Consider the following 257,725-nt stretch of genomic DNA (forward strand, 5'->3'; position numbering starts at 1 on the left):
GCTGGACTGTACAAAAAAAAAAAAAAGTGGTCCTGCTCTGGCAGGGCTGGGACTGGGTGATCTTTTGATGTGCCTTTCAGCCCCTAACATTCTGTGATAACACGAATATTAGTAACACCTTAAAAAAACCTTCTGAGATGTCATGAAAATGTATGAGTATCAGTTATTAAAGTAAGATATTTATGTCATTAAAATCTTGGAATAAAAAAGCAAGGAAAGAAAACTATGCTGTGAGCACCAGAAGCAGCTGTGTTATTTCAGAGCAGGGGGGAAATGTCTGCACCTCTGCCATTGTCTCTCTTATCCCACCTCAAGGAACTGAGGTGCTGCCAGCAACTAGAAGTATGAAGGGCATATCAGGGTTATCTCAATAAGATAGCTGCAGGGCAAAGGGTGTTAGGTTTGTAAAAAGTTCAATGAATGCCAGTTCAGACCAGCAAACTCATTTGGATATGTACTTAGATGTAGCTTTGGATGTATCAGTGATATGCTTTGTCACCACAGGCAACAAAGAGAAGCTGGCAAAGGAGGTAGGTCTTGTGTTTTCTTAGCTGCCTTCCTTGCTGATCTCCTTCTGGATTATTATTAGATTTACTTAGGAAAGTCCATTTCAGGTGTGGGCTGCCTAAATAGTCTAATCTGCCCTTGAGTTGCTCTGGTAGTGATGTAAGTTCACTGGCTGCCAGTAAAGTGGACACTTTATGGCAAGACTTTTCTGATGTTGTTTTCCAGTATCTCTTCCAGAAGATATTGATTCCACAATGGTACCTGAAATTGCAATGTGGGTCTGACTGGTCAGGTGGTGGTAATGACATGTCCTGATTTGCTGATGATGTCAAGGGATGATTACAGCTCTCAGCCTTCCACTTGCCCACAGAGCATGATGGCTTAAAGCCAAGCTGTTTCTTTCCTAGAATAAAATGAAACATTTTTATTGCTCTGGTAACCTTAAAAAAAGAGACCTAAACAGAAAGGAAACTTGCTGGTTTTAAAGTAGCTAAACTACGTCAGCAAGTCCTTCAGAGCAACATTTCAAAGTGACAGCAGTCTGTAAGGACTGGGATATTTTTCTTCCACACCATCCTTAATCAAGGTCAAGTCTTTACATCTGTTTTTTTTCTTGTTTGGGTTTTTTTTTCTTCTTTTCCTTAAAGACAATCTATACCAGGAGCTCACTTCCCTCTCTTTTGAGCAATGTTGCAGAGCAGGATGTAGTATGGTGCAGCTTTGTAGGGCAGCAGTTTTAGTGAGGAGTTTTACAACAGATGGAAAATATGAATTCTTTCCCCTTTCCATTTCCTTATTTGGAGAGTCAGGAGTCTTGCTGTACAGTACAAAGAAAACAAGAATCTGTTAGGATTTAGCTTTGTGCCGTCATGGTGTCTGGGAAAAGGAAAAGCTAGCAGAAGTCACCAGTGTGGAAAAGTAGACAGTGTTTTTACAGAACAGGCCAAAAAACCCTCACTCTGGATAGTTCCAAAGGGATAACATCCTTCTGAACAGTTCTAAAGGAATTACATCTTCAGATGTTGGTGGGGCAAAGAAAAAAACCCTCAAATATACATACATAGACACATGCCAGTCCCTTTGTTTCTGTAAAAACACAGAAATCCATGGGTAAATCCTGTGGCACATTCCTGCTGCACACTGTTTTGGCCACACGTGGCCTTTTGTGCATCAAGAAAAGCCTGGATGAGGCATTTAGTGCCATGGTCTGGATGACTGGCTAGGGCTGGGTGCTAGGTTGGACTGGATGATCTCGGAGTTCTCTTCCAACCTGCTTGATTCTATGATTCTGCACATAAAGCAATGACTTTCTGTGAGCAATTCCCTTTGACAACTAGCAGCAGGGTTTCTTTCCCATTGGTCCTTCTCCTAGTTTGAAGGAAAAGTTAGGGGCTGAAAGTGAACAGACTGTAAGACTGAAGAGAAGTCTTGGAGCTAAGCTTTATTGTCTTGGTTCACAGCATCCAGCATTTTCAACAGCCAGCTTCCTCTTTCTGTAGCCACCTGCCTCACGCTCCCCCATACCTGATATGTTTTATCTCAGGAAAGCTTACAATGGAAATTTGTGTTACTTAAAGACTAGAAATCACTCATCAAAAACCACTTCAGAGAATTAAGAATGGTTTGAATAGAGGAGTATAAAAAAGAGCCTGGAAGGCTGACCTTGAGGATCAGATATAAAGTAAGAAAGAATGCAGCTGCAAAAAAATACATTGAGGTCCTGGAGCAGGTCCAGAGAAGGGCAAAAAAGCTGGTGAAGGGGTCTGAAGAATAGATCTTGTGAGGAGCAACTGAGGGAGCTGGATTTCATTAACTTGGAGTAAAGGAGACTGAGGGAAGACTGGGGAGGTGGTGGAGACGCCATCCCTGGAAGTGTTCAACAAAAGACTGTATGAGGCACTTAGTGCTATGGTCTAGTTGGTTGGTTAGAGTTGGGTGCTAGGTTGGACTGGATAAGTTTGGAGGTCTCTTCCAACCTGGTTGATTCTATGATTCTTGCTCTCTACAGCTACCGAAAGGAGGTTAGACCCACATGGGGGTTGATTTCTTCTCTCTAGTAACAAGTGATAGGATGAGAGAAAACGGCTTCAAGTTGCACCAGGGGATGTTTAGTTGGGATTTCACAAGAAAATTCTTCACTGAAACGGTTCTCAAACACTGGAATAGGCTCCCCAGGGAGATGGTTGAATTCCTGTAGGTGTTTAAATGAGGTGCATCAGACTTGGAAGAGTTAGATAATGATTGGACTTCATAATCCTGAAGGTCTTTTCCAACTGAAATGACTCTATGAGCCTATGAAATAAACTTGGAAACTGTTTTCAGGGCACGCTTCATTTCCTCAAGCACCCATTGCTGCCCTGAGCAGGGAAAAAGCAGCAGTGTTCTGGGGAAATTGTGCAGCAAAGGCAGCCCTGTGCAGGCTGCATTTTACACCTGCTGTTTACCTGTGTTGTGCTAGTGTTTAATCACAAAATGGCTTTTTGCCTTGGGGCACTCACCTTACTCGCTGCACATCCAGAGTGGAGTTCAGCTAATGAACAGCAAGACAAAGTGTCCTTTTCCTATTGCCCAGAGTTCAACCCTTGAGGCTTAGAGAGGTATTTAAACCCTGTTCTGATCAGTCAGATTTTTGTATGGACCATCATAATCATGTCAATTTCTTCACATGAAGCCCCTTTGTGTCAAAGGAGTATTTTAACATTTCAGAAGTGGGAGGAGAAGTGACAAGACACTGAGTGAAATTTTGCTAATTCTGAGTCTTTAGGTTGGGAAACCCAAACCCAGAGTCAGGTATTGGAGTCATTGACTTTGAATAGTACTTTAGATGCAGAGTCTGGAAAAAAAAAATCTCCACATGTCCAGAGCTTCAGCTCGTAGCATGCAGGGTCTGAGCCACAATTCAGCTATCCAGAAAACACGAAATATGTGAGCAGAGAAATGCTTGGCTGAAACACAACATCCATGTGTTGCAGCTATGAGAGAGTCAAGGTCAGCACTCAGCTCTCCAAGGAATCACTGGGGTTGCTGCTGTGTGCTCCCTGCTTTGCCTGTTGCACAACAGCCAACATGCCCTGTCTTTATGGTCTTCTCAGAAAGCACTGCAGAGAATTCATCTGCAAGGTTTGAGCTGTGAAATCCTTGGAAGTATGTAGAAACCATTCCTAGCTGGCTTTCAATAAATTAGTATGTAGAGTTCTCTGGTAAAATGAACATTCAATGCAAAGGTAATACAAAAATGGTGAAACATTTATTCTAATATTTGGGAAACATGGGAATAATTCCAAATAATTCTACCTAGATTCCTCTTACAGTGTTATCCACAAACACTGTTACGCCAACAGGTGGTTTGGTCTAACACATGCATTTCTTTTCTTTGGCAGACAAATATAAGCATCCTCTGTCCTTAAGTGGTGACTGCTCAGCGCATAGAGTGAGACCATGTACCCTGGACTGTGTCAACAGATAAAAAAGGAACTTAATGTCCATCCTGAGGACACTTCAAAGGCACACAGCTATTTGGCACCTCCTGGAGAGGCCTGGAACACAAACCCTACAAGGAGAGGCTGAGCGAGCTGGGGTAGTTTAGTCTGGAGAAGAGGAGACTCAGGGAGGACCTCATTGCTGTCTACAACTACCTCAAGGGAGGTTGTAGCCAGGTGGGGTTGGTCCTAACGAGACTTTCCTTCTGCCTCCTTTTTAAATAATGTTATGTTTGTGCCATGGTTTCAGTTTTCATTAATTCCTTTCCTTTCTCCAAGGGAAGTTACATTCCCACTGTCTCTTTCCAAAGCATGCATTGGGTTGTTGTGCCCATCGCTTCGTTCTGCACTGGTTCTTTCAGACCATAATGCACATTACCCTTGGAATGGGAGAGCTACAGCTCTTCGAACCACATTATTCACCCATTGCTTGGCTGCACTTAAAGAAACAAATCAATGTGAAGGAGCACAGAGGCTCACAGTCCTACCCTCATGCTGTGCACAATTCCACTGTGTTATTCATTGATGGCAATCTCCTGCAGTGTGGTCAGGAGCAGAGCTGTGCAGATGACACCGTGGTGTGCCACAATGGTGCAACAAGACTTCGGCACCAAGGCTCTCAGAAAAGCCTTTCTAGAGTGAACTGGCAATTTGTCAATGGACAAAAGTGGAGCTGGGGAGAATAGTAGGAGTTTTAGGAAATGACATAAGAAGAAAGGTGATTCATTAGCATTAATTCATTTAACTACACAGGAATTTCATTCCCCACATTTGACTTGTTTTTCTTTCCCAGACACTAGAGATTTCTCATTTCATTTATTAATTTGGGTCTTTTGCCACTGAAGGGGGCTGCCCAGGGAGGTGGTGGAGTCACCATCCCTGGAAGTGTTCAAGAAAAGACTGGATGAGGCACTTAGTGCCATGGTCTAGTTGAGTGGCTAGGGCTGGGGGATAGGTTGGACAGGATGATCTTGGAGGTCTCTTCCAACTTAGTTGATTCTATGATTCTACGTGAAAATTACACTGACTTTATTTACAGGGCTCCAGAAATCTTGAGTGCCACGAAACTCACAAAGCAGGGTAGAAATCCTCCAGTAACACTGGCACATTAAAAATGGAGTTTAGTTGAATAAAACATGAAAATGAATAATGTAGTCTGCACAGTATTCTTTGTGTTATTAATTTTGTGGTAAGTTTAATTAACTTAATGCTGCCCTAAATTTTCATTTTCTTTCTACTGTAGAACCAGAACGAGAGGACACAGCCTCAAGCTACGCCAGGGGAAATTTAGGCTTGAGGTAAGGAGAAAGTTCTTCACTGGGAGAGTCATTGGCTACTGGAATGGGCTGCCCAGGGAGGTGGTGGAGTCGCCATCCCTGGGGCTGTTCAAGGCAGGATTGGACGTGGCACTTGGTGCCATGGTCTGGCCTTGAGCTCTGTGGTAAAGGGTTGGACTTGATGATCTGTGAGGTCTCTTTCAACCTTGGTGATACTGTGAACCTCAGGCTAGATGTGCCAAAGAGCACGGCAGGGTTTTAGACAGCTCACCATGTGTTGATGTGGGTGAGGAGGAGATGGCTAGAGTTGTTGAGGGTGTAAGGTTTGGGGAACTGTGCAGGGGAATGGAGCACAAACTTTGGTAGCTGTGGCTTCCAAATCACCAGTAATTAAACAACAGACAAGATTAACCCTGGAAGAGTGGAAAAGACTCACAGAATTTATTTCTTCTGTGAGCTGGGGAAAGGTGAGGTAGATTGGGAGGATATGGTGTATCCCAAGAGGCTATGTTTAACAAGGGTTGCTGACTGAGACATACCTCATTGAAGCCACTTAATGCTTACCATTCTAGCGACTATTCACATCTCCCAGTTCAGTCTGGTGGTTGACTCTTCAGAGTCCACGAAGCTGACAGGAAGTATTTCTGATGAGGAGGAACTCCAAAAGAAAGCATGGTCTAGCAGCAAGGACCGTCATTAATGAAATGGTCCCTTCCTGGTTACTTGAATATGTGTCCTGTTCATGTGGCCTCTGAACTTGCAGCAGTGCTGTGGTCTGATAGATTTTATCTCCCAGAGGATTCATCTACAGGGCTGCTATTGTCCACCTTGCAGCTGGCACTGGTGGCTTTATGCACTTACTTCCAGTCACTGAGGATCTGCTCGCAGGTACAGGCAGCTACATACACTACAGTACGGTGCAAAAAGCCCTCACGTATTGACAGCAGACTTGCAAATCCAAAAGCTGGTTTATTTTAACTTGAAAACGTTTATTCTTAACTCCAGCATAAGCAAGAGAAGATCTATCCACAAGGCAGCTTGGCTTTACGTGTTTCTGACAATTCTCTTTGCAGCGTTACAACAGCCACGGTTTTCCTTAAAACAAGTCGTTTTCACTCCTGCCAAAACCTATTCTTTTCGTTTGGCTCTTTTCTCCGGAGCAGGGCTCCTCACACAGCTCCAGCAGGGGCCGCTCGCTGTCCCTCAGGCACTGTTTGGCTCTTTTCTCTGGAGCAGGGCTCCTCTCAAGCAGGGGCCGCTCGCTGTCCCTCAGGCACCGTTCGGTTCCTTTCTCTGGAGCAGGGCTCCTCTCACAGCTCAAGCAGGGGCCGCTCGCTGTCCCTCAGGCACCGTTCGGTTCCTGTCTCTGGAGCAGGGCTCCTCTCACAGCTCAAGCAGGGGCCGCTCGCTGTCCCTCAGGCACCGTTCGGTTCTTTTCTCTGGAGCAGGGCTCCTCTCACAGCTCAAGCAGGGGCCGCTCGCTGTCCCTCAGGCACCGTTCGGTTCCTTTCTCTGGAGCAGGGCTCCTCTCAAGCAGGGGCCGCTCGCTGTCCCTCAGGCACCGTTCGGTTCCTGTCTCTGGAGCAGGGCTCCTCTCACAGCTCCAGCAGGGGCCGCTCGCTGTCCCTCAGGCACCGTTCGGTTCCTGTCTCTGGAGCAGGGCTCCTCTCACAGCTCCAGCAGGGGCCGCTCGCTGTCCCTCAGGCACCGTTCGGTTCCTGTCTCTGGAGCAGGGCTCCTCTCACAGCTCAAGCAGGGGCCGCTCGCTGTCCCTCAGGCACTGTTTGGCTCTTTTCTCTGGAGCAGGGCTCCTCTCAAGCAGGGGCCGCTCGCTGTCCCTCAGGCACCGTTTGGCTCTTTTCTCTGGAGCAGGGCTCCTCTCACAGCTCCAGCAGGGGCCGCTCGCTGTCCCTCAGGCACCGTTCGGTTCCTGTCTCTGGAGCAGGGCTCCTCTCACAGCTCAAGCAGGGGCCGCTCGCTGTCCCTCAGGCACGGTCGGGGCCGGGCTGCAGCCGGCCCGGGCGCGGCGGGTGCGCGGGCGGGCGGGGGGCGCGCGGCGGAGGTGGCGGGGAGCGGCTGCTTGGCCTCCCCCACAGCCCCGGCGCAGGGGGTCCGTAAGTGCCGGCGGGACGGACTGAGCACCCTGGGGGCCGCAGTTTGAGGACCCCTGTTCTAGAGGCTCAGGGATGCTATTCCTCGTCCCCGCTTCCATGGGAAGGTGAATAGCTCCCCCAAGCGCCCCGTTCAGCCTCCTATCTCGGAGAGAACAGCGCAGCTGGCCCTCTCTTGGGAATCCCTCTCTCTGTTCTGCGACTCAAACTGCTCCTTACCGTCCAGCAGCTGGAAGATGAATAAAACTCATACTCCAGGAGAGCAATTACCATGCAAGTTGCAGCTTTCCCCTCCCCCCTAAGTGAAAATAAACCGGAGAACATGTTCATCTGAGGACATGTAGCAGCTGGAAGAAGCAAAAGTGGCTTTCCCAGCAGGAAACCCCTCCAAAAGGAAAACAAAGTAAAATTGCTCTTTCATTACAAGTACATTTTCTATGTCTTATTTTGAAGCTTTCATTCCCTGAAATGTAATGTTCCAGACATTAGTGGACTGAGAATCTCACATTTCAAGCTAACTTTTCTTGGTCCAGTAGGAGACACAGGTAAAATCATAGCATCGACCAGGTTGGAGGAGACCTCCAAGCTCATCCAGTCCCACCTAGCACCCAGCCCTAGCCAATCAACCAGACCATGGCACCAAGTGCTTCATCCAGGCTTTGCTTCAACACCTTCAGGGCCAGCGACTCCACCACCTCCCTGGGCAGCCCATTCCAATTACTCTTTCTGTGATGAACTTCTTCCTAAAATCCACCCTAAAGCTTTTGATGCAGCCCAAGATGCAATTTGCCTTCTGGGCTGCAAGCATATGTTGTCTGCTCACATCCAGCTTCTCATTCACCAGCACCCCCAAACCCTTTACTGCAGATCTTCTTTCTATCACCTCATCCCCCAGCCTGTACTGACAGCGATGATTGTTTCAACCCAGCTGCAGGACCCTGGACTTGCTCTTGTTGAACCTCAGGAAACTGACCTAGGGCCACCTCTCCAGCTTGTCCAGATCCCTCTGGATGACATCCCATTTCTCTGATGTAACAACAGCACCACTCAGCTTGGTGTCATCTGCAAGCATGCTGATGGTGCACTCCATCCCACTGTCTATATCATTGATAACAACATTAAACAACACAGGTACCAGTACAGACCCCTGAGGGACATCACTTGTCACTGCTCTCCGTCTGGACCTTGAGCCCTCAAACACTACCCTCTGCATGTGGCCATCCAGCCAATTCCTTAGAGGTGTGTATTGCCAGTGGCTGTAAATGCAAGGGGAGAAAACCCAACACATAAACCAAGCAGTAGAACACCTGCCTGTCTGGGCACTTCGTTAAGTTTCTTGCACTTTAACACACACTTGAACAAAATCTTCTATTACATTTTAAGAACATACCATCTTACAACAGTACTTGTTTCAACTGACTCACCAACAAAACACTCAGTTTAGATTACAGGGTGCTTCAGCTATCCACTTCAAATGGAAAGAAATGTGTCTGATGTGCTAAAGCTCATCTGCAGAAAACAAATCCAAGTCATAGCCAATGACAGCTTAGAACGTGTCTGCCCCTGACTAGTAATGTTCCAAAGCCTGGATCACTGCTGACTAGGGGAGTGTATTTTTGAGGCATCATTATTGCTTATTTAGAGCTAATACCTTGCCCAGGCATCCCCCACAAGGTGCACATTTTACCTTGCTCATACTGTCAGTCCTTGACTGCAGTAGCTGAAGTTCAGTGGTACTTGCAGTTCACAATGAAAGTTTTGCAGCAGGTACACGCCAAGGCTGCCTCTGCTGTCTATCCAGACTGGCTTCAAATTACATCTAGAAGTGAACTCTCTTCCTCTTTCTTCCTCAGGAGCTTGGTACTACAAATGCCTGCCAGGTAATTCACTGAGAACAGTGAGATGGCTCCTACATCACTTTTGGGCATTTATATTGCCAACTACACAGCAATGTGTTCACATCCCTCGGCTGCAACATGATTTAGGTGAACAAGTCTCAACTTTTACAATTTACACATAATTAAAATGTCAAATAGCACTCTAGCATCTTGTTAATTACAGCAATCTCCATATGCCTTAGGTTCAAGATATTCAAGACAAATGTGTCAGTCAATAACTGTTTCTTCATCAAGTGAAATGACAAGAAATTACATTTTCAAACACCTGTCTTAGAAAGGGTCATGCCTGTCACCTATATCTACGTATGTCACCCTGGCCACGGTCCTTCACATGACTGTGCACACTCCTACCTCTCACCTATCTTTGGCATTCTGTCCAAGCCCTTACAAACTGCTTTTTCTAAAAGGAAATTCATTTTTCTTCCAGTCAGGACATGGCTTTGGATTACAAAGCCATAAGCATTGCTAAAGTAATTGAAAGTAACTACCTTCCATTATGCAGCTTGCTATCCTTGTGTTAAGAGTGCTTTAGGGTACATTCTGAATAGTCTCTTCAGGAAACTGTAAGCAGTCATCTTCGTATCTCACACCTATTCTTCATCCTCTCTTAATGGGCTCTAGAATCATACTAATGGTAAACTAAATGGTTTTCTGGCAAGTCTATTACTTGTGAATACATTACTGAGAAAGTCAGTATTTTATATTCCTCTCAAATATGGAGAAATGGCTTTGTCTTCAGTTCCTCACCACTATGCAACCAGAATTAACAGTTCTAATAGCCTCTGAATGAACAGTGGGATCTAGTTTTGCCTCCTTTATAGTCCAGTAGTTGTTCTAAAAGATAAAGGTCTTGTAATGACAGGACGAGAGGTAATGGGTTTAAACTGGCAGAGGGAAGATCCAAACTAGATGTTAGGAAGTTCTTTACAGTGAGGGTGGTGAGACACTGGAACAGGTTGCCCAGGGAGGTTGTGGATGCTCCTTCCCTGGAGGTGTTCAAGGCCAGGCTGGATGAGGCCTTGAGCTACCTGTTCTAGTGGGAGGTGTCCCTGCCTATGGCAGGGGGTTGGAACTGGATGATCTTTGAGGTCCTGTCCAACCTAAAGCATTCTATCATGCCCACCTGTCATTTTTTGCAACACCAAGTCACTGTCACCCTACCATTTTCCTCCTAATTTAGAAAAACTTAGGCTGGTACATTTAAGTGTCCTGGTTTTGTTGGCTTTTTTTCAAATGGCCTCCTTATGCACCTGGAGCATGACCGTTCCACACTGACTTTTAAAAGAAAAAAACAACATCAGAAGCAAATCTAAACACCAAGAATTAATTATATTCTCTGAATTACTCAATGCTTAAATCTAGTTATCTCTGTAAATCCATTTAAGGCCACTGAATAAAAGCACTTCTAAGCGTAATTGCAAGCCCTATTTAGCATGCTGGACTAACAGCACACAGTAGCCAGTTACAAGACACCAATAAAATCAAGAATAATTCAGCTTAAATTCAAAATGAGTTTATTTTCCAACCATTTTCTTCAGCACTGCCAAACCCATACTGAAATACAGCATGATAGAAGTTTAATTTATCACACCACCTACCTCAAAACTGTCTATGACTAAGGTTTCCTACATTTCCTATAATCCTTTGAAGTCCTTTAGGATTATGTCTTCCCATTTTGTGATCCCACCAAAGACAAGTCCATTATTTGCTGAGAAATCTAAGCTATCACTACCCACAAAAATAGCATTTAAACTAAAAATCCTGCAAAATACATACAAACAAAAAAAGTAGTAGTAATTTAACACTGTTTGAAAATGAAGTGATAAAAAGATCATTATCCAGGCTCTCTGTAATGCCTAAAAAGAAGAGCATTTTAAGGTAACAAAAATTACTGGTTAACATCATATTTGCTACTAGAAGCAGCACTTTCCCCCCCAAAAAACAACATTTACCTGCATATCTGTATGTGCAGAGATTAATTATGGCCACTTCAACAACATGCTATATCTGTCCAAGTTTTTCAACACCAAGTGAGCTCACATGTCTTTAATCATGCAATGCAATTCAAGGAGGAAAAAAAAAAATCAACATATGTGCTATTGAAAATTTACTCCTAAAATGCTTTTAGTTTGCTGTCTTAAATTATGGTTTAAATCCAGAAATACATGAAATTAATTCAAGCAGTGACACATGAACACAGCAGAAGTTTTGGGAGAAGTTTTATTAATGTACAATTTCATTAGCAATGTACAACAGATATTTTAACTCTCTATGTATTTTGTCTCCTTGCATTTTGGTAAATGCTTGTTCATATATATATATATATAAAACTAAATGATGGGAGCTTGTTTGCAAAGTCTGGAAATGGTGAAAATCTAAGTGCTACAGTATACTTTGTAGTGATTAAACACGTTGCCCAGAAGAGTTACCAGCCACTTCAGTCAAGTACTTCTAAAAATGTTTCTGATCCAATTCCAATGTACCTGCTCATAAATAACAATTGGTTTGCTCACATCCATTACACTGCTAAGTACAACTGTCTCCAATATAAAATACCGTTTCAATGCATTTCTCCACGTGGACAACTAGATCATCTAGTTGTGTTGACTCTTCACAAAGGCTAATCCAAATTTACAAGTAAAGTAACTTCAGAATTTATTCAGAACAATTGCTTTTCAACCAGAAGCTTTGCTTTGGACAACGCAGAAGTATATTGCAAGTGACATTCTGCAGAGGAAGCTGGAGGCTTGAGAACAACTAAGAAGGATTAAATATCAGCAATACACGCTTTTACAAGAACTCTGACCATTCTGAATGTTAACATTAAGGAGCAGATACTTCAGTTTGTGCGCCTGTCAAACAATCAAAACCTCCCCACACACACAAAAATATCCCAGATACAGAAGAGACAGTATTTCAGAGAAGGTGGTAGATGCTGGTGTGACACCGCTCAAATTGGCAACTGAAATTTGACATCCACCTGAGCTTGCTTTGCTAAGTTGACTATTTCAGAGAGCTTCACCACCTGAAAAACAGAAAATAAAGACTTAATTGCAAAACAGTCCCAACTTGAGTGAACTGGACCAATAGTTTTAAACAAAGTAAAGCCAGAAAATCATCGATGAGATCTAAAGGGGGAGGGGATTATTGCTTCTTAATCACTTCTAAATGAAAGATCATTCAAGACTTTTCTATTGGAAAACATCTCACACAGCTATGCAATGCCTGGTTCTTATTTACAGCCAAATATCTTGATACAATGCTATAGGTTTTAAAGTTTTTGTTACCATGTGCTCACTCACAAGGCATTCTCTTTATCAGGAAAATATTTATCCTCCAAGTTTTTCCTCACAAGCATTTCTAGATCTTCTTTTGACACCTGACAAAGCCCCAACTTGTCTTGCATTAATAACTCAATTCACAGCGGTTTTATTTCCTGCTTAAAATCAAATACAAAGTTGTTCTTTAGGATGAAAGATTCATAACTAAATTTCCCCACACTGCAAAATCCACCAGATGCCCTCATCATCTTTTACAGATCAAACATTTTCCATTGCTACATCTTTTCAGCATATTTTTCTTCTTTGTATTGCCTAACTTTAAAAGCAATTAATATATTAGCTAGAAAAATATTCAACAGATGATTGTAAATTAAAGCAAAAAAACCTCCAAACCCTCAACAAGCAAACAAAAACTCCAACCAAACTTTTAACATCACTGGTTGTAATCACTGCTTCAAATTCTCTTTTTTTTTTGCTCTAATCTGTCCTCATCCATTTGTTTATTCCACTCTAGGCATCATCTTGCATAAGCCTGTTTAAAGAATTACCTCTTGGCAACATAAAGAAAAAAGCCCACAAAATCTGTAGCCCTTTCAAAAGATGCTTCTATAGTAGAGCTAATTTAAGGTTACAAAACTAATTCTAACTGCATTTCCATGGCTCTGCAATTCAGCAAACTTAATGCATCTTCTCAAGCTGCTACTGAAGCTAAAGTGGATGCAACATGGCTTAACACTGCATGATGCTCCCTTATGTGCCACTAGGGAAGACTTACACTGACCTAGCCAAAGCTTGATCAGCCCAGTAGGCCTTAATACTAAACCAGAGGGCTATACTGTCCATCAAAGCAAGTGCTTCCTCCAAGCAAATCACTGCCTCAACCTCAGGAAACAAAGCAGAACAAAAAAACACATATACATATTATAAGCAAGCTGTATGAATTTCTGAATATCTAATTACCTTACAAGGCAACAGAATGATCAGCTGCATTTGGTTTTCAGCATGCACACTGAAATACAGTGGTTTATCAAACACCACTCTCCAACTACCAAGGAGAGTGACTGATCTGGTGACTTCCTTGTGCCCTTTTTGCCCTTTTTTTTTTTTAAACCTAATTTTCAACCTGCTTTTCAGAGTTAAAAATAGAAGTCTAAGCCACAGACATTTCTAGGGTATAACAGCTTCTGATTGCTTTGCTTCCCTCCTGACAGATTGGTTAGGGCTGGGTGATAGGTTGGACTGGATGATCTTGGAGGTCTCTTCCAACCTGGTTGATTCTATGATTCTATGTACTCACTAAATTGTAAAACATTTTTACTTCAGACCCTGACAATTACTGGCACTGATTTAACCTAAGCTACCTTTAGCTGACTGAATAGAGCTTTTACTTTCCAATATTCTGCAATAGATGCCATGCTCTGAAAAGAATATTCATAAGCAGTTGTCTTACCATTTTTGCAGCTTCATCCAAGTCATCACAGGCAAGAATTTTGAGGCCACTGGCCGTTATTAAAGCTTTAGCATCATCAACTCGTGTACCTTAAGAAACAGACAGAATGCCACTCTTATTTAACAGGATACTACTACCACCAGAGTATTCTCATATTGTCTAGGAAGTCTGTTCCAAAAGTAACTTAGTGAATAAATCTCAAACACAACAACTTTGGTAGTCAATAAATAACATTTCCTGCTGTAATAACTTGCTAATCCTCACCAGCAAAACTCAAGTTTTGCTTTATTTTTCTGTAGTCTTCAACTTACAGGCTTTGCAATATATAAGCTCAAGAATATTTGTCAGTATGGAGGGAAATATCTTTAACATGCATTGAAACACACTCACCTTGCAACCGTACCACAATAGGTATTTTTAGGTCCAAATCCTTTACTGCCATAACAATGCCTTGTGCTATCACATCGCATCGCATAATGCCACCAAAAATATTTACCAGAATAGCCAGCACCTACAGAGTCAATGACAGTGTGCACATTAAAAATGGCCAGAGGCACACCTGATAAAAGCACCACTCAGCCTTGCAGCCTGAGGAAAATTCACATTCCAGAAGTGTAGCACAAGACTGAGAAAGACAGGGAACTTTTCCATTCCAGAGAACACCATCAACAAAAGCACAGCTCTGCAAAGTCACACACAGCTAAGAGTCACTTCAGGAAAACCCTGCTGCAAAAATGCTCATCCCAGGGAACTTCCCATTGTCCTACTATCCAGCATGAGTTGCAGGCACTAGCTCTCTCACTCAATGTGTATTCTGTCTAGCTACTTGAGAGGACATTGTAAGAGGAAAGAGTTGGTATCCGTTTGATCAGAAGTTACAACAGGCCGATAATCACTAGGTTACTAGAGGTAAGATCCGGGGGAAGCACGACTTACAAGCATGCGTATGAGCGGTAGGGAAAGATGGTATGTAACAGATTCCAAAATAAAGGAAGAGCTCCATTCTCCTTCCTTTAGCCTTTTGGGATGTCCTGGCCATACATCACAGAATTCTGAAGCCCTATCAAGAGCCTAGGTAGCCAGGTTGGAGCAGCACCAGTCTTACCACCATGATGGTGCGGTTCCCGGTGGGGATGCCTATCTTAGGAAGATAAGTGCCTGCCAGCCCTGCGATCTACACATCTCAGGAGTTTTGCTGGTCAGCTGGCTAGGGCCAGTACCACCAATCAACAGGCTTCCAGGTCTTCTTTCATCTTGCATCAAGATTATGTTAGTATCTCCATTTTCTTCCCTTTTTAACTCTGTGCTTATAAAAACATGTTTTCTGGAGAACATGCACTAAAGCATCGTCTTTTAATTCACAGCCTGCTTTACCCCTGTGTATGACTTTGATATGTCAACTCTTCCCTCACCTTTTTATCAGAGGTAATAAGCTTAAAGGCTTCTGTCACTTGCTGCACTGTAGCACCACCACCAACATCAAGGAAGTTCGCTGGAGTTCCGCCGTGAAGCTTGATTATATCCATTGTGGCCATAGCTAAACCGGCACCATTGACTATATGAGAATAGAGATAACATTTAGGCATTCAGTTGAGAAATCCATTAGGTCATGTAAAATTCATTACATAGAACATACCTAAGCAACCTATGTTTCCATCCAATCCTATATAGTTGAGATCTGATTTTGCAGCATCCCTATCTCTTTCATCTTCCTGTGTCCAATCCTGCATATCAAAAATCTTCTTCTGACGATAGGCTGAATTACTGTCAAAGTTTATCTTTGCATCCATACACATCACTGAAAGAAAACAAAATCAAACCATCGTTTAACACTGGAACAAAAGCTGGAGAGTTTCTCCAGTTTACACACACAATTGAGTCCCTTTAACTCCACAAAGAGGAAGATAAAAGTACTTCCTTGGACACCAGCTTCCAAGAGTTTGATAAACCTGGGCAAATTATGATGCTGTAATAAGCATAAAATTAAGCCCTACAGAAGCTCTGTTTTGTTAGTTTGGAGCTTATTAACCTTTGTTTTCTGCTTTTAGCTGCTTGTGCATGCCAGTAAGCACAGAGAAACAATAAAAAAGACCCAAAGAAACATGAGCTGGAAGGAAATATGTCAGAATACACAAAAAGTTTCACCTAGATATAGCAGGCGACACAGAAACACCTAGAGTGTTGTTCACATCAGAACTAAGCTCGTGTCATTGCAAATGTTTGACTTATTTCTACCCCTGACTACAGCTGATATAAAAGTTTCACAGCACAAGAAACAGATGGGAAACTGTTAATTTAAGTATTTAAAAAAGAAAAAAATGCAAACCAGTAACAACAGAGTAACTATGACTCAAGTACAGATATTCTCCTCATTTCTTTTTCATGAGAGGATTTGCTATGATTATTAACCAACTGTTCTTCAACTGGATATGCTAAAAACATGATAAACATCAAGATACCACTTCAACATCTACAGTACTTCAGTACATCACACTCAATGCTGATGCCATAGTAAAGGCAGGCTATTTCTAGAAGATGCCACTATTCTTATGACCTTTACAACAAGAACTTTGAATACCCCAGATGGCTCGTGTTTTAATTAGTGAATTTTGAAAAGACCCCATTTCCAGGAATGCCTTATGCTGAGTAGCCAAAAACTCTAGAGTAGATAATGTGTTCTCTTTTGTTTGTTACGTTGTTTTGGTTATTTGTTTGGGTTTATTTTTTACATTACTTAAGGAAGCTTAAGATCCTACTTAGCATTAGGAGCACATATCTACTATGCTTAGATTCTCAAATGTATAAGCTTTATGAAATGTGTGTTTCACTACCATGTTAATGCTAAATCATCTTGCTGCGTACAGCTGAAGTTTTAACAGTGCAAAGCAACAAACTTAAGATCTCCAAAACTGTCAAGCTGCTACATAAGAATACAAAGAAGAAACGTTACCAACTCCTGATGCATCTTCCACCATAGGATTTATTTCTATCATGGTAGCATCATATTTCATAAAGAGGTTATATAATTTGATCATATTTTCAGCTGCTTCATCCACCAGATTAGGAGGAAACCCCATTTTTTGGGCAAGCTGAAAGTAAAAGATTGGTTATCAATTAACTGATGTTAGGGGTTTGATCTAGTTACCAATGGTGACTGTCCTAGTTTAGTCATTATTTCAAGTGTCAATTGAATCCACAGAGAGAGAGAACTTCTCCTTTTTTGCCAAAAAACACTCATTCTTGGGTTCAGAAAGATTATTTTACTACAAAACACTGCACTTATCCTAAAATGAACAAAAAGTCATTATCATACACCTTTATTAAGCTAAAGGACAGATGAAGCACTTCCATGCAGAGTTGGATTTACACTATCACCTGAAAAGACCTGAATGCGTGGTTCAAACATGCTTCACAACATCAAAAGGGTTTAAGACAACTCAGCAGGTGAACACATACACACTCCACAAAATTGAGAAGCAACCCTCCCATCCCCACTAATGTGTGCTTTTTCACATTAACAATTACCCTAACAGCTTGCTCCTTTTTTATGCCTTCTACTATGTCAATGGGTTCCTTAATTATCGCATCAGGATTCTCTGCAGCAACATCTTCAATATTAACACCACCCTGAGAACTGCCAATCAACACAGGACCCTGGAACAAAGAGGGGGAAAAAAGGCATAAGTTATTTTGTATCACACAGCTGAAACTTGTTAGCTGGAAATTTTTCACTTGGGCATTTTTGCTGTATGCTCCGAGGAGAATCGTTACTATCTATTCAGTACACCTATATACAATCTTTCAATGGCACTTTCCACATTTTACAAGTATAGAGCATCCAGTTCTTTTAACAAGGAACTTTCTATTGTATAGATATACTGTAGCAACAGAGCAATTAACACAGACATACAGACTTGCAATGTTGAAAGAAACTAAGTAATCCCATACATTTTATCCTTAGGAAAAAACCAGCCTTCTCATCTCCCTCTTCTCCACTCACCCCTACACAAAAGCACATCAAGTGCCAGGCACTCACATATTCCAACTTCAAGGACAAACCTACCTCTGTAGAATCTAGTGGCAAATTATTGCAAACTATTTCTGTTCAGCAAGATCACAAAGCTAAACACCTACAGCCTCCACTGAAAGCATGTCACAGAGTTCTGACAAAACAGTGCTCAATTACTCAATAGTAAAACATTAAGAAACCAGAATTGGTAACAGATTGTGGCAGAGGGTTTCTTAAAAATGCTATCTAAATCTGAACAAAAGCATCAAGGACTCTCTACCACAGAATCAAAAAACCTCCCCCAAGGGAACAGTCCTCCAGATACATTCGCTTGTATCATCTCAACCTACCTTGCCTTGGATTGGCAGTTGGTGTATTAAGGCAGCATTTCCTACCAGTGCAGGTTTCAAACACTAAACAGCCTTAAGAACTGTTGACAGTTAACTACAGGACTGTGACTCTGGTTCAGAGAACATACTCAATCATAGAATCAACCAGGTTGGAAGAGACCTCCAAGATCATCCAGGCCAACCTAGCACCCAGCCCTAGCCACTCAACCAGACCATGGCACTAAGTGCCTCAGCCAGGCTTTTCTTGAACACCTCCAGGGACGGTGCCTCCACCACCTCCCTGGGCAGCCCCATCACCCCCCTTCCAAACAGAAGCACAAATGGTGAATTATCCTACATCTAACAGCAAGATTCAACACCATGAACACTTCTGGATATTCAAATCCTGAAGAGGCAGGAAGACATTAGCATGTTATGAAAATAATTCAGAATTTCACAAAATTGACTACAGTGAACAGGTTTGCTTCAAACTTAAGTAGTCCTGACCCTCGTGGCAAATAACACCCTAGACATCAGGGTCAATTTTCACCTACAGACTTTTCCCCTCCTCTAAAGGAAGAGATCTTCAACAACATCAGAAAGGCACACTGCGTGCTATTCAACCTTCACACTTTGTTCTTTTGAAAGGCATTTCCTCATTCATAAGAATCCTAGACAAGCTATGGAGATTAGGACTGACTTATAAAGTCAGTAATAAAAACGACGGCAAATCAAAAGGCAACAATTAACACAGTTTTGCTCAATATACACTAATGAGACCTGCTTTTTAAAAGGAGAGCAAGTGAGGGAAATGTTTCTCTTTATTTAATTTGTTTAAATCAATTACAGTAAATTGTATTACTGTAAGGATGCTTGCTCATTGCACGGACAATTTCAAGACGCTAAAAGCCAGCCATCTGCAGTGTTTTAATGCCACCTCGTGGCAAATCTAGGATGCTGCAACATCTGAATCTTCCCTGCTCTGTCATAGAGTACAACAGACACTAAGTGTCCAACTCACATAATTCACCAAGACTCAACATAACTGGTATCACAGAACTTAAGAGTTTAGAAGGGATCTCCAGAGATCAAGCCTAACCTCCCTGTCAAGGCAGGATCCCCTAGGGTAGTTCACACAGGAATGCATCCAAGCAGGTTTTGAAAGTCTTCAGAGGAGACTCCACAACCTCTTTGGGCAGCCTGTGCCAGAGCTCTGTCACCCTCACTGTAAAGAAGTTTCTCCTCATACTGAGGTGAAACCTTCTATGTTCCAATTTGCAGCCATTGCTCCTTGTCTTATTGCTGCTGACCAACAAAAAGAGATTGCCTCCACCTCCTTAACACCCACCCCTCAGATATTTATAGACATTGATAAGACCTCCTCTCTGTCTTCTCTTCTCTAGACTAACCAGCCCCAGGTTTCTCAGTCTCTCAGTACTTACTCTCCTACTAGAAAGAACACTACAGGAGACAAATAAATATTGAACTCCTAGCTGTGCAACAAAAAAATAACAGAGTTAAGACTAGTTTCTTCATTTCTCCACAGAAAATTATTTCATACTCATGCCAAAGGTACTCCTTTAACTACCAAGAGCAGCATCTCTGCAAATCTCAAAGCACCTGAATAGGCCAAACTCTGGTTTTGACTAGCTTCAAAAAAATGCAGTTGCAAGTTACCTTGACTTTGTTAAAGCTACTTGGCAATTGAGCAATGTAGGCTCCACAATGGAACACTGACACAAAATACACCAACTTGTTTTGGTAACTGTGTTTGAATTGTAGCCTAAAAAAAATCCATACCCACACATGCAGAGTATATAAACAAGAGAGACTGTGGCTTTCATCTTATGGAACACTACAAAGACTGGTAGGCCTAAATTTTCTTACTAGTTCCTAAAGCATGTTGGCAGAAGCAAGCTGCCAGCACACTCAGAACTGAGTGGCACACCTGTGCACCTCTATGAACCTCTACACATTGGAATAAAATGATGTTTGATTTATCTAGAACCATTGTCTCTGCTAGGGCTGGGTGCTAGGTTGGACTGGATGATCTTGGAGGTCTCTTCCAACCTGGTTGATTCTATGATTCTTATCTTGTTCCTGACACTCTTAAATATTGTGTACATTTACATGCAGACACAAAGATGTATTTTTAAACTAAACTCTAGTATAAATAACACTAGATAAGTACAAAATAAAACCAAAAAGTAAAATGATGCCTTCATTCCACCCATTTTCCCCTCAGCCAAATGACTTTGAATATCAGTTGAGGCTCCCAATACTCATTTATTATTCCTTAGATTGATATTGCAGCATTAAGTTTTTAAAGCATTTAAACACACTAAGTCAATCATATTGCAAGAGATACTGGGATACAAAATTCATCTTACACATATTTTTGATTTTGAGAACAGTCAACAGTTGTGTCTTGGGGCTTTTTTAACTAAAAAAAAACCCAAACATCTATAACAAGTTACTTAGTTCTATTTGTAATAGTACTCACTTGAAAAGTCCTTTCCATTGTTATTGCAAAATAGTATTCTCTCCTGGGGTATCTGCGCTCACAGATAAACACCTGATTGCATATCCTGCCCTTTTCTCCGGTCTGCTTGGTAAACAGCTTCTTTCCAATCATTTTGGAGGAGATATCTTTTGCCTCTTCTGGACTAGAATAAAAGAAGCTCAGAATGTGACAAAGAATCTGCTGGAGTAACATTGAAAAAAACTCTTATCTGTTTTTTGTCATTTAAAGGTTAATTATTAAAACACTGACTTTAAGTAACAGGTTCCATTCATAATGTGAAACTTTGAAGTTTTTTCCACTTGCTTGGATAATTCAGAAACAACTTACGAAAAAACTATTTTCACTCCTCCTTTGAGGCCACCTTCAAATGTTCCTTTTCCTCTACCACCAGCTAAAACCTGTGCTTTTACCACAAGATCCTTTGAACCTAGAATGAAGAAAAAAAACACACACCAAAATTTGTCATTTGTGACCATTAAACCCAATGGTCCCAGGTAGAACAACAAAGGCTGTTTTCACTTTATCCCTTCTCCACCCCCATCCTGATTCAAAACAAATACATGAATCAAGGACTGCACTGTACCTCTCTCAGGTTATTCCAAAAGTCTCAAACCATCCACAAACCGCAGCTTTAGGCTGTTCTGTCAACAAATCTTGGTGAGTTAGTATCCAAAATTGTTGATACTTTAAGTGCTCTTTACACACCTGAACCACAAATGATTATAAAACCAGTAAGAAATGGTATCTCACAGGCTTTTAACAAGATGAAACTGTGTATCTGATGCCATATCCCAAGAGTCTCCTCAATCAAGTACAAATACCTTATAGCTGCAAACACTTTTCTCAGCAATGATATGGAACTATGACACTTACCCTAATCAACTTGCAGGTCCAGCAGAGCACTAATACATAAGCTTGAGAGCTTTGCAGAAGTCAGAGGTCTAAGCAAATTCACTATTTTTCACAGAGCTGGCAGAGTAAGCCCTTCAAATTGGCTCCACCCATCCAAAAATCCTTTACAAAAATGTTATTTTAAGTAGTGCAGACTGCATTTGGGTTTAAAATGTAAAGCATGAGAACATACTCAAAATCAACTGAATACACTGCAGACAGCAGCTAGACTGTAAGATATCAAGAGATGCCCAAATCACATATGCATGGCACTTTCCATCTTTTCTCATGCCACCTTTAGCTGAGCCACTCTGGTCAGCAGTTTATTCCAGTCAACGCTACACCACAGCAGCAGCCCTATCCAGCTTCTCATCCTCAGCTGTTCACTATCACCTCCTTTCTTGCGCTAGTATAAACACTTAGGCAGTCATGCTTTGAAACAGGTCAGAAGGGCTTCACTGAAAGCAAAAGTTAATCCAGCAGACGCTACTTTTGCAAGTCTGTGTGCTGCATGACAAGCACATGCACAGGGGCACTGGAGTGAGCAGGACAGAAAGCAGTTCTACTTTCAGCAGCAGTTATAAACCTTGAAGCTTTAAAACAGGTCAGTAGAACAAAATAAACCATTCGTTCAGCTAACAGGTCTGGCAAGCAAGCTACAGGCCAAAGCACAGAACAAGCATTTGTCAAGGGCTGCATTTCCATATTAATGGTGGTTATCACTAAAAGCATATATAAACACCCTGAAAAGAATCAGGAAACGTTTAGGAAATCAGAAGTAGATACCAATGAGCACAGCACTAACAGGCTTCAGCTTCTACAATGGTTTATTAACTAGAGAGTGCAAAACTAATACAGCCAGGAAACATCTTGATCTTCATTTCTAGAAATACTGACATGTATTAGAAGGAGTAATTTCTGATTCCATAACCTAGGCTTTCAAACTGGAAGAAAGGTCTCTATCTCCTTGCATGCATACATTGGTCTATGTAAAATGCAATCTTATGGTAAGCTTAAGAGATAAGAAGATTTATTGTTCTATTTCATCTCTGAAGTTTTCTGAGCAAGATTGGAGCAGAGAAGCTTTATTAACATGTTCTGCTTTACAAGTTTCCATTCTGACTTGTATCATATTGCTTCTAATTGCTTTTGTCAAACTGCCACTTCTCTATCAAATATTGACTGTAGCAGCAGTACTCTTTTCCACATATCACAGAATAACAGAGAACATCCAGTTGGAAGAGACCTCAAAGACCAACCAGGCCAACCTTTGACCTGGTTTAGGGTCAATCCTAAACCATGTCCCTAAGCACCAGCTCCACAGGCTGCTTAAACATCTCCAGGGATGACAACTTCACCATTGCCCTGGGCAGACCATTCCAACGCTTGATAACCCTCTCTGAAGAAGTATTTCTTAGCATCCATCCTGAACCTCACCTGGCACAGCTTGAAACCATTTCCTCTAGTCCTGTAGTTGTAGAGAATGATTAGCTCTCCCCTCAGCCCTATTAAACACCCTCCTGCTAACTACGCAAGCCTAATGCATTCTGACAAAACAGGCAACATTAAGAGCCATAACAGATTAAGAACAAAAGTGCCAATCAAGTCCACAACTATCACTCAACTGCAAATTTACCCTGAAAATGAGACTTTTGCCTCAGTTACTCTTTTTAGTTCCAGGAAGAATTTCTCTCCATTTATAAGGCAAACCAATTTTCATCTTGCTGCACATATATATCAACTCTAAATAATACAGGTGTATTTACTTGAAGTAGGGAAGGAAAAGATAGGCTTGTAACTAACAACATATTGTCTACAGAAGTTCCAATGCAGAGTATGCTAACCCTAACTCTGCCAACACGGGCAGAGAATCTCTGCATACAGAATATATTGTCTGTGCTTTGTTAGTAAGTAGAGAGTTTAACTTCAAAGTTACCTTTTTTTCAGCATCTGAAACTTTTGAGTGTTAGAAGAATCACTGCATGCAAATCACAATTACGACTACTGAAATAATTATGTGCCAAGAATCCTCATACTGTCACTAAAAGGATCACACCATCCCAAAAAGCTAACAAAATGTTTCACTATACACCATTTTCTACACAAATACTTCCTGACATTGAAAAACTTGATGCAGTCAACAACTCACAAGACAGGTCTGGTTTTGGCAATAGCTTAGGGTAAGCATTTAAAATTAAGTGGTCAATATTTGAACCTGCTGGCTATAACAGCTATCTGAACTAGTGAACTATCAACAACATGCTTTGATATTAGGACTGTTACAGAAGAAAAGCAAACAATGATGCAAAATGAAGCTTCAGGTTCCAAAGAAGTAGTGTTTTCCAGAATTCAAGTAAATGTTTGGTTCCTAGACTAGCACCATTGGTGATCTAGATATTGAATAGGTAAATGGGAACATAATTGGGAAAAAATACTTAATATCGAGCACTACAGCAGCAATTTCTAACATCTGAGAGATTTCTGCACAGGTTTGTCACCTTGCTGCTGCCCTGCAACATCCGAATATGAGCAGGCAAGGTGCACTGGAAGCCAATCTTATCCAGGGCTGCATCAAAAGACGCGTGGCCAGCAGGCTAAAGGAGGTGATTCTGCCCCTCTGCTCTGCTCTAGTGAGACCCCACCTACAGTCCTGTCTCCAGGTCAGATACATATAAATATACAGATTTGCTGTCTTTCAGACATTTCAGTCCTTAGCAGAAAAATTTATTTAGTACAAGGAAGACAAGGTATGGGTAAGGAAGCAACCTTTCTGGCTTCTGGACTATTTCATCTAACTTCATGACTCAAGATAAGCATCACTTCAAATTAAACCCCACTAAATGTCATCATTTATGTTCTTTAGAGAATATTTATTGTGTTCTTCTGACTTGGCTCTAGGATAAACTGCAACATTCATAGACTTCAGTTTGAGTCTACCACACAGTAGGTGCCTTGCAGGGATAACGCTCCTGGGTATAATCAAGCTTTGGCTTTGCTCATGCAACAGAGTTACACTTGTTTAGCTACAGACACAGCTAAATTATGATGAACTCTGTTAATAAGAAGGTTGTATTTATTACACACTGGGATAAAAAGTCACCCGCTTCTAACTGAAGTGAGGTATTTGCCAAAGGAAAGAAATCGAATGCCAAACTCAAGTGTACAGAGGGCAGGTTTCTGACTAAAGGTTATCAGGAGCGTGTGGATCAGCACTATGGAGACAGAGCAAGCAGTATGTCTGAATTAGCTTAGACAAACCTTTGGAAAACCAGTTTAACACATAGAAAGAAGCAAAAGATAACCTCCTATCTACGAGCAACAGCTCTTACACAACAATAACAAACAACGAGCAGGTGGTCCAGAAAAAGTGATTTTTTTTTTCCCATTTTACTAGAGATTTAGTTTGTTTGGTTTGGGTTTTCCCAAGTACATAAAAAATGAAAACTTGCTACAATAACACAGAAATCCTAAATACTAGAGCAAAGGATAATCTGTCACCATTTGGAATGAGTTCTGGAAAACATTTGAGTTTTTGAGGCACTGCTAAGATTCTTTAGCGTGTTCACCTTCAGGGAAGTTTTCCCTTCCTCCTCTTAAGTAGCACAGAAAGCTGTAGCATCAAATGCTCACTAATTTAAACAAAGTACAAGGCTGACAACTAGAAGACCTGAATTACTTTATTCTAGCTTACTACAGGATGCTAACTCATTCACTTCAGAATTTCATTTCCATGACCCCAAGAAATTGCACATGGTCACATAATCCAAATAAAAGGCATACATATGATGTTACACGGATGAGACAGAGCTATAAACCAGCAGTCAGATCTAACTGCTTTGTTATTGGACTCCTCTCTGAACAAGGAATGAAACAAAGGAATCCTGACTTGTGAGTTTCCTTGCTACCTATTAATAAGCCATAGCAAAGGTTATCTCATTTGCTACCAGCAGCTCAGCAGATACTTACGTAACCAAAGGTGTTTGTCCCATTTGTGAAGTTTAAATTGTGCTACAAGCATACCCCTAACAGTAGGTGAGAGTCTGAGTTTTAAACCATTCTAAGAAGTATTTTAACATCTTTCTTTCATAGTAATGAAGTTAAAATTTTGCATCATGTCATCTCTAATGAGAACAAGATAAAGGCAGGTAGACTACACCTGAATTTCTAGTACTTCAGATCTGAAAGTAAAGCAGCTTTTCAACTTCTTTCATTAGAAAGCAGCATAACTTGCTCTAGAAAAAAAAAAAAAGCATCTTCTTTTTCATTGCATTAAACTCAAAATGAAATTGAAATTAATTTAACAAAATCTATAACCCCAAGAATCACCATTTGCAGGTGAAAAAAAAGATTTAAGCACTTGCATATGAGAGTGGAATATGACAAGCAATCAACACTGTGTGATAAGACTATTACCTTTCTTCCAGAGGATGAAAAAAAAATTCATGCCTCAAACAGTAGAAGTTCACTTCCATATTAAATCCAAATTAAACCAAAACTTTTTACTATGACACACAGAACTCATGGCAGGCAAAACAGGAAATTAATAGCAGTGTCAAGTCCAAAACTAAAGCTCAGTCAGGCTTCTTCAGCCACAAGCCAGGAATTTAGTGTCTAGCTATAAGCCACCAAATTCAGTTGCATTCTGCCAGAACAACATGTTCACAAAAGAAATACAATTTTACTCTTTTTCTGCACCCTAAGGATAAGTATTCCCTGCATCTTCTGTTCTATATGACATCTTGGACTTCAGAGTCTCACCTACAAGCACTGAAGATCTTAGTAACATTTCCTCCAACCTTGCTTGAAAGCAAAAAGAAATCCAAGTCTTGCAAAGTAAAGTCTATTATTCAACCCAAAGAAATTTAGGCAGTTGTATTAGTCTAGGCTGACGTAACTTTTACTGGTCCTATGCCTCCTAACAGGAAAGTATCTGCAGCATTTGGGATATGGGAATCATGGTGCTTGAAACATATGTTCAGCAACTTTAATCAAAGTAGGAACAAGTCCTTCCCCACTGGAATTTCAGGGACACAGATTAGCTTCATAAACAAGTCCCAATACACAACCAAAAGCATCTTTAAAACTAAGATAAACAAACTGATTTCACTCTATGCTTGTGCACTGAGCAATCTTAAGCATTAGGAAACTCCAGATGAAGAAAATGTCAGCTCCAAAGTAAAATACTCCAATCTGAAAGAAAGATGCTTCTCAGGAAAGGCTCTCTCAAATAGAAGGTATATTCAGAACTCCAAGAAATGTCTAACCAGGAAAGACAGAAAAAGTAACTGCACCTTGTATCATATCTATACTGTATATGCTCTTTTTAATGTTATACCTATTTGTTTTGCTATTTGGTAAGCTTCATCTGGTGTCTTGGCAACTAGCCCATGTGGAACAGAAATGCCAGCCTCCTTCAACAGTCCCATGCTCAAGTACTCATGTAGAGACAGCCTCCTCTGTTGTTGTTGTTGCACTTGGAATCCATGATTACTGAGTATTCCTGGGCTTCCACCAAACACCTGAAGGAAAAGAAAATGAAAAGAATATAGAACATGACTGTGTTGTGAAAAATTGCTTCCCCTTCTTTTATGTCAGAAAAGTCTTTGTATTTATGTACCAATGCAAACACCAGAACACTTAATCCAGCACTTACTATACATTACCCTTGTGTATCAGTGATTTATGTTAGGTCTGCAATTGAGTTTTGTGAGGTTTTACTGGAGTAGCAGGAAAGAGCTGATGAAGCTATGAGTACTGATGAGGCCTGGCAGGATTAAAACACTTGAGTACCTAGTTAGTCTATATTTGTAGGGAAAAGAATCTTGAGGAATTTTGGAAGCATAAGGGAGCAGAGAGAAGCACACAGGGTAAGATGCTTCAAAAGTTTTGATAAATTGCCTGTCTGACCAACTAAGAACCAAGCCCTGAGAAGCAGGGGCAGCAGAAACTAAGCTAAAACACTTACGGTGGCTGTAGATGGTGAATTCAGTGTGCTTCAGAACACACTACTCAGACTTCACATGACCATTGTGAAACATAAAAAAGCTATGACCCATTTCAAACATCTACACTGAATCAGAAGGGTTGCCAAAAGTGCAAAATAACTTGCAACACTTCCAATGTCAAGCAAAACATAACATGTTTAATATTCAACCCAGGAAGTTCCTGTGTGGAAGAGGGTCTCAATTGCATCTGTAACTGTGATGTTCAGAACTCCAAGAATTTCTGATATGTATATTTTGTATAAAGCAATTCAGGAAGAAACTGATCTTGATTATAAAATAACCGAAAGTGGTACTACACTAGCAATGCCTCTTGGAAAAAGAGCAACTAACTACTTGTGGACTTGAAGACAAGACAGGTTTCATAATGAGAAAATTGTCAACAACAACAACAACAACAGTAAAAAATGTTTGCTGCCTCTTTCATATTTCACCATATGGGAACAAGACCTTAAATTTATACACACACAAAACTGCAAACCTACTGAATTCAGCTAGCCCACAAACACAGATTATTCACTGCAAGATTCACAGAGTCATAGAATCAACCAGGTTGGAAGAGACCTCCAAGCTCATCCAGTCCAACCTAGCACCCAGCCCTAGCCACTCAACCAGACCATGGCACTGAGTGCCTCATCCAGGCTTTGCTTGAACACCTCCAGGGATGGTGACTCCACCACCTCCCTGGGCAGCCCATTCCAATGCCAATCACTCTCTCTGACAACAACTTCCTCCTAACATCCAGCCTAGACTTCTCCCGGCACAACTTGAGACTGTGTCCCCTTGGTCTGCTCCTGGTTGCCTGGGAGAAGAGGCCAACCCCAAGCTGGCTACAACCTCCCTTCAGGTAGTAAGGTAAAAAGGATGCAAAACAAATTTAGAGACACGCAAAATGTTGCATTTATCTTTTCAGTAGGCATCACGGGCACAAAGGCCACGAAAATCGGTCTGCATTAAGAAGTTTGTAAGGGACTGGATTTGTAAGGGTTTGTTTCATTCCAAACGAAGTAGGCACGCAGGTAACACAAGAGCTGCGCTGTGGCATTTGCAGCTAGTAAATCAACAAGGCCTGTTTAAGCTCCAAAGGGTTCCCCCTGCAAGCAGGGCGCCCTTTCCTTGGCACGAAAGTGAAGTTGAGAGCTGCTGAAGGCTGTAGCTGCCGTTCCTGGCACTGACCGACCCGGGGAGGACTGTCGGTAACACGAGAGGGGAACTCCAGGCGACCTTCCTCCGTACGTGGAAGGAGAAGAAAGTCGCACAGAGAGCGACACACTCCAGACTTCCTAGCGCTTGCCAGGGGTTCTGCGCCCGAAAACAAGTCCACACCCCTTCAAAGCGTTGGCGAGAAACACCACCAGAGAGCGGGGAGATGTGAGCCGGGAAGAGCTCGCTGCCACAGCCCGATCCCCCGTACGGGCAAAGGGACGGCAGAGAGGCACACGCCGGGGTTCCCAAGCGAATCAGGGGAGAGGGGTTTGGAAAGGAAGGCAAAGGGCAGTGGCCTGGGAAGAGCTGCCACAAGCGACACCACCACCTGTGGGTGCTCAGTACGCCAAAGGTGAGCCAGGACTACCGGCCCCACCGCCGCAACCGGGCAGGACGGCGCTGGGAGCGGGACCAGGGCTCCTCCCGTTCCCGCTTCGCACGGAGAGACCGCGACCCAAGCCGACCCCGTCCGGCCCACCCGCCCCTGCACCCGGCGGCCGCTACCTTTGGCGTGGCGGTGCCCAGCGCGGCGCGGAGCCCGCTGCCCCTCAGGCCGGCCGACACCCGGCGGCAGATCATGGAGGCGGCCATGGCCGAGCCGCTCGCCCTCGGCTGGCTCCGGCACTGCGCGTGCGCCACCGCGGGCGGGGCGGGGCGGGAAGGGCTCGCGCGGCGCGGGGGGGGGCTCCGTGGGCTCCCGGGGCGCCTTTGCCGTGCTGCCCCCTGCCGGGCGGCACTGACCGCGCACAGGCAGCCCTGCCAACCGCCGCTGGGTCACCGCCTGGCTTTTAACAGAGGCTGTCTGCCGACAGGCATCCTGAAAAGGGCTGTGAGCCACCCACAGCCCTCCGACCCCACGTCGGCCTCGGCTGACACCGTATGTCTCAGGCTAAACGATCCTGATGTATATTCAACCCCATGCTGCTGTCAGGCAAGCTTCACAATTCAAGTGTTGGCTGGAACAAAGTATCATGGGGCTTGAAGTTCAGAGGCTTCCTCTTCTGGTTGCTGCTTCCCATTTCCAATTTTAGGGTGTTGGGTCTTTTCCACTAGCCTGGCTGCTGCATGCTTGAGTGAGAGCAGTGTTTTACTGCTGGCTTCTGCTGCTGCTTCTGCTAAGCTAACGGTACAGCATCATCATCTCGTTAAACTCCTTATCTCAACACAGGTTTTTGTGTTACTTTCCCTGTCTGTATGGGGGAAGGGGGGTTGTGAGAGTGGACTGTGCTAACCCTGGACAGTAAGTTTGTAAGCATGATCTTACTGCCAAGAATGACACTGAACAGTCTAGGTTAGAGTGGGTCCCTGAAAGCCATCTGTTCCAAACCTTTCTCTTCCTCTCACACTCCTCCTTGCTCAAAGCAGGGCCAGGTCCCAGAAATACACTCTGGGTTGTGCCCAGTCAGGCTTTTAGTTGGAGGATGGAGGGTCCACAGCCTCTCCAAACAGTCACCTCTAGTGCTCTGCCATTCTCACCTTAACTGCTCTAGCGTGAGTCTCACCAGACTTGCTTTCTCTCTCGAATCACAGGTCTGACACTGCTTTTTCAGGTGTGGCTCAGCTCTCAGCACAGTAATGTCCAACGGTAGAAATTAATTTCTCACCTAAGATTACAGCAGAGTATTAAAAACAAACAAAAAAAGTATTCTAGGATTTTATTATGTACATGTGATCAATTTATTTACATTTCAACACATCATAATTTGCCTAATTTCTGGTATGAATGTCTGCCAAGTGATTAACTTTACAGCAAGGGATGATTAATGTGAAGAAAATTGGGTGATTTAGTGGAAGCATGAGGTGTCACTGGAGCATTCCTACAAAAATACAAATGAGGAAAGTTAACAATGTTAAACTCTTCTCCCTTGTACCAAGCGATAGGACTAGAGAAAACAGACACAAATTACACCAGGAGAGATTTAGATGGGATTAGGAAAAAAAATCTTCACTGAAAAGGTTATCTAAGACTGGAACAGGTTCACCAGGGAAATGGCTGAATCCCTCTCCCTGGAGGTGTTTAAAAGATGTGCAGATGCAGTACTAAGGGATATGGTTTAGCACAGGCCTTGGTAGCTAGATAATGGTTAGACTTGATGACTGTAAAGGTCTTTTCCAACTGAAACAATTCTACAACTCAAGGTTTTAAATTTTGAGCGTTAGGGTTCAGGATAACAACCAGCTGCTTGAATGAGAGCCAGGGAAAATCTGTTTATCTTCCAGGCTCACGTTTCAGTCAGTCTGCAGGCAGGACTTTGATGCATTGTGCTGCTGCCACATTCCACCCAGCTTTGCAATGTGAGATAAACATAATCCTGACATCTTTGAGCTCATACCTCTGCCAAGTGAATGTGAATATGTAGTGAATTCCACTGCCAGAAGAACCACATGCATGAGATTCTTGGAAAGACAGATGTATTCTGGCGGTGTAGCTGCTTTTCAAGCAGCTTTTCTAACACTGTGTGCTTTTCTGACCTCCTTTCTCCATTTGTGTTCTTAAGGAACTATTGCAGTCATTTTAATCTGAAAAAAATCTGGCCTGCCACTCACATCGTTAGTTTTTGTTTCCAACTGCTCATACTCAGTGCCTCCCTCATGCCAACACAATCACTCCCTGAGGAAAAGGACCTGGGGGTCTGGGTTGCTGAAAAGCTCAACAGGAGCCAGCAGTGTGCATGTGCAGCCCACACAGCAACCGTGTGCGGGGCTGCATCAAGAGAAGCGTGGCCAGCGGGGCAAGGGAAGGGAGCAGAGGCGAGCCGCGGAGCGCCAGCTGCCCCCGGCGGCACGGCCGGGCAGAGCCCGAGTCCCCGCCCCGAATGACGCCACCGCCACCCGCGGCGCACCGCAGCATCCTGAGCACTCTCAGCACCAGCTCCCCTCCACGCCCCGGTCAAAGGCCTCCCAAACACCAGGCAGCGGCCTGACTGGAGGAGCCGCCCCCGCCCGCTGCCGTGCTCTAGGCCTGACCCCTGAGGAGCGTTCTCCGAGATCATAACGAGCGCCATGGGCGAGCCGGCGCAGCTCCCGCGGCCCGGGGTCGGCGTAGGAGTGGTGGTCACCAGCTCCACACACCCCAACTGCGTCCTTCTGGGCAAGAGGAAGGGCCCAGTGGGGGGCGGCACCTACCAACTCCCCGGAGGCCACCTGGAGTTCGGGTAGGCGCCCTGAGCCCTCTCCCCTTGGCGACCCCTCCGCTTCCCTGCTGCCCCGCTGACGCGCCCGTACTTTCCCCCGTGCGCAGGGAGAGCCTGGCGGAGTGCGCGGAGCGGGAGACGCTGGAGGAGGCGGCGCTGCGCCTGCACAACGTCCGCTTCGCCTCCCTCGTCAACGCCGCCTGCGCCGCCAAGCGCTACCACTACGTCACCGTCCTCATGCGGGGCGAGGCCGAGCCGGGGGCGGAGCCGCGCAACCGCGAGCCGGGCAAGAACGAGGGTGAGGGCCGCGGGGCGGCGCCAGGGCGGGGCCGGCGCTTCTCCGGCGCGGTGCGGGCGGGGCGGGGAGGTAGTGCGTGTAGCGTAACCGCGTACGCGGCTTGGCTTTGCGCGGGTGAAGGCACCGCAGCCCAGCCACCCCTGCAGATACGGAACTGCTTTGTGACTGAGTTCAGACTTCTTTTCCCTTCTCCTTCTCTGTGCCTGCAGGTTGGGAGTGGGTGAAATGGGATGAGTTTCCTCCAGCAGATCAACTGTTCTGGCCCTTGCGCTGTCTGAGAGAGCAAGGTTACAACCCCTTTACAGAAGAGCTCCATCACCTAAAAGGGTACACAGGAAGCCACCAACTAGGGTAAAAACCCAATCATGTGTTACACAGCAAAGGACAAACCTGGCTCTTGGTTTCGAAAAGAGAAGACTACACTGTGCTCCTTCTGCCAGTGTGTAAATGTTACCCCTTACAAAACCAAGAAGGCGACAAAGGTTTCAGTGCTTCTGCCAAGCCTTTAAGCCTGCGGGCAGCTGTCTTGCATTGCAGAACTATTTCCAGCTCAGGCAGTTAAGAGCTGATGCTTTATTTTATAGAAAACCCTTAAGTGTGTTATCTGTATGTAGGTGAGCAGACCTTTCAAAGCCAGAACTAGTATGAGAGGAGAGGCTTACTCACTTGTGTATCATCCTGCTTTCCTGTAATTAAAAATCTTGGACCAATTTGTAAACTTAGCCTCATAGCCTCAGTTAAGATACTGTCATGAACAAAAAAAATCACATTTTACAGATGATGCCTTGTTCCCTTGCAGAGTCATACATCTATGACTAGCATTAAAGAGTGGCTTGTTGTAGGGAATTAAAATTACCAACTTCTGTTTGCAGCCTCAAGGAGATTAAAATTTATCTGGAGAAGCATTTCAGATCTCTGCAGATAATGTGATAAATCCTGATCATTTTACTAAAGCCACAGTAATCTAATGGAGAGGTGTCTACAGTGTTCTACTAGGCTAACACAAATAACATTGTACAACCTAACCTCCTTTATAGGTGTAGCTCTGTGGCAGTGTCACATTTTTTGACCACGGAGGGTTGTCAGTATTAAACAGCACAGATGTGTGTAATTGTGTGGCTAATGGGGTTTGACAGAATTGTTCCATTTTCATTCTGATGTAACTATATATCAGAGATGGTCCTGAAAGAAATCACAATACACAAACACAAAACCAACGAGTCTGCGCTTTTCATTGCTTCTCAAACCTGTACCAAACTGATTCCTTTTCAGCTGGAGCCATTAAGACATCAGCAGTAAATTTTAGGATGTAACTTTTGAAGTTACTGACTGGCTCTTTTTCTCTTCAGAGTTCTTTTAAAACAGTTGCCTGTCTTCTTCAAGTATTGTACAGATTACTCTGCAATTTGTTTTGGATAAAAAATAAGCACAATATTGAATTAATTGACTTGTCAGTTCTTAAAAACTATGAGCTTGAAGGACTTAAAGCTTTTCCTTGCTTTGCACATACGTTTTCTTAAATGGATGGGGCTGTTCTTGCAAGCAGATGGAAAGATAAAAGGTGATACAATGATGCTACTGACGATCACAAGCCTCCTGCTTAGAATTTGAAGCATTAACCACACACAAGTTTCTCTTACAACAGGTATTCTTTCTCTGAAGTGAATAAAGAAGATAATGCTATAAACCATTTGGAATGGGAAATATCACTGGAAATTCCTTTACTACTGTATCTTTGTAGAAAGCTTTTTTCTGTTGCAAAAAAAATGAGGCTTTTTTGCTGAAAGCAACCTTATGTACACTGCAAATTATTCCATTTAGCTGTTGACAAAGAGGCTGTAAGAAGAGTTGACAGATGTCCTGCCCATCTGTCCCAAAGAATAATGAGAGGAGGGGAAAAAAAAATATCACTGACATGATTTAGTGCAATTTTAAATTTTAAATCTGGCTCTTGATGAGAAAAATGAGGTCACAGTAAAATGGTTTGTCGTGCAATAGATATTTTGTTACCATTAATGGTTATATTTGGTTTATCTGTTGTAAATATACGAGTAGTTACTGAAATGAGGACACAAACAGTGCTTCCATATGCCAGGGTTTCTCTATCTTTCCTTAGCAATCTGATTAAACAACTACAGCACATTACTATCACCAGTTGTCAGCAATCCCTAAGGGAAATAACTTGGTTTGTACATAACATACATGTATATTTCCCTCTTCCCCCCCAAAAATCTGTTTCTCTGTAGTTTTCAGCTGTTAAATCTCAGTCTTTCCACCTAAATGCTATGTTTACTTTGGTTTTTGGTGCTTCTGCTAAGTAAGACATTTTCTTATGTTCACATCTAAACCACTGAATAACAGAGCACAGTTAAAACATTGTAGTTTATTAAACTGCTTGTAGTAAATTCACCTAAAATGGTATTATCCAATGGCATTTGGAGCACCAATGTAAAAAGTCTGGTTAACAACCCTCTTAGACCCAGAGTTTGATTTTATGCTAAGTGAATAGCGTGCAGTGCTGTCTTCTTTCTTCTTAGGTGTTACACATAGGTCTCATAGCAAGCAATGCAAAACCAAGAGTGGTCACTGCTTCCCTTTGCTGTTATTTATGGCTAGAAACAATCACCCACCAGGACAGCATTTCAATGAGGGAATCAGGTGGTATAACCATGTAGGAATTTGGGGCAGACTGTGTATTACACTTTCCATGAGTATTAATTACCTCTACTTGTATCTGATTCCAAGAAAAGAATGCCCTTGTAAATGAGAAGTCAAAAGAGACCAGCAAGCTGTGGCTCTGTCATAAAATGTGTTAAGGGAGGAGCATTTAAGTTAAAAACACCCATCCCGTAGCACAAAGTATTAAGAAATTGCATTTTGCAGTATTGTGTATGATCATGGTTGTACATGTTCAAGAAAAGGCAACCTGAACTAGAACAGCTGTAGGCAAGGTTAGCTAGGGTGATTCTTAGATGTATTGGTATTAACATAGATTAAAAGAGGAAATACAGTTCCCTGTATAAAGACATGAGGGGTAAACACCAAGCAGAAAAAGTTGATACTGAGTAAAGATTAAAATGTATATGTATATTAATAACTTTTGACTGCAAAATAGAGTTGAAATATTAGTAACTCTGAAAATAGTTCCAAAAGGAACAGCTGAGACAAAACCAAATTCTCAATTTCTCATTGAAAAAAATCCAACTGCCCTGTATTAGGAGTCCTCATCTTCTTATGGGACTTGTACATATGGTGCTCATATATAGCAGTGTTTCTGAGAGCAGTAGTTGCAAGATAGTCTGAGTAAATAAGGAAGGACTGATTTATCACATACTTCTTTCAAGGCATCTGCAAAACAGAAAACCAGAGAGAATTGTCATCCCTGCCTCTTTGCAGGGCAGAAACCTGTAACTGCCATGAGTAACAGGTCACATAAGTCACCCTCTGATCAGATCAGAAAATGAAAGAAAAAAGTAGTTGTCATGAAATGACTCCTCAGGCAAAACAGAGCAAGGGAAGGAAAGCGTCTTTGGGAAGATGAAAGTACACTGTAGCCAATGCAAAAAATACAACTACTGAAGTAAGCAAATTAGGAGGTTCAAAGAACTGAAAAAATTATAGGTGACATGAATAAGGACTCTGTGAGCACTGTGAGCTGAAGACAGCTGGACCTGCAGTGTGCCCCAAAGCATTTTATCTCCAGGGTCCCAGGTAAAGTTGCAAATGGGCACTTTACATCACTGCCTCAAGCTGTGCTGAGTACCTAGTAAAGGTGCTATGCTGAAAAGATCACTTTCAGTTCCTGGCTTCTCAGCTGCTTCTACTACTGACTTGGCATTTTGTAAAGGGGAAAATGGAGTATGAACTTCTGAAACTTAACCAGAATTCAACCACATACTGGGATAAAACATGCTGAGTATTGAAATCATTCAATAACTCCTCTAGGATTTAAGATTGCAAAATGAAGCTTAAAGTTACATCAAAGCTGAGTTTATTTATGACAAATCATTCATTATATATTACAACCATTACAAACGTTTTTTCCTACATGTTATTGCCATATTCTTGTTCTCAGCACACACAAGATGATCAAGAACATGGATTTAGGCAGTAACAAAAGAAATACTAGAATTACAAATTCTATGTCTCATTTCTGTGCCATAGAAAAGGCCATCATCAAAAGAGTAAAGTTACTAGCAAACATACAAGGGGATTCCCCTTACACCTTTTTTCCCAGGAGCTTTCAGCATCTACTGTATAGTAAAATACACACACCCCACCCTCTTGCAAACATACACATTCAGGTATTTACAGAGTCACTGGAAATTCAACATCTGTCCTCCAGTTGAAAGCTCCCAGTCATGTCATTTCACTTGAACATCCTAGTGGAAAAATAAGAAGTAGTAATTCTGAAGTCCATTCTTTTGAAGGTCACACTATTTTTGAGCCAGCTGTAATCTTACTACACAGGGCTGCCAGCACAACAAAAGGGCCTTGCAGTTTGTGATGAACAGCATCCAACCTACCTTCACCACAGGAAAGGTCTGCTATGGATACTGCCCCTCTTGTACCTAATCTGAGTCACTGCTGCTGCTTGAGGAGTCTGTTGACATAACTTCTACATCATCCTCGTTCTCTTTATTGTGTCCTGGAGGCTCCAACATGAAGTCATTGCTGTGATTGGGAGGTAGCATGTTCATTGACATATCACTTGACTGCCAAGGATACTGAGGAGCAAGCACATCTGGAAGAAAAGGGGCATAATCAGCGATCACCTTCGTGCATCAACCGATTCAGGAAGAGAGCTCAACAAGAACTTCATGCTCCTATGGCTGTCTCAGCCCTCCTCCACTTACTGCCAAGCACTGTAGCTAAGTCTATCCCACAGGCAAAAAAACAGTTACCTCCTGCTTATAGCAAGAATTAAAAACATTTAGGCAGAGTCAGAAGTGAACTAAAGCCCACCCACATGTGATGAAGTGTAGAATGAGAGGGCACTGTCTAAGCAAGGGGTCACATTATGGTGCACTTGCTCAGGTGGTGCCTAACTCAGAAACACAACAGTCAACACGAAGAGCAGGTTCTGATCTTTAAGCCTGCAGACACCGAGTATGAACTAGCCAGTGAGAGTCCCCCAGTACCAGATACATCACCTAGCTTACAAATCCAACCCACCAGCAGATGCAAAGACCTAAATGCAGTTTTTGAGTTTTGGATGTCCCTTTCAAACCAAATCAAACCATTCCATGATTCTGTGCCAGACCTATGGCCACTTGGGAAGACTAACAATAGTACCAGGTGGTCTCATCCCTAGACTGAAGTCAGCCAACCCTGCAGTGAAGTTAACCAACTTTATTTGAACCAGCTGAGTATGTAAGCCAGTGGTTTATATCCTGTGGACATGCTTCAATCCTTCAGTCCACCAGGCTGAAGGTGCATGCTAAGCAGCCTCAGAATTTTGAGGATACCAAGCAGCCCAGTGGCTGGCTTGCAGTCTCAGTAAGGGATCAGTAACTGGACATCTCTCTGCACAAGTCTCTAAAAGGACTAGATCCTACAATAAGCATCCTCAGGACATGTTGCCACGGACTAGATCCTACAATAAGCATCCTCAGGACATGTTGCCACACACCGACAGATCCACGACCCCCACACAAAATGTTGAAGCAGCCTTTAATTTCTTTCACACCAAGTTTTGATGTTTCCCTTTTACCTGACAGTCTAGTAACAACACAGAAGTACCAGATAGAATTAACTTTTCCTGAGGGGGTTAAAAGTCACACCTTCCAGCTTCTCAAGGAGAAGTCCCAAAGACTATGCTTTCAGTTTTTATAGAAACAGAACTCTAAAGGAGCAAGCTTGCACCCCCTGCAGCAAAGAAAGCAGTCAGATGCACTCTGCCCAGACTTAAGCAAATGAATTCCTAAACTCCACGAGGAAGACACACCCTTAACATCTTCTCTGACCACACTTTTTTCCCAAAACAACAGAAAAGATACATGGGCCCTTCCTCATTCCCCTAGTGGGCTGCTACGGACAGATGTCAGAATTCCACTTCTATTAAGCTCACTGACTTGCTATATCCAAGGCCAGAAGGTCCAGAGTGAGATAATGCAGAACGCAGGACAGATGATCTTCAGCACAAAATCCAAGTTTTCTTTCTCCAGTGAAAGAGGGGAGGGGTCTCATAGAGCCCACAAGTTTTGAAAACCATTTTTCATACCACTTTCAAACAGCTTAACAAACAGGTAACAACTGCTAGAGTTCTCCAGCTCAAAGTAAAACTTTGTGCATAATTTAGACTAACCACAGTAGATTCATGTTGCACAGGTACAGAACCACTGAATTCTCGATTCAGTTGCCATAATTTACAGCTAAATTCTACTTCAGCATGAACAAATTAATCCCTCTGAAGTCAATGAAGTGCCCATTTCACTACGCAATTAAGGGATGAAAGCTCAATTCCTACACTCAAGGTACTACCTCAACAGCTGTCCTTTACAGTGTCTTTCCAATCAATTGCTAAGGAAATAGTCTTATTACCTACAGTGTAGACTTCAAGAAAGGGAAAGAATGATAACAAACCTCTCTTTTTTCAACTACAGCTTTCACAATTCCATACTTTGTCATTGCTGCTAAGAAAAAATTGCTTTGAAAATGCTTTCTTCACATAAGACTTGGTATCAATTCACTGAAGGCTTTTGGTTATACTGACTTAGTTGTAGTGTGTGATACAATTTAAATGAAACAAAATGATGTTATTGCTAATTGTTAACTTTATTTACTAGAGCTTCACTGCTAAGGAACAACGTTGGTCACAACTGACATTATTTTAATGCTTGGTTTGCCTTTGCTAAGGGAAATGTATAATTGCTATGACTATTCAAGGAGTAAAGAAAGGCAAACCACAACTGTTTCTCTTACCTGGCAGTCTGCCTGCTGCAAGTGCATCCCCTGGTAAATGTCCATTAACTCCATTGGTGGATGGGTTATTCATCTGACCCAAGAGACCACTCCTCATTTCCAGATCTGTAGGGTATGGCCTACGTGGGTCCCCTTTGAGAAAAAAAAGTAACATTTCAAATCTGGGTTTGAATTTTTTTAACAAATGATTTGCAGATACTAGCTGCTTTTTCAATATCTACTTTCCTGACCAAAACAACTCACACTTTGCCTGGATCAGTAATGAGCATCACACCTGTTCTGTTTTAACTCAAGTCTAGCTGCTTTTTCAGTATCTACTTTCCTGACCAAAAAACCTCACACTCTGCTTGGATCAGTAATGAGCATCACACCTGTTCTGTTTAAACTCAAGTCTGTGTCTTTCACTTAGCTTGGCACAAAAAGCACAGGAAAAGCTTCTTTACTTTGAGGGTGAGATTGGAACAGACTGCACAAAAAGGTGGCCAAGTTCCCTTCTCTGGAGATACTCCAAATCTTTCTTTACAAAGTTGTGTGCAGTCTTCTGCAGGACCTGCTCCAGCAGAGGGGAGGAACCAGATAATCCCCAGAGGTCCATTCTAAAGGCTACGAATCCATGATTCTGTTAGACCAGGGATTGACCAAAAAAAGAATAAACAACACCTTATTGTCACAAACATGATTGTTACCTGGTACCCAGGTCAGAGGTGCGCAGACAGCATTGCTAGCACTGATCCTGTGGGCATACTTAATTATTTCTTCAGAGGAAATGGCACCTGCAAGAATGGAAGAAAAGTTACCACGTTCTCAAGAATCATAGACTGGTCTAGGCTGAGATCACACCATTCAATTATGTCAGAGCACTGGACACTAACATCTTAATCACTGGGCACGTCATTCTATCAAAGAGCACGCTTCAAACTGAATGGCTGCTTAGAGGATTCTTGGGCTATGCAGGGATCAGTTTCACAGCAAACTGATTTTACAGTCACCTTCAGCATCAACAGTTCTTCAACCTCATCAAAGCCACAAACCTACCTGTTAAGCAGCATCCTTGACAGGCATAACTTGTAAGAAAACTTCAGAACCTGCTCTATTATCTACTTTTTTGTATGTGTTTATAGGAGCCTCATTCCTTGCTTTTTATAGATGAAGGAGGTGTAACAAAATTAGAAAAGATACTGCCAAAAATCCCCCACATCACCAAGAAAATGCCTCCCAGAAAAAAAAGTCACTTTAGTTTGGTAAAAGGCACAGAGTGACAGGAATTGCTACAGACCAGCATCACCAGATGGTGATCACCATCTGCAATGGCAGAATATACTACCTAGAAAGCAGCTGAAATTTGCAATGGCAGGATAGATTACCTAGAAAGCAGCTGAAATTTGCAATGGCAGGATAGATTACCTAGAAAGCAGCTGAAATTTGCAATGGCAGGATAGATTACCTAGAAAGCAGCTGAAATTTGCAATGGCAGGATAGATTACCTAGAAAGCAGGTGAAATTTGCAATGGCAGAATAGATTACCTAGAAAGCAGCTGAAATTTGCAATGGCAGAATTTCTGCAATAGCAGAAAAAGGACCTCAGCTTGAACTCACCAGCAACACTCTTTACAAGTGAACTGACAGAGTATATACAATTGTGGATACTCACCTTTTCTTGCCTTTTCAATTGATTTCAGCTTTTCTTTTGCTTGATAAACAGCTGTTGCCTAGTTGTGGAAAAAAAAACAACAAAAACCTCAAACACCATTAAACTAAACTAAACCTTCAAGGCATCTTTTCTTTGTAAACTCCTACATAAAGTCATCTCCATTTAAAGTCATCTGCATTTAACTGCATTTTAAGCAAGAACCTATTTGGTGAACATTTTCAGAATGCATAGAAACAAGGTAGGTTTGAAGAAAATTAGCATTATGAACCAAAACTGACTACTGAAAAACAATCACACAAACAAACCAAGCACTAAGCTCTGGTCAAGTTTTAAATATTGAAATCTTCTCAAACCAACACAATCTTCTTCAGAATCACCTCTTTCAGAGCTAGATGCTCAAAGGCATAGAACTTACCAGTATGTGCTCTGCTTCTTTGAGCTGTTTCTGCAGCTGCTGAATATCATTATCTCTCTTTTCTACCACCTTTTCTAAAAGCTGCATTTCATGATGTATTTTGCCCTGATCAACTGCCAGCTTCATTAGCTCTTGAAACTCTCCATCTCTCTGAATCAGCAGTTCCAGGATCTACAGGACAAGAACGTTGCAGAACTTTTCATTTAGCTAGCATAACCACACACTCTCCATCGTGCTGCAAAGAAAAGCAATTGACATCCACAGGGTATTTCTGTTTGGATATAAAAATCAAACAGAATTTCCTCCTCTGTTTGCAGGCACAGCCTATGAAGCACAAAACAAAAACCGACATGTGGATACCTCTGCAGTGGGGCCATGCAAGGGAGAGAAAAAGAAGGGAAAAAATAAGTAGAAGCACTGTGCATACTCAAAGAAACACGACTTAGAAAATGAGCTCACCTGGCTCTCCTCTCCTGGTTGTGGAATCTTCTGGTTTCTTGAAATTGCCAAAATTTCAATCAGTTCCCTGAAAGGAAAAGTCTGTGTTTGCACAGTTTCATAGAATCATGATGTCAGGGGCTGGAAGGAACCTCAAAAGATCATCTGGTCCAGCTCCCCTGCCAGAACAGGAACACCTAGATCAGATCACACTGGAACGCATCCAGATGGTTATTGACTACCTCCAGAAACTACCTGGAACCTCCTATGCCTCCACTTCCAGCCTTTTGGGCCAGGACAATGGATGGAGGTCTAGGCACAGGAGGCTCCACGTGAACCTTAGGAAGAACGTTTCCACTGTCAGGGTGACACAGCACTGGAACCAGCTGCCCAGGGAGGCTGTGGAGATATTCACGTTTTCTAGAGCATTATTTGCAAATCACATTGAGTCATCCCAAAACTGTCAGAAAACTGGTACCATTACACAGCTGCTCACAGGCTTGGGTACTTTATCGTTTCACAGTACACTGCTGGCAGAGATTTCTCAACTAGGTAATTCTGTGAATGGTTTCAGGTCTGCAGCACATTGTCTTCTATCTGAGCTCCTGAAGTGCTCACAGGTGCTTGTATTGATGAAATGTGCTAAGTTTCTGCTGAACCACCAAAGACATAATCAGAAGCAGGAAGGAGAAACAGCACAATTCAATACATTCATACCCTACTTCTATTGCCTTTGTTGCAAGGTGGCATTAAAGTTCTCTTTGTTTTGCTTCTCTAATTTTTCTCCATTCTTTCCCAACAGAGGAGGTTTCACAGTTGGGTTTTGAGCAGCTAAATCTATGCTTTCAAACACCTGAAGAGTTTGCTGTGAAACTACTTTTACAACAAGATGTATTTCCACAATGGTGCATCAGCTGCATACCAAACACACACAAATGCCAGAAAACTAACAATATCTGGTACTAGGTTAGACAAGCTTCTCAAACCAACCCCTTGATCATGCTTACAGGTACCCATTTACTTTAGCACCATTCTGAAAAGCCATCAGGAACCTCACCTTGCTAAACTGCAAGACTGTGAGGCAAAAAGCCACTTTCTGCAAATTCAGCAAATTTACTTGACTTTTAAGGCAATGAGTGGCAGTTCAATGTTATGCATGAACAACTGTCTATCTGAAGACACTGCCCTTGGAACAGCACAGCTTGGTCCAGTGGATGCACAACCAACACAACAGTGGCACTAAAAACTTAAATAAGTACTTTATAGAACATCTGGGAAAGCCCCTCACTGGTAAAGCCCTAAATAACATCTTGGTCTATGCCTCTTAGCCACTCCTGAACACTAAAATGGTGTAAAACAACTAAAGAACACAGAAATGTGTCATTACCACTAAACCTTTATTCTACCTGTCCAGCACTGAGCAGGTAAGTGTGTTTTAAGCAGTTCAGCTACCACCATCGAGGCTGATGTCACAGAGGGCTGTCATTCTGTCCTGTGTTAGCTGGGTAGCACACATGGTGCAGACTCAAAAGGCTACAGAGAAGATGTATTGCTTCATTTGTGCCCCTACCACCAAATCAGCATCCTGGCTGTGAAAGGCTTACTTCCACAGCACTGCCATACTCAGCTGATCGAGGGGAAGAGTCACTAAATACTGCTGGGAGCTGCTCTGGGTTCAACACGGCACAATATCACTTCAAATACCTACTTGTTCCTTTCTTTAAAAGGATGTTTAGATACAGCATGGGTCTCTAGCTTTCAAAACCACATGTTCTCCACTGAGCCACACGATGAAATCTAACCCTGAAAACAAAACCTAGCCACAAACAGCAAAAGCAGCTGACCAAGGCAAATCTCCTTTGTCCTACCGGCAGTTAGCATGTAGTGAAGGCAGCTACATACTATGGGTTATCCTCTCTGAAAAAGCTTTCCTAAGCTCCTGCTGCCCTGGAGAGAGGGAAACTAACTAGGGCCCACTTTAACTGCAGTGTCGGCTGTGCCTCCACAACACGGGGCACACTTTGGCTGGGGCCATCTAGCCCGGGCTCAAGCAAGACTACCTGAGCAGTTTTATCACTCCAGAGACGAGCTCTGCTGCCTACTGGCGTGAGTTTAACACTAACACAGGTAACGACCAGAGCGGCTTACGCCACGCAACACCATTACAACTTTGTGACTTAAGCACCGTTTTTAGTGACTAATAAGCAGCCTAAAATCGGGGTGTGGAGTGCATGCGGGTGCATTTCATAGGCAATGTGGGTGCCAACCAAGAAAGGCAAACGGAAGAATAAGGAAGCTCTCCTTCTGCTCTGAGAACAGCAAACAAGGTGGCGGCTGCTCCCCTAAGCGGGTCTCCCGCGGCAGCTGGCCTGGGGAGAGCAGCAGGGCAGGGAGACGCATGCACCCGGGCCGGGCCCTTCCACCGCCTCGCTGCCGGTCGGGCCGGGCCGTTCCCCTCGCAGCTCGACACCAGAGGCACCCGCTACCGGCGCCACCCCCGTCAGCGGCTGCCTGCACCTGAAGCGCCGAGCACCCTCATCCCCGCCCCGGCGCCCCGCCGCCGGCGCCTGCGGCCCTCCCATCCGGGCCCTGGGCGTGGGGGGTCAGAGCGCGGTACCTGGCCAAGAGCTCAAGATCCTCCAGCGCCGCCAGGAGCCGGTCCCGAGTGCTGCTCCGCTCTCCCCCGCCTCCGGCCGCTGCCGCCGCCGCCATCACGATCCCGGCGCGGCCCCCAGCGAGCACCGCCCTCCGGCGGCGGCAGCGCCCCCAGCGGCGGAGGGGCCAGCGGCGGCAGCGCCCCCAGCGGCGGAGGGGCCAGCGGCGGGCGCGCAGCTGCGGCGGGCGCATGCGCAGGCGGCCGGGAACCGCGGGAGTTCCGCCCCCCCCCGCGGCAGTGCTGTCCCTCCCCGCGGGAGGCGGTGCGGCGCCGAGCAGCGCGGTGAGCCCGGGGCGCAGCCGCTGGGCTGTCGAGGCTGGGGTGGTGCTCGCTGGGGAGCTGTGGGGGTGAGGAGCAGGAGGTCTCATCTGCCTCCATGGGCCTAGATGTGCGTTCGTACAGGCCCTCTGGCGGAGCTGGGCCTCGGCAGAAGGGTTCCGCTTGTTGCTTCCTCCCTCCGCCGGCTTTGAGGAGAGGGCTCAAATGAGGTTAAAATGTGCGCTTAAAAGACCCAGGAAACAACCTGCTTGGAAAAGGCCTGTGGCTGAATTACATCTCAGCACAGCTGTCGGCAGTCATGTCCCAACGCCCGTTTTGTGCACTGTGTCTGATACAAGATGAAGTAGTGTCCCACCAGTGGGTGAGAGGTGGTGAAGTGTCCGATGCAGAGGGTGTAAAAGCTGAGCCGAAGTCAGGCAGAGCCCAGAGCTGATCCTGCCTGGGCAGTCTGTCACCTCAGCGACAGGAGCTGTCAGCGACCTGCCTGACCTGTTGGTGCTGCCTCTGCAGACCCCACGGAGGTTAAAGGCAGCTCTGTGCATGGTGATGAGGGCAGGTACCAGGCAAATCCTGCCCCTGAGACTGCCAGCAGCCCATTGATTAATAACCAGAACAAGGAAGAAGTGTGGTGGGGGTTTTGAGTGGTGCTGTACAGGGGCTGGTGCTGTAAGCAGGCCTCTAGCCCTGGGTGGGGTCACAGTGAAGCCGGTGGAATTTTTTTGTAGCCATGAAACTTTCGTTAGTGTGAATAGGTTGGGAAGGAAGCTGGGGGGGAGGGCAAAGGAGGGAGCACAGAGTGAAAGCTCATCAGGGGCCAGGGCGAGCACAGAAGAGCAGGGAGTTATCAGACCCTGTGATCCTCTGCTGTCAACAGTCAGCCACAAACCCTGCCAGCAAACAGAGATTCTCTGCTCTCCCAGCTGGAGAAAGCACTAGATGAGTGATAACACACTAGGGGATTGAGGCCAGCATCAGGGGATTGAGGCCAGCATCAGTAAGTTTGCAGATGTCACCAAGCTAGGAGCAGGAGTTGATCTGTTGGAAGGTAGCAGAGCCCTGCAGAGGGACCTGGCCAGGCTGGATGGGTGGGCAGAGGCCAATGGGATGAGATGGAACAAGGCCAAGTGCAGGGTTCTGCACGTTGGCCACAACCCCAAGCAGCACTACAGGCTGGGGACAGAGTGGCTGAGAGCAGCCAGGAGGAGAGGGACCTGGGGGTACTGATAGAGAGCAGGCTGAAGATGAGCCAGCAGTGTGCCCAGGTGGCCAAGAGAGCCAATGGCACCCTGGCCTGCATCAGGAGCAGTGTGGCCAGCAGGACAAGGGAGGTTATTCTGCCCCTGTGCTCAGCACTGGTCAGGCCACACCTTGAGTGCTGTGTCCAGTTCTGGGCCCCTCAATTCTAGAGAGATGTTGAGGTGCTGGAAGGTGTCCAGAGAAGGGCAGCAAGGCTGGGGAGGGGCCTGGAACACAAACCCTATGAGGAGAGGCTGAGGGAGCTGGGGGTGTGCAGCCTGCAGAAGAGGAGGCTCAGGGCAGAGCTCATTGCTGTCTACAACTACCTGAAGGGAGGTTGTAGCCAGGTGGGGTTGGTCTCTTCTGCCAGGCAACCAGCAATAGAACAAGGGGACACAGTCTCAAGTTGTGCCAGGGGAGATCTAGGCTGGATGTTAGGAGGAAGTTGTTGGCAGAGAGAGTGATTGGCATTGGAATGGGCTGCCCAGGGAGGTGGTGGAGTCACCGTCCCTGGAAGTGTTCAAGAAAAGCCTGGCTGAGGCACTTAGTGCCATGGTCTAGTTGATTGGATAGGGCTGGGTGCTAGGCTGGACTGGATGATCTTGGAGGTCTCTTCCAACCTGGTTGAGTCTATGATTCTGTGAACATCCCTGACTCTTCTGGTATTTCCTCTGGTTATGTTTTTACCTGCTGCAATAAGTATGTCCCTGAGAAATTTACACTTATTAAAAAAAACAACAATGAAAAAGGGAAAAAAACCCACAAATCATTAGTCAGTGATTCCTTGAACTGTGGTTTAAATAAGACATTCAGCATTATGAGATCAGTGGTAAAGCAATGTGATTTGTCAGTCCTGAGAAGATAACTCTGCCAACAGAAGTTGTTTAGGAGTTGTTTGCTATATGCAACTACCCTCTACACTCTGATTGCAGATAGTTGTGGGATTCTCTTTAAATTACATAGCAGATAACATCTCATCAAATACTTCTGCTCCAGAAATAAATTTTGCTTGCTTCCCTTCCCCTCTATATTTCCCTGATTTTGTTCGAGGAAAAGATGCAATCAGTGATGCTGTCTGGTTGTGCATCCAGTTCACTGAGTTGTTAGTGTCTGTATGGGTGCATAAACAGAAAGGAATAGTAACTTTGAAAACAAAGCAGTTCTTCTGCTAAATCATTTTCTTCCTTGTGTTCTTTTTGACATCTGAGTTACTGAGACCTGAAATACTCCTGCACATTTCAGGGCCGTAATAATAGTTTCACTAGAGCTAAAAGGTTGTGGCATTAAGAGGACACCCAAACTGGCAGGCTGAGGCATGAGGATGGGTTGGTTATAGGCTGATCTTTCCCTCTCCTTGTATCCAGGAACCTGTTCCCTCTCTCCTTTTGACAACAGTATTTCTCCCACCCAACCAGGCCAAACCCATCAGTCTTTCACTGGTGCAGCTGCTCTTTCTCTCCACGCTTCTCAAACTGTTATCCTTCTTCCAGGTAAGTCTGTCTGCTTTCTGCTGCACAGTACTTCCCTTCTTTTTGCCCCTGAGGAAGCAGCAGTGGCTGGGAAATGCAGGTCCATAGGCAGATAATTAGTTTGTGCTCCTGCCTCTACATGGGTGGACAGAATGAGACCCGAGGCCTAAGGGAATGCCTGCCTGTGCCAAGACACAGAAGGTAATTCAGACTATGTCAGAGGGATCATGTCCTGCAGGACAAAGGGAAAGGCTGGATGAAATAGGCTTGTGCCTCAAACCTTCCCCATGGGCCCACTGCTTTAAGATTGAGTGGCTAATTTGCTGAATACACTTCTGAAACACTTGCCTATAGAAAACAACAGAGCTTCTGTTTCCCCAGCTTTCATTCTCTGTTTCTTTCAGATATTCTCTACTTTTGGCCTTCTTTCCCCTGAGTAAACTTTCTTCATAGTTGTGCTGGTTTTGAGCCAGATCTGCTTCTTGAAAGCTCATGACCCTCCTGAATAACTAAGCACTGTTGCTGAGTTTTTTCAGTAGTCTGAGAACGTTTTAGGCTGTGTAGCCACGAATGTATCTTTCCCTCCACAGTGAGACTATTAGACATTTCAGAGCTCTTTCATTTCATATTGTCTTTTCAGTGGCATACTGAATATATGATTAAAAAGCTGTTAGCACAAGCAAAAATAGCTTGTTTTGTTCTGTTCAACTGAATCATCTCTTCCAGAATGGGCTGTTAGGTATTCCTGCAGACAGGTCCATGAGCAGTTAAGCTGATCTAATATTCACCAGCACCATGAAGTAGAGATGTTGCTGACTCTTCATCTCCTATCTACAGATTTTCACTCTCCCTTAGCTCCTCCTTGGTGTTTGCCGTAGGCTTTCATGATCCACTTCAACTCAGTAATAAGACCAAGGAATATTTAATTTGAGGGTGTATGTGTTGTTCATTTCCCTCTGGGTTTGTGAGTGAAGCCTAACCTCATCAAATGCAACCATGTATGGTTCATAAAACCAGACTTAAAACTAATTTAGCATGATCATGAGCTAATGCAGTCTTCTCCATCTCTCTCCAGACATGTATTCCATCTAGCTACCGTTTGTGTGAGGTGGAGAGTCAGTGAGATTGCAGAATGAATCTGGGAGCAAATCAGTGCAATGGAAAATCATCATTTTTCTGGTGGATTTGTCTTCTGTCAGATGAGCTTCTTGGAGTAGTTGACTTCCAGGCTAGCCATTGTTAAGCCAGTAGACAGAACATGGTAGACACAATGTGGTCAGGGGAGGGAATGTTCTGTGCCACACCTTGAGTCCTGTGTCCAGTTCTGGGCTCCTCAATTCAAGAGAGATGTTGAGATAGTGGAACATGTCCAGAGAAGGGGCAGCAAAGCCTGGAACACAGCCCTGTGAGGAGAGGCTGAGGGAGCTGGGGGTGTGCAGCCTGGAGAAGAGGAGGCTCAGGGCAGAGCTCATTGCTGTCTACAACTACCTGAAGGGAGGCTGTAGCCAGGTGGGGTTGGCCTCTTCTCCCAGGCAACCAGCAACAGAACAAGGGGACACAGTCTTAAGTTGTGCCAGGGCAGGTCTAGGCTGGATGTTAGGAGGAAGTTGTTGCCAGAGAGAGTGATTGGCATTGGAATGGGCTGCCCAGGGAGGTGGTGGAGTCACCATCCCTGGAGGTGTTCAAGCAAAGCCTGGCTGAGGCACTTAGTGCCATGGTCTAGTTGAGTGGCTAGGGCTGGGTGCTAGGTTGGACTGGATGATCTTGGAGGTCTCTTCCAGCCTGGTTGATTCTGTGATTCTGTGATTCATTCTACTTAAATGAAATGCAGGCCTAGGATCTGTCTGGTGCAAAGTCTTTTCTTCAAACATACTCTTGTGAGTTCCTAACTCCTGGTATTCCTACCCTACTTTTCACAAACTAGAGAATCACCTTGGAACGTGGAAGCTGAGCTGTAGAGAGCTTCTTGTAAGAAAGCCAAGGTGGATATGTTTCAATTTCACTCTACATCATTTCCAGGCCACAGTGCTCTTCATCTGTCTTCTTATTTATACATTCCAGAAACTAAACATCAAATGTTCAGTTTGTCAGTGTTTGTTATACCACACCTTAAAATAATAATGGAGAATATGGACTAGAGAAGATAGGTAACTCCTGAAGGCTCTCAGGTGTCTGACCCTGTGCTAATATAATGTTGCAACCAGTATTAATAAAAAGGCAGGAGAATAAGCAAGGAGAACAAGTAGGAAAAAGGACAGAGCTCATTTCCATGTCCCCTAGATAATGTAAAAGTAAAACTGTTTCTGTCATAACACAGATAAAATAGAAATCAATCATTTGAGCATTGCTTGGAAGGATGCCACAGCTGTACTTTGGCCTGTGGAGATGAGAATAATCATCCCTTATTTGTCAAGCTGTCTTTACACCATTAATATTTTTAATGCCCCTGATAAATCATCCATTTCTTATTGCTATTTAAAAAGGAATCTTTATTTCCCTGCTAGCTTACATTGGGTAGTGATTTTAGATGGATGAGATGAGAAAGAAAACAAAAAGTTGTCATTCTAAAACAGGTTAAAGATGAGGTAAAAATAGATAACAATATGAAGCAAAGCTGTTTCTTTCACTAGTGCATATGGCCAAACCCAAAGTTTTGTACACCATTCTGGATCTTTCTAGCACAAAATTAGCTCTCTTTTGAGCTATATTAAACCTGAGTTACACTGATTTCTGCTGGTGCAAATTTGGGCACAGAGCCCTCAAGACAGGAAGCCACCCAGGCAGAAAGCAGTTGTGGCTTTCAGTCTGCTGGAGGGCTTGTTGGGACCTGTGCTGCCTATGAAGTAGGAGATGTTGAGTGGGAAACAGAATCAAAAGTGGCCCTGGATAGTGAGGAAGGAAAAAAAAATGAGTAATGTCCTTTGAAAATGGAAAGCTTGTTTGACAGCTTGGCCACTAGAGATGTTCACAGCCCTGCCAAGTGCTCCCAGGGATAAAGGAAAATTTTGGGGCAATTAAATATGGTATCTTTCCCCTCACCCAGCTAAAAATTAATGCTGACTACTTCATTAAATAAAACATCCAATTAGGGATAATGAGACTCCTGAGGTAACCCCCTGACACATATTAATTTGGAGTCTTCATTTAGTTATACTTGTTTATTTGGGAAAAAAAAATACTTTCCTTGTGGCTCCTGCTGTAAACCTGTTTACCAAACACTACTGGGACACCCACACAGGCTGCTGCAGAAGCCGAGCTGAAATTGAGAGTTGTTTACTTGCCCTTACAAAAAAGCCCAAGAGCAGCAATGACAGCAGCAGTCCCTGCTCACCCACGTGCCGAGTTCCGGCAAGGCCGATGGAGTCGAATCTCTTCCCACCCTTGCGTTATGCCCCATCGCCTGGTGAAGATGACACTGGCATCTCCTCACATTTAGACTAGGTTGCCTCTCTTTTAGCTGGGTGAGTTCATCTTCTGATCCCCAAGATGCTGCTCAGTTTTTCACTGGCTTCACAGTAATCCATTGCCAGACAGGTTCTCAGCTATCTGCAACTGACATCAACTTCTGCCCATGAGATTCAGAAAGAGCAGAACGCCAGCCAGAAATAGAGGTGGCTGTCTTAAATTAGCTGTGGAGACAGAGTTCTAGGGTAGAGATAAAAAAGGAACATTTGTTTAGAAACCTCTAAGAGCAAAAACTGGAAAAAAAAAATTTCTCTGCTATCAGTAGGAGATTGGTAGAGGTAAAATTCCTTGTGAAAGATCAATCTTGAGGGAAGTGAGGCAAGCTGAGAAAACAGTGTGATAGACTATTCCAAAAGCAATCACAGATTGACTTGTACTCAGCAACCAAGCAGGATCCCATGGGAGATTCTGAAATCTAACAAGCTACTAACAATGCTGGTTCCATGTGAAATGAGGGGAGAGTTCATAGCTATTAAGCTTGGGAACAACTATTCCAGTCAAGTAGGAGTGTGTCCCATGTGAAGCAGGCTGCACAATTAGATGCATGGACCTCTGCTTTAGGACTGTGCCATTTATGTGGACATTGACATACTGCATAGAAAGAAATGGCACTGGCAGATTTACTTTGTCTGCCTGTAGATGAGTTTGTTCAGGGGTTAGTGTGGTAGAGCCATACTATTTTCTTCCACACTTCTGACCACCCACAGAAAGCAGCTGAACAGTCATTCTTCATCAGTGACCTAGATGGATGCTTTCAAGGGACTGAGAGAGGCTTTTAGAGAGTCACCTCTGCTTCCAAAATGCACTAAGCTGCTCTGCAGCATTCTCAATGCAGAACTGGGGAGCACATCTCAAGTTCACACCAAACCTCCCTCCAGCAAACAGATCCTAACTGCAGTTGCCATTTACTTGTGTCACATGTCCTTTTTAGCTTAACCTGTAAGCTGGCACTGAGGTGAGGTCATTAAAAGCCATGCAATCTTATCAGGCTGCATGGTGCTAGATAGGGGCAATCAATGCAAGTAACCTGTCATGAGTTCATGCATGATTCAAATAATGGTATTACTGATATCCAGGGCATTTTTAAATGATCTTGGGTGTTTTGCCTGTTTATGCTTCTTGTGCCAGGAATTGTCTCCTGTGCCTTATATGGACAGAGTCTTGCTCAGGTCTGAGCCACTTGTCAGCATTTCATATGTCATATGACAATGCTAGCATTGGAAGATGCTTCGTTAAGAGCTGCCATGAACTTTGGCCCATAAAGCATTATGCAAAGTGCACCACTGAATGCAGAATATGAAAAGCACACAGCACAACTGTTGTGTTTTTGCAGACTGAAAAGTGTTATGACAGGAGAATCATTTCCATGTTGTTGTTTCTCTGAACTTCATCAGATTCCTTTCGTAATCGCACACCTGCCCTTCCTCCACCCCAGGAAGAGATAGAATGGTTGCAGGAGGAGGGAAGGTGGCCAGGCTGGGATTGCATGTAATTCTTGTCCCCAGGTGCTTCATAAATTGCAGCTGATTATCTGGTAATAAAGTTGGTAATGAAAAGGATGCTATAGCAGTGAGTTATAGGCATTGCAGGTAGTGTGGCAAGGAGTTCACTCCAGGGAACCCTCTTAGTCATCTGCTTCTTTCCCCACAGTATCCCTTGTGCTTCTGCCTCTCCTGTGTCTCAGATTTTGTTCTGCTTACTCAAGAGCCTGAGTCATACACCTTGAAATAACAGACATCTTCATTTGCAAATTCAGGCCTCAAAGACACATGAGCAATTATGATACTTCAAGAAAGTAAGATTCAATTTTGCCAGGGGTTTACTGTGTGAAGTGCTGAGCTGTTTTGCCCTCAGTTCAATAGCCTGCTTCTCCCTGTGTTTAGCTTTAAGCTTTGGACTTGCTGCTTGCAATGAAACACATACTTAAGTGGTTTGGTAGATTGTGGCCTCAATATACAGTACCTGGCATGTTCCAGTCTTGCAGGACAGAGTTCCTGGGGACACATTTGTGCTAGGGCTATACAAGTGCATTTATTCTAGATGTTGATAGTGTTGCCAAGTGTTTCTATGCACTTTGACTTCCAAGCCATGACATTTTGTGCTGTGAAAAACAGTAGAGTTCTGCTGTTCCTGGAGCATTTCCACAAGCATGGAATTGCATCCAGCATGGATGCAGGCAGGATGCTTATAGAATTGTGGGCAGTTGCATGGATTAACTGGGTTGCTTCTGACACGACCACTCAGTCTACTATCACAGGAGAGGATCCTTCCTGACACACCCAACAGCTCCCTACGTGACCAGTATAGGTTAGATGTTAGTGCTGGAGTTGGAACTCTGCTGTACTCTCCCTGCAAGCACTGATTATACCATTCTGTTATGTGTGCCTGAAAACAGAGAAAGAATCTCATGGAGTGTGGCTAACCTCCAGAACACAGAAGTGCCTTCGCAGTAGGCCTAAGTCCAGGCACATATCTCTGGTATGCAAGGGTGAGCCTTGGGTGTACACCAGCCTATCCTTTTGCCTCACCCACTTCTTTGCACCTTCATTTCATGGCAAAACAGGTGCAGGCCAAAGACAACCATGACACATTCTTCGAGATCCCCAAGCAAGGAACATCCTGTTGAGTATTCCAGATCTACGTTCTGCATATAGCCACATGCCCTGGGTTGTTTTAGGGACATGAGGCCCTCTCTTTCCACTAACTCACACCACTTGCCTTGGTAGACACTTTCTAGAAGCATTTTTCATGAAAGACAGGTATCTCATCAACAAGCTAGCTTTTGTCTCTCTTGGAAAGGCAATCCTATTCCTAGGGAACTTTTACTTCTCTCAGGCTATCAGATGCCTTGAAAAAGTGTCCTTTTAGGGACCCACATCAAACTCTTGCCATGTGAATTCACATATGCCTTTGGTTCTGTCACCTTCCTAGACAGGCAGTTGTCTCTCTTTCACCAAAATACACAACCCAGGTACCAAAATGTGGCCTTACAAGAGAGGACCATACTAAGCTCTGCAGAGCTAAAATTCTAAGCTGATACCCCTCCTCCTCAGCCAGCTCCTCTTCCTGGCCTGAACACAAGTGCCAAGAAAACAAGAAGTGCAGAACTGGAAGGAGGGAATGGTGCTTTTGTAAGTAGTAGCCTAATGCTACAGAGTTTTGTAAACAGGAGAGGTCAGTATAGGGGTTTAGGAGTATTTATGCAAGGAAATAATGCAGAAACTCTGTTCCGACACAAGCAGTTAGAAGAACATTTCAGGCTTGGATAAAGTCTGCCCTTAAAAATCTTTAAAGTTTAACACTTTTGCAGAAAGACTTCAGTTTCCTAAGGGTTTGGGTGTTTTTTGGCATGTGGTGGGCCTTTGGGTTTTTGTTTGTTTGGATTTTGTGTGTGGTTTGGTTTTATCGTTGGTTTTTCTTTTTCATTATTTCAGTGTCTTTGTTGCAGTCCTCATACAAGTATTTGCTGCTAATCTCATGTGCCTGGTTACCTCAAGGCTTGTTTTTGTCCAAAGAGAGTGCTGTGGTTTGTCTGTGCTGGGGTTTTCTGTTTGTGTTTGTTGGGTTTGGGTTTTGTAGGTTAGCTGGAGAAGCTGTGCACTGTCCCCAGTTTCAGACTGACCTTTGGCAACTCTGCTTCCTGGTGGAATAACAACATTGAGTGTTCACAGCTACACACCTGACATGCACTAATTCTGCAGTAGTAACAGTATGGAGGAATGGAATCTAACTCTCAGTCAAACCTCACTGCCTCTGTCTTTCAGAGGAATGACAAACTTCCATCAACTGAAAGAGAATTGAAACAAGCCCTTTCCCCTGCAGAGTTTCACACATTTACAGGAATATGCTAAACAAAGGTTGCTGAAAATAAAATGGGAAGTGATGTGGAAGTTCAGGTAACCTCATGTGCTGCATTCAAAGCCAGATTGTGAATGGATTTCTGATAATACTGAATTTTGGCTGTAAAGAAACCTGTCAGAATGCATCACATGAATACAGAACGACATTACAGACTGTGAGATGAAATCTGTGATCAGAAAAACAACCCAACTGGCATGTAGAGGAACACTTGAAGCCTGCTTTGTTATGACTACAGTCAAAATACACATCTATTTTCCTAGAATAACAAAGCCTTCATTCTCCTGCTTGAAGCTGTTGGGCATTTACAGCATGTTATTAGCAACTACACATCTGTCTTGTGTTTTGAAAAATCAAAGGAATTAGTGAGTAAGAAGAATTAATACCTTCCCTATAGCCCTGCCCTTGGATTTGCTTATGTGTTTTGCTTTAAGAACTTAGTCACTGAATAAAAAAATGTAATCTCTGCTGGAATCAAGGACTGGAACCCAAGAACCTCCATCTCGCAGGAGAGCACCCTTATAATTAAGGTGCACGGTTGGGATGCTTATTACTGCTTGTACTTTTCCTGACTTTCTGATTCTTCAGTGGGTTTTTTTTTGCCCAGAGGTCTCTAATGCAGGAGGCAAGGCTTAGACTCATAGCTCTGGCTTAAGGAGCTCTTCTTGGAAAAGAAGTGAGGCTGTAGCCAGGTGGGGTTGGGCTCTTCTCCCAGACAACCAGCAACAGAAAAAGGGGACACAGTCTCAAGTTGTGCCAGGGGAGGTCTAGGCTGGATGTTAGGAGGAAGTTGTTGCCAGAGAGAGTGATTGGCATTGGAATGGGCTGCCCAGGGAAGTGGTGGAGTTGCTGTTCCTGGAGGTGTTGAAGAAAAGCCTGGCTGAGGCACTTAGTGCCATGGTCTGGTTGAGTGGCTAGGGCTGGGTGCTAGGTTGGACTGGATGATCTTGGAGGTCTCTTCCAACCTGGCTGATTCTGTGCTTCTATGAAGGGAGCTGCAGGTTTGCACACAGTCCATCTGAGGAGGACCTAGATAAACCCTGGTATCTTCTTCCCTTGGGTGGATATTCAAACCATTAAGTATTTCTCCCTGCAGGCCATGTTTCATCAAGACACATATTTGTTCCCCAGGACAAGGACTAGTTTCCTAAATCTAGAAGCGAATTGAGGGGGACTCAAAATATCTTCTGATCTCATATATGCAGAAGTCTAAATCTGGGAAGAGGAAGAATCTCAGCTCTCCTCTTTGCCTTGTCATTTCCCACTGGCTGGTTTCAACAGATACTGCTCTCCCTTACTCTGAGGTTTTGTTGCTAGGAAAGGATGCACCACTGCCTAACTCTCTCTCTTCCTGGAATGGGAGAGAGATGCCTAAATCAAGCTCATGAATTACAGTCCTTAAACAACTGCCTAGATATAAAATACTCAGTCTGAGTCTCATGTGAATCTTCCTCTTTTGTTCTTAGCCCCTAAGCAAGAAAACATGCCTAACATGCATATTAAAACACTGAATGTTTGTTAAAAAGGCAGCATATCTTTCTCTCCTTTGTTAATGCCTAAGCTAAATGCTTTGTACCCTTTCCCTTGCCTGAGATGGACTTGATCAGTGGTCTGATTCAGAAAAGAGATTCCTAACAGAACCACTTTGTGACAGGTTAGATTTTAGGCAAATCAGCTCCCTGAGCTCGGTTCATCTTCTGGTCCCACTATGCATGACATGAGGCCAAAACATGCCAGAAAGGAAGAAATGTGTCAGGCAATATTAGCCCAAATTTAGAGCTGCTTATGCTGTGTTGGAATTCTATTCCAAGGTACCATTTGGGCTGCTATCAGCCCAGTGGGTTGCCTTCACCCATAACTCCTGTACCATAAAACTCTTTCAACTGCATACCAAGTCCCAAAATAGATTAGATATCAACCACTGTAAGGTTTCATGGAAAAAAAAATAGAGACTTGTCAATGAGCAGGGCCCAAGGATGGAGTTTCATGTGATGCTGAAAGCTACTGAACAGCTTGCTGCTGCTGAAATAGGACTGCTTCTCTGTTTGTCATCTATGCTTCCTTCCCTGTAGGCACATGCCATTAAGGCATGCCTTGCACCAGTTACAGCAGTCATCTGGCACTTCGTTTCTGAGTGGGTCAGTCTGACTTGTTAATCATGCAAGAAAACAAAGCCCCAAAAAAGTGAGTGGTCTACTGGGCTCAGGAGCCTGAGTCAGTCTTCTTGGTCACCTGGCTTGGTTGAATGAGCACTGCATGTTGTAACTGTAGGAAAGGGACAGGAGGCTCAGCTGGGAGCAGGAGGGTGCTGGGGGAACATGGGGGTAGGATCATAGCCTGTTGGCAACATGAAGCTGCTAGGCTGGCTCAGTTTCCTGCCACATTTTAGCCAAACTCTCCTTGGGCTTTGCTATCTAAAGCACATTATTAAATGCATACAACTCCTGCATCAGAGCCTTGCCAAACTTCTGCTGTGCATCATGGGCCACATGAATTTGCAGACCTTTGTAGATTCAAGAGCCAGCTTTGTTCTCGGCTCTTGCTGGCACCTTGGCCAGGTTGTGGAACAGTGATGCAGTGTGCTTCCCCTTCAGGAAATTCTGCCTGCTAAGGTAATGATCCAGTTATGTGCTTGAAGCTTTTGGAGAGTTTGTATAGCCTGCTCCCTGGAGGGAAGCTGCAGTAACCCAGATGCTAGGCAACAATAGCAGGAAATGCTGTGATGAAGGCTGCATTCAGTAGGGAAGAATGTCTCTTAAATGACAACATACCTGCTTGAGAACTTCCTCTCCTGGAGCAGCAGCCTTGCAGTTCCTTTGCTAAAAAGAGCTGACATTTGTTCACTGTCAGGTCACAGATTTTACAGTCAGCTGTCACAATGGGCCCAGCTTCTAAGAGATACACAGATCTGTTTCATAGGTCACAGCTCTGGCCCTTCCCTGTTCCCTAAACAAACGTGGTTTCAGGTGGCCAACAATCGAGCAGAAAGGAGAGTTTTCATCCCCAAGGAGCAGCACAACACAGCTCGACTGATTACAATCTACAAAGTAATCTACATTCCTCAGGCAGAAAAATAATTGATTCTGTCTCTGAACCCCAGACACCCAAGCAACAGGATCCACTCAGAGCACTTGAGACCCACTGTAATTTGTAGAGGCTGTGGTGAACAGCTTTCTTCCCCTCCCACACACAAGTCACAGGAGGTTTCCAACGTCCTACTGAGGTTGATTTTTCTCAGTGAAATTGCCTCTACATGGTATATACACTGAGTTCTTACCAGAAACATCTGCTGCTGAGCTGGTGTTGATTTAAGGCACCATAGGGACCCTGAACTCCAGATTCTTCCTCATGAAATCATTCCATTCCCATATGGGGCAAGGTCTGCAAAAAGAATGTCTGCACTTTCTAAGAGGATTTGGGAAGGGCACGTGTCTCAGTAATGTGGCCAGTGATGTCTGCAGAGCTTCTGGGCAAGGCTGGAAGAAGCAGGTCCGAATCACCACTGGAGCAGCAGAGCTTCCCTATTTCCATTAGGGGGGGAGCTTGCATTTTCTGCTTTTCCACACTCAGGCCACAGGGTGCGTGGGCTTTGCACCCCATCTCAGGATCCAGTTGTGCAAAGGAAGATGATTTGTTGTGGCTGCATTCAGTTCCAGCGTGCAGGCTGCTTTCTGAGAACATGCTTGCCTTAGGCCTGCAGCATGAGTCTTCAGATATGCTTAGCATTAAAATGTGGTTAACTCAGCTCCAGCTCAGCCGAACTTTTACAATTAAGGCAGGCATTGTGCACTGAGATCAGACAGTTGTGTTTGTTTGCTTGCTTATTTTTAGCTTCTATGGAAATGACAATGATGCAGTCATGCTCTGAGCATATGTGTGCTCTTGTGTGGCTGTCTGCCCTCCCTTTTCAAGTAACTCCTGGCCATTTTCAGCCCAGTTTCATGTAAAGCTACTGGGCCTTTTGTATCTCATACAAGTAGACAGTTAAATACAGCAGAGAGGAAATCTACAGCCTTACATGGAAAAAATACCATCAACCTCTGCCATAGAATCATACAATCAAGCAGGTTGGAAGAGACCTCCAAGATCATCCAGTCCAACCTAGCACCCAGCCCTGTCCAGTCAACTAGACCATGGTAGTAAGTGCCTCATCCAGTCTCTTCTTGAACACCTCCAGGGATGGTGACTCCACCACCTCCCTGGGTAGAAATAAAAGAGTCAGACATAAAAGAGTCTACACAGGAGAGCAGTGTCCCAACCTCATGAAAAGCTTCAGTCAGAGGTGGCACCACCAGAGGATCCTACTATGAGATGAAAATGAGTTGGAAACCAGATTTAATTTGCTGTGTGGTGTATGGAAATAGTTGATTACTCAAGACAGTGAAAAATAAATACTAATTTTGTCTCCTGCTCTCTTCTTTGCTTTCTTTGCTGCAGGCCCATAATGTAGACCCAGATCCTGTGTGACCAGGAGGTAAGGGTTGATAGCTATGTTTTAATTGTAAGAGAATTAAATGTATCTTTTGAATTTGAGTAAGGATCATTTTACTTCCCATAGTCTTGTATGTCTTTTCCTTAACCCCACATTAGTCAGGTCTTAGAAGGTCCATCATGGAAACTATAAAACACACTATGCCAATGGCTGAATGAGGAGAATTTATTGGAGAAAAACACAACAGAACTGTGTTATCTCAAACATTCTGATGGGCTTGGGGGTTTCTAGCTACTTTCAATAACCCACACATCTCCTATCTTGTGGTGAGGGCCTTACCTTCCCAAAATGAAACAATTCATAATGCCAATTTTCTGAGTCAGAACGTAGTGAAGGTACTGAAGTACTGGCAGAAATACAATGTAAATTTCAGTTGCAGAAGAAATAAACAAAATGATTTCATGTGCATTCCTGGTGGCTTTTAATGTCTGTGTCCTAGCTACAGTATGGCAGTCCCTGAAGTGTGAAAGAAACTCAGTGCATAGAAATAGTCACCAGATCCAAAGCATTTGGAGGTCTGTGGCTTCACAGAACAAATAGAAATGAGTATGCAGAGACTGAGACTGATGTTGTAACAATTACTAATGATGATGTAGTTTTTCATATACAGTACAACATTCCATCTCTATACATTCATTATTATAAGTTATACCCTTGACTTCAATACCTTTATTCATGTTAGTAGCCAAGTGCACTGTCCTACCTGTATTGGTGAAGTAAACAGTACATGTCTCCTGGAACTACGATTTGAGCACCTAAATTATTAAACTGGAGAAAGCATCTCTGGCAAGGAATCCTGTCCTTCTGATCTTCTGCTTCTTGACCTGGGGTTCTCAGCCCTTCCCTACGCAGTTCCTAAATGCTGTGTGGTAATCAGTCAGGAGCCAGTCTCAGGAAGCAATTTGGAAGTGATCTTCCTGTTTGGGAGAAGAGGGAGTTTAACAAAATGCATTGTCACAGTGGACCTCACATTTAATTTACTAGCACAGACATAGCCTTAGTGTCTTACAATTGCCAACATGGATACAGCTAATATATCCCCTTTAAAGTCTAATTATTTGCTACTCTTGTTTATCCATTTTGTTCTTTTAAAGATGGCCTTGACACCAATTTCTCCTTCACCTTTGAGGCCCAACTGTTAGCATTTGGGGTTCCACATCTCACCCTTACACTAAGGTAGACTCCTTATGTTCCTCTAAAGTAGCAGTGATGTCAGCAAGTATCACAGCAGCACTGCAGAGCCTGAACCCATCTTTGGCAGATTTAAAAGCCTGTCATCCCTCAATGCAAGAATGAGCCTGGGTAAGAGAGGATTAGCTCAGAATGTATTTTACATTAAAATTCATTGGAGAAAAATGCTTTTCTTCATTTTTTTTTTATAAAGGAAATCATTCCAATGCATATTTTGATCATTGTTTTTTTGTGCTTCTGATAAAAGTCTGTGGAGGAAGACTCACAATAATAAAATACTGTTTAAACAGTGCAAAACTTGAGTAATTGGAAGTTAATATATGTTTTTTATTAGCCATAGATTTATATTACTCAACATATTAAATATGTTAAAACCTGCTCTTTGCTCCTCAGTTGTTTTTCATTCTCTTTCCTTATTGCTGTTTTTTTATGTTGTCACAGCATCTGGAGTCCCAGTCCTGCCTGAGGACTGTGATCCTCAGTCTGCCCACACAAAAACTTACACTTGGTGAGTTTATTTTTCTTTCAAAATGTTTGCTCACCTATGGTTATCACTCAAGTAATGCAATGCTATAAAGACATGGACAGATGGTCCTGAATCAGTTCACTGGATTTTGTTGTTTTAATAAATTACATGATTTAATAAACAGAGGTAATTATTCTCTCTGTGCACTCATCTGATCATGAAAAGAGATGATGTTCTCAGCGTTCCTTGCTTTGCTGTACAGTGTTATTCCTGTGTTACAGAGGAGGGCAGTAAGAAACACAGTTTCATCTCTAGTTTTTGAAAGCCTTTATCAGGCAGTTTGTATCCTCTGGATGTGTCTAAAACTGTGGGTTCAGAGACTTTTCACTTCCTAAAATGTGCCCTGTCCACACTCTAACTGTATATGAGGAACTAAGTAATGATTCTGATGTACCATTTTCTTCCCTCTTCCTGCATCTTAGTGTCCACTGGAAGGAAATTCAGGTGTATGGAAAGAGAAGGATGTGCAGTGTTCTGCAGTTGGTTTCCATCTGGACAGACACAGGATGAAAACAAGTGAAGACAAGGAAGGGGAAGAAGGGGAAGGTCAGAGGAGGGTCAAACCCTGAAAGCCATAGGACCCTACATACTGCCTGTTGCAAACAATGTAGGGTGAAAAACTTCCACTAGTGCTAGGGTCCAGATAAGGCAACTTCCTGGCAAATATGAGACTAAGACACTTTTTTCCCCCTTTTTTTTTTAATTTAGGGCTTTGATCTCATTCAAAGGTCATTCTTTCCCCCACTTCTGTTTGCTGATACACTCTAGATACTGTGGTATTATATATTAATATTATGGCTGCAAAATAATACTCTGTGAAATTTAAATTCTCATCTTTAGGAAGCAACTTGTGATGTGAAATCTGAGAAACCAACACATTTCCTTCCTATCGTCAGTTTGTCTGTAAACCCTCTCCACAGTCAACTATAGATCACAGGGTTGGTTTTGTTGTTGTTGTTTGCATTTCTGTTATTACTCTAAATCTCTGACAAGTGTTTCAGTTTCCCTGCACCGTACTGGCTTTGTTTTCTCCTGGGATGTTTCAAAGGGAGATAATTTACATCAGGAAATCGCCTCAGGGTGATCTGCCTGGGACAGTCAAAAAGTCTGCATGCTCTGCAGAAGGCATGCAATCATAGAATCAACCAGGTTGGAAGAGACCTCCAAGATCATCCAGTCCATCCTAGAACCCAGCCCTAGCCACTCAACCAGACCATGGCACTAAGTGCCTCAGCCAGGCTTTGCTTGAACACCTCCGGGACAGTGACTCCACCACCTCCCTGGGCAGCCCATTCCAATGCCAATCTCTCTGTTGAAGAACTTCCTCCTAACATCCAGCATACTTTATTGTTTCTTATGTGCTTCACACATAAGCTCTCACAAGCATCATGACCAGCCTTTGCCCCTTTCCTAATAAGCAGGCAATAGATGTGTGGCTGCCAATCATGGTATCCTGAGAAAACTGAGAGGGAAGAGCACAGCCAGGTGCAATTGAGTCGGGGGTTAAAAAGAGCTCCCATGGGTCAAGACTGGCTTCCAGCTCTGAGGGAAAGAGTGTTAAGGGACAAAACGGGGTCCTTTCTTTGGCTGGAGACGTTGTGAAAGGACTCTGAGAATGTCTTTGCTTCCTGAACAAGGTTAGATTTTTTTTCCTGAGTAGAAAATCCATTTATTTTCTGCCATGGCCCAAGCTGGAAATATAAAATGCTTCATTTACCACAGAGTCACTCAGCATCCAGTCAATGGGCACCATGCAAGAACTTGAACAGGACTGAATAAAAGCAATTCCAGGGGGAAATTTACTGACACATCTGACTCTGTTGACTGCTTGACAGGAGGGTTGGATTCGATGATCTCCGGAGGTTCCTTCCAACATCTCCTTTCTATGATTCTATGACTGACACTATGCAGATGCAGAGCTACATATGTGCCTCTTCAAAACACAGGCAAAACACTGCATTTCTACCATCTACCTTTCTCCTTCCAGGTTTTATCTCAGCCAGAGAGAAAAAAATGAGACTACTTCAAAGTGGACAGAAGCATGTGCTTGCAGCATGCTGCCACATTTCCAGACAGTCCATGGCATGACACTGCAGATAAAGCTTTTCCTATTTCTCTTTGTTCCCTCTTCTCTCCATCCAACCACTTTTTTGATCAGTTGAACTGATTAGGTCAGCAAAAAGCTAGTTCAGGTGTCCTTCAAACAGGCTACACAGCCATTTCAAACACGTGCATTAAATCTGCTGATGCTGTGGCTTACTTAGCTGGAGACCTCCATGCTTTCTGCCTCCCATGACTTTCTCCTGAGAAGGCTTCCTTCAGAAAGATCAGCAACCTTGTTATCTTATGCTGTCCCTTGAGTATTTCATTACACTTCTCCAAACTACTATCTTTAAGAAAAGCTGATGACAGTACGTAGATGGTCATGCACATCTGTCATGATGCCTGAGTTCTCCGGCCTGGTTTGTCTGTTCTGGTCTGTTCCAGTCTGTTCTCTCCAGTTTTAAGCTTAACTGCTCAGTCCTGGGAAGTAGAGTCCTTCTGTCTTCTGTCTGTACAGCACACAGCACTGTGGTGTCTTGTGTCCATTGTTTCAGGTTTCTGGAAATGCATACAGTCTGATTGAGCCTAATTGCACTTCTCAATGTCTAATATTTAATCATATTTTGGGTAATTCTACACCCCCTACCTAAATGAGTATTACATTAGACTCAGAGCAGTCTGCAGGGATGGGGAACAGTGCTTCATCTTCATATGGAAAGCCTCTGTCTGCAGCACATACAGGTGGTAAAAGTGCCCAGCCAGATTTGCCTTGCATGCATCTCTCCCAGAGCACAAACTAATCATCTCAAGAGGGTACTGGGAGCATAGCACTACTCCTGTGCTGGTGGCAGATGTGAACCTGTTCCTTGAAACACCCATCTCTACTGAAATCCTCATTTGTCCTGCCTCACCCTACAAATCTGTAAGATTTGTTCTTTTTAAAGCCACCTTTCATACTCTACACAAGAAATCTCCATAGGTGACACTTCCCATTTCAGTTTCAAGGTTACCTCAGCCCCATGTTTCATACCTAAGGCATCACCAGGTCGTTAGTTTGCTACCTTGATAGTGGCTCAGTGTCTCTCTTCACCCACTCCCTGCTTAGAAAGTACAATAACCAACTGCATCTCCCATCCAGAGATATGCATACCCAATTTTTCTGCTGAGATCTCAATTCTCTTCCCGTGTCAGAGGCTCTCTGTCCATAACATTTTCTCATGCCATCTACACTCCTACCCACTACAAGGACTCTATCTTCTCTTGGCTCAGTTGACCCTAATTTCCTTACACTAGGGACTTTTTTCTTTCCAATTCAAGCTCCTCCTATGTCCTTCATTCTCTTCCCCCATGTCTGAGTTCATACCCGTTCCCCTACTACTGTTAAGGGTTTTTTTAATGTCTGGGAGTGGAACTATTCAGAGTGTGGGTGTGTCCCAGCTGTATTGAAAGGACAGAGAGGATGGATGGGCACTGTTACCTCGGAAGGTGTTAAGGGAGTTTTGGTTCAATATACACTTAGAAAAGTGCCTGAGAGCCTATTTCTGATACCAGGCTCTTCATGAAGCTATCCTCTATTATTTTCTTCCTTTTTTATTGTTAAATATGTACTAAAATCGAGAGAGTTATGCCCACTCCTGCCAAGAATACTCCCTGAAACTGAAGAAATCAACTGAAAATGTGTTCAGGAGTTCCTGCGTTAAAGACAGAGGTACAGTGAGGCTGAGTGTAGGGCTCAGAAAGTTGGCCCATAAGTAGTACAAAACAGAGAATACAACACAGACCCGAGCAAATACGATCGTGCCATTTATTCAGAGGTGTTTCCACACTGAACAACACATCTTTAGGCCTTCTAAAGCAAAAGGCATAATGAGAAAAGCACAAGCAAAAACACATCTACCCATTTACCAGCTTCTCCTTCATTTGGATCTAAAGCTAGCATGGAACTTGGCCTAATTGTCATGCTCCTAGTCTCATTGAACTGTCTGTTTCTCTTGCATTTTCCCTTTATTTTTGGATCCCTCTGCATTGCTCCTGGTTTGTATTTATTTGCATTTGCTCTTGTTTTTCAAATATGGGACCCGATTCTATTGTCTTTACTCAGGCAGCTCTTTATTGAAAGCAAATGGCAGTCTTACTGGAGAAAAGGCAACAGAAATGATCCATGATGTCTGTATAGGCTCTTGCTTCTGTGGCAAGCTGTGTGCTGGTGTAGTTATTCATGAATATACACAGACCAACCACCTATGCCACATTTCCTGAGCTTTTCTATGATTCTATGACTCCATAATGGAGATTTTAAAAATCAACAAAGTCAACAAAAGCTTTAGGGAAGGAAAAAAACTGAAAAAACAACCAAACAAACCCAACCAAATAAAACCACAAACAACCCACACCTTATTTAATAGAACTTCTGAAAAACTGGGTAAATGAGATATTGCTCCAACCCCATACTGCTGACATTCCACCCACATGCTTGCTTCTAACCCCCAAAACAGCAAGGATGCTATCTGAAAGGTGTGTCCCATCTGAGTGCCTTAGGGGCAGTGGGCTATTTAGCTCTGCTCAGAACGTGCTGTGTGCATGCTCACTCTTACACAAGAGTGGCTGTGAAAACTGCAGGTCCCAAACAGCTAGGAGAGCACAGCCATACATGGCAAACTGAGGGAAAAGGGGTGAAAACAAGAATGTAGAGCAATGGGAAGATGTTTTGGAGTAGTGAGGTGTGCAGTCTATCATTTTAGCTCAGCAGAGCTCTCATCTGTGCACGTTGGTGTAAAGAAGGCTGTATCCTGAGTCCTAGGACCACAGAGGAAGAGTAGTAGTAGTAGGGTCTCACAAGTGTGGGTCAATCCAGCAGACTCAGTGCCTCAAATGTTGCTTCATCTCCTCTTTATAGATACTCTTGGTCTCAAGGGAGAGCAGTGCTATAGCATTAAATGCAAGCATGTGAGATCCTAGTGATTTGCTTAAGAAGTATGAGATAAGGGCAACTTCAGAAGCATTTGCAGACTCAGCTGCCACAGACGTGCCACACAGAACTTTAGCAGTATCATTGGTTTTGATTCATAGGACAATTTCTTCTGTGTGTGGGTGGCCCAGGACCAAAGAAAAGAAAGTTTACATCAGCACTGATCTGTAGGACCTGCCGTGAGATCCAGTGATTAGTATGGACAGGACTATGCACCAGCCAGGAAAGACCTGGAAAGTCAGGTGAGGAAGTTTGCATTTGATGCATCAGAAAAGCAGAGAAAAGGAGACAAAACTCCTGAGGCCTACAAGAAATGAGACTACAACACTCAATACTAGGATATACTGTAATGGAGCAAGCTGAACTAATCTTTAACTTCCCCAAATAAGTGTTTTGGGGTACATGAACCACTTGCACCTAGTAGCTCTGGCAGTCTTTGGTGCTAACTGGCACAGCAAAAGGGCTTAACAAAGCCTAAAAGGTGAAAGATATTTGCAGCATGTATTTAATATATACAAAGGGGGGAAATGGCATTTGTTTGGCCAGTAAGAGGTTAGCAGCTGCTAGGATACTACAGGACAAAGGCTTGCATACATTTTGTATTTCTATGAATGGAAGTAAGAGAAGTACTTAAGAGAGAGTGAGTCTTCAAAGTTATTTTGCAACCTTAGCTTCCCTGATTTTTTTTCTTTCTGTATCTGATTTAGATTATAAAACACCTGGGGCAGCAATAATCTTTGAGTCTTCTTCACTCACAACCAAATCATTGGTGCTTAATGAGAAAATGTTGATAAATTAATATAAAGGTTGCCTTCCTGCAGTCTGCCACTTTAATAGATGGCACCCAGTTGGAACTGAAGGTCTTGTAATGGCAGGTTTAAACTTGAAGAGGGGAGATTTGGACTGGATGTTAGGAAGAAATTCTTTACAGGGAAGGTGGTGAAACACTGGAACAGGTTGCCCAGGGAGGTTGTGGATGTTCCCTCCCTGGAGGTGTTCAAGGCTAAGCTGGATGAGGCCTTGAGCAACCTGTTCTAGTGGGAGGTGTCCCTGCCTATGGCAGGGGGTTGGAACTGGATGATCCTTGAGGTCCCTTCCAACCTAAACCATTCTATGATTCATTCTAAAAACCTGAGCACAGGATCAGAAGAGAAGAACATGAGAGTCCTTCCAGTGCCTTCAAGTGAAAGAAGATCTGGCTCCTGTTGCAAACAATTATTTGAAGTTAAAAGCATATGCCTGGGTAGTGTACACTCAGGTGTGTTTCTGCATATTGCACATGGTAATTTCCCACCAGACAAACTACAGACAGTTAGGCAAGCTCCTGTGTCTTGGTGGACCCTGAGGTTCCATGTGGGTGCAGAAGCTGGCCCATGCAAAACAGCTTGCTGGATTATGGTGTAATTCATTTTTGTGGTGCCATTTATGCATTGTAATGGGCTTTATTCACAGCAGGGATGAGTGAGGTGCTGGAAGGCACAAGCTAAGCTGAGATTGGCTGATCTTATTTTATGTTTTGTTTTAGTGGCTACATGTTAGACAGATTGTGAAAAACATGTTGTTTTTAAGAGGTAGATTACAAGACTGCTCAGAGACTAATAAAAATTGGGGATTCTGCTGTGACACTTGGGTCCCAAAATATGCAAGAACACCAGCAGTCTGCAACTCTAACCATCTGCAAGCTAACAAATGGCAAAGATTTATGTACCATTTGCTTGGCTAACTTCAGCAGGCTCTGGGACATTAAAAAGAATATAGATGCTGATAAACAGAATCATATGCCTTCTGATCTGTTGCCTCTCCTATCCTATCCACCATATTTACAGTAAGAAGTGACATATTTTCCTTTCTGCTTTAGCCATCAGGAATTTTGATTCTTTGTTTTTTTTCTTTGTGAGTTGTTACAGATTTGGAGTTGGTAGCAGATTTAACTCAGGACAAAGTAAAAAGAAAGCGCTGCTGTGGCCACACTCCCCTATCTAACCAAAGCAGCACATCAAGCAATGGCAAAAAAATGCCAAGCCATTCCTTTTGCTGATAAAGTGGCATTCCCAGGACAGGGGTTTGTTACTGGAATTAGACAAGTAAAGCTATTACTCTTACCTGTGTACTAACCTGTCTAAGATTAAGTGTACTCTTAGTACTTGTGGATAAATTCAAGGATTGCACAAAAGGGACAGTCTGACACCAACTTTATTGCAGGCCATTTGAGTAAGAAAATATGGTATGTGAGACTTCCCTCAGGTGCTGAAGGGCCTGTCTGGAGAAATAAGCAGAGATGTGGAAGGCAGAATAGCCATGGTGTGAAAAGCCTTGAAACAGCGTGAGTGGATTTCAACTCCAAGCTAAGAAAGCAAGATGAAGAAATGTCTGTCACAGAAATAACTTTCCCTTATCTCCTTCCTGCCCCCAAAATTGAGAATGATATACACAGAGACAGATATATATATAGCCATAAAACTGGGAGGAGTGGTTGAGGGAAAACTAAGACATACCATACCAAAATGTCACGCAGTAAATGAGAAATGAGAAGAAACAATTAAAAGACACTGTGACACCATATGGAACTTTCCATGTTCAGCTGCATTTTCAAAGCTTTACAAAAGAAACTTTTAAAACAACCACATTCTCCTCACCTCAAAACAGTCTCCTTTGCTGGAAGACAACATTGTTATTTAGAATTTCTGCAATTTTATGTGTTTGAACCCAGAGATTATCTAACACAGGTGCTTTAGAAACTTAGAATCCCGGTGTAAGAGATAGCATGCATTTTGAATTGCAGATGGGCAAGCAGTGGTACAACTTAAGAGGGGCATCAGAAAAAGAAAGCAATTCCCAGCCCTGATGGATGTGATAGCCATTTTCCACTCAGTAACCAAGGAATCAATGAGATGCCCCCTTTTTTTAGTATCAGCTAAAACAACAGAAAACCTCTGCCCAAGGACACAAACACACAGATCTAAACACTGGAGGTCATCTGTGCCTCAGGGGTCCCATGGTCTGATAAACAATGGGGCAGTGGACTGAAGGACATGAAGCCTTGTAGGTAAGAGAGAAGGGAAAGAAATGTGGCAGAGAATGATGAAGTTGTCCAGATATAAACTGTGATCATAGAATCATAGATGCATCTATTTGAGGAATAAAAATGAGGCTGTGGTTTTGAGGGATGTCATGGACTGATTTAACACCTGTGTGTATGCAGAAGTATATATATCTATACCCTTGTATCTCTTCTTCCCCACTTCCATCCTTCCACCCATTCTTGGCCTCACAGCCCCACTCCTTACACTGGGGCTGGTCCTGAACTGACATAAACCCTCAGAACTGACATAACACACCAACCCAGCAGCAGAAGAACCCAGGAAAATTTAGCTATGCACAGGTCACACATGTTCAGGCACTGGGTGGATTGCTGGTGGAAGGAGTGGAGTATGAAGAGTGATATGAGGGGGAAGATGAAGGACAAGAGGAGGAGGAAGATGAGGCAAAAACTCCTTTGGAGGAATGGAGCCATGCGATCGGCTCATCTGCCTGCAAAACCACAGCCTGAAACAAAGCATGCAGAAGCTGAGATGTTCACCTGGTGCTTTATTATAATCTAATAGAAAAGACCCCACATTTCCTAAAGTTTTGCTTGTTGCAAGGTCAGAAGTGATAGCACTGTAAGGGTGCTGCTCTAATCCAGCTGTGGAAAGCCACCATGATTCTGTAAACATGATTTAAGAAGCAGGCAGAGTATATTTGATCTGGAAAGATAAGAGTGTATGCTGCCCCAGGGAAAGAGATAGACTTTGACACAGATAATAAAATGCCATGCCTCAGCCTTTCCTGTCTTTTGCACGCCCATCTTTCTGTGAGAAGTATCTGAATTAAGGAGAACACTAAGGAGAATAATGCAAAGTGAAGCTGAACTGTGGCCTTTGGAGGCTAAATATTGTCCTGAACACAAAAAGAGCTTGCAGATTCCCACTGAAATAATAGCAGAGGTGTCACCTGGTGCTTGTCTCAATCTGAGAATGGGCCAAGAAAGTCTCAAATATAAAAACCAAACAAAAAACAATCCACAGTAGTAGCTTGAGAAACTGTATTTTGGGGTATCTTTATTAAAGCACTTTCTGGTTTTAATGTGGAACACTCAAAATGCTTTTTATGAAAGATCCTACTAAAGAAAAGCCTCCAAGATTATACCAGATACGGTCAGAAAGTGCCTAAAGAAATCTCTGTATTGTCTTCTTTGGCACCCATGACATCTTATCCTTTAGTGGAGTATCTCCAAATGATTCAGTCAACTTTGGCTGAATTTTAAAAGTAAGTAGCCTGAATTTTTCAGATACTTAGGGCACCTTGCAGCCTTGGCTCCAGGCTGTACCATCAGCTGTTTTATTGTGAGATTGCATAAAATTATCCTGATCTGCCTCCTGGATTTTGTATCTTTATCATAAACAAAACAAAAATACTCCCTGCATTATGTGTAGCTCTTTAGATGAAAATACTTTAGGATGATAACATAAGTTAGCTTTTCTGTCAGCCACTTTGGGCCAACAACTTTAAAGGACACAAGATGACCAAGCACATGATGCAAGGACAATTCAGCTGCTGTACCATCTAATGCCTTGGGAGAAGGGCCAGATTTTGGCAAAGTCAGCAGCAGAGCTCCCGCCGAGCTCAAGGACTGCATTTTGCTTGCTCGTATCTCACGATGACCGACAGAAACATGACTCTGCCAAGCTCTTGCCAGGAAATCTGGCCACTCTAGCCAGATGAATCACCAAAATGAAATCCCTCTCAACCTGCAACCATACCCACACTGCGGAGTTTTATGGCAGAGACACCTGAGATAGCTTGTTGGGTTCACTTTTTACACTCAGCACATTGCAAACCAAGTAGGGGAAGGACAAATCTCCACTTTCCCTGGTGCTCCTCGTGTCTTTGCCAGGGTTTTAACACTGGTGGACTTCACTTTCACGCTGTCCATAGCACCTGGGGCATTTTCTTTCCAGCCATAACAGCCATAATTAAAAAACAAAAGGCAGCCTGAGAAATGCAGCCTCTGCCCCGGGTGAACAAGCGAGATCCTATCACCTCTGGCTCCTTGAGGACCGCTGCCACCCAACAGCAGGCACCGCAGCGCGCCGGCGCTGCAGGCCAACACCCAGCCTGAGGCACGGCGCAGGCCGGCCCCGAAGGCCGTGCCGAGAAGCCAGGCCTGGGGCTGAGCGCAGGGGGAGATACCGGCTCCCCGGCGAGGCACTAGGCCGCTGCCGGCGGCGCCGCCCGAAGGCAGCACAATGCAAACGCCGCGGGGCAGGCGGCCCGCAGCCGCCCGGAGGGAAGGTGCTGGGCGGACCGACCCAACTCCACCGCCCTCACAGCAGAGCGCTGGGCTGAGCTGGGCGGGCGGGGGCTGGGCTAGGCCCCGCCACCACCCCCTCCCCTTCTCCCTTCCCTCCCGCTCCGTCAGGCACCGCCTTCTCTCCCCGCCCCGCCGCAGGCCGCCGCCCGCCTCTCCTCTTCCTCGGCTGCCTGGCTAGGGGGCGGGGGGTGTTCATCGCGGTGAGGCGGTGGAAGGGGCGCGACGAGGCAGGAGGTAGTCCTCGGAGCTCTGCCGGTTCAGGCGTCTTCTCGTCCTTCTGCTCTTGCCTGTGGGCGTTGAGGCGCGACCATGGTGAAGGTGTCGTTTAACTCCGCGTTGGCGCAGAAGGAGGCGGCGAAGAAGGAAGAGGAGAACAGCCAGGTGCTGATCCTGCCGCCGGACGCCAAGGTGAGGGCGGCAGGGGACCAAGCCGCTGGGGCGAGCCCGGCTGCACAGCAGCCGCTCCGCTCTGCTCCGCTCCGCTCCGCTCGGCGGCGAGGTGCAGCCGAAGGGAGGGACGGTTTTGTTCTTCGTATGCTCTTCGCCTCCCGGCGATAAACCGCGGGCGGGCCAGCAGGGAAAGCTGCGCAGCGGCTTGCCCCGCCGCCCCTCAGCTCACGCTTCTAAAATGGCTGACAGGAGAAGCAGCTTTAAAGCTCTGCTTCTCTCCACTTTAGAGATTTTTGTGGTGCTTTGGCTTTTGTTATTTCTTTTAGTCCGACAGCGCTTGGACTGCGTCCAACGCGGCTTTTAAGGCTCTTTAGTCTCCTTCGTGGCGTCCCGTCCGGAGCCGCGAGTCGCGGCAAGCCGAGGGGCCGGCCCGGCAAGGGGCTGCGGTCGCCAGCGTGCCGCGGTTAGACGGGGTCGCGGGGACGGGCTGGCGGCACCGAGCACGGCGGCACCGAGCACGGCAGCCCTCTCGGTCCCACAGCCTCTCCCCAGACGGTTGCCTGTGGTGAGGAGGTCGGGAGTCCCTCCGCTGTGTTTGGGTCGGTCGCGGAAGTTAGTTCTGGTGCTGGAGGTTCGGTCGCATCTGGTGTGCACGCCGCGTCGCATCGGGCGGGGAGGTCTGGAGAAGTGCTGGCGAGCGCAAACCTGGAGTGCTTCAGGGCAGGCAGAACTTTGGCCAGGGTACGGTTGGAGGTTCGGCCGGTCTTGCGCCGCAGAGTGTTCGCGGAGCCTGGAGATTGTGTGGTAAAGCGAACTTCGCCTTGAAACTTGGGCTGGTTTAAATCAAGGAACAAAGAGCTGGGCCCCCCCGCCCCAAAACAACACCCAAACTCCAGTCGATGTCGCCTTCCCTTGGCGTCTCCAAACAGCAGCGACGAACAAAACAGCAGCGGACTTTAAAGTTTGCGAAGTGTCCAGAATGTAAAGATTTTTGCTTGCAGTCTCTGTGCTGCTGTAATCAAAACCAGTGTTTAATTGGGAGCGATGCAAGTTGCTCAGAGCTCTTCAGAAGGAGAAGGAAGACCTGAGCAGTGGCCAGCAGCGTATAAAAAGCGTGCCTTGCTGTTTGCATTTCCTTCGCAGGCTTTTGTGCATCAGGCCTCTGAACTGCCAGACTGGATCTGCAAACAGATACTGTTTGTTAATTTGCTAGGTCTTTGTGACGGACTTCTGCCTGGGAAGACAAGTATCTGTTGAACTTTTAGTGTGAATTTCTGCCCTGGTGTAGGTCTTGCTGTGATTTTGATGGGGCCAAGTTCTTAACCTGCAGAATCCGCTGTCGTTTCAAAGCCAAGGGGAAGGCTGCAAGGCGCTTTGTAGTGACATGGTCCTGCTGCAGCAGTTGGTCAAATTTCACCTTTCGTTTGGAGCATACTGCACTTAGAAAGCTCCAGCCGAGGTACGGAGGCCCTTAGAATAGTGTTCCACAGCAGCTGAGAGCGTATCATTGCTCAGATTGCCCGCAATTACGGGAAATCCGTTAGGTGATCTGTGTGCCTAGTTCCTAATGCGGGAGTGCTGCTCTCTAGAAGGTAATAGATTTCCCAAGGCTGACTTGAACTGTGGAGTTCCTTCCTGACCCCAGGTTTGGTGGTCAGTTTGATAGCAAGCATGTAATCAAGACACAAACTGCAGGTCCCAGAAAATGGGGATTTCATATCGCCCTGGAATCCAGATCTCCCCTGGATGATGTTTGCTTCACAGAGCCTACCAATTTAGGCTTGTAGTTCCTACAGCTAAACAAACCAATACATCTGGCAGATTGTACACTGGGGATCAAATCCTCTGCACCCTGTCCAGATTCTGACGAAAGTGTGTTATTTGACCATGATTTCATTAACACAGAACTGTGAATTCTTGCAGCTGAGGATGAGATAATCATAAGGATCTACCCTAACTTTGCCCATGTCTTAGTACTGCTTTTCTCACCTGGAAATAAGACTTGCAGGCATTTATTAACCAGGTCAAAAGGTGATCTCGTTTCACAGCAGTAGCTTCTTACAAGTTCTTGCAGTATCATCAGGGGTTGCTGATGGCTGAACAAGGCTTAAAACAGTGGTAAAATAGCATGCAAGGAGTGGATGCTCTCCAAAAGCAAATGGGCACTCTTCAGGAGCATCAAGCCTTTGACATCCTTCTTGACACGTTTCCATCTTTCTCTGTGGAACTGCAGACCTGTACCTACCAGTGTGCAAACTTCTCTTGAATAAGCTTTCTTTGAGCTTGCATGTGTTTGAGCATAAACAAAGGCAGATCTCAGCACAGTAGTGTCATCTGTAGTCCTAGTAGAAAAGGCTACACAATCCATCCAGCATTATCAGTATGGAAACAAATTATGTCATATCTGTTGAGTTATTTGGATCTTTTAAGTCTGAAGGTTTATTCTCAGATTTCAGACAAAATAAAAGGAACTGAAGGCCATTGTAAAACTTGATTCCTTTGAGATTGGGTGCAAGATACAGTCTTTAAACTTTGCCTTCTCTAATAACTTAAATGCATTAGAAATGAATCTTTTTACCCCCTCTACAATGAACTTCAGCTATCTATTTAGTTCTTTGGAGAGCAGGGGAAAAACAAGACACAACTGACAAATATGTTACACACCCCACTCTGGAAATCACCCAGACTAGACTCAGCCAGCTCTGGAAATTGAAGCTTTATATTTACAGCTTAGCACAATATACAAGCAGATATTTACTATATATATACAGAAGTATACAAGGTAAAAGGTAATACAGAAACACAACAGCCCTCCCAGAAACCTGAGTCCCCAGGAGGGCTCTCAGCTGCCCTTCCACCTTTCTCCCACCCCTCTCCCTTATCCCGATGTTGCCTTATGCCCAAGGAAGACTGAAGGGTTGGCTGGGGGGATTAGGAAGCAGGTGGATTAATCAGACAGATGGCAGGTTAGGTTAGAGAGAGAGAAATGCAGCCCACAGCCCAGACAGAGAGCATCTCTCTTACCTATGTTTGGATTCTTCTCTTACACATCTCAGCAAGCCTATGAGTGAAGTAGACATCACCACTGTTTCCCTTTCACAGCCTGTAATCTAATTCTTCTCACCAAAACACTCTAGCTAGCTTCAAACTAGCAGTTATTCCTATCACTTAATTGCTGGAAAACCCTTAGTTTCAGGTGAGGTTTGAAGCAAATAGGAAAATGTGTATAGAAGAGTGAGTTTTTGTAGACTGCAGAAAGGTCACCTCTCCAAAATGGTGTGTATGGGACGTTTGTCTTTTCCTCTCTGATACCTTTACAGACATTGTTTCTGTAGGATGTTAAACAGATCTGGATCACGAGTGTGAACGTGAGGAATATTACATAACTTTTTATGAAGAAAGCCCTAGGACATCTTCTGGCTTTGAAGTAAATGGAAACACTTAAGAATGGAAGAGGATCAGCAGAGTTGCACATTCAGAATTTTATTATCAAGAACTTCCAAAGGCTTGAGCAAGAAATAATGAAAAAAATACCCAAACAGATACTCTGAAAATAAAAGAAAATAAAGATTTGTGGAATAGGCCTTCTGGATAGTTCTTCGATGGTCTTGTTTTGCTGCTTGTCCCAGCATGGTGTCATGAAGACTACCACTCTGCTATTGAAGGATTACTCTCAAGTGTGTATTTGTCCTGAGGCTTGCTAAAGAGCATTTTCAGCCAAAATATGCTGGTGATAGAAGCACTCTGACCTCAGCAAAATTTTCCCAGTGAACTCTGATGCAGATAGCAATAGGCAGTTGAGGAAGGTGCAAGAAGGGTAGGAGATGTGTCATGGGAACAGCAGCTGAAAGAAAGCTTTTGCAGAAGGCACTGCTCTTATGCATTGCAATATGCTACTTTAAAAGGAGTTTAAAAATGAAGCTTGCTAATCCTGCTTCTGCGTAAATCACCTGTCAGTATTACTGCATGTTGTGAAAGTGGCTCCATACTTACTGCAGGCAGCCACTAAAACTGCTGCTGCTATTGGGCTAATCTTTACATGCCATAATTCTTGGCCCAAATCCAGAATATCCTCAGTAAAGATTCTCAGACCACATTTCCTTTTCTGCTTTGTTCACTGTCCATGCAGTAAGGTATTTTGTGACCCAATTTCCCAACAAGCAAACAATGAATGGTACTCTAACATCTTTTCCTACAATAGATCTGTGGAGAGCCAAAGATAATTCTGAGCATAGTTGAAGTCTTGAGATACTTTGCAGAGTCTGTTCAGTACATTGAGTCTTCCCCATAGCTGTTTGGGCTCTCAGTAACTTCAGGCAATTGCTGCCTTCTGCCAGGTGAGGTAGCAACCTTTTGTGTTTTGTTTTCTTGGGGTGCTTGAGTCAGCACATCTTTAACAGATGCAGCTTTGTAAGTGGATGGTGTCGATGCACACCACTGTTGTTAGAGCTGTCCTTTGGATAGCTGTGTCTGCAGACAGTTCAGTGTGATAGTACAAAGGTGAAGAAAGTAAAAGCAGTAACTTTTTGCATTTTTTTCCTTACTACATTCTGCCTTTTTTTTTTTTAAAGTTAATCTTTTCTAAAGCATACTAAAATAGGCACTTTTAACACAGAGTGAGAAGGTCCATCTGGGAAATACTGTTGAGCAAGTAATGAGTACTATTTTGCATGTAAAAATGCTCTTGGATTTTGTGTTGTGTTACATGTTAGCTTTACAGTTGGCATACTCTGTATGTATGTGTGTAGTTGAGAGTCTAGGGCTGGGTGCTAGGTTGGACTGGATGATCTTGGAGGTCTCTTCCAACCTGGTTGATTCTATGATTCTATATATATATGTGTGTGTATATATATATAAATACTAGATAACATATATGTACTATGTATGTTAGTATACACACTAATGAGTAATTTGCTTATTGTTTTGCTGTAAGGAAAGCAGATTTTCCTACTTTATGGGACATATCTGTAGAGGGTTGTTTTGTTTGTTCTTTCTTGGAGTAGATTCCTTATTCCTTCAATAACCTTCATCCACCAAATTTTCTGTGGGCCTCTCACCAGTGACTTACTGGTGAAAGAGCAGTCTTCATATTTGCTCTGGTTTTGGTGATGCAACTAGGTCATTAAACCAACCAGCTTCTGCTATCTGTCAAATCATTCTGTGATAAGGCATATTTATTTAAAAGAGGACCAGAAGTAAAAAAATTCTAACAAAGTGAATTATCTCTCCCTTAGCCTCCCTAATTTGGCTAATACTTCAGTGAAAAACCACCAAACTTGAGATGAAAACTCTCAGGCACAAAGGATATCCAGGATTCCGCTACCAGTTTGGCTTTATGAGTACCTGCAAGCGTAAATTCAGGGAAATTGAGTTTATGTTAACAAAATTTGTGACAGGTAATTCTCTTGCTCCTTTGAAGTAAGTTTAAGTATTTGGAATTACAAGTTACAAAGTTCAGAAAGTGATCTGGAGGAGGCTGTGTCATCCCTATCCCCCCACCAAGGGAAATGAACCTGTGGGACAGAATTCTATCAGTGGTCCATATCTCACTTTGCTGTTTCTCATCGCTTCCTGACTTGAATAACAAATACAAAGCTTTGGTTGGGACATACAACCATTTCCCAGAAGAATGGTATTTAGTATTTCACACCAGACCTTTGTGATAACTGCTTTGTCAGTTGTTTGTATCATTTACATTTCTGGCTGAGCCAGAGTTGATGCCCATGCATATAATTACAGCTTACATGAATTTGGTGCAGGGATGAGCATTGAGGCAGTACAAATATTTCACTAAATAGTTTGTTTCTTTTGGATTAACAAATTTATACTTGCCTGAGGCCTCTTGTCCTAAATATTTAGTTAGATTTTTTTCTTCATATTATCATGAGGCAAAGTCCATAATTAGATGAAGCTTTAAGTAGTGCAGTATATAGAAGAAATATCCTGTGCTGTAGTGTATTGTTGTACTTAATTCCATAAATACTTTTCCTGTGTTCACTCCTGTGATAGAATAATCTTTTCTTCCTGATAAGCTTCAAGAACTAGTTTGCATATGAACATTTGAAAGTGGTATGAAATTACAACTTAAGTGAAGGTAGTTGGAACCAAAAGTTCTTTTCAGTGGGAAAAGCTAAAGGTTTTTATTTCTGAAGATGTGGATCAAGATGAGGAGTGGAACTTTGCTGTATGAGCAAACATCTGAAGGAAAATGTGCTTGGAATCAACACTGTTTTCAAGGAGACTCCTTCCATTATAATGAATATTTAATCCAAGAGATGCATGTTGATTCCAATAAAAGTTTAATTTCAAGGTATAATGTGTATGTGGGATTTTTTTCCCTGGTATTTCAATGAAGTGTTTACAGTTGCAAATGCAATCCACACAGTTGTGCTTTTACAGACTCTTATAAATAAATCAATTTTCTATGTCATTTGTGTGCAATTTTCATTTTTTTCCCCTTATCAACAAGTTAATATTTTGATGCTAATGGCTATTTGAGAGGGGGCTTATCACAATAGTAATCATAGTTAACTTCTGTCAACTCTTCTGCAGTTGCAATTTTGGAATGCTTGTCAGTGTTTTTCTGTCCAGTAGCCACTAGCTGTGGGCACCAAATAGCTCACATACAAAGAAAATAGTTCTTGTGACCTCAGGAAATAGCTTCAAGAGTAAATACTGCATTTTTAGGGTTTCCTTTGCTTTTTCAATTCTGTGCTTCCAAAAATGTTATGATACATTTCAAACAGAAGAACTGCATCTGAGGTAAGTAATATGTGTGGCATTAGCTAGTGCATTTGTGCATTTATATGTTCTTTTCTTTTTCCCCTCTCCCTTCCCCCCCATCTAAGCTATAATTGACAAAGTTTAGCATTATCTGTTTTTAGTCTCCTGATCCATATAAATAATACAGCATTCATTTTCTTACTATTTATGTGCTGCTTTTTATCCTCAGTGGAAATTACTTTGAGTCTACAGATGAAAAGCAGGCTAATTTATAAAACTTGGGTATCTGTCCTAATTTTACAGATGTGGTAAACCAAAGGAATGAGATAATTAATAAGACTGAACTGTGCAATGAAGTCAGAAATGGTTTTGCAGCAGACATTGCATGGCCTAGGGTTTGGACCACAACAAACAGAGAGAGACTCTAGCTCCATTCTGAGTAATCCATGAAGTAGCTACAAAGTAAAGGTCCTTTTTGCCTTACAAAATTTACCCTGAAAAAGATGGCAAAGTAATGCTTGCCCAGGGGTTAGTGTAGATGTGATGGAAGAAATAAATTGATACTTTGTTTTCCCTTTCCAAATAGTGTCTGTGTACAGCTCCAGTACCCTGGCACTGGTGAGGCCGCATCTCAAATGTTGTGTACAGTTACAAGCCCCTCGTTACAAGAAGGACATTGAGTTGCTGGAGTGTGTCCAGGGAAGGGCAGTGGAACTGGTGAAGGCTCTAGAGAACAAGTCTCATGAGGAGCAGCTGAGAGAGCTAGGATTATTTATTCTGGAGAAGAGGATGCTGTAGGTCCTGTAGAGACCTTCACACAGTATCACAGTATTATCAGGGTTGGAAGAGACCTCACAGATCATCAAGTCCAACCCTTTACCACAGAGCTCAAGGCCAGACCATGGCACCAAGTGCCACGTCCAATCCTGCCTTGAACAGCTCCAGGGACGGCGACTCCACCACCTCCCCGGGCAGCCCATTCCAGTGTCCAATGACTCTCTCAGTGAAGAACTTTCTCCTCACCTCCAGCCTAAATCTCCCCTGGTGCAGCTTGAGGCTGTGTCCTCTTGTTCTGGTGCTGGCCACCTGAGAGAAGAGAGCAACCTCCTCCTGGCCACAACCTCCCCTCAGGTAGTTGTAGACAGCAATAAGGTCTCCCCTGAGCCTCCTCTTCTCCAGGCTAACCAATCCCAGCTCCCTCAGCCCTTCCTCGTAGGGCTGTGCTCAAGGCCTCTCCCCAGCCTCGTTGCCCTTCTCTGGACACGCTCAAGCATCTCAATGTCCCTCCTTGTTGCTCTCTACAGGAGAGAGATTGTAGTTAGGTGGGTGTTGGCCTCTTCTTCCTACTATCAGGTGATAGAAGGAGAGGGAAGGGTCTCAAATTGCCCCAGGAGGGGTTTAAGTTGGATATTTAGAAAAACTTCTTTACTGAAAGAGTGGTCAGGCATTGGAATGGGCTGCCCAGGGAAGTGGTGGAGCCACCGTCCCTGAAGGCGTTTAAATAAACATGTAGACAGGGCACTTCAGGCCATGCTTTAATGATCATGGTGGTGTGAAATCAGTGGCTGGACTTGATGATCTTAGAGGTGTTTTCCAACTGAAACAGTTCTATGATTTTAGAAACCAAACCAACCAAACAAGAAGTACAGACAGAAAAAGGCCCACAAACATTGTAATAGTAGAGCTCCTTGAATGCAAACAATTGGATATTTTGCAGTTGCCTTCATTCTCAGCTTCAGCAAATCCCTGCTTTTGGTTGTGGCTCTCCCCTGTTCTGAAAGTGGAACTAGATGGTGGAGTAACTGTTAGAAGTGTATGCTGAGGAGGTCATACCTGGGTGGGAACACTGATCTTTGAGGTGAATCTTACGTGGCTGCTGAATCACTTCAGTCTAGTCATAAACTTAGTGAACAATGCAGCCTACCTAGAAACCCCTTGTGTTCACATGCTTGGAGCTGCAGTAGCTTTGCGGGGTGAGAGCCTGAACATGGCTTTCTGAGGTCACTGCACAGCATGGTGAGTTGCCTTGCCTCAGGTTTGCAGTTTGGGAAGCTCTCGTGCTGCCTGGTAAGGTGTTCCAACATCGTCCAGCCTCTGCATCTGCAGGGTGTGATGCAGCCAGCTGCTGTGCCTGTGCTCCACTGCAGGCTTTCAGAAATTGCCCACGGAGGTGGTGGGGGCACTGTCCCTGGAGGTGTTCCAGAAATGTGGCCATGGCACTTTGGGACATGGCTTACAGCCTTGGTAGTGTTAGGCTGATGGTTGGACTCGATGACCTTGCAGGTTTTTTCCCCAGCCAAACCAGTTTTGTGATTCCATTGCAGTGGAACCTTTCAGACTGTTAGAGCAGTTTCTTCTAGAAAGGTCATCAAGCCTTTCAAGGTCAGCTCTTCTGTGCTGGCTCTCATGAGTGCTACTAGTTCAATGCTGTTCTGTATTTGCATGTGGAGTGGCTTCCCCTGAGAGCTCTGCTTGCTGTACAAGGACTTCACATCTGAATTCACTAATGCATGTAATACTAAGGAGAGGGGCCCTGTCTCTCTGTAGTCATGGTCTGAACAAAACCTTAGGAGTTCCAGAAATAACATGCAAAAATACCCTTGGAACAGACTCACTTTTCCATAAGGACATGCTGGGGATCACCTGGCTGGGAAGCCAGTCTGCCGAGAAGACCCTGGGGCTCCTGATGGCCAGCCAGCTGGGCATAAGTCACTAGCATCACTGAAGGCCAAGAGCTTTCCAGTCTAAAATAAGGTCAGCAACCTGTGCAGCTCCACCTAGTGCCACCGTGATAGCGGGGGGCAGAACACATGTTCAACAAGGAGTGTCCAGTGGAGGCTGTTTCCACCTGTGGATGTGATGGCTGTGAGGAGATTTCACAGCATCCTCCTGCCACTGGAGAGCTGAGTGAAAATACAGAGGCCATAAATGATAAATGAGAGCTTCTACCTGGGTACAAGCGAAATAATTCTCAGTCTGAGGATAACTGAAAGCTGACTGGGCTACCCAGAGAAGTGCTGAAGTGTCAGTCCTTGAAGGTTTTGAAAACTTGACTGGAAGAGAGTCCTGGGCAACCTGAACAGGCTTCAGAGTCAGCTCTCTTTTCGAGCAAGAGGCTGGACTAGGAGACTTCTGCGAGGTCTCTGTGGTGCTAGGTTCTACTTCTGAAAGCAACTCGGATGCGGCTTTTTTAACTCGCATGAGATGACATACCATCTGTGGCTGGACTGGGAATAGAGTTATTAAATTCTGAGGCTCAGTGGTGCATATGTGCATGCTAATGAGATCTCTTGGGTGAAAGAGCCATCACCGCTTGGGAAAATAGCCTTGAGAGAAATCTAGGTTAGATCCACGCAGCGTTCCGTCCGACTGATGGCTGAGGTTCAGGCAGCCATAGGAAAAAACCAGAGACATTTCACACAGAAGGAATAGGCAGGAACTGGAACAGTCAAGGTCAAAAAGATAATTTAGTATCGATCCATTTTAAGTGGAATGGGAACCTTATAAGTTCCTTTTACAAACATTGATCTAATTCAGGATAAAGTCGAGCGAAATACTGCATTTCAAGGTAGAGATGTAGTGCAGGGTTTTTACAAGTATGGTAAGAGCACAAGTCAGTGTCGAGTCAGAGAGTGCTGTGCAGGTGGGGAGAAGGCTTTATTTTGGCAGTGTGTAAAAATGAAGCCTTTGTCCAAATTGGGGAGGTATAATGAAATGCTGTATTTGACAGGCTGTAATCATGAAGGGTGTAGCAATTTTGTTTTCTGAAAGCAAAGTGTATTCTGGAAAATGTCCCATATAACATCTTAGACTTGGGGTTTCTTGGTTCAAACACAGAAATGTATCCCTCAGGCACCTCCTGCTGGATGTCTGTGCAAGCTTTCATCTCTGTGTTTTGGTCTGTGACTTGCAAACATTTTTCTTAAATTACCTGAGAAAAATAGGTGTGGAGTAATGAAAAAAAAAATCTATCAGTCTAATTTATGACATTAGATATGATTAAGAATTAGAATATGCTCTGTACCTGAAGCTGTAGAGCATTTCTGTGGCTCCTCTTCCCAAGAATGTGGTACACTGATGTGGTGAATGGTTTATCTTGTAGCACCCATGAAGGGAGGAAATGGAAAGAAGTTGTGCCCAGTACTTATTTGCATGTTGTCTGCTATCAGGCAGACCTGGTTGTTGGGATAGGGAAAGATGTAGGGAGCATAGACAAAGAGTGAGAAGGAAGTTATAGGAGGGCTTGAAACTGCTGGGCTTGATGGTGAGAAAAGCACTTTGGGAAATGGACAAAGGAAAGAAGAACAAATTGGGGAACACCATTGGAAGAAAAAAAAGAGTAAAATCTATTGTGTGGTTAATTTTACAGTTGCTGCAGACAGCCTGTGTGAGGATGTAGCCAAAAGATGTAAATGTGAATCACGTGAAGACAGACACTGCCTGGCCTACAAAGACAGAACTTTCAGGTTAATTAAGTTTGGCTGGGGTTTGGTTTCTGAGTTTGTTGGGTTTTGGTTCAGTTTTCCCTCCCCCCAATTTCTAGTCCATATAGGACTAATAATTAACCACCCTTAACAGTGTTGCTCCCAAATTTAATCAAAACAGCAGACTAATTAGTTAGAGGTTTCTTCTTCTTTGCCCATCCTCCATAATTGCTGGATGCTATCAAGTACAGTAATAGTTTATCTCAGAAGTGGCAGTGTTTAGGTAAATCAGGATTACTCATCAGCTAAGAGCTGCAGGATTACTCTTCCAGGACATCTTATTTTATTGTCCTTTTATCATGTAGTTGCAGGTAAACTGCTGATTCACATCCTTTGCATTCACTACAGTTGTAATTTTCCTTGACTTCCTGCAGAGGAATTGAACTCTTCATGTTGCACCATGTTTCTCTCTAGTTTTATTTGCTGCTCCCCTTTTCTTGCCTGTTTTCTGATGTGTTCTTGTTCTCCCTTCACCTTCATCTTTCCCAGTGTATTCAGTTTTCCTTCCTATCTGCCAGCACCAGTTCCCTTTTAAAGATGATCTTACACTGGCTGCTTATATTAATGCTTTTATTCCACGACAATTATGAAGGTTGAACCATGAAATGAATGATTTGACAGACACCTCTTTTTAGTAAACATCATTATTTGATGGAAGGTAGCATTTGACTAATAGAAAAGTGACCTTGTGCTTTGAACTTTGGAGATCTCTTGGAATGTATTTGCTTGTTCCTGCTACATTTCCTGCTGCTGTACAACAGATTTTGTGTTTATGGTATTATATTATAGGACATATGCAGGTACTGGAAATACAGGAGGAGGCTGGCAGTGCCAACTCCCTAATAGCTGATTCTAATCAACCTGTGTGGTTATCCATGCTACGTGACTGCAGCAAGCAGCACCAGAACTAAGGTCTGACTTCTGTGTTGTTCTTTAGGCAGAGAGCCTTTGGCCAGATGGGCAAGTCCCTGTCCATCTTGATGGAAGAGGAACTGGCAGTGCTGCCACAGAAGGGTTGCAGTGTTCAGATATCAACTGTGCATAAACAACCATAGCTTGTTTTCGGGCTTCATCGTCTGAGTAGCAAAACCACGTCATGCCTTGTGATAAGCAAGAGGTCTCTGAGGCATCTATTGTGTGTGGAGTCTGTTTTTCCAAGTAGCAAGTTAAAAGAGCATTGTACTTAAAATTTAAATCTAATTTTATTAGGAAGCATAAAATTGCTGCTTGAGAAGCAGATCGCTGTTGATGGCCTTCCAGATTCACAGCATCTGTCAAGTTCAGAGTCTTGCAAAAGCCTGCCTTAATTTCTCATCTGCAACAAGTAATAAATAGAATCCCAGGCTTAGAGCAGGCTTCAAGCAGGAATACCATGGGAGGAATGCAGAGCTCTTTCTAAATTAAGTTCTCTTTACATCAACTGTCTTTGAGAAGGATTTGCTACAGGTGTCAGAGCAGGCAAGCCTAACCAACAGAACTCAGTGTAGACAGCCATTGGTCAGTATTTTATTTAAAGATTTTTAGCTTCCCTCGTTAAAAAGCACTTTCAGGGAGTCATCAATTTCCATTCTCCCCATTCCACTAATTAAAGCTGCAGTTGGTCAATATTTGCCTTTAGGAAGCTCCGTCTGCCCCACTGTGTTCTGTCCATCCATGTGAGCTGACTGGCACACAAAGGATTTCAGAAGAAAACTGTTTTGAACAGCTTCCAGACAGTTCTACCCACATTAATTGCCAGCTTTTGTGTGTGTGTATGTGTGCATAGATCAGTTGTTACTCTCAGATGCAAACCATGGATGGCCTGTGCAGACGTTTTCAGTAGTAACCGTGGTACTCAGTGGTTCTCTGTATTTGTTCTCTCTCTGGAACAAAGATTCTCTTGGTTCTAAAAGACAGTTCCTCCTCCTAAAATAATTTTTATTGACAGTGCATTTATTTTTAAACTTGGGCCATTTCTCTGGAACACAAACCCTATGAGGAGAGGCTGAGGGAGCTGGGGTTGTTTAGCCTGGAGAAGAGGAGGCTCAGGGCAGAGCTCACTGCTGTCTGCAAGTACCTGAAGGGAGGTTGTAGCCAGGTGGGGTTGGTCTCTTCTGCCAGGCAAGCAGCAACAGAACAAGGGGACACAGTCTCAAGTTGTGCCAGGGGTAGTCTAGGCTGGATGTTAGGAGGAAGTTGTTGTCAGAGAGAGTGATTGGCATTGGAATGGGCTGCCCAGGGAGGTGGTGGAGTCACCGTCCCTGGAGGTGTTCAGGCAAAGCCTGGATGAGGCACTTAGTGCCATGGTCTAGTTGAGTGGCTAGGGCTGGGTGCTAGGTTGGACTGGATGATGTTGGAGGTCTCTTCCAACCTGGTTGATTCTCTGATTCTCTTGCATAGATGCACATCAGTCACACAATATTGTAGACTCCCCAGAACATATCCATTGTGTCTGGTTTAGGTGGATTCTTACCTAATTGATTTATAGGATTTCTTTTTTCCTTGTTAAATCATGTAGTTGACATACTCTTAATTTCTGCAAAGGAACAAGGTCTGTTAGTCTCATCCATTTTAATATGAACTAGACATATGCCTTGTAACTCTTAAGGCTGCTTTACTTTTTATGTTAAAGCATTTATGTGCTACTATGTACTAAAAGCCTCGGGGGGAAAAATCTTAAGTAATTATCAAGTCTAATGATACACATTTGTGGCACAGTACTGGAGCTTCTTAAAAGAATTCTGTCACATTCCCCCAAACATCAATTTGATATTTAGCATTTACTTAGAAGTATCATTAAAACAGAACAGAAAACAGTGAGGGACTGTATGACCAGTAGCTGTCAATAACTAGTAAAGTTTGCAGGTTTAGGGAGTGTGAACTTTTTCTTCTTTAATCCACTCCAGACCAGTTAATGCTGATCATCATAAATATGTTCTTGTGAAGATCTCTCTGTAGTTGAGAAGTGGTTTGGTATGTAGTTTGTGGTCTCATTTGTCAGTCTCCAGAGTGTTTCAGGGTCCCAGTAACAAGGTAGAGGGCAGCTTTACATTGGCTGCTGTGGTCCATTTGTTGATGAAAATGGCAGTCTTCTTACATCTTCTTTGGCAAGATTCAAATCTCTCTTCTCACAATCTCAGATAGAAAACTTAATATTAGTTTTTGTCTCACAGGAAAATTGTTTCTGCAGAGCTTCAGGCTCTTCAGGTTGAGAGGTTCTGGACCATTTAATTTTGACACTGTTGGTGGAGTGTACAAGTGGTAGGAAGATGCTTCTGTTTCATGTCTTGACGATGGGAAATAGGCTTATCAAATGTTTTCCAATTAGAACAAGCAGTTCATCGAGGGAAACAAGCCAGCAGTGGGATTGCATCCAGTTCCTCCTAAGGCATTTGCATCGGAGAAGATGAGTTCTGTTGAGGATTCACCAGGGGGTCAGAAGTACTTGGTGCAGAGATGAAGCAGATAAGAAAGAAAAGGACCACAACAGCAGTGGTTACTGCTCACAGAAGTACAGAGGCATATTTTTAGAGGTCAGGCTTCAAGTACATGATGCTTTCTTTTCTCAGCTACCTCTCTCAGTAGAAAGCTGACCTAGAGAGAAAACAGTGAGCGAGCTGCAATTTCCTGTTGTGTGTCCTGGCTTCAGAAGCCGACTCTGCTGTCTGGAAACAAAAGGCAGTTGAAGCGCCTCTCCCTGCTGCTAATTCAGCACTGTCCTTCTTCGTGGAGATCCACTTTCACTTAATGTTTTTGCTTTCAGAAAATTATCTACTTGGAAGGAAGGTGAACATCCTTCTTTGGCAGTGCAGAGGGTCAGATTTATACAGTCAGGGTCGAATTCTGTTTGGTCAGTTCAGCCCAAACTCAGCTGTCATGGCAACAGCACGAAAGTTTAGCCACCTTAGCCACAGGACAGCTACTAATATGAGTATAGTTTAGTTCGAATAAGTTATTCATAGTAATTTAGTTTAAGATGTCTTAAAACTGCTTGGCACTGTTTCTAGTTTTCAAACTCAAAAGAGGAAATCAATTCTGTGTTCTCCATCAACAGCTTATGGTTTCTCTTTACTGAGATGCAGTACTTTGGTGCACTTTGTTAAGCAGAGGCTAACTCCTGCTCTGTGTTTGGTGTCCTGCTTTCAGCAGGCAGCTGAAAGCATTGCAACAGGCAGCTGCAAATACAAAATAGCTTAATATGCCACCACTAGGGATGCCTTCAGAAATAATGATGAAATATAGCTGCTGTTAGAGGATAAGAGTTGAATTAAACCTCTGCTTTACATCTGTCATGTCACATAGCAAAGCAAAATTATTTAGGGTGGAATACTGATAAGCCTGTCCTCTAGGTTCCTCCTAGCATGGTAAAAGTTATGTTCCCTTTTCTGATGATTTTTGTGGCCTATGCAAAATTAACTTGACATTAATCTCTGTTCCCAGGTAGGTGTTCACACAGGGTATGCTTTCTGCACCATTTCCCAGATGCATCTTTGTTAGTCTTTCTGAACTTAAAAATGGTGTGAAAAAGGAAGAGGCAGTTGTTAATGGATAATTCTGCTTGGAGTGGGAAAATGCAAAGGGAAGGGGAGGATGAAAGAATAAAGATGCTCTTCACTAGGGAATGTTTTGGCATTTCTATCTCAGAGCAAGTTTGCTATCAGTTTTTCTGCCATTAAACAGTTTAAATGACAGCTATTTAAAAAGGTTTCAACTGAGTGTCCTTTATCCTTTGAAACATCCAGGGAAATAGTTACCTAATGATGTGGGGCAACATAAAAATAAAAATCCTTCTTTTACCTGGTTTAGATTTATAATTGAGATGACTTACAGGAGAATCCACAGTGAATCTTAACCTGACCTGAAAGTTAATTAGATTACCATGGGTATTGTGTCCTTTGAAAACAGGCAAGTTAAAAACCACGCAGCTAGTAATCTTGGGTACTTCTTTACACTGGGTTCCTTAAGGAATTAGTAATGTAAAAGCTTTAAAAGGTCTTTTTATTCTGCTTTTTCAGTCCCTGGTAGCTATTTTCTAGCCCCACTCACTTTGCCTACAATGTATACCAGAACTGTTGGTTGGAAGGGGCCTCTGGAAGTCATCTGGTTGAAACTCCCTGTAGAAACAGGATGCTTACCAGGGGAGGTATAGGCTGGATATTAGGAAGAAGTTCTTCACAGAGAGAGTGATTTCCCATTGGAGGTGGTGGAGGCACCGTCCCTGGGGGTCTTCAAGAAAAGACTGGATGAGGCACTTAGTGCCATGGTCTGGTTGATTGGATAGGGCAGGGTGGTAGGTTGGAGTGGATTATCTTGGAGGTCTCTTCCAACCTGCTTGATTCTATGATTCTATGGCTCTGTCTAGTTGAGTCTCAAAACCCCCAAAGGTGGAGATTTCACAATCTGATTTACTGCAATAATTTGCAGGGTAACATCAAATAGAATCAGTGAAGTATCTTCAGTTGGACTCTTAAATGTTTCAGAGTCAGACTTTGGCAGCTGCTGCCTGGCAAAGCAGCTCTGTTGCCGCTGCTGTGTGAAAGATAATTGCAGTGTAACAGAAAGGTGGGTTTCACACAACACAGATAGAATTGTGTGTGAGTTAGCTATGTAGTTCGTTAACCAAGGAATCTCTCTCTGTAATCAGCGAGAAGAAGGATCTCTAAAACACTGCCTCTTGCTCTCAGGGGTGCTTGGGATGAGTCACTGTCAGGAAGTGTGTCTTTCTCCTCACTGTTTGCAGGGAGGGTCCCCTTTTCTGGCATCAGACTTGCTTACATGGCTTGGGCCAGATGAAAGGAATTCCATCTCAACTGGGCCAAGGCATTGAGGGGATTTACACCATCAGCTGTGTTCAGATGGGAAATCATCCTAATCTGCAAATACTGAGAAGACTCCACAAGGCTATTGGTGCCTTCTCAAGTGCCTCCCTCAGGCTTTTGCCCCATTTTCTGGTTTGGTTTGGTTGGCTGTGATGATTTTGCCCTGGTCATCATTCTGCCTTTCTGTGTGTTTCTGTTTACAAAGGGTAATTAATTGCTTTGGATTTAATGTGCATTTGAGTATTTCTTCCCAGGATTGCCATGTCCTGGAAGAGGGTGACTCAAAGATAAAGGGAGATTTGTTTGGTGATTTTCTTTCTTTTTGGTCTTCCTGGATGCGAGTTATGCAAACAGCTGGGGGAGAAAAGAGCATTGTGGTGTCCCTGACGGAGGGAAGAGTTTTGCAAACAGCAGTTATTGCTCAGGATGCCTGTGGGGAATGCATGGTTATGCAAACTAGTGCCCCAAAGGGGAAACATCCTGTAATGCCTTTAGCATAACACCAGCAGTAAAAGAAGCTCCGCTGAAGCTGTCTTAGAGCAGAAAGCTTCTCGAACAACAACTTACAAAGCATCTTTTTTTCATTTCCACTCTTGTTGCTCTGCCAGCAAAGAGGTGGTGGAGTCTCTTTCATCCTGATGAAACACCATAGGAAAGGATATATCTTACTTCTTTGTTACTACCTTTGATCTTTTGTTGGCTCTTCAGGTTCACTTCAATTGCATATACCAAGATAAAAAAAATACCTGACCTTTCTGAATCGGCTTCTGCACTCTGCTGTTGTTGCATGGAGGTTGCCTGAGAACAGGTATTTTTGTCTGCAGTCTGTGAAGTGGCTCACTGCATTTTGTTAGATATCTTGAGAGATTTTGGTACAGTTTTTGTCTTCCTTAAGGCATGAGTGTAGATTTAGTCACCGACAATGGCTTTAAAAGTGACTGTGCTAGTTTTCATGAACCTCAACTTAGGCAGATCTGTTCTAAACTTTACCAAGTAAACTCCAGGCAATTGTGATAAAGTGCTCATAGCCTTTTCTGCTGGGTGCAGCATTTGTGCTTGCTGGGCCTGAGGTATCTGCTTTCATACACATCTTCAGAGCAGAATGTTGAAGGTCTCTCTCTGATGCATTGCAGGATCCTGAGGATGCTGCTGTGCCTGCTGGGCAGAGGAGGGCCTGGTGCTGGTGCATGTGCTTTGGCTTGGCCTTTATGCTGGCTGGTGTGATCCTGGGTGGTGCCTATCTGTACAAATACTTTGCATTTCAGGTAAGTCCAATACATTTTATTACGGGAGGGGTATGTTTTTCTCTGTTAGGCCTTACATTTAGAAGAGAGGAGTGTCAGATTGAACCAAATAGCATTGCTACTCCCATTCTTATCTTTCTGAAAGTTCAGTTTTTCTGAAGGCAAAGTGTATTGCTTCCTCTCAAGATAGCAGAGGAGAGCAGGAACAAAGCTGGGAAATAAAAGGAGCAAGGCTTCTGAAAGCCTTACTTTGCAGAGAAAGGATTTTGTCTAAATAGGACTTCAGTGTAGGAACCCCAGTGGTGTCCCAGATTTTCACCTGTTCTCTCTCCTGTTTCAAAGTGCCAAGTACTTGAGGCAGATTAACCCCTGGAAAGTCTCCTTGTTTGACCCCAGGTTTCCTGGACGCATGGGATACTGCTAATGAACATGAAAGGGATAGCTTATCAAAGCAGTGCAGTGTCTCTCCTTCCTAGCCTCCACCTTCCTAGCCTCCAGAGGGATAAGAAATACAAGCCCTGCAGGGCACTAGGGAGAAACACAGTCAACATGGTCATGCTCTGTCAAGTTGAATCTACACTGACAAGATTAGACCTTCTGACAAAATGTATTTTCAGTCTTGAAGAAATGTGACTGCTGCAAGAGGAGCTGTGTGAAGGCAGGGAAGTGGAGCTTTTAGCTGAAACATGGAAGAGCTGAGCTAAATAGTGTCTTCCTTGGACAAGAGCCCAGTGCATCCAGTTCTACCCAGTGAGAGTTTTCCCCAAGTGCTGTGAGCACACCCTCCCCCCTTCAGAGACTGCTGGGCTTGCAAGGTTCACAGGGTCAGAAAAAGAGAGTATAAGCAAAATGTGCATCCCTCTAGCCCACTGGTTAGTGCAGATAATTACAAGGTAGAAATTCTGTGTTCTTGCTGTCAGGATTTCCTTGCCCCCCACCCTCCTCATTTTAGTGGCTGCTAATGTGGAAGGCATAGTGATTAAAATTAGAAGTTGGAGCTGAAGCTGCAGTTTATAGTCTGTTTGGCCATTACATTAGCCTGATTTACAGGGGAGCAGTAGCGTTGCAAATGATGCTTAAACAGCATAGCATATCTTGGTGGATTAACAAGTTCAAAGCAGCTGAGTGCCTGCTGCATTACTCACATGTTTCATCTGTGCTTAGCACCACGGTGCTCCACCTTCTGAATGCCAGCTAGCTGAAACTGAAAGTGCTGTTTATCAGGTCTGGGTTGAAGGAAACATTCAGGAGTTGAGCTAACATTGCACTGAAGACATGTTTTCAGTGTCAGACTTTAAATGGATGATATATATATGCATAAGTTGTATGCTTCTAGAACTATCTGGCCTACAAATTCCATATATGACTTCTGACTCAGGACTTCATTTAGGTAATCTGCCATGTGTACTGTGACAGATGGACACAAATTGCTTTATTTTTTTTTATTATCTTTTTTTTTCTTTAAAAAAGCTTTAAATAGTTTTGGAAACAGACCTTCAAAACTTCTGAAGCCTTGCAAAACTAAGCAACTCCACAGACTAATGGAGGTTGGATGGAAACTTTTGAAGGGCCAACTGCTACAAGCAGGACTGAATTCAGAGTTAGACTTGGTTTTTAAGGGTGATTTGGATGACCAGTTTCAGTGTTTTAAATTGTAATTATTGACTGCAGCTAGATAATAATTTAATAATAATATCATAGAATCAAGCAGGTTGGAAGAGACCTCCAAGATCACCCAGTCCAACCTAGCACCCAGCCCTATCCAGTCAACCAGACCATGGCACTAAGTGCCTCATCCAGGCTTCGCTTGAACACCTCCAGGGATGGTGACTCCACCACCTCCCTGGGCAAATATATGCATGTGTATAGATGTAAGAACTTCATTGGCTTTCTAAAAATAAGATGGAATGTGCCACTGAAGAAACAAAGCAAGCAAACTGAAGGCTAGATTTTAAGAACTTGCTTTTGGGCTCCTGTTTTCCTTGAATTCAAGGGAATGAAATGCTCTGGGTTTGGTACAATCAGGATTTTATCCAAGGTCCTATTGTAGATAGCAACTGGCTTCTACTTTGGGGTATGACTCAAATTAAAAGGAAGAGATTTCATCTAGTCTGACAAGTTTTTCTTTTCCACAGTGCTTTGAGAATATTGCTTCTAAACTTCCAGCAAGAGTACTGATGTGTTGTTGTTGCTGTTGTTGTGGGTCATTTACTATTTTTAGCAGGGTGGTGTGTATTTCTGTGGAATCAAGTACATTGAAGATGGCTTAAGTTTGCCTGAGCCTGGCTCAGAGGCTCAGAGTGCTCGCTACCACACGATTGAGCAAAACATTCAAATCCTGGAGGAGGAAGATGTTGAGTTTATCAGTGTGCCAGTCCCTGAGTTTGCTGATAGCGATCCTGCTGATATCGTCCATGACTTCCACCGGGTAAGAGAGACTTCTGGGGGATTTGGAAGCATTTAAATCTTTAAGAATGTTCCCACTCAGTCATCCTGATAAATGTGTTCTCTAATTACTGTCATGGGGGAAAGTGGAGGGTGGAGGAGGCAGCAGAAATGTTTTCATCAGCAGCAGGCTGTAAGCAGTTACTAAGCAGGCATACAAAGTCCAGCATTATACAATCATGGTGAGGTAGTTTGTAAAACCACCATTGGCAAACACAGGTCTGTTGTTAGAAAGGGAAAGAAACTTGGAGCTATTTCCTTTTCTTAGTATGAGGAAGTAAAGGGAGTATAGCTCTTGGTGTCCACGGAGTTAGAGTTTGATGAACAGCTGTGGTGCCAAGGGACAGTCAGGAAAAGGGCTGTCTTAGCTCTGACCTCAACATGCAGGAGCTGATGGTACAGAAGCACAGAATCAGTCAGGGATGGAAGGGACCACAAGGATCACCTAGTTTCAACCCCCCTGCTATGGGCAGAGACACATCTTACATCAATTTAAGCATCTCACCCCAAAATTTAGCATCTGACCCCAATTTACATCTTGCCTCCATTTTATATCTTACCCCAAAATTTATCATCCCACTTCAATTTTACATCTTGTCTCCATTTTATATCTTACCCCAATTTAGCATCCCACCCCAAAATTTAGCATCTCACCCTAAAGTTTAGCATCCCACTTCAATTTATATTTTATCTCCATTTTATATCTTACCCCAGAATTTAGCATCCCACCCCAAAATTTAGCATCCCACCCCAAAATTTAGCAGCTTACCCTAAAATTTAGCATCCCACTTCAATTTACATTTTATCTCCATTTTATATCTCACCCCAAAATTTGGCATCTTAGCTCCATTTTATACCTTACCCTAAAATTTAGCATCTTACCCCAAAATTTAGCATCCCACCCCAAAACTTAGCATCCCACTTCAATTACATCTTATCTCCATTTTATATCTCACCCCAAAATTTAGCATCTTAGCTCCATTTTATACCTTACCCTAAAATTTAGCATCTTACCCCAAAATTTAGCATCCCACCCCAAAACTTAGCATCCCACTTCAATTTACATCTTATCTCCATTGTATATCTTACCCCAAAATTTAGCATCTCACATCACAAGATACATTCAAGCATCCCCCAGAGATGCTGTCCTAGCATGGCTCAAAAACCCCGGAGCAGCAGCAGAAATGGAAGGAAGCATGGCAGAGAGCTCACTTTGCAGAGTCTGTAGGAAGCCTATCAGGAGATAGCTCTTCCTTGGGCATCCTGGGCTGCTGTGATCCTTAAAGGCACTGTTGTCCTAGGGTATTAAAGCATTTTCAGCTGTTTCTTCCTTGGGTGTTTTTTTAGGAGCAACTTTGGTTGATAGGAATCACAGTAATAAATTTTGCAAAGGCAGTTGACAGGCCTACAGCTCTTGGTATTAATGGCAGTTGTAAACCAATTAGCAGCCCTTCTTTTCTGTGTCAGCCTGATGGAAGCTGTCTGGTAGCAATGAAATCTTCTACAGCTGGTTTTCAGGAAGCTAAATTTTTGTGCACGTTTGAAGACTTTACGGAACAGCTTTTTTAAGGAAGGCTGAAAAAGAGTAAGGCAACATCCTATTTTTTTATGCAAACTTCAGAGTTTGAAGTTTTGCAGGCAAAGTGAGTGCTATCTATCAAATATTCATAAGCAGATTTGGAGGAAAACATTGCTTGCTTAAGCTGTGTCATTTAAAAGCATTCCTGAATATATTTAGGGAGCTTCTGTTACGAGTTAGAGCAAAGCCTCTAAAGAGGGAAGACCAGAAAGAAAAAAGAAAGGCAAGGAGTATGTAAGAAGTGAATAGGAACAAGATAACATTAGAAATTTAGCTATTGATTGAGTGGGTTAAAGACTTTGCTCTAAAGGTCAGTGCAAAGATCATTTGCATAGGCACAGCACTTAACTCCCATGTCATGAGATTGATTAGTTGCACTGCTGATTGCTGTTCTAGTGCTAGTTTAACTTTTGGGCTCTTGGTACTCAGTATTTTATATGTTTTTGCAGCCCTAGATCTTTGCAGCAGCTTGAGATAATGTCTTCTTTAGCAAGAACAGATGCAGTCAAACACAGCTCACTGCACAGAGCCACAAGATTCATCAGGATAATTCCCTGGGCTTTTATATCTGTTTTTATGAAACTATAGCAAGAATTGGAGTTCAGGTACCACAAAGGCAGTAATTTGGCTATAAATAATCATTAACAGTTCAAGGCAGCAGTATTTTTGAAAGCAAAAGTTGGGGTTTTTTTAGTTGCATTATCACAGAATCATACAATGGCTTAGGCTGGAAGGAGCCTTAGAGATCATCTACTCCAACCTCCCTCCCATGGGCAGGGAAACTCTTCTGTAACAGTATTTTTTTTCCATCTCTGTTTTGTTGCTGCCAGCAGCATTTCCCCTTTACACAAAACAGAGCAAGATTTTTGCCTTCTTGCTTCATGATGCAGGCACTAGGAACAAATGAATACTGTACTTGATTCCCTAACAGGACAGATGCACCTTTGTAATTCCATTATTGAGGTGTGTTTGAACTACTGATTGCCTGCTGCTTTGTGCTAGTCCCAGTCATAGATTTCAACTCTCATCAGGACTGCTTTTTATTTCTGCATTTTCTTAGCCACAAATTGGAGGTTTTTTGGACAGGCTTTATAGTGAACAGAATAATAATTTGAGGGACAGTATGAGGCAATAGCAGCTGAACCAAATCTCTATGTGAATTTATTTCCTCAACAGAGACTCACTGCCTATCTTGACCTCAGCCTGGATAAGTGCTATGTGATTCCTCTGAACACTTCAGTTGTTATGCCACCAAAAAATTTCCTGGAGCTGCTCATCAACATCAAGGTACAGTTAAATCACAAGTAATTTGTTCTTATGACAGGGAAAGGAGAGAGTGTTTTGTTTTGCTGTCCTCAGAACTCTGACAATTCTACAAGGCACATGTTAGAAAGTTAACTGATCATACAGATCTGTGCCAAGAGAAAAAAGGTCTAGAAGCTTCTTAATTGTAATCATGAAGAAATTACTACTGCAGAGGAAGATAAACTTGATTTCATTCTTTGATGCTACAAATCTGATTGCCAAAACTGTGTAAATGTGCTGTACCTAGACTATTTGTGTGGTTTCTAATCTGTAATCCATTGTGACTAAAGTTTCCATAAAGCTTGTATGTGCTGGGCTAAGACTAGTTAGCTGAGAGGATTAAAGTAGATATCCTGGGAAATCCTTTTAACATGGACTTTGTTTAAACAGTAAGCTCCCTGGGGCAGCACCTGCTTTGAACTGATCCTGTGTCTTGAGGATGATGTACCTGAGGTGTGTTGGATCCATTCTGTGTGCTCAGGGAATTACATGGGATGGACTTGCACTGGATGTGAGTTCATGAGGCTTCCAGCATCCTTAAAATGGATCTTCTTGTTCCCAGGGAGCATTAGAATTTGGACTGTGTGGTTAGCAAAGCCCATTTAAAAGCAAGAGGGGTTTTAGTGTAGCCACATTTCTGGTTCTTTAAGCCTCAGTGTCCTTAAAAACAAAGACCCTGGAAAGGACTGAGACACTGCCATCACTGAACAACAAAACCTGAGTTTTCAGTATGATGTTGTGGCAACTCTGAATCCCTTCCCAGCAGGGTTTGATAATTGAACACTGCTGCCTAGCCTGTGGTGCTGATGCTGGCTGGTTTGCTTGTCACTACCACCAGGACATGCTGTTCTGTCAGTAGTAGTAACTGAGTGAAATGTAATGGCCTGTGAAATTGAGGAGGCCAAAACAGATCATCTAATGGGGCCTCTTACTGATTTAATATGAATCATTTTTATCCTTTTAACTCCTAATGTATGTGTGGTTTTAATGCAGAGTTAAGTAGTATTTACCTTGTTTTTCAGCCTTCTGGTGTCTTTGCAGAACAGCAAAACACTCTGGGTGGGGAAGAGAGTTAATAACCTAACTTCTGTATAAGATCTGGGGAGAGCATCTTAAGTTTTATTTAACTGGGTGCTTGCAACTTCAGAATTGTTAACACAATCTTTCAGACAAGGCTTTGGAATTAGGACTCCAGGAACCATTTTAGCCCATTCTGAGTGGCTTGTGTATATAAATAAAACCTATGTGAAAAATGACTTCACAAGTAAGTCCTCTGCTGCTTTTTCTCTGCATATTTTGAGACTCTTTTATCTGCACTTTCATTTCCTGTACCTAAAGATGAGGTGTTAGCTGTAAAACTCAGCAGCCCCTTTTTTTTTTGTCTAGATTTTGTATAGATTGTTTTGTTGCCATCTTTAGTTCACAGAAACTCCACTATTGAAATCTGTTAATTTCCTACTTTGTCATTAGGACTAAATCAGATGTGCTTGGTTTACCAGTAAGAGGATAACCAAGCATCATGCATTCCATTGAGAATCTGTGCAAAAGCAAACTATTTTGATCACTGTCTCCAGCAGTGAGTGTCCTAATTTTATGAGACATCTGTTTAGTTCTTATTGTATTGACAAAAAGCTGTGAGCATTTGAAGTCTCAGGAAATCAGGCTGAATGTTTTGGGAAGCTACTCTGCACCAGCACAAAGTGAGTACCTTTCTGTTCCTTAGCCTGCAGTTGCTCTGGTTGCACGAGGAGAAAACTGTGCAAAATTAAAGTGCTCCTTCAAATGAGCTCTGAATATATTATCAAAATGGAGGTGTTCTGAGCTGTTTTGGTTTTGAAGAAAGGCCTTAATTTTAACCTAAAGAACCACATTTCTGTAGATTGATAGAATTTGCTTAAATATGCAGCCTGTGAGAGGCCTCCTTTCCCTGGGCAGCAAGGCTGAAGCCCAGATGTATTTGTGTAGTCACCTCCTTCCCTTTGTTGGGACAGTTGCCTGATTTTCACTGTGCACAATGCACAGAACATCTCAAAGATAATTGTGGCTGCTGCTGGATCCCAGTGCTAGGTGACTGCTCCTGCAGTAGCTGGGCAGCTGAAATTCCTGCACTGAGTTCCCTCTTTTCCTGTGCCTCTCAAGGAGGGCCAAGAAGGCCAGATTTGGCAGTGGTCTGGCAGGTCATGGGGAGTGTTCTCACAGGCTGCCCCAGGCCAGCAGGGTAGCTCTGCCAGTGCACTGTACTGCTGCTTTGCTCTGGGGCTCCCTTGGGGTTCTCTCCTGAAGTTCAAGAGACCTGGGATTAAGAGACAGTAATTTAAAGAGCTGTAATTGCCAAATAATGAGTGGAATAATTTGGGAGTGTGAAGTCTTTGAAGCTCTTAAAGAAAAAGAAATCTGTTGTTTTCATCATAGTGTGTGCTGAAGAAAGTGTTCATCATTCAAAGGAGTTTAATACAGCCTGTCCTTTCTTTGCTGAAAAGAATAGCATTTCATCAGCTCCTCAAGATGTCATCTGGACTGAAAGGAGAATCTTGTTATGCAGTGGCAATTGCAAGTTGTTTATTGTCAGTAAAAAAAACACAGTGATTTGTTTCTGTAGTAAGTGATCATTCTATGTTTAGAAAGCAAGCAACACCTTCTCTGGTGCCATGAAGAAGAGTCACATTAACAGGATTCCTTAAATGAAATAATGTTTTAGAAAAGCTGCTGGTAATTTACTAGTGGCAAGATGAGGAAATCAGCTGATAGTTGAGTGTGTGCATCTTTAGCTGTGTATGGTGAGGAGTGCACAAAGCCAAAATTGCTCCATCATTTCAGCTGTGCCAGAATAGCACTGAAGGGGCTGAGAAGCCTTTGCATGGCATCATGGCTCTACTCCTTTTCAGTGCACTGCCTTAAAACACCCAATATAGAATCATAGAATCAACCAGGTTGGAAGAGACCTCCAAGATCCTTGCCATATAAAGAGATGTGGGAGTTGCCATAATAATTTATGGGGCTAGATGGTCTCATCTCACATTTGGCTTCAGAGTTGTGACCTAGGCTGTGAATATGCTGAAGACTTCCCAAGCCCTGCAGACTGCAGCTGGCATGCTTCATCAGCAAGAGTACCTTCATGTAGGACATGCTTCTGCCAACTCCTATTTGGAAGTAGTTCCCACTGAAGCCTTTTGGGCTGTTGTTAATTAGGTGAAAACTTTGTACGAGAAGTGCAGGCTTGATCCATGCCAGTGAGTGCTCCTGGAAGGAGACATTTCTTCTGCACTGAAGATTACTGTTACTGTAGTAGGAGGGTGGTGGACATGCACATCAGTGGAAGTTTTGTGCCCTTTTTGAATGTAGTCATCACCTATTTCTGTAGTGCGGTGCAGCCAGGTTTACATGTTGAGGTTAAAATTCTGTCGGCTAGACGTGTTTGAAAGAATTCAGAGACGTGTCACAGCCATTGCAAAGTGTTTATTGTGTACTCGGACCACGAAGAGATGGCTTTTGACAGAGCTGTTACATTTTTGTTCTGCAGGCTGGAACATACTTGCCTCAGTCCTACTTGATTCACGAGCAGATGATTGTCACTGACCGCATTGAGAACGTGGATCAGCTGGGCTTCTTTATTTACCGCCTCTGCCGCGGCAAGGAAACGTACAAGCTGCAGCGCAAAGAGGCCATGAGAGGTAAGTGTTCCTCCAGCAGGGTTTTTTTTTGCACTGGCAGAAAGTTCAGTGCCACTTGAATTCAATAAATAGGCTTGGCCTCATTGGAAGTACTCTTATTAAAGCAAGGGCTGCTTATTGCAGTAACTGGCTCCGTGGGCTTAAGTACATCCGATAGTTTCTGCGTAGGTACAGAAAGAGGTGACTTTATCGTGCACAAGTGCTCAAGGCCCCAGATGAGCTAGGAGTTGCTGAAATGCATGGGTATGCTTCTGGGGTTCAGGCTTTCATTGTGTTTGGTTTTGGCTTTTTAATCTTGTTTCTTGACCTATCCCACCAAAACAACAAAAAATCTTCAATGTATGAGAAGCCATAACCTTGTAGTCCAAGTACAGAGCTGCAGCAAAGCTGGTGAGAGGCCTGGAACACAAACCCTTTGAGGAGAGGCTGAGGGAGCTGGGGGTGTGCAGCCTGCAGAAGAGGAGGCTCAGGGGGGACCTCATTGCTGTCTACAACTACGTGAAGGGAGGCTGTAGCCAGGTGGGAGTTGGTCTCTTCTGCCAGACAACCAGCAACAGAACAAGGGTACACAGTCTCAAGTTGTGGTGGGGGAAGTACAGGCTGGATGTTAGGAGGAAGTTGTTGGCAGAGAGAGTGATTGGCATTGGAATGGGCTGCCCAGGGAGGTGGTGGAGTCACCATCCCTGGAGGTGTTCAAGAAAAGCCTGGATGAGGCACTTGGTGCCATGGTCTGGTTGACTGGCCAGGGACGATCTTGGAGGTCTCTTCCAGCCTGGTTGATTCTGTGCTTAGTTGGGCTCAAATTTGGTTAGATGCTCTTTTCCCAAGTTCTAAGATGTTGTTTAAATGCTACTAGTCCCTTTTTTTTTCCCTATAGTGGTTTGTTTCTTTGCTGTTCCTTTTCTTGTATCCCCACAAGTGTTTTTCTGCATGCACAGAGAGGGAGATCAGGAACCCCTGGGGGGGGTTTTGGCAGGTTGTTTTTAACTAACCCACTACCGCGGTTTGTTCCATCGCACCTTCAGGATTATTCCTTGTGTGTTGATTTTCTGAGCATGAAAGCATGCTTACAGGTGTTTCCTCTGAGGAGGGGATTGAAAAGGGATGGTTCTGATTTCTGGTAGCATCTTACTAAGAGAGATGTAAAACTATCATGTCTCTGATGTACACTTTCCCCTCTTCTGCTTACCCTCCCCTGTTCTTCACTGACACAAACAGGAATTCAGAAGCGTGAAGCCACCAACTGCCGAAAGATTAGGCACTTTGAGAACAGGTTTGCTATGGAAACCCTCATCTGTGAACAGTAATGAGGAACATCACTGTTGCAGGAGACTTAAGAACTACAGTATGACCCCACCCTTTGTATTGTGTGCAGTGATGATTTTTTCAAACCTTCTCTTACGTAAGTAGTGGACAGGGCTTTATTGCTGAACACCTTCCACACTTTCATCTCATGATCCATGTAAAACCAATGCTTTAGTTCTTCTTCCTTATTTTCAGGTGTGGTGTTCTTCTATTTGAATAGCAGTTGTATAAAGACTTAGTTGCTAGTGCATTTCATGTGATGGACAATAGGAAGAGACTTTGGAATATCCACCAGTTTTTAATTAAATGAAATGGAAAAGAGTTAATAATCTACAAATGGACTGCAAGAGCTACTTCTAACTGTACTATTACCTGCTCTATAGTTTGTTACTGCATATAGGCAACCCTGTATTTGACTTTCCTTAACAAAGTGCAATTTGGTTTGTTCTTAAGATAGGGTCCTATTTACCTTTTTAGATTGATTTCTGACTTGATGTTTTCAAATGGCAAGTGTTTGCTGTATCAGTCTTTTAGAAAATTGAGAAGTAACTTATGTTACTAACTTGTATATAATCCTTGTATGTGCAATGGAAAATAAACCTTATAAACCTGTTTGTCTAAAAGTCTTGTTCTCGTCTGCTGACACTGGGCAGGGGTTGTGTGGCTTTTTTTGGCTTGGTTTGGTTTTTTTCTTGTTGTTTTGGGTTTTTTGTTGTAGAGGAGTGGACTAAAGATAAAATTAATGCTCTTTTTTTGCAGTCCTGTTTTTGAGAGTAAGAAGATAGAACTGAGTAAGCCATGGCTGAGAAATGAAATACGGACAGAGAAGTATGCTTTGTGTTCCTTTTTCATTTGGAGGATGTACTGTGCAGTTAGCTGAAATTCTGGGTTGCTATTTCCATGATCAAGAGAATCAGGGTAGAGATCCAAAGCTGACATAATATGTCTGAAACCCCTGTCCTGAGTACAAACACAAATGATGTGGAGCATGCCATGAGTCGAGCTGACCCAGCTGAGAGCCAGAAGTGTTCACTGCATGCAGCCCTTTGCATTTCCCTTTGCTCAGCTCCATGGCATCCTTCTCAGCCTGTGTCACCCATCCAGCTTTTCCAGTTAATCTGGAACTAGCTCCAGTATCACTAATGCTATTCTCTATCATGTAATTTAGACTTAAAACAAGTGCAAAATCATCTCAATTTGTTCAGTATAACTGAGATCTTCATAACAGCAACCTCCATAGGAGAGAGTGCAGGATAAGATACATCATAGTGCCTGTTCTTTTGAAACTGGTTGCAAGAGAAAATACAGGAGAGGAAAAAAAAGGAGTAACACTCAAAATCAAGTCTGAAAAAATCTTCCTCAAACCAACCTCTAAGCTTTCATGGTCCGGGAATTGACTTGTCTTTCTGACCAAATTCTGACTATTGATTTTTTTTTTAAAGGAAAGTAAGAATATTTCATAGAATTTTTGCATGTTTGTTTGAGAAAGTATTGCTTAAACTGATATTTAAATAACATGCACCACAGACGTCCAGATCTTTTGTCTGAGGTTGATTTTTGTCAAGCAGCTTTGGATTAATCTTTTGACCTTTTAAAGGATCTTTTCTTAATATAGTGGGAGGATGCTTTACTGCTTTTGGTGCTATTAAACAATTGTAAACATGCTATCATCCAGCTTCCTGCCATTGTCAATGTTTGGACTCAGATAAAGTAATTTGGTTTAAAGGAAGTTTCTTAAATATACAAGATTTCTTTTTATTTTTTTTCTTCCTCTGTATTTGCCTTTGTTTGCAGTTTAGTCTCAGTGCAGGTGCATTATATATGAAATAAAAGCTGTTCTTTTCTGACAGCTGGGCTTTTTAAATCCATTCTTGCTGGTGCATAGCAGTCGTGAACGTCAAATAAAGCCTCAGGTGGGTAGAGGGTATATGTTCATGTGTGAGCTAGGTTTAGGTAGCTACATGTTGGTAGAGTTGTAAGCAAGTTGGACATGTCCACTGGGAAAACTCTAGCTACAAACATTCAGGATGTTGCAATTGTGTGATTGTAATAAAGGTCAAATGTATGTCAGGACAGGGTGTATGCTTTGGAAGCCTGTGTGAGAAAAGATTCATGCTGAAGTGTTTTTAAGTATATTTCCTACCTTTTCAGGAGTGTGCCATTCCTTGTTTTCTGTAAGTTGACATGAAGCCTACTAGTTTTGAAGTAAACCTGCCATCATCTTTAACTTGCTTTCAAAAGAAAACTCGGCAAGAAACTTTAGGAGGCTGCTGAAAGGGAGGCAAAGGGTAGGAAAAACAGATTTATTCTTACAGACAGGTTTATGTGAGTGTGCTGCATTCTGGAAGAAAGGGACCTGGGGGTACTGGTGGATAGTAGCTGAAAAGGAGCCAGCAGTGTGCCCAGGTAGCCAAGAGAGCCAATGGCATCCTGGCCTGCATCAGGAGCAGTGTGGCCAGTAGGACAAGGGAGGTTATTCTGCCCCTGTACTCAGCACTGCTCAGGCCACACCTTGAGTGCTGTGTCCAGTTCTGGGCTCCTCAATTCAAGAGAGATGTTGAGGTGCTGGAAGGTGTCCAGAGAAGGGCAACAAGGGTGGTGAGGGGCCTGGAACACAAACCCTATGAAGAGAGGCTGAGGGAGCTGGGAGTGTTTAGCCTGGAGAAGAGGAGGCTCAGGGGGGACCTCATTGCTGCCTACAACTACCTGAAGGGAGGTTGTAGCCAGGTGGGGGTTGGTCTCTTCTCCCAGGCAACCAGCAACAGAACAAGGGGACACAGTCTCAAGTTGTGCCGGAGGAAGTCCAGGCTGGATGTTAGGAGGAAGTTGTTGGCAGAGAGAGTGATTGGCATTGGAATGGGCTGCCCAGGGAGGTGGTGGAGGCACCGTGCCTGGAGGTGTTCAGGAAAAGCCTGGATGGGACACTTAGTGCCATGGTCTGGTTGAGTGGCTAGGGCTGGGTGCTAGGTTGGACTGGATGATCTTGGAGGTCTCTTCCAACCTGGTTGATTCTATGATTCTGTGTCCCTAATAACTTTTGATCCTTTGGGATAACAGAAGGAAATTTATTTCTATCAGTAGTGTGAAAATGAGCATGGAGAAAGAGGGAGAAACTTGGGTGCACCGAGGGGAAAGCTCTCATCATGTTTTTGTGTCTCAATAAATTGCCAGGTGGTTTGTAGAAGACCTAAAACACCTTGGGTGCAGAAAAAGCTCCTCTTGGAAATTCTGCCCTCTTAGGCAAAGTCTTCAGATGAAGCACAGATCCTGAGGAAAAACTAGCTCTAGGAGGTAGCTTTTTTTTCCCTTTTTTTTTCTTTCTTAGAAGAGTATAACATGCAAACATAGCTGTGCTGCAGTGAAGAAAACCACTGTTCTAGCCCAATGAATTCCAGAAAATGTATGAAATATGTTAGTATGAAAATTAACTCTTTGGGAAGCTTTGCAAATGTTTGTAAAACTCCTTGTAAGAGTGGAACAGGAATGCCAAGACACACTGAAGTAGCAAAATCAATGTGCTGCTATCCTGTGCCACTGTGTTTACGTGGTGGAGGGGGCTGTGCTGCTCTTTCTTGGGTCCCAAGTAGTTCAGTAGGTCTTTGCATGTCTAAGAGTATTGTCACCAGTTGAAGCATATGATCATGATAAAAGCTCCAGGTCTTCCCTGCTGCTCTAGTGACAAGTCTTGTAGCATTAAGTGAATATCCATGGGGCAAGCTTTGGCATGAGTTAAACACTTCAGGCCTGCAGGATAGAAAACTGCAAGAGTATGGTTATCTGGTACAAGAAGAAGCTGGAGGGCTAGCTGAAGCAACACACAGAGATGTGTTGACTTGTAGAGAAAAAAAGTGGTGGATGGATTCACGTATTTGAAGATTCCTTCCAGCTGAATCAGTACTGTGGAAGCCAACATAGGTTTGTGAAAGCTGCTAACCAAGTGTAGCATTGTCCTGTGGAAAGGTAAGTACATGCTTTTGTTGGTGTGAGTTGAGTAGGAGGATGGAAGCCTGGCATGTCTGTGTTAGCAGAAGCCTATGGTTTACAAGTAGCAGAGCTGTATTCTTGCTGGCATTGTGTGTTCTAGTTGTAGGAGGATGTTTCAGTGCTCTGGGCGCAGCCAGCACAGTTGCATGTTTTCATGGTGTAAGCTTTTCTAGGATGTTACAGACAAATGTTTTCCCTTCAGTAGGGTATTCCCCTGCCATTCCTTGGTAAAGAATTTCATCATCCTGGGCCCACTTACAACAAAAAGCAAACCCCCAGGATCACAGGTAGCTTTAGATCAGCCAGATTGCTGTCTCTTCATTATAGGCTGCAGTTGCTAGTTAGTTGGTTTTCAGGTTGTCAGTTAACATTAATTTTATTCCATAGAACTACTTCTGAGCATGTTCTGAGCATGTTCTGCTTCTTCTGGTCTTAGGAAATGTTGGAAGAAGAGGCATGGGAAACATCCTCACTGGGGAGACAGCCAGCATCAGTACAGGGTGTTGCCCGTGCTGGAACATGCTTTCTCACGCAGGGAGGAAGCAGGACCTGGGACTGAGCAGGATGGGAAGGGAGGGATCATTACAGGGTTGTTAATGTAGCTGTGTAATTGCAAGGGCTTTGTGTTGGTTAGTTGGTTTGTTGAGTTTATTACCAGTTGTCAGTAACCAAAATGAACTGCCATGCAGAGGGTGTGCAGGAGGAAGGGCCAGAATGTGTCCAGGCTTAGAAGTGTTTGTCCTGCTGGGGATACGCAGGATGGTAGGTGAGTGACAGAGCACAGGGTGTGAAACAGCTGTGGATACAAAGGCATGTGTAATGTCCGAGATGCCTTCCAAAGCAAGAACTGCATCACCAATTACTATCTTTTGCTGATGTATTTGCACTTGCACTGAGGCTCTGTTTGATAAATTGCAGCAGTCATGGACTTTAGTTTTAGCAGCTTGGTCCCCAATGCTAGTACAGATCTGGGGTTTTGCAAATTGATGTCATATGGTAAAGACTTTTCTCCATCCAGCTGAATGCCCTTTCAGAAGCAATTTGGCTATTTTATTGGTAGAAATTCCTGCCTAAAACTCATCTCTGCAGTATCTGAGACTCTAGCAGTGCACTACATAATGCTTCCAGAAAAGCAAGTCACAGATGTGTATAAATATGGAGTGAAAACAGTATTTTTACTAGTAGTATGTATATAGAGAGAGGCTTTGAACTGTTAGAAGAGGCAACATCTAACAAATACTCTGTTTTGAGAGTAATGGGTTGAGGTTTGTCGTGGTCCCTATGGATTTTACACAGCTGTAGAAACAATAGCTTTTAGAAATGTTTTTTATGGCTCCTATTTTGAACTCGGCCTTTAGGAAGGGTAGAAGGATATGAAAAGGCCAGGCTTTCCAACAGAGAGTAAAACTAGCCATCTTCATCCTCTCACACCCATCAGCCATATCCATCTTCAAAGACAGAGCTGACCCAGTGCAGCGGCAAGACCGCTTTAGTTAACAGAGGAAGCCAAGCTGGGAAGAGGAAAAGGCCCAATTTAAACCTTGGCCTTAGTGTCTCCGATGCACTCTTAAAGTGGGACCGTTACTTAAGTCCATCTCTTGCTCCAGATGGTGCTCCAGAGTGGTCCTTCTTAAGGCCTGGGGTCTTTAAAGCATCAGCTGAAGTAGGGCTGACCCACAGGGAACTGGGGCAGGGCTGCAACTCCTTGTTCCTGTTAGCACTTGTACCGGGGCTTTGAGATTGACAGCAGGCTCCAGGTGATGCTGGCAGGAGGAGGATGGTGGTTGTTGCACAGTGGCAGGGAAGACTGTGCACAGAAAAAGGCTGGGCAGGAGAAGAGGGTACTACCCTCCCTGGCTAATTCTGCCTGTGACAGGCAGGAAAATGGGGATGGCTCAGGTGGATTTATAAATCTATGGATTTTGCAACCTATGGGCTTTATTCAAGCAAAAATTCTGACAACATTTAGTACTTGCACTTCATTTCCAGAAGCTCCCAATTTAGTAGTTTTAGTGTTATTCCTGTCATGTGTCCAGAAGAACTGATTTTATTCTAACTGGAACTTAAGTGGTAAAGTTCTATGATAATAAAAATCAGCAGCAAGTCTTCCAAGTAAGTAGCCTATGAGGTGCGTTTAAGTTTCTCTATTACAGGTATTGCATTTTTTTTGCAAGCTGAAAAAGCAGCAAGCAGCTATGGTCTCTAAGCAGTAAAAGCCAAGGTAAAAAGGCTTGGGTTCATTTCCAGTGAAAGCATGACTTCTATTCCCAGTGGTAATTGCCATGAAACTATAGCAACAGTTTTTAAGTGAAAAATTAAGATAATAAAATTACATAAGATTGTGTAGCAGCTGGAAACAATGAGCCAGGGCTGCTGCCTGACTGGGCAGCATTTCACAGATTACCATTTTTCTCTGACTTACTCTTCCAAAAATGTTGTAGCAAGATGTTTAGAATAAAGCTATTGTTAGGTCAGATGGGAACTTATCATTAATGCTTTATTTGATCTTATATATATATATGTTTATAATTTTTTTTCATCCCAGTAAGAGCTGGTTTTCTTCTTTCCTTTGTCATTTTATTCCAACAGCTCAAAGGCTCAGTTTAAAAGAAAACATGAAACAGTAAGAGGATTAAATCACTGAAATAAGTATATGTGTAACAAGGTGTGTATGGGGGACATGCAGCAATTCATGTGTACATATACATGTACATATAATTGCTGCATATCTATGTGCCTTTCTTTGTAAGTACATACATACACATTAAGTCTTCTTGCTGCAGTTTAGATGTAGTTGCTACATCTGAGGCTCCAGAATGGAGGATTAAAAGTTACTGCAGCTTGATTCATGTTCTGTCTCTCCTTGAGGCGCTCTGAAATCACATTTTGTTTGCACCTGGTTATGGATGGGAGTCCTTAGTGCCTTGCTTGATGTAAAAGTGCCTAAAATTGGATTTGCAAACAGTTTTCTAAACTCCATATTTACATTGAGTCAGTTCTTTAAGAGGATATAAGCACTAATGCACAAGGGGCATGGAAGCAACACAAATTCTTTGTCTATTATTTGGATGATCTAGGACCTGGCTCTAAAAGCATGTTAAAGAGACTGTGAGGCAAGCTACCCAAGAGGGTGTGTTTCCTTCTTGATGACAGCTGGGAAGACCTCCAATGGCAGCGACCAGCTTTTGCTCCCAGTTTAAATTCTTTTGTGCTCCTACAGCCAGTGGTGTGGAGAGGGCAATGGACTCATCTGTGGCTTAGGGTTTTATTTTCCCAGCTGGTACACGTGCTTAGCTGTCCATGGTAAATGACGTGCAATTCCAGTTTCCAAATCTTCAACATGCAGTTCTAGATCCTGAATCTTCCAAAGCACATAGCTGTCATCTGATTACAAGATGTATTAAAAGGTCCTTTGAAGCAGTGTAGTTAGTGTCAGTTTTACTAGAGTCATAAGGAATGCCTAAATTCCACTACAGTCTACAAGTCTAACATTTCACTTGGTGTATAGAATCATAGAATCAACCAGGTTGGAAGAGACCTCCAAGATCATCCAGTCCAACCTAGCTCCCAGCCCTAGCCACTCAACCAGACCATGGCACTAAGTGCCTCAGCCAGGCTTTGCTTCAACACCTCCAGGGACTGTGCCTCCACCACCTCCCTGGGCAGCCCATTCCACTGCCAATCACTCTCTCTGTGAAGAACTTCATCCTAACATCCAGCCTAGACTTTCCCCTGGCACAACTTGTGTACTTTGACTCAAGTCCCATTTGTTTTGCATTCGCTTTAACTGAAGTCCAATTATGAACCAGGAAAATGGTCTGTCCTCCTTTAAGTAAAATAAGAAAAAGGCTGAACAAATTAATGGTGTGTGGCTCTTAAAAATACTAGTTAATTTTTATTGGATACAGTAGTTGTACTCTTTAATTCAGCTTTGTCAGCTCTCTCACTGGAACTGTTTGCTTTACAGACAAGTGAGAGTTATGCACAGAGTCTTTACTGCTTTTTCTAAGCAGCTGCCAGAAGCATCTGAGAGGTGTAGTGGTTCGCAGCAGTGACCTGCCTTCCACATGCAGATGTGTGGTATTGCAGACAGCAGAGCAGACCTGTGAATGAGGGCATCTTTGGGACTCCAGCGTCATCCACTGAACATCCAAACGATGCCAGTAGCCTGGAGAATGTCTTGCATTAACCCTAATCATCATGCACGGCGTTAAAAGTAATACTTTAAATGATGACTCTGATGGACACCAGAGTGAGAGATAAAGTATTTGCCAGGATTTCTGTCCTGCTCTACCTCTGTAGAGTTACTTTTCTATATAGGTCTATTCTTCTGCCCGCAGCTCGTTGAGTGCCTGAACCATGAGGAAGAGCCAGGCTAGGGGCGGCTGAAGGACCTGGAGACCCTCTAACGCAGGTGCGCCCTTTCCGTGGAAGCGGTGCTGACCTTCCTGCCCCCGCCAGGAGACAGGCGGCTGCCCTCGTTCCTTTGCTTGCTGCGCACTCAGCTCTCACTCCAGCTGTAGTACAGCCCGAGGCTGGAAGGAGAGCGGCCGCGGAGCAGGGCACGGCCGCGCTGTTACCCGCGGGCAGCGGCGCAGCTCCCCCCCCGCCCCCCTGCTCACCCCGGGGCTCAGCCCCGCCCCGCCCGCGAGCCCGGCTCTCGCGCCGGCGGCCGCGCCCCGCTGCAGCTGCGGGACGCGCGGAGCGGCGCCGGCTCCTATTGGCTGTCGCGGAGCAGGACGCGCGTTCATTGGCCGGAGGCTGGCGCGGGCGGCTTTTCCTTCCGGGTTCCCGGGCGCCCCACCCGGCGTGTGTCGGGGCGCGGTGGCCGCTCCGCGCCGGCGGCAGGGCGGGGAGCGCAGCCGGCCCGGAAGTGACGGCAGAGCGGCGGGTGGTGACGCAGTTTTCCCGCGGTTTGGGCAGCGGGGAGGAGAGCGGCACCGGCGGCCCCTCACTGTTGCTGCCCGCGGCGGGCGCCGAACGGCGGTGCCTCTAGGGCCGCCCGTGCGCGGGCTGTTATGCCGCCCAAGGCCCCCCGCAGGACGGGCGCCGCCGCCGCCCGGAGCCAGCGCACTAGCCCTGACAGCGGCTCCGCGCCGCCGCCGCCCGCGGCTACACGGTAAGCGCCGCCCAGGCCGGGATCGTTCTGCGTGAGCGCACCGGGAGCCGTCGCGACAGGGAGGGCTGGTGGAGCGGTCGGGCGGCGGCGCGGCTGGCGGTGGCGTTCCTTGCTGCGCTGCCGTAGCTCTCTGCCGCGAACCTCCGTGTTGTGACTCGTCTCAGGCTCCTCTGCGAGCGGGGCGGTGTCACCCCGCGGCGTCCTCCGGCAGCCGGCGTTCTCCCGTAGCCGTGCTGCGCAGTGTAGCTGGTATGCTGCATGGATACCCCGCTGCTGACGCCTTTGGCTTTCCCTAGGCTCGAAATCGGTGACGCTGACTTCATTGCCCTCTGCGATGCTCTGAAAGCGTCGGATAGTGTGAGAGAGAAAGCGTGGAAGACGTATGAGAGCTTATCGGCTGTGGATGGAGCTCTGGTGAGTACCTGCTGCCTGTAACTCGGACCTCTGTTGAGTGGTGTCTGTCCCCTGCCCTGACTGAAGTATTCAGCGGACCGGAGGCCCAGTGTCTTGCAGCCGAAGCTTGTGCAGTATGACTGTATCTCAGGTGCTGTTAGAATGAAGTTGGATGTTATAGTCAAAGAATTGATTGGAAAAGACCTTTAAGATCATCAGGTTCAACCATTATCTACTCTGCCAAGTCTGGTGCCAAACCACGTCCCTTAGCGCCACATCCCCGCTTCTTTTATTCACGCCTCTGGAAACGGGCATCTGTTTATCTCCTTTTTCTGTTGGTATTTTCCAGACTCAGAAACTATTTGAGGTTGCTAATAAATGGCAGTAGAAACAATGCTATAGGATCAGCTAATTTTTTGAACCCCAAGTTATTGCAAGTGTGCCTGAGTCAGCTTTGTGTGGGTCATCTCGTTACGTGTTTCTGTGCCTTTCTTCCTACTGCATCCTTCTTTGTGAGGCTGCAGAAAGGGTCTGGAGAAGGCTGTTGCAGAGAGAAGGGTGTCTGTATGTTAAACTTTTTTCCTACTGCATGATGTTAAGCTGTATGTGCTTATCATTAGGTATTTCCGTTCAAAGTTAGTCACTGGGCATGTGTAAACAGATTAAAGTATTATGCCCATTCCTGACTTTCTCCCCTCCCTTCTCAGTCTGTTACTGCTGTCCCAACAAACTGGCTCCAAGAACATCTACAGTGGGATTGGATCGTGACCAAAGCTGTGGTATACAGAACAGGATTGCATTTAAAATACCGTGCTGGGGTGTGATTCCTGTCGTGTATGGCTTAGTGTCCATGTATTTGTTGCAACTTAAGCTTATTCTTCTGCAGCTTGAGGTGAGCTGCCATTGCTGGGCTGTCGCTGGTAACACCGTGTGTAGTGTTATGGCTATGGGCACACCAGCTCCTGATGCATTCAGGTTCTGCAGCTCCATACAGTAACAGCATGGAAGTGAGACTGCATAGCTGTTTCAGTAACAGATGCAATTTCTGGCTGTACATGTTCCCAGGGAACCTTGGCTTAAAAACATAATCGAGCTGCTCTGTATGAGCTGAAACAGTGGTGAGTTCTACTGAGTGGGAAAAAAACAAGGCAGGTTTGGGTATCATTCTGCAAAATTTCACTTGCTTATTCTCATTGATCACTGTACAGCAGTGGCCAGGTAAAACACAGAGTATTTGCAACCCCTCTTCTCAGCATCCGAAGACGACTTCCTTTACCTGCTCAGAAGAGAGCAGTGACCAGATCTGTGTAGGACATGTAGCTAACATGAACTGTTTTGCGCAGTTAAATGCAGTTAAGGCCTGTGCCAGGAGCCTTTCAGTGTGTGGGAGGAAGTCTGTGTTAGATCATGATTCACAGCAGTTTTTTCTTCATGCTTCTTAATGTATCAGCAAGGTGTCCAAGTGCAGAAGCTGGCGGGTATGTGCCTCCACAGGGGCCAGGAGGCACTGGAGTGGCTCCTTGTAGCTGACATCATTGCTGGCTTTGTCTAAGTGTGAAGTCAAGCAAACAAGCAGCCTGGTACCTCTCTTTCCAAGTCAAGTTGTCATCATGGGGAGTAGGGCTTTTCAGGGTGGCTCTGGTTCAAGTTGCAGGGACTGAGGAATTCCTGAGTCTTTATTTAAATGTCCATTCCATTCTCTCCTCTGGTAAAGGTAATGTGTTGGAGAGGCTGTCCCAGGGGTTGTCCTGCAAGTGGCAGCTACGTGTGTTTTAACTGACATGCTTCTGTACTGACTTGTTCTGAACTGAAAGAGAAATCTTCTTACGTAGCAGCTTTCTGTTCTCAGGAAAACAGGGATATAGCAGAACACCAGTTGAGACAAATACATACCAGAACACTTCTCTTTAACCCTGTAGTTGGTTTGACTTGAGGCTGAAGTGTTGTGGTAGGCTTATCCATGTCCTGCCTTGCCTAGGCATGTTTTTCTGCTTCACCAGAGAGGCAAGCACTGGAAATGGACACAAAAGGGCCTGGAGCCACTGAGTCTGGCCTGCCCAGGGCCCTATGGAGTAAGGTACACACACTTAGCTTGTGCCTGCCTGGTGCAAGGCCTGTGCTGTTCCCAAATTAGGGAAAAGTGAGCCTGTGGCTTTGCCTCATATGGTGTGGTTTGGCTAACTGCCATCCTGATTGGCATTCTGTGTCCAAAGGGCAATGAATCTCGGCCCACATTGGTAACAGGAGATGTGCAGGTGAACAACCTGCTTTTGCTTCCCTGCTTTTGCTTCCCTGCTCTGTGCCTGCTCTCTGCTGTGCCCAGCCCTGCTGCCATTGCACACTGCCTTATTGCTGCCTGCTAAACTCCACTGCCACCAGTTACCAGGAGCAGAGCCTGGATGCCTGCAGGCGATCAGCCTGTGTGGGCAGCTGACATGGTGCTGAGACTGCACACATCTGCCTCTGCACCTGAAGGTCCTGCCTAGAGTCCCTGGGCACATACACAGATGGTCCAGAAGCAGCCAGGAGACAAGGGCAGAGATTGGCTGCATCCTGTCCCTAGAGGCCGGCAAGGTTCAAGCCTCAATGTCCAACAAGACAGAGTCCCCTGAAGGCATTTGGGCACTGTCTGGACTGTGGCCAGCCCCCACGAGGGTTATAATAACAATCTGTGAGTAAATGCTCAGTGCCTCTTTGTAATTCTCTACTGCCTTCTGCCACAGAGCAGACAGAGCTTGAGCCCAGCTACTGGGCAAGTGGCATATTGACCACGGAACCTTCTCTTCCAGCTCAATTATTACTGTCTTATTACTGTCTACAACTACCTGAAGGGGCATTGTAGCCAGGTGGGGGTTGGCCTCTTCTCCCAGGTAACCAGCAATAAAACAAGGGGACAGTCTCAAGTTGTGCCAGGGTAGGTATAGGCTGGATGTTAGGAAGAAGTTCTTCACAGAGAGAGTGATTTCCCATTGGAATGGGCTGCCCAGGGAGGTGGTGGAGGCACCGTCCCTGGGGGTCTTCAAGAAAAGACTGGATGAGGCACTCGGTGCCATGGTCTAGTTGACTGGATAGGGCTGGGTGATGGGTTGGACTCGATGATCTTGGAGGTCTCTTCCAACCTGGTTGATTCTATGATTCTATGAATTCCTGTTTCTATATTTTGCTGGTTATTCCTAGATCTAGATATTATCCATAGAATGTTTCCATGACTGTGGAAGAACCAAAATATTATTCAAATGAGTGGTAGGGGGTGGCAGAGTTCTGAACAGCAACAGTAATGAACACTATTAATTTTGGAACATAGCATCTCACATCAATTAATTTCCCCTCTGCGACGTTTGGTCATCAGAGCACTGGTGGAAATAGAGGTAGCATCTAATGATCTCACTCTCAAGCCATTTACAGACCTTAAAGACTGGAAATCTTACTCTCCCTGGCACACTGGCCTTGTTCTTTGTGGCTGATCTCAGAATCACACCTGCCAAGCCTCTGAGGCTGTGAATGGACTTATAACACTAGCCAGAAAATGGCATGGCCCAAATGTAAGGCACTGTGATAACTGGTAGAGATTAGTAGTGCAGATGTGGGCTTGGACCTAGTCTAGACACTTGCTGTATCCTTGCTCAGTGACTATTTAGTGACTTAAAGTGGAAATGTCTTAGTACTCTTCTGTTTGGGTCACTTAGGGTGCATGTAATCATATGCAGAGAAGCTGTGCAAGCAAAGTATGTGCAGCTCAAAAGTGCAAAGCAATGATTTTTTTGGCATATGCATACAAAAGATTAATCAGATGTAGTGGCCTGTTGGTCTAAGCCTGCAGTTCAGTGAGACAACCTAGGAGTCTTTACTGTCCAGGCAGACATGAGTCAGGAGGACAAAAGTTGGTATCTGCTTCTCCCTAGAATGAATCCTCTGTGCCAACACTTGCTGAAGCCACTGACACCACCACAAGTGGCTAACTCACTGCTTTTTCTGCTTCAGGTTGTCACACCTTTCCACACTGATATTTTTGATTTTAAATATCTGAGTGCCTGATGATCCTGTTTGTTTCTGAAATGTTACCTTTCTTGCTTGGCATAGCTCTGCACTGTTGCTTTTCTTACAGCACTCAGTGTGCCTTATGTCTGCAGCAATTTGAGCTAATGATGTGCAGCTGCACCCTACCACAGCTGGGACACCAATTGCAAGAGTCACAGAGTCATTATCCTTACAGGATCATTAAGGTTGGGAAGGATCTCTGGGGTTGGTCTCTTCTCCCAGGCAACCAGCAACAGAACAAGGGGACACAGTCTGAAGCTGTGCCAGGGGAAGTCTAGGCTGGATGTTAGGAGGGAGTTGTTGGCAGAGAGAGTGATTGGCATTGGAATGGGCTGCCCAGGGAGGTGGTGGAGTCACCATCCCTGGAGGTGTTCAAGCAAAGCCTGGCTGAGGCACTTAGTGCCATGGTCTGGTTGAGTGGCTAGGGCTGGGTGCTAGGTTGGACTGGATGATCCTGGAGGTCTCTTCCAACCTGGTTAGTTCTATGATTCTATGAATTCTTGAAACAGCTGAACTGCTGTGAGAAGTGCTGGGTCAAGGGTTGGATTTGGATGATCTTTGAGGTCTCTTCCAACCAGATCTATTGGGTGAAGAGAAAGGTGATGGAGAGAGGCGAGTACATGATGTTTCTGGAGAATGAGTCTGTCCTGTAGTTGGAAGAACTAGAGCTGCAGAGAGAGGTTGTTCCAAACACTGTGACTGTCTGTTGAATATGGTGGCAAACCCCCTAACACTCATTCCAGAAGTATAGTGAATCAGTGCAGTTGCTGTATGGTGTGAATGTATCTGATGCATGGCCAGAAAGATGTTTTGGTTTTTAGTATTTTTTTATATCTACTGAGTATAGAAGTTTATTGTAGACAGGAAAGTCTATATATAAAGAAGAGATTTTGTATTCATGTCATGCAAAGACTTTGATTCTTTCTCTAATGTCTCTTGTTTACCAAAGCAAACTACCTATGCAAACAACATTTGATGTAGAGTTTGTAGTTTTTACTGTCTTCACTTCAAAACTTGTACACCCACAGTTACTGGCTTAATAATTGGCTCTGATGCTTGCTTCTCTTACTGTTTTTTTTACTGTCCTGAAATCTATACTACAAATTGATAGTGCCTGTAAACTCTAGATGGAGTGGAATTAGTGCTGTGCTTTGGTGAGCAGCATGGGATTGTTGGTGTAAGAAAGACCAGAAAAATCCAGGAAGCTGCACTAATACTGCTAGGAAAAAAGTTCAGGGTGTTAGATTCTGCTACTGTTTGTTAAGAAGAACAAAATGAGAATCTGAAGTAGAATTTTGGGTCATGTAAGGAGGAAAGAGAAAACAGAGTGTATTGGGAAGAGCCAATGTGAAGAACAGATGATGTGGTGACTAAATTGGAACCAAACTTCAGCATAGAAAATTCAAGTGGTTTGAGAAGTGTATAGAAATTGGAGTCTGCCAAGGACCTCAAGGCATAGGGTTGGATGTGCTTCAACCTCATCATCCCAACTTGCTGTATGTAATATGTGGTGTGTTTCATTTATGGTTTGCTGTTCATAACACTGCTTGGGAAATGTGGCCCACTGCTCCTGCTGCTGCTGCTGAGCTGTTTAGACTCATGAATTCCTCAGTAGTTGCTATCCTGTGTCTAACTCGCTGTTAAACTCTGATGATGGAAGGTTTGCACTCTGCATATCTTGTCCTTCCTAGTCTTAGCTTTCTTTGACCATGCATTTTTCTCCCAAGTATTGCAGTAATCTGTTTCTGCAGGGAACTGCTTGAGGAAAGCAGATTCAACTCAGTGGCATCCCTTCAAAACCCAGGTTTTGAGTATTTGCAGTATGACATCCCACATCCCATTTGTTTCAGATGCCCATCTGTATCCCATCGGATTCAGGTGCCCATCTGTATTTGCATGTTACTCATGTACATTTCTTTTGACATTCTTTTACACATCATTTAGAGTTTCTATTCCTGGATTACTTTTGTAGGCTGTCATCAAAACTGTTGTGAGCGTTGACGGAATAATAAACATCCCTAATTGTTAACTAGGACTGAGAATTTCTGTGATGCTCCTCTCCTTGTGGTTGGTTTATAGCACTGGAGAACCTCTTGAAGAGAATACTCCTCTTAGTGCCTTTAACACCTTCCAGCAACATCTCTAAAGGAGGAGCAAGAGTCTCATTTCACAGTAGCTCAGTTTGAGCATTTTAAGCATATGAGTCCTTCAGATTATGAGTTTGCCTCAATTTAGTGAAAACAATCTGCCAAAGTAGTGGTAGTAATACTGAGTCCAGAATGCAAAAGAAATGTCCTGAAAGAGTTTCAGAGATTTTCCTACCAAAAGCTGCATTTTGGGGGTTGAAGTCCTTGATGAGTTGAAATGAGATTGGTTGAAAGTATTTTATGGAATCTGTGTGATGGTTTGGGTGTTACCTGCCCCCCCCCTCCCCCCATAAGTAAAAAGCATCACCCAGACTAGACTCAGCCTCTGGGAACTGAATGAAGCTTTATACTTACAGCTTAGCACAATATACAGGCAGATATTTACAGTGGATACAGCTATAGACAGAAATAGAGAAGGGAAAAGGTAATACAGAAACACAACAGCCCTCCCAGAAACCTGAGTCCCCAGGAGGGGCTCCCAACTGCCCTTTCACCTTCTTCCCACTCCTCTACCTTACCCCAGGCTTTGCCTTGCGTTCAAGGTGAGTTTGGAGGTTCGGCCAGGGGGGTTAGGAAGCAGAAGGATTAGTCACACAGATGGCAGGTTAGAGAGAGAGAAGTGCAGCCCAGAGACAGAGAGAGGCTCTGTTACCTATATTTGTTTTCTTGTTCTTATACATCTCAGCAAGCCTATGAGAGCAGCAGCCATCACCACTGTTTCCTTTTCACAGCCTGACATCTAGTTCTTCTCACCAAAACATCCCAGCTAGGCTCAAACTAGCACAATTTGACTGACAGCCAAAGACAAACCTTGAGCCATTGTCCTGGCTGTATCAACAAAGATCTTCAGTCAGATACGGTGCTGTATCAACAAAGATCTTGAGTCTGAGTGTGGTCAAAAACCCTCAGATATTAATTTCTGGCTGTGAATTTGTCTCGTGTCCATTCCCATGCCCTCAAGTCCATCTGGGGTGAGTCATGTAGCTTTGGCTGTAAACAAACTGTTAATTCGTGTCATAGGATTGGTTCCCCTGCAGTTATGATACTGGCAAAGCAGTTGAGTGGAGTGATGCTACTGTGTGTGTGTTCTGCAGTCAGCTCTAACTCATTTTGTAGAAGTCAAGTTGAATAATGGCTGCGAACTTTGGGAGGGGAGGAGTGCTTGGGAGTCTGACTTGCCAAGGGGACCTCTCCTTATCTCTTCTTCCCTCTTCTTCCCACATGGTGTTTATATTTTATATATTACAATCACTAAAATCTTCCTGTTTGGGCAGATAGTCTTGTTTTCTGAGGAAGCTGCAGTTTACTTGTGCCTTTGTGTGTTTTAACCAGCAATGCCTGATGGTAGAGCTCTAGTACAGTGTTCTTTCACATTTTCCTCTCCTCTCTCATGCAGCTGGTGTTAAGAGGTGGGCATGGGCGTGTTCAGATGCTGCTTACATTTCCTTAGTTACTATAAAAGACAAAGGAGTTGATTTATCTTTAGTCCCATGTAAATTTTTTTGTTAGGGCAGAAGTCATGCAGCATCTGTCTGGTTGAAAGAAGGTACCCAAAGCATCCTCTAGCAGCAGCAGCAGTGTATGTGGGAATAGTCCTGTTTAATGTTAGAGTTTGACTCACCATAATGGTTTGAATCTAGTGGAATGACAAGCTGCTGTCTAGTCTAATGGTAGAAATAAAGAAGCTACTAACCCAATCGTACTGGCTAAGGAGTTTAAAGATTGTTCTTGCAAAATCAGACCTCACTCCTGCCAAATAAACCATTGCTATAGCTGTCAGGCACTCATCCTCCCAGAGCAGGGCTAAGTTGCCTAGGAGAGCTAGGCTTATCACAGTATCATCAGGGTTGGAAGAGACCTCACAGATCATCAAGTCCAACCCTTTACCACAGAGCTCAAGGCCAGACCATGGCACCAAGTGCCACGTCCAATCCTGCCTTGAACAGCTCCAGGGACGGCGACTCCACCACCTCCCCGGGCAGCCTATTTGGATAGGCATCAAACTAGGAACAACTGCACCACTTCCTAGCACTCAGTCCCATCCTGCAGGGTGTATTTACAGAACAATGTTATGGTCTGAGTTTGCAGGAGCAAAGTGAAGGAGCGAAGAGAACTTCATTGTTTAGCTAGGGCAGCTGATCTCAGCAGCAGTGGTGTCTTCTAGGTGAGTCACCAGCTAGCCTCAGCCTTCAAATGATTTTCACAGTGCACAGAGACATCAATACAGGAAAACAGATCCTCATCCACCAGGACATTGCTCTGTTCCTATGAGCCTGGTAGCTTCTAATACCTCTCAGCAAAGGATTATTGAGAGTGACTGGGAAGGTGGGAGTGCATCTTGTAGCAAAGCCTTTCTTTTGTGCAAAACCCACTTGGAAGTAATTGTTTGGCCATTTCTAACCTAGTTTGAACAAAATAATGCTTTCCATGTATTACCTGTTGTGTTTTTTTTCATAATAACAATAAAAACCATTTTCTTGTTTTTCTAAAAGGCTTACAACAAAAAGAGAAAAGAAACATGGGGAGTCTGCATCTTCATTGCAGCAGTTGATCTAGATGAAATGACATTTACTTTCACAGAGCTTCTGAAAAGTGTAAGCGTAAGGTGAGTGAATTTAAGTGTCTGACTTCAGATTTTAACCATTAACTAGTTTTAATAAAGATACTAAAGCCATTTGCATTTAATAAAGCATTTGGAATCTTTGTGCCTATCAGGCTAGTTGATTTTAATGGGAAGATTTCTTAGGGGAGTTCTGAATATTTTGGTAAACTGAGAGTTGAGGGAGTGGTGACACTTGTTTGACTCGGGTGTAATTGGCATTGCTTGTATCACATAGCTGATTCTTGGTCTTGCTCAACCTAAAGTCTTAATCAGTTCACCTTGATTTTTCCTGTCCTTCCCTGCATCAGGATTTTCTGTGAAAGCTTTTTTTTCAAACTCTAAGTTTAGGCTAAATCAAGAAGAGGGAGAAAAAGGTTACTTTTCAAACAGCTGTCCAGCATGCTGCTCTTTGTCAAATATATTAATGCCAGTCTAGATACTGTATTTCTGTACATGCTTTTTGCTAAGGGATTGGAATGGGCTGCCCAGGGAGGTGGTGGAGGCACCGTCCCTGGGGGTCTTCAAGAAAAGACTGGATGAGGCACTTAGTGCCATGGTCTGGTTGATTGGATAAGGCTGGGTGCTAGGTTGGACTGGATGATCTTGGAGGTCTCTTCCAACCTGGTTGATTCTATGATTCTATGATTGTTGCTGTTACAATGCAGGAATTAAGATAATAGGGAAATCTTAACTTTTAAAGTAATAGCAGCAATAGGTGTACTTTGGCACTGATGTTTTTTTCCCTTGGACAAATCTCTCTGCCTGTTAATTGTCATGTCTTGAAAGCATGTGCTGTAGCGGAGGCTTTCAATGCTCTAGGGCAGGAGGGAGAGGCATAACACTGAGTATGTTGTGGTGGTAGTCCTAGATTTGGGCCAGAATAGCCTTTTCCTGGAGGTAATCTGCTATGAGTGCTTCTCCATGCCTCTTCTACTTGCAGCAGCGTGGCTGACATGTAAGTGTGTTTGTGCAGTGCTGTTTAGCTGTTCCACACGAGTACTGGCCAGCTTGTGCTGGGAGCTGAAAGAGACTTTTTCCTTAGGCTTTCACACAGTAAGCCCTTACTCTGCTGATCTTTGAGTTTAGCGATACCCAATGGCTTGGTAGCCTCAGGCTTTTTGTCAGCTCTAAGGACAGACTGGCAGAGATTTCTGCTAGTCAAACTTTAGAGCCACGCAGGAAGATTTTGTTGTTGCTCTCTCTCTCTGCTCTCTCTCTCTGCTCTCTCTCTCTGCTCTCCTGCAAGACTTGAAATTCATGTAATTTAGTGAATTTCACGGAATGCTAGAGGTTGAAAAGGACCTCCAGAGATGATCACATCCAACCTCCCTGCCCAAGGCAGGATCACCTAGGGTAGTCTGCACAGGAATGCAACCAGGTGGGTTTTGAAAGTCTCCAGAGAAGGGGACTCCACAACTCCCCTGAGGAGCCTGTTCCAGTGCTCTGTCATCCTCTCTGTAAAGAAGTTTCTCCTCATGCTGAGGTGAAACCTTCTGTGTTCATGTTTACAGCCACTGTTCCTTGTCTTATTACCACACACCAGAGAGAAGAGGTTGGCCTCACCCACTCGACACCCACCCCTCAGATCTTTCTAGACATTGATCAGATTCCCTCTCAGTTTTCATCCCTAGGTCTTTGCTTAGCATGGATGGAGCTAAGCTCCATCTTCTTAGCGTACTGAGGACATTTCTACAGTAGAAATTTTAGGTGGAACAGAAGTTGTGATGCCTGGTTTGGGGTATTTGTAGTTTTACTGGCAAACATTGAAGACAGATGTGGGTTTGGTTAGCAAATATCTCCAAGGATAACACCTGTAACAGAGCTCATGTTTTGAGATGTGTCTGCTCCCTGGGTGCACATTACTCCTACATCTGGAAAGTGTAAAGGTGGTGCTTGAGGTAAACAAGTAGTGCTTCCTAGTGCCAAGTCCTCAGTCAGTGCTAGTCAGAGTAAGAATATGCTTGGAGCCCAGTGAAGGCAGGCAGTGGGTTTTGATGGAGTTGGACTATTTCAAGAGCTGTTTCAAAATCCTCATTCTCAGAGTTCTGATAATCTGTGATCCTTTCCCTTTTTTCTTTCAGTGTGTGCACATTTTTTCAGTTTCTGAAAGAGGTGGATGTTAACATGGACACTGTAAGCACTAAAGTTGATAGCACTGTATCAAGACTGAAGAAGAAATATGATGTATTACTTGCACTATACCACAAGTTTGAAAGGTAACATAATGGTTTTCAGTTTGAAAAGAGGAGTTCTTCCTGACTGTCAACATCTGAGTACTTGGGCTTTTTTGAGCTGTGTATTGGAAGAGCTCATTTAAACTCCATGTGCTAATATTGGCAGAGCAGTGAAAATGAGCTGCCTCTTAGGTGTTCCTCAGGAACTGCTACAATGCTTTGTTAAACAGTTGTGTTGTTGCAGTACAAATGATAGCACAGCAAGTTCTTGCTAGTCCCTCTGTTAAGCTTTCTGCAGATCTAGAGAAGATTGCTTTACAACCTAGCACTGTGTCTGGGGTGTTGTTATTGGGTTTATTTAATTTAATGGACTGTTCCTTTTTACCTGCCAGAATCCTGATTTGAAAGACCTTTCTATTTCCTCTCCTGTTCCTGAGTAAACTTGAAATGACATGTGCCTGGAATGATCAGGGAGCACCATTATCCTACAAGACTTGCACTGACTCTGCACAAATAGTGAAGGTGTTAAAATGCCCTTTCACAGAGTGTTCTGTGCAGTCATGGCACATTTAGTTTATTGTACAGGCTACTGAGTTACAGCGTGCATACAAATCTTGCCTTTCTGCAAGGAAACAGTCATAGATTTTATTATACCAAATGAGCATTGTTTTGCTGCTTGAGCCTTGGCATAAGCATGCAAACAGCTGCATTATTTCAGCTCGGGCAGGGCTGCAGTGGGCCTGTTTGTCTGTTCTCTAAGAGCCAACATTTCTTAAAGTAAGTTGTGAACTGGTGTGTTCTTGTGCTACATTGACATCAAAGGTGCTGCATAATTTGCTTTCAGGAAACTGTTTAAAAATAAGCATTCATTTTTATTTTCTAGGACCTGTGGCCTTATTTATCTGGAACAACCTAGTAGTGAGTAAGTCTGACTTCCCAAAATTATGTTGCTTGAGATCATATGTAAGACATACCAGCATATTATCTTTTAACCCACTAAGATTAAACTAAGTCATATATGTCATATGTTTAAGTTGCATTTAGTGGGGACTTTAAATTTCAGTGAGCTGTTGGAAGCTACAGAAGTGATGTATGTTTAATCACTTGGCCATGGAGGATCCCCACGCAATGGTTGGTGCCTTGGCATGGTGGAAACAAATTTGGAGAGTAGAATTCCTAATAACAGCAACAGATGAGTGGATGGAAAGATGCCTTAGCAACTCCCAAATGAGCTTGACTTGATGCTGTGATTGGAGAATAGGACATTAGTCAAAAGCACAAGAGAGAGCAGCTTGTATGACAGTTAAGTGAGCTATCTACCTTCAGTTTCTCCTCCAAGGGTGAAACAGTTACTTCCTGATTCTCAGATGGCTTTGCAGAGACTTAGTTTTCTTGAAATGTGTGTTCATGATGAGATAGAGAATAGAATGAGATGATTAATAACAATTTGGGAAGTGCTGCATGTTGTCTTAAGTTGTTCCATAGATTGAAGCATATTGGAGATGTGTTGTTGGAAAGCTGCAACTTTGAGAGGGACCTGGAGGTACTGTTGGCTGAATGTGAGCCAGCATGGGGCCCAGAAAGCCAATGGCTGGAGTAGAACCTGTGGCAAGCAGGAACAGGGAGGTGGTCGTGCCCCTGCCTCAGCACTGGTGAGGCCACACTGTGAATAGTGTGTTCAGCTTTGGCTCCCTCACTGTCAAAAGGATATTGAGGTGCTGGAGCATGTCTGGAGAAGGGCAGCGAGGCTGTCATCAAACACTGGCATGGGCTGCTCAGGGCAGTGGTGAAGTTGCCATCCCTAGAGGAATTCAAGCAGTGTGTGGACCTGGTGCTTAGGGACATGGCTTAGTGTTGAGTCTTCAGTACTGGGTCAGAGGTTGGACTGGGTGATCTTTGAGGTCTCTTCCAACCAGATATATTCTGTGATTCTATGCTTTCAGAAGCTGTGGTTTCAATTCTTACAGAGCTCTTAATGCAGAGTCTTTATTTTTCTGTCTCTACAGGATTTCTACTGAACTCAGTTCTATATTCCTAAAAAATTGCTGGATTACTTTTTTGCTGGCAAAAGGTGAGTTTTGCTTAAAAGGCAGTTATTTTTAGGTCATGTTGTTGAAATTATGGATTTCTTTTGTGTGTCCAGTCCAAGACTAACATCCTTATTACAAGCATGCAAGGTATAGACCCAGAATGTTTTGATTGTCTGGCTTTTTGTAGCTACTCAGCCACAATTATTTTAATGCAATTTGGTTATTTTATTCCTTGTTACTACATATGTATAGAACCCAGATTTTTATTCATTAGTACAGTCAATACATAATGTATAGAATTCATAGAATCATAGAATCAACCAGGCTGGAAGAGACCTCCAAGATCATCCAGTCCAACCTAGCACCCAGCCCTAGCCACTCAACCAGACCATGGCGCTAAGTGCCATTATCTATATCTAAGCTTTGTAAGGTTTTTTTAACTTTAAAAGTTGGTATTCTATCTATTCTGAGGTGCCTTTGTAGTCTGCCAGCATTTTAGTAATGGATAATTAACCAAAACACTGGCAGGGTTGGGGTTTTTTTAATAGGCCTGTGTATGTAAATAAATAAAATGCATTTAATAAAAGGTAGTATTGTAAAATAGTAAGACCCCAAAATTGACTTTTGAATGCTATGATCCTTCCTTACAAAGGCAGGAGGTCTAGTTAAAGCTGAGTGATGAAGCAGTGGTAGCAGCCCATGCAGTCCTCTCTTGCTGTGCTGCTCCTACAAGAATGGAATGAATAATTGATCATATTTGCTGCTTACTGCAAGTCAGTGTTATCAGCAAAGTATGTACAACTCTGCCACTGAAATCAGGCTGGGCATGGTGGAATGTTTTCACCAGAGTTCTCCTGGCATAATCATAGAGCAAAACTCCTGAAGTTTCTCTAGCCTTCATTTTCACTGAGAGTAAGGGAGGCTAAAGTTTGCCATCCAGCAGCTGAAGAACATGGTCATCCTGCGTGATGCTTTTTGAGTTCCAATTTTAACATTTTATTAAATGAACTTCCAAATCTTAACTTTTTTTTTTTTCAGAACTAGTTCTAAAATTCCATCAAACATCTGACAAAGATTTTTCTTTTCTGCCTTTTTAACCATTTGCAGGTAAAGTGTTGCAAATGGAAGATGACCTGGTGATTTCTTTCCAGTTGTTGCTGTGCGTCTTAGAATATTTTATCAAGCTGTCGCCTCCTGCTATGCTCAAGGAACCATACAGTAAGGTTTTCAGGTTTCTGTTTTAAAAAGTAGACAGTAAATTGGCTAAGCTCCTATTGGAATCTTGCTAACATTAATAATTGACATAAGAAAGCTTCCTGACTTTATTAAAATAGATACTTTGGTGTTTTAGTTCAATTTAGATGTTGGTGAACTTGAGTTACCTGAGTAAGATAGCAGTGTCTCTCTCTTTTTAATTCTCCCACCTCTGCCTGATCTTTATTTGATCTGGTAATTTTTTTGTTTCAGGTGAGAAGAAATAAACTTGCTTTTAGTCTAATGCCAATACAAGTAAAAGGTGGGGAAGGTTGTGCTTGTGACAAGCAGATCCCCGCATCCCTTCTCTAGTATTTTGGGTTTGAATTTGTTATTTGTAGCAGGACAGGCACATAGTACTGATGATTTCAAAAGTTATAAAGCAGATCTTTTTCAAAGGATACTAAATTGAAATTACCTGGGTTTGAACTGTCCCATGCTGATGTATTCTTAGTGAAACTGTGACCTCCTACTAGCTCATTCCTAGAAACATTTTGGGTTTGTGCGTTGTATCGCGAAAAGCAGCACTGCCACATCAGACTGAATTGCAAAGAGGGCTATCACTGTCAAGAGTAAGGCATTAAGGTTTCTAACTTGAAGCTGTGTAGTAAGTGCAGGTACTGTGTAAACTGTCAACCAGAGCTCCATTCTTGTAGCAGATAATGTGAGGTGTTGTCCAGATCCTCGTGACCAAGAGGCTTCACGTAGTACTGAGTGACGTCAGGCTCTGTGATCTGACTCAAGGCAAGGGGGTTAAGATGCAAGCACCCAAGCAGTGGAGTTTGTGGGATCTTCTCAAAACAGTTATCAAACAGAACTGAAGTTACAGAGGAGATCACCATACTCATTAGAGTGTCAGCTTAACAATATCAATGTGTGAGATTAATATAATGCACATATTTCAAGCTGACAGTGTCATCGAATTGTGGATTGGTTTGAGTTGGAAGGGATCTCTAAAGGTCATCTGGTCCAACCTCTCTGCAGTGACCAGGGACATCCTCCACTAGATCTGGTTGCTTAGAGCCTTGTAGAGCCTGACCTGGAATATCTCCAAGGATTGGGCTTCAGCTACTTCCCTGGGCAACATGTTTGAGTGTTCCACCACTTGCATAGTAAAGACATTGTTCCTAACACTTGAACTAAATCTGCTCTTCTCTAGTTGAAAACCATTGCTCCTCTCCTATCACTGCAAGTCTTCAGAAACACTTCTTCCCACCTCCTCTCACTGCAGCCCTTTGTAAACAGTCCCTTTCCAGCCTCCACGTAGGCCCCCTTCAGGTACTGGAAGGTGTTAATCACATCTCCCTGAAGCCTCCTTTAGGCTGAACAACCCCAACTTCCTGAGCCTGCCCTTGTAGGAGAGATGTTCATCTTCCTGACCCTCCTCTGGACCTCCTTCATCAGGTCCATGTCCTGCCTGTAGTGAGGGTTCCAGAGCTGCCTGTGGTAGTCACTAAATTAAGGATTTTTTATACCTTCTTCAAGGTGAACTGGTTGGTTCCTACTTGTTTGCCTGTGGGTGTTTGGAGAAAGGAGGAATTCCCTGTAGAACCATATCCTAGGTTCACTCATCAGTCCTGCATTGACTCTTTTAAGCTCTGGGTGTATCAAGTGAAGTTATTCTTTCAGTTGCTTGGTTTTCACTTAGGTAAAAGTGGAAAAAATAGTTACTCCTCTGTGGAAAGATAAAGCCTTCCTAGCTTTGCAAAAGAGATGCTTGTTCAAAGCTACTTCCAGAAAATGATGTTACATTCTGTGTGTTTCAATAGCAAAATGTCCAAACATTGATGCAGCAGTTTTTAAGTAGTTGGTTTTCTGTAATGATGTGAGTTGTTTGTTTTTTTTCAATCCAGCTGAGCACAACAGAAAGGGAACTATTTAAGAAGAGGACCTGAAATGTAAATTTAGATATCATTAAGTTTAAGAAGTCTTTAACCCTTGGGGTGGTTGTGTCTTTGCAGAGTCTGCTGTGACTGCAGTGGCTGTTAATGGCTCAGCTCGCACTCCAAGAAGAGGTCAGAACAGGAGTACACGTGCTTCAAAGCAAGTTGATACTGATACAAAAGTTATTGAAGTCCTTTGTAAAGAGCATGATTGTAATTTAGATGAGGTAATGCCTGTGTTTGAACATTCCATCGTTTCCCTAGTAGGCAGTTAAAAACAAGCAAACCAAGCAAACCCCCAAAACACAGAAACCCTCCCTCATAGCAGAACCCAAGCCCTTTTATGGTCCAGTGCTCCACCATCCTTATGGTAAAGAACTTGTTCCTAACACCCAGTCTAAATCTGCTCTTCTCAGGCTTGAACCTATCACCTCTCATCCTGTCACTGCAGGCCATTGTAAAGAGCTTCTCTCGATCCTTCCTGTAGGCAGGCCCCCTTCAGGTACTGGAAGGCTGCTATTAGGTCCCCTGAAGCCTCCTCCTCTCCAAACTGAACAGCCCCAGCTCCCCCAGCCTGTGCTCATAGCAGAGGTCCTCCAACCATCTGATCGTTTTCATGGCCCTCCTCTGGACCAGCTCCATCAGGTCCATGACTTTCCTAGGACATAACTGAACTGTGAGGAACTGAGTACAAAGTTATGTGCTGATCACAGCATGTTGCAGATGGACACAAGGCTGTTCTGTTGGGGTTTCACAGCTCCATCCCACAACGAGAAAATGTCCTCAACGAGCACATTGCTTCTGTGTGTAATCTTGGGACCCCATTCCCCTTTTCTTTCACTGATGAGTCTTTGTGGGTAAAAAGGAGTGATTTCCAGTTGGATATCCAAGCAGATGATTGAAGTGGAAATGCAGGAGGGCTGGAAAGGTTGCATTTTTTCCCTCAGTTTAGTGATTTAATGTTCCAGCAGTGGGTTCCATGCTTCTTGCTCACATATTGCTGCATGATACATAGGCAGTTTCATTTTTGCTCTAGTGAAAACAAAACACAGTGCACTAGAGAGATGTGTTGTTTAGATTCTTGTTGAAGCTTGGAAAGCAGTGCATGCCTCTGTACATTGCTGATGCTATTTGTTTCTTTTGTAGGTCAAAAATGTGTATTTCACAAGCTTTATTCCTTTCTTGAATTCCATTGGTGTTGCAGCTTCAAGTGGACTACCAGAGGTAATTTAAGACAATTCAACAACAGTGCTTTATTTCACACAAATCACTTGGGATTTTCTTTAGCACAAGTTCTTCTAAGGTGACCTTGCAAGGTGCATTCTTTTTCTGGAATGTGGCTTAGCAGGCATTCCAGTGTTCCTGAGGCATATTTAGCTTTTACATTTGTGTTTAATAAATTAACTTCCTGAGACTTAACCAGTGCTTTTGCTCAAAGCAAAGTATGGCATATCATAGAATCAACCAGGCTGGAAGAGACCTCCAACCTAGCACCCAGCCCTATCTAATCAACTAGATCATGGCACTAAATGCCCCATCCAGTCTTTTCTTAAGCACCTCCAGGCACGGTGCCTCCACCACCTCCCTGGGTAGCCCATTCCAATGCCAATCACTCTCTCTGCCAACAACTTCCTCCTAGCATTCAGCCTAGACCTCCCCTGGCACAACTTGAGACTGTGTCCCCTTGTTCTGTTGCTGGCTGCCTGGCAGAAGAGACCAACCCCACCTGGCTACAGCCTCTGTTCAGGTAGTTGTAGACACCACTGAGGTCCCTCCTGAGTCTCCTCTTCTGCAGGCTGCACACCCCCAGCTCCCTCAGCCTCTCCTCATAGGGTTGTGTTCCAGGCCCCTCACCAACTTCATCACCCTTCTCTGGACACCTTCCAGCACCTCAACATCTCTCTTGAATTGAGGGGCCCAGAACTGGACACAGCACTCAAGGTGTGGCCTGAGCAGTGCTGAATACAGGGGCAGAATAACCTCCCTCATCCCACTGACCACACTGTTCCTGATCCAGGCCAGGATGCCACTGGCTCTCTTGGCTACCTGTGCACACTGCTGGCTCATCTTCAGCCTACTAACTGTATCCATGATCTTAAGCTATTAAAGTAGAACTATTGCAGTATGAAGTCTGTGGACTCAGTCTATAAATGCACACGGTCTTAAACTGCACGCCTTAATTTCAGTGTAATTGAGACTTGGTGCTGTAGTCATGTTAACAGAGGCAGCAGAAAGAGGAAGCTTTCATAATTTTTAGTCTTTATTCCCGAACAGGAAGAGCTTTTGAGGCTTAATGCTGGTATTTAATTTGTCTTCACTATGTGTTTGATGGTCAGGCTTTATGAAGCAAGGGATAGACTGATTCAGAACACTCTAAGTTGCTGGGTTTTGCACTGAGAATGAAGTTTCTCAGAGTTAATGAAAGCCAAACATTTTATATGAGAAGAACATGTGGAAAATGAAAAGATAAAGAACTTCTGAAATGCAACAAAGTAATAATAGGACTCTAAAGATAATCTTTGACTTAGTAGTTCTAAATATCAAAGTTTTAACCATGAGATTAGTTTGGAGAAAAGTCAAGTAAGTGGTGGTAAAAAGAAGAGGGTGAGGAACAAAACTGTGTAGGAGATATTTGCAGCTTTCTCTTGTGAGTGAGGGGACTAGTTTCAGTTCATGTGTACAGTTTTCTGGGCTTATAGTACAAGTTTGCTAGAGCATAGCATTATTTGCTATGTTTAAAGGCTCAGGAAAAAAAATAGTTGAGGTGCCTGCTTAGTTCTGCAGGAGCACAGCAGCAGCTTTTAAGTTGAGGCTAGCATCTGACCCTGCTAAATTCCAGGTTTCCAGTTGGTAATTAAAAGCAAACCAACCAACAACCAAACAGCCAAAAAGCAGCAACAGAAATGTGTACAAAATGAAGTCATACTGATAGAGGATATAATCAGCTCAGAAACTTTTAGGAATAGTTTCAAAAACGACAGTGTGGGTAAGGAATTGCCATCTATGTTGGTGTAGAAATAGGTATGTCTCTTAAACCATACTGCCACAAATACCAGTATGGAATGAGGGATCTCTTCTTTGACGTAGAACAAGAAGATGCAAGTCTGGGTCTTGCCTTTCATCTCCAAACCAGCAAAGACAGGGATGTAGCCAATTAGCTAAGGATATTTATGCTACATTTCCTGCTCTTAGAGACACTCTTTTTTGCTTCTGGAAGGGGAGCTTTTAAAAGCCTGGAAACATTAGGTTGATTTGCAGGTCTGTGTCTCCTGCTGTAGCTATTTTTAGTGTCAAGACCTACACTTCTTCAGAAAAGTCTCATAATTTGAGATTGTTTTCTGTTCTGAAAGATTACCTTTCTGCCTGGGAATGATCATCTTCCTCTCAGTGTGTTTCATCTGTTTCTCTTAAGAGGTCACTTTCTGAGCTCCAAGGTTATTCTCTTAGCATTTCAGCAGTGTATTTGTGAGGTAGAGCCAGCTTTTATTATTCAGTAAATTGCCAAACTTGTTCCTGTGAAGTAAAGCCTTTTTTCTCCCAATGTTTTTTGAGGTTGAAGTTCTCTCCAAACAGTATGATGAGCTCTATCTCAGCAACAAAGATATAGATGCAAGATTATTTCTGGATAATGATGAAACTCTGCAGCCTGATGTCACAAGGTAGTATTTCCACTTACTGCTTTAATTCTGTAATTGAAAATGTGAACTTGTGTTGATTTCTCTCTTTGCCCCTCTGCTATGTGTTCTAAATGGAGATCTCTGTATCCTGTTGATCTCCTAGGTTTGTGGTTCAGTAAAGAGATTTCTGGCAACCCAGCCTTGCTTTTACCTTATAGCTTAACTAATTAGAAAATACATACCTGTGACTCTGTCTTGAAGGATTTGGAAGCTCTACTCTAATTTGCCCTCTGTAAAGGCCCCTCTCATCTAGGGGAAGCTGAGGAATTGTGAGGAGGCATCCAAGGCCATGTTATGCTATGTTGGCTGCATATGTCTGACATGAGGTTACAGCTCTGGGACTACCTGGCATAGAAGGGCTTGGGTCCTCGCTGTCTAGCTTTTCCTTCTTGGTGACATATGGAAGATGCCAGGCCACTCTGACTCCTGACCTGTACCCACACATTGCTGGGGCAATGGTAGTTTGAATGGGACAGAAACACACTGCAAATGGTTTAGCAGAGTAAACAATTGAGTACCAGTGTCGAGGCACATTCCCTGGTGCTGTAACACTAATACATTTGAACTCCTTTAACCATGCTCTGAGTTCCAGTGGCCCCCAGCAGTTCAACGTTTCCATAACTCACAGTGTAATTCTGTGGCATTATTTATGCTGGGAAAGTACATATGGTTTGAATTTGATTCAAGTGGTGCTAATACATGTAAAATAAGTTGCTATAAATAGAATTCTACTAAAAAGAGGAAGTCAAAAAGGGGACTGTGGAGGTCATTTAGTCCAACATCCTGCTCAGAGTAGGTCTGCTTGGGAATTTAAACTACATCATTCTGACAACTGGAGTTTGGACATCTTGGTAACCTAAAGATCTATGCCACCTTTTTCTGTAGGTTAAGAACATTTTATTTTGAATTACATTGGTACTTCATACGTTTGCTTTCTCTTTCTGTAGCTCACAGTTGAAGACAACACCAGTGAAAAATAATCCAGATGAGGAGTTTAACCCTATGCTTCCACAGACTCCAGTTCGGTATGAGCTTTTCTTTTAAGCTGTGCTCTCTTGGTTTGTATGCTGGCTAGAAGTGTTAGTCTTTAGTTACTTTAACTTTAAAGGAGCTGGGGTTTTTCTAATAAAACGCTGTAGTTCTGGTCACTAATGTGCCATGAACATGTGTTGGAGGGTGCTGTCTGTCCTCAGTTGATGGTGCATTCCTTGGAAAGCAGAGACAAAGCTATTCACTGAATTGGTGTTAAGAAGAGGCACATGTTTGTCAGCTGGGTTACTTTACTTGTTCTGCTTAGAATGCAGCTTTATATTTCCATGGTAGTACTTTTGTCTGCTGTGCTTCCACCTCCATTTTCCATCTTTGCTCTGGCTCTGCATGCTCTGCCTTCCTTTCCTTATAACAACCTGTGTGCACACACAGTTTCCCCCACAATCTTTTCCTTTTTAGTGTTACTTTTTGTGTCTGAGAAGGTTACCATTTCAGAGTACCAACATATTTTGGCCTATAAGGAAAGTGGACAGATCTGGTAGATGTTGAGTTGGGCTCTCTTCTAGGCGGCGGGGGAGAGGGAGAGAAGAGACATGGCCTTACACCAGTATGCTGCATAAAGGTCCATCTGGTTATTGAAGCTAAATGTGATACCTACATAGGGGAGTTTGGTAGAGAGAGGTGTGCACTTTTGATAGGCTTACATAGGCAGAGATGGGCTGTCCACACACACAGAGGCAGACCTGACCAACTATCCCCTTAATCCCCCTTTGCAGCAACTTAGCCACAACATTGCTTGTTCCCAGGGCTGAGCAGCCTGCCTTCCCCATGCAGCTCAGAACTCCCTCAGCTTCTCTGCTAGCCTCCCAAGGCCACCCCTCTGCAGCTGTGCCTCCTTATCAGTTCAGTTACTCAATCCTGCCTACTCTCCTTATTTTCTCAGACTACTCAGTTCTGCCCAACTCTGCTCCATCCTGTTCAAACCCCGGCAGGTACAAATGTGGTATTAGTTGGAGGTTGATCTGCAAATCTGCAAGCTTGAGTTCCATTAACTAAGGAAAAGATTTCCATCTACCATTTTTCTCTTGTGTCACATAGCTTTTTGACAAAATAATTATGGTTTTGCCTAGTCATGCTTCAGAGTTCCTGAACAGTCAAGAGCTAAGGAGCTGTGTCACTGTAATGCCACGTGCTGTATGGACAAAGAGAGACATGTTTGTGCAGGTAGTCATTCTGAATCATAGAATCAACTAGGTTGGAAGAGACCTCCAAGCTCATCCACTCCAACCTAGCACCCAGCCCTAGCCACTCAACTAGACCATGGCACTAAGTGCCTCATCAAGTCTTTTCTTGAACACCTCCAGGGATGGTGACTCCACCACCTCCCTGGGCAGCCCATTCCAATGCCAATCACTCTCTCTGCCAACAACTTCCTCCTAACATCCATCAGGCTTAATAAAGTCACACAGTGATGTTTTTGTCCCATGCTCACTGTATAAATGCCTTTCTCTTTAGCATGCTTTAGAGATGATAGAAGTTAGAATGCTGTGCCCTTAATTACTATTACAGCTTTCTCAAATGAGTGAACCAGTTTTTAGTATGAATGCTTCTGTGGTGTTTATATACTTGCAGAACCATGAGTTAGCCTCTGGGCTTATGCATCCTCTCTAACTACTAAATGGCATCTGCAGAAACCAAATGTTTTCTAGCTAACAGCAGTGAGGTTCTGAAGGGCTTCTTCCTAAGAGCAGTAAAAGGAGACGTACAGCTGAGATAGATACCAACCAATGCATGCAGTGACTTCTAACTGCCTGTGACTGTGAAGGGTTTTATTTGATTGCCTTTGTGGCCCCTTTAGTATTGTACTTTGTATCTAATGGACAGTGATGTTCTTTTAGTCATAATAGCATCCATTTGCCTTTTGGTGTATAGACAATGTGTGGTATCAGGAACTGGACCACCTTTAACATGCTCTGAATTTAACAAGAAGGTCGTTGGCAACAAGTGTTGGGTTTTGACAAGTACAAGAAGCTTCTTGTTGACCGTTCTTGATTATACTAGCATTTAAAAAGGCACTTAGTGCCATGGTCTAGTTGAGTGGCCAGGGCTGGGTGATCTTGGACTGGATGAGCTTGGAGGTCTCTTCCAACCTGGCTCATTCTAGGAAAAAAAAGTCCTGTAACTGCATTACAGTTCTTGACATGCAGGTTTAATTAAGAAAGTCCAGGAGCACCAAGATTTCTACACTGCTGCAGATGTGACTTGTGCTGAACGTGTTGAGAGAATGTCCAGTGAGATGTTAAGGTTCTCTCCATCCATGTTTGAGCTTTTCTCTGATGCCATTTAGGCCAGTTGTAGTGAAGGCTTTACCAGTGGCTTGAGGCATAGTAGCTGCTTTTCGTGAAGCCCCAGAACTGTCACTAGATGGCATTAAGCCTCCGATCACCAGCACCAGGAGTGAGAAGTAGTTCAGTAGCCTTCTCTACATGAAGTAGAGTCTCTTAGAGCATATGTTTAAAGGACCCTACTTAACATGTCGAATCTTCCTGCAATGCCTTCCTTCTGCACCTGGACACTTAGGATCTGCTCTAAAGCACCCTGAAATTGGTGACAATTGAATCATTTGTAGATAAAACAGATGTAAACACTATTTCAGAGTGGAATGAAAACAGATTGGTTATTTCCCCCCCCACCACCACTGTGCTTATGCTTTTCCTCATGACTGGTAGAGTTTTGGTAAAGTATTTTTTTTCCCAAGCACTTCTAAAATGCAGATTAAAGAAAAATGCATCTTTGCACTGCTTCTGTTATAATGAACATACATTTTTAACTTCTCCATTTATTTTCCAAGTGCTGTGAGCTAAATTAAGGTGAAATAGCACAGAAACGTGAAACAAACAAAATAACTGCTGCCAAAAACAGCAGTGAAAAATTCAGAAGGTAACAACAGTGCCAATGGAACAATCAAACTATTTCTGAAATGTTAGGTGAGAGACTAATAAGGTAATTTAAAAAAGAATAGAAACCAAATGCTGTTGCTTAATACACAACTGGAAATATGTTTAAGCCCCCCTAGGCCACATTAGCACTTGTGGGTATATTGGAGACATGATTAGTTATTTTTATCTATGTGCAAATAATGAAGGCAGACCAATACATGATGTCCTCAAAAGGTGGGAACGTGGGCTGCTGAGATGCTAGCTTGTAGCTTTGTGGAATAAACAGCAGGGTTCTGTGTGCTTGTTCTGGGGACATTCTTGATTCTTTAAATAATGACAGGTTTTTTGAGATACTACCATTGGTTCTGTTAGCTGTAGCAGTTTTCTGTGTTAAGATATTGGCTGTGAATCAATGGATCTTTATTGTGTTTTAGCATCTGCTTTTTCTTTAGACCTGTGAAGTAACATAGGATTGTACATGGAGGCATACATATACTTCAGTATATCCAAATCTATAGAGGCAGAGAGTGGTTTTTGTTGAAAGAAACCCTTAAAGATCATATAGTCCAACCTCCTCTGCAGTAAGCAGGAACATCTTTAACTAGGTCAGATTGCCCAGGGCTCCATCCAGCCTCAGCTTAGAATGTTTTCAGGGATGAGACTTCTACCACCTTTCTGGGCAGCCTGTTCCAGTGTTTCACCACCCTCATAATAAAAATGTATTCTTTAGTCTGAATCTATCCCTTTTTAGTTTGAACACATCACCCCTTGTCCTGTCCCAACTGGCTCCCTTTAGGCACTGAAAGGCTGCTGTAAGGTCTCCCTGGAGCCTTTTCTTCTCCAGGCTGAATAACCTGTCTTCCCTCACCCTTTCTTCATGGGATGGGTGCTCTGTCCCTCTGACCATTTTTGTGGCCCTCCTCTGGACTCACTTCAGCAGGTCCATCCATGTCTTTCCTGTGATGAGGACCCTAGAGCTGGATGTAGTGTAGAATCGTAGAATTGTTTTCCAACCAAAAGACCTTTGGGACCAATGAGTCCAAACATCAGCCTAACACTGCAGTGGTCATTAAACTACATCCCAAAGTGCCATGTCCACAAGTTTCTTGAACACCACCAGGGATGGTGACTCCTCCACCTCTCTGGGCCACCCATTCTGATGCCTGACCACTTCTTCTGCAAAGAATTTTTCCTAATAACTCATCTGAACCTCCCTGGCACAATTTCAGGCCATTTCCTCTTGTCCTATCACCTGATACTAGGACAAAGAGGCTGACCCCTACCTCACCACAACCTCCTTTCAGATAGTCATAGAGAGTCTCCCCTGTGTTTCCTCTTCTCCATACTAAACAATCCCAGTTCCCTCAGCTGCTCCAGATGGGACTTGTTCTCTAAACACCTCACCAGTATGTAAGGTGGGGTCTCACCAGAGCAGAGAAGAGAAACAGACTTGCCTCCCTTGGTCTGCTAGCCACCCATCTTTTGGTGCAGCCCAGGATGCACACATTGCTGACCCCCGTCCAAACTTTCGTTCACTAGTACCCCACATTGTTGGACAACTAAGTTAGCTGCAATAATCTCTGTTAACAGTTTGCAAAGTCGCTGGTCTGTTTCTGGAAACTGTCAAACCAACCTTAATGTGTATTGTCTTTTGAATTCTGTTTTTCCAGAGCTGCAATGAATAACATTCAGCAGTTGATGATGATTTTAAACTCAGCAACTGATAAACCTTCGGATACTCTCATCATGTATTTCAATGTAAGTGACTAGAAGGAAGGTTTGTGAAGAGGTCTTCAAATTATCACTCAAAATATACACATAGAGCTCTGACACATGTTTTGGGAACTCCTTTCCTAACAACCATTTTTGAAGTAACATTTTATTTGGGACAGTGCAAATAATAGAATCAACCAGGTTGGAAGAGACCTCCAAGGTGATCCAGTCCAACCTATGTAACTACCAACTAATGTAATTAGTTATTTTAGAAGGCACTTTTGCCTAACTGATGTGTGCTGGAACCTCTAAGTTCTTAAATCTCTTTGTTACAGCACTAAATATTAAGGTTTATTTATATATGTTTCAGATGGAAAAAGAAGGGAATATAGAAAGGGAACAAAGAGAAGGAGGACATACTCATTCTATCTTCTGTATCCACATTGAGCAACTTAAGCATGTTTCTGACTTGAAAGACAGTAACATCAGTACTACTGCTCACATATTAGTTGGTTTCAGCTAAGTTTCTTGTGATATGTGACCTTGTAGTTAGTGGAAATAGTTGAATATATACAATGATATCAAATGATATAATGAGTCTATCTTCTTCTCAATACTCTGGTTTTACTTATGCTGATGATCTGAGGGATGTTACGAAATGAAGGAGGACTAATGTGATTGAATCATGAGAAGGTTTTTGATTTAAAATGCCTTTTCCTCCCCCTGTACCCCTTCCTGTATGTACTAGAATTGCACAGTGAACCCTACAGATAGTATCCTGAAAAGAGTGGAATATTTTGAGCACATCTTCAAAAAGAAATTTGCTGAAGCGGTCGGACCAGGGTGCGCTGAAATTGGTTCACAGGTAACTCGTATTTGTGGTTGGGTATTACACATTTGAACTCTTGTCCTAGCTGATGTGAGGCCTGACTTACTGCCTTCCACTCAGATCAGTGGTAAAAAGTAGCAGCATTATTTTCTACTTGAGAAATGTGCATGCCTTTCTTGTCTCTGAAGTTCTGTAAAGATTAGTCATAGAATATGAGGAGCAAGAGGAGCCAGGTGGAAATAAGCTGAAAATATTTTCATGGCAAATAGGAAACTTCTGGCAAAGGACACGCAGTGAAATGTGTTTTCACTCGTTAACTTAGCCTAAAACGGTGCAAAGTGAATCACTTCCTTAAAATCAGTAGGTCACCTACGCTTCCTACAAAGGTTTTGCCAAAGCCTACCAAATTTTTACTCGCAGTCTGCCAGCACTCTATTTTGTCCTGCTAGCTGTGAGTTGACAAAACCTTGATTAATCAGTATTCATGTGGGAGCAGTGGAAGCAAGCCCTAATTAGCCTTTGACACTTCTCTAGTACTTCATGTAATATTACTGCATTTCTTCTTTGTTAACAGAGGTACAAGCTTGCAGTACGTCTGTATTACAGAGTAATGGAGTCTATACTGAAATCGGTAAGTTCACTACTCGTAGCTTAATACTTGTGTTGCATTTACAAATACTGAGGGCGTTCCTAAGTTTGGTTTGATTTATGTATTGCAGGAGGAAGTGAGGCTCTCTGTGCATAATTTCAGGTATGTGTCCTTAACCTGTTGAAGTCTGTTATTTTGACTTTAGGACAAGTAGTAATAACTTCCTTTTTTCCTTAGCAAACTTCTGAATGATAACATCTTCCACACATCTCTTCTGGCGTGTGCTGTTGAGGTTGTCATGGCTACATATGTCAGTAAGTTGAGTCTAAAGTGCTAAATAGCATTGTTATTTATTGATAATGATTGCTCTTTGTGCTAGTACATAAAATACTGTAAATGGCAAGAATAAAAGGGGACTCAAGGAAACTTGTGAGCTGCCAATCATTTGGCAAATACAAAACAGAGAAGTGCTCTCAATAACTTAGCCTGTCTTTCCTGCAGGAAATGCTTCACAAAGTGATACTACCAGTGCTGAAACACACTTGTCTTTCCCATGGATTCTCAATGTGTTTGATTTAAAAGCTTTTGACTTCTACAAAGTGGTTGAAAGCTTTATTAGAGCAGAGCCAAGCCTAACAAAAGAAATGATGAAACATCTAGAACGCTGCGAACATCAAATCATGGAGTCTCTTGCCTGGCAGTCTGTAAGTAATGCTCTACAATTGTATTTGTCCTCGTATAAATTCCATGCCTAGAGAAAAGGAAATCACACCCAACTCTGTAAAGTAAATTTTGGTCTTGCTGAGAGTGATTTCTAGCAGAATAAATGCTAAGAGCAAAACAAGATTAGTTTTGGCATGTCTTCAGGTTTTGGGGAAAAAAAGTGAAGTGGTGCATCAGAAGTTGGCAGCTCTGCTGATTTATCTGATTGTAAGCCAAAATTATCTTATGAGTGTGGTATGAGCTGAAAGGGTAATACCCTGAAATGGTATTTTGAAGGCAAAGAACAGGCAATAAATTCTCTGTTTGTATGGGTAAGTTAATCTTCATCCGGTTGCTCTTCCCACTTGGCAATGGGGTCTTAGTTCTGTACACCTCAAACACTTGTTAACAGTTCTTAAAGTACAGATTTGTGTTGTCCTTTGCACTTCTGTTGCTTTGGTATTTTGGATGCCATAAAAATGAGATGCCAGGAGGTTGAGTTGGTGGTTCTTTTTATTAGGCTGGATCTCAGTGAATCAAACATTGTTTCTTTATTGTGTGTGTTACTTGTCAACCAAAATATGCTATTAATGCAACAAACCAAGACACTATAAAGACTGGTAATTCTGCCCAGAGGGACATTTATCAACCACTAAAGAACCCATCCCATATCCTGTATCCCTGGGAAGTTTTAAAAGCAGCCATACTTAATGAGATACTCTAATCATGAAGTAAGTTTTTTTTGTTTCCTTGTTGTTGTGGTGCTTGGTTTTTTTTCTTTCTATCTCTCCAGAGTAATCTGCATTTGGATTGTGTGTGAATTCAGAGTGACATGTTAGCTGTTTTCTAGTACAGGTGGTACTTCACCAGGCTGTGGAGTTATGCTCCTGTATTCAAGGAATGTTGCTGTTGCCCGAGCAGAGAGTCCTCTCTATGCACAGGCTTTTAACTCAGTTGTATAAAAGCAGCTCTGTTATTTCAAACTGAATCTTGTACCAGCCCACCCTTGCCACTTGGTTTTCCTTGCTGGCAGTCAGTCTGCACAAGTGGCTTTCTGGATATGCTGCTGTGATGGTGATCATTTCATGGGGAAGCTAAGACTTGTGTGTCCAGCTCCACACTCACCACCGTGACACTGTGTGCTCCAGGATTTCTGGTGCAGTGCTCCAACTGTTGTACTGGAGTGTAAATTCTTCCTCTAATGCTTTTGCATGTTAATTTGGTGGTTTAGGAAATGTACATATCCTCTCCTTTGCTGTTTGAATCTTTTCATGGTTTTTCCAGGCTTTGAATAAGAATGCCTAAAAGCACTTGAGGCTGTGAGAGCCTTATATCAGAGTCCACAGGAGCAGGGAAAATATGTCAGTATTTAAAGAGGCAGTCAGTACTTCCAAGAAGTTTGCAGGCATAAAAAAACCTGCTTGATTGAGAATTGTAGCATTCAGAGGGCAAATACCATACAGATAATTAGGTTTGGCTGTCTGCATTCAGAAAGTAGCTCCTGCTACCTTCTGCAAACTAGCTTGGAGTCATCTTATTGCTGAGGAAGAAAACACATCTGCCAGTTTCTGCTTAGATGCGTGCAGGTGTTCTGGTTTGGACTGAGGCTTTCAGACCAGAAGATCCAAAGCACTGTGTTTCCTGAACCTGCGGGGGTAGCTGCAGACTTCTGTGGAACAAATCGCAGCTTCAGCAACAAGCACAGCATTAGTTCGGGTTTTCAGAGTGCTCTGTCTGAGTGTATTTTAACACATTGAATCTATCTTCCTGAGTTCTCAGAGGTGTGTCGTTGTCGTTGTTTTGAGCTCACTTACAAAGTGCATTTGTATGTTAATTGGATAAAGCAGTTCCGTTGGAAGGGAGCTGCAGCTGAAGGTGTGTGGAGCGGAGCGCAGCGGAGGGGATAAAGAGAAGCGTGCAGCACACACCTGGAGGGACCCTTCCCTGCTTCGCTGGCTGTGCCGTGCCTCACCTGCGTCTCCGCGGGCGCAGGGCAGTGTCGCGGTTGCTGTTGCGGGAGGCTGTCACTAGGGGGCAGAGCAGGTTCCCGCAAGGAGCCGAGGCGAGCTGCGGCCGACAGCTGTGGCGGCCGGAGCCTTGTGCGCTGCGCTTGTGTCGGCCTCTGGCGACAAGCCCCGCTGCCCGTGAGGCCAGGGCTGCGAGCAGCGAGCCACGGAGGGGCGGCTCAGGACACAAGAAGCAGCGAAACGCTGATTCTGCTGGAATGTCCTGCGGAACGCCTGGGTGAGTGCGGTGGAGGCGCTGCGGCCTGCACCTGGAGCCGTGAGGCGGCGAGTGCGGCGGTGCAGGGCCCGCACCTGCGGCTCGCAGGTGGCGGGGAGCGGTTAGCCGCCGGAGAGAGGCGTTCGTGGCTCACCTGCGAGGCTGCTCAGCCCTGCTGGCCCAGGAGGGTGCAGCCAGTGAGTTCAGGAGCTGTTTGCCGTAATCTGCAGTTCATTACCTGGATGTTGTCTCCACATAACGGTGTGGAAGGGTTCAGAGTGCCTGCTGTGCTAACTCCCTCAAGAAAGGGTAGGCACTTAGAGAAGGAGAGCTCAGAGTCTAGCTTGGTAAGTAAGAAAAGATGCACTTGTAAAATGCTTACTTAAAAATATTTGCGTGACGAAACTGCTTCCCCTAATGATTTGCCCTGCATTTTTGTTCAGTTCTTACCTTCCCCCGCAGCCAGGTACCTTTCATTACGAGGCTTGTCTTTTCATTAAAAAGTCAGGTCTGTATCTGTCCTTTTCCTGACTGCTTTGGGAAGGAGGACTTCAGTACGAGATTTGAAGGGACTGAGCAGTTGAGCACAGACTGGCTTGAATTCGTTGCTTTTACTTGTCACAAAGCGTTTGTGGTTAAAAGCTCCTTGCATGATTTCTGTGAAGCAGACCATCTCAGATACAGCTGACCTTCATCTGACTTTTGGAACCTGTGCTGAATGCTTGTGAAGGATTCTGTTTCTTACTGGTATCTGAAAGTAATTTATCACTCCTTTGCTAGTCATTATGAATAAGTTTATTGCTTTTGCGTAGCTGACTGAATTAGTCATTTGTACTTTGGGAAGGAGATTAAACTTTTTTCCAGGTCATCCTTTCTTTTAACAACAACAACAACAACACAACCGACCCAAAACCAACCCAAAAAAACATAAGCATGTTCTTCTCAATGCTTAATTTGAAAAGGGGAAGGTACCCACACTGCCTGGGTCATGTGGGAAGTACTTCTTAAATCTTTCCTGAACTCCAAAGGGAGAAGACTCATTTATTGATTGAAATACTACTTATCACTGAGGTTATGAGCACTAGCAGTCCAAGGTGTATTCCTGCTAGAACTGCAGTTTGAAAAGGTTATGTGGTAGCTCCTACTGTTAATAGTAATCAGAGGCAGGTTCATTGCCTTTTGGTGCTGCACAGGTGAACTGTGGCAGGCTAATGGGAGCTCACTCGCAGTCTGATTTAGTCTGCTAGCTTTAACTTGGTTTTGGTGGGTTTGTTTAATGGGCCAAACAAATGTTGAACCAAAGCAGTGCATTGTGCTACAGCTGTTGACACTAGCCTTCTTTGGCTGTCTCACTCTTCCACACTTTGCTATTCTGGATGGTATTTGTATTTTTTTAAGAAGGAAGGAAAACCAGCATTGGTATGTGTGGTGATTTAGAGTGGTAATATGATCTGAAGTTTTAAGATCTGATGCGAAGTAAAGATGCTCCTACAGAGTTACTTCTCTTAATGGTTAAAATAGTATCATAAGTAGACAACCCTGCTTTGCTTTATTTATAACTTCCTCCATTGCTCTATAGTGCAGTTCTCCTTTATCAGCTCCTCTGTTGGTTCTATCATCAATTAAACAGGTGCTATGAAATCTGCAGTACTCTTTATTTCACATATCATTGATTAAACATAACTCAGTGCTTGCAGTATTTGTCCTCTAACTGTGTAGCTAACACCTTGTCCCATACCAAAGCCTTCTCTGCTGGTTTTAAATTGTACATCTCATTGTGGCAAAAAAAAATGCCTTCCTGAGGAAACCAGGTGTTCCCAAAGTGGGTAAAGCATTTTGTGCTGTCCTGCATGACATCCTGGTGAGCAAATTAGAATGGTGTGAGCTTGGAGTGGACCACTTGCTGGATAAGAAACTGGCTATGTGGCTGCACTCAGAGCTGCAGTCAGTGGCTCAGTATCCAAAAGGAGACCAGTGACAAGTGGTGTCCTCCGGGGGTCAGTGCAGGGACCAGTGTTGTTTAACATCTTTGTCGACAATATGAGCAGTGGAATTGAGTGCACTCCAACAAGTCTGCAGATGGCTTCAAGCTCTGTGGTCCCGTTGACATGCTGGAGAGACTTGATCAGCCTTGAGAAGTGTGCCCGAGACCAGCTCATGAAGTTTAACAAGGCCAAGTACAAGGTTCTACACCTGAGTCAAGGCAATCCCAAACACAAATATAGGCTGGACAAGGAGTGGCTTGAGGCCAGTTTCAAGGATAAGAGCTTGGAGTGTCAGTTGATGGGAAAAACTCAGTGTGAGCTGGCAATGCGAGCTTGAACCCCAGACGGCAAACCGCGTCCCAGGCTGCGCCAAAGGAAGTGTGGCCAGCAGGGTGAGGGAGCTGACTCCTCCTGGAGTCCTGTGGCCAGCTCTAGTGCCCCACCTAAGGAGGACATCAGGCTGGAGAGCAGGTCCACAGAAGGGCCACAAAGGTGATCAGATCAGAGGGCTGAAGCACATACTCTGTGGGGACAGGCTAGGAGAGTTGGGGCTGTTCAGCCTGGAGAAAAGAAGGCTCTGGAGGGACCTTCTAGAGGCCTTCCCGTACCCGAAGGGGGCCTGCAAGAAAGGCGGGAAGGGAGTTTTCACAAGGGCTTGTTGTGACAGCTGGAGAGGGAATGGGCTGAAGCCTGAGGGTGCTAGATTTGGACTAGATACTAAAAAAAATAATCTTTCCAGTGAGGGTGGTGAGACACTGGCACAGGTTGCCCAGGAAGGCTGTGGTTGCTCCCTCCCTGGAGGTGTTCAAGGCCAGGCTGGATGAGGCCTTGAGCAACCTGCTCTAGTGGAAGATATCCCTGCCCATGACAGGGCAGCTTCAGTCAGATGATCTTTAAGGTCCCTTCCAACTCAAACCCTTCTATGTTGTTTTGCATATGACAAACTCACTGAGCTGCAATAACAGCAGACCTACTTCATGCTTTAAGGAGGAAAATATTAAACAGCTATTTTTGGCTTAAAAAGTGTTAGATAAATCCAGATCTTGGTGAAGCTGTAAGAAGCTACAGGTAAGCAAGTAAACTTTATGCTTTGGTGTATAGTATGCAGCCTTGTGGACTTGGATTGTACAAGGACACGGTTATTGTGGAGCTCACTCTACTGGAGTGCTTAGTGCCCTTTCCCTTGGATGCAGTGTACCATTTCAAATCAGGTTTTTGTGTTCCTTGTAAGGAGGGATTGAACTTCTGGACGTGAGAGTGCATCTTCTTGTATGTGCCCTTCTCAGTAGTTTTTTGTTGTGTGTGAAGTCCTACAGCTGCTTTGGAGGTATGTGTCTCTATGCAGCTTCAAGTGCTCTTTCTGAGGTTGTAAGTCATTTTAAAACTGGAAGCAGCAGAAATGGTCATACCATCATCATTTTACACGACAGAGTATTGGATAAGTCATTCACTGTTATGGCAGAAGAATGGCTATCAGACCTTGTTGACAGGCAGCCAAGTGAGGCCAGGTGGCAAGGACTGGGTATTGGGGTTATGTCTCTATTACTGGCCTCAAAAGGGAAATAGTTTGAGCTTGAGTATTGTGCCACAGTCATTGGTGGTGTTTCATGGGTAACATGTTCCCTGGCACGTTGTGGCATTTGCCAGCACTCCTCTGGAAAATACCTGGGCAAGATTTGGGTCATAATGCAGCTCAGGGACTATTTTCAGCTGCTGGTATGGATGAGACATGGAGAAAGTTGAGCTGTGTGGGAGCAAGCTGTGCTTTGCCACCTGCCCTCAAGGCCGTAAGACAGGCCTTGGCTCGTCGTGTTGCCAGCTACAGACGTAGTTGTTGGCTCAACCACGAGTGACTTCAGTGCTGGCGAATGAGTCACACACTTACTGTCTGTCTTCTAGGCTCTAGGAGTAGTTCTTTCAGAAAAGATAGCTTATGCCAAACACACTCCTTCCAGGACTGCTAAATTTTGCCTTTCCCTAGATACAGGAACATGTAATTTGTGAACAAGGGACAGCCTTAGGCAAAAACAAATGTTCAGCTTATCCAGAATGACAACATCTGCAAGCATGCTCACTGGGAGGATGTGAGCCACCTAGGGAACTTCACTGGTGTATAGACAGGCACCTTAAGAACTGCAGGCATTGGATTACTCTTGCAGACACTGACCATCTCCTGTGATCATCTGGGTTTTAGGCACCCAGTATCCTGTTTTAACATGCAAGTTGCTACGGACAATGATTTTTAATGTGGAATTTTCCAGGGCTTTTCCTTATGGGGGAGAAAGTATGCTAAGGGTCATCAAACTGTTCCATTTCATGCACTTGCCATGGTCCTCCCCAGAAAGTTACTTTTGGGGGGTGCAGCTTTATCCTTAAAGGAGGAACTGAGAATTGATTTGAGGTTTTCTGTCTGCACACACTAAATGTATTTCTGCTTGCATCGCGAGCGTGTTCCAGAAGTGCGTGATGAGGGAGCACTGCTGCTTGGCGTGACAGTGCTAAAGGATCATACCAGTTCTGCTGTCTGTGGTGGGAGCCTTTTTGTGTTTTGGTGGGTGGTTGGTTTTGTTGTTTTTTTTTAATAAGGTCATGAATTATCTCTGACACTCAGTTGTAACAGCTGTGGCCAGAAAGCCTATAATTTTGCCTTTATCATACAAGGTACCTTATTAGAGGTCTGTAAGATGGTTGCTTTTGGAGTATTTGCCAATATACCATATAGTATCATAATTTTTTTATATGAGTTTTAAAAGTTTGTCCACTTACTTCTAAATAACTGCATAAGTAAAATATGTAAGAGTGTTTTTTCCCATGCATTTCTAGTACTCCTGGAAAGTTTCCTTTCGTAGAAATTGTGCTCTGCTTTTTTGGGCTTGAAACTTTTACCTGCCTTAGCTGCTGAGGGCAAATTGAAAAACCAGGAAGAACAGCAAATGATAGTCTTCACTTTGAAAAATCTTCCCTGCCACTCCTATTTATCGTGAGGATGACTCAAGCTGTTAATCATGCTTGGGTGTTGCCATCCAAGCATATCCTCTAGGCTACTGGAAGAGAAACCAGAACGCTTAAAGTCGAGGTCCTTTGTTTCCTGCTCTTGTCTGTCGGCAGTCTGTTCCCTTCTTGGGTAGGCACTTGTTAAATGTATAAAACACTCACTAGGGTTGTAAGATACTGGTTATGTTAGCACAGTATTAATGGATTTATCTGTTGCAGGTATACCATGTCAGCCCAGCCCTTAAGATGCTATTTTCATTCAAGTACAAACATGACCAAAACGATTACCTAAGACACAGCAACTATGTGGCGTTTTCCTTCTGTAAAATTTGGGTGCTGCTAAGGATTCAAATTTTTCTCTACTTCATCTACTGTTTTAAAGTGTAGGCTTTCTCTTATTAAGGGGTAAATGAGTCCTGTTTGTTAGACTTCTATAGCTTAGGCTCCTTCTATACTTGAGACAGAGCTACCCTTGCAGAAAATAATGAATTCTATTTATCTTAAACAGGTATTTTACAATGGGATTATTCATTTTCTTAAGGTACCTTTTTCCACTTACTGTAGAGACCATCTGTCTTAATGACAAACCTAAACTGGATGTGTAACGTTCATCTGCTAAGGTTAGTGAAAGTGAATCATATGCTTAATATTAGTTTTCATAACTGCATTTCCCCTTTCAGCATTTGGGAGACACTAGGAAGTGGTAGTTTAGTTGTTCCTAGTGTTGCTTTAGGTTACCATACACCTCACCTGTAGTCACTCTTGTGGTTTCTGTTCGTGCAGAGGTCCTGTATTGTTACCAGTGTGGCTACAGAAAGCAAGGATGTGTCAGTGATCTCCCTGGCTGTAGGTTTACAGCTGTAAAAAGGAGCTGAGTTTTTACAGCCTTTACTTGGTGGAATTTGCAGCTCTGCTAGTGCAGTATAAAGGTATCTTACCTGTGCCTACACTATTCCCAAGGACTGTTATCCACAGAAGTATCACTTGGTTAGCCATAATATATTTGGTTTAATACTTTTTTTTCTTCTTGAGGTTGCCTTGATTATTTGTAGCATTTTAACAAAAAAAATAGTTAAATAGTTTGCTGGATATCTTTAATTTTCAAGTTTGTTTTTGCTTGTTTTGTTTTGTTTTTTTAACATTCTCCAGTGTTTTGGTGTTCATACCACAGCTGTAGGACTTTCATTTTAGTCCTGCTCTGTTTCTTGATGGTTTGAACTCTACCTTTTCATGCTGCAGCAAATTCAGCACTGTATACACTTCATAGGAATGTTTAAAGGTTGCCCAGGAGGAAAAAGTGTATTAGAATTTAGAGAGATGGATTAGATATCAGGGAGATAACTGTGTAGAATCTTGCAAACTGGGGCAAGTCTGATGTGACTGTCTCCTTTTGTGGTTTTGAAAGATAGCCAACAGAAATGAAGCTCTCAAATAGAACTGGAGAGAAAACACAGAGTTATATTTGGAGAGAGATACAGAGAAGACATCACAAAGCAATTATCACACAGTATCACAGTATCATCAGGGTTGGAAGAGACCTCACAGATCATCAAGTCCAACCCTTGCTGCATCCCTGGCAAAACCCCTTGAATTTTTCCCCCCAACCCAAAACTAAATCTGTACTCCCCAGTGCTCCAATCTTGCCCCTGCCCCCCAGTGCCTCCACCACCCAAGAGGCCTAAGTGCAAGCCTCTGGAGGCCCCAAACAGGCCTACTGCTTACATGTTTTTTCCCGATAAAGTGGCTCCTGCCAGACACAGGGCAGGAGGAGGAGGAAAGGAGAACGAGATGGCCTCGCTGTGAGTTTATAAAGAGATAGCAGAATTATGGGTTTGAATAACAATCTTCTAGTCCCCAGAGGATTTTTTTAACCCTATAGTTCTCAACCTAGGACACTCCTTAAAAACAGAAGTAAATACTACTTGGGTTAAATTCTGTGGTCTCATCCATCCTGCTTTGCTGGATGTGGCACACTCTCTATCTAGTTTAGTAAACCTATTGGTCTTCTTATCCTTGTGGCTGTGCTATGTGAGCCATTCTGTAGTTAACTTTTCTAGGCAAGGTGGAATAAACAAAGTAGGTGCCAAACAAACATTCTAATGTGAATGTTTTTTTCCCAGCTATATGTTCAGTTTTCAAGCTCATGAGTGGACAACAGTATTTTGTCAAACTCAAACTGTCAAGTTATATATCATTGGACATGTGGAATTTTGCCTCTCTGCTTCCTGTATTTTCTCTGAAGGTGTTATGTGCATAAATGATGGATGGTGGGTTGTGGGGTTTTTTGGTAGGCCAAATAAGTGCTTTTGTGCCTGTCTTTATACTATATACATTTATAGTATATTAGTTGTAGCTTTGTATCACTGAGTCTGTCTTACAGGAGCTTTCCAGTAATAAGAAATCCTTGTCAGGAATGAGGAGCCCTCTGTTTAGAAGTGTTGAGCAGGCATACATTCACTGTCCTTCAGAACAGTAATCTCCCCCCCTATTTTTATGAAGCTGTTCATCTGGGTTGAGTTTGCTTGTCAGCATGGGTTTGCTGCAGGCTGGTAACTACCTATGGTACAGCTGAGTGCTGTCTCACTGACATCTGGACTTGTGTGCGTGGTGTCCTGAACCCCTGAGCAGAGAATTCAGGCTTTCCAGTTAGACTGTATCTAGTCTGAACTCAGCATGGGTTAGTACCTTAATTGTCATCACCCTGTCCTTCCTCTTCAGGAGTTTGCCTAAGACCAGCCCGCGTTTAGCCTACTCTGTCTGTTGCAGTCTTATCTGGACCGAAATAGCTGCTGATGGTTTTTTGTTGTTACCTTTTGTTCTCCCCCACACTTACCCACAGGAGCATGTGAAACAGTGTGAGCATGCAGTATGTATGGTAATGTTTCTTTCACACGTAAGAAGTGTTAAATATCTTTAAACAAGTAGACTAAGAGTTTTCAAATTTGCTTTAGTTAATGAAAGATATTATTGTTAGACTTTAAAAAGCAAATCTTTTGGTACTTGTTTCACCATCTCAAGGTTTGCTTGCCGTATTTTGCTATATGCTTAGCACTTTTCTTCTTCAAGAAATATCTGCAGTGTTGGTGGTCTCTTTTAAAGTATTGAAGTTTCACTATGGACACTTCAGTCAGGTGTAGTTCTTGATGCTGTGATGACTAATTCCTGTAATCCAGTATCACTCCAGAGCGACCAAGGATGTCTTCGGTTTTTATTAACTTAATAGTTGCTTTCAGAAAGTGATTACCAGGACAAACTTCCAAAAATTAGTAATACTGCTGCTGAATAATCTTACAGAAGGGTGAAGACTTGCATCTGCTGTGACTTTCTTTTGTAAAGCAAGAGAGTCAACATGGCCACAGTTGTTTTCATGGGAGGTGTACTTACTTTTATTGCCAAGATAACATCATTCATTTCAGTTGTCTCCAGCTGCTAGCATTATTATTTGAGATTTTTTTTTAAGTCAGTAACTCACTGCTTAAAAAGGTGGAATTGGGGCCAGTTTTACAGCTGTGTGTATGCAAAAGTATTCTTTTATCACTTCATAAAAAGATACAACATTTGTTAGATGAATTTTGTTTGTGATTTGGTTCTTCTGTTTTAACAGTAGAAAATTTACCTCAGTGCAGGACAGCTTTAAGTTTTGCTATGACTAAAGTGTAGGCTGCTTGTTAAAAAGGAGAAATAATTTTAAACCTAAATTCTCATTTCTGGAACTTTTAGTTTCCAAGTAAGTGGTAGGTTTCTATAGCAAGACAGATGATATGTGGCGAGTTCTGTTCGTTTTAATTTTGTGATAAGGTTGGAGTTTTTTATGGGAAGAACTGAATTTGTTTTACAAGGAGCTGTGCAACAGGAACTGCATGGGGAGGAGATGATAAATTTGAAAGGCTTCAGTGTCAGAGCAGAAGTGAAGGGTTAGAACAAACTTCTCCATCCAACTTCTTGCACAGATATTAGACGTTGCAAGGGTGGCTTTCTGAGTTTGTGCTCATCTTAAAGGAGCTCTATTGAGTGTGTTCTGAAAATGTGCTGATTCAGGGATTGGCAGTGGAATTTATATAATTTTTCAGCACTCTGATAACTGGAAAACAAATACAGTCCAGACATTTACAACTTCCAGATTTAGAATCGTTCTGGTTTACGTTTTGCCTTTGCTTTTGAAATGTATCTTCTTCAGTTTTGTCAGCGATGCTCAAATGCCAGTAATTCTGAGGTACAAATGAGAACAGGCTCATCAGTATTTACAAATCTGCCAAGGTGCAGGAACCTCATACAATACATTTACTGCTGGAAAAGTATAAACAAATTGCTCTTAATTAATACAACTCCTAGGAAATACCTTGGAAGAGTAAACATGCTAGAGGACACTGTGCTCAAGTGGGATTTTCAAAATTCTCAGTCTCAAAGTGAACCTTGCTGTGATTTTAACTGGCTTCTTTATGTAATTGTGTAAAACCTCATCACTGGCAGTGGTGCTGGTTGAATTACATATGCAAATCACTTGCTCATTTGCAAGAGGTGACGGAAGACTGTATAATCAGGGGTGTTGTAGAAAGGCTGAATGGTAATACAATGCTTCTTACCCCTTCAAAAAAAAAAGGAGGAGGCAGTAATGAAACTAGTGGATCTGAAACAAAAGGCAATTTACTTAGATTAGTTTTGTTCCACACACACTCACAAAAGACAAAAAATGTTGTGTTGCTGAACACCTAAAAAGATCTGACCTAGAAAGTCCTGAGATACAAGTGATGAAGTGAACCAGCATTTGGACAAGAGAAAGCCTTGTGTAGCTCTCCTGCTGTTATCTTCTTCCCCAGGCATCCAGCCTTGGCCACTGTTGGAGGAAGGATTGTGGACCAGCAGAATGTTTAGGATCTGATCTATTACAGACGTTCATCTCTCCTGCCTGATCCCCCAAACTCTTTTTTTTTTAATCTTTGCATATCTATGGCTGAGGGTATTTTCTTAAGAAAGAAAGGTTTGGAGGTTGGTTTCAATTAAGGATTTCTTGCCTACCTGAACTATCAGGAGGTTTTAAAAACACTTCCATGTGTAAAGTGTGAAGATGTATTTATTTAGCCTGGAGAAGAGGAGGCTCAGGGGTGACCTCATTGCTGTCTACAACTACCTGAAGGGAGGTTGTAGCCAGATGGGGGTTGGTCTCTTCTCCCAAGCATCCAGCAACAGAACAAGGGGACACAGTCTCAAGTTGTGCCAAGGGAGGTCTAGGCTGGATGTTAGGAGGAAGCTCTTGCCAGAGAGAGTGATTTGCTTTGGAAATGGGCTGCCCAGGGAAGTGGTGGAGTTGCCATCCCTGGAGGTGTTCAAAAAATGACTGAGGCACTTGGTGCCATTGTCTGGTTGATTGGACAGGGCTGGTTGATAGGTTGCACTGGATGAGCTTGGAGGTGTTTTCCAACCTGGTTGATTCTGTGACTTGGTATGTTACTTAAATGTCAAAGACACGTATACTGAGCGAAACAAGTTTTGGCTTGCATCCTGTGCCTGGGAAAGCCAGAACTCAGAATCTCCAGATGAATGTGAAAAGTCTAAAATGGGACATCTTCTGTCTTTTAAAGTAATGATATTTTGATAGAAAGTTTCTTTCTTTTTCTGTGTCTCTTGGAGCTTCTGGTTAATTACTTAGCGACTGTTGTTTGCCTACCTTGCTTTAGGACAAAAAAAGAATGCTTGAAACCAACTATATTTTAATTGTATTTTTATGAGGTATGCAGTATCTGCACTCTGATGAAGAAAACCACACTGCAAAGTCAATTGTAAAACTGTCTGCCCTGCCCCAACCGTAGGCATATGAGTAAAAATAATGTACTTTTAGGAAGTACTGAACACAATACTTTCAGATGCTCAGGAGCTCTGAGGATATAAGCATGACTTGGGAACAAAGCTCCCTTTCAGATTAAAATTTTGGCAGAAGTTATTACCAGGGAGACAGAAGAGTTGATATCAAAGGTATGAGTAGGAATGTACCAGTGAAAACATCGCTGCATGCATAGCAGTCCAGGATAATCTTGTTGCAGAACAAGAAGAGGTGGAGAAAAGCTCATCTGTTCCTGAATAGCTGGTAGCTTGGCTTTGTATCAGCTTGTGGTGGGAGGTTCAGGTTCACTCCCTCTCTTTCTGAATCAGTCAGATCAGGAGTTTCTTGATTAGTGGTCAGATTCTCTAAGTGACAGATGTCGTTTTTTTTACTGTATTGTTTTCTGTTGTTAGCCTTGCCTTCCCAACCCCTTGCCTCTCCATCTCGGTGTGAAGTATATTTAATAACAAAAAATAGAAAACTTCCTCAAACAGTTTGGAGATACCAAGCTGTTCACTGCTCAGAGGGCACCTGTGCTCTATTTCACTATGCCATGGCAAAAAGCAGAAGCTACTGTCCTGCAGAGTCGTGCAAGCAGAAAAGACCTCATAAACCAAGGAAATTCTGGTTTGAAGTGGATGTAGTGTGATTTTATCTGCTTGTTCTGCTTTTAAGTTGGTGATTATTTGCCTGCAGTTTCCTAATCTCAGATAGAAAAGCTTCTCCTTACCAGGGTGAGGCTATAGGGTGTCTCTTGCTGTCAGGCAGAGGCGTTGGCGAACAAGTTGTCACTCAAACTGAGTAACAGCTTTGCCAAGGGTAAGGATAGTAGTGGCCTAGAAACATAACCCAACAGTGACATTAAAATCTCTGTAAGTCTTTGGAAGGAATATTAAATGGGCTCTGTGTAAAGGTGGGCATTGAAATATTATTTCTACTCACGCTGGGGCTTTTGAGCATGTTTCTGAAGTCTGTTATGTATCAGAAGAGTTTAGGATTCCCAACTGAAATAACTGCCTGTTCTCACGTTGTATGCAGACTCTCTATCTATGCTATCTTTATAGTTTAAGCTCTTACTATTTTATTTTTCCTTTTGTAAATGGTGTAGAAAAATATTTAAAAATGCTATTAACTTGGATTTCAGTTGGCATAAGTTTCTAACAGTTTGGGTAAGGCAGCTTTCCAGTGGTAGTAGGCAGCGTACACTCCATATGTAACAAACAAACAAAAGCTCCACAGAGGGAAGTAAGTGGAATCAGGTAACATACCACATACAGTTAACACACCATGTACTCTGACAGCTCCATGTGCGTGTTCTCTGGCACGGCACTTCCCTGCACTGCCCCGAGGTAAAAACACCTCAGTGCTCTGTGTGCTCTAACTTCCTGCCCTAAATCTGAAGTGCAAATTCGTTTAAACTCACTTCTTACTCTTAACTCCACTGTCGTTTTGGGGGAGGAAAAACCAGCGCTTACTACTTACTTTTACCTTTAAAAATATTTATTTAATTATACAGTAATGTTAAATTAATTTTGAGGGAAATGTATACAATGCTGTTGTAGCTAGGCAACCATATGTGGCAGGGTGTTTGAAAGCACTTTTATCTACATACTCCTGTTTGTAACAGTAATACACATAGATTTCTCCTTTCACGTGGCTCTGACTTTTCAAACTGTCCTCATGAATTTTCCCACTGTGTAGCCCCAAGTATTTTATTTTTAAAGTTTGCAAGAAAATAGACATTTGAAAATTTAAATGCTCACATTTATAGGACACAAAAGTAGAGAGGAGGCTTCGCTCTGAAAGTTACTGTCTTGTGTTTTTTTTTTTATGGGACACCAAATTGTTTCCTTGAAGAACTATCTGAGTTGATGCACATGCTCATTTCTCATTAGCAAAAGTCATGTTTTTCTAAGAAACTATTACTTTGAGCTTGAATTACCTTATTTGAAGGATGTTCTTTTTTTCTCCGAAGTCATGTTGTGTTGAAGAACATCTCACAAAAGAATTTAATCAAACGGTACTGTACCTAAAGCTCTCACTTCAGTCATCAGAAGTTATTTTGTTTTAATTACAGAGACATATGAGACAGAGGTGAGAAGAAAAACCAGTTTGAGTTGTTTCCAGGTGCCCTAAACTACCAGAAGATTTAATTGCTTTATGGGGGCCAGGCTTGTGGAGAGAGCATATATTTTATCAGATTCACCTGAGAGAAACAAAGTTCTTGTAGCCCGTTGATCAAAGCCTCCTGCAAACATAATGGTCCCTAAGAAGGAAGGTGCACAAAGGAGGAGGGAGGAGGAATAAAGCAGAGAAAAAGTCCAGAGTAGGCACAGTAGCTGAAGTGGTATGATCAGTATGGTGCTCTTTTCCTCAGCTACTGGATCCTGCAGTGTAAACAAGATAGCTTTACCCTCTTCCTCATTTTCCATCTTGGAAACCCAATATAATTAAAAATGAGCAACTGTTTTAACTTTAGAAGCCAAACCCACCTACTTTTGCAAGTGACTCAACAGACAATTGTTGGACTTTGGTTAACCTAATCCAAAACCAAGAGGTCATTTTTAACACACAACCTGTCAGAACAGGTATTTAACACAAATTTTTACCTCAATACTTTTTCTGTGCAGTATTAGGCTTAACACTTTTACACTCTTATCATAAACTTTTATGATGTGAAGGAAGTGTAACATTTACATATCAGAATACATTTCCACAACTTAGAAAATGTGCAGGCTTCAAGTTTGTGTTCAGTCCCAGTAGTCTTTCGATGCAGCTCATATTGTAGAGTCACCATCAAGTATTTTCATTTTTATAGTCTGAAGGCTGTGTTGAAAGAAGCTTTCTGAAACTGGCCTTTCAGAAAATGTGATGTCCCGCGCTCTGGTGGAGCGGTTCTTTTTTATTGAGTTTTGAATTGTATCTGATGTGAAATAATAGACTATGGGGTCAAAGCAGCAATTCGAAACAGCGATGCACAGGGTGATGGGGTACATAGTCCTGACTGCAGTTACCACCGAGCAGTTAATCCAGGTCTGTGTTCTCATCAGGGAGTAAAGTATTAAGGTAATGTTGTAAGGCACAAAGCAGAAGCAGAATATCACCAGATGGACAAAAATCATTTTGAGTACCTTTTTCTTGCTCACTTTATTCCGACTTAACGTAAGCGGTTTATTCAGAGTCCGAAGGACCATGGTGGAGCAGGTCACGTTCAAGATGAGCGGGATGAAAAACCCAACGATTTCAATGAAGATGACAATCCGGGATAGGTAGGTTTTCCACGTGTCCTCTGAGAAGTTTTCAAAACACGTTCTTTGCCCAGTGTTGTTCCGGCGGTTTGTGGACTGGAAGAAGCTGGCTGGTGTGCTGCCTGCCAGCACAGTTACCCACACCGCGGCGCAGACCATCTTTGCCTTCCGTTTAGTTCGCAGCGTCTTGGATCGGAAGGGGTGCACGATTGCTAGAAAGCGATCGACGCTGATGCAAGTCAGGAATAAAATGCTCCCGTACATATTTGTATAGAAGAGGGTGACAGAAATCTTGCAAAGAATGTCTCCAAAGGGCCAGTTTCTGGCTACAAAGTAATAAATCCTGAAGGGTAAGGTAAACACGAAAAGCAGGTCCGATATTGCTAAGTTAAGCATGTAAGTTGTGGTCTCGTTTCTCACTTTTAACGTACAAGTGAAAATGTAGATAGCAACGCAGTTTGCTATGAGGCCGAGAACAAACACCATGCTGAAGATACACCCATATAAAGTGTACTTAAAGGAGTCCTCAGTGGAACAGTTAGAGCTTACCATTATAGTGGTATATTTTAAATTCCCTTGGTTTGGAGATTTCTCTCGGTGTCTTTATTGCAACTCCTTTTAAAGATCGCAGGAGAACTTGCAGACGTGCTAGAACTATGTGCAGCTCTGCAAAGTTCCAGAGAAGCAGCACAAGCCCTGTAGCAGGGAGTACGTCTCCAGCAGTGAGCCCTAGGAGGTCACTCTTCCCTTTCCCGCTGCGATTTGTAATCACATACCCGATCTTCAGAAGTCGAAACTCGTATCATTTGTGGTAGAAGAGATCATCGCAGAGCTTGCTTAGTTCCATTTCCCCCCTCGATTTGTTGAAGCTGTTGTAGACCTTTCTGACTTACTCTTGGCTGTAGATCATGATGGCAAAGTGTGGTCCGTGCAGACTTGCGGGGTCTGCGTGCTTTAGCAGAGGGTTTCCTGGAGGCTGCGGTGCCGGCGCTCGCATGCCTCTCTCAGCCTTCTTTCTGTGAACCGAGCTCGTCCTCTGTGCCGAGCGATCGCTCGCTCACCCCATGGGGCGGAAAGCAGCTGCTTGCGAGGGCAGAAATGGAATTCCAGAGCGTGTTTGTTCCTGCATAGCGTGGCCCTCAGTCCTGCTCCTCCGCTGCCGCTCGACAGCCTGGCTCCTTCTGCAGAGCAGAGCAAAGAGCTGGGGCAATTTGTACCGTGACATCACAGGAAGAAGAGGTCGGGCTCGCCGAAGAATGGTTTCAATTCGGTTTGTTTGTCTTCCCCTAATCTGATAATGCCTCTGCTGGGACTGTTACCTTGCAGGCGTGCAAATGGTCACCAGCGGAGTACTGCAACTGCAGCCTCTTGTTAACTCTTTCAGTGCTTCCTGAAAGGTCCTTCGTGAGAACTGCTGGAATCAGAAAGCTTCGTTGCAAAAGCTTTTTCTTCACTTCTGAGGCTTTTCAGCGTCTGAATAACTCTCACACTTTAACATTTCTGTTTTGGAGATAGTCGTAGTTATGGGACTTTATACTTTGTCTAGGATTGAACTAACTAACATCTTTTTGGCAGATATTTTTGCTAGCAATAACACATGAACCATTTGAAATCAGCTGACTAGTTCTGTCTTGAATTCCTGCAGTAGACCAGAACAAACCTCAGGAAGGAAAAAATAGCATTGATAGGTAATTAAATAATTTCAGCAAATTATTACTGAGTCATAAAGTTTACAGACCTTTGAGTTGCTCTTGGATAATTCCCAAGACTGAGATGAGTTGCAGTGGGAAGAGAAAGTTTTAACTTATTCTGTATCAGAAAGCGTGTCCCATGCTGTATTGCTAGTCAGAAAAATGGCTCTTCTAAAAAAAAAACCAGTTAAAAACACTCCAGTACAGAAACTATTTTCTTCAATATTTAGGTGCATAATTACATATGAAACAATACATAAAGCAAAATGCTGTGCTGTGCAAACTGTGCAGTTGTTTCTGTTAATTTAAAGGGGGAACAGTTATCACACATGCACATACTCCCATTAGTCACAGATTAGTGAGAAGAAAACATGCTGTAACTAATTAAATTGTTAAGTAAAAATTTTTAAATGAGCTCCTAATGCTTTTTGGAGCAGATAGGAAATAAGTCTCAATTTAGGCAGACTCATCTATTTAACAACATCTCAGATAGACTGACTTCCGGCATCAAAACCAGTCTATTCCTAAGTCCTGGAATACCAAATCTCTTCATATCTGGCTGGGTGGCATGGTTCTCCTGAGATAGATTTTAATCAGTTCTTAATCAAGGCTCTGGGCAAAACCTTTATAGTCTGCTGTAAAAGAGAGTACGTAACAACTTCACAAGCTTTTGACATAGTTTGTTAAAGTAAGATTATGTCAGACCAAGTGCAGAAATAATAGAAACGTGCAGAAATGAGTCTTGCTTGTTTTCAGTTCTCTGCGACAAGTTTCTTCTGTAAAATTGGTCTTGATTTTGAGGTGAAATTGAAAGGTTTTACTTCAGTAGGCTCTAAGTGTATGAAACCATTTGGCCTAATTTTGAAATTCATGCATAACCATAGCATGTAGAGCATTCTCTGCTTTTAAGTCAGCAAGAGATGAAAATGTGAGCTTGGCAGAGTCTCTTGCGTGTCCAGCCTAACTTGCACCGTAGCACAAAGTTGCCTTACCTGGCTTGCCACACGTGGTTGCATTTTGTTTCTATTCCCAGCAGCTTTGAGCTGGGAAAGGGAAGCTTTCCTGTAAGAGTCTGTGACTTCTGCAGGCTTTGGGAGCTATGAGCTCAGTTTTCCTGCTCTGTCTTTGTTTGCACAGGAAAACTCTGTGGGGCAGGCTCAGCTGCTGGAATGAACATCCCTGAAGTACAGAAATTCAATGTCGCATGTCAAAACTTCAAGCAGTGTGTAACGTTTAGAGAGAGAAATTAAGGGAAATCCTTAGGTTTCCCTGTTCATCAATACTTGATTCTTCTGTTTGGGTGAGGGTCTGAGTGCACAGAGGCAGGATGGGGATGTCTGACTAGGGGCACTGTCTTTTTCATCACGGTAAATGTATTTCAGAGCAGTCACGAAGGTGCATCCTCAGCCTTCGATCCGTCCATTGGAGCTCTTGCCCTGCTGTAGCCCGTATTGTTGCTGCTCTTACAAATAAGGGCACTGCCAGCCCATTTCAGGGGTTTGAGTATGTGCTTCTCTTGACTTTGGGACTTTCTCTCGTCCCTGCACCTTTTGGTGCAGGATAGTATGTGCACCTTACACTAACCGACAAACTAAGTGGTACTTGGACACTTCCAAAAATAGCACTCAACTGCAGGGTTTCCTCTATCTGCAGAAGAGCATCTGAAATCCCCAGGGCTGAGAGGTTTTTACTTCATGTCATGTTTCAAGGAGCAGGCAGCCTTACAGTAAAACGAGTCAAAGCGTGAATGACAGAGATGAACTGCTTTTTTCAAATCAGATGGGGCTGGTTGTTACCAAGCAAGGGTTTAACTTGTGTGAGCTTCTCCAAGCAGAGCAACCCTTGTTAGTGCACCCTGAGCTGCTGGAGTTGTGAGCAGCCTCTCTTCTGGCCAGACTTCAGCATGAGTGGGGAGAAAGCTTCCTCGTGGACTTCCCTTCCATTGGATCATGTTTCAAGGTGTTGAGCTCAGTGCCATCACAGGAAAAGCCTTCAGTCAGCCCCCTACACTTGTTTTATTTTAAAAACTAAGATTTTGAAAGCTTATTGGCTGCTATGAAGGAAGATCTGATGTGGCAACAACTTTGCTTATGTTTCTTCACCACAGGCAAATTTTCCTTTGGGATGGGGAGTGGTGGTAGGCAGGAGGAAGCAGCTGCAGGGAGGGCTCTCTGTTCTGAAGTGCTTTGGTTTTCAGGTTTTTTTTTTTCCTCCAAAGAAAATGCTACTGCAGGGAGATGCAAATCTAAGTCTGTCTGCCTTTTTGCATCAGAGATGGGAATGAGTTAGGACTTGTCTTTTCTTCTTAGTGCTAGATGAGCAAAGATTGCATTTCCATCAGCAAGCTTCCAGTGGCTCTCAAAGAGATATTGAAGGCAGAGTGAGCGTGGGCTCCTTAAAGCTAAGAGCTGATGAGATGGTTGAAGTGATCTCTCACCTCAGCAGAGAACAGATTTCAGACAGCTACCACTTAACTCTGCTTGTATGAGTTTAGATGCTTGAGTTTAGACGTTTAGTGACACTTTACACTCAAGTGATTTTGGATTTGTTTGGCAAACCTAATCCAGCATTGAACAGGAGGTCAGAAGGAAAATTCCTTATGATTTAGTCTGCTAGTAGAACAGGGCAGTGCCACTAACAGCTAGATGCCATAGAGTTGGATACTTACTCTCATTTAAGACAAGAGGCAGGATCTCTTATTGGTGAAGTTCAGGTCAAGCAGAAGAAATGAAGAATGAAGAAATAAATTAGCAAAATAAGTATTAGAAGATTTTCTAAGGCTTAAGCCTCAACAACTCTGAGGAGTTGGTTTTGGCCAGTGTTAGTTCCTGTGGTCTTGCCCTAATCTTAATAATGTTGCAATAAATTCTTACAGTGCTTGCACACTTGTGTCAGATGCACAAGGTGCTGTATGTAAGCCTCTTATTCCATAGCTAGTGTTAATGCTTTTAGAGGCATGACTGTATCATGGTGCAGGCATTTGTTCTTACTTTGGTTAAGCAGACTTGTGCAGAAGAGCTTGTGCTATCTGTTGCAGTTAAGACAAACCCTGGCAGGACAGTATTTTCTTTGCCATTTGACTGTTTATCCAATTATTGTCATGAAGTTTAGCATTTTTTATCTGTTCAGGGGAGTTCCTCTGTGTATGTACGGGAAGGAATTTATTATGGTTGAGACACAGGACTAGGAGCCAGGAAGTTTGTTTTGGGCTGTGCCACAAATTGTCTGTTCCTATCCTGGCAAAGTTTTCTAGCTTCCCTCCATGTAAGAACAACTTCACTTCCTTACTGGCATATGAGGCTGTCTTGATTGCTAAACACAGTTTGAAGTATTTGGGTGGAAAAAGCTTTATTAACTACAACACTGAGATAATTGGAGTGGCAGTGAATGCAGTAAAAATGTAGCAAGATTGAAATTTTGCATTTTTACATTAGATTCCTGCCAAGCAAAAGATAGAGTACTCAGCTGTTGGAGAAGTAAAGAGGAGGGTCAGTTGAGCTGACACCCAAGACTTCTGCAAGTTAGATTTTGGCCTGTTTCAGAGACTGGTGGACAGAGGCCCTTGGGAGGCAGTCCTGAGGGGCCAAGGCATCCAGGTAGGCTGGATGCTGTTCAAGAAGAAACTCTTAGAGGCACAGGAGCAGGCCATCACCATGTGCCCTTTGCCTGGTAAATCAGTACCTGGGGATACTGATTGACAGCCAGCTGAACATGAGCCAGCAGTGTGCTCAGGTGGCCAAGAAGGACTTGTGTAACCAGCAGGAGCAAGGGAGTGATCATATGCCTGTACTCAGCACTGGTGATGACACATCTCAGGTACTCTGTTCAGTTTTGGGCCCATCAGTACAAGAAGGAGATTGAGTTGTTGGAGTCAGAGGAGGACAGCAAAGCTGGTGAAAGGCCTGGAGAACAAGTTTTACAAGGAGCAGCTGAGGGAAGTGGGATTCTTTAGTCTGGAGGAAGATGAGTGGAGACCTCATTGCTCTCTGCAGCTACCTGAAAGGAGATTGTAGTGAGGTGGAGGTCAGTCTTTTCTCCCTAGTATGAGGTGCTAGGATGAGAGGAACTGGCCTGGAATTCTGCCAGAGATGGTTTAGATTGGATATTTGGAAAAAAATGTTTACAGAAAGAATGGTCATGCACTGAAACAGGTTACCTGGGAAGGTGGAGGAGTTGCTGTCTCTGGAGGTGTTAAAGAAAAGTGCATACGTGGCACTTTGGGATGTGGTCTAATGGCCGTGGTGGGTGTTAGGTTGGTGTTTGGACTCCATTATCTTAGAGGTCTCTTCTGACCAAAGCAGTGTTATAATTCCCTGATTGAAAGGGCAAGAGAAGCTAAAGTATTTGGACTATGACTCTATTAGATTCTCTAAGTTAAAAATAGTTTCTCTGTGTGTAATTGCTTAAAAAGGGAAAAGAAAACTCAGCATGAAACAAGACTTAGTTCCTGTGCATTTTAGATGTTTTTCTTTTCTTCTCCATTTCCTTTATACAAAAAAACCTGCTCCTCTCCTGCTTGCAGAAAGAGGAAACAATTTCTGTCATGCTGTACAGATTCAAGCAACTACAGTCCTGTTTTTCCTCTGCTTCTGGATTCATGGAGAGAAGGGTGTTTTAAACCCAAATATTTGTATAGCAAGCTCTTTTGTTGATGCAGTCTATCTAAATAACTTGAGAACAGCAGATTGCTTTGGTTCTTTGTTCTTAAAATATGTGCAATTAATATGGCAATTGTACTTTCAGAAATGCCACTTCAGTAAGATTCTGTTTCTGAAACACTTAACAGCATTGGTGGCACGTCACTGTGTGAGTAAGCACTTCCTTTGAACCATTTCAATTACTTACATGAAGTCTCTTGCTGTTTCTTATACTGTCACACAATTATAGAATGGCTTAGGTTGGAAGGGACCTTTGAGATCATGTACTTCAATCTCCCTGCCATGCTCAGGGATGCCTCTCCACTGCACCTGTTTGCTTAAGGTCTCATCCAGACAGGCCGTGAACACCCTCAAGGAGGAGCCGTCTAAAACCTCCCCGGGCAACCTATTCCAGTCTTATCACCCTTGTGTTGATTCCTAAGATCCATTCTAAACCTACTCTCCCTCATCTTAAAACCACTCCCCTTTTCCTATTGCTAGACACCTTTATGATAAGTTCCTCTCCAGCCTTCCTGTAGGATCCCTTTGGGTTTTGGAAGGCAGTTGTAAGGTCCCCCCAGAGTTTTCCCTTGGCTGAACAACATCAGTTCCCTCTGCCTGTTCTCATAGCAGAGGTGCTCCAGCCCTTGGATCGTCTGTGTGGCCCTTCTCTGGACTCACCCCAGCAGCTCTGTGCCCTTCATGCAGTGGGAATGGACACAGTATTCAAGGTGAGGTCTCACAAGAGTAAAGGGGAAGAATCACCTCTCCTGACCTGCCACCACACTCTTTTTAATGCAGCCTAGGATATGATCTGCCTTGAGGGCTGCTTGAGTGCACTGCCAGCTCCTGTTGAGCTTCTCATCAATCAACGCTCCCAAGTCTTTATGTACCTTTGTACACCTAGTGTTAGAAGGAGGGACGTGAACTGGAGAGAAACCTACTTAACCCTCCCTGCAACCTCAACTTTAAATTCTTCATTTTCTTCCAGTTATGAACAGTATGCATGTATGTGTGCTAAGATTGCTGATTGAGGTCTCTGACCCTTTATATAGTCCTGCTTCAACGAAGAGTTGCTTTGCACAGAGAACAAAATCACCATTTCCAGTGCATCTCTGGAGTAATTTAATGAGTCCACGTAGCAAGACTGGAAATGCTTTCTTGAAATACAATCAAAAATGGTTGTACCACTGTGTGGTGCAGTGTTAGTCAGAGACCCTGCAGTATGCATTGCACAAGTGTTTGTTAGGGACAGTGACAGGGAGAGTTGGCAGTTTATAATGGCTGTTCAGTTCCACCCTGAAGAGATGTTTGGAGATGTACTTTATAGACCAGTTCAAGAAAACATCCTTACATATGCTGCAGTTTGTTTCTTGGAAAAGAGGCAGCCTGGAGGTGTTCAAGAAAAGACTGGATGAGGCACTTGGTGCCATGGTCTAGTTGACTGGATAGGGCTGGGTGCTAGGTTGGACTGGATGATCCTGGAGGTCTCTTCCAACCTGGTCGATTCTATGATTCTGTGGTTGATTGGAAGTACATCTTGGACATCAGATGATTATGACATTAGTAACTCTGGGTGATCTTACAGTAGGCTAGCAGAAGGTAGACAACACAAAATGTTTCTGAGCTTTATGCTCTGGATTGAGTGTTTTCAAAGGGATGAGATAAAAAACAAAGTAAAGGACCATAAAGGTGAAAAATATGAAAAATGGACATTGATACTGTTCAGAGGGAAGAAAAATTCTAGAAGATTAGTAAAAAGTCTTAGCAGTGGCTAGAAATAGGATGAAAGGGATTTCTGCAATGCCATGTAGGAAGAGATACTTTTAAGTAGAAGAAAATACTGAGCTGTCATTGGCATTTTTTGTTTAAGCTTTAAAAACATATGTGATTATTCAGTCACTCTGCAAACGTGAGTGAAATAATACCTGCATTTGCAATTTCTCTCTATCTTAGATGCAAGAAGTAAGTTAAAAGGCTTTCCCTAGCACTGTAGCAAAGTCTGCCTCTGCTCAAGCTTATACTTTCTAAATTGATGACTTAGAAATGCATGACCAAAAAATTCTTCTTCTAAACACTTTGCAAGTATGAAACGTTGCTGTGTTATTAAATAATAAAGTAAAAATGAGCTATTATGCCAAGCAAGTACTAAGAATGATAGGAAGGAAATGGAAGAAGCTTCCTGAGTTCTTTGCTCTTCCAAACATACAAGATGGAATGGGTCAGGGTCAGAGAAAGACAGTTTTAATTTATTCCAAAGCAATTACTTCTTTTTGTTTGTTTTTTTCTTTTTCAGGTCTTTAGTTTAAGTTTTTGCTCAGCATGTGTTCTTTTGTCAGAGTGAGGCTGGTTCCATGTCAGGATCACTGGTGTTTATCCACGTTGTTTTTCAGGATGTGTTTCACTTTAATGCCAAGTTACTTGCAGCTCTGCAGTCTTGGCTTAAATAGAGGCCTCTGGTTTTGTATGAAAGGATTTTAACTTAACTCTGCTTGTCAGAGGCAGCACGAAGCCCACAGCCACATTTCTTCTTTTATGAAGGATAACATTATGAAGGTATTGAAAGAATTTACCACTGTCATTCAGTAAAATTTGTATGAATTCATATCGTGATTTTTTTTTTTGATCCCTACAGTATTAGTTTGGTTTCCTTCACAAAACTGGAATGTAAGAAGTTAGGGAAAAAAGAAGTTTTGTAAGAGCCGTTCAAGCTGGTAAACTAATCAGCGTAGATAAATACTGACATGAAAATGCTTGCAAGGGTAGAGCTGCTGCCAAAAAGCAGAATTTGGACTTGATTAATGTGAAGAACTGTTGCTTTATAAATGTGTGAGTGAGCATACGATCACTTAAGTGATTATTTAGCATATCATTAGCAGTGGTAAACAGCAATTACAAGTGCTTCAGCTGCCTTGCCCGTCACAACTGCTTTTTCCTTCCAGCCCATATCCTGGAGAAACAAACTCAGTGCTTTATAAATTGGTGAACAAGTTGAGCAGTTAGATTTTCAGCGTGGCAGTCAGCTAATACCTAGAAGATTAGAAAGGAAATGTCAAAGCTTTGGAGGAGGGACAAAGGACATGCTTCTCACATGGTATTTCAGAAAAGTGGGCTGGAATCTTGGAAGGAATGTCACGAGCCTCTCCAGTGCAAAACACGCAGTGTACATCAGAAAAGGAAAAGCCATTTTCCCATCACTTCAGCTTCTGCAGAAGGGTGAATGTTTGTCAAAACAATGTTTTCCACATGTGAACTGTTTTCCCTTGAATTTGTGTTGATACTCTTCCTGGAAGGGGTATGGTGCTTGTCTGGGAGATGTCAGCTTGACCCTTGCAGGAGAAGGCATGCTGGAACCTATGCCGTTTGCTCCGAGCAAGTCCTCTTACCATGAGGAATTTCTCATCCTTCACTGTGAAAGAGGGAGGGATTTCTCATCCTTTACTGTGAAAGAGTGAATCCTCTGAAACAAGGTGTTCAGCTTCAGAGAAAGGCACTACATTGAGAACAGAAGCTTTTCCTCTGCCATTCCCAGTGAGCTGTCCATGCAATAGGGTTTCGCTCCTCCAGGTTCTTCCACTGGTGATGGTAGAGTGCAATCCAAGCAGTGGCGTGCAGCATACACTGCCTTGCAGACTCCTCACTCAAATTTCTGACTTTAGTCAAACTTCCTCAGCTGCTGTTTGTGGTGTTTTAGTGGTTTGGCTATGCAGGTTCTTCATGAAAGTATTGCAAGTCATTAGTTCTAAGTTTCGGTAGTTACCAGTTACGTCAACTTTGACAGGGAGATGGGCAAAGTGGATAAGAGTGATTGTATTGGTATCCAGTATTTAGGAAGGATCACAAAGGTTCTATTTCTGTTTACAGCAGCTACTTTAAGTCTCTCTATTTCTTGAATTCATTTGATTCTGAAGTTATTTTTACAGCTTACATGCAGGTTGTTGCTTGAAGTAATCCTGCTACCCTTCAGGCCTCTGAGCTTCTTCCCTTGTGCCATGTGTATAGATGCACTCAGCTGAATGAGGAGAACTATTTTTTTTTAAACTATTTCTAATACATAATTTCTGCAGTCATAGCTGTGTTAATGCTAAAGCAAGGGATGAAGCAGAAGTTACAGATATTTTAACTTTAACATCATTGCTTTTAAACATATTTAAGCCAGTTTTGAAATTGTGCTGTTAAGTGTTGTGGCAGAATGTTCAAACTGGAGGCTTTCAAAGCTTTATTCTTTTGACTCTCTGCCAGACACTAACTTATTGTTGGCTGTCTAAGGTTTAAAAGCTTTTAAGCTCAAGAGTGAGGTCTGTGCATCTCACAATTCTGTAATTTATTTCTGTGTAAGTGGTCTGAAATTGTGATGTTTATACCAAACCAGATTAATTCTTCCATAAGGAAGGATAAAAATGAGTAGTAATAGAGATATACTGCACATAGTCTTGCTTTCCTATTATGTGAGAAATAATGATGATGAAAGATGACAGCCTTGTAAGGCAAAAATCCAATCCAGATTCTGTTGAAGATTACTTGTTTTCTTTAGAGTGGTGGATACATTGGGCCAACTGTAGTTTGGTTTGGTTTCCATCTGCCTTGTCATGTTGCAATATGAAGGACTTGTGTCAGCTGCTCTGGAGAGTTGGAAAATCACAGGTAAATATGCTCACGGTACCTCATGTCACATACAGTTAAAACAGATGGAGTAGTGTGTCAGGTAGCAAGGAGATAAATGCAGGTTGTTTGAGTTTGTCATTTGTGTGTCTCCTTTCAGAAATGCCTGAATTTGCAGCCTCCTTTTTGCAGTGAAAATAGTTGGTAACACCTGATTTGGTTTTGCTATGGCTTGTTCATTGTTTTTTATGCTTCTGGTCAGGCATTGGAATATCCAGTTGCCCAGGAAGGTGGTGGAGTCACTGAGATGGTTTGGGTGTTCCCTGCCCCCCCCATACTTTGGAAATCACCCAGAACTAGACTCAGCTGGCTCTGGAAATTGAATGAAGCTTATTATTACAGCTTAGCATGATATACAAGCAGATATTTACAGTCTATGCAGTTATATACAGAAGTATACAAGGTAAAAGGTAATACAGAAACACAACTCCCCTCCCAGAAACCTGAGTCCCCAGGAGGGGCTCTCAACCACCTTCACCTTCCCCCTACCCCTCTCAACTTTACCCCAGTGCCAAGGAAGAATGGAGGTTTGGCCAGGGGGTTAGGAAGCAAAGTGGATAAGTTAGAGAAACGGAGGGTGAGGTTAGAAGAGAGATGCAGCTCCAAGCTCACCAGCAGCAGAAGAGGTTATCTATGTTTCTATTTCTTGTTCTTATACATCTCAGCAAGCCCACGAGGGAAGTAGACATCACCACTGTTTTCCCTTCACAGCCTGTAATCTAGTTCCTCTCACCAAAACATTCTAGCTTGCTTCAAACCAGCACAGTCACCATCCCTGGAGGTGATAAAAAGGCCAGGTAGATATGGCACTTAGGGACATGGTTTAGTGGTCATGGTGGTGTTAAGCAAAGGGTTGGACTCAAGTGATCTTAGAAGTCTTTTTCCAACCAACACAATTCTAGGATTCTGTGCTTCAGAATAGCTATAGAAAGTGTGCACTGAATGACAAAGGAGGAACTTATTAGATTCTTAAAACCCAAGCAAACAAACCCCAAACAACCAAAACAAAAGCCAACAAAAATAGGCAACAAAACTCAGACAGACCAAAACAAAACTAAAGCAACAAAATAATAGCAAGCAAACAAAACAAACCAGAGAAGTCTACATAGCAGAACTCCTACTGATTGTTGAGGTGCCTTGAACAATCTTTTTTTAAACAGAAACTTTAAAAGTTTTTGTCTCTTTGATTGTAAGTGAACCTTTGCTTTCTATTCCCCAGGCTTTCTTAAAACCTATTTTCAGTTGCTGGTAGGAAGCAGAACAATGTTATACAGATCTCTGTAACTGGGATTGGAAACCTTTTTTTTAAGCTGTCTGACCATGCTGTGCATCTGCACTGTTTTTCCTGTCAAAAGGCACTTTTAGATGCTTTTGTCACAGTCAAGCTAGCTGTGCTGAAGGCTGTAGGTGTAGCTGGAGTCACTGTGCCTTCAAGAAGCAAGTTTTGCACCACATCTATAACAGTAATTCAAGGATGTTGAGCATCATTATTGCACCACGTGGTGATGGCAGGAAATTATCAAAGCAGAAAGTATGTGAAAGGTAGGTTTACAAGAAATGAGTGTTCTGCAGTTCAGTTCAGGTTTGTTTTTCTAGTGCAAATAATAGGAGAAGCTGTAAAATTCAACAGACTTCAAATTGCATCATTATCTACATAATGTGCAGCCTTTGCACGCTAAAGTTTGAGAGCTAAAGAGAAAGCTTGTAGGGGGGTTTTGGAAGTTGGGCAGTATAAAATTCCTTGGAGAGAAAAGCTGCCAAATCATCCCAACCTTCCTGTGTTTGCTTAACCCACAGAAAGTGAGCAGTACCAGGGCTGACTTGGTTGTGTGCAGCTTCAGTAAACCAGGGAACAAATACTTCAGTCAAATCATGCACAGTGCACAGCGTGAGCAAGCTTTTAAATTAGTTTGATCCCTTTTAAAGCCACTGTTCAGTGAGCTTCTCTTTTGGCAATGTTGAAGCGATACCAAAACTGGGCTGGAGTACTAGCAGAAAGAGTTTGGGATGTTTTTGGTTGGAAAACTTGTTGTCAAAATGTAAGATTCCTGTGGGAACCTTTTAGTGAAATTTCTTCTCCAAAGATCAACTGGATTGAAAACAAAATGAAACTTCTTTAGAAGCTAATTCATGTTTTTCTTAAGGTTCAGGAAGTGAAACTAGAAGCAGAAGACATCAATTTTCTCAAAATAGGATGTGAAACATAATGGTATCATCAGAAATGTTAAAACTTGGCTTTTTATTTCTCTGTGTGTGTTTATCAGCGGTCATGAGTTGCCACAATTAAAATGCAGGCAGCTTGAATAGGAAAGCACTTTGCTGCTGAAGGATTTCACATTCCTCTTGTGGAAACAGATACTTGTAGAGTAATGGCATCAAAGAAAGCACAGGTTTTGATAATTTGGTAGTGTACCTTGTCAGCTAGGTCAGTTTTACTGCTTTGTTGATAAGTGCTCTTCATGTATTGCCTAATGGCACTGATTTATTACTTTAGGGAGAGTCACTTACATACATCTCTTGTACTTGTTGCAGTTTTTAATTATGTGCCCACAGAAATGCAACTGCAAGGTCAAGGACCAAGTGTTACACAGAAGAAGGAGGTAGCAGAGGGTGTGCAAATTTCTTGACCTCTATAACCTCCATTTATGTTGGACTGGATGGTCTTGGAGGTCTCTTCCAACCTGGTTGATTCCGTGAACCACATCTACTCCCTGTTCTCGGGAGCATCTCAGCACCTGTGCTAGTTTGAAGCTAGCTAGAAAGTTTTGGTAAGAAGAACTAGATTACAGCTGCAGTCCCAGCAGGGAGCATGAGACTCCACTGTGAAAATTGGCCATTTATTCATATATCTAATGTCTGTCATCAAGGCAGCAACTACATTGCTGTCTGCCCATAGGCACTTTCTTTAAAGGGCTTTACCTGAAGGGGCCTGTTGCAGCTTCTAGTATGGACATCTGTCTCCTGCAGAATGACCCCAGCTTTTGTTGACTGCTTTAGAGGAAAGTCCTTGGAATTTGTGAGGCATGACTTCTCTACCCTGGTACTGCTACTGAAAGATCATGTCTCATGTCACCCTCTGGTTGCTTGTTCCTGTCTCTTTATTTGACAAGATGCAAACACTTTCATTGCCATAAGATGGCAATGGACAGGGGAGCTGCTCTGACTGTAAAACTGAGGTGTTCTCTGCCAAATGTGTTTTAAATGAAGCAACAAAACCCTTCCAACTACATCAATCCAACAAAAGCAAGCCCTCGGTTCTCCCAGTTCAGATCTCTCTCCACCTCTGCTGACTCAAGTGCAGTTTGGACTGGTGGGGAGGAGGAAGAGAGAGCTGGTGTAGCTAGATGGAGAAGTCTGGGGCTGTGTCTTTTGGCAGACTACTGCCTTGTACTGACTTAGACTTATTTGTATAGTTAAGGCTCTACCATACTGAATATTAACTCCTGAGTTACTCAGTGAGCCTTTCTTTGTAAGAAGTGCTGGGAGTTGTGTCAGTCTTGAGCAGCAAAACTGCCCAGCCACGCAGTGCAAGAGCCTCCTGCAAGCTGCATAGTAGCAGTCTTCCCAGGGTCATCCTGAGTAGCTTGAAAAAAAATAGTTGAATAAAAATGTAGTTCTGCTTGCAGACTTCAAAGCAAGTTTTCAAAAGCCTTGGCAAACAGAGCAGGCCTGATGACCATGGCTCATTTTTTCTTTTTAATATTCAACTGGTGATTAGCTTGCAGAGCTTCAAAGCAGTAACTGTCAGTAGTGTCACTGCTTACAGAGCATTATCATCAATTTGTGTAGTATTTTTGAACCTACCAATAGTGTTAGTCTCACTGTCTTAACACAAAGACCTCAGTCTTTATGGTAAAAATGCAAAAACTGGAGGAAAAAAGAAATAATGGAAGCTGATGGAATCCCTGGGCTGTCTTTACATTTGTTTCACTTTTAAATTTAGCTTGACTTTGCTGCTGCCTGTCTTGCTGTGATACACTTCTTGATGCTTGGGGTTGTGCTGTGATGCACTTCTTGATGTTTTGGGTTGTTTTTTTTTCCATCTGTCCCTACAACTTACCTGAAATTTCTGGAGAAATCTCCTATGTTGTGGCTCTGTCAGAAACATGGTGACCATTTTCAGATGTATCCTTCTCCATTGCTATGAACCATATTTAGATGCTGTCTGGTACCCCCTGTAGTGGGGCAGCCCCGTGAACAGATGCTGAGAGACCCTTTCAAACATAGAGCTGTTCTGGGAGTAGAGGCAAAATGGTGGTATTCATTGCTCTGAAATAATCTCTGAGTTTACAAAGATTGACTGTGTTCCTCCAGAGGATTATGAGAAGGCTACTATTGCAGCACTGCAAAGAGAATGGATTAGCAGCGTTATTCAGAGCAGCACAAGTTTAAGATGGATATCCATGCTGTGCTGACTCAGCTTTCTTTCTTTGACCCATGAGATTTTTAGCTCCTTTTTTAACTAGACCTTCAAATAACTTTTGATAGTGAGGTTGCACATCTCCCACTGGAGATGCTTGATTTCATATTAACATGCCTGTGTGCCACAGCCGTTGTATTTTATATGGAACAGAACAATTAGAGAACTGAACCTGAAAAACTCTTACCAGACTGGAAGCTAGGATACCCACTTCCAGGTCAGCTGCTTGCATGATTTGTGTCAAGGACTTGAAATAATCAGAGTTTTCATTATTTGTACATGTATCAACCAGGATGTGCTTCTCAGTTTCTCCACAGTTTCTGTCTTTGTAAACCTCTTCTGTGAGGAGGAAAACCCCATCAGAACATCACTCTCAAATCATCAGAACGAATTAAGAGTCAGTGTTTCCTTTCTGCTTGCTTTTTTTTCCACCCCCTTGCCCCTGCATACTGCACATTCAGGTAAAAGGATATCCTCAGAAGGCTTGATGACAGTACTACTTGATTTTAAATGCTGGAGGTGGGTGAGGTAGGAATAGCATTGTATGAAACATTTGCTCTAAGAAGCTGTGAGCAGATCTAATAATACTCTGTGCATTCAACTTAACACAGGCTGTTCAGACTGGAGGAAAGCTCGCTCCAGGGGGATCTTAGGTCTTCCAGTACCTGAAGAGGGACTACAAGAAAGCTGGAAAAGGGACTGTTTTCAGGAGCTTGTAGTGAATGGACTGAAGGGAATGGACTGAAGCTTGAGATGGGCAGATTTAGACTAGATACTAGAAAAAAATCATTAATGGTAAGGGTAGTGAGACACTTGAACATGTTGCCCAGGGAGATCATAGGTGCCCCATCTCTGGAGGTGTTCAAGACCAGGGTGAATGAGTCCTTAAGAAACGTTCTGTGATTCTGTGGTCTAGTGGAAGGTGTCCCTGCCTAGGGCAGGGAGGTTGGAACTAGATGATCTTCCAACCCAAACCTCTCTGAATTTATGAATCCTCATAGCCCTTTGCTGTACTCTCTCAGGCAGTTTCCTGTCCTTCTTGAACCAGAGAGCCCAAGTTTAGAAATTAACAGATGCATGTCAAGAAATTAACATTTCTTCATGTTATATATTGTCTTGACTGATCTCTAAAATAAAGACAACCCCCAAACAAACATCCACCTCCCATCCCTTCCAAAATAACCCCAAGGGAGCTTGGCACCAAGACCTACAGATATTTTAGTGATTAAATACTGCATTAGAATTACTTATTCACAGCAAACTGACCTGACAGTCAATACTGGGGATTCATTATGAAGAAAAAATCATACAGAAAACAAAATTTAACTGGTTTTTAGAAATACTGCAAACTGCTGGTTAGCACTGCTGAGAGTGAAGCTGCTCAGAGACTTCACTCTCTGCAGTCAGTGGACTACACCCAAACCCCAGGGTAGCTGTTCTCCACATTAAAGGATGCAGGACCTGGTGTCTAATGTGTTTTTTGTGGAAACCAAAGTCCAGTTAAACATGTTGTTGGGACAGAGCTGTGATGTAAAGATCAGAAAGCTGGGAAGCACCTGTGTGTCCTGCAATTTCACTGTAGCCAAACAAAGATTGGCCAACAAGAAATTCTGCCCTGTTTTGTCCATAAAAGGAGCTTTCAGACTGGGAAAAATCACTCCAGAGGCTTGTGATGCAGGGAAGGTCCTGCAGAGGCTCAGGACAAGTCCCATGGAGTTCAGTGCAGCAGAGATATCGTTGACCCTGGATAGCATAAGAGGAGACTGAGTCAAGTTGCAGTTTTATTCTTCAGTCTGATGCTAGTGGGCATTTGACCCTGAGAAATTTCAGATCTTAATTGCTTTCTCCCTTTTCACACTAATAAAGGGGAGCTTTTCTGGCTATCACAGAGAGGTCTCAAATTAAAGGCAGCATTTCACTTAATTAGTAAAATTTGTTCTGTGTGTCCTAGTAACATTAATCAGTTATTGAGCATTAAAGTAGAACCTGCAAACCTTCTTTAATGTGAAAGGAGTGCATGGGAGGTGACCTCTTGACCTGAAGTGATGCTTAAAAGCTTTAAAAAGCAATGTAACATTTGTAAGAGATAGGATGAATGATGTCACTTTAGAAACAAGTTACTGATAAACATTCCTGTTCGATAAAGCTGGGCCTGGGGGTTAAAGTTCTGTTGTGACTGCTGCTTAAGGGACTGCTAATTGTCTGGTTAATGGTGGTGTATTTTGCTCATTTGAGCGAGGCATAGATGGTTGAATGCCAAATAGCAGGACTGAAACCAAGCAGAGTTTACCCTGATTACCCTGAAAACTCCCTGCAAGCTGCAGATTCAGTTCAAATTCACTAAATGGAAGTATTTTTCACATTTGAACATAAAGAAAGGGGGCAGGGTTGTAGTTAAACCCATCAGCTTTGCTGTGGGCAGATGCAATTGAAAGGTTTCAGTGTTGTTTCTGCATGATGGCATACTTAGCCCTCGGCCGTGTAGCACCTACTTCTCACCTACGTGGCTGTGCACGAGAAAGTTACCAGCAACAGGGGTGGGTGCCTGGTAAGAAGCATACAGGTCTGCTGAAGTCCTCTCGGCTGTAAAGTGGAGATTGTGTTAGATGAAACACCTGTCTTAAGTTTTACTAGGTGTGAAAATTAAGTAAGCTGCTTCCTGCTCATGCAGCTGAAGTGCTGTGGTGGTTTGGGTGTTACCCACCCCCCACAAACTCTGGAAATCACCCAGACTAGACTCAGCTGGCACTGGAAATTGAATGAAGCTTATTAGTTACAGCTTAGCAGGGTATACAAGCAGATATTTACAGTATATACAGTTATAGACAGAAATAGACAAGGGAAAAGGTAATACAGAAACACAGCAGCCCTCCCAGAAACCTGAGTCCCCAGGAGGGGCTCCCAACTGCCCCTTCACCTTCTCCCTACCCCTCTCAACCTTACCCCAGTCCCAAAGAAGAATGGAGGTTTGGTCAGGGGCTTAGGAAGCAAAGTGGACTAGTCAGAGAAATGGAGGGTGAGGTTAGAGAGAGAGAGATGCAGCTGGGAGCTCCCCAGCGGTAGTGTCTTATCTGTGTTTTGATTCTTGTTCTTACAGAACTCAGCAAGCCTATGAGGGAAGCAGACATCACCATTGTTTCCCTTTCACAGCCTGTAGTCTAGTTCTTCTCACCAAAGCATTCTAGCTAGCTTCAAACCAGCACAAGTGCTAACAAAGTTTCTGCAGTCAGGGTGAGAGGGCCATGGTTTGTCCACGAGCATGTGTTGAGTCAGTGCCTAAAGCTTGCATCCCACTGTGGCTGATGCTGGCTGCTCTGCTCTGCTGGGGACCAGCTGGGTGACAACATGCCATTTTTCTTGCCATGTTTTTAATGACAGAGTGTCCATTAATAGCTGTGGGAGCCAACAAAAATATTGGACTTGCTGTATCTTGCTACTTGATCTCTGTAAGTAGATGTCTGTACACAAAACAAATCCTCTTGCTAACTGCAGTTTGTCTACTTGATGGAAAGCAGCAGTACATTTCATGCATTCCTGCAGGGTAATTTCACATGCCAGTCAGCTGATGGGACAAGTTGTTACCAGTCAGTGTGGGACACCTTGTAGTCCCCATTTGCTGCTCTTTCCTGCTTTGTTCCAGATTCATGGCGTTGATACCCTTTTCCTAAAGCTCCTTGTGGTTCTGGGTGTTATTCTGGCTGAAATCTGTTGGTGTTTTTGCTGCTAACTTTCTTCTCGTTTCATGCATCCAACTGTCTTATGTGTAGATCAGTTTTTAGGGCTGGCAAGTAAATCAGGAGTGGAAATGATACGAAAGCAGGCAGGTCCCTTCCATAGGTAGAAAGCTGCTGTCTCCTCACCTTATCTAATGAAGTCATTTGCACTCTGTGTGCTGAAAATTGGAGCAGGGTTGAGAGAGAGCCTGGAACTGTTGGTCTCAAGCATTAACTTCAAAACCAGTAACTTTTGCTTCTGTTTCTTGACTTCTGACTCCCCTTTATCAGGCCATTTTCCTCCTACTGGTGCTTCATTAAAAACAATATGTTCCCAGCTATTAATAGCTAAAATGTGATAGGAACAAAGCAGGATTCACTCACTCTTAGTCGAGGAATCAAGAGGTGCTTCAGCAATGAATTGGTGATTGCTCTGGGAAAGAAATTTGAATTCTTCAGAGTATTGTGAGACACTGATGGGAATGATGTAGAGTGGCCACAGAAGTGGGAAGTGGAGGAGGCCTGGCCTCTGCATTTCCAGCAAGGGCAAGGCTGAAAGAAACAAACCAGAAGTTCGTGCACTCCTAAGTGCAGGCAAAGATCATGCAAACCAGCCTCACAAGCTGAGCTGGTTGGGAAATGATGGAGAAACACCTGCCTGGTTGTGAATACTAACTGATGTTTCTCTCACAGGGACACAACAGCTCCAGTGTTGCCAGAATAACAATTTTAAATCACACAAAAAGTAAATCTTAAGTCACTTGCTGCTCTGAATTTTCAGCTGATGAACTTCTGTTTTGTTTAGAAAACAGGCTAAATGATGGAAGCCTTAATGCTAGTGTTAGTTCTAGTAAAGCTAGTCTAGTTTAATGCTAGTTTTACTAGCTCTAGTCCAGTTTAATGCTGGTTTTAGTTCCAGTAAATGTAGTTGAATTTTACTAGGCCTTTTCCCATTGCCTTAGCCAGGTGATGCACTGCTTTACATGCATGCAGCACTCCTGTTGGAGATTTGTCAGCTGTGCCACCGTGTTTTGATAGTAGTGCTGTGCGTTTTGTAGGCTCAAAGAGAGCTTGGACACCGTGGTGATGTGCAGAGCCTTGAGCTGACTGGTTTTACTGCTGTCTTTTGGGGGATCAGCTGGGGGAAAGCACTGAATGTCTGGTTGTGCCCACTTCATTCCTAGTGTTATGGATGCTGCTTTCCCCTGAGAAAGCAGATATTTGCTGATCAGATGTTCCACTCTTGCTTCTGCAGTTCTCCTGGAAGGCAATGTTGTGCTCAAGCCTCCTGCTTAAAGAAAATAAAAGCCCAGAAGCCAGCAGCCTTGTGTTTTCAAAATCAATTATGAATGCAGTGCCACAATATTTTCCCATGCATTCTTGCTTTCTCAGTGTCATTCCTCTCTGTATATGACAAACAAGCAGCAAAAGCCTGAGATGTTGTTTTCTGCAAGAGCACTGTTTATTACCAGTGTCAGCAGTAGTACTAATGTTGCTTTAGTCAGAACCTTCTCTGTTCCTCCTGCCTCAAGCTTTTGGTAGCTTCAGACTTATTCCAGTTGCTTTGCCTGAAGTACTGATAGTTGACCTAGAATCAAAATGTTTTCTGATGCTAGGCATGAAGTCCTAGACTTAATCTATGGAGAAAGCCTATAACTCTTGCCAGAGGTAGCTCTGCAACACGATACTGCCAAGACTGCAGTAGCTCCCATGCAGTTAGATGAGTTACGACTGTGGATTGCCTATTATCACATGTAAATATTGGGTAGATGACGTAGTAGATACAGACTGATGTTTGGTCCAGCAGGAACATTCGGTCACTGACAAAGGGTTTTTGTTTCAGATTCGGTTTGGTTTGGTTTGTTTTTAATGTGCCCTTTTTGGTGTTTTCTTGTATTGTTTGCTCTTCAGGAGTGACTCTTTCATAGGAAGCAATAAGAGATTGTAGAATACAGCAAAGAAGCTCTGCAATTAGCCTGTATCTAATCAACTGCTAATGAAGCAGAAGAAGCCTCTGGGGTATTGAATAGTTCAAGTTTGTCAGTTAAATAGTTTACTTGTATCTAGCAAAACGTTTACCAGTGTTCTGAAGTATTCCAAAGCATTCATCTTCTGTTTGGGATCATCTTTTGGGAGTTATTTCTAGAGAAGGAGGAATGAAATCCATCAAGTGTGGTTGTCTTTTCCCAGTAAAATGTTGCTGTCATTTTTCTAGGGGTCCCCCCTGTTTGACCTCATCAAGCAGTCAAAAGAACAAGAAGGCCAAACTGATCAGCCTGAGCCCACTTCCACTTTCAATATGCCTTTCCAACATAATCACACTGCAGCAGACCTGTAAGTGACATACATGCTTGACATCCAGTAACATGGGGAGTTAATAGAACCCTTACTATTTGAAATCAACCTGTCTTCTCTTTTCCTGCTTTTTAGGCTTGGTGCTTAGGGTGTGTTGAATTGTTGCTTTTGCTGCTGGTTTATTATTCATGCAAATACAGCTAAATAAAATTTGGACTGTTTTGTACCCAGGTCCTATAAAACTTGTAATTGCAAACTGTTATGTTGTTTGCCTGGGAATAAAAAAGCCACTTCATCAGATATTTAGTCAATGACTTGGATTTTAAATTCCATGTGTAGAAGTAACAGATTGCAGTAGCAATTTCTTCTAATGCTGTAGGAGTGAGGAGTATTACATACATCAAATGGTTTCTTTATCCTGTGATGTTAAGTGCTTAACGTTTGTCGAATCTCCAGCTATCTTTCTCCTGTGAGATCTCCAAAGAAGAAAGCATCTGGACCTTCTCCAAGTGCTACTTCTTCTCCAGATGCTCAGCCAGCTGCAAACTCTCAAACACAGAAACCACAAAAGTCTACCTCCCTCTCTCTGTTCTACAAAAAAGGTTTGTTGCTTCTGTACGTGCCAAAAGGTCAATGTTCTCTCTTGTTATTTATCCTTCTCGGGTTTTGGAGCTCCGCACTTCTTAGAACAGAACCTGAAGCAAACTCTCTGCAGGCCCTCAGCTGTAATGCCAGCTGGTTAACGTGTGCACTCTGCAAGTTCAGGCTGGAAATGTAACTGCTGATCATAAGAGTGGCCATGTGGGCTCAAGTGGGAGGTCCTTTCATCATAGTATGCTTTGGCAGCAGTGACCACAAACTCTGAGGAAGTATAAGAGCCAGGCAAGCATGTATGGTGCTTCCCCTGAATGCTTTCCCAAACTTTGACTTTCTCCAGCTGTGCAGTTTTCCCAAGCCCCTTCCAGTGTGTCCACTTAGTCTCCTCTTGTCCAAGCTAAATAGTCCCAGCTACCTCAGTCTCTCCCTGTATAGCATTGTCCATTCAAAAAGAGTCTGAGGAATCTACTGTATGTTACTGAGGGGAGAGCTCGTTAATGTTTATGAATCTGTAAAGGGTGAGTGCCAGGAGGGTGAAGCCAGGCTCTTCTTGGGGATGCCTGATGGCAGGGCAGGGGACAAGGGGTGGAGGTTCCATGTAAATATGAGGAGGAATTTTTTCACTGCAAGTGTGACAGAATGCTGGAACAGGCTGCCCAGAGGGGTTGTGGAGTCTCCTTCTCTCTGGAGGTATTCAGAACCCACTTAGATGCATTCCTGTGTGATCTGGTATAGGTGATCCACCTGGCAGGGTTGGGGGGTGGAGTAGATGATCTCTTGAGGTCCTTTCCAGCCCCTGACATTCTGTGATATGTGTGCAGCATTATTTAGTGTGGACTTCTGTGTGTCCACTGCCTGTTGTATGGAGAATCTTTGTGATTTAGTGTGAACTTTGCTTCTACTACCTGCATTTGCTGGCTTATGTTTCTTTGTAGTGGGAGATGGTGACTGATCAATTGCCCTGCATCCTTTATCATGTTCCATTTACTGTGTGTGCTGCCATTACTACTAAAATTCCAGTGTATTTTTGTCTCTGTTGTTGAAGTGTATCTGCTGGCATATCTTCGACTACGTACCCTCTTCTCTCGCCTTCTCTCTGAGCATCCTGACCTAGAACCCTTGATCTGGACCTTATTCCAGCACACGTTGCAAAATGAGTATGAACTCATGAGAGACAGGCACTTGGATCAGGTATGTTAACAAAACCAGTTACAGTACACAGTCTTTAGCTGTTAGCAGTTGTAGTCGGAGTCTTTACTCCTCTATTGGTCGCTCAGAGGAGGAATCGATTTAAAGACTATCATCTCAGCTGAGCACTGACAGCCACAGACTGTGGGATCTTCAGATACCCTAACAGTTACTTTAAAAAATAATGAACAGTCACCACATTTTCTCATCATTTGCATTAGAAAATAGTGATTTTTCTGTGGAAGACAGCATCTGTGGCTGATAAATGTTTTGTTACTCAGCCCTAAAACCATAGAATGGGAAGTGAGTTTGAGGAGATAGCCGTAACTGGTTGCTGACCCTATGAAAACAGAGGGAGCAGTAGTTGACTTAGACTCTGGAAATGCTTTTGAAGCTGAGTTGCATTTTAGTTTACAGAGCACAATCAACAACAGAAACTTCATCAATGGATTTCTTAATTTGAAATGAAGAAACTGAATTCATTTCCTGCCTTTCCAGTTACCTTGTCTTGTTTCTTTAATAGATAATGATGTGTTCCATGTATGGGATATGCAAAGTGAAGAATGTAGATCTTAGATTTAAAATAATAGTTTCAGCATACAAGGAGCTCCCCAACACGAACCAGGAGGTATGGAAATGTCTTAATGTTTCTCCTTCTGTAAAAATGTTATAAAGGAATTGTGTCTGTCTAAAACAGAAAGTCCCCAACACCTCATAAGAAGCACAGAATCAGCCAGGTTGGAAGAGATCTCCAAGATCATCCAGTCCAACCTAGCACCCAGCCCTAGCAATGACACTGAGTGCCTCATCCAGGCTTTTCTTGAACACCTCCAGGGATGGTGACTCCACCACCTCCCTGGGCAGCCCATTCCAATGCCAGTCACTCTCTCTGCCAACAACTTCCTCCTGACATCCAGCCTAGACCTCCCCTGGCACAACTTGAGTCTGTGTCCCCTTGTTCTGTTGGTGGTTGCCTGGAAGAAGAGGCCACCGCCTCCTGGCTACAATGTCCCTTCAGGTAGTTGTAGACAGCAATGAGCTCTGCCCTGAGCCTCCTCTTCTGCAGGCTGCACACCCCCAGCTCCCTCAGCCTCTCTTCATAGGGTTTGTGTTCCAGGCCTCTCACCATCTTCATCGCCCTTCTCTGGACACGTTCCAGCACCTCAACATCTCTCTTGAATTGTGGGGCACCTGAACATAAACTAGAAAGCTTCTGGTTGATGGCATCCCCATTTTCTGGGGAGGAAAACTGATTCTGAAACTAATGTCACTTTAAATGTCTCTCACAAAATATTTTGGTAACTCTCCTCAGAAAACAAGCTTCATTCTTCTTTTTTACTTAAAGATACTAAAAAATGGGTGATGCATCTCTTTGGAGGTGTTACAAAAGAGTCAAGATGTGCTGCTAATAGGGTTTGCAGAAGCAACATTTATACAAGTTGTCTAACTTCTCGTGAGCATTAAGGGGAGACAAGCAGATGACTCTCTTTAGAGGTTTTCATAGTAATAGGATCAGATATCAAACAGACCTCTATGCACTAAAGTTGCAGGCATAATTACATGACTGAGAAGATCCTTTCTTTGTAAATGCCCTCCTGTCCTTATTTTTTTGTACAGAGTTGTGATTAAATCAGTAGAAAAAATCAAACAGTTAATTGACCTGTCGGCATCCTTTTGTTAGCAGAATTTCTCACAGTGTGTTTGTGCATCTTAGCTACAGCTTCAGACTTTTGTCTCCCAGCCTAAACAACAGTTTTATCCACAGCAGATCAGTTATGCAGTTGGGTTTTTGTGGTGGTGTTTTTAAGCCTTGCAAGGCAGTGGCAAAGCCTTGGGTTTGTTTTTTGTTGTAGGTGTGAAAGTAAATGGAGCTTAAATCTGGGAAGCAATATGCTTCTGATTAATCACCTTTGCACTGAGGGCTGTGAAGATGCCACTTCTAATGTTCATACATGTTTGGGGAAAAAAAAACACAAGTCCTCACAATTGAGAGCAGTTCTAAATAGTACCTACTATGGCTTCTATACAACGTGTATGATCTTAGCTCTTAATCTCACACAGGTTTTTTAATGTCTTGGTGAGTTTATCAGATGTAAAATTGTCTCATTTTTTTCCTTTGCTACACATGATTTTCTCTCCCTCTGCAGACTTTCAAACGTGTTCTTATCAGGGAGGAACAGTATGACTCCATTATAGTCTTCTACAACTTAGTGTTCATGCAGAAGCTGAAGACCAACATTCTGCAGTATGCCTCCAACAGGGTAAGCCGTTACTGGTGTTCAGCGGTGATTATTTAGTAGGACAGGAATATGCAGACAATAAAACCTTATGCTTGGTTTGTTTTCACAGCCTCCCACTCCATCACCTATCCCACACATGCCTCGCAGCCCCTACCAGTTCTCCAACTCTCCTCGGCGTGTCCCTGCTGGCAATAACATCTACATCTCGCCCTTGAAGAGCCCATACAAGTTCTCCGATGGCTTTCAGTCGCCCACCAAGATGACTCCAAGATCCAGGTGAGTTTTTGAGAAACATTTCCTGGGCTAAATTAAAGGCATCTGGGGGATTCTAGTGGAAGCAAGTTAGAACCCCACACAGTCTGGTTTGTCAATAGTCTGTCATTATTATATCTTTAGAGTCAGTCAGGGTTGGAAGGGACCACAAGGATCAGCCAGTTCCAACCCCCCTGCCATGGGCAGGGACACCCTACCCTGCCTCAAGCTGCCCACAGCTTCATCCAGCCTGGCTTTAAACACCTCCAGCCATGGGGCCTCAACCACCTCCCTGGACAACTGATTCCAGGCTCTCACCACTCTCATGCTGAACAACTTCCTCCTCACCTCCAGCCTGAACCTACCCACCTCCAGCTTTGCTCCATTCCCTCTCGTCCTGTCACTACATGATATCCTAAAAAGTCCCTCCCCAGCTTTTTGTAGGCCCTCTTCAGATACTGGAAGGCCACAATGAGGTCACCTCAGAGCCTCCTGTTCTCCAGCCTGAACAGCCCCAACTCTTTCAGTCTGTCCTCAGAGTAGAGGTGCTCCTGCCCTCTGATCATCCTCAGGTTCTGTTCACTTGCTCCCTGGGACAGAACAAGGAGCAATGTGTGTAAGTTGCAGTACAAGAGGCTCCACCTCAACACAAGAGGAAACTTCTTTACTGCAAGGGTCACAGAGCACTGGAACAGGCTGCCCAGAGAGGCTGTGGAGTCTCCTTCCCTGGAGACTTTCAAGGCCTGTCTGGATGTGTTCCTGTGTGACCTGATCTGGATTGTATGGTCCTGGAAGGGATCATTGTATGATCCCTTCCAACCCCTGACATCCTGTGACCTCTGATTCTTTCAAGTCACAGTGGTGTGTGGTAATGGTTGCTGTGACAGTTCAGTAGAAGCTGGCCTGCCTGAGCATTCTCAACACACTCCAGTGTAGTTTGTACTGCTAATGCAGAGAGAGCGAACAAGAAACTTCATCAGTGTCTTGTGCTGGGCTGTGCAAGTGAATGGATGCTTCAATCATTGCTAGATGCAGCTTAACCACAACCACTTCTCTTCTTCATTTGGCAGATTTTTGGTGTCCATTGGTGAATCATTTGGGGTGAGTTGTAACATTTTTAATGTCCTTCCCTTGAATGCATGTGACTGTCTGAGGAGTGGGGATAGCCTGCTGACGAGCTGCACGAGTGAGTCTCTGCTTTAACATGGTGTTCTATGGAATGTGAAGCACAAAGATCAGTGGGTGTGCTGTTGAGTCCTTTGAAATACCCAGAGTTCACTTCCAAATGTTGTGTTATTTTACTTGTTTTGACAAAAGGTTGAGAGTCTTTAAACTGCAGAGTTTTAGAGCTCTTCAGTTTTAGAGGACGATGGGTGAAGTTTGGGCAGTTTCAGGATTCATTGTTGATTCTTTTCCTATTTTCTTCTCACTTCAGACTTCTGATAAGTTTCAAAAAATAAACCAGATGCTGTGCAACAGTGAGGGCCAGCTGAAACGCAGCGCAGAAGTGACCACTGCTCCTAAGCCACTCAAGAGGCTACGCTTCGATATAGAAGGGCAAGATGAAGCAGATGGGAGGTGAGAGATTGTTCTTGGTGCTTTGGTAACCTGACATCTGTTTATTTGGCTCTCAGGGCCTTCCATCCTAACTTCTTCCTGAAATCTTGTGTTGAGTTCTTGAGTAGATATATTAAACGAGAGATGGTAGCATAATTATTTCCAGTTAGACGCTTTGATGGCAGAGGCAAAGATTATTCCAAGCCTGTGTGTCCAGCATCCCAGCACTGCTACTGAGTGCTAAACCTTGCTGTTGTCTTAACTCACTTTTAGAAGACAAAGCCTGATGTGATGGTTTGGGTGTTCCTGCCCCCCACACTTAAAATCACCCAGACTAGACTTCAGGGGCTGGAAATTAAAGAATGAAGCTTTATACTTAGAGCTTAGCACAATAAACAAGCAGGTATTTACAACATATACAGCTATAGACAAGGTAAAAAGTAATACAGAAACACAACAGCTCTCCCAGAAACCGGAGTCCTCAGGAGGGGCTCCCAACCACCCTTCCACCTTTTTTCCACCCCTTTACCTTATCCCAGACTTTGCCTGGTTCAAGGTGAGTTTGTAGAATCAGCCAGGGAGGCTAGGAAGCAGACAGATTAGACAGACAGCAAGTTAGGGAGAGAAGTGTGTGCAGCCAGAGCCCAAGAGCAATTCTATTATCTGTGTTTGTGTTCTTGTTTTTATGCATCTCAGCAAGCCTGTGAGTGAAGTAAACATCACCACTGTTTCCTTTTCACAGCCTATAATCTAATTCTTCCCACTAAAATATCCCAGCTAGGCTCAAACTAGCACACCTGTTTATTTCAGAGGAATGAGAAATCAAGCAGCTCTTCAGTTTAGTGTGATAGGGAAGAGCTTGCATCTTCGTAAGAGAAGGCAATAGCACTGGAATGAACTAACATTGATGTAAAGTTCGAGTATGAGGATAAAAAGTTACTTGTTTTTAAGACTTCTGCTTAGTCATATGCTTTCTGTTTGCAGCAAACACCTACCCCAGGAGTCCAAGTTCCAACAAAAGCTTGCAGAAATGAGTGAGTATTGTTTTCATGAGCTGCACAGCAGCGAGTGCCTCGGTTAGTAAAGCGGTTTGTACCCACTCACGAAAACATTGCTCAACCCTGATGTCATTTCAGTGACTTGCTCATTTTTCTGTGCTTGCTCTTTTCTTGTGCTTGCTCCATTGAATCTTAAAAATGCAGATCATAATTTGCAAATGCTCAGAATCCCTTTTGAGGAGGTTAAATGGCACAGCAGCATGGAAGATGGTGAATTACATGTGAACAGGAGAAACGAGCACGGTGCATCATTTCTAAATAGGAGAATTGTTGAAATGGAATTAAATGCTTGCCAGGGATTTCCTGCCTGTACCACTGACAGATCCTTAGCTGAGAGCTTGCAGGTAGAAGTCAGGAGTAATTTCTGCAGTGCTTAGTGGACCAGAACATCTTTTTTAGATTATTTCAGTGGAGTAAAGGAAAATTCCATACACAGGAAAATGGTAGGTAGTTTTGTATGTTGCTTTTCTCTCTCTTACACTAAAATACCTGAAGCTTTTTCTTCTACTGTGGAGCAACATTTCTGTTACATTTTGTGGAATCACTTTCTTCCTTCTCAAACAAAACTCAAATCTAGTTCATGAAAAGCAAAACAGCCCCATTCCTACAGCTGAGTTTTATTTTCCACTCCAAAAAGGAGCACACTTGGTCTGCCCAGTCCTTCTAACCCTCCAGTAGAATCTGAACTCTGTCTGAACAGATTTGCCCACGAAGAATTCTTCCCTAGCAAGGGTTTGCTCGTGAAGATAGGTGTGAGCATGTACTTTAGGGCAGGGGAAGTGTTGCTTCACTTACTTGTGGCAGATGTTGAGAAGGGAGGTTGTATTTCATGTCCAGTTGTTTGTGTGCTCATCGGGGAAGAGCATTTCCTGGGTAGGCTGGCTGTGGCAAGCTCTTCCACCCAGAGCGTCTGTCTGGTGATGAGATCGCTGCATGATGCAGTCCATCTGCCCACCATGAGGATGAGAACAGACAGAGAGAGGCTACAGAAGCAATAAGAACTTAAGAGAACAGCTGGAATGTATTTGTTAAGATGTGTGAGATTGAGCAAGACTTGCTGAAGCAACCCAGAATTAGGTGTTTATTTTAGACTGAGGGATTTGGTTCATTCAGAACAGCGGCTTTATGTTCCTTGTGTCATTACAGATCTTTACAATAGTCAGTATTTAATGCCAGTCTTTGTTTTGGTTTGGTTTTCTTTTTGTTCTAGCATCTACTCGAACAAGAATGCAAAAGCAGAAACTGAACGATGGGAATGATACCTCAGCCAGTGAAGAAAAGTGAGACTCAGAATTCTCAGGACCAGGGGCTGCACCGCTGGCCCTTCTAGATTGGTTTTGGTTTGCAGCCTTCATTAACTGAGTTGCTTTTTTTAGTTGCTTTTTTTCCCAAACTCCTAGATGAAAGCATTTGAACTTCTAAAGTTTTTCATGATACTTTGCCTTATGATGTAGCATATATACCATGTAAGCCACTGAATTTAATTTATATATATATTTTTTGGAGGATATTAAAAACAGACTTGGAAGGTGACTTAGTTTCTTATTGCAGCATTACTGATTTAAGCCAATTCAGTCTGTCTACACAGATTGGATTCTTCTGTCTAAAGACAAAATGTGAGCTTAGTGATTTGAAATGCACTAATTTTGTTTCTTAAGATTCCATTTTTAGATTTTTATTGCTTGCAAATGTTGAAAATAAGGGGCCAGATACTGCAAAGATTTAAAGATGAATGCTTTAAATTCCCATCAACTGCACAGCAGTTACAGACCTTGTAGAGCCAGGAGCTTGCCTCAGAAGTGCAACCCGAGTTCCAAGTGAACTCGTTCTGGAGCCATACTACTGAAACCAGTACTTGGTGTTCTGTTTGTTTTCCTGCTCCAGCTCTTGCCCCACTGCCATTTCAGAGGGCAGTTACGCTGTCTATCAGTTTGATTTTCAGGGACTGTGAAGCCCACAGAGATTCCTTCCAGAACTCCACAGAGAAGCTTGGCAGAAGCTGAAGCTTGTTCCCGCAGAGTACTTTGATGTCCACTTTGTTATCTTGGAAAATCTCAATTTTTGGAAAAAAGGACAAAAGAAGCTCAAACTTAAACCCAACCTGGTAGGTAGGAGACACCAACATTCCTTCATTCCTTCAGTTTTTCACCTGACTGCAGTCAAGCCACATAGCTTGAAAACCAGGCAGCAAACCTCTTAGCTACAGCTGAAAACTGAGTAGTGTCTCCAGTTGGATTTCAGGTTAAGAGCAGCCTGTGTCTCAAAGCACAGGGCATCTCACACAGGCCCTACTGCAGCATCTGCACAGGAGCTGAACTCGGTGAGCCCGCCTGGGAAAATCAGTCTGCCTTATGTAACTGAGAAGGCAACTTGGGAGCTGCTGCAACTAGCACAAAACCCCTCAAACAACACAAACCATTTTTGATCTTAGGTAAGTTAACTGATTCAGCTGATGGAACTTGTTCTTGCAATAACAAAGTGTTTGCAAAACAGCCAGTTAGGGGAAAGCACAGGTTTTACTTCCAGTGGGTTAAAATACATATGAAACAAATGAAGACTCACTTTTAAATGACCTCTTTTAATGAGACTTAGCTTTTGCAGATATTTAAAACTGCTGCAGTAGAAAAACATGCTTGTCATTACACAAACTGTTTAAACCCTCATCTTTTACAGCTAGAAATTGTTTACCTGAACCTAGAGTACTTAAAATAGTACATCTTTAAAGATCAGTTCTCTTGGCAAACAGAAGCTAATCCTAGACCTACTAAACTTGTACCAAAAGCATTCTACTGATGAGACAGTAAAGTTGTCAACTAAAATTGAGTTCTCTTTTTAGTCTCAATCTGGCTTCCAGTTTACTCCTGCAAAGCCTACAGGAGTGTTAGGAGTACCTTATGCTCATGATCTCACTTCATACAGTGTTTTGCAGACAGAATGTATGTTAACATTGGGGTGCACTGACCATAAGCTCTGTTACAGCCACCGAAGTTCTTCCATAATCCTTTGGCTAGAGCACGGTGACCTTACAGAGTCCAGCACCAAACCAGATTGATGATTGCTTTACTGTGACAGTGCTTTTGTTTGTTTGTTTGTTCAGACTGAAGGCTTTACATCAAATGTACAATATTTTATACAACTAATCAGTTTCTCTCCTTTCAAGATAAATAAAATAGCTTTAAAAGGAGCTATGGTTGGTAATTCTCTTTTATTAGGTGAGAAGGCAACTTCATGCAGTAATGATGTTCTTTTGTACCATCACCGTGACTCTGCACCTTGCACGAGCAGAAGCTGTTCAGTCTTGGTGCAGAGGTCCAAACAGTTGTACTCTTGGGCTTGTAGTTGCCTTCAGAAGTTTCCATATGACACTCTGGAGATATTCTCACCAGCTCTCTTGTTCCAGGGTCACCAGGGAGGGCCTGGCAGATGCAGGCCCGCATTATGCTCTGGATCACCAATGGCCTTTGAAGAAGTGCTGGAGGCGGTCCTTCAGAGAAGCTGGTGTCCACATTTAGGAGTGTTCCTGTCACTTAAGTACTCTGCTTCTCATAATTGATTCGTTTGGTTTCAGTGCTGTTGAAAGCAGCCCCGTGTAAGCCACCGTGACTTTGTGGGCTGTGTACCTGGCATTACCGGGGTCAGCTTTGCAGGCTCCCTGTCACTGCTTTATTGCAGTCCATAGGTGCCTGTGACTCATGGCTCTGCAGAACTTGATGTGCAATTGAGAGCTTTGGCAGTCGGGACAGTGCTTAGAGCACAAAGGGTACTGTCTGACTTGCCAGTCCCTGACCCCTATAAAATACATTTTCAGTGCCTTACCTTTCAGAGATACAAACCAAGTAAATGTGTATTGAAAACAGTGGCTTTTTACCAGATTTGGACATCTTGCTATGCTTGAGAATAGCTTTCTTAAAGGAGACCTTGTGTTCAGGAGGGCCTGGTATATGGAAATGATTTCAGGAAAAGCAGAACCTTGGGATTCAGAGCAGAAGAGTTAGACAGCAAATGTGATGAGTGGCTTAGGTTCCTAACAGCAAGGATTGTGCTGCTGATCAAACCAGTGCTTTATTCACCCTGGAGAAAATGTGTCTCTGCCTAAGCTGCACAGTGAGGCTGAGCAAGGCCCATTTCTCTCTACTGGTGCTGAGGGGAATTTGAGCTATAGCCTGGCTGTGTAGGCATCTCAAGATGGAGATTTGTTTGCAGTTTTACACCTTAGTCTTTTGTTGCCATTCCCTGTTTCCAAGTGCTGCTTGTTCTTGCGTGTCACAGAACACGTGACCTGCATGCCTGCAGCTAGAGAGGCTGCAGGAAGACACCTGTGCCAAATGTGAAATACCTGGGGGAGATGATGATGACTTGTGAGAGTGGTGTAAAATACAAGGTGACATGTTTGAAAATGTAGTAAGCAAGCTGCTCATAATGGGTGTTTGCTCCAGAAATCATGGTTGGTGTTTTGAGGATGGCATTAATGTCTCTGAAAGGTAGAAATGCACTTAATGCAAATTTGCTCTTTCTTTGCAGCCTTAGTTTTCATTCTGCTTATAAATTCTTTATCTGGTGGTAGTGAATCCCTGAAGACCATTAATAGTCTTTAAAAATAGCCTTCTGAAACATTCTCTGTGGGTTTTTAAGGGTTTTTTTTGCCACAGCTATTACCTACCTAGTGAACTCAGTTTACAAATGTCAGGTTTTGCTCACGGGTACTGAAAAGAAAGGCAAAAACACCATTCACACTCTTTAAATATGATAGCACTTTTATTAATGGTTTGTTTAAACCAGACAAGTTTATAAAGAACCAGGAAATCAAAACATAAAGTTATGTGCAGGCTGTAAACTTTCTGCATCGTTAGGTGGTAGCCAGAGTCCTGTCTCTATGGGGCAATAAAGAAATGCTTTATTGTACTGGGGAAGGCAGTGGAAAGGGTTCAGATGGTGCAAACCCAGCAGGTTTCGGTTACCAGCTCTTGTAACAGAACTGTAGAGGTGAGTCCTTGGTAATAATGCAATTGCAGGGCTTTGCTTCTCTAACTTCAGAGAACTTTCATCTGGCTCTATCCATGTCATTCCTTTTTCTTTCAAATGCCATTTGATTGAGGAAGTTTTCTACCTGGTTTCCCTTTTGCATAGTTCCTCTTTATTTAAAGCCTAGTTACAACTCTGTTGACCTTACTTTCTCTTTTTAACACATCCCTTTTTGTCTGTGGTGTCCTAAGCCAGAACAATTTTTACATACTTAAATACTTTATGGATCTTGCAGGTTAAATAACAACTTACTCTGTTTGCTGCAGACCACCTTGCAATTATAAAATGCATCCCCCATTTCTTCTAAGATGTCCTAGAATTAGATTTCAAGCACATTAATATACAGGCATTTAACCATCTAAGCCAGGAAGGGTTTTTTTTAAATGCTGAGCTTTAAATGCAAAAGAAAGTGCATGCAGTGAAAGTGTTGCAATAAATAAAGGTGTCTCTGGATGTAATGCTGTCACATTCAGGTAGGATGATAGGTATTGCATCAATAAAAGCCAGCACTGGCCCATCAGATCTTTACAATTGCCTCCATTGAGTCCAGGAATACTTTTCCTCAAAATTCCAGGCTGTGTCAGTGACTCTGAGGTTGCAGCTAGGCTTTAATGTGCACTACAGGCTGGACAGTGGGAGCATGGAAGGACTAAACTGAAAAAAGGTAAGGAATACTACTGGTTAGATTAAGCTTCAAATGCCTTGCTAAGGACCATGCTCTTGACTACAGTAGTTGTGTTATGAATCTTGAGCCTACCAGGACATTGGTATCACACTCCAGTACTATCACACCATGGAGAGATTTCTCCAGGGAGAAAGGATCTTCACAGAGCAGAGAATGGGTGAGTTAAAAACAATCAATTCCCTTTTACAGTTTCGGCTTGGTTCTTGTAACTAAAACAGAAAGGTCTGGAGAGTTTTTGTAGCACAGTTCTTGGGAGGGCCAGAGAGAGCAAAAGGCCCTTGTGAGTGACACAGGTGCCCAGCCAGCTCCATTTCCTAGTGTTGTGTGCCAGTACAGTGCCCTGAGTGCGGGCAGCATCTTGTACAAGCTGTTAGCCAGATGCTGGGCTGTGGCACAGCCCTCTCTTTCTGTGTGCTGCTAAGGCTCAGAAACTCTTGCAGGTGAATCTGGCAGTTGTTGAGCCCAGGACTGAAATGGGCAAGCCTTCACTCCAGCCACCTCTGACTTAACCAAAACATGGAGCTCCCAGCCCCAGCTTACATAGCATTGCCTTCTGTCTGTGTTCTGCTGTGATTAGTGCTGGCCTATGTTGTATGAGGTTTGCCCTAGCATGATACTCTGCTACTGTCTGTATTAACCTCCACTCTCTGCCTCAGTCCAGTGGCTTTGAAACACAAACTTAACCAAAGTGATCTCCCCTCCCCAGGAAGTTGTGGTTTTGATGAGACTGCATTATGTGTTGGAAAGTTTTTGACCAGAGCTGTTTGAATACAAAATACTGCCACAACTGCTGAAGTACGGAGTTACACTGATGGAGGAAGGTGGCCTAATTAATCACTGAGAGGGTGGCAGAAGGTGCTTGTTACAGCAGTAGAGGAGCCAATGTATTGCAGATGCCTCAAACGTGTAAGTTTTTAACACAGCATTTCCAAAATAAGGTTCCTCTTACTAAATTCTACTCTCTGCTTGCCTCATCCTTCCGCTCACACCTGCAGGGACTGAGTGAAGAGAGGCACTACCCTCTGCTTCTCTGAGAAAGTGCTGCTCATTCTCCTCCTCCTCAAGGAGCAGGATTGTTTGAGAGCTTATCTTCCCATAGAATAAAATGCAGTTATTTCTACTTTAGAAACGAGGCTGTGATCACTCAAGGGAATCAGCTTTTTAGAAACCACATTGCAGGATAAGAAAAATTCATAAAGATTCTGTGGCAACAGCAAGGATCAGCAGGAAGGTAGGATGCTAATAAAATTAGTGATGCAAGTCTCACCTTCCACCTTCTTGCCTTCTCCATTTGTAAAATCCTGCAAAAGGCACTTAAGGCCACCTCAGCCAGCAGTGTTTTAGAAGAAATCATTTCCTAGGGTTAATTCAGAGTTGCCTGTTAGAAAATCCAAGTAACCACTTCAGGAGCTCAGCTGCTTCTGTAATGGGGCAAGCCTTCTGCTGTGGAACAGCAGGAGAGTTTCTTCTCAACTCACCTTAGTCAGTTAGAAATGAAGGATTATCTCACTGCCGCAGCCATCTGCTACCTTCAGTGGTCGGTGATGGGAGAGGCATGGCCAGAGGGCAACTCCTTTCTCAAACTGCACATGAGGTGAGTGGTACGTCACAACACTGAGCAAAGCAGAACTGAAACAATGTAGTAGGACAAAGTGTCCTTCCTGTCACATGGAAAATAACGTTTCACTCTTAGGGTTTCATTCCAAGACCTATTTTTATCACTTCAAAGCTGTCTTCTTCTCCACTTCTTAAGCAGATTTGTCTGGCACTAGATAGACAGTAAGGCAGGAAAAAAACAACCAGGAACTTCGCTATCTTGAGAGTTTGTTTGGGTTTCTTTTTTCTTAGTAACAAGAAACCAGCTGTTTTTCTGAGTAGCAGAACACAAAGCACAGTAATTCACATCCAGACAAGTGCTGTGAATGCTTCCTGGCCCCTCTGAGTGCCAGGGAATGTTGCTTGGTGTGATGGAAAGCAACTTTTGTTTTTTTCATTCTAGAACACCAGACATTAAGTGCCAGGAATTCAAAACTCTCATATCCAGCTGAAGCTCTTCAGGGCTTACACATTCCCCCTCACACATATCCTCCCCACAATTAGAAAGCCTCTCATCCTAAACAATTTATGACTTCACCTTACACTCAGAAAACTCTGTTAGTATCTTCACCAGCTGATGAGCCAAGTCCAAAGCAGCCCAGCCCAGCATATTAACTTAGTGTGCTGATAAAAGGATACTGACAAAGTTTTGGCAGTGAACAGGTCACTGTCCCACAAACCACAACTGTAGGTTGCTTTAAAAAAAAACCCAACCAACTCACAGGAAACAAAAGCCCAAACCCCTCAAAACAGAGAGGCTCATGGGAGCTTAGCTTGCTTGACTTCAAGTGGGAAAGGATATTTGCTGCACTAGACTTTTGTTGTTACAGTCTGACTGTTGGCAGTGGTCTCCCACCATGCATCCTTCTTGTAGCCATCTTTACAAAACTTACATGTCAGCAAACTTCTTCATGCTTCTAAGCTGATGGACACTGAGTCTTTCTCTCCAAGCCCCTGAACACCACGACCAGAGATGATAAGCTCTCCAAAGAAGGATTTGCAGGAGGGAAGAGGATATGCTCTTCAGTTGGTGGTAGTTAGACCTCAGTTTCGGAATGCTCCCACTCTGCTTGCTTTGCTAATGAAGTTCTTCAGGAGGTCATGGTCCATTTCTGCAAAGCCTTGAGTTTGTGTCACAACAGTTAAATGGTTTATACAAAATCTGAAGCAAAATTCTTCCAAGTCCTAGGAAAAGATTGAGATACTATGTAATATCACTGGCTGAAAGCAAACCTGTTACTTTTCTGTTTCAGATTTGCCATTTAATAGGCAAACAACTTGGTATTCTCTGCTAATTTGCCAATCCCTTTTCTGACCAGTCTGATTAGCCCACAAATGGCAGCATGAAAAGCTATTCAGTAAAGCCCCTTTGTGAAAACAGAAGTAGCCACCTAAAATTACTCTGGAACTCCAACACATTTACTGAGCTAAAGTTACTAGTAAGTGAAACATCAACCTTCCCCGCACAAAACTATTAGAGCTTCACTAACTGCTTGCTTTTCCTCTCTGCCCTGTGAAAAGCAGCAGCTATCCCTGTCTTGCTGAAAATAAAAGCAAAATCTGCTGCAACATTCACTGACAGCTGCTGAACACAAACTGGATGTTAGGATACTTCTGTGGCCAAGACAGGAACTGGGTTCCCCTATCTAGGAATTGTGAATCCTAAACAGCAGAAAATGCTTCTGTCTTGGCCTGGTCTTGCTAGAACAGGATGTTCACACATTCAGCTCAGGACAGGTACAAAACATTAAAAGCCTTAGGACCATTCAAACTCCCCCCAGCAGTGGATTCCATGCACTCGGTCAAGCCCCTCCAGCTGAGTCCTATGCAACAACGTCCTGTTGAAGGAAATGCTTCAGCAGCAAGCAAGGCTGGAGCCAGCAGCAAGACAAGTCTAGACTGGCATCATGATCCAGGATCTATAAACTCTTCAGGGAGTACAGCAAAATGAGGTTTCTTAAATCCATGCCAGTTTTATTCTGTTCTACACAAACACTGCAACCAGGGCTTAATCGAAATCCAACAGTGTAGCTGTGCGTTTCCCTTTGACACCTTTTCGTTAGATGGACTGCTCAAGTCTATTGGCCCTGTCAAGATGTAACCAAAGCTTTAACAGAGGCCAAGCAGCACAAAATAGCCTTTCAAAAGAAACAAGGTAGCAACAATGCACAAATAAATTGCACCTCTCATCAAGAAGTACTGGAAAGGCAAAAAAGAGCAGTTAGAACAGAAGAAGAAATAAAGAAGTAGACAAAGCCAAAAAAAATGTAGCCAAAGACACTGACAGCTTCATTTTCAGCAGCCCTCTGAGATGCTGCTGCCAGAGCCTGTGTGGCTTTGCAGCTAATGTGCAGCTTCTGCACTGAGGAAAAAGACAAGCTGGCTGCTTTTTCTGGTACTGGTCTGTGCCAAGGGCCATACATAGCACAGAACCCTGGCCACTAATTTCACCAAGGACTACTGGCTTTGATTCTGTTAGGTGCAAGGATGATTCAGCTAAGATTTGCTATGGTGTATTAGAAATATGCTTTAGAACACCTGTTAGCAGCAATGCTTTCTGTTTTCTCAGGACAAAACACTTTCAAGCATTTTTAATCCTAACAGATGCATGGCTTCAGCTCATTTGATGTGCTAGCAGCAGATGACACAGCACTATCATCTGTCACTTGCAGTGCTCCTATTTAATGCCAACATTTCAATGAATTAGATCTTTTCTAACTCCCAAAATATGAGGCATCTTCCACAGGCCTCCTTCAGACAGTTTGCTACTGAAGTGCTGACGGTGCACATGGTTCTCAAGCCAACTTTACTCCATTTGTGTATCTTCACTAAGAGAGCCTGGCTTACTTCCTGATTCCTTGCACAGAGATTATGCCATGTCCTTGATAAAGAAGTCTTTGCCGTGCTCCTCTGAAGCAGTCCCACTAGGTCCCTTCCTCAGCTGTGGATGGAGGCAGCAGAGCAACAATGCACTCTTGAGTTTGGCACACCACATGCTGCACCCGGGGCAGGAGAACCAATTCATCAGCTTATGATCCTGTTAAAATGTTATGTCTTGAAAGAATACTACAGAAGAGAAGACTGAATCATAGAAGGAAGAGGTGGATAATACATATTTAGTCATCTAGCCAATCCCTTTTACTATGTTTCAACCCTTATAAACACCAGTACTTTGTCCAGGCTCGTTTTACTACTTCACAACACACCTCAATGTACCTCTAACTACTACTCCACCTGACACAGCTCAAGTGACAGAGGTCAAGTGAAGGTATTTCTGCTTTTAAGGCATTCAAAACTGTTGCAAAGATTGCAAGAGGAGAAACACCAGAGTAAACTTCTAATTAAAACTGCCATTAGCAGAATCAAACCCTTGGGTCCTTGCCTCCTGTCTAGTGTTTTTCTGATCTGCTGCAGCACAGTGAGAGTAGAGTTCTTCTTTGCCTCAGCTCTCCATGCCTCCTGTTACCAATACCTTGGTTCCAGTTGCCTTGTGACAGGCATCTGATAATCTCATTATCTACTAAACGGATCTTATTTCCTCTTTTAATTTACAAAAGTCACTGACTTCCATCTGCCTCTTGGCAACTGCTCTGTAGTTTCAGCCCAGCTACTACACTGCCTCCATACAGCACAGGCTACTGCAGCTTTTTTTACTCAGGAGGAGTGAAACAAAAATCATTTGCTTGCTGTACCAGGAACTGTTTTTTGATCCATCCTACTGCATTTCTAGCCCCTCTTCCTTTTAAAATTGCATCCTACAACTCACAGCCAGGCACAAGCAAAACAACTATTACTTAAACACCCCACATTGTTACCAGTTACATATTTTGCCTCTTCTAACAGGTGATTTTCTGTCTGGTTATACTAATTTTACTCTGGTAAAACAGTCTTGAACAGAAAAATAAAGACTTCTCAGCTAAGATGCTTGGTTATGCCTGTGGCTACTAAGTCTAAAATACACATGCAGACTTCTTGAGTAACAAAATCATTATTTCCATGATAAACCCATTATTTTCACAGTCAGCACAGCACTAATAGAGAAAAAGAAAGCATCTCTGAAAGTACTGCTGACAACAGGCTGAGTGCTGGTGAAACATTCCAGAGCCAAGGGCAGACCAGAGGACAGGCTACGGGGATAGGACTAACAACAGGTAATTTGTTGTGTGTCAGCAAGACTCACTGTGAATAAAATGGCAAGAGTGGGTGTTCTGTATAAGCACAACTGTAAATAGGGGAGGACCTCACAGGTAACTTTTCCCACTGCCTGTAAAAGGTGGTACCAGAATGCCTGTACCAGACAGCAGCAGACAAAATGATCAGGTGGAGAACTCAGGAAGTGAAGAGGCAATGCAAAATCCAAAGGTGTCTCAGGGCAGTGAGACATTTGCATGCTTTGCTGTGCCAGATGACAAGGCAGGAAGCAGATAAGACTCCTGACTCACCGGTGCAAGGCAATGCCAGGAAGAAAACACTAGTAGCCACATTTATTTTATAGCTCACAAAGAGGAAAACAACGTCTGGGAGAAGAGAAAGGGAAATTGCAGTAATCATGTCTCACCAGTTAAATGCAGCTGTGTTTATAGCAAACAGTTCATCTCCCAGAAAACTGTTAGTCTGAGGAGAAGTTCTCCTTACCTGAGCTTCATATTTGACAGCAGCAGAAAGAAGAGCGATGGCATTCTCTTCACAAATGCCTTGTTTGATCGTTTGTTGGCAGAGCTTTTTCAGTCTGTTTTCTCTGTACAGTGTTGCCAAATCGAGCAGGCCTGTGAAAATCCATACAGCTTTAACAACCCTGCTGCAAAATGCAGAGATTTCTTTTCAGATTTATCAATTACTCTATTTTTTTGCAGGCTGAATTAATCAGAGACTTGTTCTGGGTTTTTTCCCCTAGATGATGCATGCATTTTTAAAGGCCCTCAGAACACATATCAAAAAGGGACCTTTTGAGTACTGTGCAAGTGTTGGCTTCTTGTCCACATCTCATTCTAGACATCAATTAGTGACTTGCATCCTCTTACACTCCTGCAAAGAACAGTCCCCTTCTTATTCATAGAATTACAAACATTCAGGTTGGAAGAGACCCTCAGGATCACCAAGTCCAGCCAATAACCCTACTCCATAAGGTTCCCCCCTAAACCATATCCCCAGGCATCAGATCCCAAGGACCTTTAAAACATCCCCGAGGTTGGTGACTCAACCACCTCCCTAGGCAGCCTGTTCCAATGCCTGACCACTCTTGTGTGAAATTTTTTTCCTAACATCTAGTCTAAACTTACCCAGTCACAGCTTGATCAGATGGAAAAGTTTAAAGATGGCTTTGAAAGGTACAGAAGCTCTTAACAAAAGAAACAGTGTATTCTTTTCAAACAGCCTGCACCTTCCTGGCTTGTCCCCACTCAGCCTCCTTGGGCACGCTTCCTGCCACTGCACCCCTTCTTCCTGATACTTGCCAAACTCAAGCTTTCATTGCTAATAAAAACCAACCCCTGTGGTCATTCTTCTGTGAGGAGTCACAAATAGCACTTTTCAGAAGCTGTATCCTAGACACATTTCCACCTGTGGCACATACCTATTGCATCTTCAGGAGGCAGCCTAATGCTGTCTGTGTACAGGTACTCCAGGAAAGCCCGGTAAACAGGGTAAGAAAATGCACTCATTTCTATCACTTCATCGTCACTGTTCAGTATGGAACGAAAATGTTCACACCTGCAAAACATGGACAAAGATTGTGTCTTGTTAAGGAGTTTAGCTTGAGAGAAGAGCTGCAGCAGGAAATCTGTAGTAAATAATAAGCCAGTTAAAGCAGACTAAAGACACAACCCTAAAAAGGTAGCTATATGATTTCTTGGTATAAACACATTCATTTAAGCCTTACAATGCAGAATTTCCCTTCATTTCTGTTGTCAGCATTTTATACCAGGGTCCACTACTTACAATACCTTTACTGTAAGAAGTAGTGTCCATGTCCATGTGTTTTTGATGTCATTTTCTTGAATGTGTTATAATTACCTGGCTCCTGACAGAAAAAGTTTACAATGAAGTTAGCTAATTCTCACAGTCCATTCTTCTTTCTCCTTCATGAGCTTGTGAGGGGGGGAAGTCATTAATAATTTTAGATAACATTTATTCCAGTGCCAGATCCATAAACAATTTAGCACTAGGTTTAATCATTATACTCAAGGACAAAGCTATTTAAAGTGAAGATACTCTCACCCAGATCTTCCATTACCTTTTGCTTAGAAATCTGAACACTTTGGCGATGGTCACGATACAAACCAGGAAAAACCACAGCCTTTGACATCTCTGCAGCTCACAGCTCACTGTAACTTAACACAAAATCACTATGGTTGGAAAACACCTTTAAGATCGTCGAGTCCAACCATTATCTAACTCTACCAAGGCTACTACTACAGCATATCCTTGAACACCATTATCTTGACAGCTTTCAAATCCACCCAGGGATGGAAATTCAACCACTTCCCTGGACAGCCTGTTACAGTCTTTGAGGACCCTTTCAGAACTGAAGTGTTTCCCAATGTCTAACCTAAACCTCCCCTGGCAAAACGAAGAGAAGGTGGTGCACATTGCTCCTTTAAGTAAGGAAGCAAGTAAAAATCAGTTGGTACTCATCGTTCAGTCTCTGAAGTACCTTAGAATCCCTTATCCTGTGGAGTGCCTCTCCCTTTCTCTCTTTCCTCCCCTCACAGCAACAGACAGACCAGACACCAAGTTTTGGCTGGCTACATGCAGAGCAGATGAAGCCCACCCACATACTCACATATATCTGTTTCTGCAGGCAGGATGTTGTTTGGCCAGCCTTTCACTGAGGTGGGCATTGCCCTGCCATTTCACCACCACCACAAGCTAATCACCACCAACAACATGGTTCAACAATAAATGCAGAATGAGAGAGAGGAAAAAAATCTTCCTAAGTAGTAAAGAAATAACTGGATAATAAAAAGGAACTTTTACCAGCACTGCATTCATGACCACGCTCTGGAACAGGCTGAATACTGCAAAATACCTTGTTAAGTACATTATCCTCTGATCCAGCTGCATCTTGAGACTATAAAGCTTAAAGGCAACAGTCATTCTAAAGCTTTGTTTTTCCTCAGTATAGTTTTAATAATGCCAAACGTTTAAATCCATTTTGGACACATTTCCTTCCCAAAATGACATACAATCTGAGAAAAGCAAAGTAGGAGAGAATAAAAACTTATTTCTGAAGTTCTTTTTCCTCATAATCAGATAGAGACCACTTGTGTATCACAAATATATATATATCTGTTGAAGGACACATGGCATTCCAAAGACAGTAGACTACAGGCATGAGTATCATGTACAAGCAATGAAATCAGCAAAGGGATTAAAACAGTAATAAGAGTAATTGTAGTAATAAAAGAGCTGAAAAGATCAAAAGAAAATAAAGCAGACAAGAATTAATAAAGAACTTTAATTCTACAACTTACATGCAACCAACTCATGAGCAGAAGCAGGAAGACAAAGTGGTGATAAGGCAGATGAGATAGCCAAGCATCGTGAGAAGGAAAACACCAAAGAGAAAAGGTAAGGTAATGAAGAGGAGGATGGAGTAGAAGCAGTTAGCAAAATGGACGTAGTGTCTCTAGAAAACCCTACCAGAAACTGCACAGCAATAACAAACTAATCTCTGCATGTTAACAACAATGTGATTGTCTCAAATCTCACTGCAAAGTGGTGTTACCTTGCAAAAGCTGCAAGAACAAGGAGAATCCATCTTAAAATTCAGATTCACTGCTAAGAAGGTTTAAAACAAGCAGGATTAAAAGTGTTATAAAAAGTGGGGGAGGGGGAAGAGATAAGAGTTGCTGAAACAACTGAAGGCAAGGCAGGGAAGAATAACCATGAAATCTTCCAACCATGTCAGTGGAGGAAGCCAAGTATACAGGGGAAGAAATACTGAGAAATACTTCTCAGCTTACCAAGAAGGCAGCAGAAAGAAATGAGCCTTTTTCCTCAGCAGAAAAGGTTAGTAGAAATCAAGGTCAAGGTTGTTTTGGTAGCATGAAGGAGAATATATGTCAGATGGAAGGAGGCTGCTAGTAAGCACTGGGTTTGGTAATTCCAAGCAGCAAGGTAATGAGGAAAAGAGAATGAGTTAAAAAGAAGAACTGAAGAATAGCAGGTGAATGCTACAGCTGAGGGAGAAGGGAGCTGGTAAGTCAGTAATGCTGAGCAATCATTACTCAGCACTCTGGACTGCACTATACAGTGTAGTTCACATTAAACTATACACTTTGTGCCTTACCTGATTTTGAGAAGAACTTTATGAACATGAATGTATTTTCCATCCACTAGAAACTTCAGGTCTGCAGTTTCAGGGTTGTCAAATTCCTTCTTTAGTGACTGGGCTACTGTTAGATGGTCATCAGGCTCTAGAATAAAAACAGAAATTAATAGTAATTATTACAAATCCTTCTCCTAACAATATCCCAAGTGATTAATATCAGCAGTGAACATTCTTAATAAATACATCATCTCTCTCAGGTGAGTTTAAAAGCCCCAGCAGGCTATGTATTAATTATGAACCTCCAGAAAGGCAAATACAAGGAAGCTCTCCTTGGGCCTTACTGATTTCTGACTGCAAACAAATATCCCTATTAAAAAAAAAGTTCCACTCATCTAACTCAGCAATATAAGGCCAGGAAAGAAAAATGGCACTGAAGTGTAATGCTGCATCTGATGGCAAATGCTACCAGTCATTACTGTGTAAATTATTCTAAATGAGTATTAGTTATCATAAGATGTCCAAAAGGTCAAAAAATAACAGAAAAAAACCCCACAGTAAGATTTTCCAAGGCACTCCCATGAGGAGACATTGTCTTGCAGCAGAAATACACCTGTTATAGAGCCAAAAGATTGGTTGCAGTGAAACTGCCCAGTACAGTCTCTCCAAACAGACATACCCATGCTTGTAAGCCTACTCAAAGAGAGTTTTTCCTACATGTATGGCACTAGAAGGTCTCTGTGTCAATGTCTGCATACTCCTGTTAGCCTCACACACGTACACATACCACTGTGCTCATGATGCCTGCATTATAAAGTTATAGGACAGGCTGGGAAGGTCCTCCACAGTCTGCACACAAACTTTAATCTGAACTGTTTCCACATCGCTGTTGTATTTAGTAGTCTCAGACAACTTCCTTCTTTAATACTACTGAGAAATTAAACCCTCCAAATCTTGGTCTTAACCCCGAAAACATTTTGCCTTTTTGCCATAAAAATACCTACTATTGGTGTATATAAATTTTGTGGGCCAGAAATAAACGTTTTGTGAGTCAGTGAGAAGCTGTTCTCTACAGAAAATGAACACAAAGGCTATGAAGTAAACCCACCACACACAGTTTGACACTGTTACACTTTGTTTAGCACAATCATTATTCATTTCATTTAGAGGTTGTCATTTATGTTCGGGTATATGCAATTATGGCAGCGATTAGCAAAGATAAAGTGATTGAGGGTGGGAAGAGAGAAATTCAATGGAATAATAAAGAAGTCCTCCTGAAGTAAGGCTACTGTAAAATATCTGCTTAGTTCTTATTTTGTAGAGTGTTGTTCATTTAGTCAGACCTTTTCTATCCAAATAAATAGTTATTTGAACCACTCATGCAAGGCTTGAGCTCTTCTTCAACATGAACTGGCACTTCAGATGTCCAATACACAATCCCAGATGACGTCTGCAGCCAGAAGAAGTAAACAAGCTATCATGGGGTTCGGCAGTGAAGTTCTTAGAGTGAAAACAGGCACAAAGCTGAGAAACTCCTTAGCAGTCAGTGCAAAGGATTGTAACAGAAATGTTAGGACTGCCACTAATGAGGAATGAATAGGAACGTTTGGGTGTGGAATGCTGGAATACAGCACACAGAGAAGGGCTGTAAGCGTGGCAGATGTCCATGGCTCCTAGTTCAGCAGATATTAAGATCCTAGGACACAGCTGCCTGATGATTCTCGCCACGTGTAGATCAGGAGACAAACAACAGTGAGTCAGTCCTGATGACTTGCCAAGGTGGGGCAGGATGAAGGGACAAGCCACTTTCAGCTCTTACAGCGTGCAAAAAGGCACAGCACACAATCAGACTAGAGTCAAAAAGGGCATATCCAGCAACTTGTCTCATCAGAAGCACAGGTCACAATCTCTTGAGACTTGAGGTGCCTGTGGCCAATTCTGAACATGAGAATTTGACTCTCTTCATTGTTAGCAGTCTACTTTAGGGCATTAAAGAAAGTCATCAAGCCTCTAAATTCAAAATCAGGTTCTCCACCCATGGCCCTTGTACAGTAACTTAAGGATTACACCGAAAAAATCCCTCCCCAAACCCAAGGCATTTCCTCACACATATAAACTACAGAAATAAAACAATCATTCAGCATTTCCATCAGGCCTCAGCAGTTTCTACAATTCCACAGATGCAATATTCTGAGTAGGATTAGACTCCCAGGGTAAGTTTTTGTTCAAGAAACTAAGTTGAGGCTTTGGATACATGCAGCTGGTTTATGCACTAATGATTCTATTTCGAAGATGTCAAATCAAAAAGTATTTAAAGCTCACCTACGGAGAGAAGGCGCCACATAACAGCAGGGGTAGCAAAGCAAGCAAAGACGTCGTCAGTACAGGCAAAGTGAGTGAGGTGGGGCAGGATCACCGACTGCCCACGGCATTGGCCCCACATGTACACCTGGCCACTCTGGGTCTTGGCAGCTGACGTGTGAGCAGAGTGGCAGGCTGCTATCTCTACAACTCTGCATTTACAATCAAAGAAAGAAAACAGTGACTCTGGTAAGAACAAACTGCAGTGAAGAAGCTCACTACCCCTCTCTATTGTAAGCAGGCATGCACTTCCAATTGCAAGAATGAACTAATTAGCAAACCAAAAAGAGCTGTCAATGTTCCTTTGACTAGTGTACACTCAGAAAGTTGCTCAGTGAAGAAGCATCTTGGGAGTGCAGGGACACTGCTGCGCAGAACTGTATGTGCACTGCAGCGCATGCTCTACTGAACCCCTTGGCTCCCTCAAAGCTGTGGTGAGTTCAAGTCTCTGAAAGTCCTTGGTGGTGCTGGGCAGCAAGGTGAGTGGCTGCATTAAGCTCTAGAGAACAGACTCTTGGAGAAGATGAAGGAGCAAATCAGGAGATACTTAGAAAGAATTTGTACTCCAGCTTATAATTGAAAGTTAATGAAAAGCTTTTCCCTGTTAATTAAAATCATGTCAAAGACAGTTATTACTTGCATTTAAAGGACTTTCATTCTGAAAACTGAGAATTAGAGATAAAGAGCAGTAAAAGCTGTTACAAAGTGTATTTTCGCTATGTCAGGCTGTCTCACTATCCTAAAGTTAGGATTTCAACACTCCCACTGTGCACAACATTACACAATCCACTGTTTTGCAGCCTGAGCTATTGCTTGTTTACTCCTTCTCCCAGCTGCCTGGGGAAAATAGCTGGGAAACAACTTGTTCAAAGCTGTATGTACAAACTGCAGGCTTGAGTGAGGTAATACTCTCACTGACACCAGGAAGGCGCATTCTGGCCAACAAAAGGGAAAAATCAGCATACAAGATGAAAACTTGTACTAAAATGTAGCAATATTTTAAGTGCAGCCAGTGTCTGGAAAAGATTAAAAAAAATCAGCTCCATTTAAAGAAAAGCACAAATAAATACAGAGAAAGCAATACCCAAGTTCAAAAAGAAGTCATGTCTCTCCACCACAGAGGAACTGCCTCTTCCTTACAAGAGTGCACAGAAGTGCAAGTTCAAGAAGGACATCTCACTTTTATTATTCTTCACAACGGGAGGCCAAAATCAAGACCTCAGTAGTAAGGAATAGAGTCAAATTTCTGGCAACTTACTTATTTCTGTTGCTAATGTAAAGCAATGTAACTGCCTTATTACCCATCAAGACCTTAAGGGAAAACACTTAACCTGCAAAAATCTAAGCTTAATTTTCAGGCAACAATATGAAGATAGAATATTGGTTCTTCTTCTGTTTCCTTCCTGAAGTCTCCTGAGTTATGACAGATTTAACAGCAGAAATAACACAAACTGCAGATTTCCACTTTTCCCCTTTTCTGTGGGTACTTCTTGTCAGAAGTAGCATATTAAAATATATATTCAGAGACAATAAAGCTTTTAGCATTGACTTCAAACAGTGACACTACACTACTGAAGAAAAACTGCAGTTAAGACCTTTAAAGTACAATGTGAGCTGAAGCAGAAAATAGCACATTCAGGCTCAGAACGTTTAGCTTCTCCTTCACAAGGATGGTTATGGGGAAGATTCAAGAACTTTTAGTGAAGATTCTGTTCATATTTAGCATAAAGAAAAAAATGATAGGCTATTTCTTCCAAATGAGAGATTGAAAATGCCATCACTTGCTGTGGCTTTTCTGAGGGTATGTCAACTAAGGTTTGACTGCACGACCATAAGTATTACCTGTCCTTATCCACAATAACTGTTGTAGGGTAAGACTGGTTACTTTTATTCCCAGTACCTAATTGGCCATATGAATTGGCTCCCCAGGCATAAACCTGGCCTTCATCTGTCAGCACCAGTGTATGTGCATAGCCACAGGCAACCTAGAAAGAATAAAAATACAAAATCTTAGTTTTATGTAAGTTAATATAAATATGTACATGTTACACCAAAAAAAATTAATGTAATTCATCTTGTACCAACATAACAATTAAATAAAATAATCAGAAAACACCACACAAAAAAAAAAACCCAACTGATAAGCTCACTAAAAAGGGAGGCAAAGTAGAGAAGGTGATTTTGAGGGAAAGAAGTGTGTGAGTACCGCAGAGCAGCTGGAAATTGAGAAAGAAGGAAAGCTGTATTTTAATACAAACAGTATTAAAAATGTTTAAAAGGGCAATCCATGTTGCACTGACCTTGTTCTGCAGGCAACTTCTCCAGTGTGAATAGCTTACTGCTGTAAAAACAGAGGAGGTCTCCCTAACTGCTCTTCTCCAGCCTGACTGCTGGCCACACAAAACTGCTCCCTCCCTGTACCAGTTCTAGTGGTCACTGAACCCTTCAATAACTTCACTGGAGGGAATCTCTCTACAGCCAGGCCTGAGGACCACCAATACCCACACAAGGTCAGCAATAGAAGCAGCCAGCCAGGGAAGAGATGAAACTCTTGATGGCAGAACACAACTCTGTCAGCTCATACCACCTTGTAGAAGCTCACTCCGGTCTGCTGAGCTGCTTCCTCAGGTTCCCTACATAAGGTTGACTGAATATCCCCTTTGCATCTATACATGCAGCACATGCTGCACATACAGATACACAGCAGCAAAATTACCAGCTCTGCACAACTTCATGCTATAGATAGATGGCTATCAATAGCCTCAATTTACTTTGTTCAACACTACCTCATGTATGCAAAGCACATACACCATGAGCACATGCAGTCCACTGACATCCAAGAAGCATAAAGTGTGCTTGAAATGAAAGAAATCCTCAAGTTCTTCACCAGTCAGAGGTCTACACTTCGGTATTAAATGATATCAAGCAAATGAAGTGGATGGAAACAGGACCCAAGTACTTACTGGAGCATTCACACTCTAGAACAGGAGAACAAATCCAAAGGAGAAAGGAAGCACCCAGGGAGGACAAAGGAGCTGCTAGACAGTGCTGGAAGTTTTTCAGGAACACTCTCCTATACACACAAAACCAGATCATCCCCTCTAAAGGCAAGGGCAGCAGGCAGAACTAGAGATCCCCTTGACTTAACTCTGAGCTTCTGGGTCTGCTCAGAACCAAAAGAGAAATGCACCAGAGAAGGAAAAGGGGAAGATTACCTATTGAAGATTACAAGGGCATTACCAGGGTATGCAAAGATGCAGTTAGGAAAGTAGAAGCTCAGTTTGAAGTAGAATTGGCCAAAGATGTTAAAAACTTCAAGAAAGGGTTCATCAGATACATTAACAAGTAGAAAGAGAGACTGCAGGCCCACTGTTACACAGAAGAGGTAAACTAGTCACTAGTAACTCTGAAAAAGCAGAGGTCCTCAACACCTTCAATCTGTGTCTTTACCAACACTTTTGGGTCCCATGACATGGGAACAAAAATGCAGACTGATGCAGACTCAAAACTCACCTTCAGTGAAGCAAGAGTTGTGTCAGCTATTACAGGAACTTGATCCATACAGACTGATGGGCCTGGATGCCATCCACCTGAGCATGCTATGAGAGCTGGCTGATGTTGCTGCAAGGCTGCTCTCCATAATCTAAGAGAAGTCATGGAGATCAGGAGACATCCCTGAAGGCTAATGTCACCCCATCTATATTAAGGGTTCCAGGTACACCTATTAGCCTCACTTGAACCCCTGAAAATGTATGGAACAAATCCTCCTGGGGACTTCAACAGGGCAAGTGAAGCACATGAGTGGGAAAAACCAACATCAGAGGCACATCATGCCTGATCACCCTCTGTAACAAAGGAACTTGCTCACTTGATGCAGGGTGAATAGCTGACATTGCCCACGTGAACTTCTCCAAGGCTTCTGAAGCGGTTCCCCACTACCTCCTGCTAGAGAAAGGGACATGTTATGGCCTATATAGTGGGCAATTGGCTGACAGGCTGTACCCAGAGAGTGGTGGCAAATCTTTCTTTCTCAGCCTGGTGGCCAGTCAAAAGTTGGGTCCCTCAGGGATTGATATTAGGCCCAGGGCTGTTTACTACTTCCGTAAGTGCTCTGGATGTTGGGATCAAGAGCACCCTGATGAAGTTTGCAGACAACACCAAAAAGATTGGAGAGGTTAGCACTCCAGAAGGGAGAGCCACCCTCCAGGAAGACCTGGACAGACTGAATGACCTGACTACCAAGAACCTTATGAAGTTCAACAGGGACAAATGCAGGGTCTTGCAACTGGGAATACATAACCCAGGAGTGCAGCCCAGACTGGGATCTCCTTGGCTGGAGAGCAGCCCTTTGGAAAGGGACTAGGTGAAAAACAAGCTCAGGATGAGTGAACAATGTGCTGCAGCAGCAAAGAAAGCCAGCAGAATACTGGGTTGCATCAACAAAGGCATTACCAGAAGAGATAAAGGAGTCATTATCCCACTCTACACAGTGCTTGTCAGACCACAGCTGGAGTACTGCATTTAGCTTTGGTCCCTGATGTACAAAAGAGATGCAGATAGGCTGGGCCATCCAGGGAAGGGCCCTAAGAATGATCAGAGGACTGGAAGACATGCAATATGAGGAAAGACTGAGAGAGCTGGGTTTGATCAGCCTTGAGAAAAGAAGGCTTAGGGGAGACCTTGCTACCAATACAAGGGGTACAAGTTATCCCTGGGGAGATTCCAATTACAATCCAGAAGAAAATTTTTCACCATGAGAAGAGTTAGACATTGGAATAATCTCCCAAGAGAAGCAGTGGACACCTCTATAGGGGTCGGTTTTAAGATTCAGTTTCAGAGAGTGCTGGGCCATCTCATTTCATCTACCCTATCACTTAGGCTGGACTAGAAGATCTTTGGGGGTCCCTCCCAACCTGGCATTCTGACTACTCACTTTATAATTTACTCTCCAACAGCAATTGTTACCAGCAAAGCTACTGTCTGCATCCTAGGAACCAAATGTAAAGCTGTTTAATTAAACGAGCTTCTTTTAAAAGACTTAAAAACCCTGTGACCTCCCAGAGTAAATGTAAGAAATGGTACCCAAAATCCCATTTTTTTCTATGTTACAAAAATAATGTTTTCTGGCAGAATGTGTCATTTTCCTGACAGTACCCTCTGTTTGGGAACAAAACCGAAAAACAATTGAAGACTTTCAGTACCAGTTCTGCAACCATGTTAAATATCAGTCAGAAGAAGTTATCAGCTACACTGATGGCAGCTCAGCTATTTGGTAAAGTGGTTATTTACTTTAGATCAAGACTAATGGCATCATACCAAATGTTGAACAAAAGCAGTTTGAGATCATTTGCTCAGACTCCAAACATCGTTTACTCATTGTGGCTGGACTGCAATTCCAAAAGCAATATTCAGTCTGCCAGAATGACAAAATGCTGAACTGCAGCATTTTACCAAAACAGATGATGAAGGTTAATGAAGAATTGAATAGCCTGTGAAGACTTCCCTATTTGCTAAAATAACAGTGTCCTGTTTTTATTGCATTGCACAGGAAATAAAAGACCAAACATTTCTAATGGTCAAGTCTTCTTCCAGCAAAATCCTGACCCCAGTGAAGCCAGTGGCAGCATTCCCACTGAGCTCCACAGTCACAGCTTCTCGGCTGCCAGGTCCACTTTAAGGTGTGTGTTTTAATTCTGACAAATGGCACTTGGAACAAAGAAACACAGGAATATCTCATTTTCAGCTGTGCACAGAGAGTCTGACACAGAGCACCACACGTACCCGCTGCACGCGAATGCCTTGCAGAGCTGCTATCCGGCAGGGGGTTGGCTGATTGCCGCTGCTGCCCAGTCCAAGCTGGCCATTGCCATTGTAACCCCAGACATAGACCTTCAAAACAGAGGCAGGCATTGTAACTTTTTCCTGCTATCTACTACTTTAGAAAGCAATACAACCACTTCAGAGTTACACTAATAATTTTCTTCAGTATTTCCTGTCCCCACACATTAGCATCTATCCTTTATTTGCATATTCACACAAATGCACACCCCCCCTGTATAGAATCACAGAATCAACCAGGTTGGAAGAAACCTCCAAGATCATCCAGTCCAACCTAGCACCCAGCCCTAGCCAGTCATCTACACCGTGGCACTAAGTGCCTCATCCAGTCTTTTCTTGACCACGTCCAGGGATGGTGACTCCACCACCACCATATAAACATGCATACACACATTACACGTCTTTCTGCACTGCACATTGTGGATGCTGGTTCTGTTTAATACACCAACTGCAAGCTCATCTAAAATTCTCAACCTCCACATTCATATTGCTCTCTAAGAGTGAGATTATGTCAGACAGCAATATTTTTATATAAAGAATAGCAACTAAGTGATTGATAGAGCTGTTTCCCCGCACAGAGCAAATTCAGCACAGATACTTCCCTATATCAAAGAGCTAATTTCTTGTTCAAAAGCCCTCCATTTTTTCAGCAAACAGGCTAAACCATGTATAAACAGGGAGCTATGCACAACAGTTTGAGTAGGCTGTTAACAGCTTTATGCTGAACATAAGAAAGAAAATTAAACTACTGAGCACTGCTAATTTCAGTGGCATATGTTCTACTGCAAACAGTCAACAGCTACTTAGGCTCTAAACTGAAATGCTTAGAGAAAACAGATCAAGACAGGATGCAGGCTGTTCAAAATCTCCAGCTCATAAGCATTAAACCAACAACACTGCAACTTCTTTGTATCTTTGCAATGAGGAGAAGAGGTATGAGAGATTCAAGGGGTAGTGCAGTAAACCAAGTATGAGCAATGTACTTATGTTCTGTTTTCAGATAAATTGTGCATATATGAGAGGTAAAAGTTAAACAGCATTGACTGATTATTCTCACACTCTTTAGATTCCAGTATAGACAACAGTTATTTTTTTCCTACAAAGGCAGTGGGATAATGTATTAAAAAACATTTTCATTTTTTGGGAATACTACTCCAGCTCTAAAAATCAGTAAATCAGTGACACAGACTTGGTTAATTTCACATATGAGAAAATGAAACTAACATGAAGTGCTAAATATACATATATAGCTTTGGTATGATTTAATCTCCAAATTCATTAACATTTCCTGATCTTCACAATGCTATTTTTACTTCTAAACTGTACTTTGAAGTAAATTTGAAACTCAAATTCCTTCAACTTAAAGCCAACTTCAATGGTTGATACAACATAACAGCTGCTAAATCTTAGGACTAATCTAATAAATGAAAAAGCCATTAACTAAGTGTTAGTGAACAATTTTTCCTGTTTCCATCTACCTCCTTTCTCAATAAGCAACTGTAGGATAGGACAAGGTGATTAAGTACATCAAAATGTGTAGGACAATTTAGGAGAAGGGCTTTTATCAGCAATATAACCAGACAGATCTGAGTAAGTCTGGAAAGGTGTACTTCTTTTCTCTGTAGTAGCTCATTACTGACAGTTTGAAATGATCTACATCCCATGGTACTAGATAAAATTCAGTCAGAAAATTCACTTAAAAATTCCTTACCTCTCCATTCTCCACCACAGCCATAGAGCACATCTGTCCACAAGCTATATTAACTACTATTTTATTTTGAAGGCAGCTAGTAACTCTTCGAGGAATTGACTGATTAGCTGTTGAACCAGATCCAACTTGGCCTGAGTTGTTGTAACCCCAGGTGTATACCTATTGTAAGAGAATTGCCATAAAAGAAGGCTATATGACATGCAGTTCAAAGTACATATTCAAGAGAGAAAAAAAAGTTGCATGCACTAAAAATGAAACAACAATCCAGTGACATTTTTATTTCAAGTATTCTTTTAAAAAGACAGGAAAATATATGGCTTGTTTCTATCAGAAATACACCACTGGTAATATTTTATGTATACCACTCTTAAATGTTCCTCTGATCAAAGGTAAGTGGCAACATGGAATCTTCCAGTATTAACACAGCTGTCATCTCTAGCTTCCCAGAACCCAAAGCCAAATAGCTAACTAGACACAAAAAGCACCTCAAAGTAATTGACAAAAACACTTTTTATTCTGGTGGGCCAAACTCATACATGACCATAACTTATATTAATGGCAGCTTTAATGGCACTGAGCATTTCAAGTATAGCATAAGAAAGAACTGGCTGCCCTCTACAAAGAAATTCTAACTTGTTTTTCCAGGCAGCTGTGGCACAAAATCAGTATTCTGCAGGCTCTTCAAAGCAGCTAGACCCTAACAGGCTTTTGATTTTTATCAAACATTCATGTTGCATCAGCACTGTCAAGGCAGCAAGAAGCAAGGTCTAATGATCTAGGTGCAAAATGTTTTCTGTTTCTCACATACGTGAACTTCATGAAGAGACAGCTCTAGTCCAGCTATTCTTACCTCTCCATCAGATGTCAACACCATAGAATGATGGGAGCCACAGGCAACTTCAATGACTTTCTTGTTCACCAAGTTAGTAGAGACTTGACAGGGGACGAAACCATGATTTGTTGTGCCATTGCCCAGCTGACTGTAAGCATTATGACCCCATGTATACACCTCTCCTTCTAGAACAGAAATGGAAGAAGCTAGGTTAACATTTATTTTCCCAATGCATACACAACCTAAAATTACAAACATTTTTTTATCTCAGAAGCATACAGATACATATATAAAAAGCATCCAGAATGGTCTATCTTGGAGTCCTCACAAAATGGTGGAATGTAACTGAATATAAATGACAGTCACACATTTGCAACACAATGCCCTCACCCACTTTAAGCTGTTTAGACTACTCAAAAAGGTCCTTGTTGGCACAAAACCACACAAGAATAATGTAGCTGCTAATTTAGAAAGCAATCAGAAGCTCCAAATTTAACTGCAAAATAAAAGACCAAAACCTTCCAAAAGTAGTAATAAGATCCAAGGCAGAACTTGAACAATTTCTGTAAAGATCTAGCTAAGGACAGAACCAGCTAAGGACAGAACCAGCTAAGGACAGAACCAGCTAAGGACAGAACCAGCTAAGGACAGAACCAGCTAAGGACAGAACCAGCTAAGGACAGAACCAGCTAACACATTGCATTCAACCACAAAAATATGTTGGATTTGACAGCCCAGAATTCTAATGTTAATGGCACAGATCTTTCACAGCTGCTAGACTAGTTAAAGGGGGAGTATCTGCAAGAAAACAGTACTCAGATCATACTTTACCTTCTGTAGCAAGAACAACATGAGGGCCACTTCCATAACTCAGACAAGCTATCTTTTTGCCACACAGAGAGTCTAACCTCCTTGGCTCAATAGTGCTTTGCATGTCACCTGTTCCCAAGCACCCGCTGCAGTTCATGCCAAGCACAAAAACCTGTTATAAAAGAATCACAGAATCATAATTGGAAAGGAGGACATCCTCCAGAGGTCAACTAGTCCAAGCCTCAGCTCAACAAAGTTCTAAATACATCAGCTGACTCAAGGCCATGTCCAGCAAAATCACAGACATCTTTAAGGGAAAAAAGATCTCTCAATCCCTCTGGGATCTAACCACTTCCATGATATTTTTTTTTAATCTTAACAATGAATCAGAATCTTTCATCTTCCAGCTTGCATTCACAGCATCTCATCCTGTCACAATGCACCTTCAAGAAATGTCTGACTCCACCTTCTCTTCATTCTCTGACTGTGGTAGGAAGCCATTAATTCAAAGGAAAAGTGTTTTAGGAGCAAAGTGATCAGACATTTTCACATGCAAGTTTTTCTAGGTATTCTATGACAGGACTGTCTTTCAGAACAGCTCAATACATAGATGACTAAATATGTCTTGTTCATACAAACTCTTGGCTAAGTACCTCATTGTTTTCAGTTGCATACAACACTTCATTACCAGCACTGCCGAATACACATGCTTGACGAATTAACTTCAGCTCTTCTTGGGAACAGAGAGAAAAAATTGGCCATTTTCCAACATCCAGCATCTTCAGGGCTGACAACAGTGATGCCTCCAAGACCTGGTATTATAAAAAATGTTAACAAATACCTAGACAGAAAGAAACGTGTATCTTTGCACAGTAAAAACAACACTTAGACAAACACCACCATGGCCTTTTTCAGCCACAAACCAGTATTTTAATTCTAGAACAATACTGAATGGAAGCCATTAAAATAAATAAATAAAATCTACTGTGATCCAGAAACAAAGGAGCTGTATGCACGGAGAAAAGTACTACCTCAGAGGTCAAATGGTGAGGCTGTAGTTCCACTATATGCATGACTACTACCTTACATTAGAATCTTATGCATTGAATTCTATAAGGTGTAAAGGACACATATGAAACTTGAAAACAATTTTTGTCTTTTCCTCTGGTGCTAATAATTACTGTGAAAAGAAGAAGCTATTAAAAAATCTGCCCAAGAATATACTTAGCTTTTCAAAATATACATATTTGTTTTCATGCACTGAAAATGGCAACTTAGGAAAACTTAAACTCTTTCCTTTCTTATTTCTGAAATACACTTCTGTGCTTCAACATCATTGGAAACGTCCTAAGAATATCTGTATTGCATAGAAGTATCTAATATCAGGATAAAGACAATTTTACATTTCCCAAAGTATCCAAGGACAAATGGCAATCTTAAACTTAAAGGACAATAATAACAGGCATTAAAACTACCCAACCTAATGTCTGAATCTCACACAACATTTTGACTGGTTTAGTAGAGCATAAATTGGACAAAGGTTGCCATATCCAAATTTAATAGCAGATTTTTGCTTGAATGAGGCATCAGACTTCCTTTACTGAAATTAAAATAAGCTCTGAGCATGGAAGAAAAGCAGCATTAGCTTTCCAGATCTGAAGGTAAGTACAAACAGATTTTGCCTATCATAGGCATTATGTAGTTCACCACCTAACAGTGAGGACTGCATCATTAGTTTATTTCCAGCAAGCAGAAGACTTACAAAATGATCTGTTGAAGAGCTTTATCTTTCCAGCATCTGACTGAAACAAAGATGTGAAAAAAAAAAAATCTAGTTTGGAGTGTGCAGCATGTTATATCAAAGGATATTCCTTTATTTTATTGGTATTGGGTACTGCAAAAAAAATGTACACAGAAACACAGATCAAACAGATACAAGCCCTGAAATCATCCTGAATCAAAATATTTAAACATACAGCAGCTAATCACACTTTTCTTTATAATATAGTTCTGAGAAAAGGAAAGGAGGACTGGTCATCTTCACTAAAGAAAAGTTGTGGTTTTGATCACACCTGTTCTTACCCTACCTCCTGATACCATATACTGACAAATATCAGCCAAATTTACAAGTGAAAGGGAAGTAAGATCCTGCTGACACAATCCATTTGGCACCAGGGAGCTGGGCAACCAGACATTTATGTTATTAAATGTCAGCAAGAAAGCATGTCCAAACTAGTCCCAGCAAATGACACATAGCAGGGTCATGAGAGACAAAGGACACGGATCCATATGGAATCAGGCTTCATTCATCTGCTGACTGCAGAACAACCTGGTCTACATCAAAAAGTTAGCATTAATTCAATGGAGGTGCTTTAAAAATGTGATAATAAACACTGAAAGCATCACAGACTACTCTTCCAATTGCACCAACAAAACTGCATCTCGTTTTCACTCAAAACTGATGAATCCTAATGTTCCCAAGGACAGTCAGGTTGTCCCTCCATTGTACATATTTCCTTACTGGAAAAACATACTGGTTTCTTTAAAATGTGGGTTCTAAATTCCAAGCACACATTGGGTCAGACCCATTCATCTTTTTTCCCTATAACCTCCTTCTACAAAATGCTCATGTTCTACCCTCACAATTAACGGGTTAAACAAACCCACGCTGTAGCATTTCTTAACACTAAAACACCACACTGAAGGAAAGAAAGAAAACTAGCATTACAAAAACCACCCAAGGAAACACTTAGGATTAAACAAAAAACAAACCCAAAGCTCTTAACAAAAGAAATGAACTTTATCAGACCAAAAAAAGTATCAGCTTGCCAATATTTATGCCTTGTAGGCAATCACTTCCCTCGTTACATTTCACAAAGTCATGAAAGACAGAGGCAGACCAGAATTTTAGCTTTTATATGGTTCAGTTACCTATTCCACAGGCACATCAGTTATGCCTTAACAGTTCCTAAAATGCCTACACTTCATTTGATCTCAGCAACCACTTTGAAAGCTGGTTATGCAGTTTGATTTCTCACACTGATCACCTTAAAAGGCATTGTCATTAAGCTCAAAGTCTGAATGATGTTTCATTACGTTTTACATTCAGAGTCTTCAAAGGAAATAAGACAAACGTGGGAGAAAGTTTTTGCCTCAAATTATGCTACAGAAGCTAATTTTAACAAGTTGATTTTGTTGAAACATTTAGCTGCAACATTAGAACTTAAAACTAAATCAATCTTCACCCTAATTAAAATGAAGATACTGTTCTCCTAATATTTTATGGATCAAGTAAGTAACATTTATTTTGCTAGGATTGCTTTTCTACCTACAGGTTTGGTTTTCTATTTATCTTGAAAACTACTAGCATGTGCTAAACTACTGATAAATGGAACCAGAAGTTTTCCTTTTGAGTAGAGCTGTACAGAATTCTCAAAACAAATACACTGACCTTGACACTGACTCCTTGAGAAGAATGAGATTCATCCTCCATATGGATTTGTACTTGTGTCGCTCTGCAGAGAGAGAACTGTGGTTAAAAACACCATATCATATTGCTGCAACAACAGTTATGGAACTACACACACTTAATATTAAACTATTTGGGGTGAAGAAACAAGCAACAAATAGCTCAGCTCAGACATCTGTGGCTTTATATTCACTGGATAGTGATCAGTTAGATTATCCTCTTCTACATTATCTAAATTAATAATCATTTGATATAACTTTTTTAATATGCCATAACAACCACCAGACTGTGATTGGAGAGGGAGTTTTATTAAACCACAACACTCCAAAGTCTTTTTGTTGCAATAAAACTAAATTTAGAATCTTGCTGACATAATTTTTCAAGTCAGTTCTCCCAGGCATGCTGGCTGGAGCTTTCCATTTCCAAGTTAAGCCATCAAATAAATGCTTTTATTCCAGTTCTAGTCTGAAAAACAATGTTAGAAGAAAATTTGGGTCTTTTCAGGTTTCAGAGAATGGTTAAAATATTTATTCTCCTCCAGAAAATATTTCAGAGCCTGTAAACTACTTGTGTAATTTCTATGACACACATTATAACTAGAAACAGATTTTCACAACAGATGTTTCTTCACAAACAAATATGCACAACTGTACTACCCTTAAATTATTCCTAACAAAGCCATGCAACTCTATTTTCAGTAAAAATACAAAACCAAGTAACTCCACAGCTCTGCAACTTCTTTTTTTTACTCAAGAGAAAGTTGTAGAGAATATTTTTCCCCCCTCAGGAGGTACACTGGTTCAGCCAATGCTAAAAATCCATTTACTTTTCACTTAAATGTCTTTCAGATTCTGACTGCAAGCAGAATAACATCCAATAAACAAAAGTTACCATTTCACTTAGTTCAGAGGAATACTACACTCAAAGAAGTATCAAACGTAGCTTTTAAAAATACCTAACTTACTACTACACATCTCTTACATAGGACTTCATATCGTAAGGACATAAAGCACACAAAAATAATGATTTAAATATTATAACCATTTATGCTTTAACACAACTACCTGAAGGGAGGCTGTAGCCAGGTGGGGGTTGGTCTCTTCTCCCAGACAACCAGCAACAGAACAAGGGGACACAGTCTCAAGCTGTGCCAGGGGAAGTACAGGCTGGATGTTAGGAGGAAGTTGTTGGCAGAGAGAGTGATTGGCATTGGAATGGGCTGCCCAGGGAGGTGGTGGAGTCACCATCCCTGGAGGTGTTCAAGAAAAGCCTGGATGAGGCACTTAGTGCCATGGTCTGGTTGAGTGGCTAGGGCTGGGTGCTAGGTTGGACTGGATGATCTTGGAGGTCTCTTCCAACCTGCTTGATTCTATGAAATACAATTTAGTGAACCCCCCCCCAAATACTAGTTTTGTTTACTTAAAATGAATAAAACCTCAAAGAATTGCTGCAGCTTAAATATAGTGAACACACAGAGCTAAGAAAACCCACAAATCTAAACACATACAGTGTATTTTATACACTTTGAGACATTAAATGATAAATTCATCTCATGTGTGAAAGTACAGCTACTTTCTTGTCCATGCTGAGTTCAAGGCTCAAGCACACAACTAAACTGCTGTAACTTGGAGGTAAGTTATATTCCATTACAACTAGAAAAGACTGAAGGGCTTTTAGAGCATAAATTAACAGCATTCTGTGACAACGCTGGCATGTTACACACTTTCTGGCCATACTCAGCCCACAGGGGAATGGAGCAAATCTGTTGCTTCTATTTAGACAAAAGCATAATCTGAATTTAAAATTGTTTTGTTAGTACGAAGATAAATCAGGATCTAACCATTTCAGTTACCTAACAAAAGGTTCTCCAGCTTGCTACTTTTCATAGTCACACAGACATGCTGACAGTTTTGCCCTAACTTTTCAAGTTCACACAACTCAAAAATAGTAACATATTCTTGCCTTACATATAAATTTACGCTGCAACTTCATTTTTCAAGCTGTTTTGCAGACACCTTATCTCTCAGTAGCCTCACAGACATGAGACACTCAAACTATGCATGTATCCATTTCATTCAAATTCATGCATTCTAATGTAAGTACATACTGATTGCTGCATGTCTGTATGTGCAAAGGTGATGTTTCTAAGAACCTGTAATTGATCTGAGAGCACATATTGACCCTGGGATACTGAAAATAAAGACATACACAAAAAATCTCACCTCAAAAACCAACCAACCAACCAAAAAAAAAACCCTAAGACTGTCCAAGAATCATTCTTATCTGTATACTTTAAAAAAAAACTAGCAATGATTCCTATTTGCCTACTCATAAGAATCTTCCCTCTAGAAAAATACAACTGTCTACATGGAATGCAGAGGAAAAAACCAAACCAAACAAAAGACCAAAACCACCCCCACAGCAGTATTTTAATGAAAAATAAAAAAGAAAACAACCTGCCTAACTGAGTACTTCAGGTACTCAGGCAGAAAAGCCTACCCTAGCTACTTCAGACACGTTACTGGGGTTGTTCACCTATTACAACAGGCTAATAATTGCTAAGAAACCATATTTTAGAACAGCTATCCAGCATCTTCTATAAAAATAAAAGCAGTATTTTAGAAAGCAAAAAGGCAAGCAAGAAGTATATCTTGTGTATCAAAAATTTACACACATTTTCACTAGACATGTGAAATTCTAAGGCAGAGGTCTAAAGAAGAAAACTTTCCTGTGGCAAATACCCATTTTTGAGGAAGTGCACAGCACTTTAAAACAAAAATATTTAGATTAAACTTTCACAAATCTATCTGGAATCCAAGTACAATTAAGTATCTGGACAGTATACTCTGTCAGTCTGTGTTTAGGTCTCAGAATCTAAAAGTTCTGAGTCTGGTTTTAGTCCAGCAACGACAGATCTTTGGGTAAGGCACACATGCTTCTGCAGGACAGATAAAACTGAGTTAAGGGACACAAATAATAGTTCTAATAGCCAAGTTTTATTAGCAGTCTAAGACTATTCAGTCCTAAATATTTAAACAGGTTCACTGACTCATTTGAACGTAAACATACTTGTAGGTTCTCTCTCTAGGAACTTGGCAAGCAAGCAAAAATTTTCTGAACTCCACTTAGCCACTTCCTCCCACTTAATCTAAGCATTTACAAAACTCATCTGCTGAATCGAAGGTCTGACTGGACTTTCTTCTCCAAAGACTCCAACCACAGGCTTAGGAAAGATTAGGAGGAAAAAGCAACAAAACAAGGGGATTTGCTGTCACTTTTAGGAAAGGAACATAACCTTCTCTGATATTCTTAGTTTCTCATCATTTTCCTACCAGAGTTGTCATAAAACAATGCTAACTCATCCAAGTGTTCTTGCAGTAGAAGACAGACCAGTAATACTGCCAAGTTACTCTTACTGAACAGGTCATGTTCCCTTTCCAGGTTGTCTTTATTTACAATGAAATGTCATTGCTTGGTCCCATGCTGACAATCACTTGGCAGAACTCGGTTTGTCTTTTACTCTTCCACTGATGTGGCATTTTCCATTGCCAAGAAAGTGCAGATCTTGAGAAACAATGAATGGTTGTTTGAAAATCTGCTAGCTCCAGCTAAAGCACAGTGTTCTCTCCTTCACTTCTTGTTTCTTGACACCACACTGTGATTTCTTGGCTCTTGATGCAAGAGCACATTTGCATGCAGCGCAGAGGCTAGATCCAAGAAACTCTGAAAGCCTGGAGTATTTACAGTCTGAAAGACTGACATCCTTGACCATGCAAGGTGGACAAGTGCTAACAGAAATTTCTAATTGAAACGATCTGAGATAAAAAGCTTTATTGTCTCACTCCCCAGCAACAAAACTTTAGCCAAAAGCATCTTGTCTGAGATGACCTCTCTCTAGCATGACACCTATTCACCTGTTGGCTCCAGGGATAAACCTTCAGCGTGACAGCACTGAAGTTTTCAGAGGCCCATCTCATGCAGTAGGACACTTTTCTCACAAATGTCATCACCCTCAAACAGAAATTGGTTTTCAAGAACAAAAGCAGTGACGATGCAAACACCATACAAAAGAAAACATGAGAAGCAAGAAATATAGTGGGACTACCATTCCGTTATCCATGCTTAGCACTGTCCTTGAATGCAGGTTCAATACCACTGGGACAGAGAGCTAAAACACCAGGGAAAAATGTTTTGAAAGGAGTGAGAAGACAGGGAAGGAAACAGAGGGCATCATCTTTCCAGTCCATAATGGCTTGAAAATAAGTGTTAAGAGTCTAGTGCACGATTTCTGCTTTAACAAAATTGCTGGGAAAAAGTCCTATGTAGATTCCTGAGACACCTTCCTCTCATCCAAAATACTCATCTGGAGATTTTGAGCTGAGCAGACAAGCTGACTGACATGATTTTTATAACATCATATAGAACTTTTTAAAGTCCTGTATGATAGTAAGACACACTGCTCATATTCTTTATTTCTCCTACTCCTATTCCAATTACTTTTTTCCCCTTAGAACTGTTATCTATCATACACAGTGGTGTACTGTTCACCCGCAAGCAACTAGAGTGGAAGGGACTGAAAAAATGCATCATCCACTAGCAGGAAAACATTTAAAGCAGCAGTAAAAAATAAATCTCAAATTCTTTCCTCATTCTATAGAACCTTGAAAAAAAAAAAAGTTCAAAGCCTTGGCTATTCTGGCTACTTGACTGAAAACAAATGAAGATTTGAATAAACAAAACCTATTAACAACTAGTTGAAACCAATAGTAAGAAACAACTAATAAGAAACTACATAACCAATGAAAGCCAGAAATACAAAGACTAGAAAATAGTAACAAAGTCTGTATTAAAATAATGCCTTCAATAAACTTACTAAAATGCCAACATCAACAGCTAAAGAAGTCTGATAAGAAGGTGCCAGTCAGAAAATATTTCCATTTAAAAATGTTTACACTTCTTGCTACAAAGGTAAAAATAGCTTTTGGAGGCAATCAAGTGCTTCAGATCATGGAAACAATGCAAGAACTGCCTTCAATGCTTAAAAGAATTTCAGGAGGATGGGAGAGTCATATTCTCATTATTAGTGGTTTACTTCTAGAGTAAAATCAATAAATAAAAAATACAATAAGCATTACCTCCATGTCTCAAAGGGTATTAAAACAATCATTTTCTTAGGCAGTCTCTTGAGAACAGGATGTCATTGCTGTATCTAAAGGAAGGCCAACAGCATCCTGGCCTGGGTCAGGAATAGCATGTCCAGCAAGGCTAGGGAAGTGATTGTGCCTCTTTGCACTGGTGAGGCTGCACCTCAAACACTGAGTTCAGCTTTGGGCCCCCACTACAAGGAAGACATTGAGTTTTCACAAAGTGTCCAGAGAAGGGAAACAGAATTGGTGAAGGGTGTAGAGAACAGGTGTTACGAGAAGCAGCTGAGGGAACAGAACAGGTGTTACGAGAAGCAGCCGAGGGAACTAGGATTGTTTGGCCTGGAGAAAAGGAGGCTGAGGGCAGACCTTACTGCTCTCTACAAGTACTAGAAAGGCTGTAGCGAGGTGAGGGCTCATCTACTCTCTCAAGTAACTAGGGGTAGAGAGGAAACTGCATCAAGTTGTGTAAGGAGAGGTTTATATTGGGTATTAGGAAAAAATTCTTATGAAAAAGTGGTCAGGCACTGGAAAAGCCTGCCCAGGGAAGTAGTGGAGTCACTGTCCTGGAGGTGTTAAAAAAAACATGTAGACACAGCATTTTAGCTTGCTGGGCATGGTGGTGTGCTGATAATTGGACTTGATCTTCAAGGCCTTTTCCAACTTTGAAGATTCTAAATCTAATCTAATGTAAGCTAACTCTAACTTGAGATGCTGAAGAAAAACATTTGCCAGTATTTTTTAATGTGGCTGACCCAAGATTTTCATAGAATTGGAAAACCTTTCCTTTTGTTGAATTGCTAGCCAAATTCTAAACACACTGCAGTTCCTGTAATCCATACATGCAGGCAAGCATAATAAAGTACAACTGATGCATTTGTTGGCTCTTGTCTATTTCACATGCTACATAAATCTTAATTTACCATATCACTGATTTGGTAGAAATGAAACTTAAATTAATTCTTCATTTTGGCCTTCTGACAACATGAGCTCAAGAAGCCAGCTTTGAGGAAACAAAAGCATTTCAAAGATTTTGGTTAAAAAAAAATACTAACTGCTAATGATGCAACAGGAACAAAATAACTCAAAATGATGCAATAAACATATGAAAGAAACAGTTGTTATGCTCACATTGCTTTGTCCCCTCTAAGCAGATCTGAGCTAGCCTAAATTGTTAGCAGTCTGAAGTTACTCATCCAGCCAAGCACTGAGCTGTTGGATCTATCAGGTCTATATGTTGGATCATTGACCTCACAGTCTGTTCTAGCTGTTAAAGAAGAAAGTCACAGCTTCTACAGTTCTAACCTGTAATCATTCCCTTTGATGTCTGATGAAGGTCATTCTACCCTCACTTAGACTATTAGAAAAAGTATTTACTAAAACATCCTAGGCCTTAATAAAAATTCTAAACATAAGCACTATTAAACCACACCTGGTTTTCTTTTCTATATTCCTTTCCTCAGTTTTGTAGTCTTTCTCCCTGACAAAGTCAGAATTTGCCTGGGTGCACACATCAAGCATATACACATAAATGCATATTAAACAACCAAACCACATATAGACATACACACCACACAGAAACACAGCAGGTACTATACAGCTGAAGCTGAGAATTCTGATAGTTTAAACTTTCATAGATATAGCTGTCTGCAGGAAAAGATACTGTATCTTATAGAAGGGAGAAAAACAATAGCAAATATTGTGTCTATGAAAGGTTAGCTCCCTCCCTCTATGCCTAAGTGACTGTGTAAATGTCCATTTGGGTATTTCTTCACACCTTCTCATACTGAACTGACCAATTTTAAATGGCAAGAGCATTGGAGTAGACAAAACACATAAAGGTTTCCCAACTCTCAACAAACAACTGAAGCACATCTTATTTTCTGTGTTGTAAGTTTAAGCATCCAGTATTAAATGTATCCACTGCAGCAGCCTCTTCCAAACTGCCATGGATCATATGCATCACAATGCCAAGGTTCATTTACTTCATCACTTGCTGGTCTTACTTCTATTCTTCATTTTACTTACATAATTAAAGAAGCTTTAAAAAACAGTTCATAGAATGGTTTAGGTTGGAACGGACATCAAAGCTCATCTAGTTCTAACACTCCACATTAGGCAGGGACACCTCCCACTAGAACAGGTCGCTCAAGGCCTCATCCAACCTATCCATGAACACCTCCAAGGAGGGAGCATCCACAGCCTCCCTGGGCAACCTGTGCCAGTGTCTCACCACACTCACTGTAAAGAACTTCTTCCTATCATCCAGTCTAAATCTCCTCTCTTCCAGCTTAAACCCATTGCTCCTCATCCTGTCATTACAAGACCTTGTCAATAGTCCCTCCCAGCCTTTCTGTAGGCTCCCTTCAGATACTGGAAGGCCACTACAAGGTCTCCTTGAAGCCTTCTCCAGGCTGAAGAGCCCCAACTCTCATAGCCTGTCCCCATAGGAGAGGTGCTCCAGCCCTCCGATCACCTTCCTGGCCCTGCTCTGGCCTCCCTCCAGCAGTTCCATTTCTTTCCTGTGCTGGGGACTCCAGAAGGACAGACAGTGTTCCAGGTGGGGGTTGTCTACAATTAAGTCAGAATGACTTTTCTCAGTTCTTAGTTCAGATTCACACTTTATCTCCTACAATCTAGCGTATTCATCCTTTTTGCTCAAATCCTTTTCGATGGCTACAAGTTCTTTCAAATACCAAGGCCTTTCAAACAGGCCTTGAATAAACATGTTTTAAATGTTATGTAAGTCCCAGACAGATCCTACCTCTGGCAGGAAAGATATTCACACCCTCTTTGGTTCTAGGACCCTTGGAACTTCAGTACAACCAACATCACCAATTAACTCTCTTGATTTGTCAAAGTTTGCCTCTCTACAATTGAGAATTCCAACCCCGACTCTGATTGCTCCTCCACTGCTCTTTATTTAACCTGGTTTAAAAGGCGATCCACGATCAGAAGCCGATCAACAAACCAGTTCTCAGCGCCTTTTGCACTACTTACTGAGAGCAAGCCTAAAGCAATTAAGTGCTTATTTGGTAAGCTTACAGTAGTTTTATGTAAAGCCAACTGGATGGCTACATGTCCTTCCCAAAAGGTGCTGCTAAAGAAACCCATCCGTGACCTAATCCCAACAGCACCTCTCGGCAAGCAATATCCTTCCCCCCGATCCAACTTGTGGTGCATGGCCGACACCATCAACAGCTGTTACAACTTTCTTTTCTTGAAGCAATGACACTTCCCTCTTTGTTTCTCCACAATCTTTTTCCATTGCTTTACAGACTATCCCATGTCACTCTGTCACATTTATTTCTGCCACCTGAACTGTTTTAGCTCTGCTACCTCACATTCGGCTGGATCGTTACTCCGCCACGTTCTACTTACCCCAGGTCTGCTTTCATGTCCTTCAGCATTAGTTCAGCCCAAACGGCTTCTGATCGTGCACAAACATAACTGTCCACAGACCTTACTCGGCTCAGAACCTGGAGCAAAGTCTCTTTGCTAACTGCGCCCGCTCTTCTTATCCGCTAATAATAGAAGCTTCATCTCCACAAGGAAGCACAAAGCAAACCTCCCACCTCTCAACATAAATCCTCGGCCTTCCAAGCGTCCTTCCTCCTCGTTCAATCTGTAATTGGCTAACAAGCTGAACCTGTCCACAAGTACTGCGAAGCTTCCCACGCCCTGAGCACGCTCGCAGACAGAGGCCTCCACCACCCCCGCAGCTCACGCCTGACAGAAGCTGCGAGCACTGCTATCAGCCACTTACGGAACAGCGCCCTGGGAAGCACAGCCCGCGAGTGGGGTGCGCCACGGCGGCACAGGGAGGAAAGGCCGCCGTACCCCGACCGGAGCGGCTTCGATCGGCGGCTGCCAGGCCCCGGGCCCGGCACACGCAGACGGCCGCCGCCGTACCCCGAGCGGAGCGGCTTCGATCGGCGGCTGCCCAGAACCCGGGCCCGGCACACGCAGACGGCCGCCGCCGTACCCCGAGCGGAGCGGCTTCGAGCGGCGGCTGCCCAGGCCCCGGGCCCGGCACACGCAGACGGCCGCCGCCGTACCCCGAGCGGAGCGGCTTCGATCGGCGGCTGCCAGGCCCCGGGCCCGGCACGCGCAGACGGCCGCCGCGCACCCTCAGCCAACGGCGGCGGCGCGGGGCGGGTGGCGCTCGAGCGCACCGCCCCCCCGGCAGCGGCGGGCGCCAGGCGGGGCGGGTCGCGCCGGGGTGCCGCGTAGCGGTGCAGCCGCCGCCGTGCCGCTGTGCTCCTGGCGGGGAGGCGCGCAGGGCACCGTCCGCGGGAAGGGAGCGGGGCGGGGGGCAAACAGTGGCGACCTCCTTCCTCCGCCACCTACCTTCCCCGCAAGCGGCGCGGCCGCAGCTCCTCCCTCCAGTGAGGCGAGGGGAAGATGCCGCCGCGCTCCGGCGCCTCCTCGACAGCGAAGGGATGGGGGGAGGGAAGGGGCTTAGCACCTCCCAGGGATCCACCTACTGCAGTGGCAGCGCGGGGAGCCGCAGGCTCTGTCCTCGGAGCGCGGCGTAGGTACGGGCCTTGAGACGGCTACCCAACCGCATCTCGGCCCTTACTGCAGAGCGGGTTTCTTTCTACCGAGGGGTGCTTCGCTCTGCTGAGCCGAGGCAGAGAGCAGCCAAGAGAATTCCTTTGTCTCCCCTGCCTAGGGCCGTCTCTTTTGATGGTGTGGCTGCCTTGGGAGGACTTTAGATGCTCCGATGGCGAATGGTTTGAGGGATGTAGTGCCACTTTCCACCAAGCCTCAAGCTGTTGCCTGAGCCTAAATACATGTGGCAACGCCACGCAGTGGGAGGCGTTCTCTGTTTCTGCTAACACTTAGACAGTCCCCAAAAGCATAGACTTTTTTTTTCTTTCTCTAAAAGCAACAGCTGACAGTTTGCTTGGTTATGTCTCTTACCCAGATTGTGCTCAAATCCTGCTGTCTTGCTACGGGACACGTCCAGAGACCTTTGCTTGTGGCATTCAATGACATTACTGCAGTGGTTTGTTCTCTGCCACTGCCGGTAGTGTTCTGTGGAGTCGTTATCTCCTTTCTGTCCATCCATTACTATTCTTTACACTTCCGAATGTGTTCTGTTCACACTGTAACCTGCAAAGGATGCACGTTTTGTTAGCCCAATTATTTTGATTCTTCCAAGATAAAATTGAGAGTGTTTGCTTGTTTGTTTTGCCAGGAGTGGTTTGCTCATTTGAAAGATATATCCCTAATGGTTTGCGTGGAGCATGGTTTGGAAGGCAATGAACTTTTTGGGCACTGGGAGCACTAAGGACTATATGTGGTGCCCAACAGTTCTTTCTTTAATTGAAATAAAGTCACTCTAGAACACAAAGCAACCTTGTTGTCTGCTACCATTTTCCCTTCACAGTTCAGGTGGAGAAGACTTGCTGGGTCTCTGATGCATGTGTAAATACAACAATCTACCTTGTCATTTCAGTCAAGCAGGTGGTGGTAACTAGAGCCAGTTGAAGCTATTAATTTTCAGACTGACAGTAAAGCAAAGAGTAATTATCCCCTAAAACAAGTTTCATCATGGTCTGTGAGCTGTTTATTGATCCTTCTGTGCAGGTTAGAAGATAGTACTGGACATTTTTCTGAAAGTTATACTCTATTTAACTCAAGGAAATGCTGCATACAGAGCTAGGCTGAGGTCACAGAATCAATGGGACAGATGGTGCGTTTGACTCACTAAAAGTGCAAGTTCAATACAGTGACTTCCTTATGTCTAGAAGCAGTGAGCACAGATCCACAAGCAAACTGCACTCTGGAACATGTAGGCAAAGGACTGAAGTCAGTGAGCAAAAACTGAAAGAGTAATGCTAGAGGATGTAGAAGTGAAAAAGGTTAGTATTGGTCCTCAGTGCATAAAGAGAGCAATCAAGAGTAGCTAAGTGATAATCTTCCTCCAGCAATTGGTATTATAAACCAACTAAGACATTGCATAAAATACTACTATACATTTGAAAATGGGATAGGTTGTGTGAAGATGAGCAATGGTTTGATAATAAGAGATTCTTTGTTTACTTCATTTAAAATGGCTTAAAGGTGATTAGCTCTTACAGGCTCCTTACAATGAGAAAGCATTTCAATTTAATGGGAAACCCCATAACAAGAAGCAATGGAGAAACACTAAAATTCAAACCAGAAATGGAGCACAAATTCATCAGCTTTCTAGTGAAAGAGGAAAGTGGTCTCTGTTTCTTATGACTTCAAGTAAAAGCCCAGTCCAGTTGTTTATGCCTTTCCTTACATGCCAATTCTACACTTGTCTCATTTTCTTCCTCCCATTTGAGCTGTGTCCAGTTTGTTTTTCTTTTCTCTTAAAGGTAAGGTCAGACGTAAAGCCCAGCAGCACAGTCTAGCAGAAAGGAACCTAGGGGTTGTAACTGATAAGCAGCTGAATGTGAGCAAGCAGTGTGCCCAGGTGGCCAAGAAAGCCAGTGGCATCCTAGCTTGTATTAGAAATGTTGTGTCCAGCAGGAGTAGGGAGGTGATTGTCCCCTTGTACTCTGCTCTGGTGAGGACACAACTCGAGTGTCGTGCTCAGTTTTAGGCACCTCATAACAAAAGGGATATTGTGGTGCTGGAGCAGGTGCAGAGGAGGGCAGTGAAGCTGGTGAAGGGCCTGGAGAATAAATGTTATGAAGTGACTGAAGATGCTGGGGCTGTTTAGTTTGAAAAAGAAGAGGCTGAGGGGAATAAACCTTTTATTGTGCTGTTTCTTGGTCTGCCAACAGGAAGGAAGTGAGAAAGCCAGGAGTCCTTTCAGGTCAAAGTAAAACCAATTACTGACCTCAGTAGCAGAGTTCCTGTTACCTGGGCTGTGCCTTTGGGGATTGACATTTCGGTTATGAGCATTAGGGGAAACTTGTTGTCTGTGGAGTTATTAGACAGCATAAGAGCCTATTTTAACCTTTCCAGAAGCAAATTAATCTAAATGGAAGGGAACTGTAGACTGAGTTCTTTCAACAGGTGTGAGACACAAGTTTAAGAGAATTAGGGCTGAGTTTATGTGAAGCTTTTAGAGCTGAAACAGTGCAAATTAAAGAAAGGGGAAGTTGCCAAGAAGCAGATATTTAGCAAGAGTTGTCTTCTTCTGTTGGACGAAGGTAAAAAGAAGCAATTGGGCATTTTAATATGCTTTCAGGTTGCTTCCTGACAGTAAAAAGCATCTTAGCAGAAGAAGTCTGAGGAGCCTCATTTATGCTGATGGATCCATGAATTTTCAAACCCATGAAGTCTTATTATGTTTTCTGACTATATCCCTGTTTCATTTCAAGGGTAGACTTCAGCATGAAGTACCTTAGAGTCACTGTGGATCAATACATCAAATAATTTTGCAGTGACAAGATGGTTTTCCATTGTTAAGTAGCTTTACCTTGGCTGGTTTGCCTTTTAATGTGTTTTTTTCTTCTGAGGGTGACCAAGAGCTAAGCCATCCTTAAAATTCTAATTGCATTATCTTGATGCTACCTTGCTCTGTTCTTTGCAGCTTGCTTCATTGATCCTTACGATAATATTAGCCCACTATGATAGACTCAAATAATATTAGAGATCAATAGTACTAGCTTTTCTTCAGTTAGTTTTGCTTCCCACATTTTAACTGACAGATTTATATGGTTTGATGGCTACACCAGTCACATACAGAGGAAAGGAGATATTTCTGTAGCTCCTGATTGTATGTCAGACATTTCACATCACAACATCTTTCATTTAGAGGTACTCATAGCTGTGGACCTTACTCAAATAATAGAATGGGAAAATCCATTGCTATATGTTGTGACAACTTTGTTCCTGGTAGTTAGCAATTATTTTGTCCAAACAAATGGATTGTATACACCTCTGCAAATTTGTCATGGTTCTTTACAAAGGTTTCATGAACAACCTGGATGATACTAATTACGTTTTTGGTTGATGAGAAGCTGGAAAGGAGTAGCAGTGCACTGGAAAGCAGTCTAATTTTAACTGCTACAGTAACATCATGTCATTGCTAAACAAGCAAACATCATACTAGGATGTTTAAAAATAGCATCTTCAGATAGAAAAGAAATGCTGCTTTTTTTTTCCTCCCCCCTGTGGAAGTTTCAAAGGAATATTATTCCCAGCTATGGGAGCTCCAGAAAGTTGTGGAACACTTTTGGAAAGTTATGTTTCAAGAAAGCTGTAAAGCAACTGAGTGGGAAAGCTAAATTTACTAAACAATTAAAGCAGAGCCCACGGAGGGCTTCTCAGACTGAAGAGGAAAGGACTGAAAGTAAAGAATATTTTGAAGAAGGGAAAATGCTATTGCAGAGGAAAGGGATTTCCTCCCCCCCCTCCCCCCATGATCAGGAGGAAAAATGAAATAAAGGAGACTTGGCTTTTGCAATAAGGAAAATGCTCTCACACTAACAGTAAGGAGGTTGTGAATAGATTGCCCAGTGAGGGTGTAGTTTCCATCACTGGAGACTGTATCAGCAATATAATAACTTCTGTTCATTGTAATTCAGGTCATGGAAGACAATCAGACAACCTGTTCAAGTCCTTGCCACTTATAAGATTCTCCTAAATTAACAAGCATATATACCAAATACACTCCTAAATTAAGAAGCATATATACCAAATACACTCCTAAATTAACAAGCATATATACCAAATACACTCCTAAATTAACAAGCATATATACCAAATACACTCCTAAATTAAGAAGCATATATACCAAATACACTCCTAAATTAACAAGCATATACCAAATACACTCCTAAATTAAGAAGCATATATACCAAATACACTCCTAAATTAACAAGCATATACCCAAATACACTCCTAAATTAACAAGCATATATACCAAATACACTCCTAAATTAACAAGCATATATACCAAATACACTCCTAAATTAAGAAGCATATATACCAAATACACTCCTAAATTAACAAGCATATACCAAATACACTCCTAAATTAACAAGCATATATACCAAATACACTCCTAAATTAACAAGCATATATACCAAATACACTCCTAAATTAAGAAGCATATATACCAAATACACTCCTAAATTAACAAGCATATACCAAATACACTCCTAAATTAACAAGCATATATACCAAATACACTCCTAAATTAACAAGCATATACCAAATACACTCCTAAATTAAGAAGCATATATACCAAATACACTCCTAAATTAACAAGCATATACCAAATACACTCCTAAATTAACAAGCATATATACCAAATACACTCCTAAATTAACAAGCATGTACCAAATACACTCCTAAATTAACAAGCATATATACCAAATACACTCCTAAATTAACAAGCATATACCAAATACACTCCTAAATTAACAAGCATATATACCAAATACACTCCTAAATTAAGAAGCATATATACCAAATACACTCCTAAATTAACAAGCATATATACCAAATACACTCCTAAATTAACAAGCATATACCAAATACACTCCTAAATTAACAAGCATATACCAAATACATTTCCATGCATTCACAATCAGTTACTATTCAGAAATAACACAGAAATCCAGTCCTCCTACCCTGGACAAAGAAAGCCCAGAAGGGGCCAACACCACCTTCTTCTCTCCCCCCAGATAGCAAACCAGCAAGATCTCATCTGGTGTCTGGTTAGTCAAGGTTAGTATTCAGTCATACACAGAGGGGCAGTGGAGGAGGTGGAAGACAGAAGGTAAAGGGAACAAAGAGTGAGAAATTGTTTAGGCATTGCCATTTTATCCCTTTTTAGCAAACCAGTGCATGACCCAGACTTTATTGTTACTTTCCTTATATAACAAAAGCTCTGCTCATTCATTCTATATTCAAAATAATGTCCAGAAAGTTCCTCTCTCTCGTTTATAATTTAGACAATTATAACAGAATTTAATGAGTGTACATGCAGCTTCTGAAAGCATTTGTCTCTTCAGGTTACTTTGGACTACCTACAGAGAAGAAAGCAGAACAGAAGCTAGAACTGTGAACGTTTTCTGCAAGTACTGTTCTTTAATTCCTTGCAAAGAAGCTATTTCTAGCACCACAGACATTCTTTTTCCTACAAAAAGTGTTACAGACAGGAAATGTTTTGGATAGCACAACAACATTTCCTGATAAACATTTTATCACAGCCTGATAACCATTTCCTGTTGGTAGGGTTTGCTTTGACTACTGTCATTCTGTTGTCTTTCTTGCTATAATTAACACACCTATGTGATCTGGCTAAGTGTGCTCATCCTGTCAAACAAAGTCAGACAGTTATAATGTGATGCAAGTGTTTATACTGTTCATTGCCCTTCATTTAATCTTTATATGGGGCATCAAATGAAATAGCTGTACACATGCAGCCTTCTGGGGACTGTGAAATCCCAGAAGGGTGGAGGTTCCTCAGTATTCCCAATAGTGCATTGCCTATTGTGGTCTCAGTCATTCTGGTAAGCTTCTAAAACACCTTTAGAGAAGAACATGAACTTCATGTAGGGTCTAACTGTTCAGTGTGAACTTGGACATGAATTGTCCTGGAAGGGTATCTGAAGAAATTTGGCACTTTGTAAGGAGCTTTAAAGCTTCCTGCAAACGACTGTTGAAATGGGACTGTGTTCAAGTGTCATGTTTTCAGTGAACAGTACCACTTGTGCCATTTTTGGAGTTACCTACTTTAGTGACAAGAGGCAAGCAGTGTCACCTACATACAGCTGATTCTTGTTCTCAATCACACAAAGATCACAGACAGATTTGACTACATTTCTACTACATAGCAGGTGGCCAAGCCTAGGCATCTGGCCCTGAAGCCTAGATGCATATGCTAGCTTGTGTCCATGTTATTTGGGGCTGCATTTCTCTTAAGGTCAGACTGGCCAATTTGCACTGCATAGCTCTTGGTTGTGAAGCTGCTCTGTGCTGTTTTAACATCGTTTGACCTTCAGACACAATACTTAAAATGCCCAGGGTGTGTGTGTGTGTGAGGCTGGGTGTGCACAAGAGGGGGTCCGCTCATTATGTTTGGAAGTGACCATTTATTGTCTTTTGTTTAAAGGTTTTGACCTCTTAAATGTGGTTTGGTTTGAAGTTGTCTTCCTCACGTTTTTCAAAGAAAAGTGGACTTAAGGCACATTACTGGAAGCATGAAGTGTTTGAAGGGGCAAAGCCTGTTGAGACACCATTGAGAGAGTCTGTAGGGAGCAGTCTTGCAGCAGTGTTGTCCATAGAACCCACTGCAAACAGTGCATTATTCCTGAACTGTGCTGGTTGACACAAGCCAAGCCTAACAGGAAATCAGATAAGAAGCAGCCTGGATGTTTAGGGGTCAAGTGTTCAGGCTGTCGTGTCCAGCTATAATGGGTTACAGAGCTGCACTTAAGCTTTGCCTTTTCTTTCTACTATGAAGGCATGAGGAAAGATTGTGGAGGTCAAGGCTGTAAGCAAAGGTAGAGTTGAATTAGAAGGAAAAGTGTAGAGTTGAATTAGAAGGAAAAGTGTAGAGTTGAATTAGAAGGAAAAGTGTGGAGTTGAATTAGAAGGAAAAATACTCTTATTGGTGCGTTGCAGGTAGGTATATTTTGCATGCTGATCTTTCAGAACAATATCCAAAGCAGCAGAATCTGAAAAGGAATTAAAGTTGTTTGTTTGGGTTTTTTTTTAGATTAGACTGGAAAAGACTGGACAAAGTGCTCCTGCAAAGAGCTGATCCAAGTCATGCAGCTCAGCACTGACTGCTATTCAGGCATCTGAAAGAAGCTGACACTGATGTTACCATCTGGGCCTCTCGATGAGGATGGGTATAGAAATTTTAAGTGTTTGTGGAACAGGAAAATGAATTTGCATCCTTGATTTATAACCAAAATTGGTTAGACTGAATCCAGTAATGGCCAGGATGAAGTAGATTGGTTTTCCATTATCAGACTCTAGCAATAAATAATAAGTAAGGCAGTGTGAAAGCTTTATGTGCATAATTTACCATATCCATTATCATCATCTGCTTTCTGTAGAGCAGACATCTTAGAAACATTTCCTTTGACCTAAAGAATAAAGCAGTTTTAAGGTTCTATATTAAAAGTGCAAAAGTTATGATGCCACATATGTGCTGAGGTATAAAATTTTCACTACATTGCCTGTAATTCTGTAACTGTGTGATTAAAAGACAAAGTAATTGCTGGTTTAAAACTGATGCTTTATACAGTAACCTTATAGCATACAATGGCATTGATAGCTGAGGATTTGTGGGATTTATAATACTTGACACAAAAGTGTTAAAAGCAGTATGGATTTTTTCACTGGCACTAATTTGAAGTCACTCAGTGGGCTGTTGAAAAGCTAAACAAGAGCAAGGAATTGTTGTATGCTAAAAAGAACAATAGAGGTGACAAGAAGAGTGCATTTTATCAGAAAGCAGGAGCAATGTTATCTTATTTCTGATTGCTATCACAATGTGACCTTGTAAAACTGTCAGAAGACTTTTCTGTGTTTTCATACTCCACACTACTTGCAAGAGTTCAAACAAAAAGAGTTTTCCCTTTTGCCATTCAGCTCAGAGAGTTTCCTGTTATAAGTTCCTGCGACTGCTGAAAGTTTGCATGGACAAGTCAAGGGACAGCAGCCAGCTGAGACTGCTGAACAGAGTCTTCAGTTCAGGAAGTCTGTGAGATACAAATGTTCAGAGGCTAAGATAATAATTAAAGGAAGTTTCATATTTGCTTAGCTCATTCTTTTCTAATACTCTCTGCCAAAGACAGATTTTGCTAGTGCTGGAGAGAAAGCACTCACTTTGGTAAAGCTCTGGCCTGACCCTCAATAACTCTTTCTTCAGTCTGTGCCCTCATGTAGAGGATGTTTAATTCTGTGTCTAGCTGAGAGATAACACTGATATGCCCTTTCTGCTTCCTGTGAGGAAATGCTCAGTGCGTTCTGAGACTGGGGGGAGGTTGTGGCGGGGGTTGTGTGGTTTGTTTTTAACGGAAGTATCGTTGCTGTTCGTTGATGTGAGGACTATTCTCTATTAAGGTCAGAGGGACTGATGACTTTGTACTAATCTAGGAAGTGTGATGTAAGACTAGCTGGGCAGCCAGACATGCCCAGACACACACTGGATCTAACACTGAACTTGTTTAAAGCTACACTAGAAGGTATTGAAATTCCTAGCTTAGCAAAGGGAGCGCATCTTGTATAAATGACTATTGCCATTAGAAACGTTAGAGTATTCTTCTATATATGCTTTACAGAGGATGTGCTCCACATACAGATGTTGGCACACTTCAAATGCTGTGCTAATCTGTGCTATCTCGGATCTACAGACGGCGTGAAGTGCTGTGCCTGCGAGAACGAGACGGCCGTGGTTATTAAACAACAACAAACAAAGCAAGACTTTGAAATGAAGGTGAATCCACTGAGAAAAACATCTGAGCCTCCTTGAGGAAGTGAACATCTCTAAAGCATCTGCAGTTATTTATCAGCTTCTTCCTAGCCTTAGTAACCTGCCTTTGAGAACAATTGAGCAGTGAAAGAAAACTTAGTCTAATTCTGACTACATTTCTAACTCTGTTTACTTTAAGCATGTGCCTTGTTATGCACTTTCTGTTGATGCTTCAGCATCTTAATATATCCTATTAGGTTAAAATCTTTGAGTCCTTTCCATCAATGGGTTTAAAATACATAGTTAATTGAAATACTCCTATGTCAGCAGATGGGTTTCTCTGTACTGTATTTAGCACTCTTTGGAGGAAATGAGATCTAGAAATAGAATTTATTATTTGCTTTTTAAAGTCATGTTATGTTTTCCCCCAAAGCAATGTGTAACTGTCAGTTCTCACAACACATGGGGAAAGAAAAGCAAAGGAATTGCTCGAGGGAAATAGCTGGAGCTAAAAAGCTGAAGTTCCTTGGACCAGCCACAGACAATTTGAGTTCTCAGCTTAGTTTGAGATACTCTTGTAACCCTCAATCTTTTCCAGTGACAAGGGTCTCTGAACCACTTCAAGGTTTCCAATGTTCCTTTTTTGTAGACTGGGGAATAGCTCACACTGCACTTCATAGTTTTTTCCTGTGCTTTGATAACTGCAAGTCACAGTGTGTGATGGTTCATCAATCACCCTGTCAGTTTCTCTTCCAATGGAAAAAAGGAAGGTGACTGCAAAATGTGTGATGGAAGCTCTGCCACTCAGGGAGGCATTTGCTGTCAGGAGAGAAGTTGGGATAAAGAAGAAGCCTTGCCAAAATCCTAATTTTATCCTAATTCTAATGTTAAGACCATCCAATTTAAGTAAAATATATTTATTTGAGTTACAGGTACAAATTGTGCTGTACAGTTTAGCACTGGAACAGAATATTTCATTTAACATTCTCAGTTTGCCTCTCATTAATGTTTCAGTGTGCAAAGAGGTCTAGTTTCTCAAGACCTCAGCTGTATTCCACAACCTGTATCCAAATGCTGTTTCTGGATCACCAGTATGCCTGTGGGTCCAATGGCTCTAAGTCCACATTTTTAGGGAAGAAGGTAGAATACACTTGAAAATTTATGCTGGATTAAATTTAAGCACAAAACATTTATGCTATTTATGTTTCAAGGTTAAGGGGTGCACACACCTAACTACAAGTTCGTATAGCCCTACAAAACCAGCAAAGATCTCTTAAGCTTCTGCTGCAATCCTGAAGCTTAAAGCATATCTGAAATTTCTCCCTGAGCATTCGTATCTCTCCTATGCCAGTTTAAGGTTGCTTATTCTTCCCATCTGTCCTGGCTCAAAACAGGGCCAGTGCTTCTCCAGGAAAGACCTTGAACTGGTTTGTCTATTGGCTGAGTGATCTAAGATGGTTTGGAGAGGTCAATCACAGTGAGGCTGGTTCATAGGGCTAATAAACACCTTGAGAAAGTAGGTATGGGTTCCTTTGGACATACAATTTAGGCTGCCTCTAAAGCAGCATATTATGAACAGGTAGTAAATCCAGCACTGAGTTCAGTTTAGAATCATTGATCCTGGAGGTCTCTTCCAACCTCATTGATTCTTCCAGTCCAACCTATCACAGTATCACAGTATCACCAAGGTTGGAAGAGACCTCACAGATCATCAAGTCCAACCCTTTACCACAGTGCCCAAGGCTAGACCATGGCACCAAGTGCCACATCCAACCTTGCCTTGAACTGCCCCAGGGACGACGACTCCACCACCTCCCCAGGCAGCCCATTCCAGTGCCCAATGACTCTCTCAGTGAAGAACTTTCTCCTCACCTCGAGCCGAAATTTCCCCTGGCGCAGCCTGAGGCTGTGTCCTCTTGTTCTGGAGCTGGCCACCTGAGAGAAGAGAGCAACCTCCTCCTGGCCACAACCACCCTTCAGGTAGTTGTAGACAGCAATAAGGTCACCCCTGAGCCTCCTCTTCTCCAGGCTAAACAACCCCAGCTCCCTAAGCCTCTCCTCGTAGGGCTTGTGCTCGACTCAACCAGACCATGGCACTAAGTGCCTCATCCAGGCTTTTCTTCAACACCTCCAGGGATGGCGACTCCACCACCTCCCTGGGCAGCCCATTCCAATGGCAATCACTCTCTCTGTGAAGAGCAGTGCTGACTAATGGGTAGGATGCAGCTCCTCTCACTATTTCAACCATGCTTACACTGAACTCTAAATTGTCCTCCTACTTCTGTCTCTCTGGATGCATCATGTTTAACACAGATTGTGAGGTTGCACGTAAATGCAATTGCTACGTAGGTGCTGGTGGAGCAAAATGGGAGTGCAAGCAGCATAACAGCAAAGAACAAGGGTACGGCACGTGAATGCTGAAGCACTGCTTGATACTTGGAATGTCAGACTGTGAACAAGATTCTATATCCTGTGATTTCCAGATGATTTGGTGACCAAGGAAGTCCTTCAAGACTACTACTATGTGGTCGTAGGACCACCTTACTTCCTGCATGAGTGTGACATACAGGGTGGCCATGCTGCTGCCATTGCTTCAGTGCAGCATCCTACACACTGAACACTGACATCATGGAAAGGCTGCAGCCAGCTTAGTAGAAGAACAGTGCTAAATATGGCTCAGTCTTCCTTAAGCACCTTCCTTAATAATAATTCCTGACCAGCTGAGCCAGTCAGGATGCTTCAACCATCAAAAAGAGCAATAACTATCAGGAGAAACTAAAAAGCCAGAACTTGTCCTAAGCATGGCACTCCATGAGTGAAGGAAGAAAACTTCATCTTCACACAAAAATGTGTAACCTAATGTCTCCTTGATGGCTTTTTCTCATCTCTGCCACAACCTATTTGTTAGGCCTTCTAAGTAGCTCTGCAAAGGCAATTAGAAACGACAACAAACCAAAGAAACAACTTTGGGCCAGTGGAGACATGTAGAGTTTTTCATAAAGGCACAAAAGAAGGAAGAATGAAGCCCAGCAGTCTCTTCGGCATTGTATAACAGCAAGTCAGCTGTAGAGATTAGCCCACAGATCTCTGGTAATCCTTCTTGGTAACCACCATCTCTGGTGTCTGTCTTAAAGACTCTTCTATCATTTCCCTTAGAGAAAATGCTCAGGGAGGAGGAAGTCTGCCCTCTGTGTCAGCACCTGGCTGTTGCCAGGACACGAGTCTATGCACACAGACGTTAAGCTCTTTAGGGCTAAGCAGTAATTTGCCAGCTGACTGGTGCCTTGCTGCCAGGGGACTGAAGCAAGGCTTGCGACTTCTAAGAGTATTGCCTGCAAGTGACAGAACATGCCACAAGGATAAGGGTGCTGCTTAGCATGATTCAGGGAAGAGAAAAACAAGCAAAACTGAGCCAAACGAGGCGTGGGCAAAAGAGATATTTGTTGATCTGGAAGCCAACTATTGTGTGCAAGCTTCATATTGCAAATGCTGCAGGGGAACTGTTTGAAATTTCAAGAAGGGTTTCTCCTGGCTCTGGTTTGCCAAAAGCATTTCCTTTGTGTGTTCTTGTCCCTTTCAGTGGCTTCACATACAGAGATTTGGTCTTCAAAAGCTCTTTCTTTGGCTTTTATTCATCCTTAGTGAATTTTCTTTTTGAGGAGCTATGGTTACAACCCTGTTTAACCCAGTTCTCTTCTATCCTCTCCTCAGCCTCAGAAAAGAAAATTGTAATCTTTCTTTATGTCTTTTTCCTGGTTCTCTGAACCTAAATGGCTAAGCAGACCTCTAAGTTAACGGGGGAAAAAAGTTGCAGTGAAGCAAAAAAAAACCCAAACAACCAAACAAATGCTGGCTTGCCCTTGGAGAAAACAAATTAGGGACTCATCTGAACTTCACTATTCCAGCCTAAATTAAGGAAGTTTAAAATTACAGTTGAAGCTTTATTTGTTGCTCTTCTTGATCAACAAGAACATTAATAGGTTGTATGAAGCAACACAGGTAAGAATTAAATGATGAAGCAAAAAGTACTGTTCAGACTGTAGCTTAGTCTTTTCAGCACGCTCATACCTTGCTTTCTACTCTATGAGAAAACATTCCAGAGCCAAACAAAAACTACACTAACAAATAAGTATGGACAGAAGTAAACGGATGTGAAGATTGCTAGGCTAAAAGTGAGTCTTTTCACAGTGTGGGACATCAAGAGGCATCTGGCTCAAATCCCCAAAAGCAAAAGGCTTCACAGAACTGCAAAATGAACCTAAGCTGTTCCTTCTTTTATGGTGTGGAAAACTGTGACCTGTGACTCCTGAAGCAGTGATTGGAATTTGCAGTGATGTGAGCTTAGAGAAATGTGTGTGCCTCAGGGAGGCTTGGTGGAGTCCCTACACAAGCAGACATTACAGGTGGAAGCATCTTTCCTCCCTTTAGGTATATACAGGGGAATTCTATGCAGTCACCCACAGTTCTTTTATAAACAGTGGAGAGTAAGAATAATCCTGAGGGGCAATTTCTTTTATTTTAGAAAGACAATGTCTCTTTCTCTCTTCAGATTATGGTAGGAATTTAGGATGGTGACTGTCACAGAAACCCTTGTTTGATGGAGTAAACCCTTCACTGGCTGCTGGGCTTCCTGAGCACCTAAACTGATTGAATGTGCTGAGCTATTGGATGATTCCTCTCTTATTATAACTTGAGATTGTCTGTTTGGAGGTGTGTGTAGAAATACCATAATGTAGATATGAACCACCTGTGATGGCTGAAGTTTTCAGGTGGTTTTCATCAGAGCAAATAGCTTTCATTTACAGAATCACAGAACCTTAGAGGTTGGAAGGGGCCTCCAGAGATCATCAAGTCCAACTCCCCTGCCAAAGCAGGATCACCAAGGGTAGTCCACACAGGAATGCATCCAGGCAGGTTTTGAAAGTCTTGGGAGAAGGAGGCTCCACAGCCTCTCTGGGCAGCCTGTTCCAGTGCTCTGTTGCTCTCACTGTAAGAATGTTTCTCCTCACGTTGAGGTGAAATCTTCTATGCTCAAGTTTGTGCCTTTTGCTCTTTGTCTTGTCCTAGTCTCCTCTCACAGGTAAATAGTGACAAGAGGAAATGGCCTCAAGCTGTGACTGGGTAGACTTAGAGTGGGTATTAGGGAACATTTTTTCACAGCAGGAGTGGTCAGGCATTGGAATGAGCTGCCCAGTGAGGTGGTTGAGTCACCCACCCTGGATGTGTTTGGAAGTTGTTTGGATGTGGTGCTTGGGGCTATGGTTTAGGGTGAACCTTGTAGAATAGAGGTATCAGTTGGACTTGGTGATCCTGGGGGTCTTTTCCAATCTGAATGTTTCTGTGACTCTGTCTCATTGCTGTGGAGCACCAAGAAGAGATTGGCCTCATCCACTCTACACTCACCCCTCAGATATTCATACACACTGATGAGATCTCCTCTCAGTCTTCTCTTCTCCAGACTACACAGCCCCAGGCCTCTCTGTCTCTCTCCAATAGGGCTGATGCTCAAGTCCCCCGGCCATCCTCATGGCTCTCTGCTGGCCTCATCCAGCAGGTCTCTGTCTCTCTTGAACATTTAATTCTTATTTTCATTCTGAGTTGTGCAAAGAATCAGAAATGTCTGACCTCTGGCATTACCAGGAAAAGCTTAACACAGTCTTTGAACACTTAGGTTTAAACTCACATCGGTAACTTTTCTGGACATCTAAATTACATTTAAGATATTAGACAAAAGAAGTAAACAAAACCATCTCTCTTCAGACCAGTGACATGGAAAATAAACAAAAATTCCTTGGATATCATTTGTTTCCTTATGTACTGGATTACTTAAAATGCAAATTGTTTTCAGAACCCTTAAGCCCCACAATCTAATTGTTGGTGTTTATCCTTGTTACTGCCTAGCTCTGCCTTTTCTGCTCATGCTAATAATAATCCCATGTCTGTTTCTCTCTGTTCCTGTTCCATGGGAGTTCCTCACTCTCTGCATTTTCCTGGGCTTTAAAAACAGCTTTAGAAAAGAGATCCATGTGGTCGCTTCTTTTTTTTGACTCTTCCTTTTGCATCTGCTTAGCAAATGAGTTTTAAACTCCTTGTCCTGAACGAAAGCTCTGTTGGTGAACAAAGAAGCAGACCTAGATCACGACACGTTGCTTCTGCCCCAGTGTTCACTTTTCCGTGGTCCTTCAAGGAGCCCAAGGGTGTATTTGAGTGTTAGTGTAGGATGAGTACATGGGTGCAGATGAAAGCAGGGAACTCAAACCAAGAACTCTGATTTGCCTATTAATTGTCTCTCTAATGTAACAGTTGTCTGTCTGCCTTTTTACTCTTTTTTCCCTCCCCAACTATCTTTTCCCATGCTTTACTTCACTCTTTGAACGAGCTGACAAGAGCTCTTAGGAGTTGTTCAAATAGGCAAGCAGGCTGAGAACAGAATCCATTTGACCTTGGTTAACTTGCCTCAGAATAAGCTTTTCAGGAGGGTTTTAAGAAAAGCATGCAGAATTCCAGGAAGAGTGATCTACAGCCTCCGGGGTTTGATCTGAACTCCTTGAACCCAGAAGGGCTGCTATTTCTGTGTGGATAATGACACACGCTTTGTAGGCACCACAATTAGTGTTACACCTAACTCACATGTGGAAGCCTCAAGTGGGACTATGGCCTCTGTGACCTTGGTGTTTTAAAAGTGTATTTGTGCCTGAGAATGAAAGACAAACCAAATGCAACAAAAAAAAACCAACCCAAACATTCAGTAAAGTTTTCTGTGGCGATTAGAGGTGGCCAAGAGCTTTCCACCAAAGCAGCTATCATCACAAAATGCCAGCTGTTTGAAATGAAAGCTGCCTTTACACAAACCCAGCCAGCCACACGTTTTTGGGTGAGCTTGGTCTGCCTCATGCAGACATCTTTTGCTGGCTGGAGAAGCACCAGGCATAGACACACATCTGTACACAGGGCAAGAACCTCTCTGGAAATTCAAATACTGGGTGTGGAAGCTCTTGTGGTCGATCCTGAAAGCCTTATCATGACCTCCTGCCCCTGCTTGTGGAGTGATTCATATGAACCTGGTTGGGGGAGCTGCTCTGTGTTAGCGCTTCAAATAGGCACATTGGCACTCTGGGACTTGGGCTCTAACTCCAACTAGGGTCTCACCCTGTGAGGGATTTCCTTTTTTAAGGGGGAAACCATGATGCAGCTGGCATTCTTGAGATTTTGTACTAACCACTGAGTAAATGCTGAGCTTAGATACAACCTAAGTTATGAATGCTTTGCTGGAGAATATTTTTCCCACCTTGACTGTGAACATTACATATTTTGAAATTCCTACTTTGTTACACCTTGAGGCAACAGGAAGCAACCAAAGAATACTAAAAGACAGCATTTGCTAATCTTCATCATCTCTACAAACATTAAATTATTAAATAATCATAATCTGGGTTATTTGCTGAGCAACACCAACACAATCTTTCAGTAAGGCGCTGCTGAACTCTGGAGGTTAACTGCTTTTTTTCCTTACTGTTCTTTTCTATGAGGACTTATAATATTTTAAAGTGCAGAACTTGAAGTTTTTCCATAAATGGATAGAAGCTTTTCCAGGCAGTTTCATATAGTGTAATTACTTTGCCCACCACAGTCTTTTATTTTTTGAACCACAAATTGCAAGGCAGACAGTTGTGCTTGGCTTGATGGACACCTAAACTTGCAGTGAACCAAAGGAGATAGTGTTCTCTGTCCCTCTGGCTGGAAGGATTTCAGACCTCAACACTTACACAGTCTCAAGTTGTGCCGAGGGAAGTGTAGGCTGGATGTTAGGAGGAAGTTGTTGGCAGAGAGAGTGACTGGCATTGGAATGGGCTGCCCAGGGAGGTGGTGGAGTCACCATCCCTGGAGGTGTTCAAGAAAAGCCTGGATCAGGCACTTAGTGCCATGGTCTGGTTGATTGGCTAGGGCTGGGTGCTAGGTTGGACTGGATGATCTTGGAGGTCTCTTCCAACCTGGTTGATTCTATGATTCTATGATTCTGGCTTAGAAAAGCAAGCCTATGGCAGAGTTAAGAGTTAGTGTGAATTGGTCCATTTAAAACACTGGAAGGATTTTGGATAAAACTTCAACACCTCTGTGCTGGCAATTTTATTTCAGGAAGCAGCAGAATTGTGTCCCATCTGCAGTGTACAGCTGACACTGGCTTATTACTGCCAATTTAAGCAGTTTTTAGAGGAATTTGAGATGTTTTGGGAGTGAACCAAAGAAAGATGGACTTGCTGCTTTCAGTTTTGTTACACATTTGTTCTCTCTTGAGTGTGTCAGATTTGGAAGGCAAGAGAATCACTTTTGTTCATGGCAAAGTACATCAGATACATGGTGTTCTGTCATCTCTGGTGTCACTGGTCCCCTGCCAGTGACAAAATAATTATAGAGATTGTTTTAGGTGCCATTTATACCCAAGATGCTAGGCCAAATCAGTTCAAATACAATGGTTATAAGCTGACAACACCCAGGACCCTTGAGGCTTTTATTCACCTGAGTGACAAAAAGTAGTCATTAATCCAGTTTAAGAGTGCAATTAGGATTGATTTCTGATTGTGTTGGATGATTGAAGCTGGAAAAGCAGATGGGATGTGTTGGGAGTATGCCCTGTGGCTGTCCACCTTCCACCTCTGTTGTCTTCCCTTATCAATGCATGTCAGCTCCAAATGCCCACCTGCAAGTCAAACAGCAGCAGCTCTCACCAGGCTTGCAGGGCATGCTGTTACTGTGAGCATTCTCACTGGCAGCCCCCTTGCCTGCCAGAAAAGCATCTATTAAACTGTATGTACCTGCCATAAGGCAGGAAAAATATGAGTGGTTGGAAAGTGCTAATGGATGTTGTGTCCATATGTTTCTTCAGTGCAGGAGATACCACAGTGTGTGAAACTATGGTTACGAACAAATGCTGACTGATTGCAGGTAAGAGTGGCCACAGAGGAGATGTTTATTTTGGCTGCTGCTGAGAGCTTTCCTCTTCACATTTTTAATTGGTGCTAAAAATCAGGCTAGATCTATTTGCTTTGTGAGGAAAAGGTTTTGATCTGATGATGGTCCTCAGAAGCTCTGGTTTGAGGTTAGCAATACAGAGTTTAAGGACCTGGGGATAATTTCTTTGCTGTTAAACTCCTACCCATAATGCAAGGGAGTTAATGGATTCTTCCTGCCAGAGCAGGAGAAAGCAACAGCAAACAAACAAAACCCAAGCCCAACCAAACCCAACCATGGCTGCAATAGCTTTTCTGCCTTTCCTAGATTTTAGACCATGCTGTGTGAGATAAAGCTGTTCATGCTGCTGAGCAAACAGTCAGGGAGAGAAGAAAAGGCAGAGTCTCAAAGAATCACACATCTGCGCAGCTGCAGTGCTTAGGGGAAAATAGGGAACTCACCGCTTCCTTGCAGTCAGGTTAAGTCCTATTGCTTGGGCTCTACACCTTTGCTCTGGGCAAACACACATCTAACCAAGCCCTTGTTTTCATTTAGCTATAAGCTTTTGATGTACTGACATTTTAAGCTAAGTTTTTGGGTAGGATCCTTCTGATCAAATTGGACATGTCGATGTCTATGTCTCAGCTAGTTGTGATACAGAGTGACAAGGGAGAGACAGAGATCTTGGGGCATGATTCCTTTTTAAATGGCTGAAACACATCAGACACACTGCCTTAGCCATGCCTGCTTGCCTCCTTTTGCTGTAAAGAAAGCATGCAGTGTGAGTAAAACTACACAGTCTGTAAGTTAGGTACAGTTTGTCACTATCAAGAATTCTGTTTCTTACAGTGCCACCTTCACACCAAGTTATATTTTTCATAACAGTGCCTTCCAGTTTCTCTAGAATTCCCAGCTAGACCCTGCTTAGATAGGAGTTACCCCTGAGAGCTAAAAGAGACATGGAACATCTCTTGTGACCTTAGCCAGTGTTATGAAAATGGAATCGCATTATGGATGCAATAAGGTTCTGAAATGACTGAGGAGAAGTACTGCCCACACATAAAGCTGCTCCAGAGGAAGAAACTACTGAGTTGGAGCAAAATGGTGTTATAGTTGGACTTCTGGCCACAAACTAGTCAGTAACCAGGCAGTGATGACAAGGCATCCATGGGTGGATGCATATTTGGAAAACAAGTCAAGGAAGAAGGCAGCCTGAATTTCACTGAAGCTTCATTTGTGTAACTGAGTCTAGCTCATAGGTTCACTGAGTATTTCTGAAGTGTAAATCCTGCACCTGATGAAAACTGAAAATGGAAGGTAACAAAAGCAGCAAAGTACTGTTACTAGGGCTTTGATTAGCATTTGGGCCAGGAAGCAGAGGCTATCATAGTTAGGTGTAGCAACAGAGATGGCCTGAAGAAATCCTATCTGCAAATCTTGCACCCCAAGCTCTGCTAAAAGAGTGTGCAGGCTTTGGACCCAAGCTTTTGAAAGTTAGGAAATGCCAGAGAAAAATGTACACAGACAGCCTTTATTGTTCCCCTTTGCACAGACATGTCTTCGGCTATCGGCTCCCTGGCTGCTTTTGCTGCAAGGAATTTCTGTCTTAATCTGCACCAACAGGAGGAGTGCTGATTGTGCAAGAGCTGCTCCTCAGCACATTGCTTTAGCCTGCCTTAGTCTCCAGCCTTTGGCCTGGTTTACTGGCGCTGAAATGAGGGGCCAGTTTTCCAAAGCTCCCTCTGGAGTCAGTGGAGAAACATTGGATGGGTTAGAAACCCTTCCTCAGGGTTTTCAGCTGAATGTAAAATCTGAGCTATTTTCTGGGGGTGTTTCTTTCTCTCCTTTCTGCAGCAAGCAATCTCAGGTGACTAAGTGTCTGTATCAGGCACTTGGAATATTTCTCTAGGTGAAATCAAGCTGGTCCATAAGCCTTGTTTATAGCACCTTGTTCTGATTCTCTTTTCAAAACCATGTTTAAGGTTCCTGTGTGATTTCCCCTGCTATATGTTATTTCAGTGTTTGAGTGACTCACACATTGGGATTTCTTTTTTTTAACATCTAAAATGAAGGAATAACACAAGATGAGACCCCAAACCCAAACGACCAAACAAAATTACCCCAAACTCTGCTAATTTTGATTTCAATGTAATTTGCATTATGTGTCAGTGTAATTTGCATTACAGTCATGCTTGACCAACCTGATAGCATTCTGTGATGACATGACTGAATGGGTAGTTTCAGGGAGAGCAGTGGATGTAGCCTACCTTGACCTCAGCAAAGCCTTTGACACAGCCTCCCATGATATTCTAGTGAGCAAGCTTAGGAAGTGTGGGATGAAAGAGCAGACAGTGAGGTGGGTTAGGAACTGGTTACAAGATAGAGTTTGAAGAGTGGTGATCAATGGTGCTAAGTCCAGCTGGAGAGCTGTAACCAGTAGAGCGCCCCAGGAATCAGTGTTGGGTCCAGCCCTGTTCAACATCTTCATCAATGACATTGATGAGGGAGCAGACAGACAGACAGAATCTGCTCAGCAAGTTTGCTGATGACACCAAACTGGGAGGCTTGGCTGAGACAGCTGAAGGCTGTGCAGCCATCAAGTGACACCTGGGCAGACTGAGACCTGGGCACAGAGGAACCAAATGAGGTTCAACAAGGACAAGTACAGAGTCCTGCACCTGGGGAGGAATAATAAACTGCACCAGTACAGGCTGGGAGAGCAGCTGTGGAGAGGGACCTGGGGGTGCTGGTGGCTAACAAGTTACCCATGGCACAGCAATGTGCTCCTGTGGCCAAGAAAGCCAATGGGATCCTGGGGTGTATTAAGAGTGTGCTCAGCAGATCAAGGGAGGTTCTCCTCTCCCTCTACTCTGCCCTGGTGAGGACTCATCTTGAATACTGCATTCAGTTTTGGGCTCCCCAGTTTAAGAGGGACAGCAGAGGGCTATGAGGATGATAGGGAAGGAGCAGATTTGTTCTGTGCAACAGCATTCAGTCAGCCAAACTGCACAGCTATCTTCTCCTTCCTTTGCCTCATTCATCAGTCTGGTTTACAATTTCTATTACTACAGGTGCCTTTGCTCCAGGTCTCCCTTCCAATTGCCCCCCTTCACTTCCCCAGCTACTTCTGCCTGCCCTTTCTTTCCCCTGGCCACTTCAGGGACCTTCCATTGTTCAGCTGTGGAAAGGTCTTCCAGGAAGAGGTCTTTACAGTAATCTCCTTAAGGAAGATGTCTTGGCAATGAGTGACCATCTTGGCACCTGTTTGAAACTACAACTGAAAGGTAGTTTGTCCAGCAGTGTGTAGGTCAGCTCCAGCACTGTGGTAGGACTCTGGTTCAGATAAATCACATTCCACTTGAGCAGTTTTTCTTGCAGCATTTTGGCTTTGCCTGTAGGTCTCTCATCCAAAGAGAAGCCTGACATCATCAAATTATTGGCCCTGTGGGCTTTGTATCATGCCATGAGTGCTATTACTTACACTTGCCACAGGAAAAAAAAGCACAGCAGCCTTCAAAGCTCAGAGATAGAATCAAACACGACTGGGAACTTTCCTGCATTTCAGGTTTTCCATATCAACTTCTGGACTCAAATCTGAATGGTTTGAAAATTCAAAAGCCAGGAAGTCTGGAGTAAACTTCTGGATTTTGATTTAGTCCCACTGCTCTTGGAACCAAGCACATAGATTTCCATCTGATTAGGCTGAGTTTGGAGGCAGTTTGATACACCCTGGTTATCTCATTTTAGCTAGGAATTACTTGATCACTTGCCCTAAGAGTGTAACACTGAAGTCATAACTTAGTTAAACAGAAACCAGAATGTGAAGTTTAATGCTTAGAATTTCCAAAATGTATTCAAAACAAAAACTCACAAATGGCAACTTTGCATGAGGTGATTATGTTTGTCATGCTCACAGCCTGCTGTTCTGGCCAGAAGAAGAGAAAGAGCAGATGTAGAGAGCTTGGGAGGCATTCCCGAAAGCATTCCTGCCGTTTCCTTTCAAAGCCCAGATCATCTGTTTTCCAGTACATGTTGTTTCTGTGCCCCACTGCTCAAACATCAGTCAATTTCTACCTATGTCACTGTAGCATTTTTATGCCAAGATCTTGAGAGGGCCTGGTAATCTTGCATGAATCTCCTCGAGCTGCTAGTGCAGCAGCCACCCCGACTCCCAAACGCCTTATCACAGCCTCCACATCTCTGACCGCCGAGCAGCGTGATCTCCTTCTGAGCCCATTCACACTGAGGAATCAGTACATCACAAAACTTCCTTGCCTGTATCAGACAGATGCCTTCCTCTGTTTCAGAGATAGATAGTTAATACTTTTCTTAAGACAACTGAAGTGAACTCTCGCTCACTTTGGCCCCTCAAGCTGCACTGTTTGCAATGACAGCTGATGTGGCCAGCAGCGTGCAGCTGAAAACCTCAGCCTTACCAAGTCAGTTTGGCAACCACAAAGACAGGTGCATCTTCCACACTTCCACCCAGCCTCTCCCATGCTGCTGGTGAAACTGGAGTTTTTCACTAGGTAAATCTATCAACCTATATGACCTTGTGCATACTGTTTGCCTTAGGTTTTGCTGGCTCCCCCATGAAGGAATTAAGCACATAAATGAGAAGCCCCCTGTTAAAGAGGTGTTGAAAGCTCTCCCTGTTTAGCACTATCTTGTCTGGATGTTCTCTGTTGGGACCATAGATTATAAAACTTTAATGTCTTCCCCCCCCCTTATTTTTGAGTTAATTCAATACTCTTAGAGCATCATGGATGTTCAGGCAGGTTTTGAGCTCAAGAATCATGGCTTGTCTAGTCCTGTGGGAGCAAGCTAGAAGTTTGTTGACTCAAGCAGACAGAAGATCAAACGTCACATGGAGGTTAAACCTTAAACCTCCCAAGAGAGGGCATCTGCTGAAGTCTCTTGCCCCTGAGTAGCTCTTTACAATGCAAGGACAGGATAGTTTCTTGGTTGAAGGCAGAGCTAAGAAAAGCAGTCAGTTCTTCTGCCTTTAGCAAAACAACATGAAAGAGAAGAGAGTGCTGCAAAAGTAGAGATGTGTTTGTAGAAACACAGCTCATGTAGATACTTGAGACATGTCAGTTACAGATGGGAATCACCAGACAAATCAGCAACAACTTGGGTAGCTGATTTTTATGTTCCTAATGATCACACTAGTTTGGGTCTGGACTTTCTCCTGTGTTCAGTTAGCACACAGGGCAGGTTGCAGTTGCCTGTTTTGCAGTTGCCTGTTACTCTCATGTCATGCAACATCCCCCCTTGAAGTACTGGGAAACACTCCATGTGTGCAGTATGAATGGCCTGAGTGGTAACTCACATCAAAATGTGACAGTTCACTGTGAGGGTGGCAGAACACTGGAATGGGCTGCCCGGGAGGGTTGGTTAGTCTCCCTCTCTGGAGATATTAAAAACCTGCCTGGACATGTTCCTGTGTGATCTGGTATAGGTGATCCTCCTCTGGCACAGGGGCTGGACCAGGTGATCTTTTGAGGTCCCTTCCAGCCCCTGACATTCTGTGATGCTGTGAAAATACAACGTTTTGTAACGTCCAAAATGTTCATGAATCCCAGGCTGCAATAAGGGAATCAGGAGTAGTTACTTCTCAACGTGCCTGCAAGACCAATACAGCTCTTCCATCTGGAAATGCATCTGCCTTAGTCGGCTGCATGTGCCAGAGGAAGAAAAGCCCCAGCAGTTCTGCCCCCCACAAGCCTGCCCACGGGTCACACATCCCACTGTAATTAGGGACACTTCTGCCAGCCACAGCTGTTGCCTCACTGCGACCCTCCGAGAGGCAAAGGGTGAGCAGCACCTGCCCAGGTCACCTGTGGGAATTCCCACTTCAGCCAGTGACTATGAACAAAACAATGAATAAAACCAGCATCAAACCGAGTTCAGTATCACCGAGGCTTGGGAGAGTGGAGACCTGCGTTCCCTGGCGTATATCCCTGTGAGTCTTAAAAGCCCTGCGGGTGAGAAAAGTGCTCTTATGCTTTGTAAAGCTGAGCTGCTTTTAATGCTCCATTCTTCACCTCCTTTTCCCGGTGTCTTTTTGGAGCCTGTTCTCTTCCCCTCCTAGGTGGCGCCAGCACCGCGTTGCTGAGGCAGCTGCTTTGCTCCTGAGTCTTGCTTGCACAGCTTCGTTTGAACGGCTGCTTGCAGAAACCACTGAAACAGGGCTTGCTCCAGACCCACCCTTGCATCCCTTTCTGCTAGCTGGTGCTGGCTGCTAGTATTTGCCGTACTCTTAACTGCATGGTGCGGGATGCTTTCTACAGAAGCCCTTCCCAGCATTTCTGTGGCACCTCTTTGATGTTCCATTGTTGTTGTATGGAACATGCCAGTTTACATGAAATATGGAAGAGCACTAATCATAGAACCATAGAATCACAGAATCAGCCAGGTTGGAAGAGACTGCCAAGCTCAGCCAGTCCAACCTAGCAGCCATCCAATCAACTAGACCATGGCACCAAGTGCCTCATCCAGGCTTTGCTTGAACACCTCCAGGGATGGTGACTCCACCACCTCCCTGGGCAGCCCATTCCAATGCCAATCACTCTCTCTGCCAACAACTTCCTCCTAACATCCAGCCTATAATTCCCCTGGCACAACTTGAGACTGTGTCCCCTTGATCTATTGCTGCTTGCCTGGCAGAAGAGATACTGCTCTAATTTTTCTATACTCTGGGACCCCGAGGAAAGCAGTCTTGTAGTGACAGACACTGTTTAACTGCAGAATGGAAGCTGTGCCATTAGGGTTAGGGTTATGTCTTCACTGAGGGATTTTACTCCAGAAGTCACTTCAGTAAACAAAAGGTACCATTTCAGTGCAGGTGACTGCCAACTGTTACATGAACAGCTCCACAGGTTACAACTTGCTTCCTTCCTTAAACAGGAACTCTCAGGGACTTCAGTAAACTCTGTGCACTCAAATGGAGGTCAAAGAAGACTCACACCCACAGCTCACAGAGAATTCAAGAGATTACTGGAAAGATTAAACCCCTTAACCAAACAGCACATGCCAAAATTACATGACAAACAGGCATCCAAGGAACTCAGTAAGAGATAGTGCAAGACCAGGCACGCCTGAAGTTCTGCTCTTCCCATTCACACAAGACCAATCCACTTTGCAAACAGACTGACACCCCTTGGAGATGTAATTCCAAGTCAGCCTTTAGGCATTTTTAGTGGTTTTATAGCACAATCACTCCTTTCTGCAAACACAAAAGGGAGAAGCCTGACGGTTTCAGAGGGGAACTGCAGCTTCCCTTTGAACGGCTTTGCCTAACAGAGGCTTTACCATCTCATGGTTTGGTTTACATGAGATCTGTTAAGAAAAGCTGCTAAAGCCAGCTACAAGAAGTGGCAGGAGCTTTGTGGCTAAGGAATTGTGCAGATTTACGTGAGATGCTGCTGTGGGCACTGTGACTGCATGTGCAGACATTCTGACTCCATTTACACAGGTACCATTCCGCTGGCAGTACCCCAGACCGAACCTTGCACCATCCCTGCTGTCCCAGCAATGCTGCACATCAGGACAGCTGAGCTCCCAGCTGGCACTGGAAAAGACAGGCTTTTCTGGGCAGGAAATAACAGGCACAGCTGGTCTTGCTTACACCTCACACCACCCTTCCAGGACATCTCCCACCTCAGTGCAGTTTCAGTGCCAAGGGACTCAAATACACTTCACAACAGGTATGTGTCTGAAGAGGTTTTAGGCTGGAGTAGTTGCTGTTCATTGCCACAGCCTGTCCTGGCTTGAATGTGTGTCATTGCCCTCTCCATGTCTTGGCAGTGGCAGCATGGATAGACAGCCCTTTGGCACACAGAACACTGCAGCACAGGGTCAGATTTGGAAGACATATGGAGACAGAAACTCTAAACAAGAGCAACCTGAAGAGGAAATCCTGATTTTGCCCTAGAGGTTTCCCTTGCAGTGTGTGTTGGGTGTACAAGTGTCTGACTTCTCCTGCATGTCCCACCTGGGTGCTTCAGGAAGCAAGCATCTCCCTGGTGCCACAGGCCAGGGACGCAGTGAGGGCTGTGTGGGTGACCATCAAAACTTCTGTCTCCTGTTAAACTTCCCTGGGCAGGGTCCCCTTGTGTAGTCTGTGTCTGAGGATACCAGACTGACACAGAGGCTCGTGTGGCCTGTGAGAGATGTGGCTTTGCCCACAGTGGCTGTGAGCGAGGAGAGCAGAGATGCTGAGCCTGGCAGCAGAGGCAGAAGTAACGTGTGTGTTGTTCAATGCCTTGTGTCCTGCCTCACCGCATCACAGCTCCCAACTCCTGCCCTGCTGCACCCTCACACCCAAGCACAAATCCTTGAGGACAGTTGTTCTCCCTCTTCTGTTCCCTAGACAAGTGGTCTGTAGTGTCTGTGGGTGCTCCTGGATTGTGCTGCTCTTGTCTGAGACCCGTAAGCTTTCTGTGGAGGATGTTCAGATATTTACCTCAGGTTGGAAGCCCTCAGTGTGCTTGTGCTTTGACTGTAAAGACTGCATTATCTCCTGGCCAGCTGCTCTCTCTCCCCTTCTGTGACAGGAGGAAGTACCCATGGTGAAATGATCTTGTCTGCTGAGCTCCAGTATGAGCTAATGGGGATAGAGCAAGCCCTTCCCAGTGCCTCCAAAAGAGTTAGGGATCATAATTTTACTTGGAGCTGCACCTAGTTTTTGTTAATGGTGTTAGCAGATGCTGGACAAGAGGCACACTAGGTTTTTAGACATAGCATGGACAGCTTGGACTGCATTTGCTTTCAGGTGTTGGCAGCTCTTCAGGAACTGCACGATGGTAACAAGCCACTCTTACATGGAAGAAAGAAGAAATATGCACTAGCAAGTGGAAAGATGAGGAAGGTTTGTGTACTTCCAGTCCACATCTTTTCTGAGACAATGCCAAACCATGTACTAGCTGCTAGGATCTAAACACTTGCTGAGCAGGTCAGGAAGATGGGAATCCTCAGGGCTGAGTAATCCAGCCTGTCTGTTCAATTCATCAGTTTAATTTCTGGTTCCTGTAGAGGGTGTTGAAGCACTTCTTAAGGCAACCTCTGTACGTGTTTATTGTGCTGGTTCATAACACTGCTTTAAATGCACCTCCTGAAATCCCAGCTCCTAACCAGTTCTTTGCTCAAATCAGTGGTTTTCAGATTTTTTGCCCCCACTGTGCACATGGAAATGTGATTGAAATGGAGGCCTGGAATGCAAACAGCAATGTGTTAAGAAATCCACTGTCTACATGTTTGGCCCTCTAAAGTCGAGCTACTAGTCTAGCTTCTTTGGAGCACTTCAGCTCCAGAGAATGGTACTGGAGGGACTATTTGAGGTGCCATATAATCTGGCCATAGTTGATAATCACAAGCACATACATGTCAAAAAGAAAATACTGCATTCATAAAGCAGTTTCCCTTTCCCTTAACTAAAAAATCTGCACTTTGCAACCTGCATCTCCCTGGACAGTTCAGATATACCAGAGCATGGGAAGGAGAAAACTGTTCCAGTTGCTTCCCTAAATAGATGTCTTTTAGCTGTTTTCTTGATGCTTTCCATGGTTGTTTTCTATAGCTTTGTGAAAATGCCTGCTCAGTGGAAGTTCCAAGCTCTACAAAGAGCCTCAAATGTTACTTCTGTCTGGCATACAATCATAATGAGACTACAGCTCAAACTTAACTTCAAAATTAATAACCTTACCTTTTATTCACCTTCATGATTTTCTTGCTGCTGAAGCCATGATGTTCATGTGTCCCAGAAATGAGTGCACACTGATTCACTTCAAAGAGCCTCTGTTGCTGCATAAGTAAGTAATTTTGCCTTAAAAAGAGAACCTTTCCTATTCGGTCATGCATACAGGAGACATCTGTAGAGTTTTGGCTTTCTGATTGCTTAGTTCAAAGTCATTAAGCCATTTCCTGAAGCCTTGTTGCTTTTGCTAATAAGTTGCTAAGGACAACCAGCCTTCAAACAAAAAACATCCAGGTGGATTTCAGTAGATAAAGGCTTGATTTAGTGTAGGTAGCCCAATTCCTCACCAGCAGATGCACTCTAAAATAACACAGCCTGGTCCTTCAGCTTCTTTTGGGAGCCTTACAGTAATTCATGTAAGAAAGCCATTTGCACGTTGTAAACTTGGGTTTGTGCAGGTACTCTGCGTAGGGAAATACCACTCCATCAGCTGACAGAGGTGCAGTCACAAAAACAAGGCACAGACATGTCAGTGCAAGCCTTGCTCTGGGTCAAAATGAAGTTTATGTAAATAAAATAGCTGCTTTTTCAGCTTGGAAAGCCAAAGACAAATGGGTTGTAAGACCAGCCATCGCTGCCCTTGTACACTTGACTGCTTCTATTTCTAGAGTATGTTGCTGTGCCCAGCTCAGTTGTTACTTTGGTTTAGGCAGGCTTTTCTTTAACTAGACTTCAGCAACAGACAAGTGTCTGTGCATCAGCAGAAATGAAATGGAAATGGGCACTCTTTATATTAACTGCAATACTGTCTGTTGGTGTCATGATATTGTTGCTTTCTCTTCTGCAGCAGAATTAAACAAGGTCATAGCCCTGATGGTGATTTCCACATGCTCCTTGCGCTGAGAGTAAAAGGGAGTCATAGAATCATAGAATGGTCTGGGCTGGAAGGTAACTCTGAAGGTCATCCAGTCCAACCCCCCCCTGCAGTAAGCAGGGGCATTCCCAACTGGATCAGGTTGCCCAGAGCCCTGTCAAGCCCTGAATATCTCCAGAGATGGGGCCTCAACCACCTCCCTGGGCAACCTGTTTGAGTGTCCCATCACCCTCTGGTAAAGAACTTGTTCCTAACATCCAGTCTAAATCTGCTCTTCTCTAATTCAAAGCCATTGGCCCTTGTCCTATCACCACAGGCCTTCTTAAAGAGTTTCTCTCCATCCTTCTTGTAGGCCCCCTTCAGGCATTGGAAGGCTGCTATTAGGTCTCCTCGGAGCCTTCTCTTCTCCAGGCTGAACAACCCCAGCTCCTTCTGTCTTTACAGCAGAGGTGCTCCAATCTCTTGAGCATTTTCATTGCCCTTCTCTGCACCTGCTCCATCAGGTCCATGCCCTTCCTATAATGAGGGCTCCCAGACCTGGACATAGTACTCTTGGTGAGGTCTCACCAGAGCAAAGTGTCAGAGTCACCTCTCTGGATCTGCTGTCTGGATCTTTTCATGCAGTCCAGGATGCAATTTGCCTTCTGTCAGCTCATGTCCAGCTTCTGATCCATCAGCACCTCCAAGTCCTTTTCCACAGGGCTGCTTTCTATCACCCCACCCCCCCAGTTTGTATCGATAGTGGAGATTGTTCTGGCCCAGGTGCAGAACCCTGCACTTGCTCTTGTTGAACCTCATGAGGTTCACCTGAGCCCACCTCTCCAGCTTGTCCAGGTGCCTCTGGATGACATCCCATCCCTCTGGTATATTGGCCACTCAGTTTGGTGTCATCTGCACTCCATCCCACTGTATCACTGATAAAAATGTTAAAGAGCACAGGTGCCAGTACAGACCCCTGAGGGGCACCACTTGTCACTGCTCTCCATCTCGAGCACCACCCTCTGGATGTGGCCATCCAGCCAATTCTTTATCCACTGAACTTTCCAAGCATCAAATCCTCATCCCTCCAACTTGGTAAGTAGGATGTTGTGGGGGCCACGTTAAAGGCCTTGCAAAAGTCTGGCTAGATCCCATCCATAGGCATTCCTTACCCACTGCCATAGTCACTTTATCACAGAAAGCCGCTAGGTTGCTCAGGCAGGATGTGCCCCGACTGAAGCCATGCTGGCTGTCTTGAATCGCCTCTCTGTCCTCCATGGGCCTTAGCACAGCGTCTAGGAGCAGCTGTTCCATGATCTTCCCAGGCACAGGGGTGAGGCTGACAGGTCAGCAGTTCCCGGAGTGCTCCATTCTACCCTCTTAAAAATGGGAGTAATGTTTCCTTCCTTCTGGTCCCCAGGGGCTCCACCTGACTGCTAGGACTGTTCAAGTGTCATGGAGAGTGCCTTGCAACTACCTCAGCTAATTCCTGTGGGACTCTGGAATACATTTTGGCAGGTCCCATGGAGTTGCATATCTTCAGGTTCCTCAGCTGATCACACAGCTCATCTTCACTTACCCTGGGAAGGACCTTGTCTGCCTGGTGTCCAGCCTGGGGACTCACTGGCTAATTCATTCATTGCTGTTGCCTTAGGGCACAGTTCAGTAATGTCTCCCACAAAAGCAACTGTTTCAGCAGAGTGTCTCTTCTCCTGGGCATCTTTACATAGCTTTTCTCCCTCTTTTGCCTTTAGTGGGAGGTATTTCAGTCCTTGTTACTGCTGAATCAGGGTGCATGCCCTGCCAAAGCAGCAGTGGGTTTGTAAAATCTCTCTGTAATCTACTTCTTGGACGAGATATTTATACTAGAAATAGAAATACTCCAGTCCTCACAAGTCTTGGTGCTTTTGCTTGGTAGACAATTTTTAGTACATTGTTTTGTTATCTTTTCCCTGCTTCAGGAGTCATCCCAGATTAGTTTTTGTTGTCAAGGAGCCTTTCTCTTAATTCACATCTGTCTGTTTTCTCACAACCTCATTTTTTACTTACTCGGAAATCTGATGCTCACCAACCAGACTGTGCTCCGGCTCTGCTCCTGAATCTTTGAATCATCAGAGAAGAGGAGCCTGCTATAATAGGTTTTAGTCATTCCTATTCTTCCTCTCATTTCCTGGCTCTATTGTAATTCCCATAGCTACAGCTATAGGAGCTGTATAAGTGTGCTGAGCCATTCGCTCACATTGAACTGTACAGCCCAGGGCCACGCTGCAAAGCTTTGACCCTTCAGTCTTTCTGACCTTCTGTCTGTTCTGAATGACCTGCTGCAATGACCCAAAATCTTGGTGGGAACTGGGAGAGCACAGCCTGGCACTTCCAGTTCCAGACTGATGTAACCATTTAATGCTGCAGGGCATCTGGGAACATCTCTGGTGTTTGAGACCATCTCTGGGCATGTGTTATTTCGCCCTTACAGTTGTAACCTGCCTTTCTGAAAACTGATCTTTCATGTACTCTTGCTCTTCCTGGGTATTTCCCACATTTCCCAGTGAGGATTTTCCTTTTAAATAGTATCTAAGATGTACTTTTTTTTTCTTTCTGGTGCAAGTACTACTGTCTACTGCTCATCTCAAACCTTAAATCTTAGAATTGTAGAATCAGTCAGGGCTGGAAGGGACCACAAGAATCATCTAGTTCCAACCCCCTTGCCATGGGCAGGGACACCCTACCCTAGATCAGGGGTACACAGAGCTACTGATAATTGCTGCCAGAACCTCCTCATTCCCATACTGGAGAAGATCCCAGGGATGGCTTTCAGGAAGCACTGATGACCCTGCTGCCAGTTTCCCTCTGCCTCAGAACCTGAGGATGCTCAGTGGATTCCCCCAGAGCACCCAGCCCCATCCGGTTTTCATGTGCCCTGCTGCTAGCCAAGCTCCAACACCAGCATCCAGTGTGTGGTGGCAGTCATTGTGAGCAGAAAGTTTCCTTACCTCTCCAATGACTCTGCCTTAACACCTCTCCCACTGGATATAATTTTCCCAGCACCTTTCCTCTGATGCACAGCTGCTGACCTGCCTTGCTAGTCTCTGCCTAGCTGCTATTTTCTTGCTTCTATCTGTTGCAGACTTTCTTTGGCATCCTTCCTACAAATGGATGAAATCTCTTAACAAAACCTTTGTGTGTGTGTGTCTTGATATAAGAGGTCATCAATGACAATTTACATGCCTTGGGTCTTGTCTAGCTGGAGGCTGAAATTTATGCATGCAGCAACAGGATACTCAAACCCCAAGAAAACCTTGACAGGATCTGACTCTTCCTCCTTTTGAATGAATCTGGGCACCAAGGGTTTCACCCTCTCCCAAGCCAGTTTTAAATGACAGTACTCAACGTTTTGCCAAGCCCAGATTCCCCAGCTGACACTTGGAAAAGTAACAATCATTTGAAATGTCAATATTCTTTCATAGCTGTCTTAGCAGCAGTCCACCTCTTCCTCTTGTCTGCATTTCATTCTTTTCCAAATATAATGGGGCACTGTTGCTATGAATAAACCATATATCCTACAGAGGAATTCCTTATCTCTGTCAGTTCAGTCTTGGTATTGATCTGTGTGCTTTGCTGTTCAGGCTGTCTTTTGTCTATTGATGAGTGATGCCACTGGAGAAAGTCTCTGTCTACCTTCTTAGCCCTTCCAGTTACAGTCTGACAAACACTAAATGTGTCTGAATTAATCACCATCTGATGTGTGTGTGTATATATACACATATATATACAGCAACACACCAACAGAACCCCACCTTTCTCCCTTGATTAATTTTGCCTTTTCCTGTGCTTCATGAAGATCTCTTGCAGCCCTTCAGAAACTTTCTCTCTTGGCATTTCCTCATGGCTATTTTAAGTTTTAATTTTTTTTACCACCATGGAGTTTTAATCTCACTTAGGAGGACATTTCATTTCCCAGCACAGACCAGGTGTGGCCTACTACTGCTTCTATTCTGCATCAGACATGTGTCTTTTGGGTTAAAATTAACCCTCTGGTCTTTAAGGAACTGAGTCTTTGGTTAAGTTCTTAAATCCTTCAAGAGTAACTTAATATTGAAACGTTTCTACCTTAAGGTGGAAGAAGTTGAATCTTTTTCAAAGGGTGCCAGGATACAGTTGTATTTCTCTTCCTAATTAGAAGGAAGTAATTGCCTCCACTTCCCTCCCCCAAGTCATATATCTCAGAATAAAGCTGCAGCTGCTTACTTGCCACAGGGAGACGAAGTTGTAGCAGTGGTCAGTTTGAACATCACACATATAAATAGCTGAGCTCATAGCAATGAGTTGTTTGCACCTGAATCAGCTTCTAGAAAATGCTAGAAAGGTGTTGGTACTTGTGACCTGTGTTAGGTAGGAAGCTGAGCATCTCTCTGACTGTACCGTTGAAAAGACCAGAATTGCATGAGAAGATGGTACAAAGGAGGTATGAACATTCCTTGGACTGTAGAAGACACTTGTAACATAAAGGAAGTACATATTAGACAGATGAGCTTCATTTGAGCCACAAGGTAATCGTGCTGTTGGTGCTTAAGAAGGTGGCAGATCAGGATTTAAGCAGCAGCACACATAGCATCCAGTAAGGGAAACTCTGTGCTCCTGAGTAAAGGGCAGGACAGAACATTGCAATATTCAACTATGGAAGAACAGCTGAAGTCTGGAAAAGACTAGAGTGGAAAATTCCAATGTGGGTATCAGTTTAATAGGGAGATCAGAAACCTGTTGGAACTAATGGTGATAGAGGACACAAAGTCTTCTTGAAGGTGAGGAGACCTGAGCTGATGGAGGAACCCTGCCCTATGATAAGAAAGCTTTAATTGTGTTAACTAAGTGTTTGCAAAGGAGCATGGAATCTTTGTGGATTGAAATCTAGCTTTATGAAGGACGAGTGTAGTATTAGCATGTAATATTATACCATCATATTATGAGTGTGATGATGTTCATATTATGGCTCAGTATTTCACTGTTATTACACTGCATTACAATATAGAATCACAGACCAGATGTGGCTGGCAGGCACCTTTGAATACTGGCTAATTCAGACCCCTCCTGAAGGCAGGGCCAGCTGCAGTAGGTTGCCCAGAATTTTATCAAGCAACAGTATTAGCATATAGTGATTATTGCAGTGGAAGAGTCGTTTTGTAGTCATGGCCACAATGCACTTGGATTCACAGCGTTTTCAGGATCAAAAGAAGAAAGGAAGCCCAAAGAACCAAGTACAATTCCCTTACAGCTGTTAAATTTTACAAAGAGGAACGGTACAAAAGTCAGGATGTTTATTATGAAGGTCTTCACAAAGGCATTGAATCTCTGCATGCAACTTTGAGACCAGTTAAGGGCACCACAGTGGAAGAACAAAGCAAATGTTTTCTGCTGAGAAAGATCTACAAAAGCAGCACAAATAAACATTGAGAGGAATGCTACTAAAACAAAAAAGGCTTTCTTCAAACAGGTGAATTTCACCACATAGGGTGAATGGGAAGATCTATAAGCTTTAGTTAAGGGCAGAAATGTCTCTTTAGCTTGGAAACAGGAGACTGAGGGTGCCTTCATTAATGTTTATAAATATGGAAAGGGCAAGTGCCAAGAGGATGGAACCAGGCTCTTCTTGGTGATGTCCAGTGACAGGACAAGAGGATGGAACCAGGCTCTTCTTGGTGATGTCCAGTGACAGGACAAGAGGATGGAACCAGGCTCTTCTTGGTGATGTCCAGTGACAAGACAAGAGGATGGAACCAGGCTCTTCTTGGTGATGTCCAGTGACAAGACAAGGGGCAATGGGTGGAAGTTGAGGCATAGGAAGCTCCATGTAAATGTGAGGAGGAATGTTTTCACTGTGAGGGTGACAGAACACTGGGACAGGCTGACCAGGTGGGTTGTGGAGTCTCCTGCTTTGGAGACATTCAAGAGCTGCCTGGATGTGTTCCTGTGTGATCTGCTCTAGGTGATGCTGCTCTGGCAGGGGGGGTTGGATTGGATGCTATTTCGAGGTCCCTTCCAGCCCCTGACATTCTGTGTTTCTGTGATTAATCAATCAAACAGTGTCTTGGTTTAACACAGTCTGCTCTCACAAGCACCACCACCACACCCCACTTTTGATGGGATTGAAGGTAACACAAAAGCCTGGGTTGAGAAAAGGAGTTTCATGTAAGTAATACAATGTGCAATTACCTTGGCCTGTTTCACAGAAAAGCAGAGCAGACACAGAAGCAGCAGCAGAAGGCAGCAGTAGAACAACTCCCCAAGCCCCCCACCTTGCAGACAGCACAGTGTAAAAGTCCAGCACCCCAAAACCAGCAATCAGAAGCAGCGATGTGAAACAGGAAGCCTCTCGTGTTACAATCCATGATGCTTTGCTCTGCCTAGCACGTTCGTGTTAAAGCTGGCATGGTGACAGCGTAGGATCAAATACTCATCCACAGATTCAACTGACTAAACCCACGACAAAACCATACCAGGAGCTGCCATCTGAGGAGAATTTGAGTAACTCAAAGAGAGGAAAAGAAAAGCACAGACAGAAAACCCAAATACATTCACACCTTTGGATCTGCCCACCGAGGAAGGATCTGGATAGCTCTTTTTGCAGAGGACTTAGCAGTGGACAGGTCTTAATTTTAACCAAAAAATGTTTTGGAACAAATAGAATTAACATTAATGAGTGTCCACCACTTGGTGGGTTTTATTTAACTAAAGTGCACCAAAGGAACTGTAGCCAGAAATCTCTGGATTTCTCCATGTATAACTCTGCACTTTTAGCTGCCTTAGAACCGAGGAAATGGAAGATAGTTACTGTGGTAACTCAAGTTGTGCCAGGGGAGGTCTAGGCTGGATGTTAGGAGGAAGTTGTTGGCAGAGAGAGTGATTGGCATTGGAATGGGCTGCCCAGGGAGGTGGTGGAGTCGTCATCCCTGGAGGTGTTCAAGCAAAGCCTGGATGAGGCACTTGGTGCCATGGTCTAGTTGATTGGATGGGTGCTAGGTTGGACTGGCTGATCTTGGCAGTCTCTTCCAACCTGTTTGGTTCTGTGATTCTGTGTTATTCTGTGATCCCTCTGCCAATCAACAGGAGAGGGAGGGCAGAAGCTACTGATGAATTTTCAGAGTGGAAATGGGTTGCTGTGGGTGTGTTTCAGATGTCTTTGT

General features: G+C 43.1%; 7 protein-coding genes and 3 long non-coding RNA genes across 25 annotated transcripts; 5 read left to right on the plus strand and 5 right to left on the minus strand.

The window, feature by feature from the left end:
* Positions 1 to 10,769: 10,769 nt before the first annotated feature.
* SUCLA2 (succinate-CoA ligase ADP-forming subunit beta) lies at positions 10,770 to 29,591 on the minus strand. Its single transcript, XM_064175548.1, has 11 exons — positions 29,469 to 29,591; positions 27,092 to 27,275; positions 21,193 to 21,292; positions 20,845 to 21,007; positions 17,529 to 17,657; positions 16,954 to 17,092; positions 15,640 to 15,801; positions 15,416 to 15,558; positions 14,394 to 14,514; positions 14,004 to 14,092; positions 10,770 to 12,297 (listed from the first exon to the last, which is right to left on the minus strand). The coding sequence occupies exons 1-11, from the start codon at positions 29,553 to 29,555 to the stop codon at positions 12,223 to 12,225; spliced, it is 1,392 nt and encodes a 463-aa protein (XP_064031618.1). The 5' UTR covers positions 29,556 to 29,591; the 3' UTR covers positions 10,770 to 12,222.
* A 1,016-nt stretch (positions 29,592 to 30,607) lies between these two features.
* On the minus strand, positions 30,608 to 32,211 carry LOC135192472 (uncharacterized). Its single transcript, XR_010308998.1, has 2 exons — positions 32,091 to 32,211; positions 30,608 to 30,781 (listed from the first exon to the last, which is right to left on the minus strand). It is a non-coding gene; the product is annotated as an uncharacterized LOC135192472 (long non-coding RNA).
* Positions 31,654 to 33,613, plus strand: NUDT15 (nudix hydrolase 15). The gene is made up of 3 exons (XM_064175607.1): positions 31,654 to 32,119; positions 32,206 to 32,396; positions 32,606 to 33,613. Exons 1-3 carry the CDS (start codon positions 31,968 to 31,970, stop codon positions 32,749 to 32,751), a joined length of 489 nt encoding a protein of 162 aa, XP_064031677.1. The 5' UTR covers positions 31,654 to 31,967; the 3' UTR covers positions 32,752 to 33,613.
* Positions 33,614 to 34,759: 1,146 nt separating this feature from the next.
* On the minus strand, positions 34,760 to 44,938 carry MED4 (mediator complex subunit 4). Of its 3 annotated transcripts, none has more exons than XM_064175565.1 (8): positions 44,442 to 44,938; positions 41,846 to 41,912; positions 41,387 to 41,557; positions 40,972 to 41,029; positions 40,007 to 40,093; positions 39,321 to 39,452; positions 36,923 to 37,140; positions 34,760 to 35,744 (listed from the first exon to the last, which is right to left on the minus strand). In XM_064175565.1, exons 1-7 carry the CDS (start codon positions 44,846 to 44,848, stop codon positions 36,968 to 36,970), a joined length of 1,095 nt encoding a protein of 364 aa, XP_064031635.1. In that variant the 5' UTR covers positions 44,849 to 44,938; the 3' UTR covers positions 34,760 to 35,744; positions 36,923 to 36,967. The 3 variants fall into 3 exon arrangements, with proteins under 3 accessions (XP_064031635.1, XP_064031629.1, XP_064031642.1); XM_064175559.1 differs by lacking the exon at positions 34,760 to 35,744 and adding an exon at positions 36,371 to 36,778; XM_064175572.1 differs by lacking the exon at positions 34,760 to 35,744 and having other exon boundaries at positions 36,371 to 37,140; positions 44,442 to 44,935.
* LOC135192468 (uncharacterized) lies at positions 44,665 to 61,486 on the plus strand. Its single transcript, XR_010308996.1, has 4 exons — positions 44,665 to 44,762; positions 59,225 to 59,261; positions 60,912 to 60,978; positions 61,419 to 61,486. It is a non-coding gene; the product is annotated as an uncharacterized LOC135192468 (long non-coding RNA).
* Positions 61,487 to 71,487: 10,001 nt separating this feature from the next.
* On the plus strand, positions 71,488 to 100,927 carry ITM2B (integral membrane protein 2B). 2 transcript variants are annotated; one of them, XM_064175594.1, is made up of 6 exons: positions 71,488 to 71,768; positions 89,889 to 90,020; positions 92,224 to 92,427; positions 95,200 to 95,310; positions 98,849 to 98,999; positions 100,218 to 100,927. In XM_064175594.1, exons 1-6 carry the CDS (start codon positions 71,670 to 71,672, stop codon positions 100,304 to 100,306), a joined length of 786 nt encoding a protein of 261 aa, XP_064031664.1. In that variant the 5' UTR covers positions 71,488 to 71,669; the 3' UTR covers positions 100,307 to 100,927. The 2 variants fall into 2 exon arrangements, with proteins under 2 accessions (XP_064031664.1, XP_064031654.1); XM_064175584.1 differs by having other exon boundaries at positions 71,489 to 71,768; positions 92,221 to 92,427.
* Positions 100,928 to 109,188: 8,261 nt separating this feature from the next.
* On the plus strand, positions 109,189 to 185,129 carry RB1 (RB transcriptional corepressor 1). 3 transcript variants are annotated; one of them, XM_064175633.1, is made up of 27 exons: positions 109,189 to 109,407; positions 109,704 to 109,821; positions 118,478 to 118,590; positions 120,669 to 120,803; positions 121,645 to 121,683; positions 122,768 to 122,832; positions 123,899 to 124,009; positions 126,007 to 126,155; positions 127,075 to 127,152; positions 129,481 to 129,587; positions 130,553 to 130,630; positions 135,205 to 135,292; positions 135,996 to 136,112; positions 136,651 to 136,707; positions 136,796 to 136,827; positions 136,903 to 136,979; positions 137,167 to 137,369; positions 174,974 to 175,092; positions 175,510 to 175,655; positions 176,696 to 176,841; positions 177,362 to 177,466; positions 178,986 to 179,099; positions 179,188 to 179,354; positions 180,401 to 180,431; positions 180,766 to 180,908; positions 181,872 to 181,921; positions 183,156 to 185,129. In XM_064175633.1, exons 1-27 carry the CDS (start codon positions 109,307 to 109,309, stop codon positions 183,227 to 183,229), a joined length of 2,763 nt encoding a protein of 920 aa, XP_064031703.1. In that variant the 5' UTR covers positions 109,189 to 109,306; the 3' UTR covers positions 183,230 to 185,129. The 3 variants fall into 3 exon arrangements, with proteins under 3 accessions (XP_064031703.1, XP_064031723.1, XP_064031713.1); XM_064175653.1 differs by lacking the exons at positions 109,189 to 109,407; positions 109,704 to 109,821; positions 118,478 to 118,590; ... (12 more) ...; positions 136,903 to 136,979; positions 137,167 to 137,369 and adding an exon at positions 139,439 to 139,611; XM_064175643.1 differs by lacking the exons at positions 109,189 to 109,407; positions 109,704 to 109,821; positions 118,478 to 118,590; ... (12 more) ...; positions 136,903 to 136,979; positions 137,167 to 137,369 and adding an exon at positions 139,861 to 139,937.
* LPAR6 (lysophosphatidic acid receptor 6) lies at positions 151,870 to 154,806 on the minus strand. The gene has a single exon (XM_064141258.1). The coding sequence runs from the start codon at positions 154,185 to 154,187 to the stop codon at positions 153,165 to 153,167; it is 1,023 nt and encodes a 340-aa protein (XP_063997328.1). The 5' UTR covers positions 154,188 to 154,806; the 3' UTR covers positions 151,870 to 153,164.
* A 1,552-nt stretch (positions 185,130 to 186,681) lies between the features above and the next one.
* Positions 186,682 to 222,116, minus strand: LOC135192491 (RCC1 and BTB domain-containing protein 2). 11 transcript variants are annotated; one of them, XR_010309000.1, is made up of 14 exons: positions 213,603 to 213,788; positions 212,521 to 212,584; positions 209,723 to 209,881; positions 209,091 to 209,241; positions 208,278 to 208,444; positions 207,428 to 207,586; positions 205,660 to 205,767; positions 201,721 to 201,863; positions 199,840 to 200,030; positions 197,539 to 197,665; positions 194,821 to 194,957; positions 193,884 to 194,014; positions 190,142 to 190,433; positions 186,682 to 189,313 (listed from the first exon to the last, which is right to left on the minus strand). XR_010309000.1 is itself a non-coding variant. In XM_064175674.1 (13 exons), exons 1-13 carry the CDS (start codon positions 213,746 to 213,748, stop codon positions 190,293 to 190,295), a joined length of 1,824 nt encoding a protein of 607 aa, XP_064031744.1. In that variant the 5' UTR covers positions 213,749 to 213,788; the 3' UTR covers positions 186,682 to 190,292. The 11 variants fall into 11 exon arrangements, 9 of the variants coding, with proteins under 9 accessions (XP_064031744.1, XP_064031776.1, XP_064031816.1 ...); XM_064175674.1 differs by having other exon boundaries at positions 186,682 to 190,433; XM_064175706.1 differs by lacking the exons at positions 186,682 to 189,313; positions 190,142 to 190,433; positions 213,603 to 213,788 and adding exons at positions 190,650 to 192,285; positions 222,033 to 222,116.
* Positions 221,871 to 231,317, plus strand: LOC135192540 (uncharacterized). The gene is made up of 3 exons (XR_010309006.1): positions 221,871 to 222,220; positions 229,342 to 229,477; positions 230,990 to 231,317. It is a non-coding gene; the product is annotated as an uncharacterized LOC135192540 (long non-coding RNA).
* The last annotated feature ends 26,408 nt before the right edge of the window (positions 231,318 to 257,725 follow it).

The sequence above is a fragment of the Pogoniulus pusillus genome, chromosome 3 (assembly GCF_015220805.1).
Source record: "Pogoniulus pusillus isolate bPogPus1 chromosome 3, bPogPus1.pri, whole genome shotgun sequence".
Classification (NCBI taxonomy): domain Eukaryota; kingdom Metazoa; phylum Chordata; class Aves; order Piciformes; family Lybiidae; genus Pogoniulus; species Pogoniulus pusillus.

What these genes read in the sequence shown, in the direction of transcription:
- MED4 (XM_064175565.1), bottom strand. Translation starts at nt 44,848, where the DNA reads ATGAGACCTCCTGCTCCTCACCCCCACAGCTCCCCAGCGAGCACCACC. An exon ending in AACCAGGAGAGGAGAGCCAG is followed by an intron (nt 41,558 to 41,845) that starts GTGAGCTCATTT and finishes CTTGTCCTGTAG; the next exon opens with ATCCTGGAACTGCTGATTCA. An exon ending in ACCTCTGACCTGGGTACCAG is followed by an intron (nt 39,453 to 40,006) that starts GTAACAATCATG and finishes TTTTTCTCAAAG; the next exon opens with GGGACCCACGTAGGCCATAC.
- LOC135192491 (XM_064175674.1), bottom strand. Translation starts at nt 213,748, where the DNA reads ATGCCAATCACTCTCTCTGCCAACAACTTCCTCCTAACATCCAGCCTG. An exon ending in GTTATTGTGGATAAGGACAG is followed by an intron (nt 200,031 to 201,720) that starts GTAATACTTATG and finishes TTGTAAATGCAG; the next exon opens with AGTTGTAGAGATAGCAGCCT. An exon ending in CTGTCAAATATGAAGCTCAG is followed by an intron (nt 190,434 to 193,883) that starts GTAAGGAGAACT and finishes ATCTTTTCCTAG; the next exon opens with GACTTGGAAGAATTTTGCTT.
- ITM2B (XM_064175584.1), top strand. Translation starts at nt 71,670, where the DNA reads ATGGTGAAGGTGTCGTTTAACTCCGCGTTGGCGCAGAAGGAGGCGGCG. An exon ending in TCGTCCATGACTTCCACCGG is followed by an intron (nt 92,428 to 95,199) that starts GTAAGAGAGACT and finishes TTTCCTCAACAG; the next exon opens with AGACTCACTGCCTATCTTGA. An exon ending in AGCTGCTCATCAACATCAAG is followed by an intron (nt 95,311 to 98,848) that starts GTACAGTTAAAT and finishes TTTGTTCTGCAG; the next exon opens with GCTGGAACATACTTGCCTCA.
- LPAR6 (XM_064141258.1), bottom strand. Translation starts at nt 154,187, where the DNA reads ATGGTAAGCTCTAACTGTTCCACTGAGGACTCCTTTAAGTACACTTTA.
- NUDT15 (XM_064175607.1), top strand. Translation starts at nt 31,968, where the DNA reads ATGGGCGAGCCGGCGCAGCTCCCGCGGCCCGGGGTCGGCGTAGGAGTG. An exon ending in GGAGGCCACCTGGAGTTCGG is followed by an intron (nt 32,120 to 32,205) that starts GTAGGCGCCCTG and finishes CCCCGTGCGCAG; the next exon opens with GGAGAGCCTGGCGGAGTGCG. An exon ending in CGAGCCGGGCAAGAACGAGG is followed by an intron (nt 32,397 to 32,605) that starts GTGAGGGCCGCG and finishes CTGTGCCTGCAG; the next exon opens with GTTGGGAGTGGGTGAAATGG.
- SUCLA2 (XM_064175548.1), bottom strand. Translation starts at nt 29,555, where the DNA reads ATGGCCGCCTCCATGATCTGCCGCCGGGTGTCGGCCGGCCTGAGGGGC. An exon ending in GGAAGATGCATCAGGAGTTG is followed by an intron (nt 15,802 to 16,953) that starts GTAACGTTTCTT and finishes GTTTTCTTTCAG; the next exon opens with TGATGTGTATGGATGCAAAG. An exon ending in TGGATGAAGCTGCAAAAATG is followed by an intron (nt 12,298 to 14,003) that starts GTAAGACAACTG and finishes TCTGTTTTTCAG; the next exon opens with GTGGTGAAGCTCTCTGAAAT.
- RB1 (XM_064175633.1), top strand. Translation starts at nt 109,307, where the DNA reads ATGCCGCCCAAGGCCCCCCGCAGGACGGGCGCCGCCGCCGCCCGGAGC. An exon ending in GCGCTGAAATTGGTTCACAG is followed by an intron (nt 136,113 to 136,650) that starts GTAACTCGTATT and finishes CTTTGTTAACAG; the next exon opens with AGGTACAAGCTTGCAGTACG. An exon ending in GAGACAGGCACTTGGATCAG is followed by an intron (nt 176,842 to 177,361) that starts GTATGTTAACAA and finishes TTTCTTTAATAG; the next exon opens with ATAATGATGTGTTCCATGTA.